Below are 288,358 nucleotides of genomic sequence, written 5' to 3'. Positions count from 1 at the left end.
AACAACAGTGAAACGCAGATATGCATTAAGAGATCATTGTTATAAACCAAATATCACAGGATTAGGATATGGGCTTACGCGCTTCTAATTATAAAAGGGACAGTGTAACTGCACAAACTCAGTGATCCTATCAAGGTAACAATTAAGATTTGAACAGCGGTGAAACACGGATCTGCATAAAAAGATCTTGTTATAAACCAAATGTCATTGTGTGACACATAATTAAAGTAAACCAAATTAATGGAAAACATGCTAAAACGTCTGCACTACACATCAACTGTTCTGAGATTGGGATATTTAACACCTACTTTAACATGCTATATGAATACACAATGTTTATAAATAACAGATACATTCTGTCCTTTCGTTCATCCCGTTGGGCTTAAGAGTCTGTAAGTTATATATCCAATAATTCTCCCGCTTTAACAGTGTTTTTTTGTTGTCTCTATCTGCTCATTTCTCCACTATTTCCAAAACACATGTTTTAATTTGACTAATCTGATGATTAGCTTCGATGAAATGAGTTGCCACGACTGATTTTAATGCCCTTGTTCTGATATTACTTTTATGTTCATTCAGCCGTACTTTAAGCTTTCGCTCGGTCTGACCTATATAGGCCTTGCCAAACGGGCACTTAATCATGTAAATGATATTAGTCGTATCGCATGTAGCGTTCACTTTCAAACTGATTTTGTTGCCCCTCATGGGATGAGTGATGGTGTTACCTTGTAGAATGTTGTTGCAGTTTCCACAATTTCTACATGGAATGGTACCCTTAAATTTCTGTACATGAGGTAAACTTGGAGGTTGCTTGATGATTTCACCAAAATTTCTTCCTCTGTTGAAAGCAAAAATGGGTATTTCATTGAAGATCTCCTTAAATTCTGGTTCTGTTTGTAAAAGCGGCCAATGTTTTTTAATTATATGTATGTATTGTGGGGTAACAGTGGAAAACTTGCTTACACATGTTATTTTGGGGTCCTTGACTGTTTTTGTTGCTGACAATAGGCTCTTTCTGTCGCGACTGTTAACACGCTCTATGGATTGTTTCAATATCCCATCCGGGTATCCCCTCTTCTTAAAACGTTGGACCATTTTTTCTGACTGTTTGATGAATTCCTCTGGGTCTGAAACGATCCTTTTTACTCGCAACAATTGCGAGTATGGTAAATGATGTCTGAGTGCTTGGGGGTGGAGCTCTGGTATGCCAGTAAGTTATTACGATCAGTTTTGTTAGAAAATAAAGTAGTCTCAAATGTATTGTCTTTTTTCATTATTGGGACATCCAAATAGTTGATGGTTTTCTCATGCATCTCGAAAGTGAATTTTATTCTAGGATCGACTTTGTTTAATTCCATGATGTTTTCAATCATTCCCTCTTTTGAACCTTTCCACAAAATGAATATATCGTCTATGTATCTTAAATACAAACGCAATTGATTTTTCCATTTGATATTTTGCAGAATGTGATAATTTTCATATTGGTGCATAAAGATATTGGCGTACGCCGGCGCCGCCGAATTGCCCATTGATGTACCACTTTTTTGGAGATACCAATGATTTTCCCAGGTGAAATAACTATGCATCAAGGTGAAATTTAGCAGTTCTAATATGAATGTTTTCATGGGTTCCTCTTAATTCATTGTTAGCAGAGCCTTCTCCACTGCCTCGATCCCCGCAAGGTGGGGTATGGAGGTATATAATGCTTGGACATCAATGCTACACATGATGATCTCTTCTTCTTGTGTCAATTCAATTGCTGCTAAATTATTTAAAAAATCAGTTGTATCTTTCACGAATGAACCCATCGTGATCACAAAAGGCTGCAAATATTTATCAATAAGTTTACCTACTAGTTCGTGTATGCTGCCACATGTGGAAACAATCGGCCGACAAGGTGGTTTCTTCGGATCCTTGTGAATTTTCGATGTCATGTAAAACCTTGGTGGTTTGGGGTATTCATTGGTAAGGAATTTTTTCATCTTTTCATCAACTATACCTTTATCCATGGCGCTTTGGATGATTTTCTGTAAAATCATTTGGATTTCCATTGGTGGATTAATTTCTAGTTCCATGTATATTTTCATCTTGCAAGTGTGTCCGTATCTGGGTTTGATAGTATTCCATGTTTATAATAACTAGAGCTCCACCTTTATCTGCCCTTTGACAAATGATGGTCTTGTTTTCCGCTATGGATTTGAGTGTAGCCTGTTCCTTTTGTGTCATGTTTTTTGCTTTGATTGGTTTGCTATAGTTGATTTTGGCTAGATCCTTTTTTACCAATTGCTCGAATAAGTCAAGTGCCTTGTGGCTTATTGGAGCCATGTAGGAACTCTTACTGGTGAGGCCTTTAAGTGTGTCTTCTTTTGGTTCTTTGGGCTCAGTAATGACATTTTAAAAAAAATAACGAAGTCTAAGTTTTCTCATAAGTTTAAAAAAACATATGTTTAACTCCAATAGGTTAGTACTGGCGGTGGGAACAAAAGATGTTCCTTTCTGTAGTGTGGCAATCTGAAATTTCGAGAGTTTCACATCGGAGATGTTTATTACCAGATTGTTCATTGTCTGTTCTTCTTCTTGTCCTTCTTGGACGTGACATTCCACATTTGTGGTGGATCCTTCTCTTTCTCCGATGCATCTTCGTCTCTTCGACCTCCTGGGTGGTCCCCTCCTGGGGGGCCTGATTCTAAAAAAGGCTGCGCTGCCATACTGGTACTAGGTTGTGTTCTTGAAGTAATCGCTGTCCTTCTTGTTGTTTCCGATGTATCAGTGTCAGTAGACGAGGTGTCTGTTTGTGCTGAGTATGGGCGACTTTGTCGTTTTTTGGCATATACTTCGGCCCAGGTATAAACCTCGCCCAATTTATAGTCAATAGTATCTCTGCGATACTTTCTTAATTTCCTTTCATTGACCTCTTCTGTGTGTTTATTGAGTTGTGTTTTAATATCTTCAAGTATTTTATTCAATTCTTCTGTGGACATTGACTTTTCCAATTCTTCTTTCACCATTGTAATATCCTTTTCTAGTTCTTCTAATATTTGTGATAGTTCCTCAATTATTAATAAAATAAGATCGAGTGAACATTTGTTCAATATCGCGAACCATCTGTCTGTAAATGTTTTGGAATTTTTACACAAGGACAGTTTTAGTGAGATCCTTAGACCTCGAGGAATTCGTGATGCTCTATGGTATCTTACAATTGTGGTCGCGTGCAGGCGTTGATTGATCACTTTTCGTGATAAATATAGCAATTGTTTAATTTGTTGTTCTTTGGTCCTGGAGGTAGAATATTCTGTGGTTTCTTCATTGATCAATGAGTATATTCTGGTGATTTCATCTTTGCATATGCAAACGTTTCAGCTCGACTCTCAGTGAGATGCGTTATTTCTTCGTACTGCATTTTTGTGGAATGCATGCTGCAGTCTCGTGGCAGGACGTATAAATAGATTCTACGATGTGATTGCGCACTGCAACTTCTTTAATGGGAATTTATGTCCAATTAATTCGTGCTCCTCAGGATTTCTCCCTGCAATGGAGTAATGTCTGAATTCAAAAGGGTTGCACCAACACTGGGTGTCTGAGTGTGTCCTGGGGCTCGTTGTTTAAATCAAGATAAGTATCATTGTGTGCTTTAGAAAATCCTCTCCAATTATCCTACATTCAGAAAAAAACATTTTTTAAAGGATTTCTCTTCCTTCTACAAAGTGGGTAACCTAGCGTTATGTCTCCAGTTCTCAGTAGTGAGCAAAATAAGCATGCGTACATCGATGTGCATGCTCTCACTACAGTGCAATAAAAAAAAGCAATTGACTATGTTTGCGAGGGCCGAAAATAAAATTGACTATGTTTGTGAGGGACAAAATTAGAGCCCAACGGAGACCCGTTTGGAGGCTCCCTAAAAAAAAGTGCCGGTCCTCAGACCCGGCCCAATTAAAGCCCAGCATCCTACTATCCTAATCACTCCGCATGCTGTATCCACCCCCCCCGACTTTAGCTCTCCTCCTCCGGGTTTTCTTCCTCCACCCCCTAGTTTCAGCTCCCCGCTTCGCGGCTTCTGTTCCCCACCACCACCTCAACCCCCACCTCCTCCTCCTGAGCCCCCTTCAGTGCTGCGCCCTCCTACCTTTCTACCCCAAGCGTCCCTTTGGGGGTTAGGAGAGAGCGGTTTCTCCTATGCCTCAGGTACAAAAGCCATCAGGCTTCATCAGCGAATCCGCAGAATTGACACAACCAACAACTGCTTAACCAGCACCATTTGCAGCAGCACAACAGGCGCGACAAGAACCAGCAGACGCAGGGCCAGTCTCCAGGTGGCCAAGGGTATTTTACCCAAGGAAGTCAGGCAGAAGATGCAGCACACGCTTTCTCCAATTCTGATCAAGTTTGGACAAGGAAGAAAAAGAATAAAAAGAGGAAAGAACCCAATTTTTCTCATTTTTGTGATACCTGCAACCATGGCTTTAAAAACCAGTAAGCATATGATGAACACATTTCACAGCATACCAAGCAGGTTTTGTACAAATTTGTGGACCGTCTTATGCTGTGGCCGCCATTCCTACTGGTCATAGCAACACAAGACTTCTGGTGTAATTCTCCCCCGGCGGTTTAACCTCAAGATGGCAGCTGTGAAGAAACGGACCTGCTTTTTGAATGCCTCGCAGCAGATCCATGGGAACTTTTACCGAACTACCTACCCCCTACCCCTCCCCGCTCTACTCCTCTCCTCTTTCCTGCTACTGACCTGTGCCCTCACCTGTCCTTGTCCTAGTCCACACCCTGTTTACCTGTGAATTTCCCGCATCATTTGAGAGCTAGCTATTTTGTCTGATGCCCAATGGAGCTACCTGGTTTAGCTATAGGGGCGACAGGTCGGGGATTCCCTCCTTGGACGTCACCTACCCAGTCACTCTTTAGCCAGACTTCCTTTCATCTCTCCTGTTGTCTCTTCCTGCTTCCTCCCTCTATTTATATCTCTCCTTCTCTCCGCTCTCAATGTACTGAAACTGAACTATTTTGTCTGATGCCCGATGGAGCTACCTAGTTTAGCTATAGGGGAGATGGGCCGTGGATTCCCTCCTTGGTCGTCACCTACCCAGTTGGCCTTTAGACAGATTTCATTTCATTTTGTCTCTCCTTGTCGTCTTTTCCCTTATCCTCCCTTTCTCACCTTCCCTGTTCCCTCCCCTCTACGCTCCATTTGTTTTGCCCTCTATGTTATTTAAATGTTTCCTATTGAGACCTAGCTATTTGGCCAAAGCCCGGTGGACCTACCTGATAGCTGTAGAGGAGATGGGTTTTGGGACTTCCCCCTCGACCGTCACCTACCCAGCCGGTCTTTGGTCAGACTTTTTTTGTCTTTCTACCGTATATCCCTCCTATCCTGTTTTTCTGCAAACCTTTTCCCGCGACACTTGAGACCGAACTACTTTGTCTGATGCCCGATGGAGCTACCTGGTTTAGCTATAGCGGAAATGGACTGTGGATTCCCTCCTTGGTCATCACCTACCCAGTAGGTATTTAGACAGACTTCCTCTCGTCTCTATGGTTGTCGCTTCCCTTATCCTCACTTTCTCACCTCCCTTGCCCCCCAGTTCTTTTCTCTCTCCTTTCTCTCCTCTCCTAATGTATTGCTGATTGTTTGATATAATGTGTAATTGTTTATCTTTTTCTGTTATACTGTTAAACCACATTGTTGCATTTCTTTTCATCCCTCCTGTCTTCTCCTCCCGCATCCTCCCTCTATTTATGTCTTTCCTTCTCCCCTCTCTCAATATATTGAGACTGAACTTTTTTGTCTGATGCCCAGTGGAGCTACCTGGTTTAGCTATAGGGGAGATGGGCTGTGAATTCCCTCCTTGGTCATTACCTAGCCAGTCGGTCTTTAGACAGACTTCTTTTCGTCTCTCCGTATTGTCTCTTCCCTTATCCTCCCTTTCTCACCTCCCCTGCCCCCTCCACTACTTTTCTCTCTCCTTTCTCTCCTCTCCTGATTGTATTGCCTATTTTTTGGGATGTATTGTGTAATTGTTGAACTTTTTCTGTTACATCGTTGATTTTCTGTTATATTGTTGATTCTCATGTAAAGCACTCTGAAACCTCCGGGTCTAGCCAGGGCTATATAAAACTCTTTAAATAAATAAATTAAATTAAATAAATACTTATATACATAAATACATCTGTTCCTGCACTTATCTTAAGCAGCTATGAGCCCGCTCGCCTATTGTAAGCACTGTGTCATTCATGCAGCCATACGCCTATATATCCATAGATACATCAGTCCCATAACCAATCCTAGGCATCTATCAGCCAACCCGTCTATCGTAAGTACTGGTCCCTGTATTCATTTATCCTTCCATCCATACATTGATACATCCATCTATGTATCTATGCATTAAGGCACCTGGCCATGCATCCACTCGCCCTTTATTCAACTATACGTTCTTATTTTCGTGCATCTTCCTCCCCCGATCCTAAATACGACGTTTTACACTCATCCATCCAGCCTCTCTTAAGGGGTCGAAAAGGCTTGCAAAAAGCATTGGCAGACAAATTATTTTACAAAGAATAACAAAGCTTTGAGTTGCTCTTTGTGGAGCATACCTCACCATCCTTTTCTGGTGGTGTTTTAAAGAAAGGTACATATAGCGAAAGAAAAGTAAAGGAGCTTTTATGTTCATATTAAAGAGGGGGTGTGTCAACTAAGTGAGGCAGGCAAAGCATGTGTTTTTGTAGCACTAAAACAAGAGAATGTGTAAGGTCAGAGCAGGTTCGTGCTGGAGTTGCCTGCTTGTGGTCATTTCCAGAGGCGCAACCAGAGCAAAATTTTGGGGGAGCCTAATTCTTTCAGTGAAAGGCAGAGTGGAGATGTAGGAGCTATAAAAAGGGGTGAAAAAGAACAGTCTTCTTTACCAAAAAATTATCTTTTAAAGACCTGTGAAGTGCTCAGGTGCAGCTGTGTGTGTGTGCCCAGGAAGCTGTTTGAGAGAGTCCAGGGCAATGGGCGAAGCGCGCCTGGTGGTCTCTTTGCTTATTACCCCACGAAGATGTTGCTCCTGCGCTGCAAAAAGAGAAGGGAAATTCTGAGAGAAAATGTGTCTTTTTAAAGGATTTCCCTTCTCCTACATTGCGAGTCACCTGGCATGATGTCTGCACTTCTAAGTAGAGAGTAATGTGCATGCTTTCACAGTCTCACTGCAGTGCAATAAAGAAAGAAAAAATGGATGAGGTTTGCCAGGCCCAAAAATAGACCCCCATAAAGACCTGTTTGAGGCCCCCTAAAATAAAGTGCTGGTGCTCAGACCCTCCACAGACACTCCCTCCTCACTTAAAGCCAGGGGGCAGTGTTATGTTTGGAAAGTTGTGGATAACATTGTAGGCTAATAAAGGTAATTTTTGTGTGTGCTGTTTGGTTGATAATATCTTCTTAAGTACACAGGTTAACATTTTTCAAAATACTATCTATAAAGTTGCCTACAGTGGGTTGCAGAGAGAGTGGTGTGAGGTGGTGGGGTGCGGTGGAGAGGTCAAAAGTACGAGGTAGTGGAGTTACATATAAATTGTCAACGTGTTGATAAATAATTAAATAAATACTTGCTATATGTTCTATGCCACTACTTGTCATCTTAGTGCTGCTCTGTCGTGCTCAATCATGTGGCAGCACTGGGTGTGGAAGTCATTAGTGGAAGTTTTGTAATTGTATGTTATTATTTTAATATATTGAACAAATATTTTTTGTTTTTCAGAAAATCATTTCGTTTGCATTAAAATTTGGAAATGCCAAGAAGAAGCAAAAAAAAAAAAGAAAAGAGAAGAAAAATATATATTTTGGCAAAAGGCAAAAGTTTGAATTAGAAAAAAATGGGAGTAGTACAGAAACAGTTTGTTCTACTATAAGTACAAGATGAAGAAAGGATCACAGAAGAGGAAACAGAAGAATTTTTCGAGCAAGGTGAAGCAGATTCAATTTCAAATACCAGGAAAAGGAAAGATGATAAAGAAATAGTATCTGTTACTCGGAGACAAAAGCAGTTTCATGAAAATCTTTTTTTTTTTATTTTTTTTTATTAAACAAGCCGTAGGATAAACATTGGTACATTGCTTACTTCATATTTAGAAAAAATTTTCAGGCAATATACAAGAGACAAAACTACACAAACTAAAAATAACGTATGACTAAACGTTTTTCCTTTCATAAAAAGCTAAAACAAAAACGTAGTCAGATTGAAAATATAAAAACTATTGGTATGGAACAAACATCAAGATTACAATACGGATTAATAAAGTGCTAGTGCATTGTAGTATGGAAGCTGCTAATTTAAGACAGCAAGAATATTATTGTACACTTTTTTTTTTTTTTTTTTTTTTTTTTTTAAAGTGCTAGTGCAGTAACATGTAACGTTGGCATATGTAAAGAGATTAGAGCGTTAAAGTGGGTGAACCGACAATATATATCAGGAGGAGTATTATCCTATTTCTTTAAAGTACAAATGTAAAATCGCACAACGTTAACAAATTAATATATCTTATGATGGAATACACAAACGACTGGTATAATATAGCAAATTAAATATGTAGTTGAAATTCATTAAAATGTAGAAGCGATACATTCTAAAAATTTGACTTAAATAAGACTATTGACTTCCTTTTATCGATTCAAGCATCTCAAAATATTTCCAGTTCCTTTCAAACCTAGCAATCGCTCCCACTCTACCTGCATAAGCTCTCTCAAAGTTACATGTTCTTCTCATTTTATTAATCCATTTTAATTGGCATGGGGCTATCGTAGATTTCCAATTTTGTAAGATTAAAGATCGTGCTACCGCCGTAGAGATAAAAATAAACACTTCTTCTGATTTGTTAAACCTGTTCCTATCTTTACCGATACCGAAAAGGGCTATCTCTACTTCTGGTAGTAAAATTTTCCCGATTGCCATCTCTATGTCTATAAAGATCCCCTTCCAAAAGGATTCTAACTTAGGACAGGAGAAGAAAATATGTTGCCAGCCACCCTGACCCCTAGTTTTACATCTGAAACATTTGTTCTCGTATGCAGGGAATATTTTCTGCAAAGCCTCAGGGGTATAATATAACAACCAACGAGAAAAAAAAGACATACGTTTAAAATTAGCTGCACGGAGTGCTTTGTTTCCTAAATGACATATGACTTCCCAGTCTTTATCTGTAAAAACACACTGAGTCATAAGGCTAATTTTTTCTAAGTGACAAGCAGTTATTGGAGATGGTCCAGAGGGGAAGAGCTTTTTATACCAGAATCCAATACCTGTATGTTTCTCCCCATATAGAGTTGTTAACAAAACATTAGGTGTTGTATCTAGCCCTCCTATTTCTTTTTTTATAAAATTGACCAGTTGTATATATTCGAAGAACCTAATACGTCTAGGATGTGCTCTATCTATTACCGTTTGCCAGCCAATTACAGAATTTTGGTTGAGTAGGTGCCTTATTTCCCCAAATCCAGCGGATTCCCATTCTAGCAGGTGATTCAATGATATCTGAAGACCCATCTTAGCACATTCTATCAATTTCAAATAGATAGATCCATCTGAACCATATTTTTTAAATAAGAGCCGTAATCTTGATGCATATCCCATCAGTGTCTTATATCTGGTTTTCTTAGGAAGCTTTGCAGTTTTTAAAAAGAAAAAAATTTGAGAGCCTGATTCCTCAAGCATTTTATCCAAAAAAAAATTGTCTCTTGTCTGTCTATTCCTTAATAATCCCGCCACTATGTCAAAAAAAGCTGCTTCATAATATGTTTTAAAATGGGGCAGAGCGAGTCCACCTAGATTTACTGAAAGTTGTACCACCGAAAGCTTGGCTCTTGAGGCCTTTTTATTCCAAATAAATCTCCTCAGCATGGATTCAAGTTCATTAAAAAAGGCCATGTTAACTTTAATTGGGATATTGCTAAACAAGAATAAAAGCAAGGGCAGTACGTTCATCTTTACCAAAGCCACTCTGCCAATCAAGGACAAAGGCAACAGGTCCCATTGTTCAAGTAAGCTCTTGATTTTGTTCTTCGTTTTTACATAATTTAAACGAAAAAGTTCTTGATACTCCCTGGTTACATAGATCCCTAGGTATCTTATTGGATCCCGTTTTTCTGCTTGGAGCTGGAGTTCTAGCGGAAGAAAATCTGAATTTGAGCATAAAACAAGAACTTCTGTTTTTTTCTCGTTGATCTTATAACCCCCAATCTTTTCGTATTCCTTAAGATCTTTCATAAGATGAAGAATATTTTCTTTATCGGGGGCCATATATAAGATAATATCGTCTGCGAATAATTTTAGTTTTGACATTCCAACGATTGGGGGAGATATTGCTACATTATTCCTTAATTTTATTACTAGAGGCTCAATAAAAAAAGTGAAAAGCAAAGGGGATAAAGGGCACCCCTGTCTAGTGCCTCGATTAATTTTTATCTTCCCTGCTTGCCTAGCATTAATTATAACCTGGGCTGATGCCCCTTCATAAATATTCTGCAGCATATTAATAATTAGAGCAGGGAACCCAAAATAACCCAAGGAAGTAAATAAAACTGACCAGTTAACTAAATCAAACGCTTTTTCTGCATCAATCATTAAGATGCATGCAGGGATTGTGTTAATATTAAAAAAATCTAGTGCCTGTATCAAATATTCTGTATTAGCAGCCATATAGCGACCGGCTATAAACCCCGTCTGGTCTTGATGAATTACCTCCTGGGCTGCGAACACAAATCTTTGAGCCCAGATTTTCATAAGGATCTTATAGTCCGAGTTCAACAGACTAATTGGTCTAAAGGAATTCACATCCTCGGGGTTTTTATCTTTCTTCACGAAACTAATAATTGTGGACTCTTTGAACTCTAAAGGGACCGTCCCGCCAAGTCGAATAAAATTAAATAGATTTTTTAAGGGGTCTTCTAATTCCTTCAAAAACACTTTATAAAACTCAATTGGGAACCCATCTATTCCTGAGGCTTTCGCTCCCGCTGTTTCCTTTATACCATTTTGTATTTCTAGGGAGCTTATTTCCCTATTTATTTGATTATGCCTGGAGACAGAAATTTTGGGTATATCCAGATTGTCAAAATATTCCCTGATTAGTGTTTCTTCCACTTGAATAGCAGGAGAATATATTCTCTTGTAATGATCTAAGAATATTTTCGCGATCCCCTCACTCCGAGTCTCTGTGCCACCGAGGGGATCCTGAATTTTCAAAATAACAGAGGACTCTTGTTTTTTTCGGATTGAGTTAGCCAAAAGCTTCCCCATCAGTTGACTATCTTCATATAGTTTTTGCTGGAAGGCCTTTGAGCTGTTTATCTCTTCCAAAATAAAGAAGTCCCTGAGCGATGCTTTGGCTTGTTCCCATTTATTAGGCATTTGATGCAGTTTTAATGCATATTCTTTCTCAGCGATACACTGAAGGGTAGATATTTTTCCCTTACGGACATTTGCCTTGTTGCTGGAATATGCTATAATCTGTCCTCGGGCTGCAGCTTTAAATGCGCCCCATATTGCAAAAGGCTCTGCTGAATCCTTATTGACCAAAAAAAACTCTTTTATCCATTCTCTGAAGCTCTCTACCCATAATGTATTCTGTAGGAGGGTACGATCCAGCTGCCACCTGGGACGCACCCCCTCCGTACCCTCCAGAATCAATTCAATTTCAATCCTCCCGTGATCTGAAAACGGATTACAACCTATCGATGCGTTGGAGATTTGCAACGATCTGGATGATAGAAATAAGTCTATTCTAGAGGCTGTCTGAAATCTATTAGAATAACATGTGTAATACTCAGTGTTGGGGTTCAGTGAGCGCCAAGAGTCTCGCAGTTGGTATTCTGCCATAAGGGCCTCTAGCACCCTTCTAGTTTTTGGTTTTAGTTGTTTCTTATTCTTGTTAGAGGTATCCTTCTTTAAATCCTGAATGTAATTAAAATCGCCCCCTATTATAATTTGCCCCGGAATACCCCTTAACGTTTCACTAATTTCAGTCAGGGCTGTGGTGTCATCCAAGATTGGGCCGTAGTAATTTACAAGGTTGAATGTTTTTCCCAGCAATTTTACTACCACCCAAAGCCATCTACCTTTAGGATCTCTTTGTACCTGCACAATTTCCCAGGGTAGGTTTCTTGAGAAGTAGATTGCGACACCCCTCTGCGCCACCCCTGCTGAGGAGAAGAGCCCCTGGGAGAAATATCTTGGCAGAAACAATTTTGGATAATGTGTTTTCAGGTGTGTCTCCTGGAGGAAGACCACCTGGGGTTTAAGGGCTGTAATCCATTTTAAAAGGGCACCGTATTTCTGTTTGTTGAGAAGCCCATTTGCATTTAAGGACAGGATTTTGCATGGATCAAAACCCATCTAAAGAAAAAAATCTTAAACATATTCTGTACCAACTAATTTCAAAAATAGCAGGCCTACTGTGCTTGTATTTTTTTACTGCATTTACCCCCCCCCACCCTACACCCCCCCAGTGACGTGGGAGCCCCCCCTCCGACCACACAGCCCACATCTCCCCCCCTCATAGCTTCTTCAGGTGTCTTCTTGTTACACCTGGTGTGACCCACTAACCCAGGCGCCACCTTGGTTGTTTCCCTCTTTTTTATTTGCTTTTATATGAATATACATATTTCTTTTCTTTTTTTTTTTTTTTTTTGTTTTGCTTTTGCTAGCAGAATACTCGGATTTCTTAAATGTAAACGCTTTTTAAGTTTTTTGAGCTTTTGAGCCTTATAACCTAGGCCTTTGTGGATATTTCATTGAGAAGAGTCTGAGCCTCTTCAATATCGGTAAACAAAAAGAATTTTCCCTTTACAAGAACCTTCAGCTTTGATTGCTGAGCAATCGAGGCCTGGGCGCCATTAGCTTTGAACAATTGTAACAATTTTACGAATTCTTTCCTTCTTTTGGCTGCGGCCGCAGTCATGTCTGAGAATATCCTACATTTAATAGTTTCTGAAATAGCAAACTGACGTTGTTGATAGGCCTTTGAAAGAATCCGCTCCTTAATCCTGAAGTCCGCAAAATTCAGTAAGATAGTTCTTGGAAAAGGAGAGTTTGGAAAACGCTGAGCTGGTACTCTGTGGGCCCTAGTTATTGTTAGGTCTCCCTCAAAGTCTGGCAGGACTACTTTCTGGATGAAAGAGTTAACCCATTGTATCGTGTCTGGGCCTTCTGTTCCTTCGGGAACCCCCACAATTCTCAGGTTTGATCTACGAGAATGGTTCTCCAACTCCTCAAGTTTATTCTCCATAGAGATCCTCTTCTTTACAGCCTCCTGGGTTGCTCCTGAGGCCCTATTCATCTGATCTTCCAAGCTTGCTATCCTTGACTCAGCTTCCTGAACCCTTATGGGGAGTGCTAATGTTATTTCCTCCAGCTTATCTATTCTGGCATGGATGGCAGCAAGCTCAGTACGTTGATTATTTTTAATCTCGCGAATTTCGTCGAGAATTAAATTGAGCATCTCACGAATGTCTAGCTGGAATTTTGCTTCAGATCTCCCTTCAGAGTCCAGTATACTTAAGTCGAGCCCTGTTGCTTCTTCATTCCTGGGGGTTATCGCTTGTATGATTTCCCCATCCCTTACTTCCTCATTTGCTGTTGGAAGCTGGATTAGAGGTGTAGATACTGTCTTGTCGGGGCCTTTAGATAAGGCACTTGGGGTAGGTGTATCCTGTGAAGAGGAGGGGAGGTTCAATTTTGGAGTTGTTTTTTTCGCAAAAAGTGGAAAATCCTTCACTTCCTTTCCTCTGGTTCCACTCTTTCCACCCCCCTCTTCTGACTGGGCTGACTGGGCTGCTGGTAAAGCCAGAGTTGGAGAAGAATTTGGGGGTTGAGGTTGAGGATGAGCTACCACCTCCAGCTGAAGAGAAGGAACTACTGTATTAAGGTCAGCCATGTTGCTCTCCTTGATAACTTCCTTACACTGTTCTTCATGCTGTTGGGGGGTGGAGGAGAGAGGCAGTTTATCATCTGAAGACTCGGGTGTTGTGTCTTCAGGCACAGGGCTTTCCTCCATGTTGCCATCCTCTTTTTTATCCTTAGCAGCCTTGCGTGCCGCCTTTCTAGCCAGAGCAAGGCGAGTTTTAGCCTTCTGTCGGGCAGCCGCTTCCACTTTACTGAGTTTGACTGCATCCTCGCACTCTTTCTGCGGTTTGCCCATCTTTAGAAGTGCAGCCTCTCCTTTATATATATATTTTTTTTTTTTTGCAAAGACTTTAACTGTACAATTGCGTGACCATCAGAAGTTTTTTTTTTTTTTTTTAATTCCTCACAATTGCAGCTTGGCAGTTTTTATAAGGCCCTGGAGTTTTGAGAAACTCCGCTGATACTTTACAGCCGATTTTTCATGAAATGCTTGAATAAAGTGTAAGACGCTATATCCAGCTTCTGCTAATGGAAGGGTGAGATTGACATTTTTTTTTTCATTTTCTTTTCATTTTCCCCCGCTTTTGCCAACCTGTTCCTAACCCCAGTCTTTGAATCTCTCAGTTGTCGTGGTGCTGGTATCCCTGAGGTATCATTGAGGGAGTGCTCACCTCTGGCATTCTTAGAATCCCGCCGGCAGTCCAGGAACGTAGTGAGTGTAGAACGCGGTAATTACCAGCTGAGCCGGACTCGCGAGGCAAAAGCTTTAAGCGGCTCCTCTGCTTTCTATCCTCGGAAGCTTCCAGCGCTCATTTCCTTGCTTCGCGGCGGCAGCAGAAGCGGCGGCAGAAGCAGACTGCGAGAGCAGCGGGAAGCAGCGGAAAACAGCTAGCGTCTCTGAAGCCCGATCGCCATTCCTGAAGGCGGGGCCATGGGTCGTGAGTCACGGGAGACTACGCAGAGGCGTGGATCTCTGCAGTCCCCGTCATCCCATCAGTTTCATGAAAATCATCGGATACTTTTTTGATCTAGAGTGATTCAGAATTCAATGAAAACAATGCTGCAAATATATAACAAAAGTTTTTGAATTGAAAGAGAAACAGCACTTTGAAAGTATAGTGGATAGTGCTTTCAATTTAAAACAGAAGTTATTCATAGTGATTTTGAAAAGAAAGTATTAAACAGAACATTAAGTTGTTACAAGGACTAGATCCATGTCATGTAAGAAAATATACGGAGAAGTATGGGCATTCTCTGGCTTGTCTTTGAAGCAAAGTTTGTGAAAGTGTTTTTCATCAGTTGAGGATGTTAGCAGTATGTTATTCAGAAATGCGGAAGTTTGTGAGGAAAGAGTACTATGTAAAAAGTCCTGCTTTATTTTTAAGTGAACTGAGTACAAGTCTTTAATATGCTTCTTTATTAGTTGTTCAAAAAAAGTTTGATGATATTGAAATGTGATATTTTGGTTCAGAGGAGCAGTTCATAGAAAGAAAAAGTTTAACAATTACAGATGTTGGAGAAGATGGGAAAGTGATTAGCACTGATCAGTTTGAAGAAGAAGTTTATTGTAGTGTGGTCTGAAATACGAAAGTTTGGTTGTGTTTGTTGTTAATGTACTGATTATAAAAGTCAAAGAAGGAATGTTGATTTGTATTTGAAAAGTGAAAAGAAGAACAATGGTAAGTGGGTAACATTTTTAATTTACTTGTTGGTGGAAGGTGAATTTGAGTTAGGTAGTGATCAACGTATATGTAAATATTTTAACAACAAATTAGAAGAGAACAAAATGCCTTTTCGAGCAGTACATAATAACTTAGAATTAGTAGCTATTCTGGAGGAACTGGCAGAATTGAATACATATGAGTCTGTTCTAATTCAATTTGTTCATTCTTTTCAAACTATAATTCAGATGGAGCCTAAAACAGGCAAACTGCCACCAACAGACTTGCAAAGAGGCTTGAAGGAAGAGTGGTGTAGGTACCTTTGGATTTTAAGAAAAATATTGAAACCATTGCTGGAGTGAAAGAGGAAAATCAGGCAGTAGTCATTCTAGGAAATGGTGTAGTTACAAAAAGTAGGAAAATATGGCAAGAATTTGTGGGTGTTAAAAAAGTTGAAAAGGCTACCTTATATCTTATAGAGAACAATATTTATTACAAAACTGTAAATGTGGGTGAACAGGTAAGCTTAGAAGATGAATCTTGTTGATCGATATTCTGAAGCTGCAATCAGTGCAGGTGGATCATTATACTGTTGACGTAAATAATTAATTTACTCTCTTAATTTCTATGCAGGTAAGTACTTAATCAATAATAACTCAGATCGGGTGAAAAAAGACAGAGTCCGTGGTGTTAGAGTTCTAAGGGTTTTATTCCTCAAAAAGGAATGGTCATGGCCAAGATATCATGTTCTGACCACCACACAGGGTGTCAGAAGGGATAGATGAGCGCGCCAACATTTTATTAACAGTACATAGCTTATATACTTATTGTACACCATTGAAAACAGTATAGAAGGCGTAACAGCTGAGAGAAGACAAGATAACAATATACACGTGGTACATGTGCGTAATCAAGAGGCGTGAACTAGAGGTGTGTTCTGGAAACGTCACTGATAGGTGTCACAAAGGGGTGGCACTAACCGAAAATGTGGCAATGTCAGCAGAAATCGGAAGCTTGGATGCGCACGCAGCTGCATGACGTGTAATTGGAGGGGTGCAGGGGACTTGACATTTACACTGACGGAAAGAGACAAAAGTCTGGCATGTCAGATCAACTTGTGCTTCTATCATATCTGATATCTGATGTTTAGGAACTAAGCTATCTGGGCAGAAAGGTCTCTAGAGCAGAAGCTATTCTATACTTGCTGTGAGTGCGTGTATAAGCGCCTGAGTGTCTGTATGAGAAGTGTGGGGGCATGGGGCCTTCCATGGAAGCATGGCAACGAAGCTATGAATTACTTGCACAGAGACAGGTCGGCCCTTTAGCCCTGTAGCTGAGGAAGGATGTTTACTGCAGCTAGCAGGCTGGAATGTATTTTCGGGGAGGGAAACAGATAACTCGAAGGTTATAGTCAATCTTGGCAGGCAGCAGGCTGAGCCGAGCGCGAGGGGCCGCGCTGAAAGTAAGTCAGAGTTCACGAGTACAGGGGCTGCCTGGGCAGAGATTTCTCGGAGTCAGAAGCCAGAAAAGAGGCTCGGTGGCAGAGATTCAGGGCCTACTTCAGCCAGAGCTGAAAAACGTAGGAGTACACTACAAAAAGACGTTGGCATAGCATACTTAGGAACGGACCATTCGACCCATTCATGGTGGGTCTGAAAGAGGACATGTTAACGTTGGACGCAAATGTATTTGCGTCTTCATAGCTGACACAGGAGGGAAGTTACATGCACTTTAACTCGTACATGGAGACGGTGGGGTACTCGCTAGGGAACACAACTTGACCATAAAATTTAGATTACCTCATTCCCTCCTTGTTCCCTACGGACCCTTCATGATATATCGATCCTCATAAATCGATCGGTTTGTTCTTGTAACATTATACGTTCATCTTTCTTTCTTTGACTGTTTGAGAGACAATTGGGATGTTCAATGCAGGAAGTGGCACACAGTCCACATATCGCTGGCCCACACTGTAGGCACAGGCAGCAGCTGAATACTATAACAAGGCCAATGCCTAGGAAGGATAAGATCTTCCATCCCCAAGCTGTTAACGTTGTCCAGAACCAACCGGACCAAGTCCAGGTGCCTGGATTCTGATGTATCTGATTCGCAATTTTATGCAGACGGGTAATAGCTTGATAGACAGATGGTGCATTTTGTGGGATGAAAACGCAGCAACTTGACCCGATGACCTTACAGGCTCCACCTCTATCTGCCAAGATGACGTCAATAACAAGACGATTTTGAAGGACAACAACCCGCATAGCAGATTGCTCCTCTGTTAAGTTACCTAAGGCGGAGGCAGTTTCATGTACTACTGCTTCAAGCGTTCTAGTTAATCTACGTATTAATTTACTGTTTTGGACAGGTCCTAGAAAGAAAAAGAATCCTTTATTGAAATCAGTGTACTGTTCCCATGCCGTTTCTGTGTAGTCGACAAGTGGAATATCTCTTTTGGGTCTATTCGGTACTAGATTCGTATTTCTATGGTAATCTGGGGGAGCTAGAAAAACAGGTGGCAGAAGGAATGCAATGTAACAGGTGCCATCCCAATCTGGAGGCAAACGTATGTATGCGGTATGACCACAAACAAAATAGGAGTGACTGGTAGCTTTGAAAGACGATTTACCATGATCACTGAATTTGACCACAGTAGTGCATTTACTATGACCTACGTGTACTGAACCTTTCTTGCTAACACATAATTCACCTGTGACTGGTAATACTAACATATGGGGCAGAACTGGAGCATCCTCGGATTCTACAGTAAGGATCATAAGGCTAATTGTGTAATTACCTAATCCATATACTTCATTTTCTAGATCAGTTCCTATTCGAGTGGGAAGTCCCTCTTTATCAGGATAACAGACGTTGAGCAGGACTAAGTTCAAGTTTCCCCAAACCCAGCCCCCATCGAAAACAGCAATATCAGGATCTAAGGAATTAATTATTTTAAACCATGCCCCACAGGAGCCATTGTGAGTGAACGGGTACGGAAAGAGGGGCAGAGCTCCCTTGTAATTCTGGTAGGGAGGGAGTCGGCCACATATCCAGCAGTCGGTAGCATTATTTGTCTGATGGGAGTGGTGTAACATACTAATGAATGTATTGTTGCGCAGCGCAAGTCTGTAAGATAGTTCATGTGCAGGAAGTTCACTAAAAGTGTGTTCAGCAGAGACATTGTAAACAGATTGTCCACGCCTGAAAATAGGCCAATATATAGGTAGCAGAATGCTGGCAATAATAATTAGAATACTTAGAAAAAACATTATTAACAACGTCACTATACAGTGACTACGCAGTGATTTACAGTATGTACGTTTCTTTGCTTCTCTCTCTCTCTCTCTATCTCGATCTAGGGGATACATGTCAGAAACTATTTAACCGATTCACCTAGGGGAGGACTTAAACAATTAAACTGTCTGACTTGCTAGATCGGAGTTTCATACGATATAGTTCTGGGGGAGTCTTTTCTCGTTCAGACACTGTAACGTCTTTTCTTTCAACACAGTCTTTGGTGGGGTGGACGAGTCATAACTGTTGGTAACAGTGTTGCGGGGTTCAGGATACTGCAGCGTCTGATTTCTATGTGTGGCTGAAATAGTGTTAATTCATAACCTGTCAGTCGTGCTATAGTCAAGTGTTGAGTCTGGGTTCTGTTTAACAAAACCTCTACAGAATGTGGTACTTGAACTGTTAACTGATGACCTAAAACAATTGAGTCACTTTGTCTTATTGCTAACGCTGTTGCTGCTACTGACTTTAAGCACGCAGGGAGTGCTTGGGCTACTGAATCCAATGTACTAGAAAAATAAGCACAAGGCTTATGTGAACCTGCTTGATCTTGGGTGAGGACAGACAACGCTGTACCATCACGTTCTGTAACAAAAAGTGTAAACGGTTTGCTGTAACATGGTGTCGCTAAAACTGGTGCTTGACATAAGGCTTTCTTTAAGTCTTCAAAAGCTTGTGTATGTTCCTGAGTCCAAGGGAGGGCAGTCGAAGTCGCTGCCTCCTGTGTCGTTAACTGGATGAGTGGCTTGGCTAGAAATGCATACTGGGGAATCCATTGTCTGCAGTACGAGGTGAGGCCTATGAAGGCCCGCACTTCCTTTTGTGTCTGGGGTTGTGGCATATTTGCAATTAACTGAATGCGATCGGGAGTGAGCTGTCTCCCCACTTTGGACAGCAAGTGACCCAAGTACACAACTTGCTGAACACAGAATTGTAGCTTCGAAGGGGACACCTTGTGTCCCTTGTCGGCCAGGAAGTGTAAAACTGTCAGTGATGCTTTTTCACATTCGGGCTCACTTCGTGCGGTGATCAGCAGATCATCGACGTATTGCAGTAAAGCGGTGTTAACTGGCATTTGAATACAATCTAGTTGTCTTTTCAGTGCTTGACTATAGATGCTGGGGCTTTCTGTGAATCCTTGAGGTGCGCGCGAAAATTTGAAACTGCGTCCATTTAAACTGAATCCGAAGAGATATTGGCTCTCTGGATCAATAGGCACGCTGAAGAAGGCGTTCTTGAGATCAATTACAGTAAAGAACGTTGCTTCTGAATCAATAGCAGTCAATAGAGAGGAGATATCGGGGACCACAGGATACTGTGGAATAATGCATTTATTCAATTCTCGAAGATCAATCACCAGCCGATATACTGGCGGTGCATTGGGATCAGTACGTTTAAGAATCGGAATGATGGGTGAATTACAGATATTGGAGTCGGTCTCGACGACCACTCCTTGGGCAATGAGCTCTTCAATGATTTTCAGTAAAGCCACTACAGCATCGGGTGGTAACTTATATTGTCTGATTCTGGGTAATACAACACCTGCCTTGAGTGTAACGCGGTATGGTGTAATGTGCATACAGCCTACATCAGTTGGGCCTTTTGCCCACAAGTAATCTGGTACATTTTTCAATCTGACATCAAATTCACGCAGAACATAATGACCCTTGAAATCCCGCAGAAAGAGTCTAACTCCCTCCGGGGAACAGCATATTATAGCTCCTAGAGCCTTCAATGTTTTAATTCCTAACAGATTTTCTGGACATGATTTCGTGAGTAACAGGTCTGTAACACGTGATAATGGACCCACAGCCAGGGGAACTGGTTCTGATACCTCAATTACAATAGGCTGTCCTGAAAAACCCAGGGAAACATTTTGTGAGCCTGAGAGGGGTGCCCCTGGAACTTCATCATGGCTGATGGTAGTGCGACTTGCCCCTGTGTCAATTAAAAACTTTCTGTCTTTTCCCAATACTTGACTGTGTACATAAGGACCTTCTTGATCTACAGGAATCTCAATAAGAGGCAAGCCACCTTCCCTCTCTAGGCTGTTTCATGTATATCGGGAATATTCGGGGTAAGCGGACTGGGCATACTGGTACATCTGCTGTGAAACTTGCTGAGTTGCGGCGATGGGCTGTGGCTGTGGTACTGCTACGGTCTGTGCTGGAGTCGAAGAAGCATGCATAGGCTGTGTACCCTGTGTATTCTGTGAAGACTGGTGTTGGTTATGGTCTTGTCTAGGCGGATGCGGTCTTTCTTTAGTTTTACCTGTCGCTATGTTATGTTTCAGAACTGGGCATTCATGTACGTAGTGACCTGGCTGCTTGCAATAATTGCATGTCCCTTTAACGGGAGCTGCAGTGTGACTTGTCTGGGTCGCACCCTTTCTGTGACCATCGGATGGGACCGTCTGAGCTACTAACATTTTCATCTTTGTGTCTTTCATGCGTTTTTGTTCCTGATCTTGTTCTTCTCTGATTCTGTTCTGATGATATTGTAACATTTGTAACATCTGTGATGGCGTATTTGCTTGCCATGTACTCTCGACCTTGTACACTCTATTTTTGACTAACGGTAAGGAATTCTCTACTAACTTTGATACAAAAAGATGCGGGTACGACTCGCTACTTGGCTGGAGGCCACTATTAATAATAAAACATTTCTCGAATCTTGAATAGAAGTCACTAGTATCTTCATCATGTTTCTGTTTACAGGACGAGATTGCATCCCAATCCTCCTTTCTTGTTGTCAATAATCTGGGCAGGACCTGTACTATCAAACCTGGTAATGCTTTAGTTTTGTCCCCAAGGCCTAACCCTGGGACCCGTTTCTTTTCTTCTTCCTCTATTTCTGCCCAGGCAATCTTTGTGTCTCCCACCTCCCATTCTTTTTCCTTTAATTTCTCGAATATACCCGTAGGCAATAATACCTTCAACATTTTCATGATATCATCATATGTGTAATCCCCCATTAATAACATGTCTTTAAGCTCTCTATGAAAACCTGCAGGGTCTTTATCATGGCATGGTACTAGTTTCTTCATTTCTAACAGTTCTAATTTAGTCAGAGGCGTGTGTACATACACGCGTTTCAAGGTTTTATCCTCACCCATAACAGGGTGCACTTCTCGTAAGGGGTTCTGACTTTCAATACCACCCCCGCATTGCATGTGGTACATTTTCCTTTCTGGAGGTGGGGCGGGAACATATTCAGAGCTTACAAAGGTATCATATCTATGTCGTTGTTCTAGAATTATTTGAATTAGTTTAGTACTTAAGCCTCTCCATCTATCCATCAGTAGTGCTTCTAGTGTCTCGTGTAAGGGACCTGGATCAGAATAATGTTTTCTGTATTTGATGAGAAGGTGCTGAATCATGTATACACCTGCTAATTTCTGTTCGTCGGGGGAGAGGTTCAGAAATGTCTGCGCTACTGTGTCATCATTGTATATGTCTGCATTTTCGGCCCATGATACAGCTGATCGGGCTAGTTCTTGTTCATCCATAGAATTGAGTACATGGTACCCAACTCGATCTCGAAGCCTTTTATCAGTTTCCTGGAACTGATGCTCAGCAGAATTCGGATTTGTTAAGGCAGAGAAGAAAACTCTCTTGCTCTCCGGACGGATACCCTTCCTAAGGTAAGTTCCCTTACCTACATATGCTATAGTTCCTACATTTCTTTCGGGTTCTTCCTGTTCTTCTTCCTCCTCGGAGGGAGCCTCTTCTTTCTCTTTCTGATGTACGGCTATCACTGCTTTCCTAATTTTCTTGTACATAGAGTCTATGCAATTCTGTCTGTCATGTCTTCCATCAGCTATATTTTGACCCCACTTGTTCAATGCGTCTAATTCACTCTGATCTGTTCCGGGCCTGTCTCGTTCTCTTATTAAACAATTTATGAAAAATCGTAGTATCAGCGCTTGCATGCCAACTTTCTGTTTCTCCATGGCATCCTTAATACTGTCAGGGTCCTTTCCTGTCTGAACAAACTCATATATTCTGTCTAGACGCTCCTTCATTCCTGCATAGCATAACAAGCTATCAGTAGCAGATCTTAACCGTAATGATGCCAATATCATTAAATCGTCCTTTCCGGGTACTGGATCATATCTGCAAACTGACATGTTTTCCTTTAATGCGTCAAGGCGGGATGAATTAGAGGAGTGGGGAGACCTGTACGTGAGAGGACTCTGCATATCTCTGAGATTGAATCTGTGAGTTGGTGGCGGGGTCTGAGGACCCGCGGTCGCACCTCCTGAAGCGGACGCTTGTGCATTACCTCCCTGTGGAGTCTGTATCTGAACTTGAACTTGTCGTTTAGGTGGATCAGGCAAACGTGGTTTCGGTAGGTCAGTTTTGAGTGCGGGAAGTGGCGGGGCTGGCGGAACAGGGGAGGTCTGTTGCGGTACCGGCGGAACGTGACCTGGGGGTGGAGTGCCACCCCCGTCCCTGTCAGTAGGCAGGGCACGAACAGGCAGATTGGTGTAAGCTGGTGCTACATCGTCTAAGTATGAATTTAGGAATATGTCTTTAGTAGTTTTGTGCATTACTTTAGTTGGAACTAATGGTGACGGCAAATTTTTCGGTATTTCTGAAATGGCGTCAGGTGTACCTTCGGCCAAAAGATACATGTTGTTCACTTGGCTATTTCGGATGCGATCTATTTGTTCTGATTTTACTCGAATTCCTTCAATAACTAATTCGTTTTCAAGGGCCTTTTCTGATTCTTTAAGTCTGTCTTCTCTACGAAGTGCTCTTTCAGCACGTTTATGTGATTCCTTACGCCAAAATTCTATGGCGTCTTTCTGAGATTGTCTGGCTTTCTTTTTCCGTAATGCTTCTTCTACCTTTATGATGCACTCGGCATCCCATGTTCCGTTAGCCGGCCATCGGTATCTTTCCTCTAGGTGCTTGGTATAATCGGTCCATAACTCTAGATACAATATGGCGTCTATGCCATGTTTGTTATACATGAAATTACCTGGAGTGTCCCTAGGGGGGATCGGAATTTCTTCCTCTAACATCCCTTTCCTAGTTCCTATCTGCTTTAACTTGTTGAAAAACGGCATTGTGCCTACTTGATACTGAAATGCTCGATCCTTGATACTTAATTCTGAATGTAACTATTCATAGAAGAAAACACAATAATGCACAAGGAAAACAATCACATTCATACCACGACATTGATCACAAAAAACATTTAAAACATAGATGACTACCCCACTATACTAGATGTACTGCTCAACAGTACAGATACACTGCTGTAACAGTGCAAAAATTCAGAAATTCGGAATACTAGATATACTGCTAAACAGTACAGATACACTGCCAAAAAACAGTGCAGACCGGACTTGCGTACCCAAACCCGTCTAGATACGACCCAGCAATGGTACTCACCGGGAAGCACGGAAACAGAAGGCCTCGGAAAACTCGACTGGACTCGACTCGATACTTCGGAAAACTTCGGAAAACTTCGGGAATTTACGGAAAACTTCGGAAACCTGGTGGGCCTCTTGACACCTCGGACCTTGCTTCTTTCGGCTAGGCTCTGGTCGGGATCCTCCGCACTCCTCACCGCCTCGTCTGGGCACTGATCGCAGTCTTCGTCACCTCCGTGGGTCAGAGGGAGATGCAGGAAATCCTGCCGGTACGCGTATGTTCCTTCTAACTGATGGCAGGGGACAGAGCTTGTAATGCGCCAACCGGCGCGTGAGGTGGGGGAGGGGTCCCTATTCGGGCGCCAAAATGACGTAAATAATTAATTTACTCTCTTAATTTCTATGCAGGTAAGTACTTAATCAATAATAACTCAGATCGGGTGAAAAAAGACAGAGTCCGTGGTGTTAGAGTTCTAAGGGTTTTATTCCTCAAAAAGGAATGGTCATGGCCAAGATATCATGTTCTGACCACCACACAGGGTGTCAGAAGGGATAGATGAGCGCGCCAACATTTTATTAACAGTACATAGCTTATATACTTATTGTACACCATTGAAAACAGTATAGAAGGCGTAACAGCTGAGAGAAGACAAGATAACAATATACACGTGGTACATGTGCGTAATCAAGAGGCGTGAACTAGAGGTGTGTTCTGGAAACGTCACTGATAGGTGTCACAAAGGGGTGGCACTAACCGAAAATGTGGCAATGTCAGCAGAAATCGGAAGCTTGGATGCGCACGCAGCTGCATGACGTGTAATTGGAGGGGTGCAGGGGACTTGACATTTACACTGACGGAAAGAGACAAAAGTCTGGCATGTCAGATCAACTTGTGCTTCTATCATATCTGATATCTGATGTTTAGGAACTAAGCTATCTGGGCAGAAAGGTCTCTAGAGCAGAAGCTATTCTATACTTGCTGTGAGTGCGTGTATAAGCGCCTGAGTGTCTGTATGAGAAGTGTGGGGGCATGGGGCCTTCCATGGAAGCATGGCAACGAAGCTATGAATTACTTGCACAGAGACAGGTCGGCCCTTTAGCCCTGTAGCTGAGGAAGGATGTTTACTGCAGCTAGCAGGCTGGAATGTATTTTCGGGGAGGGAAACAGATAACTCGAAGGTTATAGTCAATCTTGGCAGGCAGCAGGCTGAGCCGAGCGCGAGGGGCCGCGCTGAAAGTAAGTCAGAGTTCACGAGTACAGGGGCTGCCTGGGCAGAGATTTCTCGGAGTCAGAAGCCAGAAAAGAGGCTCGGTGGCAGAGATTCAGGGCCTACTTCAGCCAGAGCTGAAAAACGTAGGAGTACACTACAAAAAGACGTTGGCATAGCATACTTAGGAACGGACCATTCGACCCATTCATGGTGGGTCTGAAAGAGGACATGTTAACGTTGGACGCAAATGTATTTGCGTCTTCATAGCTGACACAGGAGGGAAGTTACATGCACTTTAACTCGTACATGGAGACGGTGGGGTACTCGCTAGGGAACACAACTTGACCATAAAATTTAGATTACCTCACTGTCCACCTTCTCCTGTAGGAAACAGCTGTGGAAAATAATGACCTTCCAAGGTTTTCTCCCATACACTCATTGGAGTCCCCTGTGCTTTTTTCATTTCAAATAACTTTATGCTGTTTCCTATTACTTCTTTTGAATGCAAAGGCTATATTGTGTAATGTTCATAAATATCTTCAGTCCTTGACTTGTCCACTTTCTCAATTTGATCACTTGAAATTTCAGATTATATTCTGAAGGTCCTAGATTTCGACAGTGCATTTTATACATATTTCACCCTTTGTCAGAAAGTGATCTGTCTTCTCTGTTGTATGCAGTGAACCACATACTCAAAACTAAAGTAAATCAATAAGTTCTTTCTGGGAAAGAATTTGTGAAGAAAGTTCAAGAAAGAGATGAAAATTTAGAAGGACACTTAATCAATTTGATGGCATGTCAACGTGGAACAAATGAGTATTAGTATTGTCGTCATGAAGAACTCAAGTGTATGTTACGGAACGTAGGTACAAGAATATGGTTTATCACACTTAGCTGTGCAGAGTATGCGTGGGAATATTTGCTTGACTATCTAAGAGAAGCGAATTCCAATATAACAAATGCTGAAATAAAGACTTGTGGTGAACTGTGTTCATTGGATCATGTAAATGTGTGCAGATATTGTAATGATAGGTTTCAACCTATAATGTCTTTTATTTGCAATAAAAAAGAATACACCTCTTGGAGAGGTTACCGATTTCTTTTGGAGAGAGGAGTATCAAGCAAGAGGTGCACCTCACATACATATGCTACTATGGTTCAAGGTTGAACCTATATTTGGAAATGATTCTGATGAAACAGTATTGTCTTTCATTGAATTGTATGTGACATATGAGATACCAAGAGAAGAAGGAGATAGAAGCTTGAGATAGCAAGTTTTATGTTTCCAAAGTCACAGTTCTTGACAGTATTGCAGAAGAAAATACAAGTTTAAAGGAAGATTTTACACCAGATCGGGGGCGCTAGAGAGCGCGCAAGCAGAATGGCCGCACTCATGTGAGGCTCCTGCTGCCTGGATAACAATCCGTCATTTATCTTTCCTTCGCCACCACCTTTGCCCTTCCTGACCCCTCTGGAGCGGAGTATCAACAGATTGGCAGCCTCGGTGACAATCTAGACGAATTGCGATTTGCCGTTCTGAAGATACAACGGCCGGAATCTGGGACCCGAGCTGCGCTCTAAATTGGCTGGTGAGGCTGGCGGGATCGGCGGCCTAAGTTAGGCCACGGCCCACCACGAGGTGTCAAGAACCCTACGAGTCTCCTTTAAGTAAACAGCTCCCTGGACGCACCGAGCCCTTGGGGATTGCTCAGACCATACCGGAGAGAAGGGGAAGCTGCTTTTGCTGCTGGGAGTCGCATGCTGTTTGCCTACTATCGGGATTACTGCTGGCTGCATAGAAACGCAGGGTGAGGTGTAGGACGGGCAGACCCGGAGAGGAGCCGATTTTTTCAGTGATCTTCGAGGCTGAACAACTCAGAGGTATTTGGGGGCTGAGTGGGGGCCCTGGGAGGTAGGAACGGCAGCCTGCTTCACCCGACTGATTGCCGCCTCCCCCCCCCCGCAACAGAGACTGCAGCTTGTGAATGAGAAGTGGTGTGTTGCCGCCCCCCCCCCCCCCTCCCCCCCTCGAGCTCAGAGAAGCGAGGCTTATGAAGAGAGGAGTCTTTACTCGTTGTCTAGGGGTTGGAGGTCGCCCGGCCCTTTGAAAGTCCTGGTGCAATAAACACCCTTGACCATCTTACTGCCCTGGCTACCTGCCTGTGTTGGGATCATTTTACCACGAGGGTATCTTGACTTTGTGCTCACCACTGCTGCACAGACACTTTCCCTACCCACAGCCATTGGTGCACTAACTAGCAGAGCAACAGGACAAGGGGCAATCATTGATGGACTCTGACTCAGGCCCGCTCCGTGACTCTCGTGGGCAGCGTCTCTCGCCAGCTCCGTCCAGCCCCTACAAAAGGCCCACCATGGGAAAGCCAGATCATCGTCAACCCATATTGTCGTTTGACCCTCTTGCGACCAATAAGGGACTACGGAGCACGCAGGAGGCAGGATCCTCCCAGACCAACCCGATATCCGACATTGGCGCCAACTCCGTCACAGCCGACCTGCAGCAGATGATGCAAGAAATGAGGCAAGGCTTCGCCAACATAGTGGACAAAGTGGACAGGATGTCCTCCAGAATGTATGCCATGGTACAAAAAATTGACGTCCACGAAGAGCGCATCTCTGCAACGGAACGGCGCATTTAAGACAATGATGACACCACGGCCTCTCACACAACGCAACTCTCAAGAATGGATACTGTTCTAAGAGTCATAGCGGTTAAGAATGAGGAGTTGGAAGCCCGCAGTCGCCGTAATAATATCCGCGTTGTAGGTGTGCCAGAGTCCACCAACACAGGTCGTATGGAGGAATATGTGGAGAAGATACTCATAGCTGCGATTGGTCCTTGGGCGTTGTCCAAACAGTTTATTGTAGAGAGAGCGCATTGGTCACTGGGGCCGTGACCTAACCCTGGAGCCCCGCCGCGTCCCATTATTGCGAGACTTCTTAACTATCGAGATCGAGATGCTGCACTGAAGGCGGCGCGCGCCAACCGCACCCTCGCATGCGAAGGGGTCTCCTTCTCCATTTATCCTGATTTCACCCCTGTGGTGCAAGAACAGCGTCGAAAATTCCTGGAAGTAAAGAAAAAACTCTGAGCGCTGCAAGTGGATTATGCACTACTGTACCCTGCTAAATTTAGAGTGACACATCAAGCTAAACAACACTTCTTTACAAATCCACAACAGGTGGAGGACTTCGTGAAAAATTTGAAGCGCGACCGCGTTAGGAACAGGCGTAATGGCGATGATAGGCAGGAGGATTTCCTTTCGGCGAATGAAGACGAATAACTCTAGACATTTCCTGTCTGGGCTATATTTCACTTTGGAATTCTACCTCTCAGAACCGCTGGCAGGACTACTGTAAATGGAGCCTTGATGCCAGCTGGAGGTCATTGGATGGACATCGGACTACTGGTGGTAAAGTATTCCAGGCACCCCCCCCATTACCACGAGTCCGCCCCAATGTGGTCAAACAGGACGAGGGGCGAGGTGTGGGGGGTGGTATTGTGCGCAACTAGATCGCACCCCGAAGGGAATACCCCATTGCACTTGTTGACTCTGTTCCAAATGTTGGATGGTTCTGGAATTGCTAAGGGTGGGGGGAGGGGAAGGGTTACTGGCAAGTTGGGGTTGCTTCAGTGGGAGGGGGGTGGAACCGTGCTTTCTAGAGCAATGTGGCACTTTGGTGCGCTATTATTTGCCTATTTTGGTTTACTTGCGATAATGCATGCAATTGTTTGTTTGAACTGCATAGTTTTGAACTTTCATTACACGATACTCTTTGCATGCGGTGACTCTATTTCACATGCGCATAGTTCTTGCAACCTGATAAGGGTACGAGCATATTGGATTGTGTGGCGTGGCTGGGAGGAGGGGAGGTTATACCTGGCACAACGATATGTAGAAATTTTTACAATGTATACTATTGTGTTCTCTGGGACTTTGCTATGTGGGGTGGTTGGAGGGTGGTACCCAGCGCAATGTTTGATGCGACCTGCTGCTTCGATTGCATTTGTTTGTTCGCTTGCATCTAGACCGCACTTGTTGGGGTTGTTGCTCCATAGGGGAGGGGGGATCGTTTTGTTTTTTAATTATATAACTCTGTTTGGCACGAAACCTACTGAAGAGTTGCTAAACCTTGACACATCAGGACTTTCTAAAAGTACACGAGACAAGAGTCTCACACTGCAAGTTACACTCCCAAGAGTTAGGCTACTGTTGGACACAGGAGCGACAACTCAAAAACGATGCAGAGGGATGGATTGCGGCCACTGGTGCGTGCTCCCTCGCGAAATGAGATCATATACTACCAATGGGTGACACTGCCTTCAATATTATGACATGGAATGTACGAGGCTTGGGGGACCCCCGGAAGCGTAGGCAAATACTGGCGTACCTAGATCGCCACTCAATACACATAGCCTTCCTCCAGGAAACCCACTTCAGGAAGCAGAATGCTCACACCTTTGCCAGTAGGTGGGCGACCCATACTATATTCTCGTCTTTTTCGACCTACGCTAGAGGTACAGCAATCTTGGTTAAAAGAGGCACACCCTTTACCTTGGCCGGAACCAAGATAGATTCTCAAGGGCGTTATTGCATGATGTGGGGCAGACTGGGACACATGGCTGTCACACTGGTATGTTGCTATGGCCCCAACATTGATGACCCGGGATTCTTCACTGAGCTATGGGCGGCAATCGTGGGAACAGGACCCCATCACCTGATTTGGGGAGGAGATTTTAACACCACAATAGACCCTACCTTGGACAGGTCACACCCGGCTCCACAACACTACACTAAGGCACGTGCAGAACTGCGCGCGACAGTCACAGATCATAGCTTGATTGACGCCTGGAGACAACGACACATTAATACACGGGAAGGCACACACTTTACAGCTCAGGCGCGCTCATGGGCCAGACTTGACTATATTTTCCTAACATCGCAGCTCTATACCTCACTTGTCAATGCGCAACACCTCCCCAGAACATATTCAGACCACTCCCCTGTGAAACTTACACTGCGCTCAGCGGACCTAGGCCCTCCCACGACGGCTTGGCGGATGCAACCTACGATGTTGCTGGACGCCACTTTTCAGGAAGAACTAAGGGAGGAATGTTTAGATTTTTTAAATAGGAATAAAGATTCAGTTAGAGATGTGGAGACTATCTCGGATGCATTCAAGGTAACACTAAGAAGGATCTGCATCGCGAAAGGTGCTGGGGCTTTGAAGGTGATTGTTGCCTGGATAAAGGCGCTGGAAAAGACCGTAAACTCTTGGAGGTGACACTGGCCACTGCTCCCACTGATGCTGCGCTCCTTCAGGTGCGAGAAAAAATTTCTGAATATACTATGGAGGCTACAAGGGAATCGAAAGTTAGAGGGAAGTACTGGGCTGCTCGACGTTATGGCGAGGGCGAAAGACCAGGGAAAGCCTTGGCCTCCACGATCAAACTAGCTTGCACACCCAATATCATACTGGAACTCGAAGACCCAGATGGCTTAGTGGTTCGCGACACTGCACAAATCCTTAATTCCTTCGTGACGCAATACAGCACATTATACGACACATCTGGAGTGGGTACACTTCGACTGCAAGACTATCTAGCTGACATATCCCTTGGATGGCTTAGTGACGCGCAGCGGGCCTTTCTTAGTGCGCCATTCGAGCTGGATGAAGTTCGGGAGGCGATTATGGGCATGAGGTCGGGGAAGGCCGCGGGGTTGGACGGTATCCCGATAGAATTCTATAAAACTTACATTGAATTTATGGCCCCAGTGCTTCGTGAGGTCTATGAAGATGCCCTAGAGGTAGGTCATCTGCCACCATCTATGAGAGTTGCACTCATCACTTCGCTGCTCAAACCCGGCAAACCTGCGACTAAATGTGACTCTTATCGCCCGCTCTCATTACTTAATTGCGATGTTAAGGTGCTTGCTAAGCTTATTGCTAACCGTATCTCCCTCCTCCTTCCCACCCTGATCTTACCTGACCAATCCGGATTTGTGCCTGGCAGGGCTACCTCACACAATCTGCGAACCTTCTTCTCGGTCCTTAACTCAGTGCACGAGGACCTACCAATGGCGGCTATCTTCCTCGACGCCACTAAGGCGTTTGATTCCCTTGAATGGGATTATGTATTTCAAGTACTAGAGAGAATGGGCTTTCCGGTGATCTTCATTTCCTGGATACGGCTCCTTTACGAACGGCCTGTCGCCGGGGTGCTCATCAATGGCAAAATATCTGAGGAATTTCCCATCACCAGGGGCACCAGACAGGGCTGCCCCCTCTCACCACTCTTGTTCGCGATTGCCACAGAACCTCTGGCTGCCAAACTCCGCCAGCATCATAATGACAAGGCACTGAGGTGCTTACAAAGGTAAATATTGCTATCAATGTATGCGGATGACATCACCTTGTATATACGAGATCCCAGCGAAAACCTAAACCCCATCCTTAAAGAATTTATACAATTTGGTCGACTCTCCGGCGTCCAGATTAACTGGGGTAAATCCTGCATTTTCCCACTCACAACCTCCACAACGCGCTTTGAACTAGATTATCCCATTACCTGGAGTGACCGAGATTTCAAATACCTAGGCATACATATTGAAAGAGATAGGGATGAGCTGCTTCGAGCCAACTACGGTACCAATATGAATCGCATTATTTACAACGTTACACGATGGATTGCCTTGCCCCTTTCAATGGCAGGTAGAACATCCTTGATTAAAATGGTGAGCCTCCCACAACTTCTCTACCTTTTTTTTAATATCCTGTTTTATCCGAGCAGATCATTTTTCCAACAGCTTCGGTCAGAACTCATTAAACTCGTATGGGGCGGAAAGTCCCCACGGTTACGTTGGGACACCCTGATTCGGCCTTATACTCAAGGTGGATTACGAGTACCTGATTTCGAACTATATTATCAAGCAGCTCAAGCTCATTATGCATACTACTGGGTGCACCAACCTAGATATATGCCTCAACTAGCTGCAGAGCACTGGTTGGCCCATCCTATCCCTATAGAGGGCGCGCTCTACTCTGTAGTGCCTGGCAGGGATAAAACACCCACAACTGTGATGAGCACAGTCACGGCTTGGGCCCGACTGGCTACTAGACTCGAAGCCGTAATGCTCTATGCGCCGCTGTTGCCTCTGGCCTACCATCTGGATATGCCCTTATTGCAGGAAGGGGGATTTCGCAAATTGCTACACAGGATTCACGTGGAGACTTTGGGCGACCTGTACCATGAGGGCACGTTTCGCTCTATGGAGCATCTATATGCAGGTATACAACCATCCCCACTTGACATTTTTCTATATATTAGGCTCCGTCAAGGACTTAAAACACTAACACCTGACTTTCCTAGTGAGCCTGATGCCTTGGTCCCCCTGCAGCTCATACTCCAAACGGACAACCCTTGCAAACTAGTGTCGACTATTTACAGAACGGTGCATACACAAGTAGACTATCAACCTTTGGCAGCCAGGCAGAAATGGGACCTGGAGCTAGATAGACCCCTCACAGATAAGCAATGGGTGTTCTGCCTCCAGCAAACTGAAAGCATATCTGCTAGCAGTCGGCATAGAATCATACACTATAAGTTCCTACATCGAATGTATTATACCCCTGCCCGTATGTGTAGACTCCAGCTCCGCACTACTGACAATTGTGACAGATGCCATGCTCCTGGGGCTGACTTCCTGCACCTTGCGTGGACATGCGACTCGGTACAACACTACTGGATTCAAGTACTCGAGGCGCTGTCCAAAATGACTCACACTGTGATAACCCCCTCCCCTGTGCTGACATTGTTGGGGTACGTTGAGCCCATACCGGCGACATACCGCAAATTTGTTGCCTTGGCCCTCCTGGTAGCAAAAAGAAGAGTTGCGTGTCGCTGGGGCAGAGGTAGGGCCCCGAAATTCAAGGAATGGCTACATGACTTAACATATTGCCAGGAGCAATTAAACACATATTCTGACTTGTTGCCTACTACTTCAAGGCCCAGTGATATATGGGCCCCTTTCCGATGCTACCTTTCTCAAGAACATGCTGACGACGTAGAGGGAAACATGGGATAAACACCCCCCCCCCTTTCCCAACACCTCATCTGAATATCCCCCACTGTATGAATAGGCATTAGATGTAAGGACACTACCTGAGATGACGGGAAACCACTGAGTGCAAATCCCTTTGGAGATGAGAGGAGAATGCTATGACCGAACATCCCACCTTCCCATTGCAAGGCCTCTTCCCTATTCTCTGCATACATGTGCCACTCTCTATTGCGAAGTATGGTTGTTGATGTGATTATATCTGTTATGGAGGAAGATTGCATACGATGGCCCTTGGAGAGGATTAGCCCATTGATTATTGCATTATTGAAATGACTGCCGCTCTCACTGCATTGCCATATTGTGATACATGTTCCGGTGTTATATATGCTTATACGTACTGTAATCAAACTTACTGTGAAACTGTGATGCACTCCTTGATGAAGGTTTATCGATGTAAACTCCAAAAATAAAGTTAAAAAAAAAAGAGTTTACACCAGATGTCGGTTTGGTTTCTCCTGTCCAGTCATTTGTAAAGGAAGAGTAAATTATTTTTTTTCTTCTGTAAGGCACACAATAACTTGGAAACCTCAAAAGAATAACTACAAGTTACAAAGAAGAGAAGTCTCAAAGTATATCAATGATTACAATCCATTAATTTGAAAATGTAGAATGTGAACATGGACATTCAGTGTGTTGCAGATAACTCCATTGCTGTTGCATGTTATGTTACATCGTACATAACAAAATCAGAAAAAATAGAGATGAAAGTACTGTAGGAAGAAATTACACAAGAGAAAAGCCTTAGTAAAGAATTGTACAGCTTTACTTTGAAAATGGTTTTCCACCAATAAATTGGATTGTATGAATGTTCAGATTGATTGTTTGAATTCAAAGTCACGAGGAATCATTTGGGTAAATTAAGGTCTTGCCTGCAAATGAAATGGAGTCTTGAAATCATTTGAAGAAATTGAAGAATTAGCAGTAAATGAAGCAGACAGTGCAGACACTGACCATGCAATGAGTGATGTAATATGTGATGTCATCAGCAGTGCATTGCAGGCGTGCTAGTTATAGTTAGCTCAAATAACTATAACTGGTGAATTTCTCTGGTTTTATATGAGTCAAATGCCCAACTAACTATAACGTCCCTGAATTTTTAAGTTTTTTTAAATGATAATTCCTAACTGTAAAGTCTGTAAAACCTATGTTTTTTCAGTGAATATATATATATTCACTGAAACAACCATAGGTTTCAGACCAGTTATAGTTAGGAATTAGCATTTAAAAAACCTATTAAATTCACTGAAAAAAACAGAGGTTTCACAGCAGTTATAGTTAGCTGGAAATTTTACTGACATAAAACCATTGAAATTCCCACGTTATAGTTAGTTGGACTCACTATAATTTGTGCGCCTGCAATGCACTGCTGATGACGTCACATATTACATCACTCATGACATGGTAAGTGACATCACTCATGACATCACTGATGACACCATCCAGTGAATGTCTTTTTTTTGTAAAATAAATATGTTTTACAAATGTATTTGTAAAGGTCGGTGGAAGAATACATTTTTAAATAAGTGTCTCAATGGATTTTTTTTTTTTAAATGATTGGTTAACTGGCTTATTAAGTGTATCTTAGTGAATACATATATTAGCGAGTAATGTTTAAATATTTAAATATATGTATCAGTGTTTCACTTTGTGTATAAGTGGCTGCATACGTTGGTGAGTAGCTACATGTGTGTGTATATGGGTTATTAGATTTTTTTGTATCAGTATGAGTGTTTGTATGGTTTGGTGGGGGTATTACTTAGCTCATAGATGCATCAATGACTGACTCACTGTTTGTATGTGTTTTGAAGACAGCATATGTGCAGTACTGTATGGGTGGATAAGTGTGTATATGTGTGTGTTATTGAGTGAATGACTGTCTCACTAGTGTCTTTATCAGTAAAGACATATGTTTTAATCTAGTATATGTGAGTATTGATGTATATAAGTGAGTATACGTGAGAGTGAGAGATTGTAAGAGTTCCTGTTTAAATAAGTTTGTGTTTCTATAAGTAATTGTTTTAGAGAGTAAGTATGTGTAAGTTTCCTTAGAAGTAAGGTGGTAGTGGGTGTATAGCTGTATATGCAAATAAATGGATGTTCAATAGTTTATTTGCATGTGTGAGTATGTGTGTGAGTAACTTTTGGATCACTGTCGGTGTGTAACAGGATGTATAGGTGTATCACTACATATGATGAGTGAGTATATGTGTGAGTGACTATATAGAACTGTTGGTGAATGAGTGGATGTGTATATAGATGGTGGAATTACTGAATTGGTTGTTGTAACTGGTATGGGTATCTCCATTTTTTTGAAAATGTTAGTTTCTATTTTTGAATATGTGTTTCAAGGGTTACATTACTCTAAAAGGAGGTCTGTCACTCTGTCACAAGGATGGTGTCATCAGTGATGTCATGAGTGATGTCACTGACCATGTCATGAGTGATGTAATATGTGACATCATCAGCAGTGCATTGCAGGCGCGCAAGTTATAGTGAGTCTAACTAAATATAACGTGAGAATTTCAATGGTTTTATGTCAGTAAAATTTCCAGCTAACTATAACTGCTGTGAAACCTCTGTTTTTTTCAGTGAATTTAATAGGTTTTTTCAAATGCTAATTCCTAACTATAACTGGTCTGAAACCTATGGTTTTTTCAGTGAATTTCATAGGTTTTTTAAATGCTAATTCCTATCTATAACTGGTCTGAAACCTATGGTTTTTTCAGTGAATATCAAAGGTTTTTTAATAGCAAATTTCTATAGCTATGTAATGTAATATTTTTTAAAATGAATCCTATATTGTATATTTATGTAATACTATTTTTTTATGTATATTGTTCATAATTTTGAGATAGGCTTCTCTGTTATAGTTATAGATTGAATTAGGCTTCTCGGGTATAATTAAGAATTTTCTTAGGCTTCTTCACATACACTTTTTTATATTTCTACTTCCTACCTCATACCATACACTGCCCAAAGATAACTTCACTGTTAAAAACTCACAAGTACCTGTCTGAACTTAAACCCAACAGTGCCCTATTTCTACTGATATATTTATTTTTTATGCAATTTACAGCAAGAAAATGGAAGGAGAACAAAACAAATTTAATATTTCCATCGAAATTGATCTGGAAAACAATCCTAGGGAAGAGATTGATGAATTAGACTTTTTGGATCAGTCTCTGGACCAAGAATTACTTAATTGTGTGGAAGAAATGGAATCATCGAATCCAAATGAGGACATACCTGACGATATAATGTTGGAAATTCATTTAGATTTTGAAAAATCACAGCAATACATTTTTATTTAAAAATTAAAAATTCTTCCAGACATTATTCTTTTTTATATGTAAATTATAAAATAGTACCAAAGTAAATATAATATAAAGTGAGACTTATAGTATACTGTGCAACTTTTTTGTGTTACATAGTAATTTTGCTCATAGTTACTTCCTTTCTCCCACTATATTATCTCCAATGTGTATTTAACATCTCTTTATCATCTCCTGCCTCCATGTTGTTTCTGCTTTCCTGACAGACTATACTATAGATTCCATATACCACAATAACTTTTGTAACAACATGCAAATTATCTACAGAGGAGTATCTACAGAGGAGACGGTGTACAACACAACAACTCTATGCAGAGCTACCCTACCTCTAAGCACTTTAAATAATTATTTTACTATTTCACTGGGTTTTCCCAAAGGTATGCTGCCCGGTGCGCTCCCCAGTGCGCGTACCGGGCGCTCCCCCCGCGAAAAAAAAATAAATAAATAATTGCCCCGTGGGGCCCTTTTATGGCCCCCACATCAAACCTAGGGGGTCAGGGGGGGTCTACCCTGCCCCCTTTTGCTCATTTCCCCCTTAGTTTTTGCCACCTCTTGCGTCACAATCCTACCGAGACACAAGATGGCGGCCGCTCCGAACTGTTTCGAATGTTTACAGACACCCGAGAACCAATCAGCTTTCCGTGCACAAGTCGCGTGGCGCACCCGGTGCGCTCCCTGGTGCGCGTACCGGGGCGCGCTTACAGATATATATATTTTTTAGAACCTAAATTACTCAAAAACCACTGGAGCACATATCTTGAGACATAGCAAAGGCACATCGGGCTACCAGTCCCTACAATTTTGCCAAGTTTGGTGGAAATCCATTCAGCCGTTCGGGCTAAAAGTGAGGTCGACCGCCCTATGGAAATTAACATAGGGAAAACACGTTTTGGGACCCCCCTTTTATCTCGGCCCCCGCTTCATGAATCCCCCCAAAACTGTCAAGGAAGGACCGGAGCGCAGCGAGGCAAATTTGAGGAAATTTTCAGGCAGATTCGTCAACCGACGACAAAGTTATTCACAATAGAATTTTGAGATTTTGCATTGAAAAAAATCCTAACTATAACTACCTACTGGCGACCGCCAGTAGGTAATATACACAGACATACATTTATATATATCTCAATTAGGAAACTTCTGCAATGTAGCGCTCTCTCAGAAATATCAAAATCGTCACCAATAAAGTAAACACCTAGGGCCACATTAGGATGGCCGGCACCGTCGGACAGAGGGACCGCCCTGACATTATCCTGAATCCCTAACATTGTGGCGGGCGGTGCACTCAGTACTGCCCGCCACAATGTTAGGGAGGCATGTTGTGCACTGCCATGCACAACATAGCAGGCACCGGGCCGTGCCTGCCATGTTGTGCATTGAACTGCAGGGGGGTACCATAGGTACCCCCATGTGCACCCCTGACCCCCCTGGAGTACTTAGGGTCCCGCATGCCTTTCCGTGGCGGCATTGCCACCACGGAAAGGCATCCCTACATGGCCATTGTAATATGGCTGGCGGTGTCTGAAAGACACACCCACCATATTGCAGCTTTTCCCCCCCGGTCGCTGCGGATCCCCCAGCCATAATATTATGGCGGGGGTCTTTTCAACATGGATGTTTTCAACATGGATGGCGGGCGGACTGCCCCCGCCGGGCGGCGGGGGCAATCCGCCCGCCATCCTCATTGGGCCCCTAGAGTTTATTCACAACGTGATTCACTTCTCCGCGAAGCTTGGTCACGTGAATTATACACACCAATGGGGCAACAGATATTGTGAAACACAGCAAAGGACATGGTAAACAGACTGATATATCTAAGAAAAATGCATGGTTCATGATAACACATAAGTAATGCAGTATTCTATTATCCATGATGGCTGAAGCAAATGCATGATTCCATTGAAAATAATGGTAACCTGATCACACAATCCATGCGTTTTGTTAGGAAATAAATAAATAAACCAGTGATATAATACACAAAGCGTCTTTTGACAATGACATAAATAATGGCCAATGTCACATGTCACCAGACAACTATCAAAAATTGATAATATGCATACCTAAGTCGTGACACAGAAATATCTAGCAAGTGCGTGATTCGTAATGTGTGTCCGCAGCCGAGTGAACAATAAAGTTATACAAAAAACAAATGCAAAAGAAAGTGTCCTTGATACAAGTCACTGAATACAGAATCAATCATGGTGAAAAGGTCCGGTTAAATATATTGGAAGCACTTGCATTATTTTTACATTGAGAAGTACCTGATTCTTGCATTACAAACTGCATAGCATTGCATTAGGACTGCAGTGGATCATCTAGAATTGCTCATTGATAGCACCAGAACCTGCAAGGGCTGGCTGACTTAATAACTGGCCAGGAGGAATATTACAAATACGCATATGTTGGATTTATATTGTGTGGTCTCATCGTATATCTTTTATATAAATATATACTTGTTTTTATGAAACTTGTGTGGAGTCCATTTGTGCTGTCATCAGTGAGTTACTGAGAGCGTGGTTGAAAATACTTTACACACTTGCCTAAGAAGATAAGCCTGGCTTCTCGTGCCAAGCTACTGAGGGAGGTGAGGAAGGGCTATCTGAGATGGTGTCCTTCCTTTCCCTGACGTGGAAGCAAAGGTCCCTATCTAGCCTAAGGTAACTACCTCCGCCAACTAGCGACCCTCAGTTCTAACACTAACTAATCCTGAAAATTAAAACTCACAGTAAGGGTGAGTGAAACTCACTGAATTTCGCTCAGTGGAATTCTGTTGACTTACATAAAAATTCTGTGTGATTCCACAGAGTTCCGCCTATGTGTGGAAGGGGCATGTGATGCTGCTTCCTTGTGATTTACTGCCAGGAGTGCATTTCACAATGAAAAATCTGCGTGAACAGCACCACTTGGCCAGAGGGTGCAGCTACTCAAGTTGACTTTGCTGCAGCTCCAGTAGATTTTCTACTCGAGCAGCTGTCTTCTGACTGTGAATGGTCACTGCCTTCGGCAACTGCTTGCATTAGAAGAGTCACGCAGAATGTCCTCCTAGCGACCGGAAACTGTGCTAGGGGATGCAAATCTCATGGGGAAAATTCCACCACACAATTGGCGGAATTTAGCCAGAACATCATGTTGCAAGAGTAATGCGGAGTCATCAAAAATCTGTCAATTTTGCAGATGGAACAGAATATTTACACCACCCCTAACAAACATAATAACTACAATTAACTACTTCTTCCAAGTCCTGTTAAACCCCAAAGATGTTTAGAAAAACTTTAACAAGGTCTTGCCTTATTCAACGATCATCAGCGCAGGCAACAGTGATTCGCACTGAACAAATCAGAAGAAAAAGTACAGGAATAGAATTTTTAAAAGTACACTTAACGGTAAAATAAATGGCCACTAAATGAAAACAAAGAAAGGCTCTCTCCTTAAACAAAACAATGAAACTTTAATTAAAAAAGATTTTAAAATATGTAACAATGTTATAAAATATGTACAAATTGTCAATAAATTAAGTAGTAAAAGATATAAATTATTCTATTACAATATTAATAAGTATTATTTAATTTCTATAATTCATATTTAATCAATTTGCATTACACATTAGATATAAAATCTATAAACACAATCAAATAAATATTACAAAATGAAAACACCAATATAGCAACATAACAAAGTAATATTTTAATTTCAAAATAATAAAAAATATTTCATTCAAAATCGAATTATTGCACATTAAATTAAAGTTATATTCTAGCTGATACACAATATTTTATATAAAATAAAATGCATTTTTTTTTTAAATCTCCCAACCCTTTTCCCCTATAAACCCAACATCCCTTTCCTCTCACATTATAAATCTAATACATATATAAAATTCCTTTAATTTATTCTTAAAAAATAATTAGAATACAAATCTCTTTAATATACCATACAAGAAAAATTAACAAAATATTTACCATACAACACTAATTAAATACTACTAAAAAAAACTATTTAGAAAACAATATTTTTTACTGTATGAATATTTCTGTCCACAATATTTTTGACATGACATTGTTCTTGATTCAATATTTTTGTTCCACAATATATTTTAAAATATATTTTGTTGAAAGACCACTAAAGGAGCCAATGTAAACTGGTTTTCACCAGGACCTTTTGCACCTGTTGCCTTTGAAAAAGGATTCTGTCAGTCAGATCAGATATCGACTGGCCGACTTCAGAGTGCACTTCCCCTCAATTGGTCTTTCTGCTTTCTGAATTATTTTACCTCTTTACTTTAATAAGCTTTGAATCACACCGATCAATGTCACTTTAAAATTGTCATACAATTACGAATGGCAGCATTGCATTACTGGAGTCTATTGACAATAACTTGTTTTTTCACATGACACAAATGAACCATCTGCTACCAGCCAGAAAAATGCTTGAGTAATGCGGCCTGGGACTAGGTGTGATCTCACCAAATTACTGTAGTTTGCAACCTGCGTTGTAACATAACAAGTTAATTTGCAAGGAGATTATTTCACAATGTGAAGCTGTTTGTCTTGAAAAGAGGGTAACTCCATTGATTGTATCCCAACATTTAAAACATCCAAAACACCCAAGACTGACACATGAGCCTCAATGAGTAAACTCATCTTCCTTTCTTTTTCTTTATACTTGACCAGTGGTTTCATTATATTTAACTTGAATAAAAACAAAATCTAGTTTTATATATCTCATCAAGCCTTGTAATTGTCCCCATAAGCATTCTTGAAAGCTTACAATCACTGATTACCCTTGTCATAATTTAAGCCCAATGCATTCAAGCATCTATTTTCAAGACACTGTTCCTTGGCAATAATAATGGCAAGTTTCACCGGGTAGGCTTCTAAAATAATGGATTCATTAAGTGCAAATTGAATTAAAAAATGTTTTTTAGCTCCCTGCACCCTTGTTAACATCTATTTGTCTATTGCTTGCTTTTACTTTACATCAGTACATTTAGTTACCCCTAGCTTGTTTTTCCTTTTCTTTCCTCACATCTATGAAGCGCTTCAACCCGATGTGCTTAGACCCATATAACAATGTCAAATAAATAAAAATTAATTTAATAGAAAAATTCTCTTCTTTTATGGACTTGAACGGAAGTTGAAAACTGAGTGAGATAAATCATAGGTGTTCACATCTCCACCCTACATAAAACAGTATCCTAATATTCTAGTCACTCTATATAAGATGGCTAATGTGGGATAGAATTGTTACCACTGGTTAGGCTATGGAGGCTAACTCAATTTCTCTCAGGTCTGCAGTTGTCCTAGTACTGTCCCAGCAAGAACAAGCAGAAGTGCAGTGTGGAGGTTGGACCACACTAACAGTGCTGGATGTTCAAATGGTGTGCAAACCACTAAAACAGATGATGTGTGCCACTTTTGTTTGCTTCTATTCCATTAAAAAAGAAATAATATTCGGGCACTATCAGACAACCTTTGCACCAACAATATCTAGTACAATTGCTTTTTATTCTGTAACGAGGCAAAGACGGATACTTTACCCCAACAGTGCAGTCGCCATTATTAGAGTTTCTTTAGATCTATATCGAATGTGTGCTTTCTGTTTGTGCTATAGTATACTAAATTTGAAATTAGCTGAAAATGTTTAGTTAAAATAAGGGCACACGCGCACCTCTCTGATTTATTCTGACAAGCATTAAACATTTTATTTAACATCATTGCTGCTTGACATATTCAAACATATTATATTTAAATGATGCAATTAATAAGTGGGAACTGCAACTTCAAGACTTTATTTAAAATAATGAGATTTGACAGTTACGGTGTTTGAATTATTTATTATTAACCAGCAGTTATTTCTTTCACAAGCATTGCTAACATTCATAACCGAGCTGTAAATTGAGAAACAACATAAACTGAAATGCGGGGCTGTGTATAGTAATTGAGGTGTTAAAGACGTGCCTATCTAAAGCTAGTGTACCAAATAGACTATAGAAATTAGACCATAAATGATTGATATAATCTATCCTTGCGCTGTTTTACCTTCACTAAATATAGAAACGTAATGTCACACATATAATTCACCAAACTAGTAATACAAGGTGGAATACAAAATGTTAGAATTTCTAGGCTCTCATATCTATAAGGACTAGCTGATTTTATTTTTCGTATATGGGTTTCTGTTTTCATTTTCTACTAGCGTCCTTTTTAGGTCTCATTTACAGACAGCTGTGACTGCTTCTTCAGCCTCATGTAATCCAGTAAAGGTCTACATACACAGAGGGCTTTGGACCAGCACACTTCATCTATTGGTTCTATTCAAGTGTCCAAGAAACTGGGTTTTTAGTTACAAAGGATATAAGTACTTGACTGGTAGTAAGACCACAATTATCTTTTTGCTAGGAAGTAAGTACCCCATTTTAGCACTTAACTCTCTAAGGATTGCAAAGCAGAGCAGGTCAAGGTCTACTCTGGATACATGGTGTGGGCTAGCAACCTCAGTCTTCTGGGACACAACAACATTCCAGAAATCACTAGATGCAACACCACAATATCAAGCGGATAACAACAGACCCACCAGTTTTTGTCACAAAGTCACTGCATCAGTAAAATCAGCCACATATCATGAATCACCATTACACAATCTTTGAAATCAACAGGCACAGTAACAATAGTCAAACACATCAATTTCAATACTAATCGTTCTAAATCAGTATTATAATTAATCCATTTCAATTCAAAACGAATCTGACTCTTTCTTTAACTTTACTCTGACTGCCATTGCAGTTGTAGGACCAATCACAAGAGTTCAAACACTCCACAGCCCAAGAGAAAAGCTCCAGCAATGCTTTAAATGCCCTCTCTATGGGTCAGTGATTCAGTTCCGTGGGGGAGATAACTTTTCTAAAAACATATTTTGGGGGGCTGCTGAACCGCCTGCAGCCATTCTAATTGGAACATTTGTCGAAGTCCTGCCCCTCAGGTGCCCATCTCCACTTGAACACTTCTATTATCGCTCTGATTGGGGGCAGTCGGGGGAGCCCAAAGGGACTCTCGGCCCCTTTTAGTTAAACATATGCACTGCACTCCCTGTGTGGCACAGAGCTACCAACAGCACTATTCTGGGCACCATAATGGTTGGGAGCCATAAGACATTATTTTGTTCTCTTTCACAGACTGGAACAAGGGGTTTCTCCTGCCCATGCCACAGGACGGGAGAAAGAGGGCTGACGCAACCAACCTCTCCCAACTCTGGCCTGGGGTGTGGGCAAAGTGCCCAGCCTGGCATTTCTCCTTTCTTCTTAATGTTCCTGAGGGTGTATAAACCTCTGTTGCGCAGGTCTATTGGGAAAAAGAGGCCCACACACCTCCTCCCAATAAAAATATTTTAAAAGGTAATATATCAATCTCTTGGTTTTAGACCACCCTGTGGGTATATTTAGGAAATGGCTGGGAAGCGCTAAATGATTCATTTTTCAGGCTACTTCTCTTTCAGGGGACAAGATTTAGCAGGCACCTTTCTCTGCGCCCATAGTGTAGATTTGTAACCCTGCTGGCTATCCCGAGCCAACAAGAGCACGCTCTTAAGGTCTCCTTGCTTCTAAAGGTGGATTGTGCTGGGAGCTTGGTTTTTAGGGGCTCCCTGTGCCGGAACTGTACTATGCTTGGCTCCTGGTGCATTTCTACTGGTGGTGGGAGCATCTTGCCCAATCCATCCTCAACCAGGCAGCAAAATACCCTCTGTGCTGCACTCTGCAGGTCCTAGTGTATCCTGGTTTCTTGAAGGGCACTTGGTATCAGCTGAGTCTTGGACTTGTCAACAGAAGTCTCTAGGGGCAACATCCAGGGTTTCCCAGCAGGTCGATTCTTCCAACTGTTTTTAAGAGGCATAAGGCAGCCAGTGCCAATAACCTTGGTCATAAGGAAGCCAGTGCCACTGGCACTGGAGAGTCCCATCCAAGTCAGTTGGAATTAAAGTCATTCAGGCCTTCCTTGTAGGGCATCAGGTGTCATCTCCTTCCAGCTGGCATTCTTTCACCAATATTGCTTCCACGTCCAATGTCTTCTCATGTATCTCTCCCTTTTGCAGGAGTCTTGAAGTGAAGGTGAAAAGTTCTAGAAGGCAGGCAACCCTGAGCAATTTTTGTATGCCACAACATCATTTTGCCCTATTCCAACCAAGCTCCACAACATTCTGGGACAATCTATTTCTAGTTTTCTGTGGAAAGAGCTGGCTGGAACACCTGACTGATCCCTTCCCATAAAAACTGCCAGGTGAGCCCATTCTGTGTTGGGTCCATAGTTCTTATCAGAAGTAGTCTGTGCCGGTAAACACGGTGGGGCAGTAATCATGGTGGGGCTTTGGACGGGGGGAAAGTTGACAGATGACGGATATGATTTTCCCTGTTCCGTCATCTGCCCACTAACCCCATGCCGCCCCATCCCGCTGGGCTTACATGCATGGACTGCCACTGGTTCTGACCCACCTCCTTTTTCCAGTGGGTTTGGGTTGTCCCAGCCCATGTGCGGTGTGACAAGTTCTCCCTACCGCTATCTTTCCCAGAAACTGGGTCCAACACTGTTAGTTGCTCTATTGTGTGGAAAGACCTTTGATCCCTCTATTATGAAAGAGAGTATTTAACTTTGTCCAGTAGGGAGGACATAGGACTGTATCTATATCTGAGCTGACAAATCATAAAGTGCCCTCATAAGCGTACTTAGTATATTAGGGGCTGTAAATCTTCACTCAGGGTACATGTTTAGCCCCAGATTGATACCCCTCTGAACCCTGGAAGATCTAGTAGAGCAAAATAGCAGATTTCAACTATATTTTGTAATATTGTATAAAGACCACAAATCTTCAGTAAGCACTACAGGCCTACACTATGAATTAGCCTACCCAGGTCAGTACCACTCCTTGAGTCTAATCTGTAACAGGGTGCCCATGTCCAGATGCGTGCTTCTGAAGATGCTAGTCTCACACATGCAACCCACATGTGGGAGCACAAATATGTGCTCAAGAGTTCATGTGTAACTATACCAGAACCTATTACCCTAGCTGTGCAGCAGTGAATTTATCATATAGATTAAACACTGGTGGTTAGCATGCTAAGTTCCATTAAAAGGAATATACTGAGAGTGAGACTCAGGTGGAGAGACTCCCTCACAGTAAAAGTCCCAAAACTGGGAAGTCAAATGCGAAACATTCTGAGGGATTATTTTGGTGGAACACAAATTGCTACAAAGTTTCATACACATTTTGCTTCCATTCATCACCGTATTGGGCAATGGCTCGCCTCACTTGCACTGTGAAAGACAGTAGTTTTCCTGATTATAGGTGCAGATCTGTCTTTAAGAAATATAACTCATTGTCAGATCTGGCGGGTCATCACCTTACATTGCCAATGTTTTTTTCTTTCCATTGTTTATAATTTTATTTACTGATTTGTGTGAGTTTAAACACTGACAAAAACGAGATGTACCATTTAACCTACCAACACAGGGAAAATTTGCAACCATTTAATAAAAATAAAAGAAAAACAAAAGTCTTCTAATAAGCCAATAATTTGCTCCTGAAATTTTCTGAATAGGGTCCAATATAGTTTCAGAAAAATCTATTTTAGATTGACATGAAATACTTTGCGTTTGTGATTACTGTATCTAAATGATTCACAGAGCATACCTTGACCTGTGCTTCAATTCTTGTTCTAATATATTTACTGAGTAGTGGACATAAAACCCCTTTCCTTTCCATCAGAAAGAGAGAACAGCCCAAGGGACGATAAATTAAAGGGTATTTCATTTTTAGATCTCAAAATCAATAACCAATATTTTCTACGACTCTTTTGGAAAATTAGAGATTCTCCAGTTAAGGTCAATTCCTATCTGAAATTGGAGAATGGTTCTCTGTATTTACTTGTTGGGGATTTCGGACTAATAAGGACAAATCTCAGTCGTGCCCACTTTTACAATACAATGATATGCTGAACACTTCTTTGAAAGATAATCTCTATTAACAGCTTTTGAGCTTTCCCTTACCACATTCCAGAGAGCTCCCTTTACCTTAGTTATCGGCATTGAAACATCCATCATTCTTAAACATATTTATTTCCAACGCCGAGTTCTTAATTAAATCAGCAGTGAGGGACAAAGATTCATCATTATTTCCTGCATCATCAGAAGAGATTTTGTCCTTACTAGTACATCGTTTGATGCTGAACAGAAATCTTAGGACTGGGGATTGAGCTTAAAGTGCCCAAGAGTCAAAACCCATTTGCTGTCTTATTGCATGATCATTTATGTTTTTGGGAGACCCAAAAAAGTCTTTAGACAGGGACTTTTCAGTGGTTCCCATAACAGTCCGTAGTAATGAATTCTGCTTAATACAACACTTTTTGAGGAGCTCAATGAAAGACCCCCCCATAACGAAGACTAAACCTTTTATAGGCATTTTCCTTCACAAGAAGCAAAGTTCTTACGTTGGCTGTGTGCTTGTCCCAGTTTAGGTTGCTAGTGAACATAAGGCCTAGATATTTATAGTCACTGGCCTGTTTCAAGGGGACATTCTTTGAATGCCAGGTACATTTCTTAGGTAGATTGGAAAAAATCAAAGTCTTATATTTTTTCCACATTAATAAGGAGACTATTAGACTCAGAATAGGAATGACGAGCACAGAGTTTATATTGTAAACCTATTGGAGTATAGTCCATTAAGTAGAGTGAATTAAGACTAAATTGTGTGCATACATTACACAATGGGCGTGGTCCCTCCTATGTAAGGAAAGAAACGTGGCTTAGCTGAAGCAGATGGCAAATCAGAAATAAAGAGACTGAACAGGCAGGGTACTGAGACACACCCCTGCCTTAGCTGATTGTGAACAGGATTTTTAATGATAGTATTACAGATCCATTCACCTCAACCTGGACCCAGTTTCCAGCATGTAATTGCTGCAATATAAACAGCAATAAGGCAGGATGTTCTATCTTGTTAGCTTTTTCCACAGAATGCCCCTACCTACCCAGTCAAAAGCTGTGTGGAAGTCAACAATACAGGAACATGGTTTGCCTACTGTTATTGTTGACTTTTTGTACTACCCCAATGTACAAAACATTTTGCCTGAAGCCCCCTGCTCTCTAGGCACAATGCAAATCTCAAAAACCCATGGCTTGAGAAATTTTCAACAAAGTATTAGCGTAAGTCTTGGAAGATGTATCTAAAAGTGAAATGAATCTATAATTAGCAGTGCCCTTCTTGTGAACAGGCTTACAAATTACTCATTCCATGAATTAGGAATTATGCTTGAGCATGTAATCTGTCTGAATAAAGGGCTAATAACTTCTGCCCACCAAGGGACTGTTATTTTCTTGAGTAAAGCCCTATCTACCAATATTAGTAAATATGAAAATAAGACTTTGCCTCAAAAACATTGGTGGTAGTGTGGGAACATCCATGTACCACTCATGGGATGCACCCTTTAAGCAAAATAGTTCAAAGCGTTACTAATGCATCAAATCACTCACCAGTAATTTAATTGTATCGATTCTATCGTTCTTGTCCCACTCCTTAGTCCCCCCCTTCTCACCCTGGCTAGACTAATGGCTATCGTTAAAGCTAGGGTAATCTTCTCAGAAATTGGAGATGGTTTGTTTATATGTCATACAGGGAGCTGTGTCACTTTCTAAAAGGACTCAGTGTTTTTTGTTTAGGATGGTAAGCAGAGTGTCTGTTAGGGAACTGCATACTCTTGATATTTGTAATGACTGGGACTAGGAAGATGGATTCAGAGTAATGAAATTACTGGTAAGTATTCTGAAGCATTAAACATTGCATTTGGGGCAGTGATAACCAGAGGCGGCCGGCACAGGTAAATGCGGTAGGGCGGGGGGGGCATGGCGGGGTGGGAAGGGGGGACTTTGACACCAAAATGGGTATAATTAAATTAATTCATTATACCTATTCTGTTGTCTGTCGGTTCCCCCCCCTGCCCTGCCCTACTGCACTTACCTTGGCCGGCCGCCGCTGGTGTTCACACTAAAAATGCTTAGTTCATACCACACATGCCTCTAGGGATTGAGTGTACAAGCTTCATCAACTGTTTGTTCTACATTAGAGATTTCTGTAAAATGTCTAGAATATTCTCTTAATTCTGCACCTCACAACAAGCCAAAGACAAAGAACAAATGGTTCTCAGCTCACTTTTTTGTGTGACAGGATTTGCACCAAGTGAGACCAAAAATACAGAAGGTTTCTGCTGAATTCCCGATTCAAATATGTTAAACACACATATATTCTGCTAAACCTCAAAACTTTTCACATACTTACCCTTCATAAACAGTCAAGCTATGGCTGCTTCTTTGCTTTGGTTTTGCAAACAGACTCGGCTGTCTTTGAGGGTTCCAGGATGCAAAATGGAAAATGCAGTGCGTATTTGAATGAAGAAAATATAAAAGCGAAATCTGCCTCAATAAAAAAGAGGAGCATTTAAAAATGGAGAGACATATCCAGAGAAACGAGTACATAAATAGTCATGAAATGAAAAGTTTCAGATTTGTATTGAAGTAAAAAAACTACTTAGAGAAAGGCCAACAGGCCAGACTAAATAATCCTCGACTTAACGTCCAATTCTGAATCACATATTAGCTGCAGAGATTTTAATGTAAATATGCCATTACACTGTCATTACAGTGATCAGGCAGCATGGCTCACAGGTCACATCTCAGCCACTGTTAATTTTGCAGGCAAAAGCTTTTTTTCTCTTGAAATGTTAATAACTTTCTATTAGTTAATGTAGCGTGACTAAAATTCAGATTAGATATAATTCATTTTAATATCTGTGACTGGCTATCCTGATCATTTAGCAATGGTTTCCAGCTGAATACAAGATGCTAAATTGGACTCATTTGCATAGCGCTTTTAAAGCAATGCCATTCTCCAACTGGAGGTATTTTCAAATTAATTTAAAATATTTTTTTTTCTGCTTTTGCAACCGGGATGACTTTCGCGAACAACTAATTGGAGAAACCATACGCCTAATGCACATCCTTTCTTTTCCGCGAGAACAAATGACTGGTTAATGTCAAAAGTAATTAATCGGCATGGAAGAACATAGCTGTATACTGCTTTTGAATACAAATATGACTTATCCTGCCTACCAGTCGAAACGATATACATTGTCAAAATATATCTAAGGCATAATGCATTTAATTACTCTTAAACAAGGTGAATGCCAATAATACCCGTCTTCCCGAATGATTCTTGAAAAAAACAATCTATTGAGGACACGCATTAGCGAGTGTAATATAAGAGAAAAAGCTTTGAATCACACTTCAGCTGTGTTAGAAATAATAATAGCAAGTGTGTATTAATTAAAAGAAAACAACGGTAGCTGCGGCTTAATGTATCACTGTAAAGAACACGCAATCCATTAAACCATGCTCTAGAAAAACGGCATTGATGTAACAATAACCAATAAGGCACGAAAGAATGGCAAATTGAAACTAATGATCGACATACGCGCTGTACATCCATTTCGATCAAGGTTATTTGATAAAAGAAATGTAGCCAGTTTTCTTTTAATGCAGTGAAGCACGTGTTTTCAGCTTATATACCACTGGCTATGCTGCTTTGTCTTTTGGCAGAAGGTGTCATCATATTTTGAATTTGATTGGCAGTGTACAAAAACGAATAATAAAAGAAAGAAACAAAGAAGCACAAATAGAACGAATGTTGTAACGAAATACAAAGTCACTCAACAGGGAGCCTATGACAAATATGTGCACACATAACAGTACATTATAATGGTATGAATTATAGAATTTAGAATTGTTTAACTTAAGGGAGAAAAATACAATTATTGTTGTAGATTTCTATAGCAATTGAAATGTAGTATTATATTCCTATTAGTGTGCAAGTACAAGATTTGCTAAGTGAATAATGCAAACATGTGAGCTCATTGTATCTTATGGCAGTGGTGTAACGAAACTTGAGGGGGCCCCCCTGCGAAGCACATGGAGGCTCCGCCCCCCCCCCGCGGCCTGGCCCACCACCTTCCACTTTGCCTCACCACCCAAAAATCTGGTATATTTTGATTTGAAACCTCCAACATTTAATGAAATGCCTCTATATTGTCTTGTCTCAAAATTCTAATGAGAACGTGGGAAACACTCTTAACAATACTGTCAAGAGCAGATTATTTAACTGAGGTAGCTATCAGAACAATGCCAAGGTGTGATCCTGTTGTCTCAGGAACTGCCTGTGGCTGAAGAACAAAGAACAACTAGGGTCTGGCATAGAATTGACATTAATGGACAATAACTTGAAACTCTGAAAGACAAACCCAAACCTGCAATTCCATAAAAACTTGACTAACAATATACATGAGAAGTACACAAGATATAACTCAGTATCCTGTGAAATTCAAGAGAAATAGACTGATGGAATATTTGCATGCCACACACTAGTCAAGAGTTGTGCATGATAATAACGTGAACTGAGGTAGCCATTTCAATTCCTACCATCATGTCTTTATAAGTAAGCATTACAAAACAGGCAGGCAAACAAGGCTGAGGATGAAAATTGTTTCGATGCTTCAGAACATTGATGCAGATGTTTGTCTGATTTATCATTTCAGTAGTGTAAACAATGCTAAATATAAGATTTAAGGCACACGTATTACAGACAAATCAAGCAACACCATTAATAACACCGAATGTAGAATAAAAACAAACCATATCAACAAGTACCTAATGACAGAATCTATACAAACTGTAGTTGGTAATGCAAAAGAAAAGTGCAAATTCTTCCAAAGTGCATAATAAAACAATCACCAGTCCAGCAATATACAAAAATCAAGCATGGTTTGTAAAACAATCCAACTTCCTTCCATCGAGGTGAAAATGCTTTCAAAGTGCATGATAAAAACAAGTCCAGCAGTATGCAAAAATGAAGCCAGGTTAGTCAAACAATTCTCGGTTTGGTGTGTGCATGAAGGCACATATATTTCAAAGCAACTGGTAACCAATAGAAAATATAGCACCATACAATAATCAAAACGATTTAGACTAACAATTCCCTTTTTGAAGGCTCAAATATTTGAAAGTGACTGGCAAAACAGTAACAAGACCCGCACACAGCAGCATACCTAAAACAAACCTATTTAGTAAAACTAATTCCGCTTTTGTTTGTGCATGAAGGGATAAATATTTCAAAGTGCCTGGTAAAGCAATACAATTTAGCAGCATAAACATTAAACTCCTCTAGTCAAACAATGCTCCTTTTATTTGTCCATAAAGATGCCGGAGCCCATTTTGCCCATGCCTTAAAACGTCTCTGGATGGCATCTGCCTTTAATGGTTGCAACATTCTCCCAACCAGTAATGGCAGCTTAAGAGGTAGCAATTGTGTCCTGGGTAAAGTAAAGGAGGCCCTGGCAAGAGGTGATCCCAAGGATATGGCGCGACCAATGATTTGTGGCAGAGCACTTAGAATCAGGCCTGCGCCCTGGCATGAAACAGGAGCTGAGAATGTACTACTCAGGAAAGGAAGTGTGAGGGAAGATAGCAGCCCATCACAAAATGGTGGGCATGTAAATGGAAGTAGCAGGGTGGCCAGAGACAGTCCTGCAGGCAAAGGGGCACCACAACCCACACACACCTAAATCATTTGAAAAGATGTCTGTTAGCCCCTCGCGTTGGTTCGCAACTTGGAAAAGCAAAAGCATGTACATTTTAGTTAGAAGAATCCAAATCCGCTCAAGCGGCAACTGATTTCAAACAAATAGTAGCTAGTTGTAAGCTTGCTTTTAAAATATGTGCACACATCTTTTTTTCAATACACTCCATTCCCATATAACAGCTCTCTGTCTGAGCAAGTCTATATTGAAGTGTTTTAGGATGTTCAGAGTAAAGCTGTAGATGATAATGTTGTTATTTAAAAGCAAAGATTACTATCACCTTCCTTTCTCTTTTACCGATGAATGCAAAAGAATTTTAAAAGGGAGTAAAACAAACTATATTAAGGCGTTGGTTTCCACAGAGAGGTTATTGTGAAGATGAATCCCTGAAAATGGAGATGAATATTGCACATCTGGTGAACAATTAACATCAATACTGGAAGGAGTAAGAGACTTATGTGCCATCACATTATACACACAGTTGTATACAAAAAATATACAGTTTGGAACAACTCCTTATTTTCAACATGGTTGACAATTCTGTATTAGGATAGCAATGTGCTTAAAACATAAAAGTCCATATTCAACTCCGTGAGCTTTCACTCATGGTTCAAAACGCGGGAAGTACCTTATAATGTCCAGAGATAGACATTTCTATGCTATGGAGATCAAATAGGTGTGCCAATGGGGGTGGCACACCCATTCACGGATTGGCTTTGCCCCTTGCTTCCCCAGTGGCCATCACTGACCTAAGCCTAAGATAACAGATCAGGGAAGCGAGAATGAAAGTCCTAAGTTGGCTGGGGGATTGAAACTAGGGGTGCAAATAGACTCGAATTACTGGGGGGGCTACCACTCCCAGCAAGGGCTGGCCCTAGCACTGGTCGCACATGGTGCAAGTCTTTTTTGGCGCTCCTCCCCCATTTCCTCCTTCTCCATGAATTCCCTCACTACCACTCACCAACAATGCACCTCATCTCACTATAGTACCTTTCTGACAAACATTTCATTTTTTTCTAGCTCTACTCACACTCAGTTCTGTGATATGCATGGTACGCGTTTTTAGTAGCAGGCACATTAATCCGCTGCGCCTTCTGGGTGGCAGGAGTGCCCATGTGAGTGCACGGTGAGCAATTTAACAGTGTGAGAGTAGGGTAAGAGGCGTGACTGCAGGATGAGTGAGGTGACCATATGAATTTGGGTGCGGATGTAAGTGCAGAGTGGGACAAAAGAATGCATGGTTAGTGAAGGGCTTGTTTGAGTGAGATTGGAGATTGAACAGTGAGGGCGACAGGTGAGTGAAGGATGAGTAGTGTGCTTGTGTGACTGCAGGGTGAGGTACAGAGTGAACAGCGCAAGTGCATTATGATTGCAGAGTGATCACTGAGTGCAGGGTGAGCGAGCGAATAGTGTGAGTGCATGGTGATCAGTGTTAGTGCATTGTGATCGCTGTGAGTGCAGGGTGAGCGTAAAAGTGAAGGGCAGGAATGAGGAGTGAGTTGTCTGAATGCAGGTTGCATTCCCAGACACTTGAAGTAACTCAGAATTATATTTACGATGTCGTAGGGTTTCAGATATAAGTTAAACTATTGCATTAATAGGGACTGAGGGTGTAGGAAATAAATAATGTGCTGATCCTGCAACAAACTTCCAGTCTTATGATTAGGGTTGCCAGCACTTTTTTTGATGTCCCAGACTGACTTATCTGTGCATACTTCGAACACCAAATACAAATAGAAAGCACTTTTAATCGTGTTCTAGGGATGCCTGAATGTTCCATGACTGATAATTCAAGGGAACAAAGACGGAAAAGTCACATTACAAATGAATACATACTTTTCAAAAAATTTATAACAAGGGCACAAATCCTAAAAAAAGAAGTGGGGGGACTAACCTAGTTAATCAGGCGTGTGACATCACAGCAAGCCGGGCTGAAGACGGCTGGAATGCCAGAAACTGGTCCTCGGAAGCTTGTTTCCGGTCCAGAGAAGACATGGCTTGGCAGTTCGGGCTGGACTGTTCCCATGAGGCACAGGGTCAGACTGATTTGCATATAGCCATGTCTGAACTGGGGTGGCAGAGTGGGCTAAAGAACGGTGATGGATTAAACCCAGATCTTTTGACTGGGTGTGAGCGTTTGATTGATTCAGATGCTCCGTCCATCACCACCCCCTTTTGTACTGCTTTTGGCCGCCATAAGTGTGGCAGGGTATGCTCAGACGTGAGTCCCTTGCTCCCTTTGCCACTGGATTTAAGCAAGCCGGGCTGAAGACGGCTGGAATGCCAGAAACCGGTCCTCGGAAGCTTGTTTCCGGTCCAGGGAAGACATGGCTTGGCAGTTCGGGCTGGACTGTTCCCATGAGGCACAGGGTCAGACTGATTTGCATATAGCCATGTCTGAACTGGGGTGGCAGAGTGAGCTAAAGAACGGTGATGGATTAAACTCAGATCTTTTGACTGGGTGTGACCGTTTGAATTATTCAGAAGCTCCGTGCATCACCACCCCCTTTTGTGTCACAGGAAGTGGCATCATTAGAAGTGACATCAGAACTTAAGCCTTCACATATATGTTTAACCTGTTTATCATTAGTGCATTAAAGCACATTTCAAGTATACAGGGAATCCCTCCTGATTTAGGCAAATGATTTGCACATTTGTAAGCTACACATAAAGCAGTGTTGCCTTTTGTCAGTGTAAACCTCCTCTACCCTTAGTGGTTTACAAGAATAAATGGTGATATTTAAATTGATGCAACGCCTCCTCAGGGGTAGTAAGCACTATATAAATCCTATTTATTTTATGTAAATACCGGGAAAGACCAACACCTCTGACGTTCTTACAGCGCATGCATATCTCCTAAACAGAGCCTGAAAAAGGTGGAAAGCTGCCTCTTTTAAGTATGTGTGAAGTGCTAACAAGTTGTGAGCCTTTGTTTCCCCTCTTCTGAATTTGCCTCTAGGTGTGAGGCTCCTGACTCCTGCCAGCCAGGAGACTCCAACAAAAGGAGGTCTTATGACCCCTCAGATTCAGCATTTGTTATGGACCCAGCAGGAGTCTGAATTAAGAGAGCCCCCTCCCCGCCTGCACGTTATTGCGATCTAAAGCAGGCAACAACATGCAGGCGCTGCTGAATGTGTCGCTGTGTTTGCAAATTATACTGGGATGCATTCAGCATATTTTCCAGTGGGGCCCAACTAGTGAAAATAGTGGGTGGACGCCATCCACCCGCATTATCCCCGACTTCTGCCCTGTTTATAACCTTATTTAGTGTCAACACGAGGTCTTTCCAGGCTCCTAATACAACACATTGCTGGCATTTTTCTTTTGGCAACCCTACATTATATTCTTTTTCATGAAATGCATTCTCACACTACGCAGTAAATGTAAAATAAACATGTAAGGAATAGGCAGAGTGGGGGCCCAGAGGGTACTGGAACCAGAAAAAAAACACTAAGCCTCTGTAACTAGTTTACAAAGGTATGTAACTATGCAAATAAAAATATGCAAATGGTCTCTGGCTGCGAGGCAGATGCCTTCAACCTTTTCTCCTTATTAAAGAGGCCGCAGCGAGTTATCTATGGCGAGAGTAAAGTAAGTGCTGCATGCGCAGCCGCGGAGGGGGTCCCTGTAGCACCAGGGCCCCCTGCAATGCAGGGGCTGCGGGGCCTGTGTTACGCCCCTGTCTACTGGTATTATAAATGCACTTTTTGTCATAGTAGAACCCTTGTACAGAGAATAAGATACACATGAATTGAAAATAAATAATTGCTGAAGCGCTAACTGCATATTGTGTACACATTTAATTGCTGAAAAGAAACACAAATGAGAAAAATAAAGGTAAAAAAATTCTAACACTTGAATACTATGTTTTTTTATTTTTAAAAATAGAAATAGTAGATGTTATTTGTAAAACCAAACATTGAATATTAGCATTGAGTGCACCAGTCTCTGACATATAAGATCACTGCACCGATTCCAATGCAAGTCCTGCTGTGCAGCTGCAAAATCCAATTCATCGCCCCAGATTGGTGCATCGCATTAAGGCGCCAGGGCCATCGTACCATTGGGGAATGGAGTAAGAAAACGACGCATCACCGCCAAAAGCAGTAAAAAAACAGATGCATCACCTCCTCTCAAGTAAGGAACTGCTGCATCACCCCCCCTGTGTAGCAGTAAGGAACTGACACATCACCTCCTCCGGAGCAAGGAACCGATGCATCACCTTCCCTGAGTGTAAGGAACCGACACATCACCTTCCCTGCGACAATTTTTTGTTTATGTGCGTGACGCATCTAAGGTACTTTGTGCGAAAAGTGTTGCATCTGCAATTTGCTTTGAACGGAACTACTTTTACCATTGAGAGTCATATTTTGAATACTGTTTTGTAGAGTTTTGTCGTTTTGGTCTTTGTTTGGTTTAGAAACTGGTGCGGTGTCCATTTGTAGTATTTTCACTGTATCACTGTATGAGTTCACAAATGCTTTACACACTGCCTCCGAGATAATCTTGCAAAAACAATAGTTGATGGACAGAATGCAGAACAATGTCATACATTCACGACAGTACAGAAATCTGGGCCTAAATCCATCATTTCTTTGCACTCCACACCACCCCAGTGCAGACATGGCCATATGCAAATCAGCCTTGACCATGTTCCTCATGGGAACACTTCAGCCCGAACTGCCAAGCCATGTCTTCCCTGGACCGGAATCAAGCATCCTAGGACCAGTTTCTGGCTATCAGCTGTCATCAGCCGGGATAGCTTGACTCCAGTGGTGTGGAGAGCACGGGACTCAAGTCTGAGCATACCCGTCCCACTCGGGGTGACAAATGCAAAAACAACAGTTGATGGACAGAATGCAGAAAAAATGTCATACATTCACGTCAGTACACAGATCTGGGCCTAAATCCATCATTTTTTTGCACTCCACACTGTCCCAGTGCAGACATGGCCATATGCAAATCAGCCTTGACCCTGTGCCTCATGGGAACAGTCCAGTCCGAACTGCCAAGCCATGTCTTCCCTGGACTGGCATCAAGCATCCTAGGACCGGTTTCTGGCTATCAGCCGTCATCAGCCAGGATAGCGTGACTCCAGTGGTGTGGAGAGCACACGACTCAAGTCTGAGCATACCCGTCCCACTCGGGGTGACAAATGCAAAAACAACAGTTGATGGACAGAATGCAGAACAATGTCATACATTCACGCAAGTCCCGAGATCAACTGTTGTTTTTGCATTTGTCACCTCGAGTGGGACGGGTATGTTCAGACGTGAGTCCCGTGCTCTCCACACCACTGGAGTCAAGCTATCCTGGCTGATGATGGCTGATAGCCAGAAACCAGTCCTAGGATGCTTGATTCCGGTCCAGGTAAGACATGGCTTGACAGTTCGGGCTGGACTGTTCCCATGAGGCACAGGGTCAAAGGATGATTTGCATATGGCCATGTCTGCACTGGAGTGGTGTGGAGTGCAAAAAAATGATGGATTTAGGCCCAGATCTCTGTACTGGTGTGAATGTATGACATTTTTCTGCATTCTGTCCATCAACTGTTGTTTTTGCATTTGTCACCCGAGTGGGACAGTAATGCTCAGATGTGAGTCCCGTGCTCTCCACGCCACTGGAGTCAAGCAATCCTGGCTGAAGACGGCTGATAGCCAGAAACCGGTCCTAGGAGGCTTGATTCCGTTCCAGGGAAGACATGGCTTGGAAGTTCGGGCTGGACTGTTCCCATGAGGCACAGGGTCAAGGCTGATTTGCATATGGCCATGTCTGTACTGGGGTGGGGTGGTGAGCAAAGAAACAATGGATTTAGGCCCAAATCTCTGTACTGGGGTGAATGTATGACATTGTTCTGCATTCTGTCCATCATCTGTTGTTTTTGCATTTGTCACTCCGAGTGAGACGGGTATGCTTAGACGTGAGTCCTGTGCTCTCCACGCCTCTGGAGTCAAGCTATCCTGGCTGAAGACGGCTGATAGCCAGAAACCGGTCCTAGGATGCTTGATTCTGTTCCAGGGAAGACATGGCTTGGCAGTTCGGCCTGGACTGTTCCCATGAGGCACAGGGTCAAGGCTGATTTGCATATGGCCATGTCTGAACTGGGGTGGCGTGGTGAGCAAATAAACAATGGATTTAGGCCCAGATCTCTATACTGGGGTGAATGTATGACATTGTTCTGCATTCTGTCCATCAACTGTTATTTTTTGGATTTGTCACCCCGAGTGGGACGGGAATGCTCAGACGTGAGTTCCGTGCTCTCCACGCCACTGGAGTCAAGCTATCCTGGCTGAAGACGGTTGATAGCAGGAAACCAGTCCTAGGATGCTTGATTGCATTCCAGGGAAGAAATGGCTTGGCAGTTCGGGATGGACTGTTCCCATGAGGCACAGGGTCAAGGCTGATTTGCATATGGCCATGTCTGAACTGGGGTGGCATGGTGAGCAAAAAAGTGATGGATTTAGGCCCAGATCTCTGCACTGGGGTGAATGTATGACATTGTTCTGCATTCTGTCCATCAACTGTTGTTTTTGCATTTGTCAACCCGAGTGGGACGGGTATGCTTCGAGGTGAGTCCTGTGCTCTCCACGCCACTGGAGTCAAGCTATCCTGGCTGAAGATGGCTGATAGCCAGAAACCGGTCCTAGGATGCTTGATTCCGTTCCAGGGATGACTTGGCTTGGCAGTTCGGGCTGGACTGTTCCCATGAGGCACAGGGTCAAGGCTGATTTGCATATGGCCATGTCTGAACTGGGGTGGCGTTGTGAGCAAAAAAAACGATGGATTTAGGCCCAGATCTCTGTACTGGGGTGAATGTATGACATTGTTCTGCATTCTGTCCATCAACTGTTGTTTTTGCATTTGTCACCCCGAGTGGGACGGGTATGCTCAGAAGTGAGTCCTGTGCTCTCCACACCACTGGAGTCAAGCTATCCTGGCTGAAGACGGTGGATAGCCAGAAACCGGTCCTACGATGCTTGATTCTGTTCCAGGGAAGACATGGCTTGGCAGTTCGGGCTGGACTGTTCCCATGAGGGACAGGGTCAAGGCTGATTTGCATATGGCCATGTCTGAACTCGGGTGGCGTGGTGAGCAAAACACGATGGATTTAGGCCCAGATCTCTGTACTGGGGTAAATTTATGACATTGTTCTGCATTCTGTCCAATAACTATTGTTTTTTCATTTGTCACCCCGAGTGGGACGGGTATTCACAGACGTGTGTCCCGTGCTCTCCACGCCACTGGAGTCAAGCTATCCTGGCTGAAGATGGCTGATAGCCAGAAACCGGTCCTAGGATGCTTGATTCTTTTCCAGGGAAGACATGGCTTGGCAGTTCGGGCTGGACTGTTCCCATGAGGCACATGGTCAAGGCTGCTTTACATATGACCATGTCTGAACTGGGGTGGCGCGGTGAGCAAAAAAACGATGGATTTAGGCCCAGATCTCTGTACTGGGGTGAATGTATGACATTGCTCTGCATTCTGTCCATCAACTGTTGTTTTTGCATTTGTCACCCCGAGTGGGACGGGTATGCTCAGACGTGAGTCCTGTGCTCTCCACACCACTGGAGTCAAGCTATCCTGGCTTAAGACGGTGGATAGCCAGAAACCGGTCCTAGGATGCTTGATTCCATTCTAGGGAAGACATGGCTTGGCAGTTCGGGCTGGACTGTTCCCATGAGGCACAGGGTCAAGGCTGATTTACATATGGCCATGTCTGAACTGGGGTGGCGTGGTGAGCAACAAAATTATGGATTTACGCCCATATCTCTATACTGGGGTAAATGTATGACATTGTTCTGCATTCTGTCCATCAACTGTTGTTTTTGCATTTGTCACCCCGAGTGGGACGGGTATGCTCAGACGTGAGTCCTGTGCTCTCCACACCACTGGAGTCAAGCTATCCTGGCTGAAGACGGTGGATAGCCAGAAACCGGTCCTAGGATGCTTGATTCCATTCCAGGGAAGACATGGCTTGGAAGTTCGGGCTGGACTGTTCCCATGAGGCACAGGGTCAAGGCTGATTTACATATGGTCATGTGTTAACTGGGGTGGCGTGGTGAGCAAAAAAATTATGGATTTACGTCCATATCTCTATACTGGGGTAAATGTATGACATTGTTCTGCATTCTGTCCATCAACTTTTGTTTTTGCATTTGTCACCCCTAGTGGGACGGGTATGCTCAGACGTGAGTCCCTTGCTCTCCACGCCACTGGAGACAAGCTATCCTGTCTGAAGACGGCTGATATATTTAACAAGGAGAGGAACTTTCGGTGGACAATTTTTAACGGGGTCCAGTGTGTGTGTCGAATTCACTAGCAACCAAGAGAGTACACACAGTTCCCCAGGAGGACAGGGAGGAAGGGAAGGAGAGTGTGTTGTGAAATAGAATCTAAAACCAAGAAGAAAGGGAAGGGGGAATTCCCTCTTGGGAACTAGAACCCTCACACACCCAGCAAGCTAGGTGTCATGCTTCATCATATGGGTCCTGCTCCTCGTTGGACTGGCGCTGCAATGTCCGACGGGCACCCGCGAAGGGGCTGTTTAGCGGAGATCTTTTGTTCCAGCCATATGGTGCATGCGTGTGAGAGGGTAGGTGAATGTGTAGTCGTGAGTGGGTGGTGATTAATTAAAAAAGTGGGTTAGTCCACAAGGGACTTTATTAACGTGGCTAACTCCCTTGATTAAAATTGTGGGAGGGGAGATAGATGCTACGCTAGTATGTGGCAAGGCTATCTGCAACCCTCAGTTGAGGTCGACATGTTTCATGCTAAACTAGCAATTCCTCAGGACCTTGGTGCTCGTACTACACAGTGAAATTAAAAATTAAAAACTTAATACAACCTTGGGTCTTAAGGTCTGTAGTTGGACAGGCCAGTTGGTCCTGTCTTGAGTAATGCAACCTAAATGGAAGGAAATACAACAGGAGCAGAATCAAAATAACACTCCTATGTAATTTAGGTGCATGCTTCTACATAAAGCAATATACACACTCTTATAGAGAACATTAAAAAAGACTCTGGTGGAGTCTGGTTGAAGACAAAAGGACCAGGAACGCTTACCCTAAGCAAATCCCTAAGGTGCTTCTCAGTCTGCTCTGTGGGACCTGCACAGAAGAGTCAGGAACCTAGGACAAGAGAGGAGGGAAGGGGGACAGGACAATTTGTATCCCCAAACGTGTGCCGGAAGCAGGTCGTGGTAGAGACCACTTAGGACCGGGACTGGTCAACCCACAACACTACAGGTGTCAATTGTGCACATCGTAGGCCACAAGTGTTGGTAACACTAAACCGTTCGGATGGATGTTAAGAGGGCTAGCGCCACTGTGTCGGCGATGGCAACCAGGGCAAAGCAAGGGGCACCCTCACACCACCCGGGTCCCGCACCGACCGTGTAGACGGTAAGCACTAGACCCGAGCAGAGACCGTGCCCCCGCCTGTCCGCCGGTGGGCCACACGCCAACAGTTAACGACTAGATGACCTCAGTATCCCGCCGAAACTGGGGTGCCCCCAAACAGGTAGTAACAGTGAGCCAAGAGAACCTCAGCGAGTCAAGGCATCACTGGCCTCGACCGATATTGTGATCCGGTACCCGAAGGGGCCCGGCGCAGATTTGGTGATACTTACCCAAGCGGTGTGCGGTCTCTGCCTGCAAACCTACCCCCACGCGTAATCCGACAGGGATCTGGAGCAGCTGGTACAAAAGTTGCATAGTGCGGTGGCTTTTGTACCGCCTCGATACCGTGATTATTGCAGTGGGCGCGGCTACCCGGTCAGAGTTCGCACATGTGCCTTTGTTGGACGACATGGCTAGTATCAAATTGATTTTACAGCCACTAGGAGATGGACCTAGCCGTCGGCCATCTTGGAGTTGGTTAAGTGATGACAGTAAAGGGATTGTTCTATCAGATTTAGTCTCGAAAGGAGGCCCAAGGTACCGAATCGTTGAGACCCACTATTTCCAGTCTCAAGCGATGTACCCATCTCTGTTCAATCCTGAACAATCCCTGAGTAGTGATGGCAGGGTGACTTTCAAGAACCAACCAGCGGATGCTGTCAGCTGTGTGTCCCTTTTGATTATAGTGTTGGTATAGTTTGGTGTGTGTTTTGAGACATCTTATATTGCTCTTATGTTCTTGGATACGTAGTTTCACTTGTCTCATCGTCATTCCTATATAATGCTGGTCACAGGGACAAGTGAGGAGGTAGATGCATTTGGTGCTGTTACAATTTGTATGTCTGAGTATTTGCCTTGTGAAGGTTTCGGTCAATTGGATCTCTTTAGTCATACTGGTCTGGGGACATACTGCACAACCACCACACGGAAAGTGACCCTGTACCCGTGGGAGATCCCATAGTGTGCTCTGATTATTGTTGTTCACTTTCTTAGGTCTGGTGTGGACCAATGCATCCTTCAGATTCTGGGTACGTTTAAATGCGAACCTAGGATTAGGAAGGTTCATACCACCAGAGTTAATTATGCCCCAGTGTTTATTAATGGTTTTCTTTATGAATGATGAGTTCTTGGTGAATGTAGTGACACAAGTGATCACATCCTCTGGTTCTTTCACTCTAGTCTCCAGTAAGGATTCCCTCGGGTTGTTGGCTGCCCTCTTGTAGGAGTTTCTGATTAGTCTGGTGGGATAATCCCTGTCCTGTAATTTATGTTGGAGGATAGTAGCTTCCTGTTTGAAATCAGCCAGGGCGGAACAGTTCCTGCGGATTCTGAGAAACTGTCCGAAAGGGAGGTTATCCCTCAGTGCTCTTGGATGGTAGCTCCCGTATGGTAGCAGACTATTTCTGTTTGTATTTTTTCGATAGAGTAAGGTGTTCAGACTGTCCCTTTCCAGGTTGATTTTGAGATCTAGAAAAGGGATTGATGTATCAGAGATAGTCCCTGTGAACTTGAAGTAAGGATTTTGTTCATTGATCCAGGTGCAGAAAGTTTCACATGACAGGTGATCCCCTTTCCAAAAAACTTAGAATGTCGTCAATGAAACGACGCCAGAGTGTTATATTGGTCAAGTATGGGTTTTGAGGATTACTGATTACTTTCTCCTCAAATGTCACCATGTAAATACAGGCCAAGCTAGGAGCAAATGTCGAACCCATTGAAGTTCCCTGGATCTGGTGGTATAATTGTGTCCCATATTAAAGAAGTTTTCAGTAAGAGCTATGGTTGCACAAGCCATGATGAAGGAAATTGGTGTTGGGGAAGACCACTCTTCTTTTCGGAGAGCGGTCTCTACAGCTTCAAGAGTTGCTTGTTGTGGAATATTCGTGTAGAATTCGTGGGGAACTGTGGGGAACTGTGTGTACTCTCTTTGTTGCTAGTGAAGACGGCTGATAGCCAGAATTCAGTCCTAGGATGCTTGATTCTGTTCCAGGTTAGACATGGCTTGGCAGTTCGGGCTAGAATTTTCCCATGAGGCACAGGGTCAAGGCTGATTTGCATATGGCCATGTCTGAACTGGGTTGGCGTGGTGACCAAAAAAACTATGGATTTAGACCCAGATATCTGTACTGGGGTGAATGTATGACATTGTTCTGCATTCTGTCCATCAACTGTTGTTTTTGCATCTGAGATAATCTTATCTGCTCGTGCCAAGCTACCAAGGGGGTGAGCAGGGGTTATTTTAGAAGGTTTTTCCCCTTAACCTGCCTTGGAAAAATGGTTCCTACTTGGTAAAAGGTATCTACCTCTGCCAAGCAGAGACCCTCATTTCTAACACTGACGGACTTCTGCAGCCCCACCATTTGCGGCACATGAATGGTCAGGTTGGAGTTATACGAACGTGCAGAGAGAAGCCTCCTCATTCTCTTCAAGGACACTAAAGACATTGCCTGCCTCCATTCAATGCCTATCCTTTTTCCCATACCCTAGCAGGACTGCCCTAGAAAACCTAATTGTGTGTTGCTTGCATCAACGAGTAGATACAATTGTGTACCACCATGCTTTGATTGGTACATGTAACTATTGCACCAATAAGTGACACAATAATGAGGGATTGTGAATGATGATTGATGATTCATTTGGTGGTGCACAGTGAGTGAGGGTGTTCAACTAATTTGTAAACTTGATTTTAATGATTTGCAATGTTTGGGGCATGAGTGTTCATTTTTACCGAAAGTGATTGGCCTGTTCACACTTAGCGAGATTTTCTTGCTGGGTCTACTCCTTTTTTCTGGTTCTCAATCTTCAGAGACCAGACCAGTCAGTTTAGTTAACAAACACAAATCTATCCCAAAAAATATTCAAATAATGTTTCTCTTCCTGTTCATGAATAGCAGTACACTATAGGTCAATCTCTCTCATTTGAGTAGGGACGGGGTAATCTGAATCCTTACTCGTGATGGAAGGGTACAGGGAGTGACTGCCTCCACAGTCAGAAGAAGGAAGTTATTGACTTCGGGGAAAACAACATGATGATGGCTATATGGACCAGAGGGAGGTACATTGATTTGGGAAATGCTGCTGAGTGTGTGTGCTGGGTCAAATGGGTCAAATGTAAAACTCTTTTATTGTGTGGTTATGGTCCGGTGAGGGGCCTGTTGTTGTAACTGAAGACATACATTTGATGTTACATGATCGTCACATGATCCATGCACTCAGCTATATATCTGAGACCAGACCAGTCAGTTTAGTTAAACACAAATCTACACAAATACTCAAATAATGTGTCTCTCCTTGTTCATCAACAGCAGTGCAATACAGGTCGATCTCACTCATTTGGGTCGGGATGCAGTTGGGCTGATTTTATTTTTTTAAATTATGAGAGTGTGTTCTGGCTCAAATGTGAAACTTCTCTATTAAATGGCTGTGGTCTAGAGGAGGCCTGTTGTTGTTACATGATGCACGCACTTGGCTAAGTCTTATGATGACACTTGTGAGATTTATCAGCCCGGTTTATGCAGAGAATATTTATCCATGATTAGTTGTAAGATTGCTCCCACTTCTCACTTAATTAATTGCTCATGAGTCATAATTTGAAAGTTTGCAGCAGCCTATGCTCTTGCTGTGCCTAATGAAGCTTACCTTCTGTCCTTCTCCTTGATTGTACAATAATGTTTCTGTTTTGCAATCTGCCAGCCTTAGTCTTCTTCTGCACGAAAGGTGGAAGCTCCATAAAATTCATGCTTACTTTTCCAAATGGGTTCTTCCAGACACCCAAGAGTGACTGACATACCGAAAAGAATGCAGATGCACTTCTCAATTTGGCAATGCAGTCTTATTTTTCTTTTAGCAATCATAAAATGTAGGAAAGCGAAGGTTCGCATCATACCTCCATAATTTGTAGTAACTATATTTCAAACCCAGAAGACAGAAAATGTTATACACACGTGAACAGTGTTTGGGTCACTTGCTAAATAATCATCTTGCCCACTTGAAAACCTCAGAGGTCTGTGTCTCTTTCCTCGCCTGTCTGCTGTGGCGGAGATCAGGAAGTGGTTCGAGTTTCCAGGATATATATATATATATATATATATATATATATATATATATATATATATATATATATATATATATATATATATATATATATATATATATATATATATATATATATATATATATATATATATATATATATATATATATATATATATATATATATATATATATATATATATATATATATATATATATATATATGTATATATATTACCTACTGGCGATAGCCAGTAGGTATATATAGTTAGGATTAATTCTCTATGGAACTTTTGAAAATTCTATGTCTAATAACTTTGGCGTTTGTGGACGGACTCAGCTGAAATTTTCAGGAAAATGGCACATTTTGTTTCTGAGCAGCCCTTGAAAATTTGGGGGGGTTTCGTGAAGGGGGGGCCGAGAAAAGAGGGGGGTCCCAAAATGCGTTTTTCCCATGTTAATTTCCATAGGGCGTTTGGCCTCACTTTTAGCTCGCACGGCTGAATGGATTTGCACGAAACTTGGCAAAATTGTAGGGACTGTTAGCCCGATGTGCCTTTGCTGGGTCTCAATATATGTGCTCCAGTGGATTTTGAGAAATTAACGTTTGAAAAATTTATATATCTGTGACAGCGTCCCAGATAGCGCTCCAGATCGCGTACTTTTCGCGTCACGGAGCTTTGCGAAGCGATGCTGATTGGCTCTCCGGTGTCTGTCAACATTCTAAACAGTCCGGTGCGGCCGCCATCTTGTCTCTCGGTAGGATCGAGAGACAAGAAGAGGTGAAAAACGAAGGGGGAATTTAATGAAAGGGGGCAAGGTAGACCCCTCTTGACCCCCTAGGAATGATGTTGGGGTTATTAAAGGGTCCCGTGGGGAAAATAAAAAAAAATGATTTTTCACGGTAGAAGCGCTTCCCGGATCGCGAACCGGGCCGCAAACTGGTAGCGAAACGGGAATTCGCCATTTTGTGTTTCGGTTTAATTAAATTACAGGGTATAAGGGGGTACGGGAGACGTATCCTGATCCCTTATGTTTTTTGAGGGTGGCTGAGGAGGCTCATATATGTTGATACATGTCTTCCAGCGGCTGTGCGTGAGCGTTTTATTTTTATTGCTGCGTGACGTCTGTTAACGTTCGATTCGACGGAAATCAGGAAGTGTTGACCGCCATTTTGTCACTGCGAGTAAATATTTTATTTGTTATAAATAAATCATTATTGATAAACATTGTCTGCGCCATCTTGCCTTTTTTGCAATGCCACACTTTTGTCGAGCACAGCAGCCATTTTAGATGCCTTGACCAGACCCACTGTCTGCACCCTCGCAAGCATCTCCCCCACGCACTGGTCACTCCCGCTCTCTTTTTTTCATGTATGGGCTAGAAACCTCCTCCCATCTGCGCTGTTCTTCTCTGAGAATCACACCCTGTGCCCGCCCGACACCTGCCTTTCACCCTATTCACTACTGTACCCTCTGACACTCCTCTTCCTCTGTGTCCGATTGTCCAGGCCCGTCCCAGGCTATCACCTAGCCCTGCAGATGTAGTTTATGGCCTCAACTGTAAAGAATCACACCTCTTCAAAGAAGTTACAGTAGATCAAGGCCCCCACCTGATGAGATCCGTCACACTACACGCGCTCCTGCAATCTGATAACCATCCTGTATTGTGATTGGAGAGGGGATTCTCACTGTGAGGGTGTGTGGGACCGAGCCTGAAGCGGAAGATTCCAGGGATGCCTTTTTGTACATCAAAGTCTTCACAATTATGTGTCATATTAAAAATATATAGCACTCCAACAAAGTAGAAGGAAAATAACACTTTAATAACTTATAAATATATACATCGCAACAAAAACAGTAAACACCTTAAAACATTTTTTATTAAAACAGAAGCAACAATGGTTTATGACATGGGGAACAGTAGTGATATCCTGGGCGGGTGATGGAACTGGGTTTGTTAATGGAAAAACATCTACAGAGAAAACTATTGGTAAATTATACTTCTCCGGAAATTTTAAACTCACAAATGTTTCATTTGTGTAATCGTTTTATGAACATGTACATTAAAAAACTAAAAGAAATGCCAAGAACGTCCCATGTGAAAGTGAATTTTATCTGGCAATTTTTTTCTTTTCCTTCTCATGAAAAGAAAGTTAAAGCCAGGTTCGTTACCTGCCTCATCTGCAAAAAAAAAACTCTCGAGAGGGACCGAAAAAAAATAGCGCTATGGTAATCATACCATGCATCGGCACATGGAGAGGTGGCACCCTCTTAATTATTCGAAAGCACAACTTCGAGATTTGGGGGATAACCCCCGACCGGCAAAAACATCCACCAATGACTTAGCAATAAGTGAGTCAGAGGCAAGGGAAATGGTCCCAAATCTGCAAAAGAACTTTGGGCAGATGAGATTGACTTGTGTAGCATGTGGAAAATTAATTTCATGCGGAGAGATCAGTATTACTTCAATAAATACAGTAATCAATGATGCATTAGAACTTAATATCAATTCATTTTCCGAACGTGTAATCAGTACCTGTCCCATGTCAATTCATTGTTCAAACGTATAATCAATACCCATCCCGGATCAATTCATTGTCCGAACATATAATCAGTAAAAAGTGCGACAAGTGCGACAAAATCATATCGATAATTCATTGTGAGCAAGTACCAAAAGTGTCGACAATTCTAACCTTCAATAAATACAGTAATCAATGATACATTAGAACTTAATATCAATTCATTGTCCGAATGTGTAATCAGTACAAGTAAAAAAGAGAAGGGAGGCCTCCTTAATATGGGTATAAGGGACAAGGAGGACTAAGTAGGAAAAACACAAGGGAAGTCCCTGGTATATGTACTGACTTTGGAACCTAAGTGTAGTTCGTATGTACCAAAAAAAACTATATCCCAGTACTAAAGTATAAATTCATAATGACACTGTAGTACACCAAATTTATATAAATTTTAAAACAGAATTGAGAAAATAAGAAATTAAGAACCTTAGAGTTTGTTGTTTTATCAAATAAATGTACAGTTTATTACAATGTTAACAAGGTTAAAAACAATCATATGCACAAATAAAAATTAAAAAAATATCACAATGAGTTAAAAACAATGGGTTTCAGAAGTCACAGTTTGTTTTCGTTGACAACGAAAACAAACTGTGACTTCTGAAACCCATTGTTTTTAACTCATTGTGATATTTTTTTAATTTTTATTTGTGCATATGATTGTTTTTAACCTTGTTAACATTGTAATAAACTGTACATTTATTTGATAAAACAACAAACTCTAAGGTTCTTAATTTCTTATTTTCTCAATTCTGTTTTAAAATTTATATAAATTTGGTGTACTACAGTGTCATTATGAATTTATACTTTAGTACTGGGATATAGTTTTTTTTGGTTCATACGAACTACACTTAGGTTCCAAAGTCAGTACATATACCAGGGACTTCCCTTGTGTTTTTCCTAATCAGTACAAGTCCCATGTCAATTTATTGTTCGAACGTATAATCAATACCCATCCCGGATCAATTCATTGTCCGAACATATAATCAGTCTTATCCCATATCAATTCATGTGCTAAAAACTGCATACATATCTCATGATATCAAGGCTGAGCAATCGGGGCACAATAGTTTCATTTGTACCAGCGCCATTTTGGGTGAGGTCTGGAAGGTCCAAGTATAATCAAAATGTCTCCACCAACTCGTGGTTGGACCGGGACCTCTTTCGGCAGTCCAAAAGTTTTCGTTGAAGGGTAGTAGAGGGGACTGGCGACATGAACCATCAGTCAAAGAGGGGTGGGAGGCAAAAATCTCTCCTACCGGGTCATACTGGTGTCCCACCGGAACTGATCAAGTTGGTAGTCTTGCAGGATTTTGGTGATTTCAAGACTGAGGCCGGCGCCGGCATGAGCGCGCCGACGTCCCGCGGCTACGTCGTGCTCGTTCCGTGGGTGATCATGGCAGTCATTCCCCATCGGGGGTCGGGGGCCCCCGTGGCTCTTATAGAATCTTCAAAGTTGAGGAGAACGTTTCTGGATGCAGGACTCATTTTGTAGTTGAACTCAGAAGCGCCGTTGCACCGCAACAGTGGACGAGACCCCCGCTGGGTGAGCGGAGCATCATTGCCTCGCAATAGTGGTCGAGACCTTTTGTCGGGTGAGTGCAGCGTCGCTGCATTGCAAGAGTGGAGGAACCCTTTTGTTGGGTGAATGCAGCATCGCTGCATCGCAAGAGTGGACGAACCCTTTTGTTGGGTGAGTGGAGCGTCGCTGCATCGCAAGAGTGGACGAACCCTTTTGTTGGGCGAGTGGAGCGTCGCTGTATCGCAAGAGTGGACGAACCCTTTTGTTGGGTGAGTGGAGAGTTGGGGGTACAGCTGAAGGGCCCCCACCTGGGGGGGTGGGAGATGCTCGTTTGCGCCGCCTCTCCCTCCCAGCGCACCCCACGCCGACACCTGGCGTTGATATCCGTGATGTTCGGACCAGGCGATAAGAGGGGGGGGGTCGGAGGCAGAGGCAAGACATCCCCCCCCGTGGCCTGCAGGGCGCCGCTTCAGGCCCGAATGGGGAGCTCATATCAAGCCGGGGCCAGACCAGGAGATACGAGGGGGGGGTCGGTGGCATGTGCAAGACATCCCCCCCCGTTGTCGCAGTCATTATCTAAGAAAGAAGAAGAATCCCGTCGGCCTCGGCTCCTCTCCTGGCCCACCTTACGGGATGACCTCCCCGGCCGACGGCTGCCGGCAGGACTCGCCCTACACGTGCCGAAGGCCTCGTCTTCCGGATGGGCGTAGCCGCAAACCTGTTGCACTTCGGGAGTTTCCGGAATGGGGGTGGGTATCTGCCGATTTGTATTTATTTCATGTTACCGTTATTGGGCGTGGCGGGCGGTGGGACAGACATGCTTGGAGCAGTGGGGGGGTGGCGGAGCCTAGCTACCTTGTGGCTGCCGTAACGTCAAGCTTGGCTTCTTTCACCACTTTCATGTTTCTTATTTCTAGCGAAGTCAAAAACTCATCAGAGGCCTACTGATTTTGTTCGATTTCTTTCCTTTCCTTTTCAAGTGTGTTTCATGCTAAAGTTTCTGTTTAACAGGATACAGGGATTACTTCGTATTTTACATATGTCTTCTTTATTAGGGGTTCTCTCCGGTTGAGTCAGATGATGTACCTCTAATAAATGGTCCGGGTGGAAGTAGTTTCTCAATCAGTGGGGAGTGACAGATTACAACGGGGGACAAAGGTCCGCATTACCCACCCTTCACTACTTGCAAAGACTAGACAGAATATTTCTATTCCACCACGTTATTTGCAAACAGAGAGTACCTCGAAAGAACTATTCCTTGAACAATAAATGTCCAGCCAATCAATCAATCAGGCATGACGGATTACAACGGGGGACAAAAGTCCGCATTACCTATCCTTCACTATCTGCAAAGGGAGACAGAATATTTCTATTCTTCTCTGTTTGTAGACAGGGAATATCTCAAACAGCAATAATCGATAAAAAAAATAGTAGGATTATAACACTTTAATAACTTATAAATATATACATCGCAACAAAAACAGTAAACACCTTAAAACATTTTTTATTAAAACAGAAGCAACAATGACAACTAACAGTAGTGATATCCTGGGCGGGTGATGGAACTGGGATTGTTAATGGAAAAAGATCTACAGAGAAAACGATTGGTGAATTATACTTCTCCGGAAATTTAAAACTCACAAATGTTTTTTTTGTGTAATCGTTTCAGGTCAAACGGATTGTGGGACAATGTTCACAATGGAAGAGTCACCAAAAGGCATTTGGATCGATGTTGCAGCAGGCTGTCATGTATATAGTTATTTAATAAAACGTTTTACCCTGTTACTTTGCTGGTGTGTTGTATATATTTATAATATTTGCATAGGGTTTGTCGTTATTTTGGGTGGGGTGGGGTTGGCGGCGGAGTCGAGCTGTCTTGCAGCCATCATGGTGTGGAGCTAAGTTCATCTTACTAGTTTCGTATTTCTCATGAGGGGTTGTTCTTAATGTTTCTATTTTAGCGAGGTCAAAATCAGATCCCATTAGTGGCCTACTGATTTTGCTCAATTCCTTTTGTTTTTTTAAACTATTTTTCACTATCTGCAAAGACTAAACAGAGTATTGCGACTCTGTGCTTGTTTGTAAATACAGAATGAACCAAAGAGAACCAATTCTAAAACAGTAAATGCTTGGATAGCAATCAATCAAATAGAGAGAGAAGCAGGCACGACGGATTACAACGGGGGCAAAGGCCTGCGTTAACTACCCTTCACTATCTGCAAAGAGAGAGTACTGCTAAGAGAAAAGAGGGGGGGAGGGGGGGCAGCGTTCAAAGCACATCAGCGTGCATAAACACGAAAATGTTTTTACCTATCATGTACTTGACATTTGACAGCATTTGATATTTGGTATTAAAAAACCATTGAAATTCACAGAAAAAAACATAGGTTTTAGGCCATATATAGTTAGGGATTTGCATTTACAAAACCTTATTTTACTCGCATAAAACCATTGAAATTCGCATATATAGTTAGATGCGCTAACTATATATCGCGCACCCGCAATCCACTGCTGATGATGTCACATATTACATCATTCATGACATGGTCAGTGACATCACTGATGACATCACTGATGACAACTCAAATGACATCACTGATGACAACTCAAATGACATCACTGACAACATCACTGATGACATCAATCATGTGATAATACGATCAACCTCTTCAGACTCTAATATAACCTTAGATACACTCAGAGTAAACAGACACTCACAGACTGTCACTCATCCATGGAGTTACGAACACACCTAGTCCGCCATGCACTGAATCAATCACACCTCTATATCCTCAACTATACAGTTATACACACCTTACTTATTCAAACATATACTAACACATATTTACTCTTTTATACAATCCCTGATACAAGTTCACAATGATCCATACAGCCACTCACACATTCACTGGCTCTTATGCACAGTAATTTATATATGTGAACTCTCACATGTACTGTGTTTTACATATGTACTTACTTTGACATGTAGCACTGAGATATCCATTCACTCACCAATACACTCGTACACAGTCAACCACCCATACAGCTGTTTCCACATGCAGTTTTGAACCCATAAATCTAGTGAATAAACTGTTCACACATGTATGCACAGAGTCACACACCTCCCAGCCACCCCCACCCACACACTCACTCTCCCATACAAATACTTGGACAAACAATCAATAACCCATACAGTTACTCATATAGCTACTGATCAACACATGTAGCAGTTCATAGAACAACAGATATAATGATGCACAAATTAAGATAGTTAAGTCACTAACCCATGCACTCAGTGAGACACATTTAATCACTCTCTCATACAGTCAGTCATGCACCTACTAAATCCTTCATCCAGACACTTATACATCCACTCATTCTTCAATATGTAAGACATATTTTAACTTTACAGAAACAGACAGCCACTGGATGATGTCATCAGTGATGTCATCAGTGATGTCATCAGTGATGTCACTGACCATGTCATGAATGATGTAATATGTGACATCATCAGCAGTGGATTGCGGGTGCGCGATATATAGTTAGCGCATCTAATATATATATATATATATATATATATATATATATATATATATATATATATATATATATATATATTCAATGAAAAAACCATTGGTTTTAGGCAATATATAGAGTTAGGAATTAGCATTTACAAAACCTTATTTTACTCGCATAAAACCATTGAAATTCCATATATAGTTAGAAGCGCTAACTATATATCGCGCACCCGCAATCCACTGCTGATGATGTCACATATTACATCATTCATGACATGGTCAGTGACATCACTGATGACATCACTGATGACATCATCCAGTGATTGTATGTGTCTGTAAAGTTTAAATATGTTTTACATATTGAAGAATGAGTGGATGTATAAGTGTCTGGATGAAGGATTTAGTAGGTGCGTGACTGACTGTATGAGCGAGTGAATGAATGTGTCTCACTGAATGCATGGGTTAGTGACTAAACTGTCTTAATTTGTGCATCAGTATGTTTGTTGTTGTGTAAGCTGCTGCATGTGTTGATCAGTAGCTATAAGAGTGGCCATATGGGTTATTGATTGGTTGCCCAAGTATTTGAATGGGAGGCTGAGTGTGTGTGTGGGTGGCTGGGAGGTGCGTGACTCTGTGCATAGATGTGTAAGCAGTTGATTCACTAGGAGTATGAGTTCAAGAGTGCATGTGGAAACAGCTATATGGGCGGTTGACTGTGCATGGGTGTGTTGGTGAGTGAATGGATTTCTCATTGCTACATGTGCAAGTAAGTACGTATGTAAAACACAATACATGTGAGAGTTGAGATATATAAATAACTGAACATAAGAGCCAGTGAATGTTTGAGTGGCTGTATCGATCACTGTGAGCTTGTATCAGGGATTATATAAGAGAGTAAATATGTGTTATTATATGTTTGAATAAGTAAGATGTGTATAACTGTATAGTTGAGGAAATGGAGGTGTGATTGATTCTTTGCATGACTGACTAGGTGTGTGAGTAACTCCATGGATGAGTGACAGTCTGTGAGTGTCTGTTTATACTGAGTGTATGTAAGGTTATATTAGAGTCTGAAGAGGTTCATTGTATTATCACATGAGTGATGTGATCAGTGATGACAAATGAGATGTCATCAGTGATGTCATTTGAGTTGTCATCAGTGATGTCATCAGTGATGTCATTTGAGATGTCATCAGTGATGTCATTTGAGTTGTCATCAGTGATGTCATCAGTGATGTCATTTGAGATGTCATCAGTGATGTCATCAGTGATGTCACTGACCATGTCATGAATGATGTAATATGTGACATCATCAGCAGTGGATTGCGGGTGCGCGATATATAGTTAGCGCTTCTAACTATATATGGAATTTCAATGGTTTTATGCGAGTAAAATAAGGTTTTGTAAATGCTAATTCCTAACTATATATGGCCTAAAACCAATGGTTTTTTCATTGAATTTTCAAGGTTTTGTAAATGCAAATTCCTAACTATATATCCACTATAACCTATGGTTTTTTCTGTGAATTTCATTGGTTTTTTAATAGCAAATATGAAAAGCTTTAAAATGTCAAGTACGTGATAGATAAAAACATTTTCGTATTTATGCACGCTGATGTGCTTTGAACGCTGCACCCCCCCCCCTCCCCTCTTTTGTCTTAGTAGTACTGAAGGGTAGTTAACGCAGGCCTTTACCCCCGTTGTAATCCGTCGTGCCTCCTTGTCTCTCCATTTGATTGATTGTTGTCCAAGCATTTACTGTTTTAGAATTGGTTCTCTTTGGATCATTCTCTATATACAAACAAGCACAAAGTCGCAATACTCTGTTTAGTCTTTGCAGATAGTGAAAAATTGTGTAAAAAAATAAAAGGAATCGAGCAAAATCAGTAGGCCACTAATTGGATCTCTTTTTGACCTCGCTAAAATAGAAATATTAGGAACAACCCTTCATGACAAATACGAAAATAGTGAGATGAACTGAGCTCCACACCATGAGGGCTGCAAGACAGCTCGGCTCCATCACCCATCCCGCACAAAATAATGACAAACCCTATGCAAATATTAAAAATATAGACAACACACCAGCAAAGAAACAGGGTAAAACATTTTATTAAAAAACTATTTACATAACGTTGGTTTATAAGATGATGTCAGTAGTGGACCGATGTGTGAATAGATCGAAAGCAGCACAAGGCTCCAAGATCCGGATGGCAAGCTCCTGGATGTTGGGTGCCATAGTTTAGAGTTCTGAATTTCAGCCTTTTTCAATGCCTGTGCTTTGTTGAATCAAAATGGCGGCTTGACACAAAGCTGACTCAAGCGTTGCTACTGATGCTATGCAGACCAAAACTGGTTTTCAGTTTGTACATTTTTCTAGATTTTTCAATCCAAGTTTGGTTGACTTTGTAGAACGATGGCTTCAGATTTTCAACATACGGTGTGGTGGCGCTGACTGGGAGGGGGCGCTTCGCTCCTGCCCCCTCCCCAAGTAAGATTTTCATACGTGAAAATACGTTAATGGTTTTGGTCCCTGAGATGCTTCGATGTCACTGCCATTCTCAAATAGCATAAGTTCTGGATGTTGGGTGCCATAGTTAAGAGTTCTGAGCAGTGCTTGTAACACTGTCTAAAGCTTATTTCCACCTACTGCAGCTTCACTATTCTCAAAGTAAGTGAGTGTCGTTTGTGGACCTGACTGCATTAGAAAACAATGTGATATGTTACCTTCCTAAACAGCTTGACGGAGGCCCCTGAGGGGCGGTGTGATGGCCATGGACTCGGAGAAGACGCTTGGCTCCGACACCCTCCCCAAGTCTTATAGCACTGGTGTAGCCTGAGATCGCCCCCGACATAGGCGGCCGGCTCCCGGGGTCCGGCGGAACTTTTTGCCTTTTGATGACTCTTCAATTCTGGACCTTGTCCCACAATCCGTTTGACCTGAAGACAAGCTGTAGTGGGGCGCCCCTTTATCGTTTTAGTTGCCATTCCGCCCGCTTTTGCTACACTGTGCCTCTTCCGCCATTCAGCTGTTTACCGCCCGCTCTTGCGACTACAGCGTCTCGCTCACCATGTAGTTGAGTTGCGCCCGCTCTTGCGGTGCAGCGATAGGCGGCTGCCACAGGACTCTCAAAATGGCGGCCGGCTCTTCGGTTTTGGGCCTGGTCCACTAAAATGGCCCTGGGACACCTTGGAACTCGGACGCTTCCCTGATAGGGCTTGGGTCCCATTCTCGAAAAGCGTCCCCTCAGCCGTGAAGATTCTACAAAAGTCTTGGGGGCCTCCGACTCCCGCAGGCTTCTGGTGGGGAGCGGCTGCCATGATTGCTCGTGGAATGGCCACGACGGAGCTACGAGATGGTAGTGGTCTCATGCTGACGCCTGCTTTAGTCTGAAACATCCAGAAACACTATAGACTACCAATTCGATCAGTTCCGGTAGCGCCCCAACATGACCCGGAAGAGAAGAACTTGCCCTCCCCTCTTTGACTGATGGTTCTTGTTGCCTGTCCCCTCTGTTGTCATTTAACAGAACTTTTTGGACTGCTGAAAGGGGTTGTGTTCTGAACGCTGGTTGGTGGAGACATTTAGACTATATTCTTGACCTACGTTGTCGCGTAATGCGTTTTATGACACGCCGCGTTAGCGCACCCGGAAGTGATCCGAGGCGCGGCGCGCAGCGCGTAACGTAAGCATAACAGGTCATGTGACTTGTTAATAAAACTTTTCATTGGTTCATTTTACTTTTGTTAATTTAATGATGAAAAGCTTGGTCATATGACCTAAAAATTACGCTTTTTATTATTTTCGAACAATATTTTTTTTTCAAACATATGTTATAATATTCCAGGCTAATGTACTTTCCCGGAAAATTTACAACTGTCTTGCAAGTAAAATATATTCCTTTTTCGAGAAAAAGGGCGTTTCTTCCTTCCATGACGGAGCCGTTGAGTAAAAGAGATTCGGCCTGCTGTCTTAGTCGCCGATACGCCTGATTATCAGATTCTTATCGATCACTTTATGTTGCAGACATGAAAAACACAACTGCCCTTGACCATTTATCTTTACTGCGTTCCTACATATTATACCTTTTATCCGTCATGTAATTGGACTGCTTTATTTCACTTGCCTTTTACTGATTCGAAAACAGTGACTAAAAGTAAAAACTTTACCAATGTAAATACTACTACCGTGTTTTGTTTTAAAAACCTTTATTGTGAAAATGTCAGTATACAAATACGGGCCTATAACCACGTGGGCCGGCCACGGAGCAAACTGAAATCGTATATGATGAGGAGACATTTACACTGTAGAGGAACGTAACGAGCGGGCCATTAGGTTGCAAGAACTAAGGTGTCTAACAGTTGCGGAATCGGTGGACATACATTTTGTAATTAAAATAGAACAGGGCCACTTACAATAACATTTTCTAGATATACATTTGCGGGCAAGGAGTTACGAGTCCCATTTATACCGGCGCCATTTTGGGCGAGGCCGGGCAGGTCCAAGATATAGTCAAAATGTCTCCACCAACAATCGTCCAGACCAGAACCCCTTTCGGCCCTTTATGCTACAAGATGGTGTCTTCCATTCAGAAAATATTGTTGGCAGCATTTTGAAAGGAAACAGAAACAGCCGTTCTCCTAGTGAGTTTCACATTGTTACATTTAGGAAGAATGTTGAAGAGTAGTATGTGGAAAATCTGAAGCCATTTTTCTACAAACTCTCAATCAGACTTGGATGGAAAAAAAAAAACCTGAAGAATGTACAAACTGAAAACCAATTTTTGTCTGTATAGCACCAACAGTAACGCTTGAGTCAGCTTTGTGTCAAGCCGCCATTTTCATTCAATCAATAGCGTCCCCCTGCACACATTCAGGGACCTGATCGTGTCTTCAGATGAAACGGATTGTAGGAAAAGAAGCAGAAAGGAAAAGGAAAAAAGTTCCGCCGGACCTAGTGAAGCTGCAGCAGGTGCAAATAAGCTTCAGACAGTCTTACAAGCACTGCTCAGAACTCTCAACTGAGGCACTCAACATCCAGGACTTGCCATTCGGATCTTGGCGCCTTGTGCTGGTTCCGACCTATTCACACATCGGTCCACTACTGACATCACCTCATAAGCCAACGGGGCACCCCACGCCGACTTTCGGCACAGCATTGTAGGATGGCCACACCAGTGCGGCAACTTGCTGGACACAACATCGGGGCCATCCAGATCTCGGCGCGTTCGACTCACTGTACCGCAACAGTGACCGCAACTCAGCTGGACACGCCGTCTTTCGGCGCAGCATTGTAGGATGGCCACACCAGTGCGGCAATTTGCTGGACACCACCTCGGTGCCATCCGGATCTCGGCGCGTTCGAGTCACTGTACCGCAACAGTGACCGCAATTCAGCTGGACACGCCGTCTTTCGGCGCAGCATTGTAGGATGGCCACACCAGTGCTGCAATTTGCTGGACATCACCTCGGTGCCATCCGGATCTCGGCGCGTTCGAGTCACTGTACCGCAACAGTGACCGCAACTCAGCTGGACACGCCGTCTTTCGGCGCAGCATTGTAGGATGGCCACACCAGTGCGGCAATTTGCTGGACACCACCTCGGTGCCATCCGGATCTCGGCGCGTTCGAGTCACTGTACCGCAACAGTGACCGCAACTCAGCTGGACACGCCGTCTTTCGGCGCAGCATTGTAGGATGGCCACACCAGTGCGGCAATTTGCTGGACACCACCTCTGTACCATCCGGATCTCGGCCCGTTGTGCTGCCTTCGGCCTATTCGCACATCGGTCCGCTACTGACGCCGCCTCACGTGCCAACGGATTTTCTACGCTTTTTGTAGCCCTATGCCGCATAACAGGTCATGTGACTTGTTTATAAAACTTTTCATTGGTTCATTTTACTTTTGGTTTCCTAAAGATGGAAGGCTTGGTCATATGACCTAAAAATAACACTTTTCATTGGTTTAGAACATTTTTTTTTCCCAAACGATGAAAGCCCCACCTTGTTTCTGGATCATTCAGACTGAAGCTGGCGTCAGCATGAGAGCACCACCATCTCGTGGCTCCGTCGTGGTCATTCCGCGAGCAATCATGGCAGCCGCTCCCCACCGGAAGCCTGCGGGAGTCGGGGGCCCCCAAGACTTTTGTACAATCTTCACGGCTGAGGGGACGCTTTTCGAGAATGGAGCCCAAGCCCTAGCAGGCAAGCGTCCGAGTTCCAAAGTGTCCCAGGGCCATTTCAGTGGACCAGGCCCAAAACCGAGGAGCCGTCCGCCATTTTAAGAGCCATGTGGCAGCCGCCTATCGCTGCACTGCAAGAGTGGGAGCAACTCAACAACATGGTGAGCGAGACGCTGTAGCCGCAAGAGCGGGCGCAACTCAGCTAGATGGCCGCCACCTGGGGAGGCCCGTTCACGCCGCCTCCCCCACGCCCCCCCCCCGGGCCGCCGCACGCCAATTTTCGGAGCAGCATTGTAGGATACCAAAACCAGTGCGGCAGTTTACTGGACATCACCTGGGTGCCTGTCGTACATGTTGTGTCAGCCATGTGACACTGGACACAGACCGCTACTGACGAGGCCTCCCCCCGCACCACCCGGGACGCCCCACGCTGTTTTTCTGTGCTGCATTGTAGGATCCCTAAACCAGTGCGGCACCCAGGCGACATCACCTGGGTGCCGTCCAGAACTCTGCACGTTGTGCTGCCTTGGGACTATTCGCACAACAGACCGCTACTGACGAGGCCTCCCCCCGCCCCACCCGGGACGCCCCACGCCAATTTTCGGAGCAGCATTGTAGGATCCATAAACCAGTGCGGCACCCAGGCGACATCACCTGGGTGCCGTCCAGAACTCTGCACGTTGTGCTGCCTTGGGACTATTCGCACAAAAGACAGCTTCTAACCATTGTTGCTTTTTGTGTTGAGAAATGTTTAAATGTTTTTAGTTTTTGTTCCGTTCGTTAAAGTTAATAGTTAATAAAGTTTTATAACCTTACTTTGTTGGAGTGTTATCTATTTTTTTTTAAACGGGTGAATGGGGCCTTGAATCGGGTTATTGTCATGTGTGGGCTTTGGAAGTGTGCTGCTGCAGGATCGGACATTTCAAACTCAAATGCACGTTCTTTTTCTTACCTTTCCGAAGCATGGAGCGCAATAGCAAGCAGAGAAAGGGTGATGCACGTGTTGAACACTACCTGACCTGGCAAGTTGCTGGCAGTGCCCCCCCGCCCGCTCCTGAAAGAGGAAACACACACACCGCCGCTCCGAGTACTTCACAAATCTTTAAAAGACCATGCGCTTGTTCATGAGGCTTAAATGGTTTATCACCTCTTCTAGAACCCCTGCATCGACCCTCTGACGTTTCCTGGAAAAATTACCATGTAACACAATACCAAGCCCTGTCAGCTGAAACCCCCGAGGAATCGGGGGGCATATTATCAAGGGGGTTTATCTCCGCTTTTTTGGCTTTAAAAGCCTTGAAAGCGGAGATAAAATTATCTCCCTATTACCAAGCTGTCGCTAACACCAGTTAGTGACAGCTAAAAGGAGATAGCGACCATCTTGGGCCCCGCTTTGCATGTCAGTGATACTTATCACTAATGACATGCAAAGTGGCGTGCCAAGATGTTAGCGACTGGAAACAGTCCCTAACATCGCTACCTTCTATTACCAACTTTTGGACATATTCGCGCTAAGCGCGAATATCTCCAAAATCTAACACCTGCCCTGAGCAGTTCTTAGCCATGTTATCCAATGGGAGGTGGATAACATGGCTAAGAGCATTTGCTCGATAATACATGAATATCGCTGACTTTTCTGCGATAATAGCAAGGTTTATCTGCGATAAAAATCGCCGATGTACGGCGATAATTTTTGTCTCTAAACAAGTTAGAGACAAAAATTATCGCTAGTTGTTCGTAATATGCCCCCGGGTTTTTGCTTGCAGAAATCGGGAGGCGGGAGACTAGCACTGAAATCAGTAGTCACACGCCTGAATCGGGAGGATTGGCATGTCTGAATTCTCTACAGCTGGGGCCATAAACTACATCCGCAGGGTTAGGTGATAGCCTGGGACCAGCCTGGCATCTAAAATGGCTGCCGTGCACGACAAAATTGTGGCATTGGAAAAAAGGCAAGATGGCGCAGCCGCTGGAAGAGATGTATCAACATATATCAGCCTCCTCAGCCACCCTCAGGAAACATAGGGGATTAGGATACGTCTCCCGCACCCCCTTATACCTAGTACTTTAATTTACGAAGCACAAAATGGCGAATTCCCGTTTCGCTACCATTTTGCGGCCCAGTTCGCGGCCCGTGAAGCGCTTCTACCGTGAAAAATTATTTTTTTTTATTTTCCCCACGGGACCCTTTAATAACCCCAACAACATTCCTAGGGGGTCAAGAGGGGGATACCTTGCCCCCTTTCATTAAATTCCCCCTTAGTTTTTCACCTTTTCTTCTCTCTCGATCCTACCGAGAGACAAGATGGCGGCCGCTCCGGACTGTCACGCAGCAAAAAAAAAAAAAGCTCACGCACAGCCGCTGGAAGAGATGTATCAACATATATCAGCCTCCTCAGCCACCCTCAGGAAACATAGGGGATTAGGATACGTCTCCCGCACCCACTTATACCTAGTAATTTAATTAACGAAGCCCAAAATGGCGAATTCCCGTTTCGCTACCAGTTTGCGGCCCAGTTCGCGGCCCGTGAAGCGCTTCTACCGTGAAAAATCATTTTTTTTTTTTTTCCCCACGGGACCCTTTAATAACCCCAACAACATTCCTAGGGGGTCAAGAGGGGGATACCTTGCCCCCTTTCATTAAATTCCCCTTTCGTTTTTCACCTCTTCTCTCTCGATCCTACCGAGAGACAAGATGGCGGCCGCTCCGGACTGTTTAGAATGTTGACAGACACCGGAGAGCCAATCAGCTTTCTGCGCGCAAAGTTCCGTTTCGCGAAAAGTAAGCGGACCGGATCGCTGCCCAGAGCGCTGTTACAGATATATATCTTGATTTGAACGTTAATTTCTCAAAATCCACTGAAGCACATATATTGAGACCTAGCAAAGGCACATCGGGCTAACAGTCCCTACAATTTTGCCAAGTTTCCTGCAAATCCATTCAGCCGTTCGAGCTAAAAGTGAGTCCAACCGCCCTATGGAAATTAACATGGGAAAAACGCGTTTTGGGACCCCCCTTTTTTCTCGGCCCCCCCTTGACGAAACCCCCCCAAATTTTTAGGGGCTGCTCAGAAACAAAATGTGCCATTTTCCTGAAAATTTCAGCCGATTCCGTCCACAAACGCCAAAGTTATTAGACATAGAATTTTCAGAAATGCCATAGGGAATTAATCCTAACTATATATACCTACTGGCGATAGCCAGTAGGTAATATATATATATATATATATATATATATATATATATATATATATATATATATATATATATATATATATATATATATATATATATATATATATATATATATATATATATCCAGCCAGAAGTTGCCTGCTGTAAGGAGACCTGTCACAGGTATGTTCAAATTCAAGCCATCTTTATTGGTTGGTAGAAAAACAATGTTCAGAACTCCACAAAGTGCTCCACATAGAGTCAATGCCCAACGCGTTTCGTGATAACGATCACTTCCTCAGGGGCTGTGGGCCATCATGCGAGCAAGAAAACACAGCAGTTTTAAATACTAACTCCCGCCCAGATGGGCGTGGCAAACACTGTGGTCTGCTGGTACTTGGAGTCTTGGCAATAATTTCACAGTGGGTCGCTGTGCCATTCCTGTACTTTGCACCAAAATATAATCCCAAGTGGGTTGTGGTTCACTGCTGAAGTCTGTTATGCATATACATTCCACCAACGGCGACGAACCTGTTCCAAAACTGCGACACCGGTTGGTGCCTCAGCGGAGCTGCACAAGCGCAGCGGGGCACTCCTTGCGGCTCAGGCAAGACCTCTAAATATCTAGCCAGGAGTTGCCTACTGTAAGGAGGCCTCTCACAGGTATGTTCAAATTCAAGCCATCCTTATTGGTTGGTAGAAAAACAATGTTCAGAACTCCACATAGAGTCAATGCCCAACGCGTTTCGTGATAACGATCACTTCCTCAGGGGTTGTGGGCCATCATGCGAGCAAGAAAACACAGCAGTTTTAAATACTAACTCCCACCCAGATGGGCGTGGTAAACACTGTGGTCTGCTGGTACTTGGAGTCTTCACAATAATTTCACAGTGGATCGCTGTGCCATTCCTGTAATTTGCACCAAAATATAATCCCAAGTGGGTTGTGGTTCACTGCTAAGGTCTGTCATGCATATACATTCCACCAATGGCAACGAACCTGTTCCAAAACTGCGACACCGGTTGCTGCCTCAGTGGAGCTGCACAAGTGCAGCGGGGCACTCTCTGCGGCTCAGGCGACACCGCTAAACATCCAGCCAGAAGTTGCCTGCTGTAAGAAGGCCTCTCACAGGTATGTTCAAATTCAAGCCATCTTTATTGGTTGGTAGAAAAACAATGTTCAGAACTCCACGAGGTGCTCCACATAGAGTCAATGCCCAACGCGTTTCGTGATAACGATCACTTCCTCAGGGGTTGTGGGCCATCATGCGAGCAAGAAAACACAGCAGTTTTAAATACTAACTCCCACCCAGATGGGCGTGGCAAACACTGTGGTCTGCTGGTACTTGGAGTCTTCACAATAATTTCACAGTAAATCGATGTGCCATTCCTGTAATTTGCACCAAAATATAATCCCAAGTGGGTTGTGGTTCACTGCTGAAGTCTGTCATGCAAATACATTCCACCAACGGCGACGAACCTGTTCCAAAACTGCAACACCGGTTGGTGCCTCAGTGGAGCTGCACAAGAGCAGCGGGGCACTCCTCGCGGCTCAGGCGAGACCACTAAACATCCAGCCAGATGTTGCCTGCTGTAAGGAGGCCTCTCACTGGTATGTTCAAATTCAAGCAATCTTTATTGGTTGGTAGAAAAACAATGCTCAGCACTCACGAAGTGCTCCACATAGAGTCAATGCCCAACGCGTTTCGTGATAACGATCACTTCCTCAGGGGTTGTGGGCCATCATGTGAGCAAGAAAACACAGCAGTTTTGAATACTAACTCCCACCCAGATGGGCGTGGCAAACACTGTGGTCTGCTGGTACTTGGAGACTTCGCAATAATTTCACAGTGGATCGCTGTGCCATTCCTGTAATTTGCACCAAAATATAATCCCAAGTGGGTTGTGGTTCACTGCTGAAGTCTGTCATGCATATACATTCCACCAATTTTTTATCCCACAGGGGAAGAAAAAAGTAAATGCAGCAAAGGTGACTTGCAGAATCTGTGGCGTGGAACTTTCCAGGGGAAACCCGAATAAGAAATATTCATTTGGGAATAACATGATGATACGCCACATGCAGCGCAAGCATCCAATAAAATATTCTGCTGCAGAGATGAGGGAACTGGCCAGTAACCCTCACCAATCCACAAGCACCACCTCAAAAAGGAAGCAACCCACTCCGTCGGCACCAGAGGAAAGTGAGACGATGCCTTGCATTCAACCACAATTTGCAGATTTCAGAATTATCTGTAAATATTGTGGGAAGACCATCTCCTACGGAGAACAGAGCGTAAAGCTCATCGTCCTTGCTGGGGACAACCACAAATGCCCCAATCAACCCTAATTGTTTCTTTTCTTTTTTTTTTTGCTCCAGTTGAGCCATTTTCAATTCCCTGTTTTTTCGTTTCTCTCCATGAAAAATACAAAAAAAATATAAAACTGTTCAGAAAATCCAAAAAAAGTACAAAATGTTCAAAAAAACTATAAATAAAATATAAAACAACAAAAAGAAGAAAAAAAGAGTTCTTTTTAGAACTACCTCCAATTTATAAAAAAAGGCTTCATTTTTTGAAAAGTCTGTCATTCTTTTTTCAACATGGTACGCTCCCCGGTCCGCTCCCCAGTGCGCGTAATGGGCACTCCCCCGCGCTAATAAAAAAAAATGTTGTTGGCCCGCTGGGCCCTTTTAATGGCCCCCACATCAAACCTAGGGGGTGAGGGGGGTCTATCCCTGCCCCCTTATGGTCATTTCCCCCTTTGCTTTTTCCACCTCTTATGTCTCGATTTTACCGAGACACAAGATGGCGGCCGCTCCGGACTGTTTTGAATGTTTACAGACACCCAAGACCCAATCAGCTTTCCGTGCGAAAGTCGCGTGGCGTGCCCGGAGCGCTCCCCGGTGCGCGTACCGGAGCGCTGCCATAGATATATATATTTGTTTGAACCTAAATTACTCAAAATCCACTGGAGCACATATCTTGAGACATAGCAAAGGCACATCGGGCTGCCAGTCCCTACAATTTTGCCAAGTTTGGTGGAAATCCATTCAGCCGTTCGGGCTAAAAGTGAGGTCGACCGCCCTATGGAAATTAACAAGGGGAAAACATGTTTTGGGACCCCCCTTTTATCTCAGCCCCCGCTCGACAAATCCCCCCCCAAACTTTCAGGGAAGGACCGGGGCGCCGCAAGGCCATTTTGAGGAAATTTTCAGACAGATTCGTCAACCGGCGCCAAAGTTATTCCAAATATAATTTTGAGATTTAACATCGAAAAAAATCCTAACTATACCTACCTACTGGCGACCACCAGTAGGTAATATGTATATATATATATATATATATATATATATATATATATATATATATATATATATATATATATATATATATATATATATATATATATATATATATATATATATATATATATATATATATATATATATATATATATATATATATATATATATATATATATTATATATATATTACCTACTGGCGGTCGCCAGTAGGTAGTTATAGTTAGGACCTAGTTTCCATAGGAAATCCTCAACATTCTATTTGGAATAACTTTGGCCCTCGTGGATGAATCTTTGTGAATTTCTCAAAGAAGATGGCTCGGTCCGCTGCACTCCTTTCCTGAAAGTTTGGGGGGGATTGGTGAAGTAGGGGCTGAGATATAAGGGGGGTCCCAAAACGTGTTTTCTCCATGTTATTTTCCATAGGACCTTTAGACTCGGCTACAGGTCGAACGGCTGAATGGATTTATAAGAAATTTGGCAAAACTGTAGAGTCCGGTTCGCAGATTACGCTTTTTTTGGAATGGTGTAAATCCGTTCAGTAGTTGTTGAGAAAATTAAAGTTAAAGTCAATTATATATCTATAGGCGCGCACGCGTGCGCGCACTCAAGCGGCTGCGCGTGAGCGGAATTTTTTTTGCTGCGTGACGTCTTTTAACGTTCGATTAGAAGGAAATCAGGAAGTTTTGTTCGCCATTTTGTCACTGCAAGTAAATATATTGTTAATTTCTAAGCGTTGAAACATGGAAAGGGGAGAAGGTAGAGATTGTTTTGCTGCGTAGCTTTTCTCGGGGTGTGCAGTAAGGCCCTTAAACGCAAAAAAATATAATTTTTCACCCCCAAAAAATACGGGGTGCGCGCACCCGGTCGCGCACACCTATTTACAAGAGTGTGAAAATGGAGATAAATCAGAAGTTTGAGTGCTTAGATATAAGGTGGCTCTGAAAAGAGCCATTGTGTTAATTGAGTGTTTTCTGCATTTATAAGTAAGTACCGATGCAGAGCCTGATGTTGCAGAGGAAGATTCTGTTTCCCTCATTCGTGAAATGAACACCGTCTCTCCTATAGATGTCTTGCATGTGGTATCGCAAGTTGTTGTGGTAAATAGAACCCATGCTATAATCTCTGAGGAACGCAGAAACAGATTTATTTACATGTCTCCTTGCTTTCTCAAATTGTGCACAATGTTGATTGGACCAAGTCCATTTCTGTCTTTGGCATATATTGGAATATACCAAGGCAGATCGAGGAAAAAGTGTCATCAATTGTCGAAAGGTGTCTTTTAGAAGCATTTCCAGACCTACCCCAGTGATTGTGCCTAGATCGTTCCCACCACAGTGCACAATTATAAGGTCTGGTTCTGGGAGATGCATAAAAGTTTTCACCAATGGAATCAATTGGTGACATTTCAATCCTCTTTTGGCAATCCATGTTATGTGTACATTTGGTAAGCCGAGGTTGCAAATTCGTCTGCTTACTGCATATTTTTCACTCCAGTGAATATAACTGTGTCCTATAAGCCAGACCTTCATTTTCAAGGGATTTGTAGTCGTCCTCCGATCGGTTCTGGAAGTGGAATGGTAGTTAGAAGTTGAAATTCTAAATAAAGAAAAAGGAAGAGGCTGGGTGTGGTTAAAAAAATAAAAATGATTGGTTGATTGTAATAAGTGGAGATTGAAGAGTACGTTGCATGTTAATGTTTATGTTAAACGAGAAGTACTATTGGGTGTGAAAAAACAAGACATGTAACAGAGCTGTGGATTGGCAGGTGTTTCTGGAGGGAAAAAGTCTTCTTAATTTGTTGTAGAACGTTGAGACATGAACTTTTGACCTGTGCCTTCAGCAAGGTGCAGAATGAGGTGTAACCATGGAAACAGCCGGAGATGGCAGTTGGTGATGGGTTCACTCTTTGGTGCCTCTGTGTCTGACTCTGTTCTGTGGTGGCAGGCGGACAACTGTTTGTTATTGTAGAGATGAAAGGGTGATAAGGAGAGAAATACGACATAGCGTTTGGCCTCTAGAAGCGTGGGAGCAGTGATTAACTCTGAGTGAAGCGGAACTGTGGCGGTGCTTGGTAAAGAATAAAAAAATTTTTTTAACAGTGGTATAACTGTCTGTACGGTGCGCGACCTACTAAGAAAAAGTTCACAGGCCGTAATTGGCTTGCAGGTTCTAGTATCAGTAAGTGAGGTTGAGAAAAGAAAACATTCAGGACTTTATTTATGAAGGCCTTGCGCCACCGGTGCATCACTGTTTCCCATTTTAAAAAATGAGGCACCGGCGGCGGAAGGTCTTCATAAATAAGGTCCTCAGTGACTACAGTTAAGGTTATGTGGAACCCATGAATAGTTTTTCAATATGAAATCATTTCAGTTGAGATTATGGATTAAAAGAGAAACCGTGAATATTTGAAATGTTTATTTAGAAATGTACTGTTTTAAAGGCAAATCATTATGTAATATGAGTACAGAAATTGCAAAAAACACAGTAATTGGTATTGTCAGTAGTACATGGAATACATGGAAATAAGCAGTTGAGATGCGAAATGGCGTTTACAGTTATAAAAAACTCGTTTATAATTTACACATTAATTAGGGTACATGTAGCATATATTAGCGAGTTTTGCATCGAGTACGTTTGAAATAACCTTAGATAAGATATGCAATAGAATTGTTGAGATTAGACTGTAAAAAAAAAAAGTTGAAAATCGAGTAGCTGAAGAAACAAATGTAGTCCACATAAAAGACCAAAATTTAAACAACACGAAATCATAATCGAAATCGAAATCATAATGTCCACTGTTAGTAAAGCCAAAAGAAAATATGGAAAAGAACGTGAAGCATATAGGGAAGCAAAAGGAAATGAGGACGTCAATGGCTTGTATAAGAGTTATTGAAGCATTGTTTAGGCAAAATAGGTAACTTCTGCTTGTAACAGGAAATCACTTTTATGATTTGAAAGTATGTCATCTATCCAATGGAAAAGAGTAAAGCAATACTCATGATCTGTTAAAATCGGAGCCTCTTTTAATATCAGAGGGCAGCTCGGTGGGTTTTCGATGTAGTTCTCTGTTAGGAAAGAGTTAACCATCCATTGTGTAGGCAAAGTATGCAGCAAGTGCTTCTAACAGGAAATCATTGTTATCATCTGAAAACATGTCAGCCATCCAATTGAGAAGATCAAAGGAGCATTCATGATCTGTCATTATTGGAGCGTCTTTTACCATCATTGGGCAGCCCAGTGGGTTTTCGATGTAGCTCTCTGTTAGGAAATTTTGCGCCGCTGCGAATATATTCCAATGACCCAGAACTCCTTGTATCGCTGCAAAGGCCATAAACCCTCCGTTGTAACAAAGCTGTTCATGATCAAGTAACGGATTCATGAGGTGATTGTAATTCGGTTCAGGAGGTACCAAATTGCAGAGACATAAATCCAGGGCCCACGTGAAATCACAGCTCAGGCAATGAAATACAGGCTGCACACAGGTGAAATACGAATATCGAAATGTTAATCGATATGAAGTATTCAAAGTTGAGAGTGGTAAGGTGCCGTAGTACAGAAGCATTCTCTGTCGAAATAGTTCTAAGTAGTCCGGCTCGTTTGCGAAGGCAGGAGGGACATCCATTTTGAATTTCCCAAGATGGTAAAGGAAACGGCGCAGCACTGCCGGTTGTATAGCAACTCCACAGAATTAGGTCGCCGGCTATGCAGTGGAGAGGAGCAGAATGACTTGATACATTTTTTAGGAGTCTAGTCACTTATATATTGCTTAGTAGTTATCAAAAAAGTAGCTTTTCTTGAAGTGGAGGATGCGTTAAAAAATAAGGGAGTTATTTGACCAAGTTGTAAAGCAAGGTCAATTTTTTTTTACATCAATGCTGCTTTCTGTGAATGTTAGCTAAGTGAAAGATATGTGTGTGAGCAGATGCAACGTTCAGTTTTAAATGTGACAATGGAGGTCTTGTTCATGTCTTCTGATTCAAGGTCGGTATTCGCTGCCAAATACAAAGATCAAGAAACGCATGCGTGGGGTAGATAGTCTGCATTCTTAAAAGAAAGGAAATGAAGGGTTATTTTTACCGCGTTAGCATTGTCGTTTAAAAAGTTACAGTGATTTTCATTATATGTTAAGAAAGTGTCACTGATGAAGACTGAAAAAAAATCCTTATAAATAACAGGGACTGGTGTATTTTAGAAAAGGTGTGTAACATTACATGAATTGTAAAACAAAAAAAATAATGTAATTGAAAGTGTATGGTTTGAAAATGAAAAGTAGAGGTTTATAGTTCACGTTTTGAAAGCGGTTCTAGAGGGTCAGATGCATGATAGATTTATAAAAAATAGAACATGTTTTTCAATAGTATTATGGAAAAAATATGTGCCTTTATGTACTATTTAGATTATCTGCCTGTTGCGTATTCTTTGAGTTTTAGTAATCCTGTGTCTTATAAGTTTTCCAGGGGCGGTTTGAGGTTCATGGTGGGCTTGGGCAGGGAGGGTAGGTTGGGGGTTTGTAATAGGGGGTCCGGGTGGGGTGGAGTGCGGAGTTTAGTGAAGAGTGAGGGGGGCGGGGGGTTAGGGTGTTTGGCAATGAAGCAGAGTCAGAGGACGCCAAATTTCTTTTATAGGGTTGCACGGAAATATGTATTTATTCTCAGAGGTTTATTATATTAAGGATATATATTAACATGGTGGCTCTAGTCGTTTTGTGGTTCTGTGCATGTGTATAATGCTGGCCCTGTAGTTTTTGTTTATGGACCTTATTACGACACACAGGGGAGCCACGTTGCACAGTGTGAGATCAGAGACTTAGGAAATAAAACTTTATAATTGTAAGGGTTCTAAGCGATACAAATCGCCCGTTCTCGGTGTAAAAAATATCACCGCTATTGGTGGTATTTTCTACGGTGTTAGTGTTCGAAGGAGAATAGTAACATATATGTGAAATAAAATTCTGTAACAGGCTCAGCATTTCACATTATCGCGTGAAAACAAAAGTTGTTCTCACATAGCAATAAGTCTCTTATATTTAAGGGACGGAGTGTATATAGTGCTATTTACTACTCTGCTATGTGAACGATGTCGAATATTTCATAAGAGGAGGCTTTAAAAGTTTTTCGATAAACTGGTTTTCCAGGGAAGTGGGTGGAGTGTTCCGTGTAAATTGCAGAATAGAAACTAGTAAGAACCAATTGGAAGTGTTGTTTTAAAGTCACATGACTGCACATGCGTGTCTCGACACCTGTACGCGATAGGTGGGTGCGCGCACCCGGTCGCGCACTAAATGTAAGCGGTGAAAAAACATCCTATAATATGCTCTTGGAGCACGTTTTGGTAGAAAGAGTTAGTTCTGAAAAGAACTTTTTTTTTTTTTTTGGAAACAAGTGTTATGATGCTTTTGATTTCTTAAAGTTGCTACGACATTTTTCAGTATGTCATACTATCCAAATAAAGTGAAGAAATTTGACTTTTCTTGGAGCATTTATGACTCTCAATTTTGTGTTTAATTAGAGTAAAGCTTTGCTCTCCGTATACAAGAAGTTTTCCACAGTTCGTGCATTGCATGTGCACGTTTGCCAGATATGGTTTCAAGTCCATTTCAGCACTCGATGGAGATACAGGTCGTTCACCGGAAGATGTGCTGATTACTTCTGATGGTAATAGCGTGGCCTCCGTTTTTCTTGTCAAAGGTGGTCGCTCATTTCCTTCGGATTCGGAAGATGAATGCGGAACGGTAGCCATTGCAGCGAAGTCTTCGGGAAGATGTTCGACGTTGTTCTGTCTTGAGAGTAGAAAAGAAAGTGATGGAAGTGGGTGGAGTGCTGCGTGTAAATTCCAGAATAGAAACTACCAAGCACCAATTAGAAGTGTTGTTTTGAAGTCACATGACTTCACATGCAAGTGTCAGGTCCTGTACGCCATAGGAGGGTGCGCGCACCCGGTTTCGCACTAAAATAAAGCGGCGAAAAAACATCTCATAATATGCTCTTGGAGCACGTTTTGGTAGAAAGAGGTAGTTCTGAAAAGAACTTTTTTTTTTTTTTTTTTTGGGAAACAAGTGTTATGATGCTTTTGATTTCTTAAAGTTGCTACGACATTTTTCAGTATGTCATACTATCCATATAAAGTGAAGAAATTTAACTTTTCTTGGAGCATTTATGACTCTCAATTTTGTGTTTAATTAGAGTAAAGCTTTGCTCTCTGTATACAAGAAGTTTTCCACAGTTGTTGCATTTTATGTGCACGTTCGCCAGACATGGTTTCAAGTCCATTTCAGCACTCAATGGAGATACAGGTCGTCCACCGGAAGATGTGCTGATTACTTCTGATGGTAACAGCGTGGCCTCCGTTTTTCTTGTCAAAGGTGGTCGCTCATTTCCTTCAGATTCGGAAGATGAATGCGGAACGGTAGCCATTGCAGCGAAGTCTTCGGGAAGATGTTCGACGTTGTTCTCTCTTGAGAGTAGAACAGAAAGTGATGGAAGTGGGTGGAGTGCTGCGTGTAAATTCCAGAATAGAAACTACCAAGAACCAATTAGAAGTGTTGTTTTGAAGTCACATGACTTCACATGCAAGTGTCAGGTCCTGTACGCGATAGGAGGGTGCACGCACCCGGTCTCGCACTAAAATAAAGCGGTGAAAAAACATGTCATAATATGCTCTTGGAGCACGTTTTGGTAGAAAGAGGTAGTTCTGAAAAGAACTTTTTTTTTTTTTGTTTTTTTTGGAAACAAGTGTTATGATGCTTTCGATTTTTTAAAGTTGCTACTACATTTTTCAGTATGTAATACTATGAAAATTAAGTAAAGAAATGTATCTTTTCTTGGGGCATTTATGACTTTCAATTTTGAGTTGAATAAGAACGAGGCTCTGCTCTCCGTACAAAAGAATTTCTCCACACTCGTTGCATTTCATGTGCACCTTCGCAAGATATGGTCTCAAGTCCATCTCAGCACTCGATGGAGATACAGGTCGTCCACCAGAAGATGTGCTGGCCACCTCTGATGGTAATAGCGTGGCCAGGGCTCTTGTCGATGCTTTTGCATAATGCTCAGGGTGCCTTTGTTTAACATGCCGCTGCATGGTGTGTATAGAAAAGGAATATTTTTTATTTGGATTTCCCCTTGAGAGCTCCGAATTGCATATCGTGCAGGTTACTTTTGGGGCATTCACTTTCTTTTGATCTTTAGGATAAGTAAAAAATTGCCAAATGAAAGATTCCTTTTTTCTTCTTAACGGTGGTCGCTCATTTCCTTCAGATTCGGAAGATGAATGCGAAAGGGCAGCCATTTCAGCAAAGTTTTCCGTAAGATGCTCGATGTTGTTGTCTCTTGAGAGTAGAAAAGATTGGGAGGAAAGTGGGTGGAGTGCTTCATGTAAATTCCAGAACAGAAACTACTAAGAACCAATTGGAAGTCTTGTTTTCAAGTCACATGACTTTACATGCGCTTCTCAGGACGTGTAGGAGCTGACACTATCTAGTTACGAACGTGATTACATACTTAGGAACTAGCATTCAAAAAACTATGAAATTCACTGAAAAAACCATAGGTTTTACACACGTTATAGTTAGGAAATAGCATTTGAAAAACCTATGAAATTCACTGAAAAAACCATAGGTTTGACACCAGTTATAGTTAGCTGGAAATTTCACTGACATAAAACCAATGAAATTCCCCGTTATAGTTAGTTGGACTCACTATAACTTGCGCGTGTAATGCACTGCTGATGACATCACATATTACATCACTCATGACATCACTGATGACACCATCCTTGTGACACAGTGACTGATCTCCTTTCACTGTAAAGTAACCCTTGAAACACATATTCAAAAATAGAAACTAACATTTTCAAAAAAGTGGATATACCCATACCAGTTACAACAACGAATTCAGTAACTTCACTATCTATGTACACATTCACACATTCACCAACAGTTTTATATAGTCACTCATACATATACTCACTCATCATATGTAGTGATACACCTATTCATCCTGTTACACACCGACAGTCATCAACAAGTTACTCACACATATACTCACATATGCAAATAAACTAATAAACATCCATTTATTTGCATATACAGATATACACACACTACCACCTTACTTCTAAGGAAACTTATACATATGTACTCTTTTAAACAATCACTTATAGAAACACATACTTATTTAAACAGGAACTCTTACAATCTCTCACTTTCACACATACTGACTTATATACATCAATACTCACATATACTAGATTAAAATGTATCTTGTTACTGACACTTCTGAGATAGGCATTCAATCACTAACACACACATATACACACTCATCTACTCATACAGTCCTGCACATATGCTGTTTTCAAAAAACATACAAACAGTGAGTCAGTCTTTGATGCATGTATGTGCTAAGTAACACCCCCACCAAACCATACAGACACTCATACTGATACTAAAAAAACATATAATAACCCATATACACACACATGTAGCTACTCACCAACCCATACAGCCACTTATACACAAAGTGAAACACTGATACATATATTTAAATTTTTAAACATTACTCGCTAATATATGTATTCACTAAGATACACTTAATAAGCCAGTTACCAATCAATTAAAAAAAAAAATCCATTTAGACACTTATTTAAACATTTATTCTTCCATCGACCTTTACATATACATATATAAAACATATTTATTTTTCAGAAAGACACACATTCACTGGATGGTGTCATCAGTGATGTCATGAGTGATGTAACTGACCATGTCATGAGTGATGTAATATGTGATGTCATCAGCAGTGCATTACACGCGCAAGTTATAGTGAGTCCAACTCACTATAACGTGGAATTTCATTGGTTTTATGTCAGTAAAATTTCCAGCTAACTATAACTGGTGTCAAACCTATGGTTTTTTCAGTGAATTTCATAGGTTTTTCAAATGCTATTTCCTAACTATAACGTGTGTAAAACCTATGGTTTTTTCAGTGAATATATATATATATATATATATATATATATATATATATATATATATATATATATATATATATATATGTATAAATGTTCATTTTTCCATAGGGCCTTTGGCCTCACTTTTAGCTCGAACGGCTGAATGGATTTACACAAAACTTGTCAAAATTGTAGGGACTGTTTGCCCGATGTGCCTTTGCTGGGTCTCAATATATGTGCTCCAGTGGATTTTGAGAAATTAACGTTTAAAAAAACAGATATATCTGTGACAGCGTCGTAGATAGCGCTCCAGATCGCGTACTTTTCGCGTAACGGAGCTTTGCGAAGCGAAGCTGATTGGTTCTCCGGTGTCTGTCAACATTCTAAACAGTCCGTAGCGGCCGCCATCTTGTCTCTCGGTATGATCGAGAGACAAGAGGAGGCCAAAACAAAGGGGGAAATGAAGGAAATGGGGCAAGGTAGACCCCTTCTGACCCCCTAGGATTGATGAGGGGGATATTAAAGTGCCCCGCGGGGCCAAAAAAAAAAAAAAAATTGTTTTTTTTCGTGGGGTGCGCCCTGTTCGCGTACTGGCAAGCGGTCTGGGGAGCGTACTATAAGGAAACAAGAATGATTGACTCTTAACTTATTGTATGTTTATTGATTGTTCGTTTTGTTGTTTTTTTTTGTTTATTTTTATTTACGTAGCTACATGTAGGTATCAATGTAGAGTCTATAATTTAATAAACGCCGTCTCCTTTGTAGATATCTTGCCTGTTGTTAAAGAAGTTATTGTGGTACATGGAATTCATACCATAGTCTGTCTGGAAAGCCGAAACAACATGGAGGCAGGAGATTATAAAGAAATGTTTAATATACATTGGAGATAATATAGTGGGAGAAAGGAAGTAACTATGAATAAAGTTAGTATGTAATACTAAAAAGTTGCACAGTATATTTAAAGTCTGATTTCACGTTTTTATCAATTTGCTACCAGTTTTCAATATACATATAAAAATAAATAATGTGTGAAACAATTTTTGAATTAAGAAATTAAAATTTATTTTTCAGATTGTTTTTCAAAATTTAAAAGAAAATCTAAAAAATCGTGATCATTTTTTTCTTCATTTTTTATTAGAAAATCTACTGCATCTACACATTGCACAAGTTCATTATTTATTGTGTCGTCGTAGAAATCCATGTCAACTTCTGTCTCAATTTTTTTTTCTGTTTCAGTTTTCATGTTGTTTTGTTGTTCTTCCATTTTCAATTCTGAAAAATTATTTTTTTTTAAATATATCAGTACAGAAAGGGCATTGTTGGGTTTCAGTACAGACAGGCTGTTTGGTTATTTAAACAGTGTTTTTTACTTTGGGCAGTGTATGGTTTCAAATTGGAAGTAGAAATATGAGAAAATTATCAAATAACCTCTTAGTCAATTCTGAATTATACTATAGAAGTCTAACTCTATCCTTATCTCAGGGCCTCACACTCAGCCCACCAGCATGGGGCCACGCACTGGTGATGTGTCCCTTTGTTTTCCTGGAGATCTATCAGAAAGAAAGGTGTTGCCTGCAATTAAGGTCCATTGGAGGGGGCCCCCTCCTTGGGCCTCTCATGGATGGTGTCAGGGGGTATAGGGGAGGGAGAAGGAGACGATCCCTCAATTGCAAGGAGACCATTCACAGACACTGTGGGGGGCCCATTGTCCAGCATTTTGGCGCTCCCTCAGTTTTAACTTTTAGACCACAATCAGTTCTCACACCTATGAAGGTGTGAGAAATGCGTGTGGATTAAAAGTTAAAACTGTGGGGGCGTCAAAATGATGGACAATGGGGCCCCCACAGTGTCTGTGCATGTTCTCCTTGTAAGTGGTCAGTTATGTAATTTGGAGGGGGCCTTGCGTACGTTCCCTTTTAGCTCAGGGCCTCGCAAATCCTTGGACTGGCCCTGCCATAACTAAAAGAGAAAAGTCTATTTTATTCTATAAGTATTACAGAGTGAAAGAATAAAACTGTTTGAAAATGTTTTTCTAATTAGCTTTCAGTACAGAACATACTTCAGTTTTAAAAATAATATCTTACCTTTTAAATATAATTTGAAGTTATCAGTTGATTTTTTGTTGTTCTGCACTTCACTAAGTAGTAGTCAAAATAGCTGTGTTTCTCTCTCTTTGTTTATATATGTTCAGGTACATAACCAATCAAATGTCATGATATAATAGTAGAAATTGAAAGTAATATTTTAATTGGTTGTCATTTCCAACACTTCCGATATGTTTTGTGAAGTAGTTTACCTCAGGGATTTTAGAGAGTTCTACATGCTAAATGGCTAAATGGTATTCCAACTAAATTTGTGAAAATGGTAGGAATTGGTATGTAGTATGAGCTACTGTTTAATTGGTGAAAGTGTCTCCAGTGGTTTTTGTGAAAATTACTTTCCCACCTTTTTTGAGCGAGTGCTTGTCAGTGCGTTTCCCGGTATGCAAACTTGCAGTGTTACGGGAGTTCTCCATTTTGTGTTTTGGTAGAATTGAGATACAAGATGGAGGGTAAATAATGTTCAGAATGGGTAGATTGGGGTACTTTAGCCGTATGTTGTTTCCCTAAGTTTTCTGAGGGTGGCTGAGGAGGGTCATATATGTCGATAAAATAAAAATGTTTTTTTTCGCGTGGTTAGCTGCAGGTACGCGAACTGGGTAGCGTACCGGGAAGCGAATATAGGTGAAATTAAGTGAAAAAAAAGGTTCATTCGAAATTTTAAAAGAGTACACTAAGTTAAGGTAGCTCCGAAAAGAGCTTTTGGGTTTTGTGTATGTTCTAGAAAGTTATAAGTAGGAACCAATACACATTCGTAAATTTAGTATGAAAACTCTGTTTCCCTCATCTGAGAAATGCACGCCATCTCCTCTGTAGATATCTTGCATGTAGTAACGCAAGTTATTGTTGTAGATGCAGCCCATTCCATGGTCCCTCATGTAAGCTGAAACAGACTTATTTACATGCTTCCTCGTTTTCTCAATTTGTGGACAAAATTGATTGGACCATCTCCATTTTTGTCTTTGGCATATATTAGAATATACCAAGGCAGTTTGAGGAAAAAGTGTCATGAATTGCTCAAAGGTGTCCTTTAAAAGCATTTCCAGACCAACCCCAGTCAAAGTGCCCAAATCGTTTCCTCCACAGTGCACTATTATGAGGTCAGGGGTTGGCAAATGTAAAAAGGTTTTCACCAATGGTATCAATTGGTGACATTTCAATCCTCTTCGACCAATCCATTTGATTTCCACATTTTGTAAATTGAGGTTGTGTACATTTTTGTAATCAGCATACCTGTGAGCCCAGTGGATGTAGCTATGTCCCAGAATCCAGACTGAAAACATGGCTAGAGGAGTTTTTTCTGCAGTCAGATGAAGTGTGGGAATAAAATGGCAGTTGAAATAGTGATGTTTGTAATGTAAAAAACTGTGGAGTTTAAGTGCAAATGATTCATTAGCAGTGATTGGTGTATTTTCATTGCTGAAAACAGAAAGTTAGGGTGTATGGATGTGTTCTTTGAAACATGTATTTTGAATGGTTATTTAAAAATGTTGTTATGAAAGATTGCAGTGGATTAGCAGGTGTACTGAGAGTTCAGAGTTCATTTGAAACATTGTTGTGTGAACTTGTGGCCATGATAGTCAGGCAGGCGGTAGTTGCTATGGAAAAGAGGTAGAAAGGGCAGAGGGGGGAAGGGTGTTGATTTGAAAAAAGTGAGGGAAGAGTTTTTATTGGCTGACATGAGAGATATGTGTGTTGAATATCAGCGTTTCGGTGCCTTTGTTGGTTCCAGCCTCGGGAGTGCATACCTTTAATTCTGGATCAGAATAATTGGTGTGTTTCTGAGACTGTTTTCAATTTCAAAAAGAATTTGTGAAGGTGAGTTATTGTTTATATATTTTAGTTAAAGAGTAGTATGCTTTTTTGCGTAAATAAGAAAGTCAGCTGTGTATTTAAAATGATGTTTTGCGTCAAGTGTTTGCATTCTGCTTTCAAAGGCGATTTTGCATTTTTCATTTATAGGTGTATTATTGTTTTACATAAAAGGTTTGAAATCAAATGCATGCACACTTAGGGCCCGATGTAGGTGGTCGTTTAGGCCATTTACCGACCGGTTACGGCCGATTTCGGTCGTTTCCGACCTGTAAATGGCGAAAAGGAATGTAGGCGCCTAAATCCAGCGTCACATGTAGGTAAATTTACATTTACAGAATCAGAGAAATTGTTTTTGATGGTAAAATGATGTGACTCCTGCAATGCGTCGCTTTTGCGGAACAGATATATGATGTAATTGTGTTGTTAATGTTACGGTGTACATGTAAAAAATGATGCATAAGTGTTGCACGGGCATTGTAGATACTCTCCTATGTGTGCTTAGCAATTTCAAGTCACTTCCCCCGGGTTCAAGGGTCTTGTAAATATGTGTCCATGTGTGTCTGGTCATTTGAAGTTACTTTCCTTGTAGTGTAAGGCCCTTATAAATACGCCCCCATGTGTGCCTGGCAAATTTTCATTTTGATTGTTTGAGTTACATAGCCATGTTAAAAGTTATTGAAAAAAAGGTGCAAGTTCCTTAAAAAACGTTTTCATATGTATTAGGGCATTTTAAGTCTGTTCCCCATGAATGTAGGGGCTAGATGTAGGTGGCTGAAAATAGCCATTTACCGATCGGTAACGGACGAATTCGGCCGTTACCGACCGGTAAATGGGCATTGACATGTAGGGGCCCTTAAATGTAGCGTTTTTGGTAATGTTACCGAATCGGTAATTTTACCGAATCGGTCATTTTACAGATTCGGTAATTTTACCGAAAATGCAAGATTTAAATGTGGGTAGCCAATTTTCCATTGGCACATGGCTTTCAGAATCGGTATTTTACCATGGAATACAAATCCATGGTAAAATACCGATTCCTGTGTACATGCACATCTGTGCTTGTACACATATGCCATGTGACAGACAGACGTGTCCATAGGGCATGTCTGTGTGCCATATTGCACACATGCCCGTTTTGGGGGTGCTAGATGGTGTCAAAGTGACACCCTTGACAAATTCGGTATTTACCGATTCGGTAAATACCGAATCGGTATTTGAATTGAATGCTATGGGCTTCAAGGCCCATAGGATTCAATAGCAAATACCGATTCGGTATTTACCGAATCGGTAAATACCGAACTTTTAAAGAATCGGTAAAAAACGTTTTCATGTGTATTAGGGCATTTTAAGTCTGTTCCCCATGAATGTAGGTGTATTATTGTTTTACATAAAAGGTTTAAAAACTTTGTTTGAAATCAAATGCATGCACACTTAGGGACCGATGTAGGTGGTCGTTTTAGGCCATTTACCGACCGGTTACGGCCGATTTCGGCTGTTTCCGACCGGTAAATGGCCAATCGGTATGTAGGGGCCTAAATCCAAGGCCACATGTAGGTAAATCTACATTTGCAGAATCGGAAAAATTATTGGTTCGGTAAAATACCGAATCGGTAATTTTACCGATTCTGTAAATTTGCTATGTAGGGGGGACTCTTCTGAGTCCCAAAGGCCTTAACGAATCGGTATTTTAACATGAAATCAAACTTCATGGTAAATTACCGATTCCGGTGTGCATGCACATGTGTGCATGCACACTTATGTTATGTGAAAGGCAGACCTGCCCTTAGGGCTGGTATGCCTGCCAAATGGCACCTGTGCCTGTTTTGAGGGTACCATAGGGTGTCAAAGTGATACCCCCTACACCCTTGTGAATACTTCTTTTTTTTATAGCATTGTCGAATCTAGTTCTTACTGTTATTGATTTACTGTTTGGTAATAGTGGTTAATAACATTTTTTATTATATTTCACCACAGGTTCAACTGCAGATTATTTGGGAATTAGACAATGCCGTCTAAGGATAGAATTCGAAAGGCTACAATTCGTCAAAGACAGCAGTTACCAAAAATTTTGCAGCAGTCCTCTACATTAATATTAACTCAACGGACGAAGAGAACACCGGGTAAGAGAACGAAATCATTCCTTAAAAACATTTGTAGAAACAAAAGTATAACTACAGAACAAGTTTTAGTCCAGAAAAAGAGAGTCAATTCAAATGGAAAGGAAAGGCCTGTGAAAAAAGTTTGTGCTAGAGCAGGAGATAACTCTGTGCATGGCAGTAGAAGGGCAAATATTTTCAGGGACATTCGTAAGCGAATGTTCCGTAACAGAGTAATTGTCAATTTGGTAAAACAATTAAAAAAAGGTCAACAGAAAGTGTCATTTTATAAGAAAAAGAAAAATGTAGAGAAAATGATTGATCAGGCTTTCGAAATCAAGCGAAAGTTATTTATTTTGGTAATTAATAGAATTAGGAAACTAAACAAGGTAATCTATGTTTTCAAATCTAATAGTAGATGGAACAGAGACGTTAATCGGAGTAATTTTTGTGAAGTTTTCTTATGAGAATGGATGCATAGTTCAAATAGTGAGGCATTTTTTAATGAGGAGAGTTATTTTCAGGACAATGATTTGGTGCATGCAGTTGACAGCAGTGGTCGAGCATATGAGGTAAAAGATGGTCATCCGGTTGAAAAAGAAATACTTGTGTCTGCAGATGCAGAAGAGGCACTAAGTGATGAGGTTTTAGGGAGACGTCCTAAGGGACCAGTGCACACCTGGAAGTGTAGTTCTATTTGCAGTGTGCGACAGGATTCCATCAATTTGCTTTGTGATTTTATACGGACGTTTCATAAGAAAAGTGTAAAGCAAAAAATAAAGTTGTTGCAAGAATTAGATCCTTGCAGAGTGAGACAAGTGACAGGTTTGCGTGGTCATTCACTGGCTTGTCTTTCTAGGAGAGTATGCCAGAGTGTATTTCATCATTTCAGGATGCTTGCAGTGCATCATAATAAAGTGAGGAAATTAGTTAGAATGTTGTATTATGCTAAGAGTCCAGCAATTATGCTTAAAAAATTAAGCAGAGCTCTTTTGCATGGTTCTGAAGTAGATGTGAAGAATATTTGTCAAGAAATTGAGTTCTGTTATTTTGCTGGCAAAGAGAACAATGTTGATATTGAACCACTAGAAGATGGTAATGTGGAAGACAGTGAACAGATTTTCAGTACAGATAAGTTTCACAAGGAAATTTCCACGTTTATGGTAAAATCAAGTGAGAGGCCTAATTTCACTTCTGTGTGTTGTCGACGGACTTATTATAAGAATCAGACTAAGTTAGTGGATATATATGCAAAGAGTGATATGGAAAACAATAGTGAATGGAAGGATTTTGCCACATACTTGATGGTAGAAAATTGTTTTGATTTGGGAGCAGACCAACATATGTGTACTTATTGCTATAACAAATTAAACCAAAACCAGATGCCTGCTAGAGCGGTTTATAATAATCTGGAATTAGATGACATTCCTTATGAATTGAAGGATTTAAATACTTATGAATCTATTTTGATTCAAAGTGTCCATCCCTTCCAGGCTATTGTACGAATGGAGCCAAAGACAGGGAAGTTGCCTCCATCAGATTTACAGAGAGGATTAAAGGGAAGGATTGTTTATTTGCCTTTGGATTTGAAGAAAAACATTAATACAATTGGAGTAGAGAAAGTGGAAGAGGAACCTCTGGTTATCATAGTTAATGGTGTTACGACAAAGAGTAAGAAAATCTGGCAAGATTTAGTGGATGTTAGGAAAGTTGTATTTGATAAAAAATAATAAGTACTACAGGAATGCATGTGTTGCAGAAGACGAAGTAAGTGAAGAAGAGGACAGCGATTTGTGTCCTGGTCAAATTGAGAAAATAGAAGCCTCTAAAAAGGAAGAAATATATGAACATTATAGTGTTCATCCTTTGCATTCCAAGGAAGTCATGGGGAATGCTACTGAGTTGTTTCAAATGAAACAAGCCAAAGGGAGTCCTATTAGTGTTTGGGAGGAAAGTTTGGAAGCTTGGTGTTTCCCTCAGTTATTTCCCACAGGTCGAGGAGGACGTTATGATGAGCGACCTGTTCAAATTCCTGCTTCAGAATACCAGACTTTACGATTGTATACAGAAGATCCTAGGTTTCGACAATGTATTCCCTATTTATTTCATCTATTGTTTGAAAGTGATCTCTCTGGATTGTCTTATGCAGTGAATCACATCTTGAAAAGTGGTATACAACTGCGAAATATCTCGGCAAGGGACTTTATGGATAAAGTCAATGTGCAAGACAGTATTTTGGATTCTCACCTGATTAATCTCATGGCTTGTCAGCGTGGTACTAATGAGTATTGGTACCGCCGTCATGGTGACTTAAAATGTATGCTGAGGAACTTAGGAACTCCCACATGGTTCCTCACTCTCAGCTGTGCTGAGTATGGTTGGGAAGACTTACTTGAATTTCTACGAGAGGTAAATGGAAACATTGAAAATATTGAATTTAAGACACCCGGAGAACTGTGCTCTTTGGATCCTGTGAATGTTTGCAGGTACTTCAATCATAGATTTGAAGCTATGATGTCTTTCATCACGAACAAGAAAAATCCACCTCTTGGAGAGGTGTTGGATTTCTTTTGGAGAAAGGAGTATCAAGCAAGAGGTGCTCCTCATATACATATGCTACTATGGATCAAAGATGCACACAAATTTGGACAGATCCGGATGACTTTCTGATGAGTTTCATAGAACAGTATGCGACATGTGCTGTTCCAAAGACAAATGAAGACAAAAGTCTAAGAGAACAAGTTTTACGGTTTCAAAGTCATCGTTGTGGAAAGTACTGTCGTCGTTAATTCAGAAACACGGACAAATACTACACCAAATGTCGTTTTGCATTTCCACGGTTGGTGTTATCAAAAGGAAGAGTTAACAATTTGATGTCATCGCTGCGACATAATGTGACGAGGAAATCACCCAAAAACACATACAATTTGAAAAGAAACGAAGAGTCCAAGTACATCAACGACTACAACGCAGTGATTTTGTCCATGTGGAATGCTAACATGGATATACAGTTTGTGGCTGACAACTGTATGGCTGTGGCTCGGTATGTGACGTCTTACATCACTAAAAAAGAAAAGACAGAACTGAAGGATATGTGGGAGGATATTTCCCATGAAAAGAGCCTCAGTAAGAAGTTGTACAGTTTCAGTCTGAAGATGTTGTCGCATCGAGAAATTGGAGCTTACGTATGTTCTGACCGGTTATCTTCAGCAAGTCTCTATGCCAAATCTAGTAGTATCATTTGGGCGAGTCTTGGTCTTGCTGCAACGCATAATCGAGTTTTTCTATTTAGCTCTTTTGCAACTTTTCAAGCCTTGGCGTGCAGAAGAGGAACTGCTTGGGGATTTCCTCTGTTACGAAGACTCTTTCAATGCAGCCAAGGAGTCCATAGAATGTCCTGTTTTTCCAAAATATCTACAAATGTTGAATGCAGAAATTCAGCAGGAAGCAACAATTGCAGCCGAGATTGCTAGAGACAGTTCTCAGGACAGTCAAAGTTCTGTTTCATTGAGTCAGGATCCTCTAGGAGAACCAGTTATTGAAAATGAAGCTGCCACTGCCATGATTGAAGTGGAAAGAGCCATGGCACATGCTCAGAAGGATGCGGTTAACTTAGAAGAATTGGAAAGACAACTTAACGTTGAGCAGAGGAAAATATATGTCGAAGTTACCAACCAAATTGAGCATGGATTAAGTCATGAGAAGAAAGAGTGCTCATGTACGTCGTTGAAGCCTTTCCGACTGTATGTGAGTGGAGAAGCAGGAACTGGAAAAAGTTTCCTTATTAAAGCAATTTCATGTTATATGCAGAAAAGGACTGCTTCATCACTGTCATGTGTTGTGACCGCTCCAACTGGACTGGCAGCTCATAACATTAAAGGGATTACTTTGCATCGGTTACTGATGCTGCCAGTGGAGCATGATAACAAATTACAATACCACAAGTTATCTGGAGATACTTGTTGTGAAGTATCTCGAGTTTTGAAGAAGATGAAACTTCTTATTATTGACGAAGTAAGCATGGTTTCCAATCTCATGCTTGCTTTTGTGCATTTAAGAATGCAGGAAGTTCTTAAAACAGAATATGATGTGTTATTCGGTGGCAAACACATCATTGTTTTTGGTGATCTTCTACCAGTGTTTAAACTGCTTACACATGAAGATACCAAGAAGTGCCTAGGGAGCATTGGCAACGTTAACATATGGTTAAACTTCAGTTATGCTGAGCTGCGTGAAAATATGTGTCAGGCGAAGGACGAAGATTACAAGAATATTCTACAAGATATTAGAATTGGGAGAGTGACTGAGCGTGGTAAACAAGCTTTACATGCACGCTTACTGTCAAATTTATATCCAGAAGAAGACGTTTTGCCAGAGGATATTTTTCAGAAAATTACTGTGAAGAAATCTGGAATATGTTTGATGCCAACTCTTGCAGAATGTTCCATCTTCAACAACAAAATGTTGAATTTAGAAAAACAAGAGATTGTAAAACTTGAAGCTATTGACAAAATAGAGCATATGGGAGCAACAATTATTTTGTCAGAGAATTTGAAATCTAAATTGGATTCATTAGAGAAGACTATATCTAAAACTGCGGGTTTTGAAAAGACTTTGAATATATGCTTAAATTGTCGAATCATTTTGAGAAGGAATTTACATGTTGAAAGAGGTCTGGTAAATGGATCAATGGGTTATGTTGTTGATTTTGAGAAATACAGAAATAGAGATGGAATTGAATTTTTAAAAATGTAATTTGATGGCATTGAGGAAGTACAGGTAATTGGTCGTTGCTCTGCTAGGTTTTTGCTTGTTAAAGACTTATATGTTCGCCGTAAGCAGTTTCCTGTTTGCTTGGCATATGCGGTGCCAATTCATAAATCGCAAGGTTTAAGTGTAGACACTGCTTTAGTGAATATTGGCAGTTCTGTATTCAAAGAGGGTATGGCTTATGTAGCATTGTCACGAGTCAAAACTTTATCGGGTTTGTACTTGATTGACTGTGATGTCACAAACATTTGTGCAGATCTAGATTGTGTTAAGGAATACAATAGGTTAAGAAGAGAGTATGCGCTACATTTGCCTCAATCCTTTGATTGAGAAACGTGTGGTAGGCCGGAAACGAATAAATATCAGTAATAGTAGGGAGGTTGTAGCAAAAAGAGCAAAAGTCGATGAACCCAAAAGTGGAAGCAGGAATAAAATGAATTCTGTTGATAATGTTGTTGATTTTAAATTTGAAAATAGTTCTGGTGTCAACTGCTATGCTAATGTAGTTGTTAATGTTCTCTTTTCACTAGAGACTTTCAAAGAACAGATTGTGATCAATTCGGAACAAAGTTTATGCTGTTTGTTGAGTTCTGTGTTAGAAAAATGTAGTGCTGATAAGACAAGAGTAGAAAGTGTGTCTGAAATTCGTTTTCTGTTAGACGAATGTTCAGGTCAAACAGAATTCTCTGAAAATATTCAGCAGGATTGTCAGGAGTTTTTAATGTATATGCTTGATGTATTGCAAGATGAGGGTGTAGATGTAGATTATCTATTTGGCCTTTCTTATCAATGGCAGCATGACTGCGAGAACTGTAGGCTATCAAGTACTACTAGTGTAGACTCAGAAAGATTTATATATTTAACTTTGCCTGACAGTAAATCAGTATCCTTCAATAAGCTAGTAAATGCAGCCGATCAAAACATGGAGTGCAGCCAATGTAAGTCTGGAATGCTGTCCACGTTAATTTTACGAAGTTATGGCCAGTATGTCATTTTAATGTTCCAACGATGTAGGCCTGATGGAACTAAATTGACAACTTTAATTAATAATTTTGTGGCTTCGCAGTTGTCAATATCAGGAAGGACTTTTAAAACTACTGCAATTATATATCATAACGGTCCATCAACTAATTCAGGACATTACACAGCTTATTTAACATCTGGAAACGGATGGTCATTCTGCAATGATTCTGTTTTAACTTTTAAAAAAAGATTGCCTTTCCACCTTCAAAATTCTTACCTGGTGTTCTTACAACCAAAATTTTAGGAAAGGAAGCTTGGGATTTGTTTAGAGGAATTTATAGAGGTTCTAATGGCTCCTACTATATATGGCCTTGTGGATAATTGTAGTACAGAGTGAAAACTATTTGTTTTTATAAGCAAAGTCAAGCAGCAGATCAAAAAAAGGAGTAGAGGAAATGTAAGTCTGCAATGCTGTCCACATTATTTTTGAAAACTTATGGATGAAATGTCATTTTACAATTTCAACTACATAAACTAGAAGAAAATAAGTTGTCCAGTCTAATTTAAAATGTTTTTGCTACACAGTCATCGATTTCAGGAAGAACATTTCCATTGCAGTTATTACATAATATGCTGGTCCTTTGACAATATCTGGATATTACACAGCTTATTTAAAATTTTAAAAATGGCTATTCTTTCATTAAACATTACTAATTGAGTATAAAGCAATGTTGCCTTTTAACTTGATTTTTGAAGTCAGAATTTAGGGTAGGTAATTGGACTACAGTGATTCTAGGTGTTGCTGTAACTTAGTGTGCTGTTTCAAATTGCTTTGTATGTCTCAGTTTTCTTCAAACAATTGAGTTAATCTTTCAGAAAGTGGCGGGCAGAAAATAGTAACAGCACAACTGAGTATAAGCTGTTTATAGGATATCCTTTGACGTCAGAGAAAGTAAGTTACTTTGGAGAAGTTCCTATTTCTGCTTATTTATATTATTTGGGTTTTTTAAACACAATCATTTTGATTGTGGTTTTTTTTCCCCGCTGTTATATGATGAATACCTTTTTGATTTTTTCTGATAACAGCAAAAATAAACCATTAAATATGTTTAATTAATTTTCTACTTTGAATTGTGATTTTGTAATATGTATATGGATTGGTGTGTCATTAATGATGTAATATGTGACATCATCAGCAGTGGATTGCATGTGCGCGATATATAGTTATTGCATCTAACTATATATGCGAATTTCTATGGTTATGTGCGAGTAAATTAAGGTTTTGTAAATGCTAACCCCTACCTATATATGGCCTAAAACCTATGGTTTTTTCAGTGAATATATATATAACTTGGGGCTCTAGGGCTGAAGGACTGTTTGCAATGCATTTAACTGAACTGTGTCATACTCATTCCTTCCACAACAAATTGAAGATGATGTGCTGCTCATGGCCCTGATGAATGGTATTTGTCTTTGTCACACCTTTTCCCAAATTCCCTTTACCATCCATTCAACAAACCCCTAACCCTCTTCTCCAGGCTGTGTCATTTATTGAGGAGTAACGTAATTCACATCATGAAATGATTCACATGACTTGGTGAGTCGAATGTGGTGAAAGCGGCTCCAACTCACTGCGGGATCTTCTATTACCTCAGCAATAGGCCACAGCAGCCCCACTTACTCACCCACACATAAAAGTGGTCCATATTTTAGATATACAAGAATATAATTTCTCAAGATCATCATTCAGGCCTTGTGTTGCATAAAAGCTTAACCTTGTCCACGTCTGACTCTGTGCCTACTTCTTCTGACTCAAGGATTTTGAAAGGTTAGTTTTAATTAAATACTAGCTCATCATTGCTCAGAAAAAGTTACATTTGATAGTTTTTGTTATAATATTAGGTCTTGTTTGTTTTGTCATGATGGCAGTCTGCTATCCATCTTTCTGGTGTTATGATATAAGTATAATGTAACTCCTTAACTATGTGTTTCTTTCAATCTAGTTGCCTGTGATGGATAGTCTTTAATTTAATCAAGTCAAGTCAAGTCAAGTTTTATTGTTTGATTAATTAAAATCATTCCAATTTCCCTCCGATGTGGATCAAAAGACATAGAAAAAATATCATTACATTTTTTAAATACACCTGATTTGAACTTAATACCGTAATTATTTGACAAAAATACAAACGCTTTTCATTAAAAACTCATATATAGGCATTCCTACTTACCGAGTCATTCTCCTAGCTTAAAACCCTGATAGCTCTTTGATTTATTTGGTGTAATCTCTCCACGTCTCCTGAATAAAAACACAGAAGATGGACTATCAGTTTAGCAGGACGTTACAACTCCAGTAGGGGCTACCATTTAAAACTTGGAACAGCGTAATTAAAATTGTGGGACCCCTTAAGGAAGATGATTATTTTGATAAAGCTCCAGTGCTCAAAACTATAATGTTCTTGACCGTCTATTTGCGGCCTACAGCTAAGCAAGGTCATTTTATGGATTAGCGTACTATCTGCTTATTAATATGATGGGTCGACTGTTGCACGGTGGCATGGATCCTACTTATTTTGTTTGCTCTCCATCGACTTGCCGTAAGTGTCTTCTGATTGCCGTCATATATTTGACCCCCCGGCAGCCCAAGATGATGGACGTGCCCTCCAGCCAGCATATCACTGCTTGCCTGCTTGAACGAATGTTCAGGGTGTTGAAAATGAGTTTTAAAATGCTGTCTCCTCAGGTCAAGGACTGCTGGACAGGCACATAATATGTGGGTTAAGGATTCTGATTTAAAACCACATATTCGACAATTCGCAGATTCGTAAATACTTTTTCCAGGTTGGATGCAGGTCTTTTGTGTCGTGCACACCCATTCGAAAGTATGTAAAGCTCTTTTTAACTGCAAGCTAAAGTGAGCAGATAGATATGCTTGAGGCCTTAGTGATCTATACGAGTTGATGACTGTACACCCGTGCCGGCGCTTGGTAATTGCTTTTTTGTCAGCCAGCAGGGATTTCTTTGTAGCTGTGGCGTTTGCAGCTTTGCCGAAGCTACACTATCTTCCCCGTTTTCCCATACTGTTTGTAGTTCCAGATCAGCCAAAGATGTTCCCAGGAAACTTCCCCACGAATTCGGTGCTTGATTTCGTCCCAGCATAATCTGTTCAAGGAGTCTGGTTTAGAGAAGCGGAATTTGTGACAAAGTTTAGGGAAGCCACACATTCCCTGGAATTTCTGGTGCTGGAGGCTGAATTCCAGCTAGACCTGAGAAGGAGAGGCAGATTTTGGTAGGTCAAAGACGGCCTTGTAAATCCTTGTATGAAGCTCGCTCAGTAAGTCCCCTTCCTTACCGCACCAGGGTGCTAGACCATATGACAGGCTGGGCTGTATTTGTGCGGCCATAACATTTAGCAGATGACTATAGTTCGGGCAATCCAATTTTTTACATAGTAATCTATACGTGTAAATTAGTGATTGGGCTTTAGCTTTTAATGCCAATTTATGTTCCTTATGAGATGCACCCTGCCCAATTGTTACGCCTAGATATTTATATGAGCGCTGCTCTTCCACAGTTGCCCCTTTGGCCAACCATTTAAACTTGTTATTTTTGGAATCCACTAAACAAACATTTTTTTTTTCTTTGTTAAGCTCCAGTTGTTCCTGATCCAAGCAGATTGCTAGATTATTTATTGATCTTTGTACACCAATGGGAGTTTGGCTCAACAAAACAATGTTGTCTGCATATTGTAAGATGGCAACTGACTCATTGGCCATGTTCGGGGTGGCAATCGGCTTTTTCGATGTACGATGCAATGCCTGATAGAAACAAATTAAAAAGGCTAGGGGCTAGAACACAGCTTTGTTTCAAGCCTCGCTGCGTATGGATGCTTGGGGTTGTGCTGTACCTATCGCCCAGCATTAGTCTTGCCCAGGTATCCGTGTATAAGGTAGTTATAGCATTGGGCATTGCACTTGGCAAACCCCACGCCTTAAGGTTATTCCAAAGATGACTCCTGCTTACTCGATCGAAGGCAGATTTGATATCCACAAAACATGCTAATAGGCTGGATTTGTTTTTAGCGCTTTTTCGATTAAGAGTGCTAGAATGGCCAGGTTGGTTGTGGTACCCATCCCTTGTCTGAAACCCGTCTGGAACTGGAGGATTATATTCTTCTCCTCCAATGAGATCAATCTGTAGTTGCCCGGCTTGCGGTGGTCTTTAATTTAATCCTACAGTTGGAGTTCACCTCAGTGGGATTAGGACCACGCTTATGATGTCTTCCCTGTTAGTGCACTAGCCTGCTACTACTACCGCCACGATTAAGAAGGAACCTTGAGAAACCCTGTTGTAATAAGATTGAGAGATGTAGCAGCATCACTTCATCAATTCAGGTAAGAGAACTATTGAGTTAAGCGAACTAGTTTAGTTATTTACTAGCTGTTACTGAATATGTTGTTTATCTGAATTGTAATAGGCAATATAGGTAATACAGGCATTAGCAATCACCCCCAGTGGTCAATATAGTTGCAGAGGGTAGTATGACAAGGGTAAACCTAACTTGCATACAGTTTTGTAAGTCCGCTCCTTGCTCCCTGGTGCTCTGCCATGGCCCTGGGTAGGATAGAAAATAAAGAACAAATCTTACAGAAGCAGGAGGAAAAACAAAAGGAAGTAGAGGGAGAACAAAACAAATTGCCAAAAGTCACAGAAAAAGTAAAAAAACAAAACATGTAAACTGCACAAAGACACACACTGATCAAAAAATGGTAAATGAGGGGTGGATGATCGGGGTGGGGAAGGGTTGAAAAGGATGACAAAATCAGGCCCAGCACCATGCAGAGAACAGAAAGCATGGAAAACAAAATGGCCACATCCATGCGAGTCCAGTGGGGCTGTTTCCGCTGAGTTTTCATCTTGAAAGCACACCTCGCATTACTGACATGTAAAATAACTGCAGAAAACCCGTGGGTGAGCATTCCAGCCCTCCCGCAGAGTTCTGCAGAATATCACACGTTTTTTTTTGTCAGTCTGCGAAATTCCATGGAAAACTCTGCTAGCTCCACCCAGGTCTAATAAAGGCCTTGGATGGAAAGCTTGCAAACAGAAATCTATGACACATTAGAACGACAATGAGTTGAACTGTTATTAAAAAATCTGCAATTTATAAATTGGGAGACATATATCTTGAGTTGTATTACAGCTGCATCATAGGTAGTTTTCTGGACTTTGAGGCCATCATTTATGAAAAATTACGCATTGCTGCGAGAAAACAGCGATGCGTCACTTTTCATAGCACCCTCCTTGCGACACCAATGATGCGTCATATTTAAAGTATAACGCATGATGGTGCAAGGAGTTACAGATACGTCAGTATTTCTGACGTATCTGTAGGTGCAAAAATTATGCATTGCTGTAGTGTGGTACAAAAGAGACACAACTCCAGCACTTGGTCATTACACATGTGCAAGCATCATGTTAAATGTGCCTTCGTCAGTCTTAAGCCTGCCATGAGGAAGGTGTAAGATATTTACTCATTTGCGTCCTAGAAGTGACGCAGTGAAATCTTATAGATTTCACTACGTCACTTCTAAGACCCTTTCTTGTATTGGAATGCCCCATTGCATACATTACACCTGGCGCAGGTATAATGTGGCGCAGGGGTTTACAAAGTGACGCATCTATCTAAATGTGTCACTTTGTACACATGGTGCAACAAGGCACATTTTTTATGCTGCTGGTGCGACAAAAAAAGTGATGCACCTGCGGAGCAAAAGTGACGCAAGGGCTCATAAATAAACCTCTGATTATTTTCCAAAGTTTGCCCATTAGACATCCGATGATAACCAGAGGATGGAACTTGTTCAGTTTTGAATATATTGTATAGAAAGCAGAAATCGTGTGCTAAGATTTAACATTCTTGAGCCACTAAAAATTATGGACAATTATGTAGTTTCAATTAATGTAATACTACTTAATATATCTATATTGAGCTGCCCCTTTCCAGAGCAAATAAGGCCAAATATTTATGATTTGACTTCTCCTTTATAGAACAAAAATATAGGACAAATGTGTTGGAAACATTTACTTTTTGATCGAGTTCTGCCATGAAGGAGAAACTATTTAAGAGAGCTGCAGTGACATCAGAGGGAGGTCCATATTAACCCCATAATTGTCAAAGAGGAGCATGGAAATCAGTTGCTGTTTTCACTATGGCATGTCCCTGCAACCCTCCACCAACACCTCCAGATGGTTAATGTAGATGGTGAAGAGGAAGGGACAAAGGCACAAACCTGTCTCATACCCCTATTAACTTTGAACATCCAAGTGCACTCTCCTTCTGTACCGTACATCACTCTAACAGTAACATCACTGTAGATTTCCCTAATAAGGGATATCAGGAACTCACCCACTCTCATATTCCCCAAGACAAGCCACACCTTGTTATGGGAAACACAATCAAAGCACTGAACAAGTCTATGAATCCCAGATACAGCTTGCCTGGTAAAACCCTAATGTATTTATCCGCCTGGAGTGAAAAAGCAAGGCACTGGTCCTCAGTACCCATCCCCCTCTGAAAGCCATACTGAATACACTATTTACTAATGCACAATTCTCCTCCATCCATGTCTCCAATCTGGTCAGGGTAATTTGACCCAAAATGTTGACAAGTGAGGCTAACAATATAATGGTCTATAACACTTTACATCTCCCCTGCCTCCTTTTAAAAAATTAGTATGATAATGGATTTCAACCATGTCAGCAGCTTACCTGTCTGTCCCATTGCCCTTAGAACATTGGTAAGGAGTGTTCCCCAAAGCTCATGTTAGATTTGTATAAATCAAGCGGAACTCCATTCGGGCTGGGTGCTTTCCCAATGCTAATCTTGGGAGCAATTACCATTGCCATTGTGGGATAGAAAGAGAATGAAGTGACTGGATCTTTTGATATTGAAGTGTCCTCTTAGGCTCCACTCCCCATTGAAAGGTGATCTGTCCCAGCCACTATTAAGACAGAAAATATATTATGAGAAAAGATAACCCACTTCTCCTCAGGGATCACGATCTCAGTGATTGAAGTCCCTAGAAGCTGCAAAAAAGGTTAATTAATGATTGATCATAAAGCTCTATGAGCTTTGTTTGTGGAGTACTCCTTTGAATTCTCCCAAGCAATCACTTTTAACTCCTTTTTCATAGAAAAGAGTGCACATTTTTATTGTTTCCTACAGGCCACCACTCTACTGTCAGAATGTGGAGTATCCTTGAGGAACTGAATTAGGGCTTTGTTTGATACCCTGCAGTCGAGGTCAAACCATCCCATAGATCTCCTAGAGGGGTTCTTAGGGCAGGGTGTTCTATTCAACTTCTCTTTAACGGCTAAGGAAAGTTTTAGAAAAGCCACCTTTAAATCTTGGACTAGAGACTCCTCATCAAAGGAAATGCCAAAGGCTGGTGTATTTTCCTTTATGACCTGGGCTACAATCATCTGGAATAATGGTATCCCACTCAATATATGGGCTATTTGTCCTGTGGGCCCCCAGCTCAGAAACTTACCTTGAGTTAACTTGACCCTTTCTTTACATTGTAATATGGAGAACAATACTTTGAGGTAGGTGGTCATTATAACAACTAATATTGGTGTTAAAACTGCAGGCAAACTCACTACTTGACTCAGATAACAAACTCTAGTTTATGACAGCTTCATGGTCTCTCCCTAGATAGGCTGCAGTGAATGGAGCCTGATCTTAAAGGCTTCATTTGGTAAAAAATAGATTATATTTGACCATAAGATGGTTCACTGCACTACCATAGGTATCATGAGGAAATATATTAACCCATTCCCTTCTTCATCAATGACACCACAGGATCTTAAAAAATGTAGTTGGCAAAGGCATAAATTGAAGTCACACCCCGGTGTATAATGTTTTGATTTACCGGATACTAGAGAAAGTCCTTAAGGACCTTCTAATCTAATTTAGGCAACATATGGGCTCTTTCATTACTAAAATCATTATTGTAGAAGTTGATTATAATCAGTCTTCTGCCTTAATTATAGTCCAAAGATAGAATCTGATAGAAAAGGTGGTTGCAGCACATACCTCGAAAGTCCCCCCTTTGGAGCATCCTGAGAGAGATTTAGTAGCATTATGTGGTATGTTATATATCCATTTAGGTGGACTGGCTCAACAAAATATGTCTCTTGCTAACCCAAAATAGGAAATGACTCAATAAACAATAAACTTTCTCCTGTCACTCAAATCAATATTCTATGCCAACCCCACAATATTCCGGAATAAGATTGGCAATAATGTTGCCAATTTATCCGACATGCCTTAAGTTCACAGATGGAATTGTATTGACCATCCGTTCATTAATAAAATTAGTTTGATTCTTTTCTTGAGCATCTAGCGATGGAGCTATTAGGGGCCATTCGATTGCAATTATGTGGGTTTGAATTCCACTGGAATCGGGCATAGTCTCAAGTCAGCCCAGGCTTTGAATACCGTTGAGACAATAGGGCAATTAAAATTGCTCTTCCATCTATGTGGGTTATTCAGCTGCATAGTGCATTAGAATAACACAAACTGAGAGATCTGTTTTTGGGTGATAGAAATACATTGCCTGGGCATGAAATCCCGCTGAGGTTTTCTCCGCATTTCATGAGTCATTTAATATGTGAGGTCATAAGCAGTGCATTGCGGGGCGTAAGTTATAGTTAGCTCAGGTAACTATAACTGCTAAATGTTTCTGAATTTGTATGAGGGAAATATGAGCCTAACTATAGCCTCCCTGTAACCTCTATTTTTTCAGTGAATTTCAAGGGTTTTTCTAACTGTTTCATAGCTATAAATTTCCTGTAACCTTTGTTTTTTTAAAGTGAATTTCTATTGTTTTTTATCTGGTCGAGTTTGCTGAGTAGTGGCGAAAGAGTGTGGGTCCTCTGACCAGCTCTCAGGAATCCCGCTTTAAGGGACATCCTGGTGGTACCAGGAGGGCTTCTTGGACTCCATGATCCCAAGAGGACTTCATCCTCCCACCAGTATTGCACCCAGTGACCCGTTTGCAAAGTGGTGGAGAAAGGGGGCGTGGCCTCTGAAGTATTCACAGCAATCGAGCTCTATGGAACTTACTGGAGTTAACAGAAGGCGCAGTTGGTGCCCAAGGACCTTCTGGAGCCATATGGACTTCATCCTCCAACAGCACTCCTGCTGTGTGGGACTTACTGAAGTTAACAGGAGGGTATGTTGTCCCCCAAGGACTTCATCCCCCCACTAGCAGTGCACCAGGAGGCACATTTGCAGAGTGTTGGAGAAAGAGGCAGGCCACCGGCAACTTTCCAGTCAGTTAAACATGTTTTTTAATTGTTTAGGAAGGGGGCATGTGACCCACCTCTCCATGCCAATTTCACCCTAGCTACTCCTTCACCGGGCCTGAGCTTTTAAAAAAAGTTAATGGGAGGGAGGGAGGCCTAGCAGCTCCCCTCTGAGGTTGATTTCTGCACCAGGGACCCAATCCCCTGGGCCGACTTTTTTTATGTAAAAGAAAATAATAATAATGTGAGGGGGGCCACTTGGCCCCACTCCTGAGCTGATTTCGGCCCTGGGTACCATGTCACCTTTGGTCTAGCCTCTGTACCAGTGACCAACTTGTCACTGATGGGGACCGTAAGGGAGCCTCAGGGTCCCTGTGTTCCCTGTCGGCTCATCGCGTCCTTTCGCGGCCAGCAATGCTTTTGGACAGAGGGACCTGCTGAACATTCAGATCCTGCCAACTAAAATAAATTCGGCTCTGCTTTCAGCAAGCGAGAGAATTTTTAATGCTCTCACTTGATGAAAGCAGCACAGCATTTTTTATGGCTTGTTCGGAGTGATTAAGCTCCTGGCAAACCAAAGCAAACTGCTATGTCCCAGTGGTGGGCACCGCGGGACACAGCAGGTGTCGGTGATGGGGCATCACAGTTCCCAGGGACATCAATGGCTCCAGAAGTGGGGATGAGTGCCCCCTCCTTTCAATTTGCCATGTGGAGGTGGTGGCCTTGGGGCACATGGGGTCTGTGTGGCCCCCTGCCTTCAATTTGTCATAGCCCCAGCAAGTAGGCAGTTCGCTGGGCTGCAGGAGCGTCCACGCAGCCCCCACATTCTTTAAGCAGAAAACCCCAGGGAGGTGCTGGTCCCTTAGGCTGGGGGGTCCATGAGGCCTGCAATAATAAAAGTTAAAGCTCTGGGGAGGTGGAGGCTCCTAGGGTTGTGGGGGTCCATCCACCCTCTCACTTTTTTCTTGTAAGGCACCTGGGAGGTGGCAATGTCTGTAGCTGGGGTGTCTGAGAATCCCCCCATTTAATAATTAAAGAAGTCCAAGGGATTTGCTGGCCCCTGAGATGCGGGGTACCATGCAGGTACCCCTGCACAATTCAATTCAAAAACCCCTGGGATGTGGTGGTCCCTGGGATTTGTTTAAAAACTAAGAAGGGGGCCTCATGCGCCCCCACCTTTATTTGTCATATTCCCTGAGGATTAAGGCCAACCGGGAGCGTGGGGCCCACACTGTTTTTTTCAATATTGCCATGAATCCACCCACAAATTCATGGCAAAATTTAAAAAAATCTCCTTTTACTAAATGTCAGCTCAGGCTATTCCTACCCTGCCCCCACTTTCTTTATTTAGTAATTGTTGGTGCTACTCAGCTTCGAGCCTAGTCCCAAGTTGACTGTTGCTTGCCAATAAAATTTGAGTAGGATTTCAGCAGGATTTTGTGCTCCTACATATCTATATTTTTAAACATCAATATCTCTGAAATTATTGAATGGATTCACACAAAACGACAATAAGCACACTAACTGGACCAACATCTAGCTTTCTGCCAATTTTGGTGTAATTCAATGTAGCGGTTTGGGCTAAAGTTGTATTAAAACAATGTGGAATTCACATACACACTCTTTTAGTATTAAATATGTGCTTTTGGTTGAAAAGGGATATGTGGAGTGATTCAGCGTCACTATAGAAATTCTGTCTCACATGCGTCACCAATCACTACCTAATACTCACCAAACTAATCAATAACCAGGCCCATGCACAAAGACAGAAAATCATGAAGCTGAATCATGTGGCCTAATTCACTACACTATTAAACTCATTTATTCATATTTACAACTGCAGTATAACATTTTTATTCATGAATTATCAAAGAAACATTTAATTAGACCACAGAGGCCAACGGATTTAAACTGATGGTAACAACTCAAAAATCAAGACCAGCTTGACGTTTAAAGTCTTTTATTTTTAAATTCTTAAATTTCATAAACTTTATTAGCTATTTAATAATATCAAACATTTAATTTTATTAATTCAGTTTTATTCAATTAATAATTTAATCATTGGCTCAAAGGTCCGACACAATCAACATTGCATAGAATAATGAATTAAAGAAAACATCATCCCTATTCCCTAAGTTAGCTTTCTGACCTGAAAAGTAAACAGTTTAATAAACGGTTGAGTCCTTACGTGTCCATAGGAAATCTGACAGCACTTAGCCCTCAGGAAACAGTCAGCCCCGCTCCCCTCTAGAGGCCTAATTTTTATACCTTTCTCACTCGCTAATCTAACTAAATGATATGTTTTAATAAACTGCAGCCGCCTGATTGGTTGCTGACTGTCAGACCACCAAAACCACCTCTTCCAGAATGACAACGTCATAATGTCATTGTTCATTGACATGAGGCGACACCGGCTTCCGAAGATTTGCTACAATTTTAAAAGTTGTTTCACTGATTTCCTCCAGAGCTCGGCAAAATCATATCTGTCACTTCCTTGGCCTTGTAAAAATAACATCCAGAGCACACAGCGCACAAGTCGTTTTTGTTTAAGCCACAGTCCATTCAAAAGTATAGCTTTCCTTGGAAAAGTTCCAATACGACTGTGCTCGGCTCTGCTCACGTACAGGCTAACCAATATTCTCCAGTACTAGGCCTCAAGCCTCTCTCTCGGGCTAGTATTTAAACAAACACAAAAGAATGATTAATTCAAGTAAAATAAACCCTTATGTTACCCACCTGACCATTGCTGATAGTTAACCCATTAATAAATGATATCTAGCAGAAGCAAACAAATAAAGCAGCACATAAAATATCTACCATTCTTCACATAGTCCAGCTGAAGTCTTTATATTTCTGAAAGAGTAAAAAAAATGATAAAATAATACACAGACAGACAATCACAACATAAGACTAACATATAAGCACATATAATAAAAGCACATGCCATAAAATGATCAGCCGCATATTAATAGTAACAAGGACAATAGGACGAACAAGACAACCAAAGCAATATTAATCATGTGTTACATGACAAACTCGCAAATGCAACAAGAGCACATGTCATTAGACCCGCGTGTTCAAGTGTGTGCAATCTTATACTAAGTTGGATTAGTTAAACAAATCATGCAACAATTCATTAATAGATTCATGTTACAGGGAATGACTTTCATGAGTCAGAATAAAATAATTTCTGAAGCTTGCTCCATCAACTCCCTCATCTGGTGATTTAAAAATCACCAAACAACACCCAATAATTTCAGAAAACTTTTCACCCAATTTGGAGACGTCACATATTGGATTCTCTCGATATTAGTCTCCCTAAACCCCTGTTTCTGCTGTCTGGTCATCTCTTTCAAGCTGAGCCCTTCGCATTTCCTCTAACTCATATTCCTTCTCTTGTTCCTTTCTAAGTTTGAAAATCCTTCTCTTTTCTTTCTGATGCTTCTTCCTTTGTGAATCAAACAGCTAATTTTTAGCAGCATTATCACTATAATGATGACAATTACTGGATAGAGCACTTTGCCAATGATGGAGCTTCCAACTTCAGAAAACCATTCTTTTATAGCCTCCATTCTTTTTCCAATTCGTTCAGTGAAACTTTCTTCCTCCATGGGTTCTATCTCTTCATGAAACTGTGTAATGTTTTTAACAAGCAACTCTATATCCCGACTTTTATCAGGTATATAAGTACAGCAATGCTGGACATGTAAGACCCCACAGACTCCTCCCTTTTTTGCAAGCAGAACGTCTAAGGCAAGACGATTCTGCATAACCATGCTTCTGGTAGCAACAAGTTCTGTATTGACTAATTGGAAACTACTTGCAGTATATGTTGACAATCTATCTACAATTGTAGAAACCTTTCTGATTTTGATTAAATTCATGGTAATTCCTACCATAGGAATAACAGCACTAAAGATGTCTCCCAGAACTTCTGTAAAACTTTCTCTTTTGTACCCATTCAGGTTCAGATGCTCACCAAATTCAAAGGTACCCTTTTCATTATGGCCGGGATGCCCGTCACCCCCTCCCAACACAATCCCCAAGGATGGGAAGTCGGACGCAGTTCTGAACTTTTGGAAGGCGGGAGGGAGTAACCCTCCCGGCCGTATTTATTAAAATATGAAACAAAATTTAAAACATTAAGATAAAAGTTTCATAATCATGTACAATTTTACATTTATTACATTTTGATGAAGACATGTTCTTTGGCTAACCTTAACAAATCTCTAATACAAAGGTTTCCTAGCCGAGTCTAACATCCTGCAAATGCATACATTCTAAATTAAAATTGTACATCCTAGCATTAAGGGCCAACGGCAAGGTCTTAACCGGTGTCAGATCCCTACTACCAAAACTGTCGCCCTCACGGTGTGAATGACACATGCGCAGAGGACTGTACCCTCATTGGCAACTGCAATTTCCCTTGTCTTGTTGGGGGTCCCCCTTTCCGCTCGACGCCATCTTAAAGGTCGTCCGAGCTCCCGTGTGAGGTATCTGTAGGAAGGACAGCGTGGACTCCCCCCCATCCCCACACTCTCTATCCGCCGTCGCGGATATCCGGGCCCCGGGAAATTCGTAGGAGGGGCATATAGCCGCCTCCTCCCCTGGAAGGGGCCTATGGCCGTCTCCCCTTAGGCGACCCATACTTAGTGGGTTCCGCCTCTCAGTGGGAGGGGCCAATGGCCGCCTCCCCCGGGCGCTCCCATCCATATTGGGTGGCGCCTCTCTCTAGGGACCTTGAAATTACTGCTCACCGATCATGACCTTACCGCCCGACCAAAAATAAATACGACAGTTGTTCACCTACTAAGGAAGCAAATATCAGCATGACTAATTGTATCAAACCTGTTTTACTCCTAAAAGAAAAAACAGAATCCTAAAGTCAGAAGGCACATCCTCAACCTAAACATTCATTTACTTTTATACGGAGGTAAATTTGCCTATCACAGGAAAACTTTATTGCAAAAACAAACATTGCCATAAGGGGCTGGTGGGTGGGTCAAAATTGCTCCTTGTTCCGTCGAGGGCTCACGAGCGACGAGTGGGTGCAGCCTTCAGAGCACAGGAACAAGAGGACGCTTCTTCGGATTCCCGCTCTATTTATTCTTCTTCGGGAGGGCGTGTACCCTCCGCCGGTACGCCTACTGGGCGTGGTCATCGGTGTAGGTGTCTAGGACAACATCTCTTGGGTGGGAAAAGGCGCGCCCCGGCTATGCCGCTTCGGGCATACCAGCCGAGGCCCGCCCCCCGCCCAAAATGGCTTCCCGGGAGGATCGGGGCACCCAACCATACGTTCGGGGGGACCGAGTGGTCGCCCCTTTCCATATGGCCGGGATGTCCGTCACCCCCTCCCAACACAATCCCCAAGGATGGGAAGTCGGACGCAGTTCTGAACTTTTGGAAGGCGGGAGGGAGTCACCCTCCCGGCCGTATTTATTAAAATATGAAACAAAATTTAAAACATTAAAATAAAAGTTTCATAATCATGTACAATTTTACATTTATTACATTTCGATGAAGACATGTTCTTTGGCTAACCTTAACAAATCTCTAATACAAAGGTTTCCTAGCTGACTCTAACATCCTGCAAATGCATACATTCTAAATTAAAATTGTACATCCTAGCATTAAGGGCCAACGGCAAGGTCTTAACCGGTGTCAGATCCCTACTACCAAAACTGTCGCCCTCACGGTGTGAATGATGCATGCGCAGAGGACTGTACCCTCATTGCCAACTGCAATTTCCCTTGTCTTGTTGGGGGCCCCCCTTTCCGCTCGACGCCATCTTAAAGGTAGTCCGAGCTCCCGTGTGAGGTATCTGTAGGAAGGACAGCGTGGACTCCCCCCCCCATCCCCACACTCTCTATCCGCCGTCGCGGATATCCGGGCCCCGGGAAATTCGTAGGAGGGGCATATAGCCGCCTCCTCCCCTGGAAGGGGCCTATGGCCGTCTCCCCTTAGGTGACCCATACTTAGTGGGTTCCGCCTCTCAGTGGGAGGGGCCAATGGCCGCCTCCCCCGGGCGCTCCCATCCATATTGGGTGGCGCCCCTCTCTAGGGACCTTGAAATTACTGCTCACCGATCATGACCTTACCGCCACAGGCGGGATAGTTGACCGGCTATCCGGCCCCCCCAAACTCCTCCTAAAGGTCATGCTTTCTCAAACCCCTTAGCCATGCTATTAAGTCTCCTATGAGTAAAACATTCCCCTCCCGGGACAGGTGAGCCCCATCATTCAGATACATGTGATCACCCTGAATACACCCATGAGGAATACTATGCAACTGCGCCGACCGAAACAATCTACCAATTTTATTGTTAACCTTCCTCACCGAATGATTCAGTGCTGACACCGAAAGGCCCCCCCGCCATACTTTCCTGGGAATCATGTGGGACCAGGCAATCGTGCACCCCGGGATTCTTTTTGCCAACCAGCTAACGGCAGACAAAACTTGCTCAAACAATACTCGCCTACCCAGAGTCACCAAGTCATTGCCCCCCAAGTGTACTATGACTACAGATGGCGGTGACCTCTGCCGCCCTAAGAGACCCCCAATAAAAGATTCGAATTGGTCAATACAGAGCCCGCCCCTCCCGTGGAAGGCCACTCTGTACCCGTATTCCCCAGCTGCGCGAGTCGCGTCACCTGCTTTGAATACGTCCCCGGCCCGCCTCACGTATGAGTGGCCCACGACCCACACCACTCTCTCCTCAGACGGTGATCCGTGACCGCTGGTCTCCTGGTACTGGGCCGACTGCAAATTCCGCCCCGCATGATATGCTCGCGAAACTGTAATTCAAACAAAAGACAAGAAGCGTGAGTGCATGTCAATTGACTTACAACATGTGCAATCGCACATATCTTCTGAAGCAATTCGAGGACCATCGTCCCAACTGTTTCACTTCCTCCACACTCTGACCCCTGGCTGTAGCCTCAGTAGCAGCCCCTATCCTAAAGGATTGGGTCCCAAAATCGCACAGGTCCATGCCCGCGGCAGCGATTGTCAGTGCTAGCACCCTCTGAAACTGAAACCTCGTCAGTGGGGTGCCGTCTCTGTGCCTCAGCAAACTTCCCCCCCACGTAGCAGTCCTCAGTGCCAAGTATTCCTCTATACACAGTATTGGGCACGTGGGGGACCCTCGCATGCGCTGCACAATAACACTGTTTCCCGTAGCCCCCTGGTCTGTTTTGGACCTCGCTATCGTCACTACCATCGAATCACCCTTAATTAGGACGTGACTCCTGCACAGGCCTCCCTCAACGTCTTTTTTGTTCCTAGCGACCAGTTCGCTCAGCCGCATCGCCCCATGGAACGCTAATGCGAAAGCTGCCCGGAACAAAACCACCTCGAATTGGGAGGTGCATGTCTCGACTAGTTTCGCCATAAGTAGGGACAACCTGTTTAAGCCAATCGGACGCCTCTCATCCTGCTTGCTACCTTCAAGGCGCTGCCAGCCGCGAAGGGCTTTCCTCGCCAAAAAGGAACTTGTTGGGTCTTTTACGCCATGCACCTGCGCCATAAATGAGATGGCCGCCCTGTGCCTACTGGCCGTTGCCGCTGATCGGCCCTCTCGGTGTAGAGCTACCAAGAACCCCAGGAAGGACTCTTCCTGACCCCAGTTCTGACCCCCTGTCGGACCCAAAAATGTGCAATAGGAACGAAACGCTCCTTCGTATGCTTTCCTTGTCCTGGGGGCTAAACTTGCTGCCACAAGGTCTTGTAATCCGGGGCACCGATTAGCCAAAGCGCCTCGGGGAATGGTGCCGCCACTAGGTCCGCTGTAGGTAGATAACCCCTGAACGCCTGCATATGTGAACGAGAGAGTGCATCAGCTGCATGATTCAGTACGCCCGGCACATGTTTCGCCCTGAACTGTACATTCAGTCTCATGCAAAGCAGCACAACTTCCTTCAACAATCTCAAGATCCATTTGCAGCGTGTTGCCTGATTGTTAATGCACTCGACAACAGTCATATTATCAGACCAAAATACCACAGAGCGGTCTCTGAAATCGTCCGGCCATGCCATCAGAGCAACAAAAATAGGGAATAGCTCCAGGAACCCAATGTTACTTGTGAGACCGCAGGAGTGCCACCACGCCGGCCATGTTTGCGCCGACCATCGGTTACCAAAGATGGTGCCAAATCCCACGCTCCCCGCCGAGTCAGTCCACAAACTCAGCTCGTCCGAAGACGCTGGCGGCTTATTCCACACTACTCGACCGTTGAAGTCCGCCAGAAGTGCCAACCAAATGCGCATATCCTGGCAAACCTCTGCAGACAGTCTCGTGCGGTGGTGTCCTTCTTTGAGACCAACCATAGCTTGTGCAATAGAGCGTGAAAAGGGGCGGGCCATTGGTATAACTCTCAAGGCAAAGTTAAGTTGACCCACTGTTTGCTGTAACTGGTGAAGGGTCACTTTCTCCTTACCAAGGCAAAGTTCCAGGGAAGCCCTAAATTTAGCTACTTTTCCCACTGGCAAACGGAAACATCCCTCCTCAGAATCGAGCTCGATTCCCAGAAACTCCAGTGAAGTAGATGGTCCAACCGTCTTACCTGGTGCCAATGGGACTCCAAACTCCTTCATGAGGATGCAAAAGTCCTGTAGCGCCTGCGCACATTTCGTGTCGCCGGCTGCCCCCAAGAACAGAAAGTCATCTAGATAATGCATAACATGCCTATGCCCTGTGGCCTCGGTGAATGCCCACTCTAAAAAACAGCTTAATTGTTCAAAATAGGCACAAGAAATGGAGCAACCCATCGGCATGCATTTATCCATGTAATAATTCCCTTGGAATGCAAAACCGAGCAAACGCTGATCCTGTGGGTGTACCGGGAGCAACCGGAACGCTGATTCGATATCTGATTTCGCCATCAGCGCCCAGGGGCCCAGGCGATTTAACATGGTGACGGCATCATCGAATGATGCGTACCGCACCGAACAAACTTCTGGACCAATAGCATCGTTTACCGAACAACCCTTTGAAGCAGACAGATTATGGATCAGCCTAAACTCCCCCGGGTCCTTCTTCGGGACCACCCCTAATGGGGAACAGATGAAATCCGCCACTGGCGGGTGCTGAAAAGCCCCCGCCACTCGCCCTAGACTCACTTCTTTTGCGATTTTTCTCTCTACCACACTTGGATTATGCTGCGCTGATAGCTGGTTTTTACAAAAAGGTTCCCCACGAAAATCCCCCGCCGGGATGTGGAAGCCGTATAAGAATCCCTTCCTCAACACCCCAGCGGAGACATGATCAGGGTATTTGTTTAACCAAGGAGTCATAGCCATGAGATCAACGGGAGTAGGCAATTGTTCACAATTACCCACCTCAGTCCTGCTTGGACCCTCCTTTACCTCCCGCCCCGTTATTTCTCGATCTACATGAACTCTCCGTGTGTGAAGAATTCCCACAGCCCACGCACACATGTTTGAACCTACATGTTCCCTGCGGTCTGTTACAGTTGCCTCGATTGAAGCCCCAACAGACCCCCCGCTTTCCACCATTCCCGCCGGTTTTCGGCTGGTGGTCACTACCGGCGCCTGCCCGAAAGGGCACCGCGGGCTTTTGGCGGGAAACCCCCGACCCACTCCGGCCTGGGGAGGATGTCCCTGCGGTCCCAGGCAGGAGTTGTTTATGCCATGAAATTGAGTCGAGGCAGTCCCATGTCAGAGAGGAATCGTACTCTTTTGCTTTACGGAATTTCATGTTGTAACCTTTCCATTCGTCCCCTTCATACATTTCATAAAAATCCATTATACGAGTTTGATAACAAGACAGTTCAGTCAATACCTCGGGCTTACGTTCACCAATAATCGCAGTAAACATTGCAAAGGCCTTCGCCCAATTCGTTATCGTCTCCTCCACCCTAAACTCAGCCATCTTGGTGCGCCAGACGCTCGGGTACCACAAGTTTTTCTGAGTTTTAACATATTCCATCTCGCGATGGTCAGTTAATAACGAAAACATATTGACATACTTGTCTGCCCATATCAATTATTTTGTGGCAATCGGGATATGTTGTGCCACCCTCTCCCATCTAGAGGGTAACGATCCCTCCCCCGCCAGCGGCAAAGCGAGCTTACCTGGTTCGGTCGTTGTTCCCGCCGTTTTCTCGCGACCAGCCGCCGGTCCTTCCGGTATCACCTGTGGGGAAACAAGAGGAAGATTCGCCTTCGCAGCATCTCGCGACTGCCGCAACTGCTGTATTAGTAACTTGGCCTCTTCGGCCGTGTCTCCGGGCGCCGTAGCACCCCCTGCCTTCTTATTGAGCCATGCGGCCAACTGGGTGGCCAATTCAGGAGGCATATCCTCATCGGTAGCGGGCATAATCACAACCGGGATCGGTTGACCCGCGTCTGGGATTGGTACCGGGGCATCAGCTGGTGTTACAGGGGCGACCGGGGGTACCTCAGGGACCGGAACCTCCCCTGCACCCGCCCTCTTCTTGACCCGTTTCCCTCTACCCTCGGGAACGATTCCCGGCAAGGCCAGGCCTATTACCTTCTTGGGGTTACCAGGCTTGTTCATCGCTGCCAGTTGCTTCTTGACGACCGCCAAATCTCGACCAAGCGCTGGGACTTGACCGACTTTCCGTTCCATGCCCGGGATTCTGTTCACCAACATGCGTAGCACCTTGTCTGTCTCGGAACCCTTTCCTGCCTTCTTGCCAGACATGGTCTCGATTATCCGCTCCGAGTCGATCAACACGTTCCTGGATCCTTCGCTTTAAAATCACTGAAAGAGAAACACAAGAATTACAAGTTCTCAAAATTGCTCCTTGTTCCGTCGAGGGCTCACGAGCGACGAGTGGGTGCAGCCTTCAGAGCACAGGAACAAGAGGACGCTTCTTCGGATTCCCGCTCTATTTATTCTTCTTCGGGAGGGTGTGTACCCTCCGCCGGTACGCCTACTGGGCGTGGTCATCGGTGAAGGTGTCTAGGACAACCTCTCTTGGGCGGGAAAAGGCGCGCCCCGGCTACGCCGCTTCGGGCATACCAGCCGAGGCACGCCCCCCGCTCAAAATGGCTTCCCGGGAGGATCGGGGCACCCAACCATACGTTCGGGGGGACCGAGTGGTCGCCCCTTTCCATTCTGTCAACATGAAAAAATTTTGGAAAGACCAAGCCAAGATAGCATGTCCAATACCAATGGTCTGGGAGGCTAAAATATGCTTTATTGCCACAAATAAAATAAATTCCAGGCAAAATTGGATCCTTACCACCTTTAAATCCCCATCTCCCTATGATTCGATAGGTATCCTCACATTGACTAGCACCCACAAAATAATTATCATAAAGCGTATTATCTCTTCTAATGCAAAATTTACCACTAACTGGTTCGTCAATATGAATAGCTGCATTTGTGTTAACACCATTTAATTTAGCATCCTCCATTTGCCAGTACTTTGACTTAGCATGTTTAAGCATTTCATTTCTCTTGTAAACAGCCCTTCTTTCCTCAACCATGTTCAGGAAAGTCATTTCTTCTGCTCTCATTTTGCATGTTAAATTATTTCTATATGCGTACTCATAATTGAGTTCATTAGTAACTAAAAAGAATTCCCTCATCTGTTTCGCAGGTTTTACTTTGTTCAAGCTATTTACAACTTTGAGATTTGCAAAAACTTCATCAAAGTCTGAATAATAATATTCCAGATGACCAGTTTGATAAAACAAGCTAGCAATTACAATGCAAGTAATGCCATAAGTAAGAGGCAACATATTATAGGTTACTCCCTCTGAAACAGAAGCAGGTAGTTTCACACAGACATAGTAATCCTTATCATTCATAACTTTAACATATTCAGACAGAAGCCTTGAAAATGAATGACTTGAGAAATCTCCAACAGATCTATCTTGATGAATCTCTGGATCATGCTCAATAACTCTGCTAGACTTGCCAGCATGTTTCTCATGTTTAGACTCTACCTTACTTGTTATGTTAGTCTTGAGTTTTTGCTTATTAACATCACAAGGATAAACTACAGCTAATATTAACCAAACTAGGATTAATAATATCACACAAATTGAAGTCATTTTGCAACATCTTTTAAGAATCCAACACCTAGAAGTATCTGTTCTAGGCATTCTAGAAAATTGGAAAAAACAAAAATTTAAAATGTGAGTAAACTATAAACTATATTCCCCCTTTTAATTTTTTTTTTTTTTTTAGAATAAAAACCTAAACAGCTTTTCTTCGACCTTGTGTCACATAAATATGTGCTTTCCAACTAAACACAATTTCTTCAACCTAAAGTCACCTAACAAATTTTCTTCAGCCTTATGCCAGGAAACAAAACCCTTATCAAAATATTAAACAATTTCAATCTTTGTCACTGAGCTCTTCCAAGTCTTCCTGACTACTGCTCTCCACCTCTACAATTGGCGGGATAATAATGTAAGTCCACTCTGGGGACTTATACTTCTGATTTGGCTTTACTACTCTTTTTGTCTTTCGAGTGATTACTTCTATTTTCTTGTTTTCACTTTTCTTTTCAGAGTCACCTCCCTGACTAGATACTTTGTTGATTTGATCTTTCGATTTCTTCACCAGTTTGAATTTCAAATTATCTTCAGGCCAAATATCTCCTTTCTTCAAGATCTTTTTCTTTGGCACACTTTCGTTACATTCAGCTTTCTTATTTCAGATTCTTCATCACTTTCATCAGTGTCTGTATCTGAGACTTCAAATCTGTACCTAGGCACTTCTTTACTCGGCAGCTTCACTCCATTAGGAACAATATCCTTACTGGTACTTGGTAATTCTTCCTCTTCTTCAGGAATCACCTTCAGCTTCCCAGTCTCAGGCTTTTTGCTCCTGAACACAGAGTTACTCTTTTGCTTTTCAATACTTTGGATCAAATTTTCATCTCGCTCAGAACCTTCTGCTTCTGAATCTCCTTTTTCTTTTAGAGACTCTTTTTCAAGCAGATCTTTATCAACACCTTGATCTCCAGTTTCGATATTCAGATCTTCTTCATTCAAGTTCTAATTTTCATCTAGATTTTCTCGATGTTGATATTCTTGTTGATCATCAGACTCAGGATCTTCTGGGTCTCCCTCTGAATCTGAATCAGTTGTTGTCTCAATGTCTTCATCAGGATTTTCAGGAGGTGGTACAAGGATTGCATGGTTTGCATGCACCCACCTTTTCAACCCTTTGCATTTAACAGCACTTGTTGTGACCAAAATCACTTGTCTTGGCTTCTGCCACCTTGGAACTAAACAGTTTCTTCTTCGATGAACTTTGGTCCTTACCCAGTCTCCGGGTAACAAATCATGGGCTTGCACTTTCTCCTTTGAGATTACATCTGTTCCCACCTGATGAAATATAGAATTTACTACATCAGACAGGTTCTGGCAATATTCAATGATTGCACTATCATTAATACTCATTAATTTGCCAACTGGAACAAATGCTTGCCTCATTACTCTTCCCATTACAATATCATGGGGGCTAAGGCCTGTCTTTTTCTCAGGAGTACTTCTTAATGACATTAGGACAAGTGGAAGTGCATCCGTCCACTTCACTCCTGTGGCTAGACACATTTTTTTGAAATTCTATTCTTGATAGTTCCATTTACTTGTTCAACAACACCTGATGCTTCTGGTCTGTAAGCACAGTGCAGCTTTTGCTTTATATTCAAGGCTTCACAAATCAGTTTCATCAATCTGTTTTCAAAATGAGTTCCACAATCACTTTCAATGGTTACTGGAAATCCGTACCTAGGTATGATCTCCCTCAGAAGCAATTTTGCCACAGTGACTGAGTCATTGTGACGAGTTGGGAAAGCTTCTACCCATCTTGAAAACAGACAAACAAATACTAATACATATCTTAGTCTGTTATGCATCGGCATCTCAATGAAATCCATTTGTAATCTGGTAAAAGGACCACCCTCCCGTCCTATGGTTCCCAAATTTACAACAGTTCTCCTATTTGGATTCATCTGTTGGCAGGTCAAACATCTTTGGCAAAGTGACTCTGCAATGATTCTGAATTTTGTATTGAACCATGTTTCTCTGAATAATCTAATCATAGAATCTCTCCCTAAATGTCCTGGACCATGGTACATCCATGCCATGTCGGCAATCATGCAGTTTGGCATTACAGGCCTTCCATCTTTGTAAACCCAAATTCCATCTTCCTCCCTTTGTCTGCATTCAATTTTTAACCATGTGTTTTTCTCTTCTTCATCTGCCTCATCTTGTAAATCTTTCACTTCCTGCCATGTTTCAACTACAGAAATTAGCATGAGAGAATTCATCGTGTGACTTTTGTCTTTTTCCCGATTGATTGAATAATTGTTTTTCGCGCAGTACTTTGCAATTTCGTCTGCATATGCATTCCCTTTAGTGATGTAATCATCACCTTTCTTGTGAGCTGCACATTTGACTACAGCAATTTGCTCTGGTAACTGAATGCCATCAATCAATCTCTTGATCAATTTTGCATTTCTGATTGGCGAACCAGCAGAGGTTAAATAACCTCTTTGAGACCACAGCTGTCCATAGTCATGAACTACGCCATAACCATATTGACTATCAGTCACTATGGTTACCCTTTTGCCAGCTGCTTTTTAACAAGCTCAAATTAGACCAATTAACTCTGCAATTTGAGCAGAACGAATTCCTTCAAGAGGTGAACCCTCAACAACATCTGAAACTGTGCACACTGAATATGATGCTCTCAAAATCCCTTCATCATTTCTCAAACAGGACCCATCCACAAAGTAGACTATGTCTGATTCAGGCAAAGGAACATCTTTTATGTCCTGTCGTGGTTTTGTGCAGTAATCTACAACATCCAGGCATTCATGATCAATGTCATTTTCATTATTTACCTCAGTAACAACTCCATCTGGTAACAGTGTGGAAGGATTCAAATTAACGCACCTTGCAAAAGAAACATTATCAGATCCCAGAATTGTTTTCTCATATTTTGTTAATCTGCTGCTTGTTAAATGTTGAGTCCTACTTCTGGTAAGAAGAATTTCAACTGAATGAGGTACATATACTTTTACAGGAAATCCCATAATGATACCCTCACTTTTTTCAAGACTTACACTTGTTGCAGCCACTGCTTTTAAGCAACCTGGCAAAGCTTTGGCAACAGGATCCAAAACAGCTGAGAAATATGCAATTGGTTTTCTCAACTTTCCATGTCTCTGTATCAACACAGACAATGCACAACCTTCTCTTTCACTGCAGTACAGTTCAAATTCGTTTTCATAATCTGGCATACCCAGGGCTGGAGCTTCACATAAACTCTTTTTTAATTGTTCAAAAGCTTCCAGTTCAATTTTTGACAAACTGATTGGATCTTTTATGTCTGCTTTTGTTAGTCTCTGAAGTGGTTTTGCAATCACTGAAAACCCACTAATCCATTGTCGACAGTAACCAACCATTCCCAGAAACATTCTCACCTGTCTTTGTGTTGTCTGTGGCTGAATTGCTCGAATTATTTTAATTCTTTGAACTGTCACTTTTCTTGTTCCCTTTGCAATTCTGTGGCCAAGATATTTTACTTCTTGTTTACAAAACTGCAATTTTGCAGGTGACACTTTATGTCCTTCATCTGCTAAACGATTTAACAGGGTAATGGTACCAGTTACACAATTTTCTCGTGTTTTTGCTGCCACAAGCAAATTGTCAATGTACTGTATCAGTGTGGAATTACCAGGCAAAATCAGATCTTCCAGAGATTTCTTTAACCACTGATTAAAGATAGATGGACTCTCAGTATACCCTTGTGGGATACGACACCATGCTAGGATCCTATTTTGGAACCTGAAAGCGAAAATTTGCTGGCTTTCTGGATGTAATGGAACTGTAAAGAAGGCATTGCACAGGTCAATGACCGTGTACCATTCTGCATCACGCGAATTCTGGTAAAGAATTACCGCAGGGTTTGGAACAATTGGACAACACGGAACAACAATCTGGTTAATTTTTCTCAGGTCCTGAACAATTCTATATGTTCCGTTCGGCTTTTTAATACCCATAATCGGTGAATTACATGGGCTGCTCTCAATTTCTTTTAGCACACCTTGACGTATGAATTTTTTCAATAACTGGAATGACACCCTCAATTGTTTCAGCTTTCATTTTGTATTGAGGAACATTTGGAAAATCTATTCCCTGCTTTACAGTGATCTTTACTGGATCTATATTTTTCATAAGACCCATATTATTTCCTGTTAGGTCCCAAATTGCTGGATTAACTGGCTTTTTGAGCTCTTCTGGCAAATCATTTTTATGAAACACAGGAAACAATGATGTTTTCTCCTCATCAATCATTAACATAGTCAATTTATAAAGCCCATCTTCTTCTGCTGTTTGCATTTCAATGCCATCTGGTGAGCAATATATCTTGCAATTCGTTTTGCACAATATATCACGACCCAACTGATTCACAGGACTGCTGTCACAAACTAAAAATCTGTGTTTATCTTTGTAGTTCTCTATTTCCACTTTTACTGGTTCTGTTAAACTTATTTTAATTTGCTGATTAGCTACACCTACAACTTGGATGGACTCACCAGAGAGAGGAAGGGTTTCTATTTCTGCTGATCTAACAGTAGAACGGGTAGCACCTGTATCCACAAGGAAAGTAACATCAACATCGTTTACTTTACAATTTACAAATGGACCAGACTGATCTACCTCAAGCGTGGGTCCAAGCACACACTCTTCTTCCTCTCTCAGGCACCGTCATGAGTAATCTTCTGAAGAATCACTCTCCTCTTTGTCTTTCAGCCAAAATTGAGAAGTATTTGACCTGTTAACTTTTGACACATTATTAACCAAATTACCTCCACAGAAACCTGTTTCGGGAGAAAATCTCTGTGTGTTAGCACTATTAGGGAATGGTGCTTGTGGTACCTGACTCTGCTGAATTTGACTCTGCTGAATCTGGTTCTGCTGAAACTGGCTTTGCTGTATCTGGCTATGCTGATTCGCTACCTGTAGGTGTCGCTGTCGCTGTTGACTTAACTCATTTAACTGTTGCTGTAGCTGTTGCTGTTGCTGCGGATTTAACTCACACTGCACCTGTGGATTCAATGAATTAATTTAAAAATTTCTAGGCGGGTTTTTACACTCGCGTTTCCAGTGTCCAATCTCTCCGCAATTAAAACATGGGAGCTTTTGTTTCAACTCTTCAACATTCACATTAAATTTTGGCTTATTACTATTATTGAAATTATTCTTGAATTTCCCTTGATTCTGCTGTTGCATAGAAGCTAACTGTTGTTGTTGCTGCTCTGCTACCTTCACCTGTGCCCACATCGCCTTTTCCTTGAGATTCCTCTGTTTTGCATCTATCTCATCACTGCAATATTTTGCCTTTCTCAAGATGTCATCAACTGAAAGTGATTGCCAGCACACAATTCAATTTCTAATCATGTCACCAATTTCAGGTCTCAGGCCATATACAAATCTGTATATAAAGTGGCTCATGTCCTTTTCACTTAATTTTTCATAGCCACTGTACTGTTTGAAAACTAACAGTAATCTTTCATAAAATGAAGGAACTGATTCTTTTGGTTCCTGGTTTGTTCTGTAAATTGTAACCCAGTCCACTTCTTTCGGGGGAATTTTCCCTTTCAGCCAGTAAATTACTTTATTATAAATGTCCATGACATCTTTTGCTGGGGCACCTGTAACCGGGTCTCGGGGAGGTTCTTCTTTTGGCCAATCCACAGAAATGTTACATTCTGTCCAAAGATCTGATGGGACAACAATTTCAAAGAATCCATCCAGATCAATCCACAGAACCTTTGACACTTTTATAAATCTGTCTACCTGTCGATACCACTCAACTGGCTTCTCTCTCAAACGTGGGAAATCATTGGTAAACAGAAGGATATCCTGTCTGGACCAAGGAACATGCACATACCCTCCTCCTGCTACTTCCCTCATTGGAAATTCTGAAACTACATTGTTTCTCAACCTTTTATCCTGTTCTTTATTCTTTGACCCTTTTATTCTCCATTTACCGAATTCGCCTAATTTTCTGAGAAAACGTATTAATTCTTTTATATGGGCCATTCTTCCAGCAACATTTAGATTGTCAATGTCTCTTTCAGAAAAATTCACTCTGTAATGTTTCTTCAAATGTTTCTGTTTACTCAAATCAATTTCTAATTCAGCAGCCATTTCTTCCAGTTGTTCATACCTGTTTTTCGTTTTCCACTGAATACTCTTACAGATAAACAGCAATTCATCATCCTGATACAACTTAAAATTGTCAGTACCAATTGTGCCAATGATTAATTCTTCTAAATCAGCCTTTAGTTTAGCAACATCAAGCTTTTTATAATCAGGAGCTTCAGGGGTCAATCCATTTTGGGATAAATCTATTCTATTTAAACTTTTCTCTGACAGACCTGAATCTGATTCTGCCACTGATGGTGTTTGCGAACCCGACAGACTTCCATTTAATGTTAAATTTGCCATCATAGATTTTTCTCTATGAATCTCTGTAAGTTCTGAATAAAATCTTTCAGCGACTTTTTGAATTTCTGCATTTAATGGAACTGTCAAAGCTGAATGTCTATTGTCTCCTTGATCAAAAACCAGTACAACAGGACCAATAGTTACTGGTACTGTCACTGCTTCCATGCTTTTTGTCAATTGTTGAATTAAATCTTCCTTTGCTTAATTATAACTGGAAAATTCTGGAATGTCAGCAGTTACTCTTTCTTGATTTCTTACAAAATAATTTTCCTGTTGGGGAAATCTATTTTCTCTAGGTGTACTACAATTATTTACTGACCCTACTCTTTCAGGTAATTTTAAAAATCTAGGAGAGCCTTCCTCAGCTTCCCTAGGAGGTGCACTTGGAGAAGTTTCGGGGTAGATTGAGAACCTGCTTGATAAGGTGGCGGTTTGCGTTTAGTAGTATAAATGTCTTCTAAAACTGCATCATCTAATTCCTCATCAATTCTCCTTCCAGCTCTCTTTTGTTCTAGATCTTCAGTAATCATTATTCTCACTGGATACAGACCATCATACATATCTGCCTTTCTCCAGCGTCTCACTTTATCGTCATGTGTTTCCCTATTTAAAATATATTTTGAATTTCTAGGTGCCAGGCATTTACTTTCACGCTCAAGTTCCATCATCTCAACCTCCCATTCAACCAATGCTTCAAATTGTGTAGGTCTTGGCTGCGGCACAAGATCCTTAATTTTTCCTCTCAGGTTTCTCAAAACTGGTGTAGTGCATCCAATTATCAAACCAAATTACAGTATGATTAGCCATATTCGCCTTCCATATAGGCTGCGGGTGTTTTGTACTTATGAAGTAATTTACCACCAAGCGTTTCAATTTTCTTGTCAGGTTTAAAATAATTTTTCACTTTCTGAAACCATGAAGGCTTCTTTATCTCACTATCGTTCCAAAAACTCATGTTTTAAGTCAAAATCGTTTGTTACGTAAGCTTCGAAAATGTTTTCCTGGTGTTCCGCTATTCTAGCCAATCCGTGCACGCAAGACATCAACAAGCCAATCAGGTTAAGCTACGTCAACACCTTGCTCCACCAATAGAAATACAGTGTTCAGAACCAACCAATCTGGTACAAGCTTGTCACTGTCACGTGAGCCAATCAGTGCACTTTCTGTGACGTATATTAGCCAATCACAGCGCGAACCAAAATGACGTATGCTGCCGCTGCAGCTTCTCTATGTGTTACTCCGTAAACTCACCCCTCCTTCACAAAACTTTTTCACTGCGCCATTTTAAGCAAAACTTTCCAATGAATTTTTAATTAGTAACTACAAATAAACAAACCACTTGTCTGTTTCGCTAACAAAGTGATAGGTTTACAGTCATTCAGAACTCACTCTTCGCATAAAATAGACAACGCTATTTCTATATGATCATTTATTCGCACATACATACGAAAACCCTAATCATTCACACACAAGATCTTGGCAGGACTTGAACCGACCACAGAAAACGTCAAACGTTAATAAGAATACACAACGCTATCTTACCCTTCACTCAAGCTTGGATAAATCCTACTACTCTTTTCACAAAAAGTTTTAAAACGGGCAACAAGTCCCTATGCTTAATGCTACAATTTCATAGGCAATCCTCACTATACATTTAACCAGTCAATCTAAGATCCATAAACTTGTGTTGTACGTCCACAACACGTGATATATTCTATACCACAATTTTGAAACAGAACAAATGCACTGTGTAACTCTTCGAGTCACACTACCCTTTGCCGGCAAATAACCAGGAATTTTTCACACTGCTGGAAAAAATCCTTTCGACTACATACAACAAGTGAACAAACCTAACAACAATTTTTAGACATGTATCCTATGTAATTTGCATATAACATGTATGTTACCATAGTAACCATCCTCTGCTACCAAAAGAATTGATCCAGCGTCACTATAGAAATTCTTTTTCACATGCGTCACCATTCACTACCTAATACTCACCAAACTAATCAATAACCAGGCCCATGCACAAAGACAGAAAATCATGAAGCTGAATAATTTTTCTTTTTTTTTTTTTTGAAATATATTTTTATTGCAGGAATCAGTAAACTGTTACAATTATGACCAGCATCAAAAATACACTGAAATCAATCGACTGCATCCCGTCCACCCCCCGCAGCACGTTTTTATACACTAGACTCCAGCCCACAGTTCCAAAGTCGGGCGATAAAATCCAGTGGGGGTTCAGCAGGAGCGATAGGCTGGTCCGGATAATCCACTGTCCGTCATCTGCTTTTCTAAACAAGCCCCCAAACCCAAAAGAAAGTCCCACCCACAAAACACTAACTTGCAAAGAAACCCCTCCCCCACCCAACCCCGCCATCAGTGTATGGTAGCTACCGCAATAGGATTCGTGAGAGGACCCAAGATGTGCGTATCAGTATCAGTAAACACCATCGCCTATCGGGACTCAGGGCGCGCTGCTATCTCACTATCAGAGTCGCTGGGGGCGCAATAGTCTCTGAGGGCCTGCACTAGTGTCTCCCATTCCAGCGCTGTCTCCTGTGCTCGTTCGTTACGTTGTCTCCCAGCCAGTTGGTATCTCAGCGTGCTCTCCCCCGCCGCCCACTTCAATAATTCGCTATGCCATCTGCTCCCAGTCGGACCAGCTCGTGCCTTCCAGTTCCTGGTCACCTCTCGTTTGGCTAAGAGAAGCCCTAAATCAATAAATTTACTGGAAATTTTGTTTTTGGGGGTATGTGGAAACCAATGCAACAGACCCACCGCCGCATCAACCGATAGAGGTCTCCCCGTCACCTCCGTCAGGGTCTTCTCCACCTCCACCCAGTAGGAGGATAGACCCGGGCAGGCCCACAACATATGGAGGAGGTCTGCCTCTGGCGCCGGGCATCTGGGGCAGGCTGCCGAGCCCGTAGCGAAATACTGTTGGATTTTCGCCGGGGTCAGGTATGCCCGATGGAGTACATAATAGTGGACCAACTGAAAACGTGCGTGACGCGTCCCCTTCCAAGCTCGCCGCACGAGCTGAGACCAGGTCGCTTCCGGGATTTCCTTGCCTATGTCCGCCTCCCACCGGGTCTTGAGGGTCGTAAGGGGGGTCAACCCTTCATTGATCAATCTACCGTAGAGGCAGGTGACCGCCTTCACCGTGCCCGCAGATATCATGACGTATTGACACACCGGAGACGTAGGAGGTTCCTCCTGTCCGCCTTTCCAATGCGCCTGGATCGCACGGACCAGGGCCGAGTGCAACAGGAAATCCCCTGGGGGAATCTCGAAGCGGTCAATGAGCTCCTGGAAAGGCAAGAGTACCCCGGCCTCATAAAGATCCCCCACCAACTGGAGCCCCGCGTCCTCCCAGTCCGCCAACCGTGACCAATCCCCGCCATGGGGCAACGCCGTCAGCATCCCCAATGGTATTTCCGGCGCATACGGTATCCGGAGTTGGCCCCTGGCGTGAGCCCGGTTCCAACACAGGCGAATGGTCTTTTCCTCCAACGTCAGGTCCTGTAAGGTCAAACGTTGGCGTAGAGCTATGAAAGATAGGACATGCCTGGCCATCCCTGTACCTCTCCTGTCCTCCGGGCCTCGGAACTCCCTGGCAACCTCCTGGGTGAGAGTCTGGAGCTGCGCCGCCAGATAGTATTTCTCGAAGTCCGGCACTGCAAGTCCCCCTTCGGCTTTCGGCCTCATCAGGGTCTTAAGGGCCACTCTACGGCGGCCCGAGCCCCAAAGGAATCCAGTCATCGTCGACCGTAAGAGCCTAAACGTGGCTGGCGGGATCCAAACTGGCAGCGCCCGGAAATAGTATAGCAGTCGGGGGAGAGCCACCATTTTGAGGAGGGCGACCCGCCCCGCCAACGAAAGCGGCAGTGTAGCCCAGAAGTCCATGTTCCCCCGTAGAGCTCGACTACATCTGGCGATGTTTCCGTCCAGGAGGTCAGATGGATCATGATAAATGTACACCCCCAGGTATCTGAAACAGTCAGGTTCCCATCTAAGTCCTCCAATGAGGACTGGACTAGGGGTGCCTCTACGGACCGGGAAGAGACATGTCTTGCTCCAATTTACCCGTAGGCCCGAGACCGCCCCGAACGCCGTGAGCGCCGTCTTAGCGCCAAGTAGGGCCTCGACTGGGTCCTCAAGGAAGAGTAATAGGTCGTCGGCATATAACGAAACATGGTGCGGGCCCGAAGGGGTCCGGAAACCACTGTAATGCGCCCCCGACCGGAGTAACACTGCGAGGGGCTCCACCGCCAGCGCAAAGAGAAGTGGGGATAACGAACAGCCCTGTCTCGTGCCCCTTTCTACCGGGTACTGTGAGGAAATTAATGGGCCCGCCCGAACCCTGGCCGACACGGAGGCGTACAGGACCGCGGTCCATCTGATGAAACCCTCACCGAGGCCAAACCGTCGCAGCACCGTGTGTAGGTAGTCCCATTCCAAGCTATCAAACGCCTTCTCTAAGTCCACCGACAGGACCACTGGGCACGGAGCATCTATTAGCGGCTCACCCAGTAAGCGGAACAACCTACGGATGTTCATTGTTGTATTGCGCTTGGGGATGAACCCGGCCTGGTCCTCATGCACTAGGGAGGCCATGTGGCCGACTAGTCTCGAAGCCAGGATGCTGCTCAGAATCTTATAATCGACCGTCAGCATCGATAAAGGCCGGTAGGACGCCGGATCGGTTGAGTCTCGCCCCGGCTTGAGGAGGGGAACCACCAGGGCCTCACGCATTGAGCCAGGCAGTCGGCCAAGCCTCTTCGCTTCTCTATAAACAATCACCAGTCTCGGAGCCAGGAGGTCGGCATAGGTCGCGTAAAACTCCACAGGAAGACCGTCTAGTCCTGGGGTCTTGTTCCGCGCCATCCTTTTGATGGCGCCGCGGATCTCCCCCAGTTCGATATCGGAACCTAGGGCTTTCGCCACGTCAGGCTCCACCACCGGGAGCACTAGGGGTCGCAAATAATCCTCAAGAAGGTCGGGGTCTTTGGCAGCGCGACTGCGATACAACTGATCGTAGTAGTGCCGGTAGCAGCCTAGAATCTCCGGTTGAGTGTGCACCATGGTCCCGTTCGCCATGCGCATGGATGTCGTCAGTGAGGTCTGGCGCGTAGGGTTCGCCAACCATGCCAGCAGTGCACTCGATTTATCCCCTTCTGCAAGGGACCGAACTGTATAGGCCTTGTAGTCGAAGCAGCGCAGCCGCTCGACCTCAGCCGCTACCGCCTCCTTCGCCTCCGCCGTGCGTCCCTGGAGTTCAGGGTGCCCGGGGCGGCGGAGTTCCAACTCCCGAAGCTTCCGGTCGGCCACCTCCAAGTCATCGAGGATAACCCGCCTCATACCTACCTTCTTGGTGATGCAATAACCCCTCACCACCACCTTAAAAGCGTCCCATTCCAGCGCCCTCGAGCTCGCAGAGCCCCCGTTGGACGCGAAATACTCCTCAATCTTATCACCTAAGTCCGCTCTGAAGACAATGTCCTCGAGCATCTCAGGGCGTAACTTCCAGGTGGGCACCGCCGGCGCCCCCGGAAACCAGCGAAGGGCCAGCAGGAGGGGGTTATGGTCCGAGATGGTCCTAGTCAAGTATTCGGAACAGATGGCCGCCGAAACCAGTTCTGTCGAGCCAAGAAACCCGTCCAGCCGAACGTGCAGCTCGTGGAGGCCCGAAAAGTAGGAGTAATCTCTAGTGTCGGGGTGCTGCGCTCTCCAAATATCCGTCAAACCCCACCGTGTCTGCCAGTCTCTACGGCCCTTGGCCACGCGGCGAACCGGAGAATCAGGGAGGGGCGGGTGCGAGCGATCGGTCTCCACATCCACCACTGAATTAAAGTCCCCACCGAGCAGGAGGGGCCCCGTGAAAAAGTGGGCTAACGAGCCCGATAACCTAGAAAGGAAGGCAATCTGGTCCATGTTAGGTGCGTAAACACAGCAAACGTTCAGGTCCCTCCCCCCCAGAGTACCAGAGATGGCCACGTAACGCCCCTCGGGATCTACCACTGAGTTTGTGACCTGAAAGGGAACCCCAGCCCGGATCCAGATTAGCGCCCCCCTGGCATACGCTGAGTACGACGTGTAGAAGACCTGTCCCCTCCATCTACGCTGTAGCGCCGCCCCTTCCGCCTTGTTCAGATGGGTCTCCTGCAGCAGCGCCATTTGTATTCCCCTACGCACTAAATAAGCGTGGACTTTGTGCCGCCTAGACATGGTGTGAAGCCCCCGCACGTTCCAAGTAATACACTTCACATTAGCAACGTCAGCCATTGTCCCATACTGTGCGTGCAAAGTCTCTCCATCTGGGTCTCAGCAATAGGCAAACAACAATCCCCCCAACACTGATGGCGGCCATTTTCCCCAACCAAAACTCAACAAATCTTACGTTACCCAAACCCCTGCCCACCCCCCCCAGAACAGGACCCAAATAACTCCATCTAGTTCCCATCCAAACCATGCCCTCAAGAAATCCCCTCATCCCAAACTAATCCTACAGTCGCCACCGTAGGAAGGCCTTAAGGGCCAGGTGCGGGCTGGGCGGTGGCAGTGGGCCCTCGACGCCCTGGCTGCCAGGACTAAAGCAAGCCCTAAACAGTAACGGAAACCCTCGGGGCAAAGGCAGGGCACCCCACCCCCCCGCTTCTCCCGTAATCATGTTGAACCATCGGCACCCTCCACCCCCGCTACGGGCCCCCACCCAAAAGGATACAGCTCACCCCGTCAACCCTGTCCATCAAGAAGGTCCTCAACCGATTTTGGTGTAATCACCGGTGTGCCGGTACTATCTGTCACCGAGTTCTCCGAGTCCGTCGATGCCCCCTCGTCACCAGGGTTCTCTTCTTCTGCAATAGCGTCTTCTCGTGACCCAGACAGGGCAGACAACACCTCCAATACACCTTTCCGCTCCGTCGATGTCTCTGCAGTAGTAGGGCCGCCTGAACGGCCCCGGCGACTCCGCACCCTCGTGGATCGCCGTCGCTGTCCCGGCTCCGCCGTTGTCTGAGATGTGGAGGCAAAGCCATCTTTCCCAGCCCTATAAAGTTCAAGCCAGTTACAGGCCTCCTCCGGGGTATCAAAAAATTGAGTCTTGTCATCAACAATGACGCGGAGCCTTGCAGGAAATAGGAGCGAGTATTGAATACCCTCGCTCCGGAGCTCACGCTTGATCGCCAAGAATGAGTACCGCCTACGTTGGGTTTCATAGGTGTAGTCCGGGAAGATGTTTACCTGGCTGTTCTCCACCTTGAAAGGGCCATTATGTCTAGCGGCATTGAGGATGAGGTCCCTGTCGCGAAAATGTAGGAGGCGCGCCACCACCGGGCGCGGCGCCCGGCCCAGTTGCGGTGGCCGTGCTGGGACTCTATGAGCCCGTTCAAGGGTGTAGAAAGAGGATAGGCCCTCCGGGGCTACCGTGTCTCGGAGCCAGGCCTCCAAGTAGGCCACCATGTCGCCATCCTCGATCTTCTCCGGCAGGCCTACCACTCGGATGTTGTTGCGCCTGTTACGGCCTTCCGCATCCTCCGCTCGCTGTTCCAGGGCAGAAATCCGGGTTAGAGCATCTTTCATTGCCGCGGCCAGGGTTCGCTGCGCCGGCTCCAAGGTTTTCACCGAGCCTTCTACTTCTTTGACCCTGTCCGATAGCTTGCCATGATCCGCCCTGAGGAGGCCCAGACTCGTCGCCACCTGAGCAATGTCCTGCTGGAGGGCCGAGCGTGTGGTCGCAATCGCTTCCAGGACGCGGTCAAACTGTTGCTGCAGCGGAGCGCCACCAGCGTCCCCCGGGTTGCCGCTGCCTTCCTTGTCTGGGGTCTCCGAGTCAGAGGCGGCCGGGGTGGGCCCCTTGGCCCCTCTCGGCTTCCCCATAACGCGGGAAGCGCACAGTGTGGGCTCAGATAAAGGTGCCACCGAGTGCGGACGCCGACTATAACTCTCCCGAATGGAGGTCCTCGGGGTGAAGGCCGGTGATCCTCTTCTCCAGGGCCAGGTGGATCTCCACAGGTTCGGCTCGCGCCACCACCGTGTCGTCTGAGAGCGTTGAGGAGGAGGCGGAGACACTCGGCGCCAGGCCGGGCAGGTCCGTCTGGTTGACGAGGATCCGGAACGAGGGCCACCCACACCTCCAGAGACTTTGTGGCACCAGGGGGTTATGCTTCCCATGGGATCGGGACGATCGGGGGATGCAGCCAGGCGCCGCGTCGGAGGTCGTCACCACCGCCGGGACCTCCAGTCGTCCGCGTGCCAAGGTTCACTATGGTAGGAGCTCCGATTGCCCGGGCGCATTCATCAATACCAGGGTCTCAACAGGGCAGAGTCCAGCTCCTCACTCTCCTGGAAAACACAAGAGCGGAGGGCACGGTATGACCAGCGGCGTTCCTCCAGGCTAATGGCCCCGTCCAAGGGGACAAAGGGGTCCGGGCGCCATATTGGGTCGCTCTTCCCGGGACCTCAAACTTCGTGTTTCGGGCAAAGCACCACTCGTCCAGGCCGCGCCGGGCGTCTCAGTGGGGTCCAGGTGGGCCGAGCGACGATTTGCGGGGGCTAGGGTGCCCCGCGGCCTCCGATTAACAGGATAATCCCGGGCTCAGTCCCGGAGCCGAGCTCTCAGGCGACCATCGCCATCGGCGCCCAAGCCACGCCCCCATGAAGCTGAATCATGTGGCCTTATTCACTACACTATTAAACTCATTTATTCATATTTACAACTGCAGTATAACATTTTTATTCATGAATTATCAAAGAAACATTTAATTAGACCACAGAGGCCAACGGATTTAAACTGATGGTAACAACTCAAAAATCAAGACCAGCTTGACGTTTAAAGTCTTTTATTTTTAAATTCTTAAATTTCATAAACTTTATTAGCTCTTTATTAATATCAAACATTTAATTTTATTAATTCAGTTTTATTCAATTAATCATTTAATCATTGGCTCAAAGGTCCGACACAATCAACATTGCATAGAATAATGAATTAAAGAAAACATCATCCCTATTCCCTAAGTTAGCTTTCTGACCTGAAAAGTAAACAAGTTTTAATAAACGGTTGAGTCCTTACGTGTCCATAGGAAATCGGACAGCACTTCGCCCTCAGGAAACAGTCAGCCCCGCTCCCCTCGAGAGGCCTAATTTTTATACCTTTCTCACTCGCTAATCTAACTAAATGATATGTTTTAATAAACTGCAGCAGCCTGATTGGTTGCTGACTGTCAGACCACCAAACCCACCTCTTCCAGAATGACAACGACATAATGTCATTGTTCATTGACATGAGGCGACACCGGCTTCCGAAGATTTGCTACAATTTTAAAAGTTGTTTCACTGATTTCCTCCAGAGCTCGGCAAAATCATCTCCGTCACTTCCTTGGCCTTGTAGAAATAACATCCAGAGCACACAGCGCACAAGTCTTTTTTGTTTAAGCCACAGTCCATTCAAAAGTATAGCTTTCCATGGAAAAGTTCCAATACGACTGTGCTTGGCTCTGCTCACGTACAGGCTAACCAATATTTTCCAGTACCAGGCCTCAAGCCTCTCTCTCGGGCTAGTATTTAAACAAACACAAAAGAATGATTAATTCAAGTAAAATAAACCCGTCTGTTACCCACCCGACCATTGCTAATAGTTAACCCATTAATAAATGATATCTAGCAGAAGCAAACAAATAAAGCAGCACATAAAATATCTACCATTCTTCATATAGTCCAGCTGAAGTCTTTATATTTCTGAAAGAGTAAAAAAATTATAAAATAATACACAGACAGACAATCACAACATAAGACTAACATATAAGCACATATAATAAAAGCACATGCCATAAAATGATCAGCCGCATATTAATAGTAACAAGGACAATATGACGAACAAGAGAAACAAAACAATATTAATCATGTGTTACATGACAAACTCGCAAATGCAACAAGAGCACATGTCATTAGACCCGCGTGTTCAAGTGTGTGCAATCTTATACTAAGTTGGATTAGTTAAACAAATCATGCAACAATTCAATAATAGATTAATTCATGTTACAGGGAATGAATTTCACGAGTCAGAATAAAATAATTTCTGAAGCTCGCTCCATCAGGAGCCATAACATTAATTTAATAAAATTCCTCACAGACCCACTCACACATCCACAAAACCACTCAAACAGTCACTCACACACCCACTCAGGCACATAACAACTCACAGACCCAATCACAAGCCCATACAACCACTCACACACCCTCTCACACACCCATAAATTCATTTACACACTCACTCACTGCCCCACACAGCCACTCATCCACCCACTTAAGACCCACACAGCCAGTCACACACCTACTCACAGACCCATACAGCCACTCACAAACCCACTCATGCACTCACATAGCCGCTCACACACCCACTCACTGACTCACAAATTCACCTGCACACCCACTCATGCACCTTCAAAACTGTTCATACACCCACTCATATGCATGTACAGATATTCACTCACCTACTCGCAGATCCATACAGCCACTCACACACCCTGACTGACCCATAAAGCTAGTAACACACCCAGTCACAGAAACATTTAGCCATTCACAGACCCATACAGCCACTCACACACCTACTCAGAGACCAATACACCCTATCACACACCCACTTACTGGCCCATACAGCCACAAAACCATGTATATACCCACTTACAGACCTGTACATTCACAGACATACTCACACATACTTACTCAGAGACCCACTCAGACATTTACAGACCCACTCACAGGCCAACTCAGGTACTCACACATTTACCCACAATTCACTTACAGACCCACTCACACACCCACCTACATATCCAAAAACCACTCACACACCCACTCATAGACCCGTACAGTCACTCACACACCTACTCAGACACCCACATAACAAATCATACACCCACTCACAAACCCATACAACCACTCAAACACCTACTCACAGACTCATAAAGCCACTCACACATCTACTTACTGACACATACAGTCACTCACACACTGATTCCAGCCAGTAGTTACAGTAAGGACCTCGTTTCAATATAAAGAGAGTTTTTTAATTTGTCAATAACTTTGGTGACATTTGACGACTCCTTGTGAAATGTTCATAACTAATAGCTCAGTCACTTCAGCTATTGTTTTGAAAATTTTGGGGTGATCCATCAAGTGGAGCCAGGAAAATGTTGGTATCAAAATGCTTTTTCTCCGTGTTGATTTCCATAGCAAACTTTAGACACAACTATAGTCCGAATTGCTTAACGGAATTACACCAAATTTGTCAGAACGGTACTTCTTGGTCCAGAGAGCACTCTGTTCGGTAAACGGTATAAATCTGTTCAGTAGTTTCAGAGAAATTGAAAAAAAATCCTAGCTATATATTTAGGGACTAGACAGATTTGCAAGCCCTCCTGATCTCATGTCAGATCAGCTAGGCAGTGTTAGCAGCAGTCTTGTGACTTGGTTGAAATGAGTTACAAGAAAAAAACATTATGAAAATAAAAAGGGGATTGGGTATAAACACCATGACCCCCTAGGCATTTTGGGGGAGATTGTACAGAGAACTTCCAGTGCCAAAAAAGCATTTACTTTTCTAAACTTTCATCTGCAAAAAAGGCACACAAAATACAAAGTGTAGTCTCCCGCGCTTTGTTTACTTAGGCCCTTGGGTGGGCTAGGTCCCAGGTTTATTTGAAAATAAGTTAGGGGGGCACAGGCCCCCTCCTAAAATAAACACAGAATACTAATGCGGGGACTACCACCTCCCTGGCACACATACATATTTTTTAAAAGTGAGGGAGGCCCTATAGCCTCCCCCGCTACCAAGGAGACCACCACCTCCCTGAGGCAAAAAAATAATAATGATGAGTGGGGGACTCCGGCTCCACCCATGCAGAGCTGGAGATCACAACAAATACATGAATGAAGGTGGTCAATTGGGGACCCCCAGCCCTGAGGACTACCCCCTCCCCCTGGCAAATTTGGATATGGGAGGGGGGCTGTGTGGCAGTCCTCTTGGAGCCCTCAGTGAACCAGAGGACCGCCAACCCTCCACGGCCTGCTCCACCAATATCCCAGGGTGCTCACCTTCTGGACATTGCTGTTTGCTTTGGCATGCTGAGACCACCAATCCCACCATACCATAGCAAACAAGTACTCCGCTTTCAGCAAGCACCTTTTTTATGTCACCAATAAGCAATGTTGGCTCCCGCAGGAGGCAAGAAGCTGGCTGGGGCTGCTGGGGCCTTCAAGCTTCCCCCACGGTCCCCAACATGGAAAATGTGGGTGCCCCAGAGCCCTGTGCCTCCACACTACCAGCCGGGCTCTGCAGAACAGGGTCCCCGGGGCCAAAATCAGCACAGAGAAGGAGGGCCATGTGTTCTGCCTCTGCCAATAATAATAATATATATCTTTTTTCCCACATGAGTTGTTGATGTCCAAGACCCAGTTAGATGCCTACACACCCATTCACACAGATGCTTGGACACTGACATGCCCACTTCGACTCTGATGCACCCATTGATAAACCCAGTCAGATACTGATGTAATGAGTCAGAGAGACACTCAGATACTGAATAAACCACCCATAGACTCATACAGACTCTGATGCAGCCTTTTACAGATGTGCTCAGTTATTGATGAAGTTAGTGCAACACCTACTGAGAAACTAACGCATGTATTCACACACCCCCTAAGACACTGACATATCGACTCAGACACTGATGTAACTATTGACCAATCCACTGAGAGATTCAAATATGCACTCAGAGATTTACTAAGACACTGACACAGACATTGACAGACCTTCTCAGACAGTGACACATTCTTTGTCAAGCCCTCTCAGAGACTGCTCTACCCATTTACAGACCAACACAGAGAGTGACATACTCTTTGGAAAACCCATTCAGATATTGATTCGCCCTCTCACTGTCTGAGCTATACAGACAGTGATGCACCCACCTGGAGATTTAGCCAGACAGTGACATACCTAGGGACAGAGTCAGTGAGACACTGATTCACCGACTCAGAAACCTTAGATAATGGTTCGCTCAGTCACAGAGCTACTTATACACTAATTCGCCCACTCACATTCTCACTCAGATACTTGTGAAGCCTACACAGAGTTAAGTACATAGTTATATATTTTTGTATTTATATTTTTATGGGCATTTGTATACAAAACATCATACATGATACAAATGAGAAAGAAGAAAGACATAATAATGTAAAAGTCCAGGCTATGCAATGAAAGAATATCAACAGTTTTCTACTGGCTCTTCTGGTGACTAAAACAATCCTGGATGCAATAATGCTATTATATAGGTCGCCTGGCGATCAACTCAGCAACTATTTAAGCTAAGAACAATAACCTGGTAGGCTAGTCACAGCATCAAGTATTGATTACATTCACCAATTATTGCTCCACCGATACTATCATATTACATCTATTACATGGGTAGCCGTCCGTATTTGGCCCATCATATATACATAGTATTCGATTTTGTGTTCATATCATACTACTAAAAGAGTTCGAGCCAAAGGAGGAGAAATTAAAATTAGAACAAGTGAAGAGGGAGGCGTGGGTATGCGCTACTCCCTGATGGCCACGTTTTGATGTAGCTCCAAGCCCTCCGGCCTAAAAATCTTAGGGGCATATTATCAAGGGGGTTTATCTCCGCTTTTTTGGCTTTAAAAGCCAAGAAAGCGGAGATAAAATGATCTCCCTATTACCTAGCTGTCGCTAACACCAGTTAGCGACAGCTTGTATGAGATAGCGACCATCTTGGGCCCCGCTTTGCATGTCAGTGATATTTATCACTAATGACATGCAAAGTGGGCGTGCCAAGATGTTAGCGACTGGAAACAGTCGCTATCTCCTATTACCAACTTTTGGAGATATTCGCGCTAAGCGCGAATATCTCCAAAAGCTAACACCTGCCCCTGAGCAGTTCTTAGCCATGTTATCAAATGGTAGGTGGATAACATGGCTAAGAGCATTTGCTCGGTAATGCATGACTTTACAGCGATATTCATGCATTTCGGACGATTTTTATCGCTTAGGAGATTAACCTTGCTAATAACAAGGCTCCTAAGCGATCAAAATTGCCGCAGCTCGGCGATAAAAATACCGCCGCTAAACCAACATAGCGATAATTATCGCTATTTGTTGGTAATATGCCCCTTACTTCTACAACAAATATCCGACTCCCGAAGTTGGGACTGGCTGCCTGAAGTGGCTGGGACCTAGTGGACCTGTTTTTTGATCCTGCATAATGCCGACCTGTGGAGTACCACCTGCCATGGCCTGGGGCCCTCCTACAGCCTGAGGCCTCACCCTGAGGTGATTGCTGGCGCTGCTGTGACCGAGCCTGAGTTTGGGTTTCCAGCAAATCAACTCCGCGGCTAGAGTCCTGTTCTGCAAGAGCACAGAAGGTGTGCAGCAATGGCAGGGGCTGTCTCTCCCCTGCCTGAACATCGGAGGTGTCCATCTTGAGTGCTGTGAGTCCAGTCAGCCAGTGGAAGGATCAACACAGCATGGCCCCTATGCCTCCATGACTGGGCCCCCCTCTGGGCAATTGATGCATTGCAGAGAAGGCAGTGGATCCCGGAGTGCTGTAATAGGACCCTGGAAGACCTAGGAGGGTGTTCTGATCGGGAACTGCGGCGCCCCAGGCTTTCTAGGGAGGATACGCTCACCGCCTGAGTGGGGCCCTGTCCCCCCTGATCTTGGCAAGACCTTTTTTGAAAGATTTTGGGGGGAGCCCTGGTGGCTGAGAGAGTCACTGTGTGTTCAGAAACTCCCATAAATAGCTGTGATGGTGAATGGCAAGGGCCCCAAAACATCTCAGCAAAGTAAACTGGATAAATATACCTATCCCAGGTGCCCTGTCATGGAACGCCCCTCCCGGGTGGAAACTGCTTGTGGGTTTGACAGTGAAACCCCTGAACTTTCCCTAAGAGGCCATTGTGGGGGTGCGCACCTCCATGGAAGAACACACCTACTCCATCACAGAGGAGGTAACACTTATCAGGGCAGACCTCGCTAAAACACACGAAAAAAACAAGCAACAGAAGATCACCACGCAGACTCTTGTAGATGACATCTCGCAACTCCAAACGGAAGTCCAGGCCCTTCAGACCTTTAAAAAACTAGCAATATAGAAGTTTGATGATTATGAGGGGAGCTCTTGGAGGAACAGCGTTCGCATCCTAGGCATTCCGGAAAAGTCGGAAAGGCAGACACCCGACTCAATTGTTGAAGACCTTGTGCTCAACCACCTCAAGCCGAAGGGCATCTCGAAGTTCCAAAGCTGGGGGCCATCCTCGCCCAATTCTGGCAAGACTCCTTAACTTCAGGGACCGGTATGTAATATTAAAAAACACCAGGAGCTCACCGCCTCTCTGGTTTGAAAACTCAACTGTAACCTTTTTTCCAGATTTCACTCAGGCCCTACAAAGGCAGTGGCGGTCGTTTTTTGGCCATCAAAAAGACTTTGAGAGACAGAGGGATGAAATACGCCATGCTCTTCCCTGCTAAACTGCGAGTGGAGGCGAACAGAAAGACTGGGTTCTTCGAGCATCCAGAGGCAGTGGCGGATGGGCTGGAGGGATGGCGAGACGCCAGGGAGCACAACCCATGCTGATCCTTGTAATTAGTGGCACCACTTGTTGTGTCAAACCTACCGTCAACTAAGCCTACTCTGGCACGCCCGTGTTTCCTGAATATTTAAGTCCCAGGCCTGGTTGGTTGTGCTGCGATGCAGAACTGTATACGCTGAGGTTGACTTCTCCCTATCCTTGAATGTTGAACTCTGGCTGCCGCCCAATGGAGGACTCATTTCTTGTATATTCTGTTCTTTCCCCCCTCTTTTTCTTTCTGGGGGGAGGGTTTGGGGGTCAGGGGTAGGGGCCTTCTTCCCTACGTTTGACTAGTGTTAGTATTTTTGGGATGACAGGCACTCTGCAAAGTTTGTTTAATAGGCTGGTTGATGCCTGGGGAGCAGGGAGGCAGGGTGGGGGGAGTTGGATGGGAGTTGAGGGTAAGGGGTGGTTCGTTGTTGTGTTATTGGCTTCACTGATGAATATGGCTTTGGGATATGGAAATCCAACTACTCACAAGCATTGTTATACACTGGGACAAACGTTTTACCCTAATCAATTGGAATGTTAATGGGCTGGGGGACAAGGTAAAACACATTATTGTTCTGCAATATATAAGGTGGCACTCCCCAGATGTCGTCTTCTTCCAGGAGACACACCTCATTGGAAATACGTGGAAAGCTTTTATTAGGTGGTGGTACAGGCTCCTTGCGCATTCTGGCTACACCTCTGTGTCTAGGGGAGTGGGAATCATGGCTAAACACTCCTTTCCCTTTTCAGTTCAGTCCACGCACACTGACGATCATGGGAGGTATGTCGCAACCACGGGACAATGGGAGGGAAGGGCATTGACGTTGGTGTCGGTGTATGTCCCACCTGGGCTGCAGAGTCAGACATTTCCAGACCTTGGAGTTCAGCTCCTTTCCCTAACAGATGGCTTAAAGCTGGTGGGAGATGACCTTAACTCTGTGGCATCCGGTATGCTGGACCGACAACCCCCCGTGCGATGGGCCCTCCAAGTAATTGGCTTCTCGACTTCCTGGAGGCATTCGGCCTCTCGGACGCTTGGTGGACATTCCACCCTGGGGACTCACAATACACCTTTTTTCAGATGCTCATCGTAGCTTCTCCCGGATTGATTACCTACAACTGCCCGCCTCTCGACTCACCAATATCACTGAGATTCACCACTTTGCACGTGGAATATCTGACCACTCTCCGGTGTGGGCCTGGCTGGTTCTAGGAGACCAAAGAATTGACATGGTGGCGCCCATCAACCCCTGGTACTTGCGACACCTCAGTGTTCGCAGGGACCTGTTGAATGTGATTGACTTTTATTTCCTGGAGAACTCTTGCTCCGATGACTCCTCCCACACCCTTGGGGAAGCATTCAAATTGATGATTAGATGGGCAGCCCTCTCTCTTATAGCGGGCGTCAGGAAGGAAAACTCTGAAGAGCTAGACAAGCTAGAACAGGAGATCATCCACTGAGAGGCTGATAGTGGGAAGAAAGATACACCGGAAACAATTCACCTCTTTCAACTGAAAAGAGATGTGTATAAAGCCATTGTTACGGAACGGGCCAAAACCTGGGGAAAGGAGAGAGATGGCAGAGTGTATGACTGGGGCGACAAAGTAGGCAAACTAATCGCCTGGTTTGACAAGAAGGAGAGGTTCAATCGCCAGGTGCCCGAACTGAAGACTGACGCTGGTGCAAGGTTAACGGACCCCGTCCACATTGCCGAGGAGTTTGCTGCACACTACAGAACTGTTTATCGGTCACAGTCATCCCTCTTGGTATCGGACTCTGCAGACCTCCTCCGAGACATCGAGCTCCCAATACTCCCTGAGGAAGACAGGAGTTTTTTAGATAGTGACATCACTAATGACGAGATTGCCCAGGCAATCAGGCAGTTTTGACTGGGAAAGGCGATGGGCTCCAACGGGTTACCCATTGAGCTCTATAAACTGCATCCTGAAAATCTTTCCCCATACCTGAGGGCTATGTATGAGGAGAGTAGGAGAAAGGGAGAGTTACCGCCTGACCAGCGACTAGCATCGATAGTGGTCATTCCAAATGAGGGGAAGCTTAGAGATAGATGTGTTTCTTATCAGCCCATCTCCTTGCTAAACACAGAATTAAAAATCCTCGCCAAGGTCTTGGCCACGCACCTCTCACATCGGATTAAAACCTTGGTACACCTGGACCTGTCGGGCTTCATGCCCCACCGCAATACGGCCCTGAACCTGCAGCAAGTGCATGGAGTGATAGGGCGGGCCGACACTATCAGAGAAGATGCAGTGATCTTATCCTTAGATGCCTCTATCGCTTTTGACACTATCGAGTGGCCCTATCTCTTTGCCGTCCTTCTCAAATTGGGGTTTGGGCCTAAATTTATTTCATGGGTCAGACTCCTCTATTCCGCCCCGCTATCACAGGTGATAGTCAATAACAAACGGTCCACCCTCTTTACTCTCGGTCGAGGTACCAGACAGGGATGCCCACTGCTATTTGCCCTATCCTTGGAGCGCCTAGACGCCTGGATCCTGGGACTCTGTCATACGAGGATTGCGATAGTCGGTGGAATGGGAAGATCACTTCTTGCTTTATGCGGATGACATCCTTCTGCACCTGACCTCCCGAAGGAAATTGCTCACATGTGTCTTAGACATCTTCACATCCTTTGGTCGGTTTTCAGCTGAAATAAATCCCTTCTCTACAAACTGAGTGGCGGAGCTCCGGTTCTCCCCTGTGGCTGTCCAATACAGGTGGTAGAAGATGGGTTTCGATACTTGGGGATCTTTGTCACAGCAGACCCCAAGCTCCGTTATGAAAAGAATCTGCTCCGGCCCCGATCAGTGCCTGCGTCGAGACGTAGCCAGTTGGAAAGTGCTCCCTCTCTCGCTGCTCGGCCGAGCCACTCTTTTTAAGATGATGTCCCTACCCCGCTTCCTGTATGCCTTACAAAACTACCCTGTTCCCGCAAAGTACTTCAAAGATATTGAAGAGTTACAGACGCTGTTGTTATGGGGGGGAGACCAAGAATAGCACTTCACAAACTAGTCCTTAACTGGTACGACGGTGGTTTCAGTCTCCCAGAGATGAAAAAATACTATTGGGTGGCCCACCTTGCCGCCATTAACCAGGGCACATATCGCACCCTGGGAGATCCAGGTTACGCCATGGACAGGTGGCTGCTGCTGAGCGGTACATACAGCAGAGCTTTCGATGCACATCCCAAGAAGCTCCCCTTAACCAGCCCCACCATGCACTCGGTCTAGGTCTGGCATTCCGTAAATAAGAGTGGGCTGGGACCGTAATCTGACGCCAGTCACCCCACTCTGGGACTCAGAGAAACTTGGTAGCTTACATTCCTCCAAGGGTTTTGATAAATTAGACCTTATTGGTATCTCTCACATTGGTGATCTCTGGGTGAAGGGTGATGTGCTTAGTTTTGACCAGCAACAACAACAGTACGAGCTCATGGGTATTGAATACCTCCGCTATCTGCAGGTTTGGGATGTCCTAACTACGACTTTAGAGAGCTGTTCCAGATTATTGGATGGGTGGCTCCCATAGAGAGCCATCTCGCTTACATACAAAAAACTGGTCAACAACAAACCTGACCCCCTACTTGCATTATATGAGTCTTGGGAGAGGGATAGTTTACTGCTTGATGATGAGGAGTGGAGGGAGGCAGTGGCCTCCCCACAAGAGGTGACAATTTATGCGCGTCTTTGACTGGTGCAAGTAAAAACACTCCATAGAACCAGGCCTCAGTTGGTCCGTATGGGATGGGGAGAGAGTGCAGAGTGCAGAAGACAATGTGGGCATGTCCCCACGCGCATGCATATTCTCTGGGAGTGTGAGCAGATACAAAGATATTGGAGGGAGCTACATATAATCATGAGGGACGTCCTCCACAAAAATATCTAGCCGTTAGCTAAGAGATGTTTGCTAAACGTGTTGGCACCCACTGACTTGACAGAGGCAGAGAAACGGTGGGTCACCCTGGGAGCCGGTGTCGCTAAAAGAGATATTGCTCAGCTGTGTGGAGGGGCCCTACGTTCACTTCGCTCCTGCGTACATTTCCGGTGCACATTACAGTTACCCATCATGGCACGGAATACCCTGTCTAAAATGGTTATGCTGCCTGGCTGTTGTATTTTTTTGTAAACCTACCTGTGATGATGCCAAGCAACTGGTGTGGGGAGATGGGCGCCCAAGGGTATCTCTGAAAATTTTACAACGCCCCATGTTTGAGGGTGGACTGAGGGTCCCTAATTTTCAATTCTACATGTTGGCTACCCAACTCCAGTAGTTAGCACAGTGGGTGGAGGGGGTAAACAAAGGGGGATCATGCATGTGGGACCCAGCGGCTAGCCCTAAATTGGTGATGGTGAAGTTATTACTGCCGGCTACGCCTAGCCCCTATTGCTCCTTACTGCAGTGCACAGCTTTCCTAATGTGGGGAAGATATCCAGGAAGTGGATGCATGGAGCGAGGACGGTAGTCTCTCACTGAGGCCCTTGGCTTCTTAGACTTAGGGAGAGGGATCAGAAGCACCACCTGGGTGGAATCAGGCACCCCACTGCCCCTTCATACACCTCTGCAAGTAATGTAACAAGGTGTGGGACTGGTGTGTCAGCAAAACATTGGTAGAACTCAGCCGGTAGGCCGTTGGGCCCCGGTGTCTTACTCGGAGCCAACGCCACAATAGCGGCCTTGAATTCCTGCAGGATGATCAGTTCTCCCAACTCCTCCCGAGCCTCATCCTCCAGCGTACGAAGCTGTAGGGGGCCCAAGAAGCTCTGTTGATCCTACAAGGAGACCGCTACCAGAGCCTCGTACACCTTTTCATAGTACATCAGGAAGGAGCCATTGATTGCATCCGAGTCCAGACCAATTTGTGCGACGGGCGCTGCCCCCAGCTCGGGCTTGATCGGCCTCACCAGCAGTTGGTCCTCCCTCCCCTTTTCCCTCTGCACACTGTCTAGGAAGTCATTGTAAAGTACTCGTGTTTCCTGTAGGGCCACCCGGTCTGCCTCATTCGCACCCTGTAGATTATCAAGTCTGCAAATGGTCCCCTCCAATTCCAGGAGCTCCCTGTGAAGCTCCCTATGATCCCCACACACCTGACCCATACAGTGGCCCCAAACAACCATTTTAAATGCCTCACATTCCATCTGAGGTGAGGAGGCTGTGTTAGCATTAATGGGGAAATATGTTTCAATTAGCGTAAGCAATGAGGATCTGAAGCGGACATAGTCAAGCAACAACAGATTCAATATTCATGTGGGGATCAGGTGATGCCACCCCGGTGGTTGATGTGATATTAGTTGTGGGCTATGGTCCGTCAGAGTACGCCTTAGATATTCTGAGTGAGAGACAGAACTATTAAATGCCGGGGAACAGAGGAACGCATCAAGCCTAGAGTGCACTTGATGGACTGGAGAAAAAAAGGAATATTCCCTGTCCCTGGCATTCTGAAGTCACCATGTATCTACAAGGCCCCAGTGGGACATTCAGCCATGGAAACCCACTGCCAGACAGTGTATCTGAGTGCCCTGTAGGGGAGGGTGGGAGTGATCAACTGCAACATCCGCAGCACAATTAAAATCCCCCTCTAAAATAAGGTGACTATGCATATGAAGAGCCAATGTGGCAGAGAAAGACTTTAGGAAGCCAACCTGATCTTGGTTGCATATACATTGCCTAACGTCATCTCCTGCCCCATCAGTCTGCCCGTGAGGAGGGCAAACAGCCCCTCCATGTCAAGCCAGGAGTGTTTAAGGGCAAAGGGGACCCCAGGCTTCACCCAAATTAACACCCCCTAGCAAAGTCTGAGAAGGAGGTCGGAAAGATCTGACCCCTCCATCTCCTCTTCTAACTTCCCAACCTCCTCCCCAGCAAGATGTGTCTCCTGGAGAAATGCAATATGCACATCCCTACACCGCAAATAGGAAAAAATACTGTGGTATTTGGCCAACAGTACTCATACCTTGGATGTTCCATGTAAGGAACAGTGTTAAGTGTGTTAGACATGCCCAATGGTATATACTCCACAGCCCCCCAACGGGGACCTCCACTGCTGACCCCCTCCATCATGCTCAGTTTGCGCACCCACCCTCCACTGCAAAGAACAAAACAAGAAAATTAAGCAGATGTAACCCCATACTGAACAACTCCCAAACCCCAGGGCAGCCTGACAACGGTCAGTCGCCCAAACAACACGTGATACATAACCATTGATGAGGTCCTAACTCGGCAAGACCCTCAGCAGGGAGTGGACAGATAAAAACATAGTTCTGGCATACAAACCACCCAGAGTGTACTGCCCCCTCTACCTGTATGTCAGCTCAAGACCAGGGTTCGTTAGGGGCAGTTCAGCGTCAGATTCTGAGCCAGGATCTCCACACAGCTCCAGAGGCCTCAGGTGATTTAATCAGTCGTGTTCTGTGTGACCACCAGCAGCTTTACGCTGTCACTACAGGAGGCGTCAGAGTCATCGTCCCCCATGTCTTTAGAAAATTGGACCTCCACCCTGGGGGACCCACTTCTGTCCTGCATGATTGCTGCCATGGCCAGAAGGGCTTCAGCTCTTTCTCTCTCCATTTGCGAAGCAGTCAGCTTTTTAGGGGCTCCCCTGCAGGAGCGCCTTCTGGAGCGCCTCCCAAGTACCGTTGATTTCTTCAGCTCAGGCCTGGGTTCCGGGATCACCCCCCCCTCCCTTTCTTTAGGTCTCGATCCATTCCATAGTGTCTTTCGGGCTGCCACAAAAGTGGGTGTCATCTTCCAGAATTATCTGCAGACAGGCAGGGAACATCAGAGAGTACTGGGAGCCCTCTTCCCTTAATGCTTTTTTAACCTCCATAAACGAGGCCCGCCTTCTCTGCACCTCCAGTGTAAAGTCTTAGAAAAGGCAAACATTACTATTGTTAACGGTATAGGGGCCCTCTGTCCGTGCCCTCTGCAATAGTACATCGCTGTCCCGGAAGTGGAGCAACCAGGCCACCACCGGTCGCTGCAGACGCCCAGGTGGCAACGGGCTAGCCGGGACTCTGTGGGCCCTCTTGAGAGTGTAGAAGGTTGACATGCCCTCGGGTGACACCATGCTTCTCAGCCATTGTTTCAGATATGACACCATGTCGTCGCCCTCAACTCCCTCCTGCAGGCCTAAGACACGGATGTTGTTCGGCCTGTTGACCCCTTCCGCGTCTTTGGCTCTTCGCTCCAGCACATTCACCCTAACCGTGAGGGCTCCCATCTGCTGCTCCAGAGACTTTTGGGTGGGGGCTATTACGGCAATGCTGGATTCAGTCTCCTCCACCCTCTCAGAAAGCTTCTTGTGTTCCTCATGCAGGAGGCAGAGCCCCACCACCACTGTGCTGATATCATAGTGCAGGGTGGCTTTCGTGTCCGCTATAGCCTCCAGTATCATACTCAGCTGAAGCTGCACCGGGTCCTCCAGGGCATTCTGCACCTGCACCTGAGCACTATCTTCCGGGTGGTGCGAGGTCCCAGGTGGCTGACCTCAAGGCTTTCCCACGGCGTCAGGCGGGCTATCAAGGAAGTGCTCTAAGAAAGGAAAGGGCAACCCAAAAATGAGCTCTGAGGCACCAAATGTGGTTCCGCGAAGTAGGCCAGTGATTTTTTAAAGGGGCCCCAGCACCTCTTTGCTCAAGGCCTCACCCCCTGCTTGGGGACTCAATGACCTACAGTTCACCATTCAAATCTGGGGACCAAGACCTCGCCCCAGCCTTTGCCCTTCATGGAGGCCCAGGACAATCTTCACTTTTCTTTTAATAATAGGTCACATCCAGCTGCCCATACTGTGCTGTCAATGATCCAGGGCCATCAACCCAATCAGGGCAAGAAGGGGCCACACCTTAAGCTCACCGCAACACAGCCCTGCGTTAACTCAGTGCCCACTACACCAGCACATCAGCCCCCATGGGGCACCAGACCTCCTCCAACAGGCCCCAGAGGCAGCTAGTATGTCACAAATTGTCTTAGTCAATGACGCTGGGCATCGTTTGTCGACTTGAGCGATTGCAGCCCGTCTCACATCAGGCAAGTCCCGTACACTGCCAGCCAAACTCTGCATGGTCGAGTCCAAACTCCAGAGAAGCCCAGGCAGTTCTCTGCCCCAAAGGAAGCCACAGCCCCCACTAAAATCCTCACACTCCCGCTCACAGTCCCAAATAACTGCTCCTCAGTTCTGCATCCAGTGCGGTGGGCACCCTTACCTACAGGAACAATGGGCACTCCTCAAGAGTCAGGGCCCATGGCGTGGCCCGTGCCCTAAACCACTAGCCCCGGCTGGGGTCCAATAACATGCCCTGGTCTGCCCCTTGCTGCCGGCAGCCACCCTGCAGTGCGCTTACCTCTTCAAGGCATCACAGTTGCTCCTTTGTGACCGCTAGTCCTCCACTATCCTCAACCGTGCAACACAGGTCGCTTAATGAAGGACCGCATCCAGGGCTTAAGCTCCGTTCCATCGGTAGACGCTGGTTAGCTCTGGGTCGCCATCTTGCCTGCTTCCCACACCAGCAGCCACCGGGAGCCCAGACTCTCCATTGCTGCCCAGGGTCTTGGACGATCACGGAACAGGTTTACAGCATCCCAGCACCATCGGGCTGAATCTGAGATGCTCCCCAGTCTCTGGCGTCTGGGAAATAAATGTATTAATTGTTGGGCCCGCACAGAGCTCTGAGCTCACGTGTCCGCGTTGCTCGGCTCCTTGGTCATGCTACCCAAGTACATAGTTATATCGACATGTATACAGATGTAAAAGTAGTTATAAAAGATGTTAATATTTATGTATTTATTGCTGTTGTGCCTTGAGTTCGTGCTTTTGGTTTACGCAATGTGGAAATATTTTTCAGTAACATAGTTTAAAAAATAAATACTTTGAAGTGTTAGTTTATAGCGTGGCTCAGAGAAATGATTTTGTGCTTATTATGAATTTGTTGCAGCTACATGTAAATGCGAATGCACAGTTTCCGGTTGCCGAGAAACACCCTGTTCCCTTCATCCTGAAGTGTACTCCATCACTTCTATAGATTTTATCCATGTAAAAAAACAAAGATTGTTTTTGTAAATAAAGCTGTTGTTATGGTCTCGAAGTAAGCAGAAACAGCTTTGTTCACATGTTTTCTGGCTTTTTCAATCTGTGTACAGATTTGATTTGACCACTTTCATTTCAGTCTTTGCCATATATTAGAGTACACAAAGACATTGTGAAGGAAAAGTGACATTAGTTGTGCAAAGGTATCCTACATTAGGATTTCCATTCCTACAGTCAGTGTGCCTAGGTTATTGCCGCCAAGGTGCACAATCATGAGGTCAGGGGGTTGAAAATTCAAAATGCTTTTAACCACAGGCAGCAGTTGGTGCCAGTTTATTCCTCTCTATGCAAACCATTTAATATCCATATCATGCATACCCAAGTCTTTGTCAATACCTCAGTCTCCAGCAAACATTTTACCTCAGAAAACATAGCTGTGACCTACAATCCATACTGTAAGCATTTTGAAGGCAGTTGTGCTAGGAATCAGAAGACATCTGTAGCTGAATATGACAGTTAGTATAATGAAAGGTATCTAAAATGGTGGACAGAGTGTGGTTTAAGAAAAGGAGACAAGTCAGTGGTTGTTCATAGACATTGCCTACATAAAATAGTTTGCATCTTGCTTTGTAAAATAAGAAAATATTGAAAGGTACAATATGCTGGATAAGCTAAATTTTGTTGAAGTCAACTGCTACTGTAGAATTGGAAGCTGCACTTAAAAATATGGTGAACTTTTGAGTTAATGGTACAGTTGAATGGTTCAGAAATGTTGCTATGGGAACTGAAGTGAAGCAGTGTGGGTGAAGTGTTTAAAGAACAGTCTAGTTTTAACATGTTAAATGGAGTATTACATGCATGCTATATTTTAGACAAGTGAATATTTCCAATCCAGTAGTATATTTACTAGTGGTATGCTGTTAAAAAATAACAGTAGTATTATTGGAAATGGCTTTGGAACCCCCGTAAAGGTTAGCAACTCCCTTGAAACTCTACACTGGGGGTCATGCTGGGTGCTGCGGCGAAGTCACTTTTCCAGCAAGGTACACATCCAGATTGGGTTTCTTTATAACAGACTAGTGAAGGGTTAATATAATTATCCAATGGAAAGTGGTTTAACGTTATAAAAAAAATAAAGGAAACTTTGATTTCTTAATAACATTCATTTCTGTGGAAAATGAGAGTGAAACATTGCCATTACTCATTCTTTCTTATTGAGAGTGGTATATCACATTTGGGTAAAAAAGAAAAATAACTACATTTTGTGATAATTTCAGAAACTATAGCAAACTTTCACAGGTAAGCTACAAATGTGTAAGGAGTGTGATATAAGGCGTAGGAGTGATTGTAATTATTTTTTTAAGAATAGGATGGACTGTTTATAAAAGTATAAAAGATGTGAAGTATTTTGCCAGAAGAAACATATATTGTATCAACTGTGTCTTACGTTACTGTAAATAATGCTATGTGTATGTAGTTTGATATGTTTCGAGTACATTTGAGTGTCTGACTGCTACCATGTTTTAGGTATGTCTCTACCAGGACATGTAGTCTAACACATGTGCTGAAGCTGATGACATTAACTTAGAAACTATATAGTTTATCATATCCCTGCACAAATCTTGTCAGAGCTACTTGTGCATTCAGTTGCAGTAGCACAGTTCTCTTAGCTAGGCAGACGTCAAGGTAGCACTTGAACACAGAGCTTCATACCTGTCTGCCCTGTATAATGAGCAGAAAGTGACACATGCAGCTTCTTCTACACACTAAGCATGGGCGAATTTTGCGAATTGGCAATTTGCGAATTTGCAGACTTGCAAATTGGCAATCCGCAAAATTAGCGAATTCGCGCAAATTTGATGATTTTTTAATTTTTGCGTGTTCGCGGGTGTTCGCGATGCGCTTTGCATGTTCGCGGGTGTTCGCGAGGCGCTTTGCAATTTCACGGGGGGGGGTTTGCCTGCTTAATCACTGCCCCCTCTTGTTTTTTATGCCCATCTGCCCTCTGTACCACTTGTTTCTGTGCCCTTATGCCCTCTGCCCCACTAATTTTTTGTCCCCTTCTGCCCTCTGTCCCACTTTTGTGCCCTTCTGCCCTCAGCCCCACTTAGAATGGCGCTGGCAAGCTGCCAGCGCCATTCTAAAATAGCTAGAAATAGCTTCAACAGGAAGCACTAATAGATAAAGTAAAGCAGGTGCTCCAGTTGAAGGTCAAATTAAGTTTGGGGGTGATTAATGATTGTGTAACTGAATTTGAGCAGCACCTGCTTTACTTTATCTATTAGAGCTTCCAGTTGAAGCTGACTTTTGGAACTATTTTAGAACGGCTCTGGCAGCTTGTTGGCGCCATTCTAAAAGAGTTACAAAAGTCAGCTTCAACTTTTGACCCAATCCCCGTTCGCGGATTTCCGTTTGCGATTTTGCAGGAAATTCGCGAATCCCGCGGATTGCAAATTTACCGAAAATCCGCGAAATCCGCAAGCGGAACGGATTTTCCGCCCATGCTTACTACACACATTTAGAGAGCATGTGGTGTGAAACTTTGGTAGTTTAGTACCTTTAGGATTCTTTACATGTGTTATGTGCAATAAGAGTGACTTGAAAGGAGTCAGCCTTTTATTTTGGGTTAGGCCTGTCACTCTGAGCTCTGTTACTCTTATCAAACTGGTAGAGAAATGTGAGGTTGTAAACTTGTTCCCAAGTGTATTAACCACTATCCTAGTTTATATAACTCTCTGCAAAGGTGCACTACAGGTAGGTAATAGATAGCGATGTGTCTACTTGAAACTGAAACTTATTCTGGCAGCTTTCAATGTCTGACCTCTTCCATGCTTCTGTCAGAACTGGGCTACACTGTTCAAAGTTTGGCCGTATATATGTCTGTTCTAGATTTGGACATGGGATTTTGAGGAAGAAATTACTGCCCACGTAGAAACAACTGGTGGCACAGATGTTTTAGCAGAAATATGGGTGAAACACTTCCTATCGCGCTCAGCGGAATTCTATTATGGAGGCCACCTTTTTTTATTTAGAAATCTAGTTGTTTTGTGGAAAAGAAGAAGTGTACGGTCATCGTGCTTGCTCTCCTGGTGCGCTGCACACTTCATCCGTCTACTTCAAAGAATAAGCAGTGTCTGCTGCTCGGGAAAATACTTTTGACAGGAACTCTTGCAAGGAGAAGTGTTCACTCCTGCACTCCCAGCCTGTACGCTTTCTAGAGGTCAGTTTTCAGGCATTTTGAATCATGAAGCCACAGAAAATACAGGTATATTTCGGAGCATTTGGATTCTCCTCAGTAGGAGGAATTCTTGGTGCTCATACATTTTACTGGACATGTTTTGGCATATCGAATTTTGAGTTCATTCAGATTGAAACTTGGCATAAGAAAGTATTCAATGCTATCTTACACCTCCTACATGAGTCTTGGGTGATAAGACATTTCAAATGTATTCAGGAGGTTAATATATAATTCTAGACATTCTACAAGAGCTAGCTTGTGCTTGTAAGGACTGTATGTATTCAGATTTTGTTAAAAAAGTGAAAAAAAGCATTGTTATATAACTGTATTGACTACTAGCTCCCATGTACACTGTGCACAGTAGGGTTCACAACTTGAATTTACCTTTTCATCTACACTTCAGACAGCATTAATTTCAAATTGGAGAGACAATCTACTAGAGTTTGCTTTCGCCTAGTTTGGACAATACTTAGAGCAGCACATCTAATCAGTCATCTACTAATTGAGCAAGTTATCACAGGAATGTTCTAGTAAATATATATATTTGTACTTACCAACATTTGACTCTCATCTCCTCCGCGAAATCAGACAGCACCATCTATAAGAAAAGATACAAGAAAATACTATGAGTATCTGCATTAATAAACATAGACAACAATAGTTAGGAAGATGTATTTTTTAATCTATATAGAGAGAAGCTATTCCACTGTGAATTTCAGATAATAGAACAGTTTGATAATTTATATGATAGAATACTTAGAAGAAAGTAAGGAGAGTGGGAGGGGTTTGTGTAAAATAGCAATATTCTGCTAATGGTCACAGGTTCCGGAGGTCCCAAGCTGAGACTTTCCGCCGGAAGTGCCACCGCAGTGGCATTCTCTCTTTACTCCCATTTCCCTTTCCCCCTCTTTAATGGGAGGAGATTCAATTCTAGTTCGCAGTGGAGTTGGGGAGTTGGGAAAAGCTCTTCTGTTCCTGTGGAAGCAAGTTTCTGAAACGAGGCTCTGACAGTTTCACTCATGTCTGCACTTGTACATGTAGTGTAAGACATAAGGTGCAGCTGATGAACCTAACTTGAAGACTACACAGTTGGATATGGGTTGAAAATGCATTGCTGACTTAGCCAAACTATGTCCATTGTTATTTTGCCAGAGATCAAGTGTGACCCCTGAATTGTGCTCCTATGCCACTGCCCTCAAGGAAGTTAGTTTTCTTGATCATTAAACTCCTGCTTGGAAATACTGACAGGAAACTATACATTCAATTTAGATTTGGCATACTCCCCTGAATTCCTTCACGAGCACCTGGACTGGCAACCAAACAACCCCTAAGTCCTTCCCCAGCTGCTCTGCCCTATTGAATCTCTTGCACATATCCTTTTCGTCTGCCAGGCACACTCCTTCCCAAGAGGCTGATTGCTTATGCTCGTATGCAAACACTTAAGAACTAGAGAACATGGCTTGGCCCTGTGGATTCTTAAATCTGACACAAGACCATTGTTTGCCTGCTCACATGCAAACCTTTTGGCCCATATGTAGGGAATTAGGAGGAAAGCCCAAAAATCTCAGATTTGGTACTTATAATTGGTCATAACATGTATCATTTTATCTCACTCTACCTATCTTTTAAACTAGTGGGATCCTAATGTAGTACTCACTGAAACTAGGATAGTTGAGAAGAGGTGTGGTGCAGTGGCCTGGGTCGCTGACTCCGGAACACGGGGGCTCACAGCTTCGATCACCGACGGCAGGTTAGCCCAGCACCTTGTGACTCTGGACAATAGCTTGCTTAATCTTCCCGATGGCCTGAGTACCTCGCCTGCGGTAGCTGCGAGCTTTACAAATGCTGGTATTATCTAGCTAGCATAGCGAACCCTATTGCCTAGTTGTTGGCTATTTGAGATTTTTGCTACTACCGTCCAAAGCATATAGTTGGTAGGGTTTTATACATATGGATTTTACCTGGATATTAATAAAAGTAAACTCTCTATATGGACTATGTGAATCAATCAGCTCTTTTTTATATTGTTATGCAACTGTATAGAATGTATTTATAGCATATCACACCTTTATGGTCAGACTACTGAAATAAAGTTAATTGATTATACAGTCTATCATAACCCTTTTCAGCCTCAGTACCACACATCTCTTTTCTAAGTAGGCCTTGTTGAAGCACTTAAACATACTCCACTGTCTTCTATGTTAACCAGAAAGTATTCCAAGTTGCTTCTTCTACACACATATACAAACTATTCAGTCTGAAACAAAGGTGTTCCAGTACCTATGGGCGAGTGCACTTGTGTCATCTAAAGTCTAGAAGGCACTGACACACTCATTGAGGTTTTTAGAAAGATGCTGACAGTAATAAGAGTGGAATGAGGGGAAGCAGCCTTTTAATTTGTGTCAGGCCTGGCACTGTGACCTCTGCCTCTCTAATGAAACTGGTAAAGAAATCTGAGGCTTACAATATGTTGGCAAGTGTACTAACCTCTATTCTAGTCCATGTAACACTCCACAAAGGTACACTGCAAGTAGGCTGCAGATAGTGATATGAGGTGCTTGAAACTGAAAGCGTATTCGGTCAAGTTTGAATGACTGGCTAGTGCCATGTCTCAAGTATGCCTGTATTTCTACCTGAAATCTGACACGTGCGGTGGAGCAGTTAACCCTAACTTACAAACTATACGGTCAATCATACCCCTGGATGAATATTGTCAGAGTTACTTCACCGTTCAGTCCCAGAAGCATAATCTCTTAGTTAGGCAGTCATCATGGAAGGACTTTAACATACAGCTTCATAAGCTCATACCCAACTGCCCTGTATAATAAAGAAAAAATGATCTATGCAGCCCCTTTACACACATTTACAGAGCATACAGTGTGAAACAGAGGTAGTCTAGTACCTATAGACTATTTTACTTGTGTCTTCTCACCCCTAAGAGGCACTGACACCCTCACTGGGGTTTCTAGAAAGATGCTGACACTAAGAGTGGCATTTGAGTAGGCAGCCTTTCATTTTGGGATAGGTCTGTGTGCTCTGTCTCTCTAATGAAACTGGTAGAGAAATCTGAGGTTGAAACATGTTGTTAAGTGTCTTAAACTGTATATTAGTCCATGTAACTCTCTGCAAATGTATACTGCAAGTAGGTAGTAGATAGCGATGTCTCTGCTTGCAACTGAAAGCGTAATCTGTCAAGTTTGAATGTCTGACTATTACCATGTCTCAGGTATGTCTGTACTTCTACATGTAGTCTGACATATGTGGTGCAGCTGATGGCCCTAACTTAAAAACTATTCTAGTATACCACTATACTAATATTGTTGGAGCTACTTCACCTTTCATTCCCAAAAGCACACATATCTTTGGTAGGTAGGCCTCATGAAAGCACATGAACACACAGCTTCCTTCCCCGCTGCCTTGTACAATAAGTAAAAAGTGATCCATGCAGCTTCTTGTACACATATTTACAGAGCATACGGTCTGAAACAGAGGTAGTCTACTGCCTATATACTACTTTAGATGTGCTGTGTCATCTGTGAAAGGCACTGACACACTCATTGAGGTCTCTGGAGAGATGCTGACAATAATAGGAGTGGCATGGTTAGGTTAGGCCTGGCACTGTGAGCTCTGTGTAACTACTTAAACGGATAGAGAAATGTGAGGTTGAAAGCATGTTCTCTAGTGTATTAACCACTGTCATAGTACATTCAAGTCTTTGCAAAGGTACACTGCAAGTGGGCCGTATATACTGATGTCTGTGGTACAAATTGAAAATGTATTCTGGCAAATTTCAGTTTCTGACCTATTCCATGTTTAGCCATGTGCGGTTTTGTAAATGTAGCTTATACATGTGCTGCAGCTGATTATCCTAATTTGAGAACTATACAATTTAGCTAACCCTTGGAAAATATTGTCAGAGCTACTTCACCTTTCAGTCCCAGATCCACACATCTCTTTACTAAGGAGCCAACATGGAAGCACTTGAACACACAGCTTCATACCCCCTACACTGTATGACAGCCAGAAAGTGATCCCTGCAGTTTCTGATACATACATTTACAGAGCATACTGTCTCAAACGGAGGAAGCCTACTACTTGCAAAGAGCAAAGAATGGCAGCAAGGCACAACTTACTGCAGCACAAAGTAAAGTCACAATAAGGCCACAAGCTTCAATATTGGCCGCCTCAAATGAACAGCTGTCACATGGTCATATAACATAAATATAACAAGAAAACGAGAGGCAATATGATCACAAATAAATTAGTCAAGTCAAGTCGAGTATAGCTTTATATGATTTTTTTTTTTTTAAAACCCATAAAAGCATGGTTATTAGAAAATGTACACATGTAAACATTATACACAGCAGCAGATTATACATAGAAACATTTTTTTTTCTTCCTGGGCACCAATAGATTATAGCTACTTTAAATAAGCATCATTAGAGTTTACTGCTCTTATTTCCTATGCTTGATTACACTTTTTAAATAAGACAGCATCACGCAAATTGTTAATTCATGGTCTAGGCATTGCAGCTTCAAAAAAGCCACTTTACTCTGTCTCATACCTTGGTCTCTTAAAAAAAAAAATGTAATCTTTTCCGAGGCGTCAAATAGTATTTGCAGAAAAGAGTAATATGAATAGTTGTTTGTATAGATTGATCATCGCATGGGCAAAATGTTAGATTGTGAGACCAGTCATTTACCTCTGGAAAGGTAAGCATCCTATGTAGTATCCCTATATGAAATCGTGTTAGCAACATCCTCTCATAGCTACCCTGCAGACAAGATAGATACAACTGCAACCCTGGGCTTGAAAGAGTAAGATATTTCTCAATGACAGTCCTTTTTTCCAAAAACGAGTCAAAAAAGGTATCAATCCATAGTTCCAAGTCTGAACCAAAATTTATTTTATTCCAAGTTCTTCCACAGCCAACACGTTTTGCACTACAAGCTGGACTTCCCTAGGGCTGCAATCATATGTAAACACATATTTGTACTCATTTTGAACAAATTCAATATATAAACACATGAAAAGAAAACAGTTTGCAAAAAGCAAAAGAACAAAATACTTGACAAAATCAACTGAAGAATATGTGACATACCCATCGACAGACAGCAAAGATGACAACTTTGTACTGTCATATATTTAAAAAATCTTACATGTTTTCACTTTTCATATAGAGAGACACCAACTGTGTTCCAAGATAGGTACAATAACGTCCTGTGTCAAAGTTTTCAAATATTAGTTTTAACAACACAGGGCAAGGTTAGAAAGATATCAAAGATGAAAAGGAGGACGTACGTGAGTTTGATCATACGCTGAACATGAAGTATCACGACCAGTTTCGCACAGACTACAACCAGATCAAAAACAAGTAAGCTAGCAAGCAACCAAAGAAAAGTTTGGGATCAAACGAGTAGGCACCATCAAGGGCATACATCCAATTGAATGCCTACATAATGGTATACAGCTGTATGCCAGTAAGCTTGCTACTAGCTGGAAGTATCAGAGAGCTAATCACAAGAAATATCTGTTACAATTCTTCAGTTCTTCTTATAGTGTTGAAAGGTCATTCAGGCCCTCAGAAATATTGAGTATTAGAAGCCAGCCCAGCTCCATGTGAAATGGCAGTGAAGTCAGATCGTCATAACGAGTGTTGTTGAAACTAAGAAATTCAGCAGGATTAGTTAAAATGATCCTGGAACCCCTGTTCCGTCATTCAAAGTTAAAGCACAAAGTCAGGTCGGATTTCACCAAGTGCTCGTGTATATAGGAAAGTTCCTGGAACCCCGGTCACCGCGAATCACGGTTATAACTACAAATATTAGGCATGCGATATAGTAACACTGTAACTACATGATTATTTTACATTGTGGCCCGGATGTTTCTATTAAAAGGTATCTAAAGAGAATATGTACATGAAGTACTAAAGATCCACATTCCAAAGAGACACCCAAAGTTACAACTAATCAAGAAGTATGTGTAAAAAATGTGGTGCAGCAGTAAAGTTATGATTACGTACAATTCTATTAAGTGTTTGGTAGAGACGGGGCAGCCATGGTTCAAAAGGTTTCATATCCTGTAGCAGAAAAAGGGAAGGAGGAAGTAAGTCACAAGCTCTATCCACACCAAAACACAAAAGCCAGCGATCCAGGCAGGCAATCTAAGGTTCTACCCCTTTTCACCCCGAAACGAATACCAAAAAACTACAAGTCAACGCACACACGTGGGCACTAAGTACCACTCTCATGTGTATTCACGCTACAACATGTTGTTTACTACTAATCCAGGCAGACACTCATCCAAACAGTCAGGCACTACCTGTTGCATCATGCAATCACCCAGGCATTACTAATGCACGCATACAATCCCTCATGTACTACTCATGCACTGATTCATTCACCCAGGCACTAGCCATACACTCATTCAATCACCCACGCAAGTATCGGCTCTATGGCAAGTATCGGTGGCTGCATGTGGGGATGTGATTAAATCTGCACCCTTGAAAAGAAACTTCTTGTTCACCTTACATAGAGCATATTTGACTCCTAAGAGGTTATCGAAGATGAACAAGGAGAAAATCAGGAGCTGTCCAAAATGCAACGAAGAAAGAGCGGACGACATCCATATGTTTTGGCAGTGCCCCCACCTTCGGTCTTATTGGGATAATGTAGGTAAGATCCTCTCGGAGGTCCTCAAACAGTGAATACAGGTAAGTGCCCATTTGATAATATTTGGGGTGAAAATAGATGTTACAAGGGGCTCTAGTCTTAATAAAAGCCTTAGAAATCTGTTATTTATGTTGGTGCTAGTGGCCAGACGTGAGATTTGCATAAAAATGGGTTACCCCCAACCCCCCACAGTAGAAGAATAGTTGAAGGCAGGGTCTTATAGCAAAAGGTTGGAGTTTTGGAATAACTGGTAACAGTACTGGGCCGATAGGGAATAAGTAAGTCTGAGTTGGCAACCCCTGAGGTCCAATGATTAAGCGCATCAACAGTTTTAAAACAGTGGTTTCAGAATACAGCCTCTGAGGAGTGGGCAAGCTGCTCAAAAGATGCCTCGTAAGCCATTCGGATACCCCCACGAAAGATCAGGAAGTGATCTTAGTGCCGAGGAAGGGCTACGGAAGGTACAGTTAGTTAAAAAGGCTCTCACCAAGTGGCCAAATTGCAAAAATGCACTCGAATACTCAAAACATTTGCGTGATGAGGACAAAAAAAAACACCCAAGCACTATCCATGCACTCATGCAATTTCCCAAGTACTGTTCATGCACTCATACAATCACCAATGGACTAACCATGTACTCATGCAGTCATCCCGGTACTACTTGTGCACTCATGGAATCACTCATACACTACTCTTGCGTTCATTCAATCACACAGGCACTATCCATACACTCATTCAATTACCCAGACACTACTCAGCACTCATGCAATCAGTCGCCCAGGCAGTACTCATGCAGCCATGCAATCTCCCAAGCACTACCCATGCATTGTTATAATCACCCAGACAGTACCCATGCACTCATCCAATTACTTAGGCAATACCCATGTATTTATGCTGTAACCCAGGCAATACTCATACCCTCATCAACCCACCCATATCCATCTCATATACTTATGCAATCACCCAGACAATGCTTATGCACTCTTACAATTACTCAGATCCTACTAATACATTAATTACTAACTTAACCATACACACATTCAAAACTTCCTCTATCTGTAACCAATATAGGCGGTTGTAAAAAGAAGCATTTTTTTTCTCTTAATGTTTTGAAGATTTTTTGTGTTTTTGAAATGTTTTTGGGGGTATATTCTTTAAATATTATTATGAAGAACAGTTCAACATGCTGCATTCATACAGCAAAAACATTTTGCATTACTAATTTTGGCGTAAACAAAACGCTAACATTTGTGGGGTTTTTCACTTTGAATAATTGCTGTAATCGAGTGTTCTCCAACACATATAACTGTCTTGCATTTCAGACAGTGTTGATGTAATCCAGCAAACTCAGGGACTGTTTAGGAGTTTGTGATGCAAGAACAGAACCCAAAGATGTGCTGGGTGCAGCATTTTCTCCCCCGTCATCTTGGTCTCTTCGTTCCCATTCTGGCTGTTTTCTTACCAGTTGACTTGGATGCATGATTTGTAAATGCTTTAGCATTAATGAAGTCCCACAAGAGTACTTCTTTCCTGAATCGTGAGGGAGCACCTTCTTGCATAAGGTACAGATAGCCTTCTGTGGAGTTACTTTTTTTTCTCCCTCTGAAATTGAAAAAAATTTAAACACCAGGCTTTCCTTTTTCTTTTGCAGGTTGTTTTTATTCCTTCCCATCTTGAATCTCTTCTGCAGGTGGTATTGTAGATGCCATTTTTTGTAAAGAAAAAATCCAAAAAAATAATATTACAGCCAGAGAAAACACAAAAGGCCTTCATCCTACAGAGGCTAGAGAAAGAAGGAAGAAATTGGGTGGGGCCTTCCAAGTAGTAAAATAAAAAGCTCTTTAACCAAAAGAATTGTTTCTTTTGAAGTTACATGGGGTTCGCCTACAGGGCACATACTCAGCACACACTGGCTGCAACTCCATAACATATATATAAACAATATTATATATTCATTCCAATTACAAATATACTCGTTTAAAAACATGAAAGCAAATCTCTTAGTATAATCTATATTATGAAATGTTACCTAGATGTTTTTTTAGATGTTGTATACATACGCTGGAGTCGTCTATGATATGATTGTATTTTTTAAACTGTTGATCTGGGATACAAAAGTGTGAGCCACTGAGTACCCATACAATTCAGGGCAAACAATATTATTGACCCCACATTACCCCCTTGCTCTAAAGCTGTTCGGTGGTTAAATAGAGACATTTTTGTATATTTTGATTTTCTTTTGGCTACCATGAACAATTAGTTGTCACCCCAGAGAGTTTGAGGAAGGAGAGGTAACACATATATATAAGCCATTGAAGATCTTGTAAGCCACCACATATGGTTATCTATTTCTAGAATGTCTGCAGTAATGGGAAACCCTTAGGATTAGAATGCAACATGCATGCATTCATGTTAGGCATCTGTGAAAAGTGTTTAGTTTCACACAGTGTGCTATGTATTGGGCTCAAAGTGCGGAGAACAAGTTCAGTGTGACATAACAACATAAACAAACTAGCACTTTCCAGGGATTAATTGTATGGTCAGCTGAATGTGAGTAGCAAAATTGTCAGATTTCAATTGTTTCTAGTTCATGATAAAATTACACAGTAAAGTCTTTAAGGTGAGTTGCTTGGTTCAGGGTTTTGAGTTTTACACACTCCTGGGCCTGAGAGCATTTTCATTATGATTTTGTGGCTGTTTTACTTATTTATTTTTGGGGAATACTATGAAGCCAACAGGTACGGGTTTTCGTGCTCAAGACTTGGGAAATATTAGAAATTAATTTTTTACATCACACATTCCTTTTTTCCATTGAGACATATTACCTAATTTGGCTTTGTGATTTTAATCTTTGTCTGATTCTAATTTCTAGGTTTTAAAAGAGGTTAAGCGATGAAACGTTTGTGTATGTATTTATTAATATCAATAAATACTGCTAATAATAATATTATTTAATAATAATTAAGGAAAATATCTACCATTTTGCTCATGTTTCTGTGAAACTGGCTCTGAACCCCTGGTGTATGGTAAACAATTGTAGAGGCACACACTCTAAAATGACCAATCTGTATATCTTAGAAAAATCGGTCTGTAGGAACTGGGATCCCCCTCTCATGAGTGAGCATCACGGGCCGCTCTGCCACATCCTCTCCACTCTCTTGATACTTGTAAGGGAGCTCTTTCCTTACTACCAGATGGTGATTGATAGAAACAGCTTATTATTCATTATAAAGGCGTAACCGATGCATTACCAGTGCTTTTTTAAGTAGTACTTGTGTTTATAGAGTGGTGGAGAAAGGAGACGGGGCCTCTGACTAGTTCTTATAAATCCCACTGTGTAGGACTTACAGGAGGTAGCAATAGGGCTTCTTAGCCTCCACAGTCACTCAGGAGTAAAGTGGACTTCATACCCCAACCAGTATTGTGCCAGGAGTCACATTTGTGGCTGATGGAGGAAGGGGGCATGGCCTCCAAAGACCACTTAGAAATCCTGCTGTGTGGAACTTACTGGAGAAAACAGGAGGGGTAGTTGGCCCACAAGGATGTCCTAGGGGGCCAACTACCCCTCCCGGTACCTCCAGTAAGTCCCACAAAGCAGGATTGCTCAGACCTGGTAGGAATCAATATCCCCTTTCTCCACCACCCTGCAAATACGCTTCCTGGTTCACTACTAGTGGGGGAGGAAATCCCTTTGCCTATTGAGGGCCCTTGGGATCATCCACATCACCCCCCCACATTGTTACCATTGTTTGCCCTGGGGAGGTAGCGGTCCCCGGGGTTGCACGGGCCATACAGGCTCACTCTGCATTCATTTGGCATTCTTTGCCCAAGGGAGGTAATGGTCCCCGGGGCTGTGGGAGGCCACAGGGCCCCATAGCATTGTTTATTAAACAGTTGTCTCAGGGAGGTGGTGGTTCATGGCATAGGCACCCCCGCATAATTAAAATCCAGTCCCCCACTGATATGGCCTACGTGTGGGCTTCCTTAAAAAAAAGAACACATGCAATTTGTATTCCATTTTTCTTTTTAACATTTTTTTATTTGAAATTTGTGCTTAGGAGACAAAAGCGACACATATACATCAGCTTATACTAATCATATCTTAGAAGAGGTAAACAAAAGTACATGTAGTTCATGCAGGCATAACATTTTAGATGGGGTATCAATGAGTAAATGATCAATCCTGCCTCATTCTATGCCAGACTGCATTAATTCTCCGTATTGAGCTGACACCTCTAACTTTAGCCAAGACATTTTCCCTCCCAAAAACTTCCACAACAGTAGCCTACCACTCCGCAGCGTTACAGGGCCTAGGAGAAATCCAGGCCATAGAAATAGCTAATCTAGCAGCGACCAAGCTTATAGAGAGTAATGGACTGCATGCATATCTAGCATCTCCCTTAGAGCCCAACATGATCTCCTGTGTAGTAAAAGCCAGATCTAATCTGAGGCAGTTTTTAGAGACCTGTTTAACTCCCTGCCAAAATGCGTTTTACTGTGAACATGTGGCAAACACGCATACAATATTTGTGCCATATACTCCACACTTAGGGCAACACAGCTTATTGTTTGAGTATTGAGTTCTCGTCGTCCCCACCTAACAATCTTCTCTGGAATGTAATACAGCATACATACTGTCTTGAATTGTTGTAATCTCAGATTAGTAGACCACACATCACCTTTTAATATTGTGAGTGCTTCATCTATCATTTTAGGAGTAATTTTGGTCGCCAGGATAGCCCTCCATTTTAAAGCTAATTGTAGGCAAGGGTCAGGTCTGTCCTGGCAGAAATGCTTGTATGCCACATGTCTTGCCTGTTCCTGAGGAGGTTCATGTAAAAGTGTCAATAAGTCCTGTATCTCTACCAATTTAAGACCCTGGGCTCTCAGAAAAAAATCTCTAAGAGGTATGTATTTTTAATAGTGTTGGTGCGGCATTAAAAAAGTATTGTGCAGATTTTGAAAAGTTTGAAAGCCATTACAATCATACAAGTCTCCAAAGTTGCCAATGCCAAGTTCAGCTCTCTGTTTATCCACACCGTCATGGAAGATGTGATGGAGGAGTGGATTATCATAGAGAGGAAATATATTAAAATATACCGGTAAAGAATACCTAGCAACAATTTCCCGCCAAATAAAGACTAATCCCCTGAGAGTCTTAAAGCTTACTCTCTTGAAGAAGTTGGTGTCGTGAATCTGATAGAGAAATCTACAACAATCTTGGCCTAGCAGAAGTTTATGATTGAAATACCGGACATCATTAGAAAGAAGACTGCCTAACCTATTTATGAAAGAAGCCCAGTAGTATAATTTAAAATCGGGAAGCTGAAAGCCACCTGGCTAAATGGAAACTTTAGCAGTTCAGTTGCTCCGCGTGCATGTTTATACCCCCATATAAAACTGCTTATACCCCATCTAGTGTCTTAAAGAATGAGTAGGTGACTCTCAGGGGATTGAGCAAAATAAGTATGAGAATTTTGCTAGAATCGTCATCTTAATACTGTTACGGGTAGTTTATGCCAGTTCTTTAGCTTTTAAATAATATTATGAAGTAAAGCATCATAATTTATTTCAATTATACTCTCAATCTGAGGTGAAATACAGATACCTAAATAAGTAACTTCAGGGCATGTTCCCATTACATGATTACCAGGTGCAAACTTCAATAGCACCTGAGTTTTGTTAGAATTCAATTTATATCCAGAAAAATATCCAAATATTTTTGCCTCATACATGATTAATTCCAAGGATTTGGTCGGGTAGCGTCATAAAAATAGCAATGTTGTCTGCACAAGCATGGACATTTGATTCATTAGGTCCTTGACATAATGGCAGAATATTTTTATTGGCAAGTAGAACCCGAATAAAGGGTTCAAGATATAGGGCAAACAATAATGGGGAGAGAGAGAGAGGGTGTCCCTCGTGTGTACCCCTATTTATATGGAAAAGCCCACATTGAGAGCCAGTGTTATTTTTGGCCTGTGGTGCACAGTAAAGCGGCATTACCCACATAAGAAATCAGCCTGTCATTCCAAATGAAGCCAGAGCGGGCGATAGGCAACCACATGCGACACCGTAGAAGGCTTTTTCTGCATCTAATAATATAATTCCCAGATATCTACCAGATTGTTTAGCAAGATCAAATACCATTATATCAGTATTAATGTGTGTTGAAGTATCACAGCCTTCTATGAAGTCATGCTGTTGGCTGGAGACCAGTTTTGACATCTGGGGAGCGAGACGGTTAGCCAAAATGTTGGCGTCAGTATTAATTTGCGACATCGGATAATAGAATTCATGATCTTTTGGTGGTGGTTTTCCCTTTGGTAGGATAGATACTATTGGCCAGATGTAGGTAATCCCAGTCACTTTGACACCCTGTTGCACCCGTGATTCTGGCTTGTGTGCCACATGACACAGGTGTACATGCACAGATGTGCTAGCTGGATGGTCCAACTGAAGCATAGAGGTTCCTTCCCCAGCTTTGCCAGCTTGTCCAGTCTCGATATCTGTACATGTATACAAGCCTACCGAGCTCTCTAAATAGTACCATGCTGAAGCAGTGTCTCTTTCTGTTGATTTTGAGAATTTTGGTTAATAGTTGGCTGCTCTATTACTGGGCTGATTAGATGTGCTTTTGCGCTCCCACTTAGCTCATTGCCCCCAGCAGCCATATCTGCAGGTAGATTTACTAGGTTTGATGGCAACCTATCCATATCTTCAGCATTATCGTCCTCGCGCTGGGAAAGTGGTTGTAGTACTCCCAAGGTAACTCCAATTTCAACATTTGCAGGTTCATTACCCCTGGCACCTAAAAATACAGCCCCTAATAATGCATCCACCATTTCAGTCTCTGGAAGAAGAGTGGCAGCCCGCACACCCCCGGTGAATGACCTCAGCAGTTTTACCAGATGGCAAAACCTTCATAATCAGTTGTTAGCAGTCTGTGTCATATTACCTTTTGCCATAGAGAGGTGTACTTCTTCCTCCGCACTCAATGAGCCAGCAATCTCTGCAGTCGGTACCGCGGAGTGTGATCCAGCACGCCCCCCCTTGAGAGCGATCGCCTTCAGTGAGCCCATCTCACACAGCTGTGTTTCAATGGCCGTGTTAACAGGCGAGCAGCCCTTGGAGAACCACTGGAGCGAAGAACGTCGAGAGTCCACCAAACCTTGAAAAGCAGAGATCCAAACCCGCTGCGGCGTCTGGATGATCATCAAGATCATGCAGGTGAGTAAACAAGAATTGGTTGCAGCCATGTGTGAGAGGAAGTTGTCAGCTTTACCAGTTTAGAGATTACCAGGATTCCAATGTAATCTTTTTTACTGCTGGGGGCCTTTTCCTTTTCCCTTTTTTCCTGATGCCCTTTTTTCTCCTCTCTCTTCTCCTTTTTTTTCCTGTGCCTTCTGTTTTTAGAAAAATGCCATTGTCAATATGTGCCGTCTATGGCATGGGAGCAACTCCGCGTACGAGCTTCTAAGTGGCAGCTTCAATCTGCCCTCTTCCTTTCCCCTTTTTAGTCTGCCATCTTCTGGAGAAGTCTCACTCAAAAGAAAAAGTAGTGTCCTTTTTTTCCATTTTGTAATGAATCTGCGGAACCACTCGTGAATTTGTGGCAAAATTGACCCCCAAAAATGTTTTTAACCCCCAGCTGGATCCTAAGAACTAGCTTCCTGCCAAATTTGATGAAATTCCATACAGAGGTTCTAGCTGTTCTCATGTTTGAAGACCATACAGGAATTAACATAGAGAAAACACATTTTGGGCCCTGCGTTTTTTTTCAGCCTCTTCTACACAAAACACCTCAAAACGTTCCAGACACCAATTGAAGTACCGGGAAAATTATTTTGGAAAGTTCAAAGAAGATTCATCAACTGGCACAAAAGATATAGGAAACTGAAATTCACCTTTTTGATAGAAACTCCATCCTAACCATAACTTTCTACTGGTAACCGCCATTGGGTAATATACAAGTCTATTAATATAAAAATATAAATATTATCTACTGGCGGTCGCCAGTAGGTAGTTATAGTTAGGTCCTATTATCCATAGGAAATCTGCAACATTCTATTTGGAATAACTTTGGCGCCAGTTGACGAATCTTCGTGAAATTTTTAAAACTGGTGGCCAGCTTCGGTCCGTTTCTATCATGAAAGTCTTGGGGTGATTTGTCAAGCGGGGGCTGAGAAAAAAGGGGATCGCAAAACGTGTTTTCCCCATGCAATTTCCCATAGGAACCGTTAATCGTGGCTACAGCCCAAACTGCTGAACGGAATTACACCAAATTTGGTAAATAGGTAGTCCTTGGTTCAGACTCGTGCCTTTTGGTTAAATGGTATAAATCTGTTCAGTAGTTCTGGAGAAAATCAAAAGAAAAATCATAGATATATCTATGGCCGCTGTGGATCCGCGCATCCTGAGCGCACCCTGAGTGCACCCTTACGATCACGAGCTGCATTCTTATAGGTTGTCAACAACACTCCAAACCAGGAAGTGTTGGCAGCCATTGTGTGCCTCGGTAGAAGCGAGGGGCAAGAAATCAGTGGAACAAGTGTTCAAAACGTATAAAGGGGCCAGGTTAGAAATATCTTGACCCTCTATACCTGCTTAGGGTGTGTCACAAGGACGCCCAGCACTTCAAAAAGTATTTTTTTTTTAAACTGAAAAATGTGCGCAGGGTGCATGTACCCGCCGTTAAAAAAAAAAATGAAGCGTGGGCTCCTGTGTTTGTTTCAGCTACCATGAGGGCCTAATCCGGGCATCTAAATTATTACATTTGATAGTGGTCCAGAGGAGCCCTGTAGCCCGGGGACTGCCATCCCTCAGTGCTAGAAAATAAATGGGTGGGGGGCTCAAAGGTACTCTCCCAGTAAAATACTTGTATAGGGGTGCTTAAAGGCCCTCTGCAGCCCTAGGGACAACTACTTTTTGGGGCTTTCAAAAAAATGGGTGGGGAGACTCAAAGGTCCCTCTAAGCCCCGGGGATCACTACCCTCCGGGGCTTCTTAAATTGTGGAAGGGGGGGTTGCTTGGCCCCTATTCTGGAGTAGTTCCCCGGGGCCGGCTCCTGCTGTGTCTCGGGATGGCTACCCCAGGGACACTGCTGTTTGCTATGGCAGGGTGGGAGTCGAGGTTCCTGCTCTGTCATATTAATGTGAGGGTATATTAACAAGGGCCATTTCGCCGCATTTTTTTAAAAAGGCAAAAATGCGGTGAAAATTATATTGCCCTTTGCCAACTTTTAATGTTTTGACACACAGACTTCTATTTGAACCTATGTCTGAGTCTGAGTAGTCAATTTTAAAAATCACAATCACTCGAGCACTGCACGGTATCACTGCATTGAGTTACATGGCTACAGTACTGACATTCATTCCTACACCGTCATGTCATAGTCGGATGTGGTGTTGAATGCTTTACTAAACCCCCACATGACGTTAACTCCAGCAAATGGCTGGTCTGATGGGTTTTGTTCTTAGCCTATGTTCCTCAATGACATTCGCTTACACATGCATTCAACTGTTTCACAGTCTTCAGCATAGTCATACACCATTCCCTGACCTGGTCTGCTCTGTTATGACCTTCTACATCATGCAGTCCTGCTCTGCCACAAAGAAGTCTCACATTTGGTGCTGTGTCTTGATATCACTATGGCTAAGGACATACTCATGCACCCATCATCATCGCAGTTTGCTCACCCACTCAGTCCTTCTGGTACCACTAACTCAGTGACCAAAGAGGCCACGCATGTAGTAGTGGGCCCCTGTGTTTGGTGGTTCGGGCCTACATGAGCCATACGAACCACCAGGACAGCCCAGCACAGCGCTAGCGATAGTAGCTACTCTAAAATGGTGTAGAGCATGTGCGCCCAGTGGTTTTTATTGGTAGGACCATGTGTTTTGTGACGCCTGTGCTTGATGGGTGTGGTGTGGATGTATACAAGTCATTAGAAAGTGTGTGTGCCGTTCTCAGAAATAAACCTGTAACTAGCAGATCACTTGAATGAAAATCTGGGCCATGTAGCGTTGTTGTGATTTCCTGTAAGCGTAACCGAAGTGGGCTGACCTGACGTATACCAGGGCTGCGCGAGGTTGTGAACAATGACTCCGGAGCTATGGGCATGGCTCGGCTGTGAGCTATTTGAGAAATGAAGTGATTCGGGTGTTCTTGTTATAGTTATGCTGTGAACCGGTTCTTAAATGCAAATGTGTTACTATGTCTGTGAATTCCCACAACATGGAAGGTACGGGGTATCACTGACCCTATATTCATTCATAGTTTCATGCATAGCAGATGGTGGACATGACGCATTTCTGCTAATATTAAGCTTTGTTGTACAATCAGTGGAGTGTTGTAGCTGTAGCAATACAGGCCTATGAAAGCTTTAGGTTGCAGTTTTTGACACATGAAGGACAGCCAATAAATATACTTATGTGGGTATTCGGGTATATTGTCAAACTTGGTGCTGGAAATCAGTTTTCGAGCCTCGGAGTCACCTCCACATCCTTGTAGTAGTAGAAATATTAATCCAGAAGCGCTGCACTTAGGATATAAGTGTTTTATTCAGGAACATGCGTGGAGACATACAACCCACAAGCGGTTACACCAACGCTCTCATCGTAACTGACTGAATGAGCAGTTGAAGGCAGCCACAAGGTGAACGGCAGAATGAAAGGGGCACATTGAACAATAACACAGCCCGAGGAGAGCGCTCATAATAAACAAGTAAGCGATCATGAATAATAAGTTGCTCTTAAAGGGGCAAGACCAACTTGTTATCTTAACAATCATTTTATTGTAGATAAATCACGTAATCTCCACGTGCCAGAAAATGTACTAAAAACACGGAGGTCATGAAAACCGCTCAAATAGTTTTGGACGATTTCGCGCTATATAAATATGCTACAAAAAAACCTGCAGCAATTTGTTGGCATATTATCTTCAACACAATTGCAGACACCTATAAATATACTCTAAACTTTGCTTGCAGTACTCTAATGATCCCGTTTCTAAGTCCGTATTTGTAGAATGAGCGAGAGAAAGTTACATAACTGAAGTTTTTCCTAATGCCAGAGGTAAGGTGGTTCCATACGCTGTTTAAAGCACAATGTAATGTGGTAAGGCCCAGCAGCAGCATTTGACTGACATAATGAATACCCAGACACAGATAGATAGTTGAAGTGGGTACTGGCACGTGCACTCAACACCATTTTATTACCAGGGTCACATGTCCAGTGATGTTTGTGGTGGGAGATAGTAAGCCAGCCCTCCAAAAATCATTGCTGTTGGTAACAAGTACAATAGTAATCATCATTTCATACACAAATATTCCATCATAATAGGTTTATGACTTGTGGTGCATAAAGGTGGGAGCACTACATGTGAAATAGTACACAACAGTTTCTGTTGTAAAGAGTTCATCACTTGTGGTGCGCTGAGGTAGGGGCTCCTTGTGTGGAGGTTGCAATGATGTGTGGTCCGGGCAGGCTGCACTGGTAGCAATGCCTTATGACTACTGAATTTTACCTAAATAAGGGCACGTGGCAATTATTTATAGTGCACTGAGTTAGTTGTACGTCTGACGCTCAGCATGCGCGCAACATGTGACGATGCGTGGTCCGAGCGGGCTGAACTGGTAGCATTGTTTGTAGCCTACTAGACTGCATCATCTGTAATCGCCATTCAAATAAAACATGAAATATGTATGGAATACATTGTCGAAATATGTAGGTTTCAGGGACATTATAGTTCAAATTGTGAGCTGTGCTGTTCGCAGTGTAGACTGCCATTCAGTGTTCCTTTTAACTTGCAGGATGAAATTGTTTATTGTAGTAAACCTATAACTGATATAAAAGAAGTTCTTGAAAGAAGGATACTAAAGGGATATTGTGTAGGTTTTGCGGGACGTTAAACTTAGTTTGGTACTACACCCTGCAAATAATGAATAAAGAGTCAATTTAATTGTGAGCTCTGGTGACCACAGTGAAGGCAGAGATTAGCAAGGGCCCACGACCACGTGGCGTGCAGGCGAGCTGCACACTATTGGTAATTTAGCGTGTGTGCAGCCAGCGATGATAACTCTGAGTTAGTGGCATTTGAAGCAAGGTTCTGTGGAGCCTGCGATGATGCGTAGTCCAGGCAGGCCACACTGGTAGCAATGTTTTTTGCCTTTTGAATTCTGCCTTAATAAGGCCACATGGTGATGATTTATGGTGCACTGAGTTAGTAGGACCTTTGGCACTTTACTTGTATGTACCCTGCGATGATTCATGGTCCTGGGCCGTACTCGGACAAATGTCTTTTGTCTATTAAATTCTGTATCAATTCAATTTTTAAGTGGTAGTATGCCTCATTGCTGACATAAAACTGTTCACTGTTATTTGCAATGATTCATGGTGCACTGAGTTAGTGGTACCTCCGGCGCTCAGCGTGTGCGCACCCTGCGATGATGCATGGTCCAGGCAGGCTGCACTGTGAGCAATGTCTTCTGTCTTCAGGAAATGTGCCTTAATAAGGCCATGTGGCGATGACTTGTGGTGCAGTGAGTTAGTGGTAATCAGCGTGTGCGCACCCTGCGATGCTGCGTGGTCCGGGCGGGCCGCACTGGTACAATGTGTCTTGGCTACTGTACTGCACAGACATCGAGGAATGCTTTTTGTCACATCCTTTAACAAAAAGTCAGGACATAGAGTACAATTGTCTCTGCATTAAATGAATCAAGGCTGATTTCAATGTTGTCCGTAGTGTACATCCAAATCTGAATTCAATTTGTGAACCCTGCTGTCCGCAGTGTAGATCAAAGGCAGTAGTTAGCACAGACATCGAGGAATGTTTTTTGTCACATTCTTTAACAAAATCTGAGTACATAGAGTTCAATTGTCCCTGCATTACATAAATCAAGGCTAAATTCAATGCTGTCCATAGTGTAGATCGAAAGCTAAATTCAAGTTGTGAACCCTGCTGTCCGCAGTGTAGACCGAAGGCAGTAGTTAGCACAGACATCGAGTAATGTTTTTTGTCACATTCTTTAACAAAATCTGAGTACATAGAGTATTGTCTCTGCATTAAATAAATCAAGGCTAAATTCAATGCTGTTCGTAGTGTAGATCCAAAGGTGAATTCAAGTTGTGAACCTGTAGTGTAGTTCCAATATTCCCAATAGGCTCTGCGAATTGGAATAATATATACTATAGATTAGACGTAGGACTGAAGTTATCTAGGTCTCTATCAAATATACTAAGCTTAATTGTCTGTGTGCCAGCTAACTGAGAGGTCACTAGAAACTTTCTCGAATAAACAAGAAGGAATTACTTTCTGACAACCGCATAAACATGACAACTTTGTTTCCCAAGAATAAGAATATCTCTCTCAGAGTCGCGGAAACAATAGATAAGTATTTCACTCAGTCAATCGTACATGCTTGGTTTCTACAGAGTTGCAGAGAAATAGAGAGATGGGCGTTTTCAATAAAAAGGTTTATTGAACAGTCTTCTTTCTCATGCAAGAGAAGTGAACTGCTAAAATCGTTATGCAGACTTCAAAGTATAATGCGTACAGTGTAAACAGGAATATGAAATAATACTGTAAAATCATTGTATGGTTTCTAAGCCATATAAAAATACATACATAAATAACATTGACTAAGATACTCAACTGGTGCTTCTAAAATACGCCTACCCCAATGTACCTAACCTAAGTCTAGTACGCAGAAGAAGTAAGTATTGTGTTGCATAGGTTTAGTTGTTTTTTGCCAAGAATCTACTAAATGTTTCTGAGGTTCTAATCAGCTCCATACCTTGGTTTAGAATGAAGGAGGTCTGGTATCTCTGTCTCAGGACTTGATTTCCCAACACGCTGCAAGGGGAGCCGGAAACACTGGAGCTGGATTCTTGGCAGGAGAAGGGTAGCTTCTTGATCAGTGCGTCAGCTGGAGAGTCGGCTTCCTTCGGCACTTGCTGTAGCGAGCTGTTTTGGGCAAGTAGATCTTCGAACTGCTCTGATCCACCATATCTTGCTAGAGCAAGTGAAGGTATATTTATGCATTGAAGGTGTTTAGGAATGCCATAGTTTGACGTAAAGTCGGGCATATGAACATCAGGAAAAAACTCCTAAGGAATAGTTGTTCTTTGTAAAGTAACTGAGTTTTTGGACAAATTATTATTAAAGCAAGGGGAAGTTCCCTAACTGCTTAAGCTGGTTTTCCAAGAAATCGTTGTGACATTTGGTACGGGTGGAAGTAGCCATGACTGTATTTGGGTAGCATGGGCTATGCCTAAATAAGGGATTGATTTCTATGCCTATATAAGGGCAATGTGAATTGTACCTATATAAGGGCATGAATCAGGAAAATTCACTTCGAGTTTAAAACGCCACACAACATCCACTCCACTTTCTTATGTATGACATTACTATGTTCTAAACACATTAAAACATATCTAAACATGATGTGTTAAAAACCCACCCATAATGCATTGGTACTGGTTGTACACAAAAAGCATATGTGCAGTACGCATTTAAAGCAATGTTTCATTCAAAGCATATAGATGACATTTGAAAATGCTATCCAAATTAATCATGAAAATACGTTTATGTAATGGCTCTTAATTACAGAAGAAAAAGTCAAGACCATTCCATGGCAGATTATATAAACTGTTTGAATGTGGACAAGGTCAAATATTGAATCTTTGGAAGTTTTCAAATAATTTTAGTTCTCTATGAATAGTTCTACTTTATGCAGATTACTTTGTGTCAAAAAATGAAAAAATACAAATGTGGAAAAACAAAAGTTTGATCATAGAAAAAATAGAGTTCCAAAGTTAGAAACCTTGTTTTAAAAAATGAAGGTTGAATTCAGTGTCTCTCAGAACACGCGTGCCAAATCAAAAGTCAGTGTTATTGTTTGGAGAAAACATCAAATCTTCTAAGTCTGAAAATAATTTGTCTACCATTGTAGGTGAAAGTTAGATTACCTCGTTAAGAAGATTAATTGCACATAGATGAGAAGCATTGCCGTCAGCGTTGGTCGCATAAGTAATGTTCGAATTGTTCGAATTGGGTACCCGTGTGCCGCTTTCCTCTCGTACCTCACCGTCAGCATTTTGCATCAGTGAGATCTCAATGAATGCCGTCATCAGAATTGGTAGCCGCTGGGGACAACACAGTGCATGACCCATCACTGGTCCAAGCAAAGTATCAACATCCGTTGGCATGACTGATGGGAGAGTAAGCTGTAGTTATGATGAGTTTTTGGACCCACCCAATCGGGCACTGTTCACTTAGCGCTCCGCGCCTTAATTATACTTAGCACACTTTTTCAGTTTTAATACTGATTTTTATTCTTGTTTATCTTTTTGATAAGTTTTATTCACTCATGTATTATTCTCAAAATGAGAATAATACATGAGTGAATAAAACTTATCAAAAAGATGAACAAGAATAAAAGTCAGTATTAAAACTGAAAAAGTGTGCTAAGTATAATTAAGGCGCGGAGCGCTAAGTGAACAGTGCCCGATTAGGTGGGTCCAAAAACTCATCATAACTACAGCTTACACACAGGATTGACTACCCTGATAAATCGGAGCACCAGTGGATATATTAGAACTACCGTGAACAAGGAGTGCTCCTTACGCCCTCCACTTATCTTGATTCATTCAATAGTCAACTAGTAAGGAAGCACCCATCAATCCAATATGCAGTTTGAAATGATCACAGGAATGACTGATAATAGAGCCAACACATTGGCGTATACAACAGAACAAGCGGATAAAATGTATTCTCTGATTAAAGAAGTTAAAAGCATGGATGTCCATGGGGGATCAATAACTCAACAACTTAAACAACTGGAAAGCCAAAGTAATGAACATGTAAGGTTGACATAAATGTTTGCAACACAGATAAAATGATTTACAAGTCTGTATTATGAAAAATTAGAATAATACATGAGTGAATAAAACTTATCAAAAAGATAAACAAGAATAAAAATCAGTATTAAAACTGAAAAAGTGTGCTAAGTATAATTAAGGCGCGGAGCGCTAAGTGAACAGTGCCCGATTAGGTGGGTCCAAAAACTCATCATAACTACAGCTTACACACAGGATTGACTACCCTGATAAATCGGAGCACCAGTGGATATATTAGAACTACCGTGAACAAGGAGTGCTCCTTACGCCCTCCACTTATCTTGATTCATTCAATAGTCAACTAGTAAGGAAGCACCCATCAATCCAATATGCAGTTTGAAATGATCACAGGAATGACTGATAATAGAGCCAACACATTGGCGTATACAACAGAACAAGCGGATAAAATGTATTCTCTGATTAAAGAAGTTAAAAGCATGGATGTCCATGGGGGATCAATAACTCAACAACTTAAACAACTGGAAAGCCAAAGTAATGAACATGTAAGGTTGACATAAATGTTTGCAACACAGATAAAATGATTTACAAGTCTGTATTATGAAAAATTAGAATAATACATGAGTGAATAAAACTTATCAAAAAGATAAACAAGAATAAAAATCAGTATTAAAACTGAAAAAGTGTGCTAAGTATAATTAAGGCGCGGAGCGCTAAGTGAACAGTGCCCGATTAGGTGGGTCCAAAAACTCATCATAACTACAGCTTACACACAGGATTGACTACCCTGATAAATCGGAGCACCAGTGGATATATTAGAACTACCGTGAACAAGGAGTGCTCCTTACGCCCTCCACTTATCTTGATGGGAGAGTAAGACAGATGTCTAACACGCATTCTTCTCCACATAGCAGGCATCGCGGAACAGGTAAGATGTAATCTTGCCAGATTGGTCTGTGGGGTATTCAATTCTCTTAAACAAGTTAATCCCAAAATTTGTACTATGCGCTCACAATATTTCATCGCCAGTAGAGTTTTTCCACAGTGATCTGGGTGTCTGCTGTGGATTGGCTTGCCATATCGAAGCAGTAGGAGCAAAAATAGTATCCCTGCGTGAGTCCCAAAATGAGAGGCAATCCGCCAAACACAGAGTGCACAAAGTTTGGAAATATTCCTAGGACTCCTTCAAAGGGGGCTAACAGTCCCACAAAAAATTGTCTTAAATACATGTACAATACCACTCGTATCAGATATGTTTAAGATACAACCTAACATTTCTGAGAAATGTAAAGGGCAGTTTGTAGCTAATAGGATGTGTATCTCTGCAGAAGTCCTTGCGACTTGCTGATCAAAGGTCGATTTGGCCGAGATCAATGGCACAGTTTTCTGTAAAAGAATGTCTTTCATTCTGCTTAAAGTATCAATTTGTACAGAAGAGATGTTCAGTGAAGGCCATAATGGTGACTCCTGTCTGCCTTGGTTTTTGGAAACAATACTTGCATACAGCAAGTGACCCTGGCTGACACAGTTACAAGATAGGATAAACCTGTCAAAATGCCACAGCAGCTGTGATCATTCAATATAATGTAACTTCCATTAGAAGGTTGCCTAAAAATTGGATCAATCACTGCAGCTGGTGAGCCTTTCAGGAGGCAGGATAAATTGTTAGAGGAACCATCGCAGGCCTCGTGTTAGCTCGTACCCTGACAATGGAGAGAGCTGCTTAGTGCGTTTTCACAATTTTTACCACTAAGAAACACTTCTTTCCCCCACTCCAACATCTGTTTATGTAAGGTAATTCCCAGGATGTCTTGATGTATTCTTTACCCAACCTTTCATATAGGCCTGCTGGTACAGGTTTAAAGCAATATTGAAAATAGAAAATTGGAACAGGCAGAGTGATTGTACTGTGTATTATCCATTAAATTGCTGGCTTTTCAGCCACTGTAAATGGCAATCTTTCCAGTTTTTCAATGCTCAGCACCGTATAGTCTGCTCCCCTCTGTGTCAATTTGATCTGTTTATCAGTGAGATTGAATTCTGAAAACAGTGACGTGGTATTGATTAAACGCCAATGCATTTAGCCTGAAAGAAAGTTTTGTATCGTCCAACCTAATAGCATTATAGAAAGTAATTGCGAGTGACCATGTTGCAACATGACCAAGTCCTGTTCCATTATGTCTATGGCAGAGGATACTATGCTGTCCAAAGAAAATATCCTGGATGACAGAGTCGTTAACCCATTTTCAACTACAGAGAGAGATTTCTCTAAATTAATACGATCAATTTCTTGTATTTGTTCTGCAGTCTCTGCTTGTGTAATATTCCATGGTTCATTATACATGGCATAGATATCAGCGTATATAAAACGTTTATGATGCAGTTTAGTAGGTCCTTTTAAGAAGTCCCTCAGATCAGCGCCACCTTTAAGTAAAGATAAGTGTTGTTTTACTTCCTTTAGTGTAAACTTGTGTAGCTTTTCAAGGTACAGTTTCCCTATACTGTATGTTGTTACTATTAATGGATGCTGTGTCTGAACATATCTTGGATCTGTTCTGTTGTGAAGCAAATTAGTATGTACATCGACCTCCCCCTCTGAAGTGTGACTACTATCAGGTGTAGGTGTAGGTATGGACGATTTGTTTAACTCCTTGATCTTGGCTAACCCAAGACAGGATGTCAGTTGGACAGTGTCATTCAAAAACATTATTTGCTCTGGGATGATACAGGCTCGAAATAAAGGTTCTAAGCCCTGCACCTGCCAGTCTTTTGTGCCCCAGACAGTTTTTGTCTCAATGTTGTCTTTCTAAAAGTCGAAACCTAATGAAGACAGCTGAGCATAAAAGGCAGAATAAATGTGCTTGGTATTTGTCAACATACTTTTCATTCCTGTCCTATTAACATTTTTAAGGTAAAATGAGTCTGGATTTGAAACATTAAAAGCTCAAAAGTATGGAAATTTGCCATAAAATGTATTTGAGCTTCCCTTTGGTGGCGTTGGACAATGTTACCATTGGTTATATTTCAATACATTTCTAGGATTTGCAGCTTTGTGCAAGAAATGATGACCATAGTGATTATAACAATACATTTGCTCATAATCTGATGAACCTTCTAAGTAGTCGTGATTTGTAAACTTTGCAGACAATTCTAAGTCTGACATCATATTATTAACAGTCTTGAGGTCCCAATCATCAGAAAAGGTACTAGACGCAACAAAGTCATTCAAGGAAATCTTGAACTGCTGTGGAATCTTCAACAGCTCCGCCGGACCAAGAATGTCCTATTCAGTTCTGTCCCAAGCTATACCACCAGGTATAGGAACGGCTGTGATGTTCACTGATGAAAAGTCTCTTTGTTCACGATGAGATGATTTGTGTGGCTTGAGGAGTAAGTAGATGTTCTTACTTGCTGTGTCCTTTTTAACATATCTTCCATTTATCAGCATTCCCAAAGTAAATACAAGAGTCAACCAAAGTAGACGAAAAAGCACACCCAACACCATCCAAAGTTCAATCCATGGTGAAATCAGATAAGTCTTTTCCAGTTGATGGAAAAGTTCTGTTGCTTGTTCTTTGAAAGTTGTTTTTACTGGCGTCGTTTCAGGTTCGCTGGGATCCTCGGAAAAAGTATCAAAGTTAATGAAATAGCCGGAGGCAGTTCTGTTAATTGTATGGATTTCATCAGGTTTTGTTGAAATCACTAGAACCACTTGATCACTTGTTACACTTGTATAGTCAGATGCTATTTCATTGTAGACAGGAGTTTCTTGACAAACGGTTATTTGGGTCTCAAGAGCTAAAAGTTTCATGCTTTGTTGCATGGTACTTCTTTACGCACTGCAGATTCTTCAAAGGTGATGAGCCTCTCAGTTTGAACCTCTTGGATAGTAGCCCGATTCGGGAGTCTGCTACATCTTTGGCCTACTGCTTATGATCGGCCACATGATGTGGTTTTACCAGGTCGATGGACACAAACCTGTACTCCTTTTTACCAGCAAGGGGCAGCAGTAATACTGTTCTTGATCCATGGATGGCTAGGACAGGTACTGGCTGTCTGTAAGAAGGCCCAAATTCCTTCTTGTCCACGATCTTTTCTCTGACTAGATCCCCAATCTTTGGAATCCAGACAGGCTTTGCTGAGATGTATGTTTTTTCTTCAATGGTTGTTGGCTTCTGGAACACGTTACTTTGGCTTTTTCCTATTTCAGTTAAGTCCTGCCAAACAATTTTTGATATCAAAGGGTTTTTGTTCTACCACAGAAGTGTGACAATCGAATTCCGATATAATCATTCTTGTTCCAAAAAAGATTTGATATGGAGTGATTCCCTCTAGAGAGCTTCTTGGCAGATTATTAAGACTACGTTGGGCATTTATTAGACTTTTGACCCACCCATCACCCCAGTCTAAAACACTAGCTGTTATAGATTGCTTTATGTTCCGTTTTTTCTCTCCTCTACTAAACTTCCCTCAGGATGGAATGGACTAGAGTACTGCAATGCAACGCCTAATTTGGTCATTGCCTCCTTGTAAGCTCAAGAGCAAAACGCAGGACCCTGGTCAGAATGTAGCATGCCGACTGCTTATGTGCCGATAAACACTAGCAAATCTTTTATAAGAGTTTGAGCGTCAGCCGAGCGCTGAGGCCACATCCAAATAAATCTGTCCTAATATTTGTGGGACCACATTTGTCCATAGGGACGTCCGCATGTAGAAAGTCTAATGCTGTCTAACAATGGTGTCTGTACTGGACTGGATACACTGTAGTCAGGTATCTGGCGGCGTTCTCTGCTGCAATCTCTGTTGCAGTTATGGCAGTTAATTGCAAACTTGTGAATGTGACCATTCATCCCTGGCGACCAGTACGTCTCTTTTAATTCTAGTATAGATTTAGAGATCCCCTGATGTATCAGGCCCTCTCCCAAATGTGCTTCGTGTATCAAAGCTACTCTACGTTTCCTGCTTGGAATCACTCTATCCCCCACTCCAGGAATTCAAGCAAAAGGAACGAATTTTGCGTCAATTATGTATGTATATCTGAGTGTATAGTTTTAAGGTAACGCTGCACCGCTGCCTTTGCTTATAGATTCCTATTTATATAATACTTATTTACTTATGGAAGCAAACCACATTCACTGTATGATGTCATCAGTGAAGTCATCAGTGAAGTTATTTGAGATGTCATCAGTGATGTCACTGACCATGTCATGATTGATGTAATGTGTGAAATCATCAGCAGTGAACTGCGGGCGTGCGAGTTACAGTTAGTACAACTAACTATAACAGAGGAATGTCAATGGGTTTGTATGAGTGAAAAGTCCAGCTAACTATAACACTTTTGGAACCTATGGTTTTTTCCGTGTATGTGTCATGAGTGATGTCACTGACCACGTCATGAGTGATGTAATATGTGACATCATCAGCAGTGCATTGCAGGCGCGCAAGTTATAGTGAGTCCAACTAACTATAACGTGGAAATTTCAATGGTTTTATGTCAGTAAAATTTCCAGCTAACTATAACTGGTGTGAAACCTATTTTTTTTCAGTGAATTTCAAAGGTTTTTTAAATGCTAATTCCTAACTATAACTGGTGTGAAACCTATGGTTTTTTCAATGAATTTCATAGGTTTTTTAAATGCTAATTCCTAACCATATATAGGGCCTCCGATCTCTGAAATTTAATATTTTTTATAATGAATCCTATATTATATATTTATATATATATTTTTTTTTGCCCTGGAGCGCTCCCGGTGCACGCCCCGCTGTGCGCACCTGAAAGCGTAGTTTTTCGTTGCGCCCCGGGGCGTGCACCGGTGAGCGTCCCGTTGGCGCTATTGCCGCGAACGAAAACATCATCGTGACGTATCGCGTAGCCGCGTCCGCGTGATACGCACGGCGTAAGCGCACCCAGAAGCACTCGAGCGAATATGATCATGGAACGTAAACACATGACGCGCTTACTCGACGCGACACGGGGCGCGCCCCCGGGTGCGCTTGGGGGTGCGTCGCGTAAGCGCGTCGGGTCATGTGACCTGAAAATAACACTTTTTATTGGTTCAGGATAGTTTTGGTTTCCAAATGATGAAAGCCCGGGTCATGTGACCTGAAAATAACACTTTTCATTGGTTCAGAACAGATTTTTTTCCAAACCATGCAAGACCCCACCTTTTTTCCTTATTCTGACTTTGTCCTTTGACTGAGGAAGACCTGTTTGAACAACTTAGAGGAATATTTTGTACTTTAAAATGGCTACAGTAGCAGCAGCAGCTGGAGCATCTGCACCACCACCACCAAGAGGACCACCACAACAATACATTGGTGGTCAAGAAGAGGAGGAGGAGGAAGAGGAAGAGAAGGAGGGGAGAAGATGGCTGCAAGAAGACAATACCCCATACAAGCCAAGGCCACACATTGTATGGGAGTTTTATTCTATCCCAGAGGGCAAGAAGAAAGTCAATGCGGCCAAGGTGACTTGCCTAATCTGTGACATGGAACTTTCAAGGGGGAACCCTAACAAAAAATATTCTTTTTGGTAATAATACCATGATTAGACACATGCAGCGGAAGCATCCAAACAACTATTCTGCTGCAGAGATGAGGGAACTGGCCAGTAACCCTCCCCAATCTTCAAGCACCACCTCCAAAAGAAAGCAACCAACTCCATTGGGGCCAGGGACAAGGGAGACGATCCCTTGCATTCAACCACGGTTTGGGGATTTCCGAATTACTTGTATTTATTGTGGTAAGACCATCTCCTATGGTGAACAGAGCATAAAGCTCATCGTCCTTGCTGGTGACACCCACAAGTGCCCCAAAAAACCCTAATGTTTTCTTTTTTTTTTGCTCCAGTTGAGCCATTTTCAATTCCCTGTTTTTTGTTTCTCCCCATAAAAATTACAAAAAATATAAAATAGTTCATAAAAGCCAAAAAAGTACAAAATGTTAAAAAAACAAAAGAAAAAAAACAGTTCTTTTTAGAACTACCTCCAATTTATAAAAAAAGGCTACATTTTTTAAAAACTCTGTCATTCTTTTTTCCCCATGGTACGCTCCCCGGTCCGCTCCCCGGTGCGCGTACCAAGCGCTCCTCCGCGCAAATCAAAAAAAAATAAAGTTTTGCACCGCTTGTCCCTTTTATAGCCCCCACATCAAACCTAGGGGGCCTTGGGGGGTCTACCCTGCCCCCTTATGGTCATTTCCCCCTTTGTTTTTGCCACTTCTTGTGTCTCAATCCTACCGCGACACAAAATGGCGGCCGGTCCGGACTGTTTCGAATGTTTACAGACACCCGAAAGCCAATCAGCTTTCCGTGCGCAAGTCGCGTGGCACGCCCGGTGCCCTCCCCGGTGCGCGTACTGGGGTGCGGCCATAGATATATATATATATTTTTGATCCTAAATCACTCAAAATTCACTGGAGCACATATCTTGAGACATAGCAAAGGCACATCGGGCTACCAGTCCCTACAATTTTGCCAAATTTGGTGGAAATCCAATCAGCCGTTCGGGCTAAAAGTGAGGTTGACCGCCCTATGGAAATTAACATGGGTAAAACACGTTTTGGGACCCCCTTTTATCTCAGCCCCCGCTTCACGAAGCCCCCCCAAATTTCAAGGAGGGACCGGAGCGCCGCGAGGCAAATTTGAGGAAATTTTCAGGCAGATTCCTCAACCGGCGCTAAAGTTATTCAGAATAGAATGTTGAGATTTTGCATTGAAAATAATCCGAACTATAACTACCTACTGGCGACCGCCAGTAGGTAATATATAGTAGGTAGTTATAGTTAGGACCTAGTTTCCATAGGAAATCCTCAACATTCTATTTGGAATAACTTTGGCCCTGGTTGAAGAATCTTAGCGAATTTCTCAAAGAAGATGGCTCGGTCCGCTGCTCTCCTTCCCTAAAAGTTTGGGGGGGGATTGGTCAAGTGGGGGCTGAGATAAAAGGGGGGTCCCAAAACGTGTTTTCTCCATGTTATTTTCCATAGGACCTTTAGACTCGGCTACAGGTCGAACGGGTGAATGGATTTATAAGAAATTTGGCAAAACTGTACAGTCCGGCTCGCAGATTACGCTTTTTTTGGAATGGTGTAAATCCGTTCAGTAGTTGCTGAGGAAATTAAAGTTAAAGTCAATTATATATCTATACGCGCGCACACGTGCGCGCACCCAAACAGCTGCGCGCGCGAGCGGAATTTTGCTGCGTGACGTCTGTTAACGTTCGATTCGAAGGAAATCAGGAAGTGTTGACCGCCATTTTGTCATTGCGAGTAAATATATTGTTGATTTCAAAGCGTTGGAACATGGAAAGGGGAGAAGGTAGAGATTGTTTTGCTGCGTAGGTTTTCTCAGGGTGTGCAGTAAGGCCCTTAAAGGCGAAAATATATATATATATATTTTTTTTAAAGTTGCATGGTGCGCGCACTCGGTCGCGCACACCTTTTTACAAGAGTGTGAAAATGGAGATAAATCAGAAGTTTGAGTGCTTAGATATAAGGTGGCTCTGAAAAGAGCCATTGTGTTAATTGAGTGTTTTCTGCATTTATAAGTAAGTACCGATGCAGAGCCTGATGTTGCAGAGGAAGATTCTGTTTCCCTCATTCGTGAAATGAACACCGTCTCTCCTATAGACGTCTTGCATGTGGTATCGCAAGTTGTTGTGGTAAATAGAACCCATGCTATAATCTCTGAGGAACGCAGAAACAGATTTATTTACATGTCTCCTTGCTTTCTCAAATTGTGCACAATGGTGATTGGACCAATTCCATTTCTGTCTTTGGCATATATTGGAATATACCAAGGCAGATCGAGGAAAAAGTGTCATCAGTTGTCGAAAGGTGTCTTTTAGAAGCATTTCCAGACCTACCCCAGTGATTGTGCCTAGATCGTTTCCACCACAGTGCACAATTATAAGGTCTGGTTCTGGGAGATGCATAAAAGTTTTCACCAATGGAATCAATTGGTGACATTTCAATCCTCTTTTGGAAATCCATGTTATGTGTACATTTGGTAAGCTGAGGTTGCAAATTCGTCTGCTTACTGCATATTTTTCACTCCAGTGAATATAACTGTGTCCTATTAGCCAGACCTTCATTTTCAAGGGATTTGTAGCCGTCCTCCGATCGGTTCTGGAAGTGGAATGGTAGTTAGAAGTTGAAATTCTAAATAAAGAAAAAGGAAGAGGCTGGGTGTGGTTTAAAAAATAAAAATGATTGGTTGATTGTAAGAAGTGGAGATTGAACAGTACGTTGCATGTTAATGTTTATGTTAAACGAAAAGTACTATTGGGTGTGAAAAAAAAAGACATGTAACAGAGCTGTGGATTGGCAGGTGTTTCTGGAGGGAAAACAGTGTTGTTACTTTGCTGTAGAACGTTGAGATATGAACTTTTGACCTGTGCCTTCAGCCAGGTGCAGAATGAGGTGTTACCATGGAAACAGCCAGAGATGGCAGTGGGTGATGGGTGACTTTTATGTGACATTGAAAATATTGTGAGGGAGAACCAACTGAAATGTAAATGCTTACGTTACGCGCTCCGCATTGCTTCCGGGAAGCTGCGCTTCGCGCCTCGCGCACCGGAGCACTTCCGGGTGCGCTAACGCGGCGCGTCATATGACGGATTACGCAAGAACGCGATACGTCGTTGGGGCTCCACCGGAACTGATCGAATTGGTAGTTTACAGTGTTTCTGGATGTTTCAGACTGAAGCTGGCGTCAGCATGAGAGCACCCCGTGGCTACGTCGTGGCCATTCCGCGAGCAATCATGGCAGTCGCTCCCCACCGGAAGTCTGCAGGAGTCGGGGGCCTCGGTGACTCTTGTAGAATCTTCAAGGCTGAGGGGACGCTTTTGGGAATGGGGCTCATGCCCTAGCAGTCAAGCGTCCGAGTTCCAGGGTTGCCCAGAGCCATCCTTGCAGGCCAGGCCCAAGTCTGTGGAGCCGACCGCCATTTCCTGAGCTCCGTGGCAGCCGCCTGTCGCTGTATCGGAAGAGTGGGTGCAATTCAGCCGGATGGCGGTTGAGACGGTGTAAATGTGATGGTCGGACCAGGGCACCGCAGGACGTGTCTTCAGGTCAAACGGATTGTGGGACAAGGTCCAGAATGGAAGAGGCATCAAAAGGCAAGAAGTTCCGCCTGACCCCGGGAGCCGGCCGCCTATGTCGGGGGCGATCTCAGACCATACCAGGGGAACAAGACTTGGGGAGGGGGCAGGAGCCAAGCGCCCCCTCCGAGTCCGCGTTTCTTGGACCCTGAAGTATGGCACTCAACATTCAGAACTTATGACATTTGTGCAAGGCAGGGACATCGAAGCCTCTCAGGGACCAAGTATATCCAGAGTCCTTCCTACAGAAGGTGGTGGGGGTGGCGGCATTAGCAAGGCATCCCCCCACACAACTTGTCGGACCCTGAAGTATGGCTCTCAACATCCAGAACTTATGACATTTGTGCAAGGCAGGGACATCGAAGCTTCTCAGGGACCAAGGATATCCAGAGTCCTTCCTACAGAAGGTGGTGGGGGTGGCGGCATTAGCAAGGCATCCCCCCACACAATTGTCGGACATGACCTCTGGATGTACTGGATGTTCAATTTCAGAATTGAAACTACTAAGAAGCATTTAGAAGTGTTGTTTTTTGATGTTGCAGTAGGCTGCCATGTAAATAGTTATTTAATAAAACGTTTTATCCTGTTACTTTGCTGGTGTGTTGTATATATTTATAATATTTGCATAGTGTTTTTCTTTATTTTGGGCGGGGTGGGTGGCGGAGCCGAGCTGTCTTGCAGCCATCATGGCGTCGAGCTCAGTTCGTCTCTCTAGTTTCATGTTTTTTCTAACGATTTATATGTTATAGTTTGCTAGCACGATACAGCGGCTAGTCCGCATTTTATATATATGTCCTTTTTATTAGGGGGGTCCTCCGGTGGAGTCGGACGATCTACCTCTAATAAACGGTCCGGGTTGAACAAACTACCATCATGATTTTGTATATCTTCTGAGCTGGATTTAAGCACACAATTGTTAAAGTATGAAACGTTTTATATTTCTAAAAAAAATACCAAGGTGTGTACATCCGGTAACGCACGAAAGTTTAAAAAGACATTCGGCTCCATTTACTGAAAAGTTTCATAAGAATAAAAAAGAAGTCTAGGTACAGTCTCTTTGACGTACTATAAGTTCTTTGAGGGGTGTATGAAGAAATTCAATAAGTTCAAATTGCAAGGTTTTTACGAAATATATAGGCCTGTGCGCGCACTCGGTCGCGCACGAAAGCCTGGAAATGCGATATCCATTTTATTGACAACTGTTGCCGAGAGTGCGCACACCGGGTCGTGCACGAAAGTTTAGTAAGGCTATTTTTATTTACAGACAAATTTTAATGTGTTTAAAAAAAGGCAAGGTACAGACTTTCGAATTCTGTATTGCTTTACAAGGAGTCTCTATGCAACTTCAACAGTGAAGAAAATGGCTTGTTTTCGAAAAAAATATTGCCAGAACTTTATTGCCAAAAGTATAGGTTGCATACACAACATTTTTCTGAATTAGCATTTAAAAAAACAATGAAATTCACAGAAAAAACCATAGGTTTTACACACGTTATAGTTAGGAAGTAGCATTTAAAAAACCTATGAAATTCACTGAAAAAACCATAGGTTTGACACATGTTATAGTTAGCTGGAAATTTTACTGACATAAAACCAATGAAATTCCACGTTGTAGGTAGTTGGACTCACTATAACTTGCGCGTGCAATGCACTGCTGATGACGTCACATATTACATCACTCATGACATGGTCAGTGACATCACTGATGACACCATCCTTGTGACATAGTGACAGACCTCCTTTCACTGTAATGTAACCCTTGAAACACATATTCAAAAATAGAAACTGAAATTTAAAAAAAATGCAGATACCCATATAAGTTACAACAAGTAATTCAGTAATTCCACCATCTATATACACATCCACTCATACATATACTCACTCATCATATGAAGTGATACACCTATACATCCTGTTACACACCGACAATCATCGAAAAGTTACTCACACACATACTCACACGTGGAAATAAACTATTGAACATCCATTTATTTGAATATAGAGTTATACACACACTTCCACCTTACTTCTATTGAAAATTACACATATTTATTCTCTTAAACAATCACTTATAGAAACACATAATTATTTAAACAGGAACTCTTTCAATCTCTTACTCTCACATATAGTCACTTATATACATCAATATTCACATATACTAGATTAAAACATATGTCGTTACTGATAAAGACACTAGTGAGACAGTCATTCACTCACTAACAAACACATATACACACTCATCCACCCATACACTCCTGCACATATGCTGTCTTCAAAACACATACAAACAGAGAGTCAGTCACTCATGCATCTATGTGCTAAGTAATACCCCCACCAAACCATATAGACACTCATACTGATACTAAGAGAAACATCTAATAACCCATATACATACGCATGTAGCTACTTACCAACACATGTAGCCACTTATACACAAAGTGAAACACTAATATATATATTTAAATATTTAAACATTATTCACTAATATTTATTTTTCAGTAAGATACACATTCACTGGATGGTGTCATCAGTGATGTCATGAGTGATGTCACTGACCATGTCATGAGTGATGTAATATGTGACGTCATCAGCAGTGCATTGCACGCGCAAGTTATAGTGAGTCCAACTAACTATAACGTGGAATTTCATTGGTTTTATGTCAGTAAAATTTCCAGCTAACTATAACATGTGTCAAACCTATGGTTTTTTCAGTGAATTTCATAGGTTTTTTAAATGCTACTTCCTAACTATAACGTGTGTAAAACCTATGTTTTTTTCTGTGAATATATATATATATTCACTGAAAAAACCATAGGTTAGAGACCATATATAGTTAGCTGGACATTTTATTGACATAAAACCAATGAAATTCCATATATAGTTAGTTGCACTAACTATATATCGCGCACCCGCAATCCACTGCTGATGATGTCACATATTACATCATTCATGACATGGTCAGTGACATCACTGATGACATCACTGATGACATCTCAAATGACATCACTGATGACATCACTGATGACATCTCAAATGACATCACTGATGACATCATCTAGTGTCTGTGTGTTTTTGTAAAGTTTAAATATGTTTTACATATTGAAGAATGAGTGGATGTATGGAAGACTGAGTGTGTGTGTGGCTGGCTGTGAGGTGTGTGACTCTTTGCATATCAATGTGTACTTGTATCAGTGATTGTATAAGAGAGTAAGTATGTGTTAGTATATGTGTGAAAAGTATGGTGTTCTGTGTTTAACTGTATAGATGAGGAAATCGAAGTGTGATTGATTCTTCACAGGACTGACTAGGTGTATGAGTGCATATGATAGTCTTGTAATAATGAGTGACTGTATGTATGAGTGATTGTATGGGTGAATGAGTGAATGTGTGTGTAGACGTAGGAATCAGTGAGTGCGTATGTAGTAACTGGTATTGGTGTGTCATGATGTCATCAGTGATAGCTTTTTTAAAGTAGCTATCCCACCTGGTCAGTCCTCTTTCCACCCTTTGGGACTAGGAGTACCTCAGGGATCTGCGTTGAGCCCCACTTTGTTCAACTTGTATGTGAAACCGCTGGCTGCTGTCGTCAGACAAAGTGGCTTAACCATGACATCGTATGCCGACGACACGCAGCTGGCGGTGACACTCAGTGGGGACCCTGAGGTGACTGCCCCCAGGTTTCGCGCAGGGCTTTTAGTCGTGGCGAATTGGATGCGTATTAACTGTTTACAGTTAAACGCCAAGAAAACCGAAGTCCTGATCTTAGGAAAGCAAGCTGAATTGTGGGGTGACCAATGGTGGCCTCCTGAATTGGGGGTGACTCCCATCCCAGTTGCCGAAGTGAAGAACCTGGGGGTCTGGCTTGATTCCAATCTCTCTTTTACCAGCCATACTAAGAAGATCGCAGCTACCTGCTATGGTATTCTGCGAGGACTGAGACCAGTCCTCAAATTCTTCGACCCCCCTACTCGGCAACTGGTGGTCCAAGCCTCTATTCTCTCTCGGCTAGACTACGGGAGTGCTCTGCTGCTTGGTGTTAATCAGGCCGAGGCCACCAGATTGCAGAGGGTGCAGAATGCCGCTGCGCGGGCCATTGTGGGCCTCCCGAGACGGTACTCTGTATCTGCAGTTCTGACCTCCCTTCACTGGCTGCCGGTCAGACAGAGAATCAAATTCAAGGCACTCTGTCTGACATTCAAGATCCTGAAATTTTCGTCACCCCCTGCCCTGACGGGTCTTGTTTCCCCGTATGTTCCCAGCCGGTCTCTCAGGTCGGAATCTCTTCATCTAGCAAGCACGCCTAGATTCAGACTGAGTAGGATGGGAGGTCGTTCATTTCGTGTCATGGCGGCTGGATTATGGAACTCCCTTCCTGTCCATATCCGTGCCCTTAACAGCCTGACTCTCTTTAGACGTGCGATCAAAACCCATTTGTTCACCTCTGTTGACTGATCTCCTCTCTTTTCAGCGGCGATTTGTTGTGTTGTGGTACTTAATCAGGCGCCAGGACGCCCCTTCGCTGGGGCAGCTGACGCCGAATAAAAGTTATTAACATAACATAACATAACATTTGAGATGTCATCAGTGATGTCATCAGTGATGTCATTTGAGATGTCATCAGTGATGTCATCAGTGATGTCACTGACCATGTCATGAATGATGTAATATGTGACATCATCAGCAGTGGATTGCGGGTGCGCGATATATAGTTAGTGCAACTAACTATATATGGAATTTCATTGGTTTTATGTCAATAAAATGTCCAGCTAACTATATATGGTCTCTAACCTATGGTTTTTTCAGTGAATTTTCAAGGTTTTGTAAATGCAAATTCCTAACTATATATGGTCTATAACCTATGGTTTTTTCAGTGAATTTCATTGGTTTTTTAAAAGCTAATATCTATAGCTGTAAAATATATTCTTTATTAAGTGACGTATCACGTAGCCACGTGAGACGCCTCATGACGCGTCGCATAACCGTGACGTATCGGCTCTGCAGCGCAAACAAAACCCGTAACGTAAGCGTGCCGGAGCACGCTTACAGATATATATATTTTTTTTAACCTTAATTAGACAAAATCCACACATGCACATATCTTGAGGCCTTGCAAAGGCACATCAAACAAACAGCCCCTACAATTTTGTCAAGTTTGCTGGAAATCTATTCCCTTAATTTTTTTTTTACTGTTTCTCTTGGTTTTCCCCTTGTTACGCTTACCGGGACGCTACCCGGTACGCGAACCGGACGCTCCAAAAACACAAGATGGCGGACTCCCGTTACGCTGCCGGTTAGCTGCCCGGTTCGCGTACTGGGAAGCGCCTCTACCGCGAAAAATCGCGGGGGACTTTAATATCCCCCTCATCAATCCTAGGGGATCAGGAGGGGTTTACCTTGCCCCCTTTCCTTCATTTCCCCCTTCTTTTTTCACCACATCTTGTCCCTCGAACCTACAGAGAGACAAGATGGCGGCCGCTCCAGACTGTGTACAATGTTGACAGCTACGCTGCCGGTTAGCTGCCCGGTTAGCTGCCCGGTGAGCTGCCCGGTTCGCGTACCGGGACGCGCCTCTACGGCGTAAAATCGCAAAAAAATTATTATTTTTTTTTTTGCCCCGCGGGGCACTTTAATATCCGCCTCATCAATCCTAGGGGGTCAGGAGTGGTCTACCTTGCCCCCTTTCCTTCATTTCCCCCTTCGTTTTTCACCACATCTTGTCTCTCGATCGTACCGAGAGACAAGATGGCGGCCGCTCCGGACTGTTTAGAATGTTGACAGACACCGGAGAGCCAATCAGCTTCGCTTCGCGAAGTTCCGTTACGCGTCAGGTACGCAAACCGGGGCGCTAACCGGAGCGCTGTCACAGATATATATTTTTTTTTAAACGTTAATTTCTCAAAATCCACTGGAGCACATATATTGAGACATAGCAAAGGCATGTCGGGCAAACCATATCTACAATTTTGCCAAGTTTCATGTAAATCTATTCAGCCGTTCGAGCTAAAAGTGAGTCCAACCGCCCTATGGAAAAATGAATGGGAAAAACGTGTTTTGGGACCCCCCTTGTCTCTCGGCCCCCCCCTTGACGAAACCCCGCCAAATTTTCAGGGGCTGCTCAGAAACGAAATGTGCCATTTTCCTGAAAATTTCAGCCAATTCCGTCCACAAACGCCAAAGTTATTAGACATAGAATTTTCGGAAATCCCATAGAGAAAAAATCCTAACTATATATACCCACTGGCTATCGCCAGTAGGTAATATACATATATAAACACATATAATCTGCATATCTATATAAATATAAATGCATGCATACATATACATATATGCATACATATGCATGTTATTTACATGAAAGTTTTAAAAACACTAATAAAAGCAAAGCTAAAAAGCCACCTCATTACAAACAGAATGGCTTTAACTTAAACGAGGGCGAGATCTATTGCATTTTCAATGCTTGTTTACTTTGGTTCTATCAAGAAGGCATTCAGATGTTTCACACATTTGCCATAAATTCTGAATGTTAGCACTCTAGTTGCTCATTAGATCACTGTAGTAAAGCTAGTGCTCACCAGGGAAGTCTGCTGCTAATCATGGTTTGCAGCCATTTTCCCGCATTTTTTATCCCGCAGACTTTCAGTCTGCATACCATTATCCCGCAAGGTCATTGACCTGGCATACCATTATCCCGCATTTTTTCAAAACGCATGTGCATTTATCGCGCATGCCTTTACAAAGAATTACGTTTTAAAGACATGTATGGTAAATGCATTTGCGTTGTGAAAACCACGATGACGAGAGGGGTAAGTGGGTTTGTGTTAATTTTTTCGTGGGTTAGTGATTGTGTAGTGTAGTGTAGTGTTGTGTAGTGTTGTGTTAGTGTAGTGTAGAGTTGTGGATGTTGTTTAGTGTAGGGTCATGCTGGGGGTAGTGTTTTAGGGTTTAGGGTTGTGTTGTAGTGTTTGCGTAGTGTAGGGTCATGCTGGGGGTAGTGTTTTAGGGTTTAGGGTTGTGTTGTAGTGTTTGCGTAGTGTAGGGTCATGCTGGGGCTAGTGTTTTAGGGTTTAGGGTAGTGTTGTAGTGTTTGCGTAGTGTAGGGTCATGCCGGGCGTAGTGCTTTAGGGTTTAGGGTAGTGTTGTAGTGTTTGCGTAGTGTAGGGTCATGCCGGGGGTAGTGTTTTAGGGTTTTGGGTAGTGTTGTAGTGTTTGCGTAGTGTAGGGTCATGCTGGGGTGTAGTGTTTTAGGGTTTAGGGTAGTGTTGTAGTGTTTGCGTAGTGTAGGGTCATGCTGGGGGTAGTGTTTTAGGGTTTTGGGTAGTGTTGTAGTGTTTGCGTAGTGTAGGGTCATGCTGGGGGTAGTGTTTTAGGGTTTTGGGTAGTGTTGTAGTGTTTGCGTAGTGTAGGGTCATGCTGGGGGGTAGTGTTTTAGGGTTTTGGGTAGTGTTGTAGTGTTTGCGTAGTGTAGGGTCATGCTGGGGGTAGTGTTTTAGGGTTTTGGGTAGTGTTGTAGTGTTTGCGTAGTGTAGGGTCATGCTGGGGGTAGTGTTTTAGGGTTTAGGGTAGTGTTGTAGTGTTTGCGTAGTGTAGGGTCATGCTGGGGGTAGTGTTTTAGGGTTTAGGGTAGTGTTGTAGTGTTTGCGTAGTGTAGGGTCATGCTGGGGGTAGTGTTTTAGGGTTTTGGGTAGTGTTGTAGTGTTTGCGTAGTGTAGGGTCATGCTGGGGGTAGTGTTTTAGGGTTTAGGGTAGTGTTGTAGTGTTTGCGTAGTGTAGGGTCATGCTGGGGGGTAGTGTTTTAGGGTTTTGGGTAGTGTTGTAGTGTTTGCGTAGTGTAGGGTCATGCTGGGGGTAGTGTTTTAGGGTTTTGGGTAGTGTTGTAGTGTTTGCGTAGTGTAGGGTCATGCTGGGGGTAGTGTTTTAGGGTTTAGGGTAGTGTTGTAGTGTTTGCGTAGTGTAGGGTCATGCTGGGGGTAGTGTTTTAGGGTTTAGGGTAGTGTTGTAGTGTTTGCGTAGTGTAGGGTCATGCTGGGGGTAGTGTTTTAGGGTTTTGGGTAGTGTTGTAGTGTTTGCGTAGTGTAGGGTCATGCTGGGGGTAGTGTTTTAGGGTTTAGGGTAGTGTTGTAGTGTTTGCGTAGTGTAGGGTCATGCTGGGGTGTAGTGTTTTAGGGTTTTGGGTAGTGTTGTAGTGTTTGCGTAGTGTAGGGTCATGCTGGGGGTAGTGTTTTAGGGTTTAGGGTAGTGTTGTAGTGTTTGCGTAGTGTAGGGTCATGCTGGGGGTAGTGTTTTAGGGTTTAGGGTTGTGTTGTAGTGTTTGTGTAGTGTAGGGTCATGCTGGGGGTAGTGTTTTAGGGTTTAGGGTAGTGTTGTAGTGTTTGCGTAGTGTAGGGTCATGCTGGGGTGTAGTGTTTTAGGGTTTTGGGTAGTGTTGTAGTGTTTGCGTAGTGTAGGGTCATGCTGGGGGTAGTGTTTTAGGGTTTAAGGTAGTGTTGTACTGTTTGTGTAGTGTAGGGTCATGCTGGGGGTAGTGTTTTAGGGTTTAGGGTAGTTTAGTTGTTTAGTGTATGCTAAAGGCATATTCGTTCTAAAAGTTTTCGTTATTTTAATTTGCGGCCTAATAGTACATGCAGGATTTTTTTTGCGGACTGATGGTATGCGGGATTTCGTCATATATTCGCTAATCATACTTTCTATGGCAAAATGAACCCCCTCATTTTGTTCCTTTTTAAATTAAATGTTTTAAGAGTTACCACTTTATTCCAATCAAGATGGCTTCAGGTGTGCCATACCTTTGTAATAAGTAGGACTGTTAGCACTCTAGTTGTTCTTTAGAACACTCTGGGACATTCTGTCATTGGGCTATAGTTGGGCTACATCTGGCTGATATTTGGGCTACATTTGTTTTTTTTGTCTCTGGTGGCCATCTTTGGGCTACATTGGGCTACATTGGGCTACATTTGGGCTCCAACATATATATAGCCCAAAGTAGCCCAATATATATTTTTCAAAGTTAATTTTCGTAAAAACCACTGGAGCCTATATCTTGAGACATAGCAAAGGCACATCGGGCTACCAGTCCCTACAATTTTGCCAAGTTTGGTGTAAATCCATTCAGCCGTTCAGGCTAAAAGTGAGGCCAACCGCCCTATGGAAAATTGCATGGGAAAAACACGTTTTGGGACCCCCCTTTTTTCTCGGCCCCCCTTTGACGAAACCCCCCCAAATTTTCAGGGGCTGCTCAGAAACTAAATGTTCCATTTTCCTGAAAATTTCAGCCAATTCTGTCCTCAAACGCCAAAGTTATTCGACATAGAATTTTCAAAAATCCCATAGGAAAAAAATCCTAACTATATATACCTACTGGCTATCGCCAGTAGGTAATATATATATTCACTGAAAAAACATAGGTTTCAGCCACGTTATAGTTAGGAATTAGCATTTAAAAAAACCTTGCAAATTCACTGAAAATAACATAGGTGTCACAGAAGTTATAGTTAGGAATAAGCATTTTAAAAACCTTTGAAATTCACTGAAAAAAACCATAGGTTTCACACCAGTTATAGTTAGCTAGTCATTATCTCATACAAAACCTTTGAAATTCCCCTGTTATAGTTAGTTCAGCTAACTATAACTTCCGCGCCCGCAATGCACTGCTGATGACGTCACATATTGCATCACTCATGACATGGTCAGTGACATCACTCATGACATCTCAAATGACATCACTGATTACATCACTGATGATATCATCCAGTGGATGTGTGTCTTTTTGAAAAATAAATATTTTTTATATATGTATATCTAAAGGTCGATGGACGTATAAATGGGCAAGTAAGTGTCTAAATGGATGACTTTTTAAAAAATTGATTGTATAACTAACTGATTAATTGTATCTTAGTGAATACATGGGTTAGTGAGTAATGTTTAAATATGTAAATATATGTATCAGTCTCACACATTTTTTGAATAAGTTGCTGCATGGGTTGGTGAGTAGCTACATGAGTGTCTATATAGGTTATTAGTTGGTTTTATAAATATCATTATGAGTGTCTGAGTGTTTATATGGTTTGGTGGGGAATATTACTTAGCACATAGATGCATTAATGAGTGACTCACTGTTTATATGTGTTTTGAAGACAGCATGTGTGCAGGACTGTATGGGTGGATGAGTGTGTGTATAGGTGTGGTAGTGAGTGAACGACTGTCTCCATACTGTCTTTATGACTAAAAACATGTGTGTTAAACTACTATATGTGAGTATTGGTGTATATAAGTGAGAATATATGTAAGTTAGAGATTTGAAGAGTTCCTGTATAACTAAGTATGTGTTTCTATAAGTGATCGTTTAAGAGAGTCAGTATGTGTATGTTTGTGTGTATAGCTGTATATGCAAGTAAATGGATGTTTGATAGTTTATTTGCATTTTTGAGTATATGTGTAAGTAACTCTTTGGATAAGTATCTGTGTGCAACAGGATGTATAGGTGTATGAGTACATATAATGATTGAGTAAATGTATGAGTGAATATAAAAAACTGTTGATGAATGAGTGGATTTGGAAGAAGATGTTGGAATAGGTTGTTGTAACTGGTATTGGTATCTCCATTTTCTTGAACATTTTTGTTTCTATTTTTGAATGTGTGTATCAAAAGTTATATTAGAGTGAGAGGAGGTCTGCCACTCTTTCACAAGGTTGATGTCATTAGTGATGTCATTTGAGATGTCATCAGTGATGTCATGAGTGATGTCACTGACCATGTCATGAGTGATGTAATATGTGACGTCATCAGCAGTGCATTGCGGGCACGTGAGTTATAGCTATAACTATATATATATAACGGGGGAATTTCAAAAGTTTTGTATGAGTAAAATGACCAGCTAACTATAACTGGTGTGAAACCTATGGTTTTTTCAGTGAATTTAAAAGGTTTTTAAATGGTAAATCCTAACTATAACGTGGCTGAAACCTACATTTTTTTCAGTGAATTTCAATGGTTTTGTAAATGATAGAATTTAATTGTAATAATTGTTATATTTTTTACACTGATTTACTACATTATTATAAATTATTTATTTTTAGATATAATATTCGTTAAATTAGATTACATATTTTTAATATAAATTGAAAAAAAAATGTTTTTATACCTCTCTGCAACGCAGCCCCCTGGCGTGCTTGCAGAGGGAGAACTAATTCCCCTTGCATACTGGGGGTCCCTGAGGGCCAACTAGCCCACCTGGAACCTCCAGTATGCGCCAGGGGGCTGCATTGCAGAGAGGTGTAATGAGACCACACCATTTTTTACACATCTCTGCAACGCAGCCCCGGGCGTGTTTGCAGAGGGGGAACTAATTCCCCTTGTATACTGGGGGTCCCTGGGGGCCAACTATCCCACCTTGAACCTCCAAAATGCGCCAGGGGGCTGCATTGCAGAGAGGTGTAATGAGGCCACACAATTTTTTACACCTGTCTGCAACGCAGCCCCCTGGCGAGTTTCTAGAGGGGAGCTAATTCCCCTTGCATACTGGGGGTCCCTGTGGGCCAACTAGCCCACCTGGAACCTCCAGTATAAGCCAGTGGGCTGCATTGTAGAGAGGTGTAATGAGGCCACACCCTTTTTTACACCTCTCTGCAATGCAGCCCCCGGGCCTGTTTGCAGAAGGGGAACTAATTCCCCTTGCATACTGGGGGTCCCTGTGGGCCAACAAGCCCACCTGGAACCTCCAGCATGCGCCAGTGGGCTGCATTGCAGAGAGGTATAATAAGGCCACACGCTTTTTTATACCTCTCTGCAACACAGCCCCCGGGCGTGTTTGCAGAGGGGGAACTAATTCTACTTGCATACTGGGGGTTCCTGGGGGCCAACTAGCCCACCAGGAGGCTCCAGTATGTGCCAGGGGGCTGCGTTCCTTTGCCTCCGCGGGTGGCAGTCCCCGGGGCAGTATGGGGGGATCGGGCACCCCCCACACTTCTTTATCAATATGCCCTTGGGATTTGGTCCCCCTGGGGGGTAATTAAAAAAAAAACATACCGGGTTTAAAAAGAAAATTGAGCCTTGGTGGTCCTTGTGGGACCACCTTGGCAGGCCTAGGGGGTCAGGGTGTTTCTACCCTGCCCTTTTTGTGTTCTACTCGTTTGTTTTTCTGCTTTCTTGTGCCTCTACTAAGCACAAGATGGCTGCCAACACTTCCTGGTTTGAAGTGTTGAAAACCAATGAGCATGCAGCTTTCTTGGAAAGGTACGCGCACCGTACGCGTACGTACGAGGACCCGTGCGCGCACGGTATGCGCACCCGTCAATTTTTCGTATTTTTTTTTCTTTTGCCTTGGGGGTCCTTGTGGTCTACCGAGGCACAACATGGCTGCCAATAAGTTCTGTTTTGGAGTGTTGACAGACATTGGCAGCCAATCAGCATCCGGCTCGCGCACGCGAAGGTCCGCGTACGGTACGTGTACGGTGCGCCCTTATAGATATATTTGTGTTTTCAAATTCGATTTTATCAACAACTACTTGAGGGATTTACACCATTTAAACAAAAGGGTGATCTGCGAATCAGACTCTAACATTTTGCCAAATTTCTTGTAATTCCGTTCAGCCGTTCGGGCTGTAGCCGTGTCTTATCATCCTATGGAAAATAACATGGGGAAAACACGTTTTGGGACCCCCCTTTTTTCTCAGCCCCGCTTGACAAATCCCCACAAAACTTTCAGGGACGGAGCGGAGCGGGCCATCTTCTTTGAGAAATTCACTAAGATTAATCCACCGGCGCCAAAGTTATTCCCAATAGAATGTTGCGGATTTCCTATGGAAACTAGGTCCTAACTATAACTACCTACTGGCGACTGCCAGTATGTAATATATATATATAGGCGAGTTTGAGGTCCTCGGCTGGTTTCCCTTCGCGGAGTACTGGCGGAACAGGAACATCATTGCATATATATATATATATATATTACCTACTGGCGGTCGCCAGTAGGTATATATAGTTAGGATTTTTTCCCTATGGGATTTCTGAAAATTCTATGCCTAATAACTTTGGCGTTTGTGGACGGAATCGGCTGAAATTTTCTGGAAAATGGCACATTTTGTTTCTGAGCAGCTCCTGGAAATTTGGGGGGGGTCGTCAAGGGGGGGCCGAGAAAAAAGGGGGGTCCCAAAACGCGTTTTTCCCATGTTAATTTCCATAGGGCGGTTGGACTCACTTTTAGCCCGAACGGCTGAATGGATTTTCACGAAACTTGGCAAAATTGTAGGGACTGTTAGCCCGATGTGCCTTTGCTAGGTCTCAATATATGTGCTTCAGTGGATTTTGAGAAATTAACGTTTAAATCAAGATATATATCTGTAACAGCGCTCCGGGCAGCGATCCGGTTAGCGAACCTTTCGCGTATCGGAACTTTGCGATGCGAAGCTGATTGGCCCTCCGGTGTCTGTCAACATTCTAAACAGTCCGGAGCGGCCGCCATCTTGTCTCTCGGTAGGATCGAGAGACAAGAGGAGGCCAAAACAAAGGGGGAAATTACCATAAGGGGGCATAGTAGATCCTCGTTGACCCCCTAGGTTTTATGTGGAGGTTTTAAAAGGGCCTAGGAGGGTCCAAAAAAAAAAAAATTTTTTTTTTTTTTTGCGTGGTAAGCGCCAAGTTCGCGAACCGGAAAGCGTTCTGGGCAGCGAACTTTATGGATAAAAGAATGAAAGACTTTTCTAATACTGTATGTTAATTATTTGTTGGTTTTGTTGATTATTTTTTAATTTTTTTATTTTTTAAGCAATTATTTATTATTGTGATTGTGTTTCAAAATTTAATAACATTTCTAACATTTAACTAGTTTATGAATTACATATAAAAATGATTAAAGACTCAAACAATTTTTTAATATTACATACAATTTTATTTTTCGGATTGTTTTTCAAAATGTAATACAACGTCTAGCATTTCACTGTCTGATATGTGTTCTTGTTCAGTGAACATAAGTTCCAACATTTGACCGTCATCATAATGAAGTAAATGATCCACAGATTCTACACATTGAACTAATTCATGGTCCCGTGATTCATCCATGAAATCTGAGTCATCATTGTCCTCAATAACTTTTTCTGTGTTGTTCTCCAGAACAATTTCGAAGGAAACATTCTGCTCACCTTCCATTTTATTGCTGTAATTTGCATAAAAAATAAATATATCAGTAGAGATAGGGCACTGTTGGGTTTAAGTTCAGACAGGCACTTGTGAGTTTATAACAGAGAAGTAATCTATGGGCACTGTATGGTTTCAGGCGTGAAGTAGTACTATTAAAAAGTGCCTGTGAAGAAGCCTAAGTAAATTCATAATTATACCACAGAAACCTAAATCAGTCCATAATTATAATAAAGAAGCCTTTCTCAATGTCTAACTCTTACAGAGGGATAGTATATAACTATCTGAAAAAGTTTACCATATTTACTTATAGTGCACAATATACTTCAGTTTTAAAAATAACAACTTACCTTTAGAAACAAGTTGATGTCATTAGTGATATTCTAAATGATATATACAACAACAAGTAGTAGTCAAAATGGCTGTGTTTCCTTCTCTTCCTTTATATATATTCAGGTATATAACCAATCAAATGTCAGGTAATAAAAGTAGAAAATGAAAGTAACATTTTCATTGGTTGTCAATTCCAACACTTCAGATGTGTTTTGTGAAGTAATTTACCTCACGGTACTTAGAGAGGTCTACAGGCTTCATGGCTAAATGGAATTTCAATCAAATTTGTGAAAATGAAAGGGATTGTTATGTAGTATGAGCTAATCTATATTTGGTGAGAGTGACTCTAGTCGTTTTTCTGTAAATTACTTTCCCACCTTTTTTTTTGGACCGCTTTCCGGGAAGCAGCCCGGTTCGCGAACCTTAAGCGTCACGGGAGTCCACCATTTTGTGTTTCGGTCGCATTAAGATACAAGATGGAGGGCAAATAATGTTTAGAATGGGTAGAAGGGGTCATGGTGGACTTATCTTGACCCTCTAGGTTTTCTGAGGGTGGCTGAGGAGGCTTATATGTGCGGAAAAAAACATTTTTTTTAAAAATTCCGCGAGGTTAGCTTTCGGTTCGCGAACCGGGTAGCGCCCCGGGGAGCGAATTTTGTGGAAAATTAATGAAAAAAGTTAGAAAAAAATAATAATTGTGAGTGATCAGATAAAGGGTAGCTCTGAGAAGAGCTTTTGGGTTTATGGTACATTTAGGTACTTATAAGTAGGTACCAATGCACAGTCTTAAATTCAGAATGAAAATTCTGTTGCCCTCATCTGAGAAGTGAACTCCATCTCCTCTGTAGATATCTTGCATGTAGTAACGCAAGTTATTGTTGTACAGAGAGCCCATTCCATGGTCTCTCATGAAAGCTGAAACAGATTTGTTTACATGCTTCCTCGCTTTCTCAATTTGTGGACAAAATTGGTTGGACCACCTCCATTTCTGTCTTTGGCATATATTGGAATATACCAAGGCAGTTTGAGGAAAAAGTGCCATTAATTGCTCAAAGGTGTCCTTTAAAAGCATTTCCAGACCTACCCCTGTCAAAGTGCCCAAATCATTACCTCCACAGTGCACTATTAACAGGTCAGGTTTTGGCAAATGCATAAAGGTTTTCAACAATGGTATCAATTGGTGACATTTTAATCCTCTTTGGCCCAACCACTTAATTTCCACATCTTGTAAATTGAGGTTAGGTAAATTTCTGTTCTCAGCATACCTTTGAGCCCAGTGGATGTAACTATGTCCAACAATCCAGACCTTAAACATGGTGGGAGAAGGTTGTTCTGCAGTCAGATGAAGTGTGGTAATGAAAGGGCAGTTGAAACAGTAGGAGTTTCTAAAGAAAAAAAAGTGTGGGTTTGCAATGCTAATGAATCATTAGCAGTGATTGGTGCATTTCCATTTCTGAAAACAGAAAGTTAGGGTGCATGGATGTGTTCTTTGAAACATGTAATTTGAATGGTCAAGGAAGAAACATTTAATGAAAGATTGCACTGGATACGCAGGTGCACTGAGAGTTCAGAGTTCAATTGAAACATTGTTGTGTGAATTTGCAAACATGAGAGGTCTTCCAGGAGGTGGTTGCTATGGAAACAAGGCAGAGAGGGCAGAGGGGGGAAGGGTTTTGATTTGAAAAAAGTGAGGGAAGAGGTATGATTGGCTAATATGAGAGATATGTGAAATGAATATCTGTATTTCTGTGCTTTCAATAGCTGCAGCCTTTGGAGTGCATCCTTTTTCTTCTGCTGAAGACAATTTGGTGTATTTCTGAGACTGTTTTCAAAACTCAAAAAATATTTGCTAAGGTGAGAAAAGATTTATTTAATTTAGATAGAGAATAGCATGATTTAAGGAGAAAATGATGAAGAAAGCTGTGTTTTTAAAATGTGGTTTTGTCTCTAGTGATATACTAATAGAATTAGTTTCATAGAGAAAATGTAATTGCATATTTGGTGTAACATTCTGGCATGCAGTAACACAAGTTATTGTGGTACATGGAGCCCATTCCATGGTCTGTTATGTAAGCTGAAACAGATATGTTGTTTTTAAAAACGATTTAAGAAATCAATTACATTTCTGGATATGTACTGCTAGAGCTTCATAGGTTGTTTTGAGCCATATTTATAAGGTATTTGAGTGTCTAAGATGTTATGTTTTCCTTTTAAAATGTAAAGTGTTCCTCATGGGGCAAGTGTCTTGTAAATACGCTCCCACTTGCGCTTGGCAAATTTAGATTTTGATTATGGGAGTTACCTAGCCATGTTAATAGTGTCCCAAAAATGGTGCTAGGGCATTCCAGAAAACACTTTCATGTGTCTCAAGGACATTTTTAGTCATTTCTTCATGAATGCAGGTATACAATTGATTTATATGCTGTGTTTAAAAAGGAATTTTGAAATCAATTAAATTTCAGGATATGTACTGTTAGAGCTTCATAGGTTGTTTGGGGTCATATTTAGAAGGCATTTTAGTGTCTTTGATGTTATTTTTCCCTTTTTAAATGGAAAGCGTTCCTCATGGGGCCCTGAGCAGTTCTTAGCCATGTTATTTAATAGGAAGTGGATAACATGGCTAAGAGCATTTGCTGGAAAATGCATGAATATCGTTGACTTTTCTGCGATATTCATGCATTGCGGCCGTTTTTTTTCGCATTTGCGAGCAGTTCTTAGCCATGTTATCCAATGGAAGGTGGATAACATGGCTAAGAGCATTTGCTGGATAATGCATGAATATCGTTGACTTTTCAGCGATATTCATGCATTGCGGCTGTTTTTAATCGCATTTGTGATAAACAATTACATTTCTTGATATGTACTTTTAGAGCTTCATAGGTTGTTTGGGGTCATATTTAGAAGGCATTTTAGTGTCTAAGATGTTATGTTTTCCTTTTAAAATGTAAAGTGTTCCTCATGGGGCAAGTGTCTTGTAAATACGCTCCCACTTGCGCTTGGCAAATTTAGATTTTGATTATGGGAGTTACCTAGCCATGTTAATAGTGTCCCAAAAATGGTGCTAGGGCATTCCAGAAAACACTTTCATGTGTCTCAAGGACATTTTTAGTCATTTCTTCATGAATGCAGGTATACAATTGATTTATATGCTGTGTTTAAAAAGGAATTTTGAAATCAATTAAATTTCAGGATATGTACTGTTAGAGCTTCATAGGTTGTTTGGGGTTATATTTAGAAGGCATTTTAGTGTCTTTGATGTTATTTTTCCCTTTTTAAATGGAAAGCGTTCCTCATGGGGCCCTGAGCAGTTCTAAGCCATGTTATTTAATAGGAAGTGGATAACATGGCTAAGAGCATTTGCTGGAAAATGCATGAATATCGCTGACTTTTCTGCGATATTCATGCATTGCGGCCGTTTTTTTTCGCATTTGCGAGCAGTTCTTAGCCATGTTATCCAATGGGAGGTGGATAACATGGCTAAGAGCATTTGCTGGATAATGCATGAATATCGTTGACTTTTCAGCGATATTCATGCATTGCGGCTGTTTTTAATCGCATTTGTGATAAACAATTACATTTCTTGATATGTACTTTTAGAGCTTCATAGGTTGTTTGGGGTCATATTTAGAAGGCATTTTAGTGTCTTTGATGTTATGTTTACCTTTTTAAATGGAAAGCGTTCCTCTTGGGGCAAGTGTCTTGTAAATACGCTTCCACTTGCGCTTGGCAAATTTAGATTTTGATTATGGGAGTTACCTAGCCATGTTAATAGTGTCTCAAAAATGGTGCTAGGGCATTCCAGAAAACACTTTCATGTGTCTCAAGGACATTTTTAGTCATTTCTTCATGAATGCAGGTATACAATTGATTTATATGCTGTGTTTAAAAACGAATTTTGAAATCAATTAAATTTCAGGATATGTACTGTTAGAGCTTCATAGGTTGTTTGGGGTCATATTTAGAAGGCATTTTAGTGTCTTTGATGTTATTTTTCCCTTTTTAAATGGAAAGCGTTCCTCATGGGGCCCTGAGCAGTTCTTAGCCATGTTATTTAATAGGAAGTGGATAACATGGCTAAGAGCATTTGCTGGAAAATGCATGAATATCGCTGACTTTTCTGCGATATTCATGCATTGCGGCCGTTTTTTTCACATTTGCAAGCACTTCTTAGCCATGTTATCCAATGGGAGGTGGATAACATGGCTAAGAGCATTTGCTTCAAAGGTTGTTTGGGGTTATACATCATTTTTGGGAAATTATTAACATGCCTATGTAAATCCCATAATCAAAATCTAAATTTGCCAACCGCAGGTGGGAGCGTATTTACAATAAATTTGCACCATGAAGAACGTAAAATAGCATACTAGACACTCAAATGCCTTATAAATATGACCCAAAACATCTTATGAAGCACTAGTAGTACATATTTCCAGAAATGTATTGGTTTTCATTTAATGATTTACTTCATTGGTAGGCCTTCACATGTTTTTTTACCTTGGTTTTTTTCAGTGAAAATCTTATCTGCAACCATGTGTTGGCCTCACCTCAAATAAACAAAACAGGTGATGGACTGAATGTGGATCAATGACACACATTCACCCCAGTCTAAAGATCTGGGCCTAAACAAATCTTTAGATAGGCTACATCTTATTGTCATCCTGAATTAATGATTTAAAATATTAGGGAGTGATTTATGAGTGTTGTATGCCTGTTTTGTACCATTGAGTGTCATTTTTGTGATGCAGTGCTGGTGGAAAACATTTGCTATGTTAAATAATTAGTACGGCATTAAGTTTTAGATGACTGTTATTTATTTACTGTTTGGTAATAGTGGTTAATAACATTTTATATTATATTTTTCCACAGATTCAACTGCAGATTCTTTCATAGTTTGGAAAATGCCTTCAAAAAGTAGAATAAGGAAGGCTAGAAAACGTCAAAGACAGCAGGATGATGTTTTATTGCAGCAGTCCTCTTCTCCAAATACTTGTCAAAACAGCAAGAAAGGTCCGGGTAAGAGCACGAAATCATTCTTAAGAAATATTTGTAGTAAAAAAAGTTTTGCTCAAAAAAATGTTTCAGTTCACAAAAAGAAAAGTAATTTAAATGGAAAGGAGAGACCCATCACAAATGTTACTGGTAGAGGAAGAGATAACTCTGTGCATGATAGTAGAAGGAAACAACAGTTTAGGGACATTCGAAATCGAATGTTCCGTAATAGGATATTAGTTAATTTATTGAAAAATATTAAAAAGAAAGGCCAACAGAAAGCGGCATTTTATAAGAAGAAGAAAAATGTAGAGAAAATTATTGATCATGCTTTTGAAATTAAGCGAAAGTTGTTTATTTTGGTAATCAATAGAATTAGGAAACTAAGCAAGGTAATTTCTGATTTCAAAACAAAAAGTAGATGGAAGAGAGTAGTAAATCGTACTAACTTTTGTGAAGTTTTTTCCGGAGAATGGATGCATAGTTCAAGTTGTGAGGCATTTTTTAATGAGGAGACTTATTTTCAGGATAATGATTTGGTGCATGCAGTTGACATCAGTGGTCGAGCTTATGAAGTGAAGGATGGTTGTCCAGTTGAAAAAGAACAACTTGTGACAACAGAGACAGAAGAGGCGCTAAGTGATGAGGTTTTAGGAAGACGTCCTAAGGGTCCTGTGTACATTTGGAAGTGTACTTCTATTTGCAGTGTGCGACAGGTTTCCATCAATTTGCTTTGTGATTTTATACGGACATTTAATAAGAAAAGTTTGAAGCAGAAAATGAAGTTGTTGCAAGATTTAGATCCTTGCAGAGTGAGACAAATGACAGGTTTGCGTGGTCATTCACTGGCTTGTCTTTCCAGGAGAGTATGTCAGAGTGTTTTTCATCATTTCAGGATGCTAGCAGTGCATCATAATAAAGTGAGAAAATTAGTGAGAATGTTGTATTATGCTAAGAGTCCAGCAATTATGCTTAAACAATTATGTGCTGCTCTTTTGCATGGTTCTGAAATAGATGTGAAGAATATTTGTGAAGAAATTGAGTTTTGTTACTTTGGTAGTAAAGATGAGAATGTTCAAATTGACCCTGAAGTAGAGGGTAATGTGGAAGATAATGTACAGGTTTCCAGTACAGATAATTTTCAGAAGGAAATTGCCACGTTTCAGATGAAATCAAGTGAGAGGCCTAATTTCACTTGTGTATGTTGTCGACGCACTTATTATAAGAATCAGACTAAGGTAGTGGATTTATATGCAAAAAGTGAAAGGGAAAATAATAGTGAATGGAAGGATTTTGCCACATACTTGATGGTAGAAAATTATTTTGATTTGGGATCGGATCAACGTGTGTGTACTTATTGTTGTAATAAATTAAACCAAAACCAGATGCCTGCTAGGGCAGTTCATAATAATCTGGAATTGGTTGAGATTCCTTCTGAATTGAAGGATTTAAATACTTATGAATCTATTTTGATTCAAAGTATCCATCCCTTTCAGGCTATTGTAAGAATGGAGCCAAAGACAGGGAAGTTGCCTCCAGCAGATTTACAGAGAGGATTAAAGGGAAGAGTTGTTTATTTGCCTCTAGATTTGAACAAAAACATTAACACAATTGGAATAGAAAAAGTGGAAGAGGAACCTCTGGTTATCTTGGTTAATGGGGTTCCGACAAAGAATAAGAAAATATGGCAAGATTTAGTGGATGTTAGGAAAGTCAAAAAGGCAACAGTGTATTTGAAGAAAAATAATAAGTACTATAAGAATGTATATGTTGCAGAAGAGGAAGTAAGTGATGAAGAGGATAGCGATTTGTGTGCTGGCCAAATTGAGAAAGTAGAGGCCTCTAAAAGTGAAGAAATATATGAACATTATAGTGTTCATCCTTTGCATTCCAAGGAAGTCATGGGGAATGCTATTGAGTTGTTTCAAATGAAACAAGCCAAAGGGAGTCCCATTAGTGTTTGGGAGGAAAGTTTGGAAGCTCGTGTTTCCCACAGCTATTTCCCACAGGTCAAGGAGGAAGATATGATGAGCGACCTCATCAAATTCCTGCGTCTGAATACCGGACTTTACGATTGTATGCAGAAGATCCTAGGTTTCGGCAATGCATTCCCTATTTGTTTCATCTCCTGTTTGAAAGCGATCTGTCTGGACTGTCATATGCAGTGAACCACATCTTAAAAAGTGGTATACAGATGCGAAACATCTCGGCAAGTGACTTTATGCATAAAGTCAATGTCCAAGACAGTATTTTGGATTCTCACTTAATTAATCTCATGGCGTGTCAGCGTGGTACTAATGAGTACTGGTACCGTCGTCATGGTGATTTAAAATGTATGCTGAGGAACTTAGGAACTCCAACATGGTTCCTCACTCTGAGCTGTGCCGAGTATGGCTGGGAAGACTTACTTGAATTTCTACGAGAGGCAAATGGAAATATTGAAAACATTGAATTCAAGACACCTGGAGAACTGTGTTCTTTGGATCCAGTGAATGTATGCAGGTACTTCAATCATAGATTTGAAGCTATGATGTCTTTCATCACAAATAAAAAGAATCCACCTCTTGGAGAGGTGTTGGATTTCTTCTGGAGAAAGGAGTACCAAGCAAGAGGTGCCCCTCATATACATATGTTGTTGTGGATCAAGGATGCACCTAAATTTGGAACAGATCCGGATGACTTAGTGATGAATTTCATCGAACAGTATTCTACGTGTGCTGTTCCAAATGCAACGGAGAAGAAAAGTCTAAGAGAACAAGTTCTACGTTTCCAAAGCCATCGTTGTGGAAAGTACTGTCGTCGTAAATTCAGAAACAAGGACAAGTTCTACACCAAATGTCGTTTCAACTTTCCACGACCGGTGATTTCTAAAGGAAGAGTGAACAGTTTGATGTCTTCGCTGCGACATAATGTGACGAGGAAATCACCCAAGAATACATACAATTTGAAAAGGAACGAAGAGTCCAAGTACATCAATGACTACAACCCAGTGATTTTGTCCATGTGGAATGCTAACATGGATATACAGTTTGTGGCTGACAACTGTATGGCTGTGGCTCGGTATGTGACATCTTACATCACCAAAAAAGAAAAGACCGAACTGAAGGATATGTGGGAGGACATTTCCCATGAAAAGAGCCTCAGCAAGAAGTTGTACAGTTTCAGTCTGAAGATGTTGTCGCATCGAGAAATCGGAGCTTACGAATGTTCTGATCGATTGTCTTCAGCAAGTCTCTATGCCAAATCCAGGAGTCTCGTTTGGGCGAGTCTTGGTCTTGCTGCAACGCGAAATCGAGTTCTAAAACCTGTCCGGGAAATTGAGTATTTGGCAGAAAAGGAACCAAACAGTACCGACATTTTGAAGACCAACATGTTGGATACATATTATCCAAATCGAAGCAGTCATCTTGAGAATGTTTGTCTATATGAGGTTCTCCAAAATTATATATTCAAGAGGAACATCAAAGAAGATATTGAGAAAGGAGTGTATGCTGTAATTGGAAGTGAGGGATGCCTGGTCAAGCAAAGAAAATGCCAATTAGTAAACCATCGAAAATTGAGTGGTGAATCTCCAGAAAAAAAGGAGTTTTTTTATTTAGCACTTTTGCAACTTTTCAAGCCTTGGCGTGCAGAAGAGGAACTGCTTGGAGATTTCCTCTGTTACGAAGACTCTTTCAATGCAGCCAAGGAGTCCATAGAATGTCCTGCTTTTTCTAAATATCAAGAAATGCTAACTTTGGAAATTGAGCAGGAAGCAACGATTGCAGCCGAGATTGCCAGAGACAGTTCTCAGGACAGTCAGAGTTCTGTTTCATTGAGTCAAGATCCACTTGGAGGACCTATTATCGAAAATGAAGCTGCCACTGCTATGAATGAAGTAGAAAGAGCCATGGCACATGCTCAGGAGGATTCAGTTAACTTAGAAGACTTGGAAAAACAACTCAACGTTGAGCAGAGGAAAATATATGATGAAGTTACCAAGGAAATTGAGCACGGATTAAGTCATGAGAAGAACAAGTGCTCATGTACATCGTTGAAGCCTGTCCGACTGTACGTGAGTGGAGAAGCGGGAACTGGAAAAAGTTTCCTTATTAAAGCAATATCTTGTTATTTGCAGGAAAGGAGTGAGTCATCGCTGTCTTGTGTTGTCACCGCTCCTACTGGACTGGCAGCACATAACATTAAAGGTATTACTTTGCATCGTCTACTGATGCTGCCGGTGGAGCATGACAACAAATTACAATACAACAAGTTATCTGGAGATGCTTGCTGTGAAGTTTCAAGAGTCTTGAGGAAAATGAAACTACTTATCATTGACGAAGTAAGCATGGTTTCCAATGTCATGCTTGCCTTTGTGCATTGGAGAATGCAAGAAGTACTTAAAACTGAATATGATGTGTTATTTGGTGGGAAACACATCATTGTTTTCGGAGATCTTCTGCAGCTGACACCAGTAAAAGGTCAACCTGTGTTCAAAATACTCACGCATGAAGATACCAGGAACTGCCTAGGGAGCATTGGCAACGTCAATATATGGTTAAACTTCAATTATGCAGAACTGCATCAAAATATGCGTCAGGCAAAGGATGAAGATTACAAGAATATTCTACAAGATATTAGAATTGGAAAAGTGACCGAGCATGGGAAAGAAGCTTTAAATGCACGATTACTGTCAAATTTATATCCCAAACAAGAGATTGTGCCTGAGAATATTTTTCAGAAAATTACTGAGAAGAAATCCGGAATATGTCTCATGCCAACTCTTGCAGAATGTGCCATCTTCAACAACAAAATGTTGAATTTAGAAAAGCAAGAGATTGTGAAACTTGAAGCTATCGACAAATTAGAGCATATGGGATCAACAATTATTTTGTCAGACAATTTGAAATCAAAATTGGATTCATTAGAGAAGACTATATCTAAAACAGCGGGTTTTGAAAAGACTTTGAATGTGTGTTTAAATTGCCGAATCATTTTGAGAAGGAATTTACATGTAGAAAGAGGTCTGGTAAATGGATCAATGGGTAATGTTGTTGATTTTGAGAAATACAGAAATAGAGATGGAATAGAATTTTTAAGAATTAAATTTGATGGCATTGAGGAAGTACAGCAAATTGGTCGTTGTTCTGCTAGGTTTATGCTTGTTAAAGACTTATATGTTCGCCGTAAACAGTTTCCTGTTTGCTTGGCATATGCGGTGACAATCCATAAATCGCAAGGTTTAAGTGTAGACTGTGCATTGGTGAATATTGGCAGTTCTGTGTTCAAGGAGGGTATGGCATATGTGGCATTGTCACGAGTTAGAACTTTATCGGGATTGTACTTAATTGACTGTGATGTCACAAACATTTGTGCGGATCTAGATTGTGTTAAGGAATACAATAGGTTAAGAAGAGAGTATGCGCCACATTTGCCTCAATATCCTTTGTTTGAGAAACGTGTAGTAGGCCGCAAACGTAGAAATAGCAGTAATAGTAGGGAGGTTGTTGCAAAAAGACTAAAAGTCAATGAACCAAAAATTGTTAGCAGAAAGAAAGTGGATTCTGTTGAAGATGTTGTTGGTTTTCAATTTGAAAACAGTTCTGGTGTCAACTGCTATGCAAATGTAGTGGTTAATGTTCTCTTTTCACTAGAGAGTTTAAAAGAACAGATTCTGTTGAATTCAGAACAAATTTTATGCAGTTTGTTGAATTCTGTTTTCGAGAAATGTAGCACTGATCGAACAAAAGTAGAAAGTGTGTCTGAAGTTCGTTATCTGTTAGATGAATGTTCAGGTCAAACAGACTTCTCTGAAAATAATCAGCAAGATTGTCAGGAGTTTTTAATGTATATGCTTGATATATTGCAAGATGAGGGTGTAGATGTAGATCAACTGTTTGGGCTTTCTTATCAATGGCAGCATGACTGCGAGAATTGTAGGGTATCAAGTACTACTAGTGTAGACTCAGAAAGATTTATATATTTAACTTTGCCAGACAGTAAATCAGTCTCCTTTAATAAGCTAGTAAATGCAGCTGATCACAACATGGAGTGTAGCCAATGTAAATCTGAAATGATGTCAACATTACTTATACGTAGATATGGCCAGTATGTCATTTTAATGATGCAACGATGTAGGCCTGATGGATCAAAATTGTCAACTTTAATAAAAAAATTTGTGGCTTCTCAGCTTTCAATATCAGGAAGGACTTTTGTAACTGTAGCAATTATCTATCACAATGGTCCTTCAACTACTTCAGGACATTATACAGCTTATTTAAAGTCTCGAAACGGCTGGTCATTCTGCAATGATTCCGTTGTAAGTTTCAAAAAAAAATTGCCGTTTGACCTTAAAAATTCTTACCTGGTGTTTTTAAAACCAAAATTTTAAAGAAAGAATCTCGAGATTTCCTATGAAGAATTGGAAAAGGTTCATCAAGTTGAGGGAATGTAAGTCTGCAATGCTGTCTAGATTATTGGTCCAAAACTTTTAATTGTAATGTTATTTTGTAAAATCCGACTATATAAACCTGATGCAAGTAAGTCTGCTTCATAGTAAGCAGTATCAGTGTCATAGGAAAAGGAGAACATGAGTGACAAAGAAGGGTAAGATATTAGTAGTCCAGGATTGTGAAAATTATCTTAAATGTTTTCTTTTTGAAAGTTGCGTATATAGAAAATGACGGGATTTGATTGGAAGAATTACAAGACTTGTGAATAGCTGCAACATGATTTGGCCAAGTGGAAACATGTGGTAGAATGTGAGAAGTCTTTTCTTGTATGTAGCATATTTTTCGAATCGTTGGAGGTTTTCTTTCAGAAAGTGGCGGGCTGACAATATTTATAGCACAACACAGTGGACGCTGTTCATAGGACATCCTTCGACGTCATTGAAAGTAAGTTAATTTTAAGGAGTTTTGAATTCAGATTTCTTATGTTGAATGGGTTTTTTAAACACAATCATTTTGATTGTGTTTTTTTTTCCCGCTGTTACATGATGAATACCTTCAAGTCACTGATTTAAGTGAAATTTGATACATTCTGAGAACAGCAAAAATAAACCATTTAACATGTATAATTAATGTTTTGCTTTTTGTACTTATGATATACATTTAGAAATGTGAAGTAGATATGGAGAAACTGAGTCTTCTGTAAGTGTCAATTTTAATCCTTACAGTGCTGTACTTCTGGGTGCTGTTTTTAAAAAAAAAAAAATGAATAGGCCTCACCTCAAAGAAAGCTGTTGAAAGCACACATCGTATTTGCATCCTGAAACAATCATTTAAAATGTTAGACACAATTTTATGATGGCTTTACATCTTTTTTGCGCTGCAATTGCATCACTATTGTGAGACATTAGCAGTGCAAAAAAAGCACCATGTTCCAAAATAGGCCTCAGTTCATCAACATCAAGATACAGTTTTTTTAAAATATATATATTTAGGATTGTGTAGGGGACGTAGAGAAGCAGAGACTTCTGTAAATGTCAAAGTTGTTGAAAAACTGTTTGTTCTTGAACCTTTTCCCTTGTCTTTTCTAATTTTTAAATACATGTTTTAATATTTTTGGAAATGTTTGTTCTCTGTTTTACAGATTGAAAGTATGAAAAAATATTTTAAAAAGGTAAGAAGAATTATAAGGTAAATGTTTTCTACTCTTTTTACCCGCAATGCACTGCTGATGATGTCACTGACACTATCTCTCATTTACTCTCTATAGCTGTCTTTCTTTTTACATTATTCTCTGTTTACTTCCCTTATACTAACTCTTCTTTTTTTTAAAAAAATATTTTTTTAGTTCGCTTACAGTTCGCGAACCGGTCAGCGAACTTGAAGCGAACCAAAAGAAATAGAGCTTGCCAGAGTGATAAACATTCTAGCAATTTTATTTGAAAGGGGAGGTAGTTCTGAAAAGAACTTTTTTTTTTTGTTTTTGTTGTTTTATATATATTTTTTTTTTTTTCTGAACATTTTTTGATTTTTTTGTATTTTTAGAACAGTTTTATGTTTTTTTTGTGTTTTTTATGGAGGGGAAACAACAAAAAAACAGGCATTGAAAACGGCTCAACAGGAGCAAAAAAAAAATTACTGCTTGGGTGCATTAGGGCACTTATGGTTTTCGAACACCATATTAATCAAGTTGATGCTCATGTTCCCATACGACAGCATAGCACCACAATATATACAAGTAAACCTTATATGTTTAAAATTTGGTTGAATGTTTGGCACAGTTTCCTGTGCCTCTCTTCCTGTCAAAGACATTGTTGAGGTAGATCTGGCCACAGGAGTTGTCGGGGGATTGTCTTGTAGGTCCCTTAACTCAGCCCGGCTGTAGTTTAAGGGATGCCACCTGGTCATATGTCGATGCATAGTATAGTTGCCCATACTATATTTCTTCTCTGTGCCTCTAGACAATCTGTAATCACAGATGAGGCAGGTGGCATATTTCGCATTCAACTTCTTCTCCCCTGGAGGGATGGAAAAAAACTGCCAGATGAAACTTGTTTTTCTCTTAGAAACACGGGGCAACTCCGGGATAAATTGTGGTTGATCTGTATCCTCTTCTTCTTCTTCCTCCTCTTCCTGCTCTCTGTTGGAGGTAAATTGACTTGGTGGTCCTCTCTTCTTATGAGGAGGTGGAGGTGGTGGTGGGGGTGCACCAGCTGCAGCAAGTATGGAAGCCATTGTTGAACTCCAGGTAAATGGTCTTTCTCTCACCAAGATGAAAGTCAGAGTGAGGAAAGAAGGAGGGGTTTACATGATTTGGGAAAAGCAAAAGTTCTGAACCAATGAAAAGTGTTATTTTTAGGTCACATGACCTAGTCATACATCATTTGGAAACCAAAAGTGAAATGAACCAATGAAAAGTTTGATAAACAAGTCACATGACCTGTTCCGCTTACGTTACGCGGTGCGCGCCGCGTCCCGGATCGCTTCCGGTTCGCGGTCCGGAGCACTTCCGGGAGCGCTAACGCAGCGCGTCATTAGACGCATTACGCGACAACGTGATACGTCGCGCTTCCGCGACGCGTCACAGTTCCGCTAACGTAACGTTGACCGGTTCGCGGACTAGGTCGCGGCATCAAGATGAGCTAACGGAAAGCTTCCCGGTTCGCGAACTAGAAGCGAAGAAAAAAAATATAAAAAAAAAAATTATTAATAAACATCTAAAATATATTTTAAGATTTAAAGAAGAATACATTTTACAGCTACAGATGTTAGCTTTTAAAAAACCAATGAAATTCACAGAAAAAACCATAGGTTATAGACCATATATAGTTAGGAATTTGCATTTACAAAACCTTGAAAATTCACTGAAAAAACCATAGGTTATAGACCATATATAGTTAGGGATTTGCATTTACAAAACCTTATTTTACTCGCATAAAACCATTGAAATTCCATATATAGTTAGTTGCGCTAACTATATATCGCGCACCCGCAATCCACTGCTGATGATGTCACATATTACATCATTCATGACATGGTCAGTGACATCACTGATGACATCACTGATGACATCTCAAATGACATCACTGATAACATCACTGATGACAACATCCAGTGACTGTATGTTTCTGTAAAGTTAAAATATGTCTTACATATTGAAGAATGAGTGGATGTATAAGTGTCTGGATGAAGGATTTAGTAGGTGCATGACTGACTGTATGAGTGAGTGATTAAATGTGTCTCACTGAGTGCATGGGTTAGTGACTAAACTGTCTTAATTTGTGCATCACTATGTCTGTTGTTCTGTAAACTGCTGCATGTGTTGATAAGTAGCTATATGAGTAACTATATGGGTTATTGATTGGTAGCCCAAGTATTTGTATGGGAGACTGAGTGTGTGTGAGGGTGGCTGGGAGGTGTATGACTCTGTCCATAGATGTGTGAGCAGTTGATTCACTATATGTATGGTTTCAAAAGTGCATGTGGAAACAGCTGTATGGGCGGTTGACTGTGTGCATGAGTGTATTGGTGAGTGAATGGATATCTCAGTGCTACATGTCAAAGTAAGTACATATGTAAAACACAGTACATGTGAGAGTTGACATATATAAAAACCTGTGCATAAGAGCCAGTGAATGTGTGAGTGGCTGTATGGATCATTGTGAACTTGTATCAGGGATTGTATAAGAGAGTAAATATGTGTTAGTATATGTTTGAATAAGTAAAGTTTGTATAACTGTATAGTTGAGGAAATGGAGGTGTGATTGATTCTTTGCATGACTGACTAGGTGTGTGAGTAACTGCATGGATGAGTGACAGTCTGTGAGTGTCTGTTTACACTGATTGTATCTAAGGTTATATTAGAGTCTGAAGAGGTTCATCGTATTATCACATGAATTATATCATCAGTGATGTGATCAGTAATGTCAAATGAGATGTCATCAGTGATGTCATCAGTGATGTCATTTGAGACAGTGATGTCATTTGAGATGTCATCAGTGATGTCATCAGTGATGTCACTGACCATGTCATGAATGATGTAATATGTGACATCATCAGCAGTGGATTGCGGGTGCGCGATATATAGTTAGCGCAACTAACTATATATGGAATTTCAATGGTTTTATGCGAGTAAAATAAGGTTTTGTAAATGCAAATCCCTAACTATATATGGTCTATAACCTATGGTTTTTTCAGTGAATTTTCAAGGTTTTGTAAATGCAAATTCCTAACTATATATGGTCTATAACCTATGGTTTTTTCTGTGAATATATATATATTCACTACAAAAACCATAGGTTTCACATCAGTTATAGTTAGCTGGAAATTTTACTGACATAAAACCATTGAAATTCCACGTTATAGTTAGTTGGACTCACTATAACTTGCGCGTGTAATGCACTGCTGATGACGTCACATATTACATCACTCATGACATGATCAGTGACATCACTCATGACATCACTGATGACACCATCCAGTGAATGTGTGCCTTTCTGAAAAATAAATATGTTTTATATATGTATATGTAAAGGTCGATGGAAGAATAAATGTTTAAATAAGTGTGTAAATGGATGTTTTTTTTTTTTAAATGATTGGTTAACTGGCTTATTAAGTGTGTCTTAGTGAATACATATATTAACAAGTAATGTTTAAATATTTAAATATATGTATCAGTTTTTCACTTTGTGTATAAATGGCTGCATGGGTTGGTGAGTAGCTACATGTGTGTGTATATAGATTATTAGATGTTTTTTTATTATCAGTATGAGTGTCTGTATGGTTTGGTGGGAGTGTTACTTAGCACATAGATGCATCAATGACTGACTCACTGTTTGTATGTTTTTTGAAGACGGCATATGTGCAGGACTGTATGGGTGGATGAGTGTGTATATGCGTGTGTTAGTGAGTGAATGACTGTCTCATTAGTGTCTTGATCAGTAACTACATATGTTTTAATCTAGTATATGTGAGTATTGATGTATATGAGTGAGTATATGTGAGAGTGAGAGATTGAAAGAGTTCTTGTTTAAATAATTATGAGTTTCTATAAGTGATTGTTTAAGAGAGTAAGTATGTGTAAGTTTCCTTAGAAGTAAGGTGGTAGTGTGTGTATAGCTGTATATGCAAATGAATGGATGTTCAATAGTTTATTTGCATGTGTGAGTATGTGTGCGAGTAACTTTTGGATGACTGTTGGTGTGTAACAGGATGTATAGGTGTATCACTACATATGATGAGTGTATATATGTATGAGTGACTATATAGAACTGTTGGTGAATGAGTGAATGTGTATATAGATGGTGGAATTATTGAATTGGTTGTTGTAACTGGTATGGGTATCTCCATTTTTAAAAAAAAATGTAATTTATATTTTTCAATATGTGTTTCATGGGTTACATTACAGTGAAAGGAGGTCTGTCACTCTGTCACAAGGATGATGTCATGAGTGATGTCATGAGTGATGTCACTGACCATGTCATGAGTGATGTAATATGTGACGTCATCAGCAGTGCATTACACGCGCAAGGTCTAGTGAGTCCAACTAACTATAACGTGGAATTTCAATGGTTTTATGTCAGTAAAATTTCCAGCTAACTATAACTGATGTGAAACCTATGGTTTTTTTAGTGAATTTAATAGGTTTTTTAAATGCTAATTCCTAACTATAACTGGTGTGAAACCTATGGTTTTTTCAGTGAATTTCATTGGTTTTTTAAATGCTAATTCCTAACTATAACTGGTCTGAAACCTATGGTTTTTTCAGTGAATTTCATAGTTTTTTTTAATGCTAATTCCTAACTATAAGTCTCACTTTATAAGTAAGACTGTTAGCGCTCTAGTTGTTTAGAACACTCTGATACATTCTGTCATTGGGCTACAGTTGGGCTATATTTGAGCTATATTTTTTTTTTGTCTCTGGTGGCCATCTTTGGGCTACATTGGGCTACATTGGGCTACATTTGGGCTACATTTTGGCTCTAACATATATAAAGCCCAATGTAGCACAATACATATTTTTCCAAAGTTAATTTTTGTAAAAACCACTTAAGAATAGGGCTACCTGTCCCTACAATTTTTCCCATTTTTTTTTTGGAGCACTTCCGGTGCGCGCCCCGGGGAGCGCCCCGAAAAGCGTACTTCTATAAAGCGCCCCGGGGCGCGCTCCGGGGAGCGTCCCTTGAGCGCCAATATCGCGAACGAAAACATGATCGTGATGTATCGCGTGTCCGCGTGATACGCACGGCGTAAGCGCACCCGGAAGAACTCGAGCGAATACGATCGCGCAACATAAACATCCGACGCGCCCGGGGGCCCGTAGCGTAAGCTCGTTGGGTCATGTCACCTGAAAATAACACTTTTCATTGGTTCATAACAATTTTGGTTTCATAATGATGAAGTCCCTGGTCTTGTGACCTGAAAATAACACTTCTCATTGGTTCAGGACAGTTTTTTTTTCTCCAAATGATGAAAGACCCCACCTTTGTTCCTTATTCTGACTTTGTCCTTTGACTGAGGAAGACCTGTTTGTACCTCTCTTTACCTTTTTGATCTTTATAATGGCTTCAGTAGCAGCAGCAGCTGGTGCATCTGCCCCACCACCACCACCACAACAACCAAGAGGACCAGCTCAAGATTACATTGGTGGTCAACAAGAGGAGGAGGAGGAAGAGGAAGAGGAGGAGGGGAGGAGAAGATGGCTGCCTGAACAAAATGCCCCATACAAGCCCAAGCCACACATTGTATGGGAGTTTTTTTCACTCCCAGAGGGCAAGAAAAAAGTGAATGCGGCCAAGGTAACTTGCCTAATCTGTAATGAAGAACTCTCAAGGGGCAACCCAAACAAAAAATATTCCTTTGGTAACAATACCATGATTTGACATATGACCCGTAAGCACCCTAACAACTATTCTCGTGCAGAGCTCAGGGAACTGGCCAGTAACCTCCCCCAGTCTTCAAGGACCACCTCCCAAAGAAACAAACCCACTTCATCGGGACCAGAAACATCAGAGATGATGCCTTGTATTCAGCCACGATTTGCTGATTATAAAATCACTTGTACTGCATGTGGCAAGCTTATCTCCTATGGTGAAAAGAGCGTAAAGCTCATTGTCCTTGCAGGTGACAATCACAAGTGCCCCAAAAAGAAGTAATTTTTGGGGTTTTTTGGTTTTTTGCTCCAGTTGAGCCAGTTTAAATTCCCTTTTTTTTGTTTCTCCCCCTAAAAAAATACAAAAAAAATATAAAACTGTTTTGAGAAGCCAAAAAAAGTACAAAATGTTCAAAAAACACAAAAAAATATAAAACAACAAAAAGAAGAAAAAAAAAAGTTCTTTTTAGAACTACCTCCAATTTCTAAAAAAAGGCTTCATTTTTTAAAAACTCTGTCATTCTTTTTTCCTCATAGTACGCTCCCCGGTCCGCTCCCCGGTGCGCGTACCGGGCGCTCCCCCCGCGCAAAACGAAAAAAAAAAATATATTTTAAGTGCCCCGCGGGGCCCTTTTATAGCCCCCACATCAAACCTTGGGGGTTAGAGGGGGTCTATCCCTGACACCTTATGGTCATTTCCCCCTTTGTTTTAGCCACCTCTTGTGTCTCGATTTTACCAAGACACAAGATGACGGCCGCTCCGGACTGTTTTGAATGTTTACAGACACCCGAGAGCCAATCAGCTTTCCGTGCGCACCTCGCGTGGCACGCCCGGAGCGCTCCCAGGGGCGCGTACCGGGGCGCTGCCATAGATATATATATTATTTAGAACCTAAATTACTCAAAATCCACTGGAGCACATATCTCGAGACATAGCAAAGGCACATCGGGCTACCAGTCCCTACAATTCTGCCAAATTTGGTGGAAATCCATTCAGCCGTTCGGGCTAAAAGTGAAATCGACCGCCCTATGGAAATTAACATGGGGAAAACGCGTTTTGGGACCCCCCCTTTTATCTCGGCCCCTGCTTGACGAATCCCCCCAAACTTTCAAGGAAGGACCGAAACGCCGCGAGGCCATTTTGAGGAAATTTTCAGGCAGATTTGTCAACCGTCGCCAAAATTATTCCAAATAGAATTTTGAGATTTAACATTGAAAAAAATCCTAACTATAACTACCTACTGGCGAACGCTAGTAGGTAATATATATATATATATATATATATATATATATATATATATATATATATATATATATATATATATATATATATATATACACTGAAAAAACATAGGTTTCACACCAGTTATAGTTAGAAATTAGCATTTAAAAAACCTTTGAAATTCACTGAGAAAACCATAGGTTTCACACCAGTTATAATTAGGAATTCGCATTTAAAAAACCTAGTAAATTCACTTAAAAAACCAGCGGTTTCACACCAGTTATAGTTAGCTGGAAATTTTACTGAGATAAAACCATTGAAATTCCACGTTATAGTTAGTTGGACTCACTATTACTTGCGCGCCTGCAATGCACTGCTGATGACGTCACATATTACATCACTCATGACATGGTCAGTGACATCACTCATGACATCACTGATGACACCATCCAGTGAATGTGTGTCTTTGTGAAAAATTATTATTAGTGAGAAATGTTTAAATATTTAAATATATGTATTAGGGTTTCACTTTGTGTATAAGTGGCTGCATGGGTTGGTGAGTAACTACATGTGTATGTATATGAGTTATAAGATGTTTTTTTAGTATCAGTATGAGTGTCTGTATTGTTTAGTGTGGGTATTACTTACAACATTGATGCATGAGTGACTGACTCTGTTTGTATGTATTTTGAAGACTGCATATGTGCAGGACTGTATGGTGGAATAGTGTGTATATGTGTATGTTAGTGAGTGAATGACTGTCTCACTAGTGTGTTTATCAGTAACTACATATGCTTTAATCTAGAATATGTGAATATTGATGCATATAAGTGAGTATATGTGAGAGTAAGAGATTGTAAGAGTTCCTGTTTAAATAAGTATATGTTTCTATAAGTGATTGTTTAAGAGAATAAATATGTGTACATTTCCATAGAAGTAAGGTGATAGTGTGTGTACAGCTCTATATGCAAATAAATGGATGTTCAATAGTTTAGTTGCATGTGTGAGTATGTGTGTGAGTAACTTATAGATGACTGTGTAACAGGATGTATAGGTGTATCACTACATATGATGAGTGAGTATACATTTGAGTGATTATATAGAACTGTTGGTGAATGAGTGGATGTGTATATAGATGGTGGAATTACTGAATTGGTTGTTGTAACTGATATGGGTATGTCCATTTTTTTGAAAATGTAAGTTTCTATTTTTGAATATGTGTTTCAAGAGTTACATTACAGTGAAAGGAGGTCTGTCACTCTGTCACAAGGATGGTGTCATCAGTGATGTCATGAGTGATGTCACTGACCATGTCATGAGTGATGTAATATGTGACGTCATCAGCAGTGCATTGCAGGCGCGCAAGTTATAGTAAGTCCAACTAACTATAACGTGGAATTTCAATGGTTTTATGTCAGTAACATTTCCCGCTAACTATAACTGGTGTGAAACCTCTGTTTTTTTCAGTGAATTTACTAGGTTTTTTAAATGCTAATTCCTAACTATGACTGGTGTGAAACCTATGGTTTTTTCAGTGAATTTCAAAGGTTTTTTAAATGCTAATTCCTAACTATAACTGGTGTGAAACCTATGGTTTTTTCAGTGAATTTCATAGGTTTTTTAAATGCTAATTCCTAACTTTATATAGGGCCTCATACCTATGTGTTTTTTAGTGAATTTCTAAGGTTATTTAATAACAAATGTCTATAGCTAAGAAAGGTACTTTTTTCTAAAAATGAATCCTATATTGTATAATAATATAATACTATTTTTGTTGAAGTATGTTCCTTTTTTTTATGTTTCACCCTGGAGAGCTCCTGGTGCGCGTACCGGTGAGCGCACCCCAAAAAAAAAGAAAAAAAAAGAATGAAGGAGTGAGCATGAGGAAAGGGGACAGAGAGAGTGGTGTAAAGAGAAAGAGAGCTAGAGGGAGGAACACAGAGGGACTGTGTAATAGATACTAAAACAGAGAAAAGGTGTAAGAGGAAGTAACTGAGAAAAGGAAAATAAATAAGGGAGCAAAAGAACAGAAGAAAGAGGAAGAAGACTAAAGCAGAGGTTCTGAGAGAATGTGAATAGGTGATAAAAGTAAAAGTAAGGAGAGTATAGGATGAGGAATGACGGGTAGTGACCGAACCAGAGAAAAGGAACAGCGGTGATGGAGGGAAAGAAAAGAGCAGTGAGTGTAAGTAAAGAGGGGTGAAAGAGTGTGGATAAAAATAAATAAGGATAAGACATGGGGAGTGACAGAGAGAAAGAACAGAGAGAGTAAAGGAAGGAGTGACAGAAAGGGACTAAGTGAACCAGAAAAATAAGGTAAGTGAGGGAGTGTGGGTGAGCAGGGGCACTGAAAGAAGTTGAATGTGGTAGGAAAGTAAGGAAAAGAGAAGTAAACATGGAGGATAAGAATAAGTGAGGGAAGCAGAGTAAGGAAACAGAGGTGAGGTAGGGTGAGAGAAAAGTAGTGACGTTAAACCAAAGGGTGATGACAAACTACATTTTTTAGTCACACTTACCATATAATTAATGTAAACTTAATTGCTTGTTTAAACTACAGTTTGTATCAGTGAAAGATAAAAGAAAAAAAAGTTATAATTAGTAAAATATATATTTTAAAATATATGAAACAGGTCAAGAGGTAAAAAATCAAAAAAAATGTACTAAGAAATAAAGCAAGAGTGAAGGATACAGAAACGGAAATAAAGTCATGCACAAGGACAAAAAAAAGGGAAAACGAAATAGAAGGAGAACAAATTACTGAAGGTAAGTAAGATACTAAAAGAATGTGAGATGCCAAAACGAAATCAGGAAAGACAATTAAGTAAAAGGAGAATGAGTGAAAGGGAAAGGAATCTAAATGAGGATCTATTTACAAGAAAGAGGAATGGAAGAAAACTGAGAGTGAGTGAAGGGGAGTCACAGAGTGAAGGGATGAAGGGAATGAGGTTAATACGATTGAGGAAAAAGGAGTGAGGAAGTAAGTACACAGAAAGACTAAGAGAAGGACTGAGTGAAGTGCAGTACAATGAGTGAAGAAAGGAAAAGAGTAAAGGAGCAAAATAAAGAAGGAGAGGGGAAGAGAACTAAAGCAGTGGTAATGAGAGAATTTGAGAAAGCTGAAAAGTGGTGCAAGGGAGAGGGGAAATGCAGACAGTTGAAATTGGATTGAGGGGTTGGGAAAGAAGTGGAGTAAAGGAACAGCGATGAAACAAAGTGAAAAAAGGCAGTGTAAGTGAGTAAAGAGAGCTGAAAAAGGGTGGAAAAAGGATAATGAGTGTGAGACAAAGGGAATACAATATAAATTACACAATGCGAACTATAGAATATCTTATACAACATGTTAGATAGATTATTTTTGCTGTTCTCAGAATATATTGAATTTCGCTAAAAACAGTGAGTTCAAACTCTTCATCATATAACAGCAGGAAAAAAAAAACAATCTAAAAGATTGTGCTTAAAAAAAACATATAAAGTTACAAATCATATATGTACACTAATCTTTGATTCACTTCCTTTTCCTTGAGGCCAAATAGTAGATCGTGAAGGTCCTTTTTGTTGAAAAATACTCTGCTGTTCTTTTAAATTTCCATTTCATCGACTTTCTATAAAAAAAGATCTTAGAACATCTGAAATAATTCTCAACGTTTTCATTTTCCTCCTTGTGTTAAGTTATGACTCATTATTCATACCTTACACTTTCCTTACGGCCAAGTAGTGTCAGATATATGAATATATTTTTAAATTTCTCTAATTAAACTCTGAAATTACCGTTTACCCGAAGTTTTCAAAGAAAAGCTCATATGACATTTTCACAATCTTAAAATATTCATATTCCATTTTTTGATCACTCATGTTCAACATTTCCTATAAAAATGATATCACTTATTATAAGATCCACTTACAGTACCTATATGAGATAAATATTTTTAAACATTAGACTAACTAACTAATTAACTTTTATTAACTGCTCCCGTCTTCATAGGCCAATTACCTTTACTAAAACTTTGGTTCTAAAAACACTAGGTAAGAATTTTTTAAGTCAAATGGCAAACGTTGTTTATAAGTCAAATGAGAATCATTGCAGTAACTCCAACCTTTTTGACATTTTAAGTAGCATGTATAATGCCCTGATGTTGTCGAAGGACCGTCATGATAAATAATAGCTACAGTTGAAAAGGTTCTTCCTGAAATTGATAACTGAGAAGCAATGAAATTTGTGATACAAGTTGTCAATTTAGTTCCATCAGGTCTACATCGTTGGAAAACTAAAATGACATACTGACCATAAGTTTGTATAAATATTGTGGACAGCATTGGACACTTACATTGGGTACACACCATATTATGATCAGCTGCTTTAACTAGATTATTAAATGACACTGATTTGCAGTCTGGTAAAATCAAATATATAAATCTTTCAGTGTCTATTCTAGTAGTACTTGATAAACTACAATACTCGCAGTCATGCTGCCATTGATAAGAAAGGCTAAAAGGATTTTCTACATCTACACCTTCATCTTCCAAAACACCAAACATATACATTAAAAACTCCTGACAATCCTGCTGAATGTTCTGTGAAATTTTATCTTGACCAGAACATATGTCTAAAATATTTCGAATTTCTGTTACACTTTCTATTTTTGCTCTATCACTGCTACATTTCTCAAACACAGAATTCAATAAACCGCACAATATTTGATCCCGATTTTCAACAATCTGTTCTTGTAAAGTTTGAAGAAAAAAAACAACACTAATCACTACATTAGCATAGCAGTTGACACCAGAACTGTTTTCAAACTGAAATCCAACAATATTTTCATCAGAATCCTTTTTCTTTCTGTTTCCAATTACATTTTCATCTACTTTTTGTCTTTTTGCGACTACCTCACTACAATTACTCTCATTTCTTCTTTTTCGGCCTACCACACGTTTTTCAAACAGAGGATATTGTGGCAAATATGGAGAATACTCTCTTCTTAACCTATTGTATTCTTTAACCCCTTCAGTGCTGATAACGAGCCCAGGCTCGTCATGCAGCACAGTGCTTGTGTGCTCATGACGAGCCTGGGCTCGTCATCAGCACAGCGGCGCCGTGCGCGGCCCCCCTCCCCCCGCACCGCGGGGAAATTAGCCCCGCAGTGAAAGGGCTAACACAATCTAGATCTGCACAAATCTTTGTCTCATCACACTTAATCAAGTACAATCCTGATAAATTTCTGACTCGTGATAATGCCACATATGCCATACCCTCTTTAAACACAGAACTTCCAATGTTCACCAAAGCACAATCTACACTTAAACCTTGAGATTTATGAATTGTCACTGCATATGCCAAACAAACAGGAAACTGTTTTCGGCGAACATATAAGTCTTTTACAAGCAAAAATCTAGCAGAACAACGACTGATTTGTTGTACTTGCTCAATGCTATCAAATTTAATTTTTTAAAATTCAATTCCATCTCTATTTCTATAATTCACAAAATCAACAACATGACCCATTGCTCCATTTACCAGACCTCTTTCAACATTTAAATTCCTTCTCAAAATGATACGACAATTTAAACACACATTCAGAGTCTTTTCAAAACCAGCTGTTTTAGATATACTCTTCTCTAATGCATCCAATTTAGTTTTTAAATTTTCTGACAAAATAATTGTTTCTCCCATATGCTCTATTTTATCTATTGCTTCCAGTTTCACAATCTCTTCATTTTCTAACTTTAACATTTTGTTGTTGAAGATGGAACATTCTTGCAGAGTTGGCAGCAAACATATCCCAGATTTCTTCTTAGTAATTTTCTTAAAAATATTCTCTGGAAGAATGTTTTCATTTGGATTTTCCATCTCTATTTCGGTAATTCACAAAATCCACAACATGACCCATTGCTCCATTTATTTAACCTCTTTCCACATGTAAATTACGTCGTAGAATTATACGACAATTTAAAGATGCATACAGAGTCTTTTCCATACCAGCAGTTTTAGATATTGTCTTCTCTAAATAATCCAATTTTGTTTTCAACTTTTCTGACAAAATAATAGTGGCTTCTTCATGTTCTGTTTTATCAATAGCTTCCAGTTTCACAATCTCTTGATTTTCCAACTTTAACATTTTGGTGTTGAAGATTGAACATTCTTGCAGAGTTGGCATCAAGCATATGACAGATTTGTTTTCAGGAATTTTCTTAAAAATATTCTCTGGGAGAATATTCTCCTTTGGAAACAAATTTGAAATTAATCATGCATGTAAAGCTTTTTTGCCATGCTCAGTAACTTTTCCGATTTTTACATCTTGTAGAATATTTTTATAATCTTCATCCTTTGCCTGTCGCATATTTTGAAGCAGTTCTGCATATTTGAAATGTAACCATATATTAACGTTTCCAATGCTTCCAAGAGATTTCCTGGTATCTTCATGCGTGAGCATTTTAAACACTGCCCTTTTACTGGAGTCAACTGCAGTAGATCTCCAAAAACAATAATGTGTTTTCCTCCAAATAACACATCATACTCTGTTCTAAGAATTTCTTGCATTCTCAAATGCACAAAAGCAAGCATTAGATTTGAGACCATGCTTACTTCATCAATGATAAGAAGTTTCATTTTCTTCAGGACTCTTGAAACTTCAGAACACGCATCTCCAGATAGCTTGTTGTAATGCAATTTATTATCATGCTCAACTGGCAGCATCAGTAAACGATGTAGAGTAATCCCTTTAATGTTATGTGCTGCCAGTTCAGTTGGAGCGGTTACAACACAAGACAGCGGAGATTCAGTCCTTTTCTGCAAATGAGTAGCAATGGCCAACCTTTTTGACATTTTAAGTAGCATGTATAATGCCCTGATGTTGTCGAAGGACCGATATTAATAATTATTAATTGTGGCTTCTTGCTCTATTTCTTCATTCAACATTTGCAGATAATTTGGAAAAACAGGACATTCTATGGTATCCTTGGTTGCATTAAAAGAATCTTCGTAACAGAAAAAAATCTCCAAGTAGTTCCTCTTCTGTACGCCATGGCTTAAAGAGTTGCAAAAGAGCTAAATAGTAAAATTCTCTTTTGTCTGGAGATTCACAACTCAATTTTCGATGATTAATCAAATGGCCTTTTCTCTGCTTCACTAGACATCCTTAATTTCCAATGACAGCATATTTTCCATTATTGACATCTTCTGTGATGTTCCTCTTATAACTATAGTTTTGCAAAACTTCATACAAACAAGTGTTCTCAAGGTGAGTACTTCTATTTGGATAGTATGTATCCAACATGTTTGTCTTCAAAATATCTGTACGGTTTGGTTCTTTCTCCGCCAAATACTCAATTTCTTGTACAGATTTCAAAACTCGGTTTCATGTTGCAGCAAGACCTAGACTCACCCAAATGATTGTTCTAGATTTGGCATAGAGACTTGCTGATGATAACCGATCAGAACATTCATATGCTCCAATTTCTCGATGCAACAACATCTTCAGACTGTAACTGTATAATATCTTGCTTAGACTCTTTTCATGTGAAATGTCCTCCCACATTTCCTTCAGTTCTGTCTTTTCTTTTTTTGTGATGTAAGATGTCACATATCGAGCCACAGCAATAGAGTTGTCAGCAACGAACTGAATATCCATGTTAGCATTCCACATGGACAAAATCACTGGGTTGTAGTCGTTGATGTACTTGGACTCTTCATTTCTTTTTAAATTGTATGTATTTTTTGGTGATTTCCTCGTCACAGTATGTCGTAGAGATGACATCAAATTATTTACTCTTCCCTTAGAAATTACTGGTCGTAGAAACGCAAAACGACATTTTGTGTAGAACTTTTCCTTGTTTTTGAATTTTCTACAACAGTACTTCCCACAACAATGGGATTGAAAGCGTAAAACTTGTTGCCTTAAATTGTTTTCTTCAGTAGTTTTCGGAACAGCACATGTTGAATACTCTTCAATGAAACTCATCACTGTTTCATCCGAATCTGATCCAAATTTGGGTGCATCTTTAATCCACAACAACATATGTATATGAGGAGCCCCTCTCGCTTGATACTCCTTCCTCCAAAAGAAATCCAAAACCTCTCCAAGAGGAGGATTTTTTTATTGGTAATAACAGATATCATAGCTTCAAATCTATGATTGAAATATCTGCATACGTTCACTGGATCCAAAGAACACAGTTCTCCTGGTGTTTTCAAATCTATATTTTGTATATTTGCATTTGCCTCACGTAGAAATTCAAGTAAGTCATTCCATGCATACTCGGCACAGCTAAGAGTGAGGAACCATGTAGGAGTTCCTAAGTTTCTTAGCATACATTTCAATTCCCCATGACGACGGTACCAATACTCGTTTGTACCATGCTGACATGCCATGAGATTGATCAGATGAGATTCCAAAATATTATCTTGCAGATTGACTTTCTCCATAAAGTCCCTCGCCGAAACATTTTGCAGATGTGCTCCACTTTTCAATATATGGTTTACTGCATATGAAAGTCCAGACAAGTCACTTTCATACAGTAGATGAAACAAATATGGTATGCATTGACGAAACCTTGGATCTTCAGCATATAATCCTAAAGTCTGGTATTCAGGAGCAGGAATTTGAACTGGTCGATCGTCATATCGTCCACCTCGACCTGTTGGAAATAGCTGTGGAAAACAACGAGCTTCCAAACTTTCTTCCCATACACTAATGGGACTTCCTTTTGCTGCTTTCATTTGAAACAAGTCAATTGCATTCCCCATTACTTCTTTCTTTGGAATGCAAAGGATGAACAGTATAATGTTCATATATTTCTTCACCTCTAGACACATCAACTTTTTCAATTTGGCCGACTGAACAATCACTGTCTTCTTCTGCAGCTATTTCCTCTGCTCCATCACATACATGTTTGTAGTACTCATTGTTTTTGACCAAATACAACGTTGCCTTTTTGACTTTCCTAACACCCACTAAATCTTGCCAGATTTTCTTACTCTTTGTCGGAACCCCATTAACTAGAATAACTAAAGGTTCCTCTTCCACTTTTTCTACACCAATTATATCAATATTTTCTTGAAATCTAGAGGCAAATAAACAACTCTTCCCTTTAATCCTCTCTGTAAATCTGAAGGAGGCAATTTCCCTGTCTTAGGCTCCATGCGAACAATTGCCTGAAAAGGATGGACACATTGAATCAAAATAGATTCATATGTAATTAAATCCATCAATTCAGCAGGAATGTCTACCAGCTCAAGATTATTATAAACAGCTCTAGCAGGCATTCTGCTTTCCTTTAATTTATTATAACAATATTTACAAATACGCTTATCAAAACTCAAATCAAAAGAATTCTCCCACAACAAATAAGTTGCCAAATTTCTCCATTCACTATTATTTTCCAATTCACATTTTGCATATAAATCAATTAACCTAGTCTGAATCTTATAATGAGTCAGTCGACAACACACACAAGTAAAATTAGGCCTTTCACTTGATTTCAACTGAAACTTGCTAATTTCCTGGACAAACTTTTCTGTGCTTGAAATTTGTACATTGTCTTCCACATTACCTTGTATTACTCTGTCAATTTCTACACTGTCCTCTTTTTCACAAAAATAACAAATCTCAATTTCTTCACAAATCATCTTCACATCTAATTCAGCTCCATGCAAAAGAGCACTGTTTAACTGTTTAAGCTTAAGTGCTGGACTTTTGCATAATACAACCTTCTCACTAATTTCCTCATTTTGTTATGATGCACAGCTAACATCCTAAAATGATGAAAAGCACTCTGACATACTTTTCTTGAAAGACAAGCCAATGAATGTCCATGCAAACCTGTGTTTTCTCTCACCCTGCACGGATCTAAGTCTTGCAACATCTTCATTTTCTGTTTTAGACTTTTCCTACTATATGTACGTAAGAAATTACGAAGCACATCGATGGAATCCTGTCGCACACTACAAATACTACTATACTTCCAATTGTACACTGGACCCTTAGTACGTCTTCCTAAAACTTCCTCACTTAATACCACTTCTACATCTCTAGACACAAGTTTCTCTTTTTCCATAGGGACAACCGTCTTTCACCTCATATGCTCGACCACTGGTGTCAACTGCATGCACCAAAATATTCTCCTGGAAGTAACTCTCCTCATTAAAAAATGGCTCACAACTTGAACTATGCATCCATTCTCCAGAAAAAACTTTACAAAAATTAGTTTGATTAATTACTCTTTTGCATCTACTGTTTGATTTGAAAACATCAATTGTCTTGTTAAGTGTCCTAATTCTATTGGTTACTAAAATAAATAATTTGTTCTTAACTTCAAAAGCTTGATCAACAATCTTCTCTACATTTTTCTTTTTCTTATATAAAGCAGCTCTCTGTGTACCTTTCTTAATGTTTTTTAATAAATGTAAAACTACCCTATTGCGAAACATTTGTTTACGAATGTCCCTAAATTGGTTTTTCCTTCTATTCCTATACATATTATTGTCTCCTGCTGCAGTAGTAAGATTTTGGGGGGGCCTCTCATTTCTTTCTCTTCAAATTTGGTCTCTCCTTCTCTAAATTCACATTTAGATTATCATTTTTTTTTATGTACATATGTTCCGAAAAAAAGACTTTGTTGTCTTACCAGGAGCTTTTTTCACGTTTTTTGGAGTATTTGTTGTAGAAGACTGCTTTAATTCCGTTGCTGTTTTTCTTTTTGTCCTTTAACCATATTTCTTTCTCCTCTGCCTTGAGGGCATATTTCTTTACTATTGAAATGTTGATTTAAATCTGTGGTAAACAAAAAAAAACAAAAAACACATTATAGACCACTATTACCAAACAACAAAGCAATGACAATAAGTAATCAATATAAACACTATAATGCTTATATATATGGCCTTATCTCTGTTTTTTAAATGTTATTCTAAAAAAATATTTTGTACACATGAATCGGTTTTACATTTTTGACAAGGATTAGATAGTACCTGCATGAATAAAAAAATATTAGCACATTTCACAATCATATCACCTGTGTTTCCTCAGATTAGTAAGCAGATTGTGCACATGAGGTGAAGCCTGTCCTCGGAAGCATAGGTGATGAAGCCAGTGTCTAAGACTGCACTGGACTGGACTTCATGAAGCCTATCCCCCACTGCACTCTTAAACACAGCCCTCACCTACTTTGTACCCCTGGAAAGACCTCTCTTGCAGTACACTCTTCAACACAAGCATCACCTCCTCTGCACCCCTGGACAATCCTCACCTCATCGGCAACCCTGAATAGACCTCAACTCATCTGCACCCCTAGACAGGCCTCAGTTCATATACAGCCCTGGACACGCCTCATTTCATCTGCACCCTGTAACCATCAATTATACCCAATATATTGAGGCCTGTCCAAGGGGCCCAGATTAGATAAGGCTTGTTTAAAGTTATATTTATTTATTCTTTCAGACACTATTTATTCCTTCTCAAAAATGTAAAAACCATTAATTTACCCCAAAATCGTTTTTTGAATAACATTTTAGAAACACAGCGCAGGTCCTATGTACAAGCATTCAATTTCATTACTGAAACCTCACTATTTTACCAAATACAAATTCTCTATCTTGCAAATGTTGATAGCAAGCATTATCAAAAAGCAAGACACAAACCCACAGCAAAGAAACTCAAGGCCTTATTTCTGAAGGCCTTGCGCCACCGGTACGTCACTTTTTCCCATGTTAAAAGTGACGCACCGGCGGCACAAGGCAATCATAAAAAAGGTCCAAATGTAAATACCATTGATTTGCCCCAAAAATCGTTTTTTGAATAACATTTTAGAAACACAGCACAGATCCTATGTACAAGCATTCAATTTCACTACTAAAACCTCACTATTTCACAAAATACAAATCCTCTATCTTGCAACTGTTGATAGCAAGCATTAACAAAAAGCAAGACACAAACCCACAGCAAAGAAACTCAGGGCCTTATTACTGAAGGCCTTGCGCCACCGGTACGTCACTTTTCCCCATGTTAAAAGTGACGCACCGGCGGCACAAGGCAATCATAAATAAGGCCCAAATGTAAATACCATTGATTTGCTCCTAAAATCGTTTTGTGAATAACATTTTAGAAACACAGCGCAGGTCCTATGTACAAGCATTCAATTTCACTACTAAAACCTCACTATTTCACAAAATACAAATCCTCTATCTTGCAAATGTTGGTAGCAAGCATTATCAAAAAGCAAGACACAAACCCACGGCAAAGAAACTCAGGGCCTTATTTCTGAAGGTCTTGCGCCACCAGTGCGTCACTTTTTCCCATGTTAAAAGTGACGCACCGGCGGCACAAGGCAATCATAAATAAGGCCCAAATGTAAATACCATTGATTTGCCCCAAAATCGTTTTTTTATTAACATTTTAGAAACACAGCGCAGGCCCTATTTACAAGCATTCAATTTCACTACTGAAACCTAACTGTTTCACAAAATACAAATCCTCTATCTTGCAAATGTTGATAGCAAGCATTATCAAAAAGCAAGACACAAACCCACAGCAAAGAACCTCAGGGCCTTATTTCTGAAGGTCTTGTGCCACCAGTGCATCACTTTTTCCCATGTTAAAAGTGGCGCACCGGCGGCACAAGGCAATCATGAATAATGCCCTCAGTGTGCCTCCTAACCTAAGGTAACACAGGTGACAGGATTGTGAAAGTTTCAAATATTTTTAATTAATCACACAGCCACTATTTATTCCTTCTCAAAAATGTAAAAGCCATTGATTTGCCCTAAAATCGTTTTTTTAAATTAACATTTTTGGAACAGAGCACAGGTCCTTTGTATAAGCATTCTTTTTCTTTACTGAAACCCATTGCTTTGCACTAAAATCGTTTTTTAATTAACATTTTAGGAACAGAGCATAGGTCCTATGTATAAGCATTCATTTTCACTACTGAAACCCATTGATTTGCAATTAAATAGTTTTTCAATTACCATTTTAGGAACAGAACACAGGTCCTATGTACAAGCATTCATTTTCACTACTGAAACCCATTGATTTGCCCTAAAATCGTTTTTTAATTAATATTTTAGGAACAGAGCACAGGTCCTATGTACAAGCATTCATTTTCAGTACTCAAACCCATTGATTTACCCTAAAATCGTTTTTAATTAACATTTTAGGAACAGAGCACAGGTCCTACGTACAAACATTCATTTTCACTACTAAAACCCATTGATTTGCCCTAAAATCGTTTTTTAATTAACATTTTAAGAACAGAGCACAGCTCCTATGTACAAGCATTCATTTTCACTACTCAAACCCATTGATTTACCCTACAATCGTTTTTTAATTAACATTTTAGGAACAGAGCACAGATCCTATGTACAAGCATTCGATTTGACTACTCAAACCCATTGTTTTACCCTAAAATCGTTTTTTAATTAACATTTTATTAACAGAGCACAGGTCCTATGTACAAACATTCATTTTCACTACTGAAACCCATTGATTTGCACTAAAATCATGTTTTAATTAACATTTTAGGAACAGAGCACAGCTCCTATGTACACGCATTCATTTTCACTACTGAAACCCATTGATTTGCCCTAAAATCATTTTTTATTAACATTTTAGGAACAGAGCGCAGGTCCTATGTACAACCATTCAACTACACTACTAAACCTCACTATTTTTCAAAATAAAAATCCTCTATCTTGCAAATTTTGAAACCATGCATTTTCAAAAAGCATCATACAAACCAACAGCAAAGAAAAGCAATGTGCTTCTTAATCTGAACTCTCTATCTATATCAAATGAATCATAACTCACCTTTACAAATGCTTTTGGAGATTGAGAACAGTGTCAGATATACACACCAATATTTTTTTAGCAGAGCAAAAGGTATGTTCTCCAGGCACTGCAACCATTAATGACACTGAAAACCTCTAATTCTACTCACATATTGCTCATGGTAACCAATCAAAACCCTTCCCTCTGTATTTTCAAACCAACACCCTTCCCCCCCCCAGCCCTTTCTACCTGTTACCATAGCAACTCCCTCCTCACTGAGCTCTCAGGTTCAAAAGTTTATTCTACAATGTTGTAAATTAAGTCAGCAAGGATGTTTGACCTCTCAATACACCAGCTTATCCGCTGCAATCTTTCTTTAAATAACTTTTTCTTAACCATTCAAATTACCTCTTTCACAGAACACAACCATGCACCCTAACTTCCAGTTTTCATCTATCTGAATCCACCAATCATTGCTTGTGATTCAAGAGCACTGAAAATCCACAGTGTTTTTTTTACAAACTCCTACTATTCCAACTGCCATTTCATTCCCACACTTCATCTGACTGCAACAGAACCTCCTCTTACCATGTATTCTGTCTGGTTTATTGGACATAGCTACATCCACTGGGCTCAAAGGTATGCAGCTATCAGACATTTTCACAACCTTGATTTACCAAATGTGGATATCAAATGGATTGTGTATCAACAACAGAAGAGTGTTCTTGTTCTGGTTAAGGTGGAAAGAAGCACAGAGCACAAGAAAACAACAAAGCCCTATAGGTTTGTTAGGAAAGCCCTCACTCACCGACCTGGTCGGTGACTTGCTTCATCATCGGGCCCCACCGGGTGTGACCGAATGCCACCCCGGTGTGCTGCGACGCCAGAATTACTGCGGAGCTGGTTTTGTGATGGGAGGGCTATGTGAAAAATCACGTGAATAGTGTCAAGTGGTGAGATTAAAATTTGCCTTGTATGTGTCAAAAATTTAATTTTAATCAAAGACCATCAAGGGCAAGGTTAAAAAATGTGTTGGTGAGTAGGGCCAACTAAATGGATGGTCTTACTCCCACTAGCATTAAGTGAACAAGTGAGTGGTCAACATGGACATGTTTCAGCCGGTGTGGTATCATTAACCTGGCATTCGTCAGGACCTATGGTGTAAAACCTCGGCGGTATGGGCACTCTAAGGCCCACCCAACCAGAGGACTTGAAAGTTAAAAAGTCTGTGAAGTGCAAAAAAACGGGGGGCGGGCTTCACCACCCGAAGGTAGGACGCACACACCTCCAGCCTCTAAATTTTAGAGACCAAAAATAAAAAGCACCTGTGAGGGTTAAAAAACAGACAGACAACATAAAACAAGCAAACAATTAGAATGTTTTGTCGATTGATTTGACTGATTTCAGTTTATAACTTGTGCTCATAGTGCCAGGGTGCACAGCTCATGCATAATAGCAGAGGTGTGTGGCTCTGCCAGTGGCTGAAGCTACACGATAAGTCATATTGTTAATGTGGTGGCACTGTCAAGGTAGATTGCCAATTTTGCAGAATCTAACTGTGTAGGTGCACAGGGGAGGGTTTTGATAAGTGACAAGGGAGGCGAGATGGCAGTGAGAATAATCACGCAACTTTCTATCACTCATCGATCAATGGGCCAAATGGCCAGTGGCCAGTCAGCAATGAAGCAGTCAAAGAGGTGAGAAAAAGGAAGGTTCTCACTTCACCAGGGTAGAAAATCCACCCCATAGACCGCGGGAGGGAGGGGACGGCGCATTTGGCACATCCTACAAAGCAAAACAGAGGGAGGAAAAGGGACACAAAACCTGGTCAACACGCAGTAAATAGTACTTAGCTTTGTTTGGTCTCTCAGCCAGAATCGTACTCACGCCCACGGCGTCCGTCTCCTGCCGGTAAGCCTAATCGCCCTCAGGACCGGGTCTCGTCGATCCGGTTAGGAAGAGCGAAGGCGGTTTTATGTGTTGCCGGTAAGGAAAAAAGGCGCGATAGCGCTTCCGGGAGTGGAAGCCTACGTAACGCGCATGCGTGGAGGCTGTCAAAACAGACTAGACTGCGAGCCTGATCCGGGAGGAATACTCACTTCCGGAGATTTAGGCACGGAAGAACGCGCATGTGCGGGCTTGATTAGCATGGCAATCCGAGTCAGTGACACTGATCGTGATGCACATGCGCAGACGGAGTGTGTTCAAGGATGCAGAGAAAGTAAAGTAAAAAGTAAAAAATAAATAAAAAAGCGCAATTGATGGTAGTGCGCGTAAAGGGTACACACAGAGTCAGTTTAACATCCAAATGGCCCATGAGTTCAGGTAGAGTATTACCTGAAAGGTTAAACAGGACCAATTGTGTACTAAAACTAGTATCAGAAAGTTAAATAGTTCAAAGGACACCGTTACAGATAGGGGGAGTTAATGGGAATAGTTACAGATCATGGGATTAAGATGTTTATTTAAAGACAGAGGCCCAAGGTATGTCGTCATTGAGGCCATTGGTGTGGGTGCCCAGGCGGTACACCCAACGTTGTTCCTTTTCAAACAGTCTCTCAGATATATTGGTGCCCCCAACGATTTGTTCAATCACAGTCCATTTCAGGTCGTTGGTGGTGTGATTGGTTTGGAGGAAATGGTCACTCATTCTTGTCGTCGCTTTTTTGCACCTAATATTACTTCTGTGCTCACATATCCGTTGCTTAATTTTGCGGGTTGTCATTCCCACGTAACGAAGTGAGCATGGGCAGGTGACGAGGTACACAACATTTACAGAATTACAGTTAGTGTGGGCTTTTTGCCACCAGGTTTTACCGGGTTCAAGAGTCAAAGATTTTGTAGGGGTTGTCAGATGACAGACAGAACAGTTTGAGCAAGGGAAGTGGCCCGTCACTTTCGGAAGATTCCAGGTGTCAGTGACACTCCTCATCGGGGTTATGGGTAGTATTTTGGGTCTGGTGTGGACCAAAGCATCCTTGAGACTGTGCCCTTTCTTAAAAGAAAACAGTGGTTTTTGCCAGTCCTTCTTGAAGCTGGTGATGATTTTCCAATTCTTGTTTATTGATTTTTTCATTTGGTTGGATAGTGCACCGTACGTGGTTACACACGTTAGGGGGACTTCCGCTGTTGTTTTTGTGATCGGTTCCAAAAGTGCTTCCCGTGGTTGGTTCCGTGCACGTTTGAAGCCTTTGTTTAGGAGGTGACTGGGGTAGCCTCTTTGTGTCAATTTGGCTGTTAGGTCAGTTGATTGGCATTTGAAATCAACTAAGTTGCTGCAATTCCGGCGGATCCGTAAATATTGTCCGTACGGGAGATTCTCCCTTAACGGGCGAATCTCCAGCTTTCATCCTCGCCCGTTAAGGGAGAATCTCCCGTACGGACAATATTTACGGATCCGCCGGAATTGCAGCAACTTAGTTGATTTCAAATGCCAATCAACTGACCTAACAGCCAAATTGACACAAAGAGGCTACCCCAGTCACCTCCTAAACAAAGGCTTCAAACGTGCACGGAACCAACCACGGGAAGCACTTTTGGAACCGATCACAAAAACAACAGCGGAAGTCCCCCTAACGTGTGTAACCACGTACGGTGCACTATCCAACCAAATGAAAAAATCAATAAACAAGAATTGGAAAATCATCACCAGCTTCAAGAAGGACTGGCAAAAACCACTGTTTTCTTTTAAGAAAGGGCACAGTCTCAAGGATGCTTTGGTCCACACCAGACCCAAAATACTACCCATAACCCCGATGAGGAGTGTCACTGACACCTGGAATCTTCCGAAAGTGACGGGCCACTTCCCTTGCTCAAACTGTTCTGTCTGTCATCTGACAACCCCTACAAAATCTTTGACTCTTGAACCCGGTAAAACCTGGTGGCAAAAAGCCCACACTAACTGTAATTCTGTAAATGTTGTGTACCTCGTCACCTGCCCATGCTCACTTCGTTACGTGGGAATGACAACCCGCAAAATTAAGCAACGGATATGTGAGCACAGAAGTAATATTAGGTGCAAAAAAGCGACGACAAGAATGAGTGACCATTTCCTCCAAACCAATCACACCACCAACGACCTGAAATGGACTGTGATTGAACAAATCGTTGGGGGCACCAATATATCTGAGAGACTGTTTGAAAAGGAACAACGTTGGGTGTACCGCCTGGGCACCCACACCAATGGCCTCAATGACGACATACCTTGGGCCTCTGTCTTTAAATAAACATCTTAATCCCATGATCTGTAACTATTCCCATTAACTCCCCCTATCTGTAACGGTGTCCTTTGAACTATTTAACTTTCTGATACTAGTTTTAGTACACAATTGGTCCTGTTTAACCTTTCAGGTAATACTCTACCTGAACTCATGGGCCATTTGGATGTTAAACTGACTCTGTGTGTACCCTTTACGCGCACTACCATCAATTGCGCTTTTTTATTTATTTTTTACTTTTTACTTTACTTTCTCTGCATCCTTGAACACACTCCGTCTGCGCATGTGCATCACGATCAGTGTCACTGACTCGGATTGCCATGCTAATCAAGCCCGCACATGCGCGTTCTTCCGTGCCTAAATCTCCGGAAGTGAGTATTCCTCCCGGATCAGGCTCGCAGTCTAGTCTGTTTTGACAGCCTCCACGCATGCGCGTTACGTAGGCTTCCACTCCCGGAAGCGCTATCGCGCCTTTTTTCCTTACCGGCAACACATAAAACCGCCTTCGCTCTTCCTAACCGGATCGACGAGACCTGGTCCTGAGGGCGATTAGGCTTACCGGCAGGAGACGGACGCCGTGGGCGTGAGTACGATTCTGGCTGAGAGACCAAACAAAGCTAAGTACTATTTACTGCGCGTTGACCAGGTTTTGTGTCCCTTTTCCTCCCTCTGTTTTGCTTTGTAGGATGTGCCAAATGCGCCGTCCCCTCCCTCCCGCGGTCTATGGGGTGGATTTTCTACCCTGGTGAAGTGAGAACCTTCCTTTTTCTCACCTCTTTGACTGCTTCATTGCTGACTGGCCACTGGCCATTTGGCCCATTGATCGATGAGTGATAGAAAGTTGCGTGATTATTCTCACTGCCATCTCGCCTCCCTTGTCACTTATCAAAACCCTCCCCTGTGCACCTACACAGTTAGATTCTGCAAAATTGGCAATCTACCTTGACAGTGCCACCACATTAACAATATGACTTATCGTGTAGCTTCAGCCACTGGCAGAGCCACACACCTCTGCTATTATGCATGAGCTGTGCACCCTGGCACTATGAGCACAAGTTATAAACTGAAATCAGTCAAATCAATCGACAAAACATTCTAATTGTTTGCTTGTTTTATGTTGTCTGTCTGTTTTTTAACCCTCACAGGTGCTTTTTATTTTTGGTCTCTAAAATTTAGAGGCTGGAGGTGTGTGCGTCCTACCTTCGGGTGGTGAAGCCCGCCCCCCGTTTTTTTGCACTTCACAGACTTTTTAACTTTCAAGTCCTCTGGTTGGGTGGGCCTTAGAGTGCCCATACCGCCGAGGTTTTACACCATAGGTCCTGACGAATGCCAGGTTAATGATACCACACCGGCTGAAACATGTCCATGTTGACCACTCACTTGTTCACTTAATGCTAGTGGGAGTAAGACCATCCATTTAGTTGGCCCTACTCACCAACACATTTTTTAACCTTGCCCTTGATGGTCTTTGATTAAAATAAAATTTTTGACACATACAAGGCAAATTTTAATCTCACCACTTGACACTATTCACGTGATTTTTCACATAGCCCTCCCATCACAAAACCAGCTCCGCAGTAATTCTGGCGTCGCAGCACACCGGGGTGGCATTCGGTCACACCCGGTGGGGCCCGATGATGAAGCAAGTCACCGACCAGGTCGGTGAGTGAGGGCTTTCCTAACAAACCTATAGGGCTTTGTTGTTTTCTTGTGCTCTGTGCTTCTTTCCACCTTAACCAGAACAAGAACACTCTTCTGTTGTTGATACATATTATATTTTGGGGACTAAGAGTGTTCGTGACTCTCCCTTTCTCTCTTGTTGTTTGTAAGTATCAAATGGATTGGCCAGAGAGGATTGAGATGTCACCAATTGATACCATTGGTGAAAACCTTTTTGCATTTGCCACACCCTGACCTCTTAATTGTGCACTGTGGAGGAAATGACTTGGGCACTTTGACTGGGGATGGTCTGGAAATGCTTTTAAAGGACACATTTGATCAATTAATGACAGTTTTTCCACAAACTGCCTTGGTATATTCCAATATATGCCAAAGACAGAAATGGAACTGGTCCAACCAATTTTGTCCACAATTTGAGAAAGCACAGAAACATGTGAATAAATCTGTTTCTGCTTACATGAGAGACTGTGGAATGGGTTCAATATACAATAATAACGTGCGTTACAACATGCAAGACATCTACAGAGGAGATGGTGTGCACTTCTCAGATGAGGGGAATAGAATATTCCTCCTGAATTTAAGACTGTGCATTGGAACCTACTTGTAAGTACCTAAATCAGCCACAGAATCCAAAAGCTCTTTTCAGGGCTACCCTACCTCTGATCACTCCAAATGATTATCTTTTTCTAACTTTTTTCACTATTTTTCACCAAAGTACGCTCCCCGGTGAGCATACCCTGCGAAAAAATAAAAATATATATATTTTGGCCTATATGAGCCTCCTAAGCCCCCCTCAGAAAACCTAGGGGGTCAGGGGCTGTCTACCGTGCCCCCTTACACCCATTCCCAAAGTTGTTTGTCCTCCATCTTGTGTCTCGATTGTACCGAAACACAAAATGGCGGACTCCCGTAACGCTGCCGGTGCGCGTTACGGAGCGCGCACCGGTAAGCGCTCCCAAAAAAATGTGGGAAGTTATTTTTCATTAAAACCACTGGAGACACTTTCACCAAATATAGAATAGGCCCTACTACATAGCAGTCCCTACCATTTACCCAAATTTGGTGGTATTCCATTGAGCCATTTAGGCTGTAGGCCTGTCTAAATATCCTGAGGTAAATTGCATGACAAAAACACATATGAAGTGTTAGAATTTACAACCAATTAAAAAGTTACTTTCATTTTCTACTATTATTTCCTGACATTTGATTGGTTATGTACATTAATATATATAAAAAAAGAGAGGGAAACACAGCCATTTTGACTACTACTTCCTGAAGTACATTTGAAAAGGAATTACACTGAGAACTTCAACTGCTTTCTCAAAGGTAAGTTGTTATTTTGGAAAGTGAAGTATGTTGTGCACTTTAAGTTAATTTGTGAAAAAATATTCTGATAGTTATTTACTATCCCTCTGTAATAGTGATAGATTGAGATAGGCTTGTCTGTTATAGTTAAGGATTGAGTTAGGCTTCTCTTGTATAATTATACATTTACTTAGGCTTTATCACATACACTTTTTTATATTTCTACTTCCAGCATGATACCATACACTGCCCAAAGATAACTTCACTGTTAAAAAATCAAAACTACCTGTCTGAACTTAAACCCAACAGTGCCCTATCTCTACTGATATATTTATTTTTTATGCAATTTACAGCAACAAAATGGAAGGAGAACAGAATATTTCTCTCGAAATTGTTTTGGACAACAACCCTGAAGAAAAAATTGCTGAGAATGATAACTTTGATTTTATGGATGAGTCTCTGGACCATCAATTAGTTCAGTGTGTGGAAGCAATAGAATCACAGAATGAAAATGAGGACATTCCAGACAATATATTGTTAGAAGTTTTATTACATTTCGAAAAAGAATCAGAAAAATAAATTTATATTTAATAATCAAAAATTGGTCGAGACATTATTCATTTTTATATGTAATTCATCAAGTAGTTCCAAAATGTTTATAATATAAAGTCAGACTTATAGTATACTGTGCAACTTTTTTATGTTACATAGTAATTTTGCTCATAGTTACTTCCTTTCTCCCACTTCATTATTTCCAATGTGTATTTCACATCTCTTTTTCATCTCCTGCCTCCATGTTGTTTCTGCTTTCCTGACAGACTATGGTATGGATTCCATATACCACAATAACTTCTGTAACAACATGCAAATTATCTACAGAGGAGACAGTCTACATTGAATTTAAGACTCTACATTGGTACCTACATGCTGGTACTTATATCACCCACACAACACAACAACTTTATGCAGAGCTACCCTACCTCTAAGCACTTAAAATTATTATTTTACTGTTTCACTGAGTTTTCCCCTTAGTACGCTTCATGGTACGCTCCTCTGTGCGCGTACCGGGCGTTCCCCCCGCGAAAATCGGGAAAAAAAATGTTTTTTTTGCCCCGCGGGGCCCTTTTATGGCCCCCACATCAAACCTAGGGAGTCAGGGAGGGTCTACTCTGCCCCCTTGTGGTCATTTCCCCCTTTGTTTTTGCAACCTCTTGTGTCTCGATTTTACCGAGACTCAAGATGGCGGCCACTCCGGACTGTTTGGAATGTTGACAGACACCCGAGAGCCAATCAGCTTTCCGTGCGCAAGTCATGTAGCGCGCCCGGTGCGCGTACGGGTGCGCGCTTATAGATATATATCTTTTTTTGAACCAAAATTACTCAAAATCCACTGGAGCACATATCTTGAGACATAGCAAAGGCACATCGGGCTACCAGACCCTACAATTTTGCCAAGTTTGGTGGAAATCCATTCAGCCGTTCGGGCTAAAAGTGAGGCCAACCGCCCTATGGAAATTAACATGGGGAAAATGCGTTTTGGGACCCCCCTTTTATCTCGGCCCCCGCTTGACGAATCCCCCCCACATTTTCAAGGAAGGAGCGGAGTGGAGCGGGCCACGAACTTTGGGACAATCGCAAAGATTCGTTCACCGGTGCCAAAGTTATTCCCAATAGAATGTTGCGGATTTCCTATGGAAAGTAGATCCTAACTATAACTACCTACTGGCGACTGCCAGTAGGTGATATATATATATATATATATATATATATATATATATATATATATATATATATATATATATATATATATATATATATATTACCTTCTGGCGGTCGCCAGTAGGTAGTTATAGTTAGGATTTTTTTCAATGTTAAATCTCAAAATTCTATTTGGAATAACTTTGGCGCCGGTTGACGAATCTGCCTCAAAATTTCCTCACAATGGCCTCGCGGCGTTCCGGTCCTTCCCTGAAAGTTTGGGGGGGATTCGTCAAGCGGGGGCCGAGATAAAAGGGGGGTCCCAAAACGCATTTTCCCCATGTTAATTTCCATAGGGCGGTCGATTTCACTTTTAGCCCGAACGGCTGAATGGAATTCCACCAAACTTGGCAAAATTGTAGGGACTGGTAGCCCGATGTGCCTTTGCTATGTCTCAAGATATGTGCTCCAGTGGATTTTGAGTAATTAAGGTTCAAAAAAATATATATATCTGTAGCCGCGCTCCGGTAAGCGCACCGGTACGCGCACCGGGCGCGCAACGCGACTTGCGCGCCGAAAGCTGATTGGCTCTGGGGTGTCTGTAAACATTCTAAACAGTCCGGAGCGGCCGCCATCTTGTGTCTAGGTAGGATCGAGACATGAGAGGTGGCCAAAACAAGGAGGGAAATGACCATAAGGGGGCAGAGTAGACCCCCCCTTGACCCCCTAGGTTTGATGTGGGGGCTATAAAAAGGCCCCGCGGGGCAAAAAAAATAATTTTTTTTTGATTTTCACGGGGGGAGCACCCGGTACGCGCACCGGTGCGCGTACCGGGGAGCGTACCGGTGCGCGTACCGGGGAGCATACCATGGGGAAAAAGAATGACAGTTTTAAAAGTAGCTGTTTAAAAAAAATGTTTTGTTGTTTTTTTTATACATACACATACATATATATAAATGCATATGCATATATATATGCATATATGTGTATATGTGTGCGTGTAGAGAGAGGTAGAGAGGTAGAGGTGTAGAGGTAGAGAGGTAGAGAGGTAGCGGTAGAGAGGTAGAGATTAGTAGAGAGAGAAGAAGAGAGAGGTAGAGAGGTAGAGAGTAGAGAGTGAGTAATAGAGAGTAGAGAGTGAGTAGTAGAGAGTAGTAGAGAGCAGTAGAGAGAGTAGCAGAGAGTGAGTAGTAGAGAGTAGTAGAGTGAATAGTAGAGTGAGTAGTAGAGAGTAGTAGAGAGTGAGTAGTAGAGAGTGAGTAGTAGATAGTAGTAGAGAGTAAGTAGTAGAGTGAGTAGTAGAGAGCAGTAGAAAGTGAGTAGTAGAGAGTAGTAAAGAGTGAGTAGTAGAGAGTGAGTAGTAGAGAGTGAGTAGTAGAGAGTAGTAGAGAATGAGTAGCAGAGAGAATAGTAGTGTGTAGTAGAGGGAGAGTAGTAGAGAGTGAGTAGTAGAGAGTGAGAAGTAGAGAGTGAGTAGTAGAGAGTAGTAGTGAGTAGTAAAGAGTGAGTAGTAGAGAGAGAGTAGTAGAGAGTGAGTAGTAAAGAGTAGTAGATAGTGAGTAGTAGGGAGTAGTGAGTAGCGAGTAGTAGGGAGTGAGTAGTAGAGAGAGAGTAGTAGAGAGTAGTAGAGTAGTAGAGAATGAGTAGTAGACAGTGAGTATTTGAGAGTAGTGGAGTAGGAGAGAGTAAGTAGTAGAGAGTAGTGGAGAATATTCCAAAGTTTGGCCCAGCACCACTTTCACAATGAGTCCAATCAAATCATGTCACTTAGAGTCCTTATTGAAGTGCTGAATCTTGGTGTATGTTCAAATGCTTTTATTTTCCTTAAGTTTATATACCACAGCCAGCCAAAACGTTTCGTTCTGTACAACGGAACTTCTTCAGGGCGTTCTTACTTCCTTCAAGTTATGTCGGTATCCAGTTGTCATATAACTAGATATTTCTTCCAAATGTTAGACGAGACATAAGTATATTCTTATTCAAAGTGACTAGGTATCAATTTTACCCACACAATTCGGGCAGACTTGAGTAATTTATAGCATCCTCAAAGTCAGTCTTTCAAAAATTCCAAAGTATAGGACATGATAATCCAAATCCAAATGTCTCTCAAGAAAAGTCATTTACAATCGTTCGGAATATCGGTGTTTGGGCAGATATGATCCAGGGACCCCCAGTATGCAAGGGGAATTAGTCCCCCCTCTGCAAACGTGCCAGTGGCCTGCATTGCAGAGAGGTGTAACAAGGGTGTGGCCTCATTACACTTCTCTGCAATGCAGCTCCCTCGTGCATACTGGAGGCTCGTGGTGGACTAGTTGACCCCAGGGACCCCCAGTATGCAAGGGGAATTAGTTCCCCCTCTGCAAACGCGGCAGTGGGCTGCGCTGCAGAGAGGTGTAACAAGGGGCATAGTCTCATTACACCTCTGCAATGCAATCATTGGTGCATACTGGAGGTTCCAGGTGGGCTAATTTGCCCCAGGGGCCCCCAGTATGCAAGGGGAATTAGTTCCCCCTCTTCAAACATGCACGGGGGCTGCGTTGCAGAGAGGTGTAAAAAGGGTTGTGGCTTCATTACACCTCTCTGCAATGCAGTCCCCTGGCGCATACTGGAGATTCCTGGTGGGCTTTCAAGTCTTATATAGTTAGGAATTAGCATTAAAAAAACCTTTGAAATTCACTGAAAAAACCATAGGTTTCACACCAGTTATAGTTAGGAATTAGCATTAAAAAAACCTTTGAAATTCACTGAAAAAACCATAGGTTTCACACCAGTTATAGTTAGGAATTAGCATTTAAAAAACCTATTAAATTCACTGACAAAACCATAGGTTTCACACCAGTTATAGTTAGCTGGAAATTTTACTGACATAAAACCATTGAAATTCCCACGTTATAGTTAGTTGGACTCACTATAACTTGCGCGCCTGCAATGCACTGCTGATGACGTCACATATTACATCACTCATGACATGGTCAGTGACATCACTCATGACATCACTGATGACACCATCCAGTGAATGTGTGTCTTTCTGAAAAATAAATTTGTTTTATATATGTATTTGTAAAGGTCGATGGAAGAATAAATGTTTAAATAAGTGTGTAAATGGATGTTTTTTAAAAAAAAAAATTGGTTGGTTAACTGGCTTATTAAGTGTATCTTAGTGAATACATATATTAGCGAGTATTGTTTAAATATTTAAATGTTTGTATCAGTGTTTCTCTTTGTGTATAAGTGGCTGCAGGGGTTGGTGACTGACTCACTGTTTGTATGTGTTTTGAAGACAGCATATGTGCAGGACTGTATGGGTGGATGAGTGTGTATATGTGTGTGTTAGTGAGTAAATGACTGTCTCACTTGTGTCTTCATTAGTAACGACATATGTTTTAATCTAGTATATGTGAGTATTGATGTATATAAGTGAGTATAGTATATATAGTGAGAGATTGTAGGAGTTCCTGTTTAAATAAGTATGTGTTTCTATAAGTGATTGTTTAAGAGAGTAAGTATGTGTAAGTTTCCTTAGAAGTAAGGTGGTAGTGTGTGTATAAATGTATATGCAAATAAATGGATGTTCAATAGTTTATTTGCATGTGTGAGTATGTGTGTGAGTAACTTTTGGATGACTGCTGATGTGTAACAGGATGTATAGGTGTATCACTACATATGATGAGTGAGTATATATATGAGTGACTATATAGAACTGTTGGTGAATGAGTGGATGTGTATATAGATGGTGGAATTACTGAATTGGTTGTTGTTACTGGTTTGGGTATCCCCATTTTTTGAAAATGTTTGTTTCTATTTTTGAATATGTGTTTCAAGCGTTACATTACACTGAAATTAGGTCTGTCACTCTGTCACAAGGATGGTGTCATCAGTGATGTCATGAGTGATGTCACTGACCATGTCATGAGTGATGTAATATGTGACGTCATCAGCAGTGCATTGCAGGCGCGCAAGTTATAGTGAGTCCAACTAACTATAACGTGGGAATTTCAATGGTTTTCTGTCAGTAAAATTTCCAGCTAACTATAACTGGTGTGAAACCTATGGTTTTGTCAGTGAATTTAATAGGTTTTTTAAATGCTAATTCCTAACTATAACTGGTGTGAAACCTATGGTTTTTTCAGTGAATATATATATATATATATATATATATATATATATATATATATATATATATATATATATATATATATATATATATATATATATATATATTACCTACTTGCGGTCGCCAGTAGGTATATATAGTTAGGATTTTTTCTCTATGCGATTTTTGAAAATTCTATGTCTAATAACTTTGGCGTTTGGGGACGGAATTGGCTGAAATTTTCAGGAAAATGGAACATGTTTCTGAGCAGCCCCTGACAATTTGGGGGGGTTTCATCAAGGGGGGGCCGAGAAAAAAGGGGGTCCCAAAACACTTTTTTCCCATGTTAATTTCCATAGGGCGGTTGGCCTCACTTTTAGCTCGAACGGCTGAATGGATTTGCACGAAACTTGGCAAAATTGTAGGGACTGTTAGCCCGATGTGCCTTTGCTAGGTCTCAATATATGTGCTCCAGTGGATTTTGAGTAATTTAGGTTCAAAAAAAGATATATATCTGGGCGGAGCCTAACCACACATCTAATCTGATTGGCTGTCAGCACTTCATCCAAGAAGTGTTGGCAGCCATCTTGGGACCAATATACATGATAGCACCTCATTAAAAAGCATTGTAGTTAATAGAGGGTTTTAGGACTTTAGTTACATTATAAATCATTTGTTGATGGTACCATACTCGTTTTAGGAATTGTGGTGGGTTCTAAGTTGATTTTACCAAGTGAAAAAACCTTCTGCTGTGATATCATGAATATTGTTTGAAAGAAAACTAATATCTCATGATTTTCCCACAGTGGTTTGGAAGGGGATCTATAAGCTAAACTGAAAGCATATTTTCTGTAAATTCACATTATCTTTCTCAGTCATGTGAAAATGAAGTCTGACATTCTCAGTAAAACATGTACATCCAACAAGGACAGAGACTGTCAGTTGATTCCTTTGTGTTCTACTGCAGCCTCCTAGAGTGTTCTAAAGAACAACTAGAGCGCTAACAGTCCTACTTATTACAAAGGTATGGCACACCTGAAGCCATCTTGATTGGAATAAAGTGGTAACTCTTAAAACATTTAATTTAAAAAGAAACAACATGAGGGGGTATATTTTGCCATAGAAAGTATGATTAGTGCTGCAGAATGAAAAATTAGGGCACATTTTGAGTGACTTCTCAAATCCTTTTCTATTTCATTAAAACATTCTGACATGCAGTCTCCCAAAATGGCCACCAGAGACAAAAGAGCCCAAATGTAGCCCAAATATCACCCAGATGTAGCCCAAGTATAGCCCAATGACAGAATGTCCCAGAGTGTTCTAAAGAACAACTAGAGCGCTAACAGTCCTACTTATTACAAAGGTATGGCACACCTGAAGCCATCTTGATTGGAATAAAGTGGTAACTCTTAAAACATTTACTTTAAAAAGGAACAAAGTGAGGGGGTATATTATGCAATAGAAGGTATTATTAGTGCTGCAGAAAGAAAAATTAGGGCACATTTTGAGTGACTTCTCAAATCCTTTTCTATTTCATTAAAACATTCTGACATGCAGTCTCCCAAAATGGCCACCAAAGACAAAAGAGCCCAAATGTAGCCCAAATATCACCCAGATGTAGCTCAAGTATAGCCCAATGACAGAATGTCCCAGAGTGTTCTAAAGAACAACTAGAGCGCTAACAGTCCTACTTATTACAAAGGTATAGCACACCTGGAGCCATCGTGATGGGAATAAAGTGGTAACTCTTAAAACATTTCATTTAAAAAGGAATAAAATGAGGGGGTATATTATGCAATAGAAGGTATTATTAGTGCTGCAGAAAGAAAAATTAGGGCACATTTTGAGTGACTTTTCAAATCCTCTTCTATTTCATTAAAATATTCTGACATGCAGTCTCCCAAAATGGCCACCAGAGGCAAAAGAGCCCAAATGTAGCCCAAATATCACCCAGATGTAGCCCAAGTATAGCCCAATGACAGAATGTCCCAGAGTGTTCTAAAGAACAACTAGAGCGCTAACAGTCCTACTTATTACAAAGGTATGGCACACCTGAAGCCATCTTGATTGGAATAAAGTGGTAACTCTTAAAACATTTAATTTAAAAAGGAACAAAATGAGGGGGTATATTTTGCCATATGAATTCTATGGCAGGACGGAGGCTCCGATTATGCTTACTCAATTTCTTTACTGACAAACACAGCAGCCAATCAAAATGCAGTAAAGAAACAACAACACTACCCATAACACCAGGTAACCATAGAGTATGAGAAGGTATAAATAGGGTCATAGAGGTGAACACTTCCTCTTTCTTTGCTGCTTCGCAGCCAGTTAAGTGCTTTTACATTACTCGCTTTATAGTATTAATGTGTTGTAATTACAGCTTTGTTGCTTCATTTTTATCTCGTATGGTTTATTGTTATTAGCCCTGTGCTTATATAAACGCTACTTGCCGCTTTGCGCTCCCTTTCCCTTGGTGCGTTGTTGACGTGTCTTCATTTTAGACTCGGCTTCTGTGCCGGTGCTTTGGGAGCGTGGGCGACACCTCCCGACAGGGTTATCTTTCTAACCCGGGTTTTCTTTTGTGGAGCGGGAGCGGGGCTGAAGAGACGCGCGTCTTCCGCGCAACTCTTCTAGGCGACAGCGGCTGTTCGCGAATGCGCGCCGGATTGTTTACACGTCTTCGAGCGTGTATTCTCTCAGACGCCGCCTGCGCCACGGCTTCAATTGGTGACTAGATTCACTGCGCCCTTCTTGCTGCCGCTTGAGCTCCTTGACGCCCACAAACGATTGAAAGTTTGGGGGTTGTAAAATTTTGACTAGGCTTTGCCTGGAGTGGTAAAATTTGTTATCTATTAATATTATTTGACATTGTGCAGGTCTGCTCCCTCCACATTCAATTCATTGTTTCTTCACAGAGTTTCTGTGTTATCAGACTTGCGCTAGGGGTACCACTCCCCCAATTTAATTGGCTTTGCCTCTTTCAACTTAACCTTCACTGGGCATTTTTTGGTAGACATTGTCGCCATGGCAGATTACTGCGACGAAGAAGGTTTTGAATATTATGAGGAGGAGGAATCCTCTACTTCTTTTGATGATTTCATGGGTCAAGCGCTTTCTCAAGCAATCGCGCCTCTGAAAAAACATCTGTCAGACTATGCTGCGCAGCATGGCTGGGTGCCTCCTGCCTCAGGGCGTTCCAAAAAATCGCCCAAAACTCCACATTCCAGTCATTTTCAGAAACTTGCAAAAACCCTTTCTGCTCCTTCTACAAAGAAGCGCAAGGAGTCCTCTCGTCCTGACCCTCTGTCTGACACGGATGACGATACTTCCTCATCTTCTTCCTCCGAGCCTTCAAAGCCTCCTCCTTCCAAAAAATCACGTAAGGAGCATTTTGTTGACGCACCTTCTTCCCCGCAATTGTTAAACTTCAATCCCGCTGATATTATCCACCCCAATTCTTCTTCTTGGATGCCTGCCCCTGAGGTGGCTGAATACATTCAGTCCCACATCCGTCACTCCCACGACAAGGATGTGAGAGCGCGTTTGCGCTCTGAGTGCCCACGTCCTGATTTACCAAACAAGTTGGCCGCTACTCCTGATGTGGATCCCTACAATGATCACTTACATGAGGAAATATTCTAAAGACCCTACCAAAGGCCTTGATAGATCGTGGCGTTTGTGTCAAGACAAACTTTTGGATCTCTTGGGCCCACTTACTAAAATTCTGAACTTGGCCTTCCAAGCCAAAGAATCTGGTTCCATCATTGACTCCGATGCTCTGGTCGGTTGGTTTCAGCGGGCAATCTGTATGCTTGGCAACGCTAATTGTGCCTTGTCCACTGAGCGCCGGCGCTCTATCCTCATGAAACTAGATCCAAGGCTTACGGATTTGGCCTCTTCGGAGTCGGGCCCTATGGCCCAAGGTTTACTTTTTGGTACCCCCTTCCTAAAGGAATTGTCAAACTTTGTTTCCACCTTTAGTGGCCTTGACAAAGCCCAGTCTAATTTAAAAAGAGCTTTCCGGCCGGTTTTCGGCAGGGCCGGACGAAGGGGGCGTTCGTCCGGCCGTGGTTCCGACAATGCTCCCCAGCGAGGGAACAAGTCACAACGTGGTCAACAGCAATATTCTGCAAACAAGTCTTCCTTCTACCCCTCTAAGAGGAATAGAGGTCAACCAGGCAAAGGTGGATACTCAGGAGGTTATGGAGGATGACAAGACTCTTCCCCATCAGGTGAGCTTGATTTCAGCATCAAATGTAATTTTGGGGGGCAGGATTCAATTTTTTCTCGACAATTGGCGTTTGATCTCAAACGATGCCTGGATTCTGGAGACGGTGAAAGGGTACAAAATAGAATTTTACTCTTGCCCTCACCAAGATCTTCGGCCTCGCCCTCTTGTTTTTTCCCAACAAGATCAGAACTTCATCTCCGCGGAAGTCTCCTCTCTTTTGACAAAGGGAGCCATCACTCTTACCTCTCCTCATCCCCAAGGCTTCGTCAGCACAGTTTTTCTCGTGGAGAAAAAAGGGGGAGGATCTCGTTTGGTCCTCAATTTAAAGGACTTCAACGGCAATGGCGTTTATCGCCATTTCAAGATGGAGGGCATCCATCTTCTGCGAGATCTTCTTCAAGAAGGAGATTGGATGGTTCGTCTCGACCTAAAAGATGCTTATCTCTCAATACTGATTTACGCTCCGCATCACAGATTCCTTCAGTTCCAATGGTTGGGCAGGTGGTACGAGTACAAGGTACTTCCTTTCGGCCTGTCCTCCGCACCGTGGTGCTTCACAAAACTCCTACGTCCAGTGATGGAGTCTTTGTGGTCACGCGGAGTGCGTCTTATTGTCTATTTAGACGACATTCTCCTTTTGGCTCAATGTCCTGTTCTTCTGCAGTCTCACTTGCACTGGTCCATAGACCTTCTGCAATCCTTGGGGTTTCTTATCAATCCCCTGAAGTCCGACTTTTCTCCATCCCAATCTATGTCTTTCCTGGGTTTTCAGATAGACTCGGTCTCTTGTCAGCTTCTTCTTCCAGGTCAGAAGATAAGGTCCATCAAGAGGGACTTGAGATCGTTTCTTGCTCAACAGACGGTCTCGCTCAGGTCAATAGCCAGGATTGTAGGTCTCTTATCGTCTTCCATCCAAGCGATCTTTCCAGGACCTCTGCACTATCGGGCTCTTCAGCGCCTCAAAATCCGTCATTTGCAGAAGGGTCTTCGTTATTCAGATCACATCCTCCTCTCGGAGGACGCCAAAACGGAAATGAGGTGGTGGTTGGACCACATGGATTCCTGGAACGGCCGGGCTCTGTTTGGGAGGACTCCCGATGTTGTGATAGAGTCCGATGCCAGCCTTTGGGGCTGGGGAGCCCGTTACGGATCAGTATCAACCGGGGGTCATTGGTCTCCGGAGGAATTGACCCTACACATCAATTGCCTAGAGTTGCTGGAGGGCTCCTTCGCGATTCGGTGCCTCACCCCTCAGAAGACGAATTGTTGCATTCTTCTCCGAATGGACAATGTTTCGGCGGTTCGTTATGTGAACAAACTGGGGGTACCAGATCCAAGCTTCTCTCGGAGATTGCAAAGGATTTTTGGCACCTTTGTCTGGAGCGCAAGATCACGATTATTGCAGAATACCTGCCGGGTTCTCGCAATCTGATCGCGGACTGGAACTCTCATCACCTGAGAGATTTCAGCGATTGGAGACTCCATCCTCATGTGTTCCGCAAGCTGTCCCGTTTTTGGGGGACTTGTCATCTGGATCTTTTTGCCTCCCGCCTCAACACCCAGCTTCCCTGATTCTACAGCTGGCGTCCGGTTCCGGAGGCGCTTGCCACGGACGCTTTTCTCCAGACGTGGCCTCGCCATCTGTGTTATGCATTCCCGCCGTTCCTCATGATTCCCCGGGTGCTGGCCCGAGCACGTCTATTCTTATCGGAATTGTTTCTAATCTCCCCTCTATGGAGGGCTCAAGCGTGGTTTCCAGTTCTTCTGGAGATGAGCTGCTCGACGCCGCTTCTTCTTCCTCACATGTGGAACCTCCTGTTGGATCCGCTTTGCGAGCCTCACCCACTGGTGCTATCCGGTCAACTCCTTCTGGTAGCATGGAGAATTTCGGGGGACGCTGGCAAATCCAGGGCTTATCGAGCGACGCTACCAGATTTATCAATGAGGCTTGGGCACCCAACACACACAAGCGTTATGCATCATGTTGGAAGCGCTGGTGTGATTGGTGCTCACAGCGGCCGGTGGATCCCGTTTCAGCAGATCTTTCTTTAGTTCTTAATTTTCTGGCGTCCTTGGCATCCTCTGGGCTAGCCTACAGAACGGTTAATAACTTCCGTTCGGCACTTTCTGCAGGCCATGTGCCTTTTGATGGTAAACCAGTGGGGGAACATCCCCTGATCTCTAAGTTGTTAAGGGGCATCCGGATGGAAAAACCTCCTTGTCCCAAATATGTAGCCCTTTGGGATGTCTCGGTTGTTTTGCGTTTCCAGTCAGCCTGGCCTTCCAACACTCTTTTGACACGCAAACAACTGTCAGCCAAGCTCACTATGCTTTTGTGCTTGGTCTCTTGCAAACGAGTTTCTGATGTGCGGGCCTTAGATCTCGCCGGTCGTTCTTTTTCTCCTGAAGGTGTTACCTTTGTTATTTCAAGGAGGACTAAGTGTAATACGCCCTCTGTGTCTTACCCTTCTTTTCCCCACAATCCTCAGTTGTGTGTGGTTCAGTGTATTAAAGATTATGAGGTACGTACGGCGCCTTTTCGGCATGATTTACATGGCCAATTGCTTATTGCATTGCAGAAAACTTACAAACCGGTAACTCCGGCTACCTTGGCACGTTGGTTACGTTGGCTCATGCATGAAGCGGACATTGACATTTCTCTGTTTGGTGCTCATTCTGCTAGAGGAGCCATGGCTTCTAAAGCTTTCTCCATGGGTGCCAGCCTTCAAGACATCATGAAGGCTGCATATTGGTCTTCTGAAACTGTGTTTAAGACTTATTACTTTAAGCCTATTCTTGATGTTGCATCTGTTGTGGTGGTGAAGCTTTAAACAAGCATAATCGGAGCCTCCGTCCTGCCATAGAATGGAAAATTTGCTAACATTTGTGCCAAGAATTTTCAATTCTATTAAGGACAGGAGGCGAGGATTATCCCACCCTTATGATTGTCTTTATAATGCATCTTGCTTTTATACTGTATAACTCTGGTTCTTCTTTATGAAATGTTTCCCTCCCTGTAATGGTTATTATGTTCAACTTTTGGGGAACAGTTTTTACGGCCTCTGTCTCTTTCCCTCAGGCTCCGACCTTAAATGAGGTGTGCCGGGATTTTCTTCTCCTGATTGGTCTCCTGCTGTTCCTCTGGTTCTTTGAAGTTCCTTCTCCACGTCAGCCGGACGATGACCTCTCCGGGGGACTCCTTTGATGGACTGTTACCTTGATGTTGATTTTTCTTATTATTGACTATGGACAAAGAAAGAGGAAGTGTTCACCTCTATGACCCTATTTATACCTTCTCATACTCTATGGTTACCTGGTGTTATGGGTAGTGTTGTTGTTTCTTTACTGCATTTTGATTGGCTGCTGTGTTTGTCAGTAAAGAAATTGAGTAAGCATAATCCTCGCCTCCTGTCCTTAATAGAGTTGAAAATTCTTGGCACGAATGTTAGCAAATTTTCCATTATGATTAGTGCTGCAGAAAGAAAAATTAGGGCACATTTTGGTGACTTCTCAAACCCTCTTCAATTTCATTAAACAATTCTGACATACAGTCTCCCAAGATGGCCACCAGAGACAAAAGAGCCTAAATGTAGCCCAAATATCACCCAGATGTACCCCAAGTATAGCCCAATGACAGAATGTCCCAGAGTGTTCTAAAGAACAACTAGAGCGCTAACAGTCTTACTTATGACAAAAGTATGGCACACCAGAAGCCATCTTGATTGGAATGAAGTGGTAAGTCTGAAAACACTCAATTTAAAAAGGAACAACATGAGGGGGTTAATTTTGCCATAGAAAGTATGATTAGTGCTTCAGAAAGAAAAATTAGGGATCATTTTGAGTGACTTCTCAAATCCTCTTCTATTTCATTAAAAAAATTCTGACATGCAGACTGAAACATGCACTTTGAATACCAGCAGCAGACGTCCCTGGTGAGCAGTAGCTTTACTACAGTGATCTAATGTGCAACTAGAGTGCTAACATTCAGAATTTATGGCAAATGTGTGACACATCTGAATGCCTTCTTGATGGAACCAAAGTAAACAAGCATTGAAAATGCAATAGATCTCGCCCTCGTTTAAGTTAAAGCCATTCTGTTTGTAATGAGGTGGCTTTTTAGCTTTGCTTTTATTAGTGTTTTTTCAACTTTCATGTAAATAACATGCATCTGTATGCATATAAGTATATGTATGCATGCATTTATGTTTGTATTTATATAGATATACAGATGATATATGTTTATATATGTATGTATATATATATATATATTCACTGAAAAAAACCATAGGCTATAGACCATATATAATTAGGAATTAGCATTTACAAAACCTTGAAAATTCACTGAAAAAACCATAGGTTATAGACCATATATAGTTAGGAATTAGCATTTACAAAACCTTGAAAATTCACTGAAAAAACCATAGGTTATAGACCATATATAGTTAGGAATTCGCATTTACAAAACCTTATTTTACTCACACAAAACCATTGAAATTCCATATATAGTTAGTTGCACTAACTATATATCGCGCACCCGCAATCCACTGCTGATGATGTCACATATTACATCATTCATGACATGGTCAGTGACATCACTGATGACATCACTGATGACATCTCAAATGACATCACTGATGACATCACTGATGACAACATCCAGTGACTGTATGTTTCTGTAAAGTTAAAATATGTCTTACATATTGAAGAATGAGTGGATGTATAAGTGTCTGGATGAAGGATTTAGTAGGTGCATGACTGACTGTATGAGTGAGTGATTAAATGTGTCTCACTGAGTGCATGGGTTAGTGACTAAACTGTCTTAATTTGTGCATCATTATGTCTGTTGTTCTGTAAACTGTTGCATGTGTTGATAAGTAGCTATATGAGTAACTATATGGGTTATTGATTGGTTGCCCAAGTATTTGTATGGGAGACTGAGTGTGTGTGTGGGTGGCTGGGAGGTGTATGACTCTGGGCATAGATGTGTGAGCAGTTGATTCACTAGATGTATGGTTTCAAAAGTGCATGTGGAAACAGCTGTATGGGCGGTTGACTGTGTGCATGAGTGTATTCGTGAGTGAATGGATATCTCAGTGCTACATGTCAAAGTAAGTACATATGTAAAATACAGTACATGTGAGAGTTGACATATATAAATAACTGTGCATAAGAGCCAGTGAATGTGTGAGTGGCTGTATGGATCATTGTGAACTTGTATCAGGGATTGTATAAGAGAGTAAATATGTGTTAGTATATGTTTGAATAAGTAAAGTTTGCATAACTGTATAGTTGAGGAAATGGAGGTGTGATTGATTCTTTGCATGACTGACTAGGTGTGTGAGTAACTCCATGGATGAGTGACAGTCTGTGAGTGTCTGTTTACACTGATTGTATCTAAGGTTATATTAGAGTCTGAAGAGGTTCATCGTATTATCACATGAATTATATCATCAGTGATGTGATCAGTAATGTCAAATGAGATGTCATCAGTGATGTCATCAGTGATGTCATTTGAGATGTCATCAGTGATGTCATTTGAGATGTCATCAGTGATGTCATCAGTGATGTCACTGACCATGTCATGAATGATGTAATATGTGACATCATCAGCAGTGGATTGCGGGTGCGCGATATATAGTTAGTGCAACTAACTATATATGGAATTTCAATGGTTTTGTGTGAGTAAAATAAGGTTTTGTAAATGCGAATTCCTAACTATATATGGTCTATAACCTATGGTTTTTTCAGTGAATTTTCAAGGTTTTGTAAATGCTAATTCCTAACTATATATGGTCTATAACCTATGGTTTTTTCAGTGAATATATATATATACCAAAACTGGCTTTTTTAAATGCAGTTCTTGCTGTGTGTCACTTTTGCCAAGAATAGCACTCACTATAAAACAGCATTTAGTGATAAGAAGATTGCTATTCAGGAACACCTTAGATCCCCTTCCGAATATGCTGTTTAAAAAAACTGAAGTGCACCTGCAATCGGGAATACATTGGTAGCACTAAGCTCCCGATGCATAAGCGTATTCTCCAGCATGTTAGGGCCATCAAGAACTCTGACCACAATTATGCGGTGGCCAGACACTTCAAGTCTGTTCATAACACAGTTTTAGGGTCTGTTCCCAACCCCGGCAGGGAGGGTATTGAGATAAGCTATTGAGACAAACAGAATTCCATTTTATCTGAGCTCTCAACACAAGAGTCCCTAAAGGTCTTAACATGAACGAGAATCTGTACAACTTTTTATGATGTTTTTTCCTGATAGTAATTTTTCATTATGTGTTTTTAGGTCATTTACTTCAGTGGTAACAGTGTTGTGATGTATGTACATTTATATTTTTGGGCTCTTTGTATTCTTAGGATAATCTGTGACTGTTTTTGCACTTGCACTTTAGGATCGCTTAGGCCTTAGTGATTCAGGGTTTCCACCTTGCTGCTAGGGTTATAAGATGTCTTTGCACAGCATTTTTTGCACTTTTTCGGCACTTTGTACTTTGTTTTTATACACACTATTTATTGATCTTATGGCATTTTAATTATATTCATATTTCTTTATAGCATGCATATTTTGATAACAAATTTTTTATATGCTGTAGTCTTGGGTTTTAGCATCTGGGTTTACTTATGCCCTTATTAGTTTCCTGACAATATTGCACTTGCACTTTATTATGCAACCCAATTGGAATATTTTGCTGCTATTTCTGATCCTACTGTGATGGACATTACATATTAGGATATCATTTGCATGATTGATTTGTGAATACATGTTGCCTTGCCTTTTTGCAATTTTTTTACACTATGGTATTAACTACTGAATGCTATGTTTAATGAGAGATTTGTTTTTTGTGCTCTTTTTGTGGCACTTGCCAAGATTTGACCGACAGCAGTCACTATGAACCGTTTTTTCTTGGTCTTTGATTTCTGGACTCAAGATTCACATTTTCTGCACTTAGGGGGTCATTAAGATTGCGGTTTTTCCGCATCCTCGGGGCCGGCGGAAGCCACCGCTGGCCCCGAGGATGCGGAAAAACCGCAGCGGACTGACCAAGGACCCACCGCCACATTAGGATGGCTGGTGGGTCCTGGTTTCCGTCTGCAGCTTACAACCGCGGCGGAAAAGCTTTAATATGGTGACGGTGTCTTCCAGACACCGTCCACCATATAAGGATGGGCAGTACAATATGCTTTTCCGCGGCGGGTTTTCCGCCGTGGAAAAGCATACGGAACTTCACTGCGGGGGCCCGTTGCAGGCCCCCTAGGTGAAGGGGGGGTGGGGGGTGCACATGGGGGGTGCCTGCCGCTTTGTGCACGCAAATGCTGGGCATGCTTTTTTAACATTGCGGCGGGTGCAGCTTCAAGCTGCACCCGCCGCAATGTTAAAGATTGCGGCGGATGTTAAAGATTGAGGTTGTGACCGCCACCCTGGCGGTCACATCCTAATCTGCACGGAGGGACCTCCGCAGCCCCTGCGGACGGTCCCTCCTACTCTATGGTGGCGGACGGACGCAAGTCCGTCCGCCATCATAATCGGCCCCTATGTATTTATTATAGTTTAATTTTGATGTTTACTGCTGCTATGAAATTATGCACCTTTTTTCTCTCAGAATTACATTTTGCATGTGTATTTAGGAATGCTAGTTACTGACCGTAGCAAGTGCCATAGTCTGTTGTTCATATCATTTTAACATGGTTAGCCTATTTTCTTTAGCTGATTGTGCACACACTTTCACTTTAAAATACATCAGAAAACGGAGGCGCATCATGTGATCAAGCTCCTTAGTAGAAGCGAAACACGGCATGGAGGGGACTGCTCCCGTGTTATTTTCTGCCTGAATAAATTGCACTGCTTTACCCACTTATGTTGTGTGGGAGTCCGTGATTTTGCCCTTGGAGTTGGGAGCTCCAATGTCTGTGGTCCGCCGTGGATAAGGATTCGGAGGACAGGACGTCATATGTGTATATATATATTCACTGAAAAAACCATAGGTTTGAGGGGTGTTATAGTTAGCTGGACATTTCACTCGTACAAAACCATTGAAATTCCTCCGTTATAGTTAGTTGCATTAACTATAACTCGTGATGACACTCACTGATGACATCTCAAATTACATCACTGTTGACATCACTGATTACATCATCAAGTGAATGTGGTTTGGTTGGATATTTAAATAAGTAATATATATATAGCAATCTGTATTGAAGCGTGAGTGGATGTATAAGTGTCTGTATAGAGGATTTAGTAGCACTGTGATTGACTGATTTAAAGTATCTCACTAAATATGTGGGAAAGTGATTAAACTGTGTAAATATCTCTTGTTTTGTAAACTACTACATAAGTTGGTTACTAGCTATGTGAAAGTCTATATTAGTTATTAATAAGTTAAGTGAGTATTTGTATGGGGTGGTGAATGTGTGTGTGGTTGGGTGGGAGATGTTTGACTGTCCAAAGATGTGTAAATAGTTCATTTCGTAGGTATATGAAGTTAAGACTGCACGTGGAAACAGTTGCATCCGGACAGAAGTGCTTTGTCTGGGCGGCCCCTTTCTCCATTGGCTCCTTCCTATTGCTAGGCGGTGCTCCTTTCCACGACGAAGCGGTTGTGTTAATTTTTATATTTCAAAGGCTCTTGCAGCGGAAGAATCACTCACAGCAGTTAATATATATATATATGCCATGAAAACTCCCAACAGCCACCTCCAATCACACAAGACCGGCGAAGCAGGAGACGGACCACAATTTTAGGTAACAGTTCTTTTTTACTGCCGAAAGGTCAGGTGTGAAAACCAACGATGACGGGTTTCGGGCTGATCAGCCCTTGTTCACATGCAGAGAACAGCAGAATGTTGTTATTTTTATAATGCAATGCACCCCGCCTACATCCCGCCTCCAGCTTGGTCATGTGACTAATGGACATAACAAACAGACTGTTGTTGCCGAGGCCAAAAGTGAAATCAATATCTATAATGCTTTGTACATAGCAAAACAACACAAGAAACAACACATTTTGAACTGCAAAATGCAATAACAGATAAATGAATTCACATGGCATTAAATGAGCATGATTTTTCCGAAATTTCGGTTACTCAATGGATATATATATTATAATTTTTACAGTCATGATCTCAGAGGAGTTTATGACCCGTCGCCACGAAGATCAAACTTTTTGACTTCCCTGAAAAAAGAAGCTCATAATAATTACTGCTCGAAAGTATTTCTTTATGGATGTTCTGTTAAATAGATTACTTTATTTTCCTTTTTTTTACTGTAACAATGGTATCAATCGTTATCTTGTAATAGATTGTCCTCTTGTTACAGAAGAAGAATAGGAGATTTTTCTGAGCCATCTGGAATACAACTTACGAAATATTAGAACGTACTTGATCAGATATGTTATTCAAGAAACATATTTTACGAAATTGCAGAATAAAAAATATAGCTATCATGCATACTTTGTTACTTTAAATATTTGATAAACCCTACATTTCTGAATGTTATTTTCTAATTTCTATTCTTCTCATTTGCGGTTCCTACTCACCTTCTCCCTAAAGAATATATAGGACCAGTACGTATATTATATTAGTACTATCCTATATATTCTTAAGTGAGTATGTGATTTGTTAGCAGAACAGTGTGCGACCTCTAAGCACTACCATACAACATGTAAGCCAATTAGATGTCCTTGCTACTCTCCGGAGCAGAAGTAAATTACTGAAAATACTTCTAATTTCGATAGTTCGCACCCATAGAACATTAAGCTTGTTCTTGGAGCACCTTAGCAAATTAAATGTTAAATTGTTAAACGCACACATACAGAACACGCTCTCCTACATATTAATACATTTCCTGTAATAAAGTGACTATACCCTTAACAAAAGTGAACACTGCCTAATAAATAAACATTATTCCACATTATATTAAAGAAAAGCTGCAATAAGCTGCATTGTTGTTTTACGGATATAATTTCCACAGCCTACGGCGCACCCCTCCAAACATGAGTGAAACCCCTGGACTATGGTGCCCCCAATGAACCCCTGCTAATATTTTTATTATATTTTCCACTGACTTCTTCTGTGACAAATGGTTCCTATGGAAATATTTTAAAACTCCAGCACAGTAACTGTTTCGATTAGCAACATAATTCATTTATATATATATATATATAAATATAGCAAGAGGCTCCTGCACCACAAAGCGGCTCCCGACAAGCTGGTATCTGCCTTGGTGGAATTTTTTTTTGCCGAGGAATCTGGGAGGTCAGGGGCACACCCTTGGAACCGGCAAGAAAAATTGCAGTGTTGGAGTAATTTTATCCCATGCTGGGCAACGCGGATCATTGGTCCTGCCCCTGCTAAATGGACTGCCGGGACTGTGTGGTTGGTGCAGTATGGGGAGCAGAGGAGGTTTCTGCTTTGTAAAATCCAGGTGATTTCTATCTGCATATTTCCTTCACTCCCGGTGCAGTGCCAGACCAGCTCACAGCATTCTGAGACTCGTAGTATTGACGCACTGGGCGTCCTACCATGTTTGTTTACCAGCCAATGGCTACCTGTGCTGTTCGGGGGGTTGCTGTCTTTCACCTGGCAGGAGGGCACTAGGTATTTATACCGGTTATTTTGTCCTCATTCTGCTTGAACCATTTTGCGCTGAGGAAGGCTTAATCCAAGCCGAAATGCATCCGCCTGAATTTGGTTTTTAAACTTGCAATAAAGAAACCTCCACAGACTCCCCTGGGTGGCTTCTTCTTCTTGCCCATGGAGTGGATACTGTTCATATATTCAGCGCGGGTGCCAGTAATGCGCTGCAAGAGGCTCCTGCACCACAAAGCTGCTCCTGACAAGCTGGTATCTGCCTTGGTGGAATTGTTGTTTGCCCAGGAATCTGGGAGGGCGGGGGCACACCCTTGGAACTGGCAAGAAAATTTGCACTGTTGGAGTAATTTTACCCCATGCTGGGCAACGCGGATCATTGGTCCTGCCCCTGCTAAATGGACTGCCGGGACTGTGTGGTTGGTGCAGTATGGGGAGCAGAGGAGGTTTCTGCTTGTTAATATCCAGGTGATTTCTATCTGCATATTTCCTTCACCCCCGGTGCAGTGCCAGACCAGCTCACAGCATTCTGGGACTCATAGTATTGACGCACTGGGCGTCCTACCATGTTTGTTTACCAGCCAATGACTACCTGTGCTCAGCTGGGGGCGGAGCTGGCTTTCACCTAGCAGGAGGGGACTAGGTATTTATACCGGTTATTTTGTCCTCATTCTGCTTGAACCATTTTGCGCTGAGGAGGGCTTAATTAAGGATGGGCAAATTTTGCGAATCTGGCGTTCGCGAATTTGCGTATTTGCGAACTCACAATCCGCAAAATCTGCGAATTCTCGCGAATTTGCGGATTTTTTTGTTTTTATAGTGTTCGCAAGGGTTTCTGCCAGTTCGCGAGGATTTTGTACCAGTTCGCAATTGCGAACTTACTTGTCGGCACGCAACGGTCGCGACTATGTTGTTTCTACGTCTGGTTCATCATCACAGGTTCACAGCACCCTCTGTTTCAACACTGCCACCCTCTGTTTCACCCATGCCACCCTCTGGTACATCATTGCCACCCTCTGGCTCATCATCATCACTGTAGATTATGGGGGGGGGGGAAAGCAAGTACACCTGCCCTGCTTCAACTGACATGAATTAATTTGGGGTTGATTTATTAATGTGTCACTGTTTTAAAATTCCAGTCTGGCACCTGCTTCCTTATCTGTAATTTGCTTTCTGTTGCAGTGCAATTTTTTTTTCCAGGACCTTTGTGGCCTACTTGTAGCTATTCTATGATCCGGCTGTGAGGGTCAGAGCAGGGTCATACAATTGTTGCAACTAGCAACTGAACTCTGGAGGGGCCCCAGTCAGGAAGCACTACAAGGAATGGTTACTAATGATGAATTTGAACTTTTGCACCTGCTGAGTGCTTTCAGTTTAGCAAAACTCGTTTTTCTGCAGAACAGCAGATGTAATGCCCCAAAGAAACTTACTTGTGAAAGTTGATTTCTAATCCAAAAGTGATCCAAAGAAAGTCAAAAGGCCTCAAATCCAAAAAAGGGCAGGCAAAAGTCAACCTGCGGAGTTATTCTGATAAAAATCATAATTTTCAGAAGGTCTATGCTGCTTGCTAGTGGATTTCTTGTGCAGAATTGCAAATTTTGTAATTTTGCGAGTGCGAGATTGTTGCTGCCCGCCGCACCTACATGTTCGCAATTGCGAACGTACGCCGCACGCCGCAAAATTGTATCACCAAAAAAAATAAATCCGCTGCGTGCGAATTTGCAGATTTTCGGTAAATTCGCAAGCGTTCGTGGATCGCGAATTTACCGAAAATCCGCAAAATCCGCGAGCGGAACGGATTTTCCGCCCATGCTTAGGCTTAATCCAAGCCGAAATGAATTTGTTTTTTAAACTTGCAATAGAGAACCCTCCACACACTCCCCTGCCTGGCCTCTTCTTCTTGCCCATGGAGAGGATACTGTTCATATATATATATATATATATATATATTTATATATACATATATATATATATATATATATATATATATATATATATATATATATATATATATATATATATATATATATATATATATATATATATATTCACAGAAAAAACCATAGGTTATAGTCGATATATAGTTAGGAATTTGCATTTACAAAACCTTGAAAATTCAATGAAAAAAACATTGGTTTTAGGCCATATATAGTTAGGGATTTGCATTTACAAAACCTTATTTTACTCGCATAAAGCCATTGAAATTCCATATATAGTTAGATGCGCTAACTATATATCGCGCACCCGCAATCCACTGCTGATGATGTCACATATTACATCATTCATGACATGGTTAGTGACATCACTGATGACATCACTGATGACAACATCCAGTGACTGTATGTTTCTGTAAAGTTAAAATATGTCTTACCTATTGAAGAATGAGTGGATATATAACTGTCTGGATGAAGGATTTAGTAGGTGCATGACTGACTGTATGAATGAGTGATTAAATGTGTCTCACTGAGTGCATGGGTTAGTGACTAAACTGTTTTAATTTGTGCATCATTATATCTGTTGTTCTACAAACTGCTGCATATGTTGATCAGTAGCTATATGAGTAACTGTATGGGTTATTCATTGGTTGTCCAAGTATTTGTATGGGAAACTGAGTGTGTGTGTATGGGTGGCTGGGAGGTGTGTGACTCTGTAACTAGATATGTGAGTAGTTGATTCACTATATGTATGGATTCAAAAGTGCATGTGGAAACAGCTGTATGGGCGGTTGACTGTGCATGAGTGTATTAGTGAGTGAATGGATATCTCAGTGCTACATGTCAAAGTAAGTACATATATAAAACACAGTACATGTGAGAGTTGACATCTATAAATAACTTTGCATAAGAGCCAGTGAATGTGTGAGTGGCTGTATGGATCATTGTGAACATGTATCAGAGATTGTATAAGAGAGTAAAGTAAATATGTGTTAGTATATGTTTGAATAAGTAAGGTGTGTATAACTGTATAGTTGAGAAAATGGAGGTGTGATTGATTTTTGGCATAACTGACTAGGTGTGTGAGTAACTCCATGGATGAGTGACAGTCTGTGACTGTCTGTTTACACTGATTGTATCTAAGGTTATATTAGAGTCTGAAGAGGTTCATGGTATTATCACATGAATGATATCATCAGTGATGTGATCAGTCATGTCAAATGAGATGTTATCAGTGATTTTATCAGTGATGTCATTTGAGATGTCATCAGTGATGTCATCAGTGATGTCACTAACCATGTCATGAATGATGTAATATGTGACATCATCAGCAGTGGATTGCGGGTGCGCGATATATAGTTAGCGCATCTAACTATATATGGAATTTCAATGGTTTTATGCGAGTAAAATAAGGTTTTGTAAATGCAAATCCCTAACTATATATGGCCTAAAACCAATGGTTTTTTCATTGAATTTTCAAGGTTTTGTAAATGCAAATTCCTAACTATATATCGACTATAACCTATGGTTTTTTCTGTGAATTTCAATGGTTTTTTAATAGCAAATATCAAAAGCTGTCAAATGTCAAGTACGTGATAGGTAAAAACGTTTTCGTGTTTATGCACGCTGATGTGCTTTGAACGCTGCCCCCCCCTCCACTCCCCTCTTTTCTCTTAGTAGTACTCTCTCTTTGCAGATAGTGAAGGGTAGTTAACGCAGACCTTTACCCCCGTTGTAATCCGTCGTACCTGCTTGTCTCTCCATTTGATTGATTGTTATCCAAGCATTTACTGTTTTAGAATTGGTTCTCTTTGGATCATTCTCTATTTACAAACAAGCACAAAGTCGCAATACTCTGTTTAGTCTTTGCAGATAGTGAAAAATCGTGTAAAAAAATAAAAGTAATCGAGCAAAATCAGTAGACCACTAATTCGATCTCTTTTTGACCTCAGTAAAATACAAACATTAGGAACAACCCTTCATGAGAAATACGAAAATAGTGAAATGAACTGAGCTCCACACCATGAGGGCTGCAAGACAGCTCGACTCCGCCACCCACCCCGCCCAAAATAACGACAAACCCTATGCAAATATTATAAATATAGACAACACACCAGCAAAGAAACATTTTATTAAATAACTATTTACATAACTATTTTATACTTTTTATTGCCCGATCCGGCTAGCTCAATCGATCGAGCATGAAACTCGTGCACTGATAGCAAGCGTTGAGAGTTTGTAGAACGATGGCTTCAGATTTTCCACATACGGTGTAGTGGCGCGAACTGGGAGGGGGCGTTTGGATTCTACCCCTTCCCCAAATAAGATTTTCATACGTGAATGTTCGTTCATGCTTTCTGTCCCTGAGTTGCTTCGATGTCACTGCCTTACACAAATGGCATAAGTCCTGGATGTTGAGTGCCATACTTCAGAGTTCTAAGCAGCGCTTGTAACACTGTTTAAACCTTATTTCCACCTGCTGCAGCTTCACTATTCAAAGTAAGTGGGGTCCGTTTGTGGACCTGACTGCATTGGAAAACAATGTGATACGGTGCCTCCCTAAACCGCTTGACGGAGGCCCCCGAGGGGCGGTGAGATGGCGCGGACTGAGAGGGGGCGCTTGGCTCCTGCCCCCTCCCCAAGTCGTGTTGCCCTGGTGTGGCCTGAGATCGCCCCCGGCATAGGCGGCCGGCTCCCGGGGTCTGGCGAAATTTTTCCCTTTTGATGACTCTTCCATTCTGGACCTTGTCCCACAATCCGTTTGACTTGAAGACACGCTGTCGTGGGGCGCCCCTTTACCGTTTTAGTTGCCATTCCGCCCGCTTTTTGTACTCTGTGCCTCTTCCGCCATTCAGCTGTTTACCGCCCGCTCTTGCGACTACAGCGTCTCGCTCACCATGTAGTTGAGTTGCTCCCGCTCTTAAGATTTAACCGAACTTTTTTGACTGCTGAAAGCGGTTGTATTCCGACCGCTGGTTGGTGGAGACATTTTGACTATATTCTGGACCTGCATTGTCGCGTAATGCGTCATATGACGCAACGCGTTAGCGCACCCGGAAGTGCTCCGGTGCGCAAGGCGCAGCTTCCCGGAAACGATCCAGAGCACGCCGCGCAGCGCGTAACGTAAGCATAACAGGTCATGTGACTTGTTAATAAAACTTTTCATTGGTTCATTTTACTTTTGTTTTCCTAATGATGTAAGACTAGGTCATGTGACCTAAAAATAACACTTTTCATTGGATTAAAACATTTTTTTTCCCAAACGATGAAAGCCCCACCTTGTTTCTGGATGTTTCAGACTGAAGCTGGCGTCACCATGAGAGCACCACCATCTCGTAGCTCCGTCGTGGCCATTCCGCAAGCAATCATGGCAGCCGCTCCCCACCGGAAGCCTGCGGGAGTCGACGGCCCCCAAGACTTTTGTACAATCTTCAAGGCTGAGGGGACGCTTTCGAGAATGGAACCCAAGCCCTGGCAGACAAGCGTCCGAGTTCCAAGGTGTCCCAGAGCCATTTTACTGGACCAGGCCCAAATCCGAAGAGCCGGCCGCCATTTTAAGAGTCCTGTGGCAGCCGCCTATCGCTGCACCGCAAGAGTGGGAGCAACTCAACTACATGGTGAGCGAGACGCTGTAGCCGTAAGAGCGGGCGGTAAACAGCTGAATGGCGGAAAATGCACAGTGTAGCAAAAGCGGGCGGAATGGCGACTGAAACGATAAAGGGGCGCCCCACTACAGCAGACGAGCCTCCGCCATGTGCTTCAAAACTGCATATGTATCTCGTGATATCAAGGTTGGGCAACCAGTACACAACAAGCAGTTACGAGTCCCATTTACACCGGCGCCATTTTGGGCGCGGCCGGGCAGGTCCAGGATCTAGTCAAACATAACAAATGAGGCTGACGTCTCTGAAGCAGTTGACGAACAGCAGGACATAGCAAATAAACATGAAGTCTCTAAAGCTGTTAACTCACTGCAGGACAAAACAAGTGAACCTGAAACCTCTGGAATAATTGTCGCTCAAAAGAACAACACACAAAACTCTGTAGAGCCAAAAGAAAGAAAAACAGAAGGGCACTGTAGTTTCAGACACACTTAACACTAATGACTAAACAAGGATATCGTCTGTTTATGAAGCAGTTATCATGTTCACAGAATTGACAAAGAAGTGTGCAGACACCAATGCTATTAAGAAACACAAGGAAATCCCTAACGCATCAGCATTCTCGGAAGAGGTTGACACAGATAACATCTTAAGGAACAAAGAAAGACAAAATAAGGATGAGGAAGTTATCACTTTAGTTTTTTCATCAGCTAGCGACAGCAAGAAACATATTGTAATGGAGATTAGAGAGGCTACGGATGAATTATCAAAAAGATCAAAAGAAATGGCTACTCCCCCCTTTAGCAGATTAGCTAAATGTTTGCGTAATTTAGGACTTAAAAGTTATATTATTGTTGTTGTTGTTGTTGTTCTCGTTATAGTTCTGGTTAATTTCAAAAATTTTTTAAATATATTTACAGTTTTTGTTGCGTTCGTTATATTTAAAAGTTAATAAAGTTATATTATTGTTGTTGTTATCGTTATAGTAAAAGTTTTCTTTGTAGATGTTTTTCCATCACCCGCCCAGGATATCACCACTGTTCCCCATGTCATAAAACCTTAGGATGTTCAATAACTGAAACAGCTAATATGGGTTTACTTACAGGGGACATCTTTTGTTCTGTTTTATAAAGTAAAACTATTGTGAACGCAAGTATTATACATAGTAAGTGTTTAATATAGCATTTGTCAGTCATTGGTTAAGCAGGTAGGACCTGTTCACTCTTGACACCCCAGGTGCTGTGTATGTTGCACTATAGTGCTGCATCGAGAAAACGGACAACCCTATTGATGTTGATTTTTCATTATTGATTATTGTAAAGAAATGGTGACTCCCCCCTTTAGCAGATTAGCTAAATATTTGCGTAATTTAGGCATAAAAGTTATATTATTGTTGTTGTTGTTGTTATCGTTATAGTTCTGGTTAATTTCAAAAAATGTTTAAATATATTTACAGTTTTTGTTGCGTTCCTTATATTTAAAAGTTAATAAAGTTTTAAAATCCAACTTTGTTGGAGTGCTATATATTTTTAAAAAATCGGGTGAATGGGGCCTTGAATCGGGTTATTGTCATGTGTGGGCTTTGCAAGTGTACTGCTACAGGATCAAACTCAAATGCACGTTCTTTTTCTTACCTTTCCGAAGCATGGAGCGCAATAGCAGGCAGAGAAAGGGTGATGCACGTGTTGAACACTGCCTGGCCTGGCAAGTTGCTGGCAGTGCCCCCCCGCCCGCTCCTGAAAGAGGGCACACACACACCGCCGCCCCGAGTACTTCACAAATCTTTAAAAGAGCATGCGCTTGTTCATGAGGCTTAAATGGTTTATCACCCCTTCTAGAACCCCTGCATCGACCCTCTGACGTTTCCTGGAAGAATTAGCACGTAACACAATACCAAGCCCTGTCAGCTGAAACCCCCGAGAAATCATGGGGCATATTATCAAGGGGGTTTATTTCCGCTTTTTTGGCTTTAAAAGCCAAAAAAAAGAGATAAAATGATCTCCCTATTACCAAGCTGTCGCTAACACCAGTTAGTGACAGCTAAAAGGAGATAGCGACCATCTTGGGCCCCGCTTTGCATGTCAGTGATATTTATCACTAATGACATGCAAAGTGGGCGTGCCAAGATTTTAGCGACTGGAAACAGTCCCTAACCATCGCTATCTCCTATTACCAACTTTTGGAGATATTCGCGCTAAGCGCGAATATCTCCAAAACCTAACACCTGCCCTGAGCAGTTTTTAGCCATGTTATCCAATGGGAGGTGGATAACATGGCTAAGAGCATTTGCTGGATAATGCATGAATATCGCTGACTTTTCAGCGATATTCATGCATTGCGGCCGTTTTTTATCGCATTTATCGCATTTGCGATAAACCTTGCTAATAGCAAGGTTTATGTGCGATAAAATTCGCCGATGTGCGGCGATAATTTTTGTCTCTAAACAAGTTAGAGACAAAAATTATCGCTAGTTGTTGGTAATATCCCCCCGGGTTTTTCCTTGCAGGAATCGAGAGGCGGAAGACTAGCACTGAAATCAGTAGTCTCACGCCTGAATCGGGAGGATTGGTATATCTGGATTCTCTACAGCTGGGGCCATAAACTACATCCGCAGGGCTAGGTGATAGCCTGGGTCCGGCCTGGACAATCGGACACAGAGGAAGAGGAGTGTCAGAGGGTGCGGTAGTGAATAGGGTGAAAGGGAGGTGTCGGGCGGGCACAGGGTGTGATTCTCAGGGAAGAGCAGCGGAGATTGGGGGAAGTATATGGCCGATGCATGAGAGAGAGAGCGGGGGTGACCAGTGCGTGGGGGAGATGCTTGCGAGGGTGGGGAGCCGTGCTGAGAATCGACGGCGTGCAGAGAGTGGGCCTGGTCAAGGCATCTAAAATGGCTGCCGTGCACGACAAAATTGTGGCATTGGACAAAAAGGCAAGATGGCGCAGACAATGTTTACCAATAAGGATTCATTTATAACAAAATATTTTATCGCAGTGACAAATTGGCGGTCAACACTTCCTGATTTCCATCGAATCGAACGTTAACAGATGTCAACAGACGTCACGCAGCAAAAAAAAAAAAAAGCTCACGCACAGCCGCTGGAAGAGATGTATCAACATATATGAGCCTCCTCAGCCACCCTGAGAAAACATAAGGGGTCAGGATACGTCTCCCGCACCCCCTTATACCTAGTAATTTAATTAAAACGAAACACAAAATGGCGAATTCCCGTTTCGCTACCAGTTTGCGGCCCAGTTCGCGGCCCGTGAAGCGCTTCTACCGTGAAAAATCATTTTTTTTTTATTTTCCCCAGGGGACCCTTTAATAACCCCAACAAAATTCCTAGGGGGTCAAGAGGGGTATACCTTGCCCCCTTTCATTAAATTCCCCATTCGTTTTTCACCTCTTCTTCTCTCTCGATCCTACCGAGAGATAAGGTGGCGGCCGCTCCGGACTGTTTAGAATGTTGACAGACACCGGAGAGCCAATCAGCTTTCTGCGCGCAAAGTTCCGTTTCGCGAAAAGTAAGCGGACCGGAGCGCAGCCCGGAGCGCTGTTACAGATATATATCTTGTTTTGAACGTTAATTTCTCAAAAACTACTGGAGCACATATATTGAGACCTAGCAAAGGCACATCGGGCTAACAGTCCCTACAATTTTGCCAAGTTTCGTGCAAATCCATTCAGCCGTTCGAGCTAAAAGTGAGTCCAACCGCCCTATGGAAATTAACATGGGAAAAACGCGTTTTGGGACCCCCCTTTTTTCTCAGCCCCCCCTTGACGAAACCCCACCAAATTTTCAGGGGCTGCTCAGAAACAAACTGTGCCATTTCAGCCCATTCCGTCCACAAACGCCAAAGTTATTAGACATAGAATTTTCAAAAATTCCATAGGGAATTAATCCTAACTATATATACCTACTGGCGATAGCCAGTAGGTAATATATATATATATATATATATATTCACTGAAAAAACCATAGGTTTCACACTAGTTATAGTTAGGAATTAGCATTTAAAAAACCTATTAAATTCACTTAAAAACCATAGGTTTCACACCAGTTATAGTTACCTGGAAATTTTACTGGCATAAAACCATTGAAATTCCCACGTTATAGTTAGTTGGACTCACTATAACTTGCGCGTGTAATGCACTGCTGATGACATCACATATTACATCACTCATGACATGGTCAGTGACATCACTCATGACATCACTGATGACACCATCCTTGTGACAGAGAGCTGACCTCCTTTCACTGTAAAGTAACCCTTTTCTTAAAAACAACTGGAGCATATATCTTGAGACATAGCAAACGCACATCGGGCTACCAGTCCTTTCAATTTTTCATTTTTTTTTTCATATTTTTTTTTGTCTTGGAGAGCTTCCGGTGCGCGCCCCGGTGAGCACCCCGAAAAGCGTAGTATTTTGAAGTGCCCCGGTGCGCGAACCGGGAAGCGTCCCGTTAGCGCCAATGTAGCGATCGAAAACAACATCGTGATGCGTCACGTAAGCGTGACGTATTGCGTAGCCGCGTGATGTGTCTTATGGCCCGTCGCGTAAGCGTGATGTGACGTATCGTGTGACGTGACGTATTGCGTAGCCGTGCATTTGACGCGCTGCGTAAACGCACCCGGAAGCGCTCCACGGCGCGGCCCGGAGCGCGTAACGTAAGCGCGCCGGAGCACGTAACGTAAGCGCATCGGGTCATGTGACTTGAAAATAACACTTTTCATTGGTTCTCACCATTTTTTTTCTCCAAATAATGAAAGCCCCCTCCTTTTTTCCTCATTCTTACTTTCTTCATTGAGAGAGCAAGAGCTATTATGGGGGAAACAATGGCATCACTTGTTTCTGCAGCTGGTGCACCCCCCCACCACCCCCACCACCAAGAAAAGAAGGTACACCACCACAGTTTCTTGGAGGACAAGAAGAAGAGGAGGAAGAAGAGGAGGAGGATCAACAATGAAGGCGCTTCCTCCCAGAAGAACCAAGACAAAGGCACGTCAAAGTGCACTTCATTTGGCAATTTTCCAGATGACCAAAAAAAGGTGAACGCCCCCAAAGTCACCTGTCTTATTTGTGACAAAGTTCTCTCCAGGGGCAATCCCTCCAAGAAATATTCTTTTGGTAATTTTACTATGATCCGCCACATGGAGAGGTGGCATCCCAATAATTTGGCCCAGGCTGAGGTCCAGGAACTTCGGAACAACCCACCCCTTGTGGCCAGCACTTCCTCTTCTTTACCCTCACTTTCTGGTCCTGAAGAACGCCAAATGGTGCCAAGTATTCAGCCAAAATTTGGCAAGGTCAAATTTCTTTGCTTTTTCTGTGGCAAAACATTATGCTATGGTGAACTTAGCGTCACCCTAATAAATAATGCTATAGACAACCACCAATACAGCAAGGAAACAAAACAGTAATTCTTTTCTTTTTTTTGCTCCTGTTGAGCCATTTCCAATTCCCTGTTTCTTGTTTGTTCCCTTAAAAAAAAAAAAAAAATATTAAATTGTTCAAAAACACAAAAAAATAAAAAAATGTTCAGAAAAAAATAAAAAAATATAAAACAACAAAAAGAATTAAAAAAAGTTCTTTTCAGAACTACCCCCAATTTATATGAAAATGCTACATTTTTTAAAAACTGTCTTTCTTTTTTCCCCCATGGTACGCTCCCCGGTGCGCGTACCGGGCGCCCCCCGCGAAAATCGAAAAAAAAAAAAAATGTTATGCCCTGCGGGGCCCTTTTATGGCCCCCACATCAAACCTAGGGGGTCAAGGGGGGGTCTACTCTGCCCCATTATCGTCAATTCCCCCTTTGTTTTAGCCACCTCTTGTGTCTCGATCCTACCGAGACACAAGATGGCGGCCGCTCCGGACTGTTTGGAATGTTTACAGACACCCGTGAGCCAATCAGCTTTCCGCGCACAAGTCGCGCGGCGCGCCCGGTGCGCTCCCCGGTGCGCGTACAAGGGGGGCGCTTACAGATATATATATTTTTTTGAACCAAATTACTCAAAATCCACTGGAGCACATATCTTGAGACAAGGCAAAGGCACATCGGGCTACCAGTCCCTACAATTTTGCCAAGTTTGGTGGAAATCCATTCAGCCGTTCGGGCTAAAAGTGAGGTCGACCGCCCTATGGAAATTAACATGGGGAAAACACGTTTTGGGACCCCCTTTTATCTCGGCCCCCGCTTGACAAATCCCCCCCAAACTTTCAGGTAAGGACCGGGGCGCCGCAAGGCAATTTTGAGGAAATTTTCAGGCAGATTCGTCAACCGGCGCCAAAGTTATTCCAAATAGAATTTTGAGATTTAACATTGAAAAAAATCCTAACTATAACTACCTACTGGCGACTGCCAGTAGGTATTATATAGACAGATATATATACTGTTCATATATATATATATATCTCTAGCCGAAACGCGTCATGGCGGATTGGTCCTGGGCTGAACTTTAAATAAAATCAATTTGCACCACTTTGGGTCTCGCTGGTTCCTGCTTGTCGGTGTGGCTGACTGCGCTGCGCTACTTTCGCTGAGAACTGGACATACCTCATCTCTACATCCGGGACTGCTTCCCCCGGTTTTGGCGAGACCCCTCCACGTTTTGGGCAAGCTGCGGCAAGGAGCGACGTTTCTTTGAAACATTTTCAAATTCTCTGTAAGGAGACGCCGCCACGCCCCAGGGATAGCGGAATTGTTTGGCGGCTTACAGCGGAAACGCCGGAAGTGGTTTCGGAATACCGGATCGGCGGTGGCTGGTCGGGGATCCGGAACTCTACGCTCGAGTACCAGCGAGTACAGCCAGACTAACTGCAGTAACCCCTGAGTGGAGGACACAAGAGCGACTCCGAGGAGCATTGCCGGGTAGGAGTTCGAGCTTGTTGTGCATTGAGAATATTCTTTTGCCCATTGCTACGCACCATGTCCGCGGACACGTTGAGGGGGCGTGTCGAGGCGTCCAGGGGAATGTTCACGGATCCCCCGGCTGGGGGGTCCGCGCCGGCCACTGGTTCCATCACTGTGCCAGGGAAAACGGATGGTGTTAAGGAGTTGTTTAGGAAATTGGAAAAATGCAGCAAGAGCGAACAGTCAAAGTGGTGGGAACACACGTCTTTAACAGGATATTTAGAGGTGGGGCGGGTGCCGCGCGGTCTGCGCATTCTAACTCCAAACGCCTTATGAGCATACTCATCCAATACGCCGAAAGTGATAGGCTTAAGTTGTTGGATGAAACAGTACAACTAAATGCGGAAATTGATAAACTTCCTCCCTCTCCGGAAATCACCAAATATAGAGATGAAATGAATGCACGCTTAAAACGAGAAGAGGACATTATCAAAAAAAGAAAGGCGTATAAGTTCCAGCGCGATAGATTAGATTATGAAAACGGACAGATATTTACGTTCGCAAAGAAGTACGATAACATCAAACAGCGCCGTAATATCAATGAGAATATCGCTAACACCAACCAAAGCACGATGGCAGCCACAGGACAAACAGAGGTGTCTTCGGTCTCGGGGGACAGCTCACAACTAGATAGTGAATCTGACAATGAAACACGAAGACAACTAAGGTCGGGGTTTCGCAAATTCACCCCGGGGGAAGAAATGGAAGTGGTACAACAAGACCGCAAATCGACTCTGCGATCTGGGACATCAGCTGCCGGCGCCAGCGCATCAACAGGAAGCGCGCCGAGAGGCGCAAAAGCCACAAACGCCGCATCAACAGGAGGCAAGCAAAGGAAACCGCGATCCAGATGGCAATGGAACAAAACTCCAGCACCTCAACCACAGCAGTAAATTTGACTCCTACCTCTGACAACAGCACACATTCGGTAATCAATCTGACCGACATTGTGTTAACTCCAAAAGAAACTTCAATCTTATCTTTGGGATTATCATACAGTCCCCGAGGAGACTTTGACTACGCCACAACCAGAATCGACATGTTTAAATTTACACGCAAACTTAAATTACGCAAACACTTTGCTACGCGTATGGTGGGTGCCACTAACAACAATATGTGCACTCAAGGGTCAATCTCAGACCTCACAGTCAATTCTGGTTCCAATGAAACAGTGGTTTTAGGAGCAGCATTAACACAAGAGTTGTTGTCACTCCAAGAAGAAGAACAATCAGTTCCAACAGAGAGTCAAAATGCATTGGGAGGTGAACCCCTTCCTAGAATCTGTCAGACACCATTTAAACCCAAATCTAAGTTTTGTCCCCTCATGGCCAAAGACAACGTTGATATTTTTCATGAGCGTGTGAATTCCCAATTGAAGGAGTTACAAATTAAAATCTCACACTCTAAGAAATGGTACAACCACAAAGATTTTGAATACCATAAGCTGATAAAGAAACTGAAGGCAAACAAACATTTGGTCATCAGACAATCAGATAAGGGGGGTAATGTGGTCTTGTGGCCACGAAGAATGTATTTGGAAGAAGCTCACAAACAACTTAATGACAAAGACTGCTACAAACGCATAACTATGCAGGATGCTGTTACAGCAAAGAATGCAATATACTCTAAATTGTCTGCCTGGCGAAGTAAAGGTTTGTTGACCATGGAGGAGTACAAATTCCTGAAAAATGAACATCCTGTTATTCCGGTGATTTATTTCATCCCCAAGGTCCATAAAAATTATGAACAACCGCCGGGCAGACCCATTATCTCTGCATGTAACAGTCTGTTGGAGAATGTGAGTAAGTACATTGACTTCTTCTTACAAGACCACGTAAGAAGTTTGCCCTCGTTTGTCCTTGACACAACCGATCTCATCAGGAAACTCATTGATTTCAGATGGAATTCCACCTATATGCTGGTGTCTATGGATGTCACCTCGTTTTACACCAGCATATTCCATCAAGATGGACTAAAAGCTATCAGACACTTCCTAGGGAAGAGGGAAGTTTGCTTTAATGAACATTCGCAAATGCTGGTAGAGATGATCTCAATGTGTTTAGAGAATAATATCTTTTTGTTTGCCAAGCAGCTATTTCTTCAGACCAGAGGAGTAGCTATGGGGGCCTGCTTCTCTCCCAGTTACGCCTGTTTGCACATGGGGTACTGGGAGGAGCAGGTCCTGATGGCGGAACACTCTGTCACCATGAACACGAAGGTGAAACTCTGGTCTAGATATATAGATGATTTGTTTTTTGTTTGGGACGGGACTGAGACTGAGGTGAGAGATTTTATACAAATGCTTAACAACAATAATCTCAATATCCAGCTTACTAGCACCATTAGCGCTCAATCCGTTATCTTCCTGGATGTTGAAATATATGTTCAGGGAGGCACTCTCCAAACTAAACTGTACCGTAAGCCCACGGCAGGGAACACATTGCTGCATGCGGATAGCCACCATCCTGCACATCTGATATGGCTGAGATACCCGCCACCCCCTCTCAACACAATCCCCAAGAATTGGGAAAACCGGAAACAGTTCTGAACTTTTGGAAGGCGGGAGGGAGTTACCCTCCCGGCCGTATTTATTAAAATATGAAACAAAATTAAAACATTAAAATAACAGTTTCATATCATGTACAATTTCATATCCACATTACGATGTTTTGGCTAACCTTAACATATTTCTAATACAAGGTTCGCCTAGCCGATACTAACATCCTGACAAATGCATTCCAATTTGAAATTGTACATCCTAACGTTAAGGGCCAACGGCAAGGTCGTAACCGGTGTCAGATCCCTAAACCAGAACTCCCCCCTCACTTGTGAGGGGCGGCCGCACAGAGGACTGCACCTCATGTGCCATACCAATTTCCCTTGTCTTGACGGGGGCCCCTGTTAACTCGACGCCATCTACGTGGTCATCCGAGGACTCGTGTGAGGTGTCTAGAAGGTAGCGTAGACCCCCCTCCCCACCCCACACAACTTACCACATCTGCTGTCGCAGACGTCCTGGCCCCGGGAAATTCCCAGGAGGGGCCCGTAGCCCCTCCTACCCAGGGAGGGGCCTTGACCGCCTTCCCTTTCCTTTAGGCGTCCCGTCCTTTAGAAGGGACCGCCTCCCCGTTGAGGGGCCAATGGCCACCTCCCCCGGGCGTTCCCATCCGTAATGGGTGACGCCCCCCCCCTAGGGATCTTCCAATGACTGCTCACCGATCATGACCTTACCGCCACAGGCCGGATAGTTGACCGGCTACCCGGACCCCCCACAAAACTCCTACCTAAAGGTCATGCTGCAAACTCCTTAACCAGGCTACGAGGTCTCCTATGAGTAAAGAATTCCCCACCCGGGACAAATGGACCCCATCCTCTAGATACATATTGTCCCCCCTGATACAACCATGAGGAATCGAATGCAATGTACTGGTACGGAACAGTCTACCAAGCTTGTTATTAATCTTTTTCACAGAATGATTTATAGCAGACACTGAATTAGCCCCCCGCCACACCTTTCGTGGAATCATATGGGACCATGCAATCATGCACCCTGGAACCCTCCTCGCCAACCAACTTACTGTGGATAGTATTGCCTCGAGAAGTAGTCGTCTACCAGTGGTCACCAAATCATTGCCCCCAAGATGTACTATGATTATAGATGGCGGTGACCTTGTCCGCCCTAACAAAACCCTCAAGAAAAGGTTGAAACTGGTCAATACAGAGCCCGCCCCTTCCGTAGAAGGTCACCCTGTACCCGTATTCCCCAGCTGTGTGAATCATGTCACCTGCTTTGAATACGTCCCCGGCACGCCTCACGTATGAGTGGCCCACGACCCACACCACTCTTTCCTCAGCCGGTGATCTCTGACCGCTGGTTCCCAGGTGTCGGGCCGACTGCACAGTCCGCCCCGCCTCGTAGGTTTGCGAAACTGTAACCAAACAAAAACAAGAAGCGTGAGTACATGATATCAGCTTCACAACATGTGCAACCGCACATACCTTTTGTAACAATTCGAGGACCAACGCCCCAACTGTTTCACTTTTTCCACACTCAGACCCCTGGCTGTAGCCTCTGTAGCAGCCCCTATCCGGAAGGAATGAGTCCCAAACTCGCCCGGGTTCAGGCCCGCGGCCGAAATTGCCATTGCAAGCACCCGCTGGAACTGAAACTTCGTCAGTGGGGTGGCATCTGCATGCCTCAGCAAGGTCCCTCCCCATGTTGCCGCCCTCTGCGCCAAATACTCCTCAACACATGCAACCGGGCACATGGGAGATCCGGGAATCCGCTGGACTACTACACTATCCCCGATCGCGCCCTGATCGGTCTTGGACCTGACAAACGAGACGATCATCGTCTCCCCCTTTACTTGAATGTGCTCCCGGCACAGTCCACCCCCGTATCCTGCTTATTTTTTGCCACCAGTTCGCTTACCCGCATAGCCCCATGAAATGCTAATGCAAAAGCGGCCCGGAATAACACTGTTTCCGACTGGGATGAACATGTAGCAGGGAGTACGGACAGTAACAGGGCCAACCTATCCAGACCTATCGGGTGCCTTTCATCTACTCTGCGACCCTCAAGGCGTTGCCACCCACGCAGCGCTTTCTGTACCACGAAAGACGCTGTAGGGTCCTGGATACCATGAGCCCGCGCCATGAAGGAAATGGTGGCCCGATGCCTCTGGGCCGTGGCCACCGATTTCCCTGCCCTGCGTAATGACAGTAAAAACTTTATGACAAATTCTTCCTGGCCCCAAAGCTCTCCCCTAGCAGAACCCAAAAAGGACCAATAGGAACGGAACGCCCCTTCATATGCCTTCCTTGTCCTGGGTGCTAAACTCTCTCCCACGAGGTTTTGTAGTTTGGGGCACCGAGAGACCAGAGAGCTTCGGGAAATGGTGCCGCCACCGGGTCCGCTGTGGGCAGAAAACCCCAGAAGGCCTGCATACGGAAACGAGAAAGCGCATCAGCAGCCTGATTCAGCACCCCTGGCACATGCCTCGCTCTAAAGAGCACGTTCAATTGCATACATAGTAAAACAATTTCTTTGAGCAACCTCAGAATCCATTTGCATCGTG

The sequence above is a fragment of the Lissotriton vulgaris genome, chromosome 2_1 (genome assembly GCF_964263255.1).
Source record: "Lissotriton vulgaris chromosome 2_1, aLisVul1.2, whole genome shotgun sequence".
NCBI classification, from domain to species: domain Eukaryota; kingdom Metazoa; phylum Chordata; class Amphibia; order Caudata; family Salamandridae; genus Lissotriton; species Lissotriton vulgaris.
Note: the sequence above shows the minus strand (reverse complement) of the source record.